This window comes from Oncorhynchus masou, chromosome 12 (assembly GCF_036934945.1).
Source record: "Oncorhynchus masou masou isolate Uvic2021 chromosome 12, UVic_Omas_1.1, whole genome shotgun sequence".
NCBI classification, from domain to species: domain Eukaryota; kingdom Metazoa; phylum Chordata; class Actinopteri; order Salmoniformes; family Salmonidae; genus Oncorhynchus; species Oncorhynchus masou.
The window spans coordinates 40,822,920-41,111,277 of NC_088223.1; the positions used below are offsets into that span (position 1 = coordinate 40,822,920).

The window sequence follows — 288,358 nt, forward strand, 5'->3', positions numbered from 1 at the left end:
CTTTTTGTAGTCCGTGATTGACTGTAGACCCTGCCACATACCTCTTGTGTCTGAGCCGTTGAATAGAGATTCTACTTTGTCTCTATACTGACGCTTAGCTTGTTTGATAGCCTTGCGGAGGGAATAGCTGCACTGTTTGTATTCGGTCATGTTACCAGTCACCTTGCCCTGATTAAAAGCAGTGGTTCGCGCTTTCAGTTTCACGCGAATGCTGCCATCAATCCACGGTTTCTGGTTTGGGAATGTTTTAATCGTTGCTATGGGAACGACATCTTCAATGCACGTTCTAATGAATTCGCACACCGAATCAGCGTATTCGTCAATGTTGTTGTCTGACGCAATACGAAACATATCCCAGTCCATGTGATGGAAGCAGTCTTGGAGTGTGGAATCAGCTTGGTCGGACCAGCGTTGGACAGACCTCAGCGTGGGAGCTTCTTGTTTTAGTTTCTGTCTGTAGGCAGGAATCAGCAAAATGGAGTCGTGGACAGCTTTTCCGAAAGGAGGGCGGGGCAGGGCCTTATATGCGTCGCGGAAGTTAGAATAACAATGATCCAAGGTTTTGCCAGCCCTGGTTGCGCAATCGATATGCTGATACAATTTAGGGAGTCTTGTTTTCAGATTAGCCTTGTTAAAATCCCCAGCTACAATGAATGCAGCCTCAGGATGTATGGATTCCAGTTTGCAAAGAGTCAAATAAAGTTCGTTCAAAGCCATCGATGTGTCTTCTTGGGGGGAATATATACGGCTGTGATTATAATCGAAGAGAATTCTCTTGGTAGATAATGCGGTCGACATTTGATTGTGAGGAATTCTAAATCAGGTGAACAGAATGATTTGAGTTCCTGTATGTCTCTGTGATCACACCATGTCTCGTTAGCCATAAGGCATACGCCCCGCCCCTCTTCTTACCAGAAAGATGTTTGTTTCTGTCGGCGCGATGCGTGGAGAAACCCGCTGGCTGCACCGACTCCGATAGCGTCTCTCCAGTGAGCCATGTTTCCGTGAAGCAAAGAACGTTACAGTCTCTGATGTCCCTCTGGAATGCTACCATTGCTCGGATTTCATCAACCTTGTTGTCAAGAGACTGGACATGTTAGGGAGTGGTGCACGATGTGCCCGTCTCCGGAGTCTGACCAAAAGACCGCCTCGTTTCCCTCTTTTACGGAGTCGTTTTTGGGTCGCCGGCTGGGATCCATTCCGTTGTCCTGGGTGAAAGGTAGAACACAGGATTCGCGAAAGTCATATTCTTGGTCGTACTGATGGTGAGTTGACGCTGATCTTATATTCAGTAGTTCTTCTCGACTGTATGTAATGAAACCTAAGATGACCTGGGGTACTAATGTAAGAAATAACACGTAAAAAAAAAAACTGCATAGTTTCCTGCTTGAGCGAGGCGGCCTTCTCTGTCGGCGCCGGAATCACACAGAATGATTCTGTGCACGAAGGCAAGTGTCGGGACATGTCAGTACTTTTTTTGACACAGTAAACCAGCTACACACATTTATGAGTGGATCCCACAGACATTCTGAATTCATAGAAGTACAGAAAGAGTTGCATCCCAATAGACCATGTATCGTGCTAGAAAGATTCACGGATGTACTTGGAATTCAAAATCAGGGTCTGTGAGTAAAAGTGCTGTTACTGCTAGATGTCATTTTAGAGGTTCTTGCAGATTTTTCAGAGGCTTGTGGACAAACCACATTAGAAGCAGGTGCCCTCTTACAAATCCAGAACAATCCGTTTTTATCCCTGTTTGTCACGTTTAGTAAATTGTTTGACACTAGTGATTTTGCTACGAAGGGATTACAAATCTCTACATTATCTGTGACGGACTGTATTGGTTTAATTGAAATCCTCAAAATCAGCTTTTCTACGTTCAGAGATAACTCAGGGGGAGACTTTGATAAAGTTCTCAAGCTAACTGAAGTGATTAAGCATAATACAGTATTAGTAATGGGGATGTGAGCTCATCACGGCAGCGAAAACTGCCCGTAAAATTGGCAGACAGTTTAGTCACAACTCCATTAGGGAAAACATCCAGCATCTAGAGTGACAGTGATCTGAGGCAATTTTGGAACAATATTCTAGACAGACAGATTACTGAGTTTAACTCAAGATTTCAAGAAGACACATACAGTGAGGGAAAAAAGTATGTGATCTCCTACTGATTTTGTATGTTTGCCCACTGACAAAGAAATGATCAGTCTATAATTGTAATGGTAGGTTTATTTGAACAGTGAGAGACAGAATAACAACAAAAGAATCCAGAAAAACACATGTCAAAAATGTTATAAATTGAATTGCATTTTGATGAGGAAAATAAGTATGACCCCCCTGCAAAACATGACTTAGTTCTTGGTGGCAAAACCCTTGTTGGCAATCAGAGAGGTCAGACGTTTCTTGTAGTTGGCCACCAGGTTTGGTGGGATTTTGTCCCCTTCTCTTTGCAGATCTTCTCCAAGTTATTAATGTTTCGAGGCTGACGTTTGGCAACTCGAACCTTCAGCTCCCTCCTCAGGATTTCTATGGGATTAAGGCCACTCCAGGACCTTAATGTGCTTCTTCTTGAGCCATTCCTTTGTTGCCTTGGCCGTGTGTTTTGGGTCATTGTCATGCTTGAATACCCATCCACGACCCATTTTCAATGCCCTAGCTGAGGGAAGGAGGTTCTCACCCAAGATTTGACCGTACATGGCCCCGTCCATTGTCCCTTTGATGCGGTGAAGTTGTCCTGTCCCCTTAGCAGAAAAACACCCCCAAAGCATAATGTTTCCACCTCCATGTTTGACGGTGGGGATGGTGTTCTTGGGGTCATAGACAGCATTCCTCCTCCATTCCTTCTCCTCCAAACACGCCGAGTTGTCACCCAGTTGTCCTCTGAATCATTCAGATGTTCATTGGCAAACTTCAGGCAGGCATGTATATGTGTTTTCTTGAGCAGGGGGACCTTGCGGGCACTGCAGGATTTCAGTCCTTCACGGTGTAGTGTGATGTAGAGTTTAGAATCTGATTGATTGATTGATTGATTGATTGCTTCTGTGGACACGTGTCTTTTATACAGGTAACAAGCTGATATTAGGAGCACTCCCTGTAAGAGTGTGCTCCTAATCTCAGCTCGTTACCTGTATAAAAGACACCTGGGAGCCAGAAATCTTTCTGATTGAGAGAGGGTCAAATACTTATTTCCCTCATTAAAATGCAAATCAATTTATACAATTTTTGACATGCGTTTTTCTGGATTTTTTTGTTGTTATTCTGTGTCACTGTTCAAATAAACCTACCATTAAAATGATAGACTGATCATTTCTTTGTCAGTGGGCAAACGTACAAAATCAGCAGGGGATCAAATACTTTTTTCCCTCACTGTATGGGATTATGCAATCGGCAGCCTCCTTTTCCAAAGAATCTCAAACCTGCGGCCTTAAAGTGCAGCTGAAGACCACATGCGATCATCATTAATATCAATTGAGGATGCTGAATTCACTGTTTTTATTCAGCAGTTGAGTCGCAAAATGAACATGGGAAAGAATGACTTTTCCTCCATAATGAGTGTACTTAACAGCTGCCCTGATGATATTTTCCCTAATATAAACTCTGTTCAGGCTCATTGTCACACTTCCAATGACATCATGCAGTGTGGAGAGACTTTTCTCAACAACAACTAGGATAAGAAATCGTCTTCGCACATCAATGACAAGCGGCTGGCTGAACCACTTCAGTTTGCTGTCTTTTGAGTGTGAATTGACAGATACATTGGATTATGATGAAATCATCACCATATTCAATTCAAAGCATCACCGTCTGCACCTTGTGATGTAGCTCATTCCTTACGATATGTCTACTAAAGGTAAGGTACTACTACTACTATAGTACGACTGCCCGCCATGGTATAAATGGTAACATCGAATATAGGCTTGTTTGCCCATCGAGATTAAAGTGCACCTGAAGATAAGTTTTATGTTGTTGGCAAGTTGGCAACTGGTCTAAAGTTACTGTCTTGTTTTAATATGCTGGGGATGGGTAATTATTTGTATATGTAACGAGGTTGCCCCAAGTACTATGCACTAGTATAAAACAATTGTATTACTAAATAATATACGGTGCACATCGCAAAATAAATGTAATAAACAAGTAGAAAAAATGACTATCCAAATTTTTCTAGGCCTATCCCCCCAAAACATTCTGGCTACGCCCCTGCTGCGAAGCCACAGTTCGAATAGTGCTCTCGATTTGTGTCCAGGTTAAGTTAGATTGTTTCGCAAAAAAGTTGCAGGAGCCTCTCTCACACACAGCCGTTCACTCCAACATGCAAGCCCCGCCCCCACTTGATGGTTTTGCAACTGCACTTGAAGAAACTTTAAAAGTTCTTGAAATGTTCTGGATTGACTGACCTTTATGTCTTAATGCAATAATGTACTGTCGTTTCTCTTTGCTTATTTGTGCTGTTCTTGCCATAATATGGACTTGGTATTTTACCAAATAGGGCTATCTTCTGCATACCACCCCTATCTTGTCACAACACAACTGATTGGCTCAGTCCACAAATTAACTTTTAACAAGGCACACCTGTTAAATGCATTCCAGGTGAATACCTCATGAAGCTGGTTTAGAGAATGCCAAGAGTGTGCAATGCTGTCAACAAGGCAAACGGTGGCTACTTTGAAGAATCTCAAACACTTTTTTGATTATAACATATTCCATATCTGTTATTTCATAGTTTTATTATTTTACAATGTAGAACATATTAAAATGAAGAAAACCCCTTGAATGAGTAGGTGTGTCCAAACTTTTGACTGGTACTGTAGCTTAAAATTATTAAGTAGATGCAGAGTTACTAATTAGCTAAATTGTCCATGATGAGATTGGAACACGAATGGGGGGTGGACCAGTATGACAGAAAAGTATGAAAATGTATGCACTCACTATTGTAAATCACTCTGAATGATATTGTCTTCTAAATGACTAAAATGTAAAAAACAAAAACAATTGCTATACGTTCACGTTATTATGCACCAGATCAACCACCCTGCTTTTGTTTTTGCCTTAAGTAATCTCTGTGTTATGTAACCACACCAAAGTCAACATACTGTATCATACTAATTTGAGTGTCCTGGATTTTCATTTACTATGTTACGTCTCGTCTATGAGACCAGCCTGTCAACTACACTATTCAGTCAAGTTTCAACAGGTTACCCATTTATGGTAGCGTACACGCCCTCTGCGTGTAACAGGTAATGTACATCAGGAAGTTACTGCTCTATCACCGCCATCGAAAATGTTTTAACCTGAGATTTTACAAAATGCAAATATCGTGGGTTTGATAACATTTATCCGGAATCATTTAGGCACATCTCTTTGTTGTTTTATCAGTGGACATGCGGCTCACAAAAAAATGCGCTCGAGTGCTCCTGGGAATTGTGACTTTGCACCTGTCAGGTGAGAGAACGTTCAAAACATTCTTTCAAATTTAGCAAGCAGGCGTTAACAATCAGTTGCTAATTATGTATTGAGTGTGGCCTTCCCATTCTCAATGTTTCAAAATATGTCGATAAACTGAATTATATACTAAAGTGGTCACTAGTTTTTAGTTTGATATAAACTACCGTTCAAATGTTTGGTCACTTAATAAAAATGGCCTTGTTTTTGAAATAAAAGCACTTTTTGTCCATTTTAAAATAACATTAGATAAGAAAAATATTGTAGATATTTAATGTTGCGGGTACATTAAACAGCACCCATAAAATACCAGTCTCAACCTCATCAGTAAAGAGGCGATTCCGAGTTTCAAAGAAAAAGCCATATCTCAGACTGGCCAATAAAAATAAAAGATTAAGATGGGCAAAATAACAAACACTGGACAGGACCCTGTCTTTCAAAGATAATTAGTAAAAATCCAAATAACTTCACAGACCTTCATCGTAAAGGGTTTAAAAGCTTTTTCCCATGCGTGTTCAATGAACCATCAATTAATGAACATGCACCTGTGGAACAGTCGTTAAGACACTAACAGCTTACAGACGGTAGGCAATTAAGGTCACAGTTATGAAAACTAGGAGGCCTTTCCACTGACTCTGAAAAACATCAAAAGAAAGATGTCCCTGCTCATCTGTGTGAACAAGCCTTAGGCATGCTGCAAGGAGGCATGAGGACTGCAGATGTGGCCAGGGCAAAACATTGCAATGTCTAAACTGTGAGACGCCTAAAACCGCACTACAGGGAGACAGGATGGACAGCTGATCTTCCTCACAGTGGCAGACCACGTGTAACAACACCTGCACAGGATCGGTACATCTGAACATTACACCTGCGGGACAGGTACAGGATGGAAACAACTGCCCAAGTTCCACCAGGAACGCACAATCCCTCCATCAGTGCTCAGACTGTCTGCAATAGGCTGAGAGAGGCTGGACTTGTAGGCCTGTTTTAAGGCAGGTCCTCACCAGACATCACCGGCAACAAATTCGCCTATGGGCACAAACCCACCGTCACTGTACCAGACAGGACTGGCAAAAAGTGCTCTTCACTGACGAGTCACGGTTTTGTCTCACCAGGGGTGATGGTCGGATTTGCAGGTGCCTTGGTGGAAGAATAGGGTAACATCTCACAGCACAGAACTGGCAAATGTGGTGCAGTCCATGAGGAGGAGATGCACTGCAGTACTTAATGCAGTTGGTGACCACACCAGATACTGACTTGATTTTACATTTAATACATTTTAAACTGTTTTTCACAATTCCTGACATTTAATCCTAGTAACAATGCCCTGTCTTGGGTCAGTTAGGATCACCACTTTATTTTAAGAATGTGAAATGTCAGAATAATAGGAGAGAGAGTAATTGATTTCAGCTTTTCTTTTATTTTATCCCATTCCCAGTTGGTCAGAAGTTTACATGCACTCAATGAGTATTTGGTAGCATTGCCTTTAAGTTGTTTAACTTGGGTCAAACGTTTCGGGTAGCCTTCCACAAGCTTCCCACAAAAAGTTGGGTGAATTTTTGTCCCATTCCTCCTGACAGAGCTGGTGTAACTGAGTCAGGTTTGTAGGCCTCCTTGCGCCTGCTTTTTCAGTTCTGCACACACATTTTCTATAGGATTGAGGTCAGGGCTTTGTGACGGCCACTCCAATACCTTGACTTTGTCCTTAAGCCATTTTGCCACAACTTTGGAAGTATGCTTGGGGTCATTGTCCATTTGGAAGACCCATTTACGAACAAGCTTTAACTTCCTGACTGATATCTTGAGATGTTGCGTCAATATATCCACATAATGTTCCTCCCTCATGATGCCATCTATTTTGTGAAGTGTACCAGTCCCTCCTGCAGCAAAGCACCCCCACAACATGATGCTGCCACCCCGTGCTTCACGGTTGGGATGGTGTTCTTCGGCTTGCAAGCCTCCCCCTTTTTCCTCCAAACATAACGATGGCCATTATGGCCAAACAGTTCTATTTTTGTTTCATCAGACCCGAGGACATTTCTCCAAAAAGTATGATCTTTGTCCCCATGTGCAGTTGCAAACCGTAGTCTGGCTTTTTTATGCTGGTTTTGGAGCTGTGGCTTCTTCTTTACTGAGCGGCCTTTCAGGTTATGTCGATATAGAACTTGTTTTACTGTGGATATAGATACTTTTGTACCTGTTTCCTCCAGCATCTTCACAAGGTCCTTTGCTGTTCTCGGATTGATTTGCACTTTTCGCCCCAAAGTACATTCATCTCTAGGAGACAGAATGCGTTTCCTTCTTGAGGGGTATGGCGGCTACGTGGTCCCATGGTGTTTATACTTGTGTACTATTGTTTGTACAGATGAACGTGGTACCTTCAGGCATTTGGAAATTTCTCCCAAGGATGAACCAGACTTGTGGAGGTCTCCAATTTTTTTATTTTTTTTATTGTCCCATGATGTCAAGCAAAGAGGCACAGAGTTTGAAGATGTGCCTTGAAATACATCCACAGGTACACCTCCAATTGACTCAAATTATGTCAATTAGCCTAACAGAAGCTTCGATAGCCATGACATAATTTTCTGGAATTTTCCAAGCTGTTTGAAGGCACAGTCAACTTAGTGTATGTAAACTTCTGACCCACTGGAATTGTGATACAGTGAAATAATTTGTCTGTAAACAATTGTTGTAAAAATGACTTGTGTCACGCACAAATTAGGTGTCCTAGCCAACTTGCCAAAACTATCGTTAAATTTCTTGTTATGGAGTCGTTGAAAAACTATTTTTAATGACTCCAACCTAAGTGTATGTTTACTTCCGACTTCAACTGTATAGTGTATGTGGGTTTTTGGTAACAGGATGACAAGATGAAAAGATCCTTGGCAATATTTCTTAAATTTACAAGAGGAAAATCATTTCTGCAAAAGTTAATATAAATGTTAGTTGGCAAGGGTCTTAACTTCAACAATATAGTGTTTTGATGTATTAAGACTTTTTCTGGTAGATGTTTCTAAAACCCTTTTCCATCTGCTTGATATACCTTACTTTCAAAAAAATATAGACTCTTGCATTTTGGTGCTCATGGGTCCTTTTACATAGCCAGTTGCTACAAAGCAAAAATATTAAGCTTTTCCGCTTTGCTCTGTAATATGAGTAGTATTTTGATTGCAGTAACAATTTTCTTAATTAATTAATTAATATTGATAAATATAAACATGATAATATTTGATTACTTTTTCTATATACTGGTTAACATAATATAGTCTACAGGTATTTTAAAGTTGTTGTCCATTTTATACAGAGAAATTGGTTAAATTGCCTAATATGTCAATCACAGCCCTCTGTTTACTTGTATCATTGCACATCCTGCTAATCACCCGCAGAGGGCGAACATTTTTAATCTATTTTCTCATTCACTCTGTTGTTAGACTCGGCTTCCAGTATCCAGTATGGAAAAACGTAGTGGAACGTTCAATTAAATGGAAATGGTGCTGTACTGAATGACCAGTTGAAAAACGGAGAGGGTTTGGGTTGTGGGCCGAAATGCACCGCTGCCTTTTAAATACTTCACTCATTGCTTCAAGGCACATCCACAGAACTGTGCAAACGTACCTTTGTCTGTTCAAGAGTGTACAAGAACGTGTTGGTGTAACGTGTTGTTCAGTACAAACCGTTCCGCAAACTGAATGCACCCAAATAAGCAGACCAGAGCGGCCCCGCCCCTATTAGATAAAGGGAGCCGGATGTCTCGCTTCCGTGTCTAGATACTCTAACTTCTTTTAAAGATATAGTTCACCCAAATTTATAGAATGACATTGGTTTCCTCACCCTGTAATCAATCTATGGACAAAAAGGCTAATATCGGTCCCATAACTTGAATTGGATTTGTGCCACAAATACTCAAACGTTAGCATGTGGAAACCGTGCCAAGGAATTTAAACCAAGGCATGGATTGCTTTCATACCTTGTCCATAGACTGCTTACAGAGTAAGGAAGCCAATGTGTAATTTGGGTGAACTATCCCTTTTTAAGCCTCTTTCTGACAATAACTTCTACAGGCTTTCATATATAAGGTGAAAGCCTGGTAGAGGATACTCTGTTGGTAATGCTTACAAATTATATTATAACTGTAAAAGCATCAGATCCCCACTCTGGAACTTGGATATGCCAGTAGAGTATATTTCATTGTTTGGTTATGTTATTAATGTTGAATTGTTAATATGTCGATATGCTATTCAAAGACAAAAGGGATCCTACCATGGTAAGTTTGGGCATAGACCAGTCATCTGACACAGGACTTGATACAGCGTACTTCCTGTCAATTTGAACGTAACAGAAGGGCATTTCCATTAAAAATGACCCATGAGGGCCTCAAGTGGCGCACGAGTGACGCAGTGGTCTAAGGCACTGCATCGCAGTGCTAGCTGTGCCAATAGAGTTTCTGGGTTCAAGTCCAGGCTCTGTCGAGGCCGGCCGCGACCAGGAGACCCATGGGGTGGTGCACAATTGGCCCAGCATCGTCCGGCTAGGGGAGGGTTTGGCCAGCAGGGATGTCCTTGTCCCATCGCGCACTAGCGACTCCTATGGAGGGCCGGGTGCACAGTGTTTCCTCCAACACATTGGTGCGGCTGGCTTCCGGGTTAAGTGGGCATTATGTCAAGAAGCAGTGCAGCTTGGTTGTGTTTCGGAGGACGCACTGCTCTCGAACTTCGCCTCTCCCGAGTCCGTACGGGAGTTGGAGCGATGAGACAAGACTTTAACTACCAATTAGATGCCACGAAATTGGGGAGGAAAAGGGGGTAAAAAATACAAACAGGACCCATGAGCACCAAAGTTGATTGGAACATGTCAAGTTAGGTGACATATGGAAGCTAATAGTCTATTTTTGGGGAATTAAGGCATTTTTCAATAATTTTACATCTTAAAAATGAAAGATTCCTGGATAAACAGATGGAAAAGGGGTCTTAAAAGGTATCAGAAATACTTCAAAACACTAACGTTGATGTAAAGACCTCTGCCAACTAATTTCAACACTTATATTTTAGTTTTTTACATTTTTTTATATACCTTCTGTAAGTTTAAGAAATATTGCCTTGTGATTCTGTTACCAAAAACCCACACATCTAAGATATTTTCTAATTTCTCTCCTTCATGAAGAGGCAGGATAATGTAAGTTCACAGAAGTAACAAGTAATGCCAGACCTACCAATTAGTTAGTGATTTTACTCATATACATTTTGTTTATGAATTATTAAGTGATTAAAACTCGTAATTCCGTTACCAAATGGAAAGAATTACTGCGACTGAATTGGCTAAAATGGGAAATCAAAATAGTCACCAACCACAGTTGGCATTTTCTGTTGTCTGGTGGTCAAACCACAAGAGTTTTTAAATTGTCAAGTCTGGACAACCCCTCCCTCTCTCTCTCCCTCTCTGCCTTTCTCACTCTCCAGTTAATGTCACTTCTCCCAGCTCTTACTGACACCTACCCATGAGCCCCATCTCTTTCCATTTACTGTAACCAGCATCCTCAACCACTGAGCACCGAACGTCCATGGATGTTGAATAGTAGTTGCAATTTGGTCCCTTCCTGACCCCGATGTTAACATCTACAGACGGACTAGACTATCATAGGCGTGTTTCACAAGTTTGGATGGCGTACCGGTAGAGTACAATACAGAAGAGTACAGTAAAGAAGTAGAGTACAGTATGTTGAAAATGTGCTTACATAAAAATAGATTTCACCATATTTCCGTTACCAAAGTTTACATCTGCACAGTTCTTCCACTAAATTAGTTTTTGTAACATTTTCAGTGGAAATTGTTCAAAGTAGGCCTTGTGCAAAGTTGTATGGTTTGTTTAACTTTGAAATCAATGGTTTTTGATTGGTATACATTTTTTTAAAGTGAAAGCGTAATTCCGTTATCGTGGAATTGCCCAGAACCTCCATTCATATTTTCCTTTGAAGGACCATGTAGTGTTCTGTACGGATGTGTATTTGTGAAATAACTGGTGCAGCCTTAAGTCCAGACATGACAATAGGTTCTAGCCTGCTCCCAATGTTCAGTGAAACTTAACTACTATGTCACTGTTTTATAATCCTTTTTTCCATGTATTTTTGTTACCTTTTGCTCAAAACTCTTAGCCTGTTCATTGACTCCAACAATAGTTTTACTACTCAATACAATGACATAGTAGTGAACTAGCCTTTTCAGTTTGGACTTTGCAAAATATTCAAAATAACCTTTTCTTCGTTCTGTTCACTCAGAATGTCTGCGCATGACCGTTCGACCTGACAAAGATGCTACTGTGACTGTGTCGTCCTCACTTTTCCTTCCATTGGAACAGTGTTCCGTATGCAAGGTCAATGGCACTGAGAATGACACCCAGACGACCTGTCACTCATCGCTGGCCCTGGTCCCCGATGAGGATGTCACCTTGCTCTTCAACTGCACTGAACCACCACAAAGTGCTTTCGTCATCCAGATCCACAGGAAAATCGGTGAGTCTAGAGAAACTTTGTAATATTGGATTTAATTTTAGACTGCCAGCTCAATTCGATCAAACCAGTATTGCCGTAGTTACACAGTCGAAAATATGTACAACACAGGCAGATGATTCAGAATTTGACATCCTGGGGTGGTAGTTGTCAGCGAAGATGCTGCATAAAAACAGCTAAGGCTACCTTTTAGATCTGGCCCCAAGGGTGAACCGTTAAGCAGGTTTTGTTTAGGTTTCTTCTGGTCTTACCTGTTATGTGATTTCTTTTTTTTATCCAGAATGCACCAATGACACCTGCAGCCCTGCCACAGGTGTGGCTCAGCCTTCCCTCTTCTCAGAGTTCATTAGAACACTCGTCTGGGACCTAAGTGTGCCGGAGAAGACTGTTATGAATTTGGACTTCCCTGTTGACAGGCTGAAGGAGATGACTGAATCAGAGTTGTGTCAAGATGGCTACCAGTACACTGTAACCAGGACCAACACTGAACGAGAGGTCAAAACTCAGACGTACTGCAAGAATGGCCTCGTGGCTCACCTTCATATACTGAGCCAAGCCACGGTGTCTTTGCAAGTTCCAAAAGGCAGAGAGGTGGATTCCTCTATATTCACGGCCAAACCAATAAAGAAACGTAAGCTCTTTCAACTGTTCTGTTCATGTCTAACTCTAATGTGAGAAGTGTATGTACAGTGAATTATCTTTTGTTGAAATCAGATCTATAAATTAGTGTTTACGTTTCAAATTTTCCTCAGAGAGCCGGATGATCTCCGTGACTCCAGAGCCAGACACTATCGTCACCATCAGCAGAAACACCAAAGCCAAAGAGTGCAGTGTGTGTGTTGGGGAGGGGCCTACCTGCAACCCCAAAGAACTCGTCCTGAGAGCTGCCCGCAACACCTCTGTGAAGTTCACCTGCCCACAGCCACAAGATGTCTTCAGTGTGGAGATCAACAGGGAGATTGGTAAGATGCCTCAGACCCATTTTCCTGGCCTCAACAGGGCCCTGACCTGACTTCTAGTAGCATTTGATTGAGCATGCCTAACACAATGGACCCAATGAAATAGTCTCGACAGTGCAAAAGCTGCTCATCTGTTAGCTTCACTAATACAATGTTTTTCCTCCTCCAGATTGCACAGAGATCACCTGCAGCGGGAACATCGTCCAGACGGAGTCCTCCCTCTTCCCAGACTTCAACAGAACCTTCACCTGGGACCTGAAAGTTCCACCTGGCCTTTCCTTCCAGCTGGACTTCCCATCGCCGGGAATGAGACAGATTCCACCCTCTGAGACCTGTCCTGACGAGCATACCTACACCATCATCACGTACCAGCGCACCGGGCTCGCCACCATCGGCATTTTTTGCCCAGGCGGCAGCATCACTAGGATCCAGGTGTTGTACAAGGGCCGGGTGTCCCTGCAGGTCCCTGGGGACAGGAAGCTGGAGCCGCTGGACTTCAAGGTCACCGTCGGACCGGAAATTAAAAGTGAGTGTCTGGCAGCTGTTGAAGGAGCCATAAAAAATAAATGCCTGTTGAGGCTAGCTTGTATGTATTCAGTAGACCTCCCTTTACAGAATTTGTCATGTCATTATACCTCATTTAACCCCTTTCCTTCCAGTGCTGGCTGTGGTAAAAGTCAACCTACCTCGAGGGGTGTCAGATACAGACTTCCTCTCAGCCAACTACCCTAGAGGTTTCCCTGATGACGACCTGATGAGGTGGGACTTCACGGTGCCCGGCATGCATAACTACACGGTTAACTTCCTGAATCACACAGAGTCTCTTTGCCAGAAGAAGGAAGTGATGGTGATGTACCACAAGGCGCGTGGGAAGGTGGGCATCCAGAAGACCCTGGTGGACCCCCAGCCAACACACAGGCAGGGCAGCTTCACCATGACCCTGTTTAACTGTGAGACAGACAGGACCAAACCGGGCCTGTCCCTCAAATTTAGGGTCTCTGTGATGAGGAGCGGCCATCCAGGTACAAAGGCTATTGGCAATCATAAATTGTTATGACATGATTTGTGTTGTAAGCAATTTCAAGTAAGATCCAAAAATGCTTCTTTATTCTATACAGGCAATCTGTTAAACCAACCCTATACTTTTCCAAACCAATATAATACTAATATTTCCATTATAAATGTTTAAACATATTGTAGCCTGATCATTCATTCAATCAAATTAAATGAGTGGTGATCGGTGACCTATTTCTCAGAAGATGATTGTGCCTGTTTGTCTTTTATTCCCTGGTCAGTTCTCTGCACTGTAAATCTGTCAGAGGATGAAGGGCTAGTTCTCCACTTTGAGAAGAGGGGATCTGACCCCTACTGTGAGATGAGGAAGGACTCTGTGCTCCAGGAGAAGATCACAGTTCCCTCAGGGACCAAAGCCAGGCTTTCTTTCCTGGACTGTCCAAGTGAAGACCTACGTCTGACAGCTGTAAAAACCATAGGTACTGTAACAATACATACATTAGCGTTGCATGTATTGCCTCCAAAACATAGAAACCACTATGGACAGTATCTATGCCATTCTCACTTAAGCTTCTTATTAGAGTATATTTGTGACAAAGCTAGAACAAATGGTCTTTGTGTTTTGTTTATCTAAAGATGTGATGGACTAAGAATATGAATGTATGTAAACCCATTATAATATCTCAAGCCTCTGTGGATCTATTCCAGGATGCCGGAGTTTAGACTCGTGCTCCGTGACTGGGACTCTCCTCACGGTCCCTAAAATGCCGACGTGCCTCCCTACGCTACTTCAAAGCTTCACCTGGCACCTCATTATCCCAGTATATGGCTCCGTGGATTTACTGGCCCCCACAGGAAACCTCAGGCAGTCCCTGCCAGGACAGGAGTGCAATGGCAGTGTCTCCCTTCACGTAGCAGAGGGTGATGGGTCCTCCATTGGCTACTTCTGCGCCGAAGGCATCATTCGCAAAATCCAAGTGCACTCCAACGTCTCTATTACTGCCACAGCGAAGGACCTTAGCCTGATTCAAGGGCCTTTCCTCAATGTGTCCTTCAGTGAAAAAATCTCAGGTATGCTAACTGGTTTCGCAGTTGTTGTTTTTTTTCATTTAAAACAATATTTTAAAGTAACTATTCAGTTAAAATCTCACTTAACAGTTCTGTTAACAATTACCCACATAATGTTGTTGACTCATCCTGTACCTCGATTGGTGGCCAAAGCATAAATTCACTTCAAACTTGTATCTCAAACAGACCGTTTCAAAAATGCTTTCTGTTTCCTCAGAGTATGATGTCATACGCATGAGGAGGATGAGCTGACCAATCAGCGGTCTATTTCTAATTAATATTTTTAATCACCGGTATAAGCCCACACCATTTTGTTGTTGGGGGTACACCACCACCATTCCAACACAGAAAAGCTGCTTTTTAACATAATTAATTAAACAAAATTGTACGGAAAACAATTTCACTCATTTTGTAGTTAATTGTAGGTCATATTTTATAGACCTCTGGAAACACTGGACAGTTACTTTAATACTTTCTTCACTTACCTTTTTATGGTTCCTTGTGTAACATCCACAAGAGGGCACAGACATACAGCAATGACGAGGGGATTTGTTTTAACAATGGTTTGAATGGAAAATGACATTCTCACTCCCTTCAACCACTGTTCAAGCTGCATTGTTCTTCGTCACTTCCTTTTGTCCCTCAGACAGCATCATATATACAGTCCAGCCCGGAATGGGTTCCCCTGCCCTCCTGGCCACCCCAAACTGGCCCAGCGGCATGAAACCATACTCCACCGTGTCCTGGATCATCAATCTGCCGGGCCACCTCCAGGCAGAGCTGCTGTTGACCAACATCAGCCAGCCCAAGTGTGGCAAGGGGCACACATTCATCAAGGTGCAGACCCTGGGCTCTCCAGAGGAGCTATTGAGTCGAAGGGAGGATAAGGAGGCAGAGGACAAGCTGATGGTCCCTGAGAGCTTCTACCTCAACATGTCCAACTGTATGCCGGAGAATGGAAACTTCAGTGTGCTCAGCAAGGTTACTCTGCAGAAGACTAGCCGTAAGGGACCTATTTGTAATGTTACGATAGAGTTGTGACCTAATATGTTTGCTAAGATATCTGCATAATTCTAGCATTCGTCTCACAAGACCCTTTTGGATATTTCAACAACTCTTAAGAGATCTAAAATTTGAGAGCAAAAAGAAAACAATAATAGTTGTTTTAATTGGATGTCTATGTCGTAAATGACATCAATACACACGTATGGGAATTATTAGGGGTACTTGATGATCTCATAATCATCAACACAGTATTGACTCAGCTTGACTCAACTCAGAATATACGTTCATCCCTCTAAGTGTGAAAAAAGCTCTGCGATATGTCAAGAGATGGAAGAGAAAATCACAACTTTCTAGGAAATAAATATTGAGCTCTCAATCAAACCCTAATAACTCAACTTCTCTTTGTGTCAAATCAGGTGTTGAGATATATCTCTACACAAACACACACAGTGCCTTCGGAAAGTATTCAGACCCCTTGAATTTTTCCACATTTTGTTACATTACAGCCTTATTCTAAATAGTTTTTTCCCTCAGCAATCTACACACAATACCCCATGATGAAAAAGCAAAAACAGATGTTGATACTTTTTGTACATTTGATAAAAAACAGAACTACCTTATTTAAAGTTTTCACCCCCTTTGCTATGAGACTCGAAATTGAGCTCAGGTGCATCCTGTTTCCATTGATCATCCTTGAGATGTTTTTACAACTTGATTGGAGTCCACCTGAGGTCTATTCAATTGATCGGACGTGATTTGGAAAGGCACACACCTGACTATATAAAGTCCCACAGTTGACAGTGCATGTCAGAGCAAAAACCAAGCCATGAGGTCGAAGGAATTGTCCGTAGTGCGTCAAGACAGGATTGTGTCGATGCACAGATCTGGGGAATGGTACCAAAAACATTCTGCAGCATTAAAGGTCCCCAAGAACACAGGGGCCTCCATCATTCTTAAATGGCACATTTTTGGAACCACCAGGACTCTTCCTAGAGTTGACCATTAGGCCAAACTGCACAATCGGGGGAGAAGTGTCTTGGTCAGGGAGGTAACCAAGAACCTGATGGTCACTCTGACAGAGCTCTAGAGTTCCTCTGTGGAGATAAGAGAAACTTCCAAAAGGACAACCATCTCTGCAGCACTCCAGGAATCAGGCCTTTATGGTAGAGTGGCCAGATAGATGGCACTCCTCAGTAAAAGGCACATGACAGCCCGCTTGGAGTTTGCCAAAAGGCACCTGAAGACTCTCAGGCCATGAGAAACATTTATTTTGGTCTGATGAAACCAAGATTGAACTCTTTGGCCTGAATTCCAAGCGTCACATCTGGAAGAAACCTGGCACCATCCCTACGGTAAGGCATGGTGGCAGCAGCATCATGCGGGGATGTTTTTCAGCTGCACAAACTGGGAGTCTAGTGATGATAACCTGCTCCAGTGCGCTCAGGACCTCGGACTGGGGGGCGAAGGTTCACCTTCCGGACAGGACAACGACCCTAAGCACATAGCTTAGACACATGCAGAAGTGGCTTCGTGACAAGTCTCTAAATGTCCTTGAGTGGCCCAGCCAGAGCCCGGATTTGAGCCCGATCTAACATCTGGAGAGACGTGGAAATAGCTGTGCAACAATGGTCCCCATCCAACCTGACAGAGCTTGAGAGGCTCTGCATAGAAGAATGGGAGATACTCCCCAAATACAGGTGTACCAAGCTTGCAGCGTCATACCCAAGAAGACTCGAGGCTGTAATCACTGCCAAAAGTGCTCCAACAAAGTACTAAGTATAGAGCGTAAATGCTTGTGATATTTCAGTTTTTTATGTTGAATAAATTAGCAAACATTTCTAAAAATCTGTTTTGCTTTGTCATGGGGTACTGTGTGTAGATTGATGAGGGGGGGGGGGGCAATTTAATCAATTTTAGAGTAAGGTTATAACAAAATGTGTAAAGTCAAGAGGTCTGAATACTTTCTGAAGGCCTTGTGTATGTATAACAACTGCATGCAATTCATGTGTGAACCTCTCAGCATGTATTACTGTCTCTAGTACATTTTGAGAAAAGCAACGCAATACATCAAAGATGAGTGTTTTGAATTGTTACAAGGAAGGGTTTATAATGCGTCTATGCAACTGTGTTCCAGCCTTCTCATACGCCAGCACCTCATTTCATTGCTACTTGCAGCTGTATATGTCTCATTCTTACCATATGTAATCACGATTCTCACCTTCTTGTGTGTGTCTCTCTGTAGAGCTGCTCCTAAGCGGCATCCTGGGTGCTGTGGGAGCAGTGCTGCTCCTTATGCTTATTGTGCTGACAGTCTTCTTGGTGTTCAGGTGAGAACACCTGCCTCACCAAAACAATCCATATATAGCTTTGATGTTGAGGTCATTTTATGACTTGCCCCCCCCCTCATAGTGTGATGTCTTCTTGACTCAACCATTTGTATTCCTCTTTTGTGCTTTGCAGGAAGAAGAAAAGAGCGATGGTCAATGAGGCTTCCATCTGCATAGGGAAAGGGAATATCTTCATCCCAGGCGATCATGGGTTCCCCAAAACTCGGTCGGACAGCGAGTCTCACGTTTACGCCTCCATCGAAGACACCATGGTGTACAGCCACCTGTTGCGTGAGCCCAGCTACAGGGGGGCCATCCAGGACCACTTCCAAGGACAGCCGGTCGACACCTATCGAACGTTCATGGCGCTCCAGGATGGAGTGCCAGAGATCACAGAGACAGCTGCAGACCATGAGTCTGAACTGGTGCCTGAGATGGACGAGTATAGACCTTTCCTGGACCCATCGGAAACCTTCATCCCGTCGAGACCTCGCACGCCCATTGACCGCCAGGACAGCATGGGCTTCATGGACCGCAGGATGGTAGACAATGAGCTCTACACGTTCAAGAGCACTGGTGACATTAATACGATTAGACTGTCGGGGGCAAACCAAATCCTAGATCCAGAGACCTTCATCGACCCGAAGGGGGAGGAATCCATTTAGCGTGAGGCGGTACTGTGAGATGGACTACTGTTACTCATTTCACATAGCTCAATGTGTTTCAGGTTCACTGCAGTGGAGAAATGGGGTGTAAATGTGCCTTTGTGTAAGATTCAGGGAGTTTGTATTAGTGGTGTTGTGCCTTCTGCACAAGACCATCAGACAAATTACTATTACTGCCTTTCATTGGAGCCTGAGTCTGTTTCCTCCAAGCTCCTAGAGAGTAATTTCTGAAACGGCACATGGTGCTGCTCTTCTGTGTTTACATTGCTGGTCTACTTGGTTTTTGTGTATATTTCTTGATAGTATTTTAATAGTTTTATATGCTAGTATATCTTGAATGTTGCCCTGGACACTGGTGTGTTATGGGTTTAAGACCAGGGCTGCTTGTTTTGTTTATTAGTTTTGTACCTAGCGTTGTTAATGCCTTGTGGCAAGGGTTTTTCTCTGTAAATATGTGTTTTTATAAATTCCTCTGCCAATTGTATTTTTTATAAATTCCTTAGACATTTTGAGTGGTCTGAGTACAGTGTGATATTGTGAATAATACTGTATCTAGGATAGATAAGGGAATCAATCCAAAACAATATTGCTTCAGAGGGTGTCTTTATTGTGATGGGAAAAGTGACATTCTGTCATCCTTTGGCTAAAACCTGTGACCTTTAAAGTCCTGGCTTGTAGTTTGTTATGACCACAGGAACTTCAACCACGGAAGGCAGGATGATTGTATGGCAGGTTTTCATTGTAGTTACCAAGAGGGACTTTAAGGGGAAACAACCAAACCTTTAGCAAGATGCCAAGGGTCAACAGATTATGACAATCCTCTTGCGGTAATACACCTCTGTGATTACAATTGTCTCATCTCTGTTCGAAGGTTTAAAAATATATATTTTTAAAAAGTCACTTTTCCCGCTACAAGATTTAATACATGTTAAATGAACAAGTCTTCCTAAGACGTTTTCTTTGTTCAGTAATGTGTAATAGTTAGGTTTTCAATGTCTTTACATCTTCTTAGACAAGCCCCTATTATAATTTCATAACTTTTATTGAGATTTTATGTGTTCAGGCTAGACATCTTGTGATGAAAACAAACAAGTATTCAAAGGCTATCACTCTGAAATAATTGTTGTAAATTAGATAGGAAAGCAATCTATATGGTAACGTAAGGATCTCATACTTGTGCAAATTCACATGAAAATGTGTCATTGTCATTGGGACAGTTTCGCCGGACACAGATTAATCCTCATCCTGGATAATCCTTAATCTGTGTCCAAGAAACCACCATGTTTTACAAAGAATTTTCCAACATTTTTGATAAGGTTATCAGCTCTAGAAAAGTGTCAGTAACTTGTTCCAAATGTTAAAAAATATACATTTTCAGGGGTTGAATTTAAAACCAAAGCGTACATTGTAGAAAAGAATACATGGTAGCGAACAAAAAAATATAATTCAAGCATGGGAAATCCAACTAACAAATGGCGCGCCTTAGACTATGTTGAACTCGCAGACAGAGGCCTTCTCCTCACGACAGTTCTTGTCTAACCATTTCCCACCAGTGGCCTCCGAGAGGATGACACAATTCTGGGAACGATCTGTTTTTGGGGATCTGGAATCAGAGTCCCAGTTCTTGTAGAGGATGCTGTTACCCGTCTGATCCATCCAGTTGCCCTCAGTCACCATGTCGCTGATGCCCAGCCAGATCTGCTCGCCTGGGCCGATGCTCTGGTGGACGTAGTCGCTGAGCTGGTCGTTCTGGTCCTTGGACAAGGGGGTACCGAGTACACCCCCCAGGGCAATGCAGTCGTCAAAGGCTGTGTGGTAGCTTTTCTTCAGCGGCTCAGCCAGGAAACACTTGCCATGAACCTTGACCCCTTTCAAACAAACTGAGGAGCCAAGTGAAAATTGTAGCGTCAGAGTGTCTTTAGAAGTGTTAAAACGGAAACCGATACTGTTATTTATGTCCAAAGGTTCCTGAACAATACCAGTGTGTGTGAATCTCACCTGACTGCAAAGCCTGTTGCTCCTTCATAATATTTAGATCCTGAACAATGTCATTGATCTGCTTCTGCAGCTCCTCTATGGCTGCGCCTTTGCCTTCATCTGGAACATGACAGAACAGAAACGGGGGAGGGGAACAGGATGGACTCAAAGATGACGCAAAGTTTGAGCAATAGGCTACTGCTCCAGTGAGGTGGCAATGCCAGATGTGTTGCTTGAAATTATTGATGTGTATTGCAGGCAATGTTGTGGCAAGACTAATAAAATCCTATTTTACTCAAAATAGTTAATCTTCCGAACAATGAGAGCCTTGTGTAACAGACATTTCATTTCTCTCAGATTCAAAATGATTGATTTAAAAATAATTTCAACACTGGACATAAATATAATTCTGACCATTATATAGAGTGCGAGGCACCCACCACCTACCCTTTTTAACCGTTTTCTTCATAGGGAAAGCCTGCTGGAATGAGCAGTTCACCAAGAGGAGTATTCCAAAAACCAAACAGGTTCTTCTGAACTCCATGGTTAGGTCTGTTGTTGAATGACTGCTTCAATGTGGAGCCTAGCAATTTATGTCCTCAAGTCCTCCACAAAAGGAAAAAACAGTGTAATTGAAAACTGCTGCCTGGAGCTGGAGTTGTCCAACCTCAGAACCTGATACTCTCTCAGTCCCAGACATCACATGCACTGTGACATCCTTATCTGATTTCTGGACGTCCCAGTGGTCCCACCCTGTACTTTGAAAAAGAACAATAGGGTATAGTGGTTCTAATTTGAGTCAAATGGCATCTCTTACTCACATTATGGTCAACTAAAATCATTTGTCTTTGGTATTATTGCCATCCTACTTAATTTCTTTGCTTCTATTTGTTTATTTTTACTCAGGATCTTGGTCAGGTTTTTAAATGGTAAAGTAGTAAACATACGGGTTTCTTTGGACCGGTCTCCTCTCTGGCAAAGTAGATCATATGCTCCAGGCCATGGTTCTTAGGCAGTGGAAATGGTCCTGTCTCACATCTGCTATTTTGGATGTGCACATTATGCTCCTCTGATGAATCTGACACGTGTTAAAGGACAATAGGACACCGTGACTATCGCCGTCAAGAGTATCTACTCAATTACAGAAAAAGATATTCAGTTATAGAGGTATACCGTATAAGTACTCTACGGTTTTAACTTCACTTAAATGCTGAACATTAGTATAATCCTGACCAATCTGGAAGACAAAAGTAAGCGGCTTAGTTTTTATTGGAGCCATTTGAATGGCAATAACACACTGCTCAAGTTACACGTGTTGAATTTGGTCATTATTTGTAAACTCAGTAGTGGTAAAAAACATGTTTGCCATCTGCCACCTCCACCTTAGTTCAGCACTCAAGTAAACATCATTAACCTTTCATCAAAATACTCATACAGGTCATTTCTATCGGTGATTCAAAATGTCCCTGCTTTGAAGTGTAAGGAAGACAGACACATTTAATACTGTTGCATAAACCTAAAAGTTTTTTTTTTTTTTAATTAAAGCCTACTTTCTGTCTCTTCTTTCCCAGACTCTCCTTCTGGAGAAGCGCCATGAGGGCTTTCCCTACCCGTTTCCCTGTCTGTAGAGATATACAACAGAGCATTGTGTGTGTGTGTGTGAGTGTAACTATACTTGTGGGGACCAGAATAGTAAACAAACAAAAATTGTCCCCACAATGTTGAATACTATTTCTAGGGGGTTAAGGTTAGAATTAGGTATAGGGTTAGGAGCTCGGCTTAGTTTTAGGGTGAAGGTTAGCAGCTAGGGTTTGGTTTAGGGTTAAGGTTACGTTTTCAGGTTAAGGTTAGGTTAGGGTACAGGTTTAGGGGTTACGGGGAAAAAGGATTTTGGATGGGACTGAATTGTGTGCCCCCACTAGGTTAGTTGTACAAGACTGTGTGTGGGTGTGTGCGTGTAGTGTTCTCCGGTTTACAGCACCTGTATACATATACATTGCATTCACATAAACCAAATAAACTGTACATTCACACACACTTCATGAATTTCCTCTGAACAAAATTCCCCCAAAGGGTGTAATTGTGTAAACAACTTTGTGATGTGCTGATAAGGTTAAACCTTGATACAGCTCAACATTCAATGCTAATACGTTTGTTGGGGTGAGAGAGGACAGATGATATGATGAGGAGCGCAGGCGTCCTTTCTCACCTCTGTCATCTCAAAGATGCTCTCTGGGTCCAGGCTGCCTCCCACCTTCCTGACGCAGTTGACCGTCCCTTTGTGTGACAGAGATGATCAGGCTGACCACTGAACACACCTTCTACAGTGTGGCGTACACCACAAATAAAAGACAATGACTAAATTGACAAAACTCATAAAAGGAATGAAATAAACGAAAACGTGTTTCTCATACGGTTAGCATAGGTTGTGTACTCTGCAAACAATGTGTCCACTCCGACAATGAGAACCGGAAGACTGGAATAATAATACTGAATGCCTTCAAATAAATGACTTTATCCAAAGTAACAAACATTGTAGATTAGACATTCTAGGAATTAACGGTAAATGTACTACTGGTGATATGTAATTGGGAATTGAAATACACTAACAATCAAACGCAAACAATTCACTCAATGAAGTTATGAAACAATTAATAAGCGCAAATTGGCAGGAGAGAGCGCACTGGAGACGTGCAGCTGGGCGCATTGTCAATCCAACGTCTGCATTGGCCATGCAGCATTTATGATGATGTGGCCTTCGCAGAAGTCAGAGCATTCATATTTCTTGCTCTTCGCAGAGCTGTTGTCATATAAGTGAGTTTATGTTCATACAGGATGGCCTCTGAATGCCTCTGGAGGCTCAGCAATTGCGCCAAACCCTCCACATGGAGCCTCCCTCCTACCACATTTTTTGGATCAAGAATACATTGGTTTAAGCATAAATAGGCTTTTAGTCTAGGCCTGCGCAATTGATTAGTTTCCTGAGATGGGCGCAAAGCTCGACTAAAACAATCTAGGTTGACTAATTGGGGTCAGCCCTAACTGAATCATAATAATAAAGATAAAACTAATTATAATAAATACGAAAATACATACTTTAAAGTTTGAAAATTGCATCAATGCTGAATAGCGAGATGCAAACAGTCCATTTGGCCGTGACAACGTTCTTCTCATATTTGTCCACTACAATATTAAAACTTGTCCCCATGGATGACATTCCCCATGTCTGCTTCTTTTCACTATACTCGTTCACCTGTAACTTTGGTTTTACTTAAATGAAAAAGGCCTATATATATTCGCAATCAACTGCAGTGTAGGTAGGCCAAGGTTCATTTCACTCGCTCTCACCTCAGCAGCAGGCGTACGTGAGGTGAGCAGCCGGAACCAGTTTCAGCTATACGTTTTATTTAGTTGGAATTGGCTGACATAGATAACGAGCTCGCGCAGTTCTCATCACCTTACACATTAAATTAACAGAGGATGGGTCCAGTCGGTAAATCAATTTTAATTGCACATTCCCGAGGCCTGTGGCAATTATATTGAACAAAAAATATAAATGCAACTTGCAACACTTTCAAAGATATTACTGAGTTAGAGTTCATATAAGGAAATCAGTTAATATAAATAAATAAATTAGGCCCTAATCTATGGATGGGACTGGGAATACAGATATGCATCTGTTGGCCACAGATACCTCAAATTAAAAGGTAGGGGCATGGATCAGAAAACCAGCAGTATCTGGTGTGACCAATGTTTTCCTTCTGCAGCAAGACACATCTCAATCCCATAGAGTTGATCAGGCTGTTGATTGTGGCCTGTGGAATGTTGTCCCGCTCCTCTTCAATGGCTGTGCGAAGTTGCTGGATATTGGCTGTAACTGGAACGTGCTGTCGTAAACATTGAATCAGAGCATCCCAAACATGCTCAATGGGTGACATATCTGGTGAGTATGCAGGCCATGGAACCACTGGGAACAGTTTTAGCTTCCAGGAATTGTGTACAGACCTTGCGATATGGGGTTGTGAATTATCATGGTGGTGGATGAATGGCACGACAATTGGCCTCAAGATCTCATCACGGTATTTCTGTGCATTCAAATAGCCATTGATAAAATGCAACTGTGTTCGTTGTCCATAGTTTATGCCTGCCCATACCATAACCCCACTGCCACCATAGGGCACTCTGTTTACGTTGACATCAGCAGACCCCTTTGCAGTTGTGAAGCTGGTTGGACGTACTGCCAAATTCTCTAAAACAATGGAGGCGGCTTATGGTAGATTAATGAACATTGAATTATCTGGCAACAACTTTGGTAAACATTCTAGCAGTCCAGCATGCCATTGCACGTTCCCTCAAAACTTGAGACATCTGTGGCATTGTGTTGTGTGACAAAATAGCACATTTTAGAGTGGGCTTTTATTGTCCCCAGCACAAAGTGCACCTGTGTAATGATCATGCTGTTTAATCAGCTTCTTGATATGCCACACATGTCAGGTGGATGGATCATCTTAACAGAGGAGAAATGCACACTAACAAGATGTAAACAACTTTGTGCACAACATTTTAGAGAAATAAGCTTTTTGGGTATATGGAACATTTCAGGGATCTTTTATTTCAGCTCATGAAACATGGGACCAACACTTTACATATTGAGTTTATATTTTCGTTCAGTGTATATCAGACCCGGCCAAGACCTGAGACAAACGTCTGTATTTAGGAAGGATCCCGGGATCTCTGAATTTCAGGTCTGTTGGCCCGTGAAGACCTATACCTGGAAAAGAGTGACCTATGCCTAGCCAATCGGAATGTCATACCAGAGCAGATACTCTGGCAGCATACAGAAAGATAGAAGATTGTAACAGTCTAATCTAATGACAGTGTGGCAAACAAGGCAACATTGATCATTATGAAGTGTCCTGGATGTTGAAATAGGAGTGTGTTAGTGTAAACATTTGACATTTTAGTAATATAGCAGACACTCTTATTCAGAGTGACTTACAAATAGTGCATTCATCTTAAAATAGCTAGGCGAGAAAACAACATATCACAATCGTAGCAAGTACATTTTGTCTCAACAAAGTATTTATGTGTGGCTGAAAAGCTGAATCCACTCATTTGAAGGGGTGTCCACATACGTTTGTATATATAGTGTAATATAATTACAGGCAGGCGTACTATGGGGCTACTTGCACTCAAACCATGAAAAGGTCAAACCAGAGCGCAAGACGCAAAACATAATTTAATGCTGCAATATAATAACCTGTTTGTATTTCACCCATAAACATGGGCAATGACTTGACTTACTTTTGATATTACCCTAATAAAGTAAATACACTTTTGTGAAGATTTGGTGTGGTATGGCTATTATTAGGCTTAGCTACTGCAGGCCTATGAAGGCAGAGCGCACCGGAGCACCAACTGACTCAGGTTGAGCCTTGGGGTGAGGAAGAATGTTTTAGGTCTACCAGAGTTGCTTACAATGCTTATCTTTATAAAACAAAATCAACGAATTTGCCTCCTTCTGTACGCCTACATCTGTATAGCAGTAGTTGCCTATCTGACAAGGATAAAGAATGCATGCCGGGAACATAGCGCCGGCATATCTCTACCTTTCCATCCACCTCTCTAGGGTTAGGCCTAAACTTTTCTTCCTTTATATCCCTTTTTAAAATATCAATATCATGCAGTAGACGTCTAGGCCTATAGGCCTATTTGCATGCGATGCCCTAATGCATTTAACGCTCAAATCTCTAACATCTGAGGTGGACAATTACTGTTTAAGGAAAGTAAAAAACAAAACAATTTACTATAAAGTTTTTAATATGCTACACATCGAAACACAACAACGTTTTTTTGTTCTAGGCAGTTTAAAGGTCATGTAACTGTGGATAATTTTGCCAATATCGCTCGTTTATTGATGGCGCTGGCAACAACCCGTCTGAGATTTCTTTCTCTCTCTCTTTCTACTCTCAGGTCTGAACGGGTCTCTCGGATCTGAACTGACACGGGTCTGTTTGGGTCTATTTTCCCACGGGTCTTACTGTTCTCGGGTCCATTTGGAACTTTCCACACGCAAAAAAAAAATATATATATATATCGGTCAGGTGGAAAAGCCACGGATCCATTTCTGAATGGGTCCAACTTTTTGGACCTGTGAAGACCTCTTACTTTGAGGCCCCGTTGCGGTGTCAGTCACTCACAAGCACGACCACATAGAGCACCCAGCATTTTTCCCCAGGGAAATGCAAAGGCATTTCAGGTCCACACTGTATCTGTTGTTGAACAATTTGTACAGGGTGTTGCTCAACTCCACGCCCAGCTCATCACCACCCCGACCCCCAAACTCTGTTGTGGCATTGGCAGAGCTAGGATTGGGACAGGAAGAGGGCGATTAATCATAGATGACTCGATACAACACTTACCTCCAGAGTCCCTCATATTAGAATTATACTGTACTCGACCAGAAGCAGAAATGCACTCACCAATCAACAAAAAAACTCCATACATGCAGCCAGCTATACACTCCTATCCCCCATGGACTGGTTCATACATAAAAATGTATTCCTCAACTCGATTTAATGGCGAGAAAGCGGAGGAAATATGCGTACTTTCTTTGTAAAACACCACTTTCCACAACCGTGCTAGAGTGCCTAATGCCTAGGTAGCCCTCACCTGGAACAATTATTTCACGCAAAAAAATTAAACAGTAAACGTTTCTATAATGAATACACCCCTAGATGTTGTGTATTGCATTCAGCCAATCAGGTTGCAGTAGTCTGTTGTTTACCCCTGGCTGAATACAGGGCAGATCATCAGGAAGTAGCATTAGCCACTAGCATGGTGGTGAAAAAGTATTTCATAAAGAAAGTATGTATATTTTCCATGTTTTTTTACATTCCTTCTTGCAATTAAATCGAGTTAAGGAGGAAATCAATGCATTTGCATCCGGATTGGAGAATGTTTGATGTACGAACTGCTCCACTGGGGGATATGTATACACTATATAGACAGCTGCATGCGTTTGCTTTGGACGGTAAGATGAAACGACTCATATCGCCACCTGTCGGCCTTTAAACTATTAGTTACACTGCTATCCTAGGTCGGTTTTTAGTAGATTGGTAGAGATATATGTTCCTAGCAGAGGCAACAAAGATACTGTTAACTCAGGGGCAACCTCAGGTGTTTGGAACGCCAGAGAACCTTTGGAGCTCATAAATCTTGTGCACGGAAGGCAGGGCACTTCCTGTTTTTTTTTTTCCCTCCGTTTGTTCCTTGCTCGCCAAAGATCTTTCTAGATGAAGTAATATGAGGGAAACGGGCACCCACCCAACCAGGAGGTCTGCACGTATGGTAATTTCCATATGAATAACCGGAACATCGAAACCAAATGGTTTTGTAGTTTAACGATGGACTCGACACGTTAAGTGTGAATCGTGAGACACATCAAGGGGGTGTACTGCCAACTAACCCCACGCTACCAAGGATAACTAGTTACCTAACTATCTACAATCAACTACGACTTGCTGTTGTGAATGGTGTACCCTAGTTAACGTTAGTGTGCCAGACAATCAAAAAGAGGACTGTTCTCTGAAAATTCTTTCCTCGACCACGAAAGGGGTGAGTTGAAATTATCATGGTTGTTTCAAAACGTTACCTCGCTAGCTAAATAAATTAGCAAGCTTATTACTAGCTAAATCAAGCCACCAAATATGTGAAACAACGCTAATCCTTGGACCTACCTACCTAACTACACACAAATGCACTAGACTACACAGTGCCCCCCCCCCAATCCCCTGGTGTCTCCCACATACATTACAGTAAAGTAGCCTAGTGTCTGCCTACTACCTAGCTAGCTAGCATTAGATTCTGAATCTGACATAATCGAGATGATTTTCATGAGTATAGCTAGCTAATGAATCCATGTTACTTTGCAATTCTAGCTCAATAACGGTGATTGTGACTTGACGGGTTAATTTACAATTTGTATTCCATTTTGATCATTTTACTATTACTGTCAGTGGATTTTTTTGTTTGTTAGAAAAATCTCAATGAATAGATATGGTTGTAATACCGTCAATACCAGATCAATATCGCCATCTGCCGGCCTTTTGCTTAGGATTGCATCTCTTCAGCTGCAGAAAATCTTTCGTGTTTCTAGTGCGCCAGAGTAATGGTACTTATCTGCTTTGGGAATTCCATACTGAAAACTTTATACAAGGTTCTTGATACAACCATTTGCTGTTTATTGTTAATCGAAATACAACATTTTAACAATTTTAAACTAAGGACACGACTGATCATTGTGATCGACATAGCAAAGGCTTACTACGTTAAATCTAGACTATTAGATAAGACCCTAGACATGCTTATGTAAGTCAAGGAACTGCCAGCAGGTTTATTAACGTAAATCACACCAGCCTGTTAATTAACTGCTATTTCATCCTATTGAGCCACATCCCTCAAATCCCAGCTTTCACTCCCATTCTCCTGTGCTCTCTTCCTCTGTCTGCCGTCATTCCTCAGTTGTATTAATTACTGTTGGAGGCATCCAAGCAGCAGGGCGTCCTGCAGCCCCATAAATCATTTATTAAACAATCAGCTGTATAGCGCTCATACAGTATAGTGCTCACAATCCAATCTTCCATAATGGTTAATTGGTCCATTGAAGTTGTGTAGTGTCATATCTATTAGACATTGTTTATTGATACTGGAGTCTCGGTTGAATTCAGAGACTTGGGCTAAATGGGTGACTGTTGTCAAATACTGCCGTCTTGAACGGCAAAATAGAATGGCAGTTTTTTGTGAAAGGAGTTTCTGCTGTAAGACAAAGACGATACTATAGTCAATCAGTTTCTTCAGGATAACAGCAGCATGTCGTTCAGTGGTGGAGTTTATACACTCCCACTTCTAGTCAACCACAAAAGAGCTTTGATTTAGCAGATAATAGCTAATCGATGCTTGCCTCAGTGTTTTTCTTGAAAGTGCTTTTGCTTGTGTACAAATCCCGAAGCCGCTATAAGTGAATTCATTATGTAGCATCGTCCTTGGTAACAGATTGTCACTGGATTTATGCAGCGACCAGAGATGTTTATAGTACAACTTTTCTGTGAGGTTCCTGACTTATTGGGTTTCAATGAACAGTTTGTTCACTTTATGGGAGTGACACCCTCCGTCATCTCTCAACATTGATTCACCTACGGGTTGTTCTGATACAATATGCCCGATGTGGTTTATGGCCACTATACCACGGCTAAGGGCTGTTCTTAGGCACGACACAACACAGTATATACCACAAACCCTGAGGTACCTCATTGCTAATAATTAGAGCTGCAAAAAATAAATGTTTTGTCATACACGTGGTATACGGTCTGATATACCACGGCTGTCAGCCAATCAGCATTCAGGACTCGAACCACCCAGTTTATAAATCGTATGTCAACAACGTTTGGACATCGCCCAACACTGTCATTGGTACCTCATTGTTTTTTAAAATGTTGATTTAACTGACTAGCCTAGTTAAATAAAGGTTAAAAAATTCTTATTTTACAATGACGGCCTACCCCGGCTAAACGCTCCCCTAACGCAGACGACGCTGTTAAGGATGCCCGAATAGTGGGCTTTCACAAACATGATATAAAAAACGGGTTTGGCAGGAATATGTCAGTTGCATCAGGGTTCCCCGTAAGCCGATTTGGCTAAAACTCAATTAAGCTAGTATGGCTAATCATAGAAGTGAGATTACACAGAAAATACCAGTGAATTGGCCATGTGGATAGATGAAAGCCACTGTGCTTCTACATCTGCATTGCTTGCACTTTGGGGTTTTATGCTGGTATCTGTATGAGCACTTTGTGACAAATGCTGATGTAAAAAAGAGCTTTATAAAACACATTTGATTGATTTTAATACATTTGAAAGGCAGTGGTGTTTATTTTAGGAATACTCAGCTGTTTTTAACTTGTAAGGCTGTTTCTTAATATGTTTGGACATATAGGCAATTTTTATTACCCTGACTTCCTGTTTCTAGTGAATGTGGGCCAAAACTGACCACAGGGACATTTTGACCAGGGTAATTGAATTAAAGACTTTAGAATATTTAAACAGACTTCAAACTCTAACCCGCCATCTCTTCCCTCACTCCCTTTGTCGGTTATCGTCTGTTTGCACAGACCATTGATTTGCATGTCAAAGCTGATACATCGCCACGGTTCAGATAAGATTAGATTAAAAGACGGCACATTATCTAGGTGTCTAGCCTTTTCATTTTTTATTTTTTTTACAGTCCACAACACCACGTTCAAACGTAACAGAAAAGAGACCACATTCCAACAATACTGTCTGCACAGACAATGAAACATTGACGCCTCACTTCCTTCTCTCTTCTCTATACACCTGTAGTTTGTCACTTCCTCCTCTATATATTTACACTACAACGACAGCTCATACCAACGACACAGGAAATGCGATGCAACATTGGCACGTCAGACATCACTTCATTGACACACCTGTATCTGTAGCCTAACCGTCCCAAACCCTTCTCTCCCCGCAGCATGCGGCGAGAGCTGCGGCCGCTCTAGAATGAGAAAGAGCCCGGCAAACCGTTGCAGGGACATCGAGAGGCAAGCCGGCTACCTGCAGCCCGAGCACTGCGCCCCTCCCCCAACCCTCCCCCACTCCGACACCATGTGGTTCATCCGCGACTGCTGCGGCATCGTATGCGGCATCATCACCTGGTGCCTGGTGTTCTATGCCGAGTTCGTGGTGCTCTTCGTCGTGCTGCTGCCTGCCAAGAACCTGCTCTATAGTCTAATCAACGGTGCACTGTTCAGTGTCCTCGCCTTCCTCGCCCTGGCCTCACACGCCCGGGCCATGTGCACAGACCCGGTTAGTCTGGCTATCTCTGTCTGTCAGTGATTCTGTAGCTTTGTTCCAATTGTCTCTCCTTCCCCCAAAAGTGTGCACTTGTTCACGTCCCTTCACTGATTTAAAAGGAAATGACTGGAATTAAAAACATATGGTGGACATTCCCACTAGCCCATGCCTCCACCAATCCAATGCTTTTAGATTTGTGGGCAATAGTGAACGAGTGCATACTTCAAGAGAAAGGAGATGTTGTTGAGACTCACCCAAGTGAGTGGGGATTCAGGCGAAAACTGTCAAATGTTGAGCTTTCAATCTTGAAATAAGTTGTCTTCCCAACAGAACCTGCTTGTAGAGAACTTTGAAACTGTGTATTGGTTTTCAGATATGATTGAATGCCCCTGTCCTAACCCGTGCCTCTCTCCCAGGGTGCGGTACCTAAAGGGAACGCGACCAAGGAGTTTATCGAGAGCCTGCAGCTCAAGCCCGGTCAGGTGGTCTACAAATGTCCCAAGTGTTGCAGTATCAAGCCCGACAGAGCTCACCACTGCAGGTTCTGTACAGGACTGGTCTAGAGAGCCCTGTCCTAATTCCACTTGTTTTCTTCAAATGTTCTTTCCCACCAATGTTGTTCAGCCTCAGTCCTGCTGCATTACCTATACCCACTAGATGGCTAAGAAGGAGTTCCCTGGACTTTGAAGTGCTTTGAACCTAGTTTCAAGGGATGGAACTGGCTAAAAACAAAGTTGAATTAGGAAAAAGGAGCAACACTTGGTATTTATATTTGATCAAAATAATGTCAATTGATGTGACGTACAGGATGGTATCATGATATTTATACTATACACTTGTTCCACCTTCGGAGAATGCCATGGTATCAGAGCACCTCTATTTAAGCATATTGCAGCCTTTGCAGCTCCATAGGGCAGATGATTGATCGATTGATGATGTCTCAGGGCCTAGTTGAGATATCTGAGGGTAGCAGACTGACAATATACGTCCCATGACTCCCTTGTGTGATGGAGAGTACTGTCCAGCTTAGAGGTTATTCCCATCTCTCACCTCCAATGTATACATGGTGTTTGTCCCAAATGGAAGCCTATTCCCTATATAGGGCTCTGGTCAACAGTAGAGCACTATATAGGGAATAGAGTGCCATTTGGGATGCAGACAGTGTGTACCGTGCAACTAGGAGTGGTGTGGGTCTCTCCCCTCTCTCTCTGCTGCGTTGGTGTGTGTTTTGAGTTGACTGATAATTAACTATGCATTCTGGCTGGTCTTCATGCACCCAGAAGGAGCAGCGTGTGTAGGTCACGGCTTGGACCATATTTCCAGGCCTCTTCTGTATGTGGCTATACCCTGCTTTCATGTCATCTCCTCGTGTGCGTGCTCCTCGCAGTGTGTGTAAACGCTGTATCAAGAAGATGGACCACCATTGCCCATGGGTAAACAACTGCGTAGGAGAGAAGAACCAGAAATTCTTTGTGCTTTTCACAGTGAGTGTGTAGCCTCGAGCGACTCCGACATGGTGCGATTACTCAAAACATACATTCACTCCACGCCGTTGTTCACTCACTCACATGAGATGTAGCCTCGAGCGACTCCGACTTCCATTCACTACACGCCGTTATTCACTCACTCAGATGAGATGTTGCTGGTGTCCAAGCATTCAAACCTTTTAGTTAACGCTGACTAATTCAACTATTCATCTCCTCCTACAAAACCTGTTAACTTTCCCTCACATTCACCAATACATCACATTATTCAAAATCTTGACAAAATAAGAGTTGCATTTTCAAAATAAGAGTACTGCACGGTTAAATAATGTAATGCTACTATGATATTCTTTGTCTCCCTTCAGATGTACATTGCACTGATATCCCTCCATGCCCTGGTCATGGTTGCCTTTCATTTTATCTTCTGCTTTGAGTCGGACTGGACGAGTGAGTACCATGCTGTTTTCTGCTATGTATTAGCATGCTATGCCTAATCCACCATACTGTTCTTAACTTTGCGTGGCAAGTTTGCAACAGAGAAACACATTTAATGGATTTGGTGTTGTGGTTTTCATTTGTAACTATTTATTTCCATTTCTTCAAGTGTCATGTTGTTTTCCTCTCCAGTACCCAGATTTCACATCCTTTCACATCCTTTGATTGGCTCACTTTGTTAGAGCATGACTTAATTGGTCAATTTACCTGATACATACAAGATTTCAACTTTTGGCTCACCTTTCCTGCCCCCCGAGTCCTAAGATAATACTTACCCGATGAGAGGGAATCCAGCCCACCTGTCCTCAGCTTCCAGACCATCAGTGCCCTCCAGTTTAAACCTTTATCTCCCTTCTCTTCTCCTCCCTCCCTCCCTCGGCCCTCCCAAGAGTGCAGTACATTCTCTCCTCCAGCGACCGTCATCCTCCTCATCCTCCTCTGCTTTGAGGGACTCCTCTTTCTCATTTTTACCTCAGTGATGTTTGGGACCCAGGTCCATTCCATCTGTGCCGATGAGACGGTAAGTGAACTGAACACCACCACCAGCATCCCTTTGCTCCCATTCACTCCCTCACTCGATGCTCCTCTCTACCTTCTTAACTGTCGCTGTTTAGCAGGGTTGGGGATCAATTTCGATTCAGGAAGTAAACTGGAATTAGAATTTCAGTTGACTTCCTGAGTTTAAATGGAATTGACCCCAACCCTGCTGCTTAGTGCTTAGATTCATATTGCCTGTAGCTTCATGAGGGTCTTAAGAGAACTGTCCCAAAGAAGTATACGGTAAATAGCCAGGATTATGTGGCTGACGTTTTGCATGTTTTTGAATCTTATCTACAGGGCATAGAGCAGTTGAAAAAGGAGGAGAGGAGATGGGCTAAAAGGACAAAGTGGATGAACATGAGGGTGGTATTTGGCCATCCGTTCTCTATAGCCTGGCTAAGTCCCTTTGCAACACCTGACCACGGGAAGGCAGACTATTACCAGTACGTTGTCTGAGACGGGAAGCCATGCTCCAGCACTCGTGCTACCAGCTTGTCTTTCAGGGTGCGGACTGATGACGCGTACGGGGCGATAGTCTTCCCACCGCCTGGCTTCATTCACTAAGCACGAACTCTTATGACCCTTTTTCTTCTTTTCTGTTTTTGGTCATTTTTCTTCTTTGTGAGAGAAATATTTTTTTCTGCTTGTTTTGAATACCTGCCACACATTTGGATATCTGTATGAAGTAATATCTATTTCCCTTCTGTTTACGATCACTGCCAAGCCCTACAAAACCATGAACTGTAAAATGCCCCTCTGCTTTTCTCACGTTTACCATTGAAGAAAGCACTTACTGATGTAACCTGGCCAGAGCCTGTATCTGAGCTGGCTAAAAACTGGGCTTTGCCTTTGGGATAGAAACGGAAATGGAAATACTCTTAAACCCAAGTATTTCCTGTATTTGGTCATTTCCTGTTTAAGGACTAGGCCTAAACAAAGCAAACGCATGAGCTGAATTCATATTGTTTTCGTCCGCTGAAAAGCCAATCAGTTCCGAAAGGCAGATTTTGTCTTCCAATGTAGCAGTACCTCTGCCTTTCCATAATGTAGCCTGCGCCACACTGTTGGAGTACTAATGGCCCACAAGGCATTACGTTTGCGGTTTAGAACAGCCAAATCTTTTCCTGCAAGCTGCAGATTCTTTGCCTTATAAGACAAGGTTACAAAAATCTCTTTACCCAATTGCAATTAAGTTGAATACGGTATTTGCTTCCTGTCACTGGCTATTAGTCCTGTCTATGTGCAGGACGGGTCCCATCCAAAAGGACAGACTGGAGATGAGATTGGGAACAACAATGGATTGAAAGTCCAACTGTGGAACCGGCTGGTGGCCGTGGATGGTTCTGTTCCACTGTGTGGCATGATGTCTTACTGGTTGGTGTATGTGACAACCTTTTCTATAGAAAAATGATCACGATGCCCTCTGAGATTTTTCAATTGGTCACCCAATAACTAAACTGGTCAATGAAATGTACATATTTTAATTTAAAAAAAAATTTTTTAACAGAAGCATGCACCTAAGTGTAATTCCCTGTGTTCACTTAATGGAATTTGTAAATGTCATGTTAAAAAAACAGGTTATCGGCTTGACATTCTGTTTATGAATCTGGCACAGTTAAGCTTTGTGGAGCAAACATTGGTGACATAATTTAGGCCAGTGGAACATGTGCATTGAAGACTGAAAGACCATACTGCCTGGAAGGAGACTTTTTTTTTTTTAAGTCACCATTGTGTACAATGCTAGCTAATTCAAACTTAGACATAGACCTGTCTCCTAGATACATAGCAGTCGAAGTAGATTGTTTGCAATCGATGCCTAATTGCCCCGAGGCAATCAAGAGAAAATTATAACACAATCAATTGTGTTCACGAGCCTTACTATAGAAAGAACATGTTTCCTAATATAGTCCACTACTTTTGACCAGGCCCACAGGGCTGTACTCAAAAGTAATGTACTGTGTAGGGAATAGAGTGCCATTTGAGACACAGCTTAATTTATGTGGAATATATTTGCTGACATATTCTCTGGTTTTACGACCCACACTTTATGAACACAATGGTTATGTATTCATCAAACTAAATTGTTTGCTAATTAAATTCAGAATACAGAGTGCATTGGCAAGGCATGGATAGCATTTGAAGTGTGCATGGACCACGTTTGTAGATTTTTGTGCTATATTATAAAGAATCAATTAAGATTGAATGTAATGCTACTTTTAGTGACTTGTATTGTGAAAGTCACCTTTTCTAAGTAGTTTCTTTTTTACCGAATGGGTGAATTTTTAAAGTTTAAGACGCTTCAATCAAATCTACTACTGTCTCTTTCTGATTTGATGCCCATTTTTTATTTTAAAGTGGTACACTCTAAACTACCTACATCTCAATACTGCCCTCTCCTGCTTGAACTGATGAACCCTTATTATCTCTATGTAGTGACTTTCACATCAAATACTGTGATTTTTAAAAGTTGACTATCTTATCAGAATGAATGCTTCTCCAACCAGACTGATTTATTTTATATTTAAAATGTGCTTTTGCAGCTCATTCCAGTTTGCCTTTCCAACTAATTATCAGCTGATCATATACAATATCAGTATGCCTCACAGGCATGTATTAATAATTTGTAGATCTGTGTACTGGAGTGGGAAGTTCTTGAATCTGATTCATGTCCGTCTGTGCCAGAGTCTCTTTGAGGAGAGACGGGTGTAATAAGGGTATACGAGGTTCCTTAGGAAGAGGCTGGTTTAAAGCTCATGTTACCCTAGCCCCTTTCATTACATTAAAGGTGGACTCCGCCATATGACAGAGATGCACAAAGTAAACCGCATAGTGGGTCAATTTCTGCAACAACTAAGCTCGTTGGAAGAGCGAGGCTAAACTCCATACTGCTGCGAAACCATGTACAGCTACTGTGTGAGAGTGAAGTTTTGCATCTCACTCATCGCAATATCTGTGGTGCTGCTTGTGGCAATGTCAATTTGCTCAGTCTACCCTTTTAATTACTATCAATCAGATCAGAAGCGCTAAGACCGTGTCCTACTCGTTAACACAGGATATGCTGGGAAGTTGTCAAATCTATTCTGTTCTGACAAAGGGACTGGTATTCTCTCATGTCTCTATTTATACACTTTTTAAACACACACACTTGCTGTGAATAGATAATTCCCCATGTGCATCTCTTTGAAATGTTTATCTGAATGCAAAAGTTTAAGTTACTTTCATATGGAAATTATTTACAATAAATGTTTTGTTTTTTCAAATATGGTCATCCGTCTGTCAACATTAATTTGTCTTAAAGGGATTGTTCACTCAATGTTTTTTAGTAGATAAAGTGAGAGTTTGAGTGAACTATTCCATTTAAGACTGTATCCAGGTAGACACTATACTGTATCTGTGGAATCAGGAGTGTCTTGTTGCATTCTGAATGACCTTTTATGTTTTCATGGGTCTATTCTCTGTACAGTTTCAATTTATTGTATGCTTTACTTGGTATGCTAATAGCACACTGGCCTTTGTCAGAGTCAATTTATTAGCTAATCTGAGAAGTTTACTGGACTGTAATCTTAAATGCTGCCTGGATGTGGATCTCTTTCCATTGATGGTTGTTTAATTTTAGATCAACATAAGTTCACTTTCCTAGATGAGGTTTATTCAACATTGTGTGCCATCAAATTGAAAATATTGACACTTACAAATGTTAGTTTAAAATAGGTTGTTAGACTAGATATGGTTTATAAAAAAGAGATTTAGGTCTGCCCAAACACCTGTTTCTCTCTGCATCTGTTGTCCAAGAAATTATGACAGTTTGTCACACACAGACACAGCAGCAGTATGTGCAATCTAATTCTATTGGCTAACAACCATTTTCTGAGACTTCCTCACTTATCATACACAATTTCATAAGAGCCAAGCAACATATTCAAAGGATGGGGAGGTGGCTTGTCCAAGTAACCATTTCAAGGATTCTTAATAATACATTTTTATTTATAATACATTCCCTTTTTTCCTCCTGTAGGGCCCCCATGCTGCACTAATCAGGAACACAGAGTTTATCAGGTCAGTCATATGCACCTCCCAAACTAATCTCTACAGTTTATAATATCCATATCTACAGTATACTCGTTCAAACAAATGTGACCCATTCAGGGGCTGGCGAACAAAACGAGTTTCATGTAACTACTATTCTAATGCATTTGATTCCTCTTGCCCTCGATGACGGTGGCGTCACAGGTAAATGTTTATCTGACTTGAGAACACAGAAATGTTCGGCACCAATTTCTCCCGTCCTGATTCAATAGCATAGATAGTCACATTGCCAGGGAAGTAGATTACATTACACACACAACCTGCAGTCTAATGTACTGCAACTGGAAGGAGAACAGATTTCATAGTGTGCGTTCTTTTGCATTTATACAGACACATCATCATCGTCTAATAGATACAGTCAGGTTACAGGTAGCTACTATTAGTTGTTGCATGCATTTGATATGTATAAAAAAAAACCCAGCAAAGTTTGATCGTGTTGTAAAGTCAAACTCCTGTCTACAGTAACGTTTGTTGTCGGTATTACGCACAAAGCCCATTTCCACAATAGCACATCACAGTGTTAAGGAATGTCTGGGAAGTACACTGTTGGAGTACAAACATGCTAGTTATAGAACACCACTTTCTGTAGTTTGGTTTGAAAACCCCACAGCAACGTTTGACCTTTTGGAAGTGTTGGAAGATGCAGAGGGAGGGACTGTGCTACGGGATGGTTCCCTTACCGAGGATATACTCAAACGGGGTTTAATTGCAATGGAAAACTAGGATGGACATTATACGTGACACAGGTCTACAGCTGAAACACAAAAGCTGGTGGCACTCAATTAAAAGGCCAGACATTGGAGTAACTGTTGTTTGGACACCATATTAAGTCAGAATTAAGTCAAATTAATTCCCTTCTGCCAAAGGGAATAAGCGATAGTTCACTCCAACATTTAAGTTGAGGTCAGACGTGGGCTAATGTCAAGAAGTCCAGGCCGTCTACTGTGTAGATCCAGCTCTGTACCGCAATTCCAAATGAATTGGAAATGATTTGGAAAGACAGGCACCCTCTAAAAATTATTAAGTTAGACGGTGCCTATCCTTTCCATTCATTGGAGTTAGTCTCATCTCGACATTAGACCACTTTTGAGGTTTGAAAATGTCTTACATATTTGGATTTTGGAGTGAACTAAACCGTATCACTTTACAGGCAGCTGAGAAGGTCACTAGTATTTTTTCGGGACACTTTAGCAGTTTGACTTTACATTGCATTGACAGAGCCCTGCTGTGGTTACAGTGGATACCAGGCAGGATCAACATATTTGTGTACTTTGGTTCAACTTACTTGGGTTTAGACCTTGTTAGGAACTTTCTTTTAGACCTTTGCTATAAAAAAGGCAGGCAAGGCCAAACCTCCTCAGAATCCACAAAACATGTGTGAGGTTCAAGCCCTTAATATATTTGGCTATAAACATGACACAACACAAGTTCCTATCAAGGCCATGAAGTGTATTCTCTGAGCCACGTCATGTGTGATGCTGTAGTAAGCGATGAGAATATCTATGTGTTTGCTGTATTTGCGCATGTCTAGCAGTAGCAGCATTTGTGAGACTTATCACTTCGGGTTCACGCATCACCTTGAGCATGCAATGATGCAATGTTGGTGTGGAAGTCTACAGCGCGTGTCATCTTAGGATAGGTGAGCAAAATGAAAGCTTTTGTGATCTGAAGCGGAGAGTGCAAGCATGGTGAAGAATCGATGGCAAGCACACATTGCTGAGGATGTCAAAGTGTTTCAAACAATAAATCAGTCTATGTTCCTTACATGGTATGTTTTGACAGTGCTTTCCCTTCCAAAGTTGCCCTGGCTGCCGTTCACCCGAGAAATGCCATTGTTTGTCACAGATAGTAGGCTATAGGTTGCATTACTGGTTTCTTTCTAGATCACTTAATGAGTTGTGCCTTCCGACAGGTTGTCATTCGTCCTTCCTGGCTCGGTCGTTGGGGGCCGCCCTCTGAAGCACCAGGAGTCCAGAGAACGTGAGGGAGATTCCCACCCACCACAACGCAATCTGGGTCTCCCCAAAGATAAGCTGCCCCAAAAAGGCCTGTGGCACAATACAGGCATTTCAATTTAGTGCACCATACATTACACTTCTCTGACAGCACTTAAAAAGGAAAATCTGTGTTACGTTTATTAATTCAAACCATACACTTGTAGGCTATTATACATTATTTACAAGTAATTCTAAGTTTCTTTTCCACAGGGAAACATGTACTTACGGAAGATACGAAGTTGGAAGCGGTAGTGGTCACAGTGGTTCGGGTGGAGGAGGAAGAGTACCGGAGCGCCTTAGCGAGGAACGTCCACATCACAGCATTACATGTGAAGAGCAGCCCCCCACAAATCAGCCTCAGTGGGATGTGTAGCTGAAGCAAACACACACAAACAACATGAATGAAAACAACGTTGTTTTGGACTAGTCACATCAAATAGTTGAGCTGCATTCCATGTATTTGGGGCCTATTTTAGTTATTTGTCTTGAGAGAGATATAGAGATATAGAGATATATATATATATATAGAGATATATATATATATATATATATATATAGTACATGCCTTTACCTAACGGCTATACAAATAAATAATATGGCTAATAAATCAACCTTAAAATCATGTCACCACGTACCCAAAGTCATGAAGGTCATTTCAAGCAGCCCAATTAACAATACGATATTGACATTGAATGGAAAATTGCCCATATGTTAAACCAGACTCGCATTTGGCCACAATAAATAAAATGATAGACTACACATATGAAAATATCTTCATTTAACACAAACATATGACGTAATACTGCACTAGGTATGTCGTTCAATCACGCGTGTACGACACGAGCTTGACACACAGCACGCGCCTGTCCAGCAGAGAGATGCTGAGCGCAAGAGCTGGAATCTGGACCCCTAAACTCATCACTGGAAAACCCAAACTTCCCTACTCGCGGACGAATTGCTTTGCTAACAAATTGACATCTACATTATTCAGAAGCCACCCAAATCCCATCGCGTTAATAATTCAGGCACTTAAACGGCGGCGATTCCTCACCCAGTCACAAACGGTAGTTTCGTCAGGTTGTCTAAATTTCCGCTGCTCTCCCCATGTTCGTAGCCCCGTTTCACATACACCTTTTAGGTAATCGGCTCCAAGTGACAGCTTTGCAGATGAAGATGCGACAGCCCCGAGAAACCCCGCCAGAAGCGCATAGAAAACGCCGGGGAACAACATATTGACAACCGAGGCACATATTTCTCTAATCCATCACATTTCTACAGCGGTATTGAGCTGAGTGAGAGTGCGGGCAGAATCTGTAGGCTACTTCCTACCAACAACCGTCCCGAGGCAGCCACACCAATCAAAATACTTTGTCAGCGGGTAGGTGCACGACGTGGTTGGACAAAATAACTCCACAGCTGTGTAGCATTGTGGGATGAGTAGTTTATTCAGCGGCATCACGTGTTTGGGAATTCTGTTGATATTGGATAAGAATGTATTTCTTTTAGGACTCTTTAGGTCTGTGAGTGAGGTCTCATCCATCAAATGCCCCCCAATTAATCCTACTATAAATCAAATCAAATTGTATTAGTCACATGCACCTTAGAGTGAAATGCTTACTTACGAGCCCATAACCAATAATGCAGTTTAAACAAATATGGATGAGAATAAGAAATAAAAGGGTGGCTGGAGTCTTTGACAATTTAGGACCTTCCTCTGATACCGCCTGGTATAGAGGTCCTGGATGGCTGGAAGCTTGGCCCCAGTGATGTACTGGGCCGTTCGCACTACCCTCTGTAATGCCGTGTGGTCGGAGGCTGAGCAGTTGCCATACCAGGCAGTGATGCAACCAGTCAGGATGCTCTCGGTGGTGCAGCTGTAGAACATTTTGAGGATTTGAGGACCCATGCCAAATCTTTTCAGTCTCTTGAGGGGGAAGAGGTTTTGTCGTTCCCTCTTCACAACTGTCTTGGTTTGCTTGGACCATGTTCGTTTGCTGGTGATGTGGACACCAAGGAACTTGAAGCTCTCAACCTGCTCCACTAGAGCCCTGTCGATGGGAATGGGGGCGTGCTCGGTCCTCTTTTTCCACAATCATCGCCTTTGTCTTGATCACGTTGAGGGGGAGGTTGTTGTCCTGGCACCACACGGCCAGGTCTCTGACCTCCTCCCTATAGACTGTTTCATCGTTGTCGGTGATCAGGCCTGCCACTGTTGTGTCATCGGCAAACTTAATGATGGTGCTGGAGTCGTCCCTGGCCGTGCAGTCATGAGTGAACAGGGAGTACAGGAGGGGACTGAGCACGCACCCATGAAGGGCCCCTGTGTTGAGGATCAGCGTTGCAGATGTGTTGTTACCTACCCTTACCACCTGGAGGCGGCCGTCAGAAAGTCCAGGATCCAGTTGCAGAGGGAGGTGTTTAGTCCCAGGGTCCTTAGTGCCTTCAAAGCTCATCAATAAGCTATGTTGTTGAACGCTGAGCATCCGAGGCGTTTAATATACCTTTAATTAGTGTGATTAATATTCAGAATATTAAATCAAATTAAAAGGCAGACATATTTTAATCACAAAAATAATCATACATTAGGCCAGGGGTGGGCAACTCCAGTCCTCCAGAGCCTGATTGGTGTCACACTTTTTCTCCATCCCTAGCAAACACAGCTGATTAATCAAATTGCATTCTAAACTGAAGATCATGATTTGTTGATTTTAGGAGTCAGGTGTGTTAACTGGGGCTGGGGCAAAACTGTGACACCACACTGGCTGTTGAGCAATGGCGGATTTAGGTATAGGAGACATGGGCAGCCGCCCAGGGCGGCATCTTGCCGGGGGTGGCACGGGGCACCCACACAAAAAAAATCAGAATGGTGACATTTGCGCGATCGGTTTTCTATCGCTCATTTGCACATCACGTCAATGATATCATGTCACCGTGTGGGACTGTGGGTCAATTAACCTTGTCGGAGTGGGCGCCCTGATTCTAGTTTGTGAGCTGGGCAGGTCACTGCCTGGGAAGGTCTCCCACTCAGAAGTACGAGATGGGGAGGGGAGCAGGGGTAGGTTGACCTCAGGTCTCCCCACTGGAAGCCCGAGGTTGTGGGAGCAGGGGAATCTATCAAATAGTTCACCTGTAACTTTGTACAATATTAACGCAATTAGTAAAGTCAGTCACACTATAAAATGCTACTAAATAAACAATGCATTCATAATACTGTGAATATATAGTTTCACAGACATGTTTTTGAATTTTTTTCTGGTTTGTGCGAAATCGTTAAGAATAATATAAAACCAGCCTGCTACACCACCGAGGTGAATTGGTTTAGTCTTGACTCTTGGTTGACAGTGTTGGGGGATGGGTAATGTATTGATGCTCGAGTGACAAATATTTGTATATTTATATCTTTTTAAATGTTATGATTATTTATTTGTGTTGTTCCAAATGTCTGAATAAAAATTATAGTTAGTGCAGAATGATGGGCGTGGCGCTGAAGGTGGAGTTCGCCCAGGTAGCCCTACAAGCTAGAACCGCCACTGCCCTCGAGGACTGGAATTGCCCACCCCTGCATTAGGCAATAGGTAGGTTAGCCTTACAGCCTACTACTCTCTTAATCTACTCGATTTTAATGTTGGGTGGAGTGGAGGATCAATGCTAATGGAATGTCTTTGAGTGGGGCAAGGCAGGGCTACTCTCAGTAAATCAGCCTATATTGCATGCACTCACTCACTCACTCACTCACTCACTCACTCACTCACTCCAATCCTGATCCAGACAGTGGGGCCCTCAGAATAAATGTCCCCTTCAGCATACTGATGACATGGATCATAGAGGTTCATTACCTAAAAACTCCACCTGATTCCGTCCCAAATGGCACCCTATTCCTAATATAGTGCACTTCTTTTTACCAGATCCTTATAGGCTCTGGTCAAAATAAGTGCACCCCATAGGAATAGGGTGCCGTTTAGGACTCAACAAGTGGAGGGGAGAGTGACGCCACTTAGTTCAGCCACATCTCTGCCCTTCAGATTGATGGAGCTGTCACAGATGGAACTGGGACAAGACATGAAATCCTCATTATGTGCAGACAGAAAGGGAATAAAGTGTCCGCTCCTCCCATTTCTTATCTATTATCAAAGAAGAATCTTATCTGTATTACAGACTTGAGACTGTATGAGATCGATCTGAGATACCCCATCTGAAACATTGATTGATTTATTTTTTATTTAACTAAACAAGTCAGATAAGAACAAATTCTTATTTACAATGACGACCTACCCCGGCCAAACCCGGACAACGCTGGGCCAATTTTGCGCCGCCCTATGGGACTCCCAATCACGGCCGGATGTGATACAGCCTGGAATCGAACCAGGGGTTTCTGTAGTGACGCCTCAAGCACTGAGTTGCAGTGCCTTTGACCTCTGCACCACTTGGGAGCCCAAACATGAACCTAACAATACTATAAATGCATTCCAAGTACCATCAGAATAACACTGGGCCACTGTTTTTCTCAGCTGTGTCAAGTAGTTTACTTTTGTGTGGATTTTTTGCACAGTGTCTATTTAATTAATAATTCGAAGGTCACAAATTGTTAAATACTCAAGCTGAAACAAACCTTATCCATCCATTCCCATTATTCAACTGATCCTACCTCTGGCCAGTAGATGTCTCTAATGTTCTTCAAGCAACAGCATGTCTACAGAAATCAAGCAGTTAATGAGTTTTGAATGCAGACATCTTCCTCGAATGTATGCAAGTAAGCATGTAAACCCAGAATATGTGATGCACTTCAGAAGTGACTGCTTGGATAAACTGAAAAACACGCAGAAAATATTTCTGGAACCATTATAAAATGGACTGTTGTTATTATCAGTCATGTATCATTAAAAATATGACCTAAAATAAATGTGATTATAAACTACTGGTGGTTTGATTACTTCAGGTATTTTAGCTCAAATATTTCCCTATTTTACCTGTATTGTCTATTATCTCACCATTATGTGATTCGTAACTAGTCACGTCAAAGCTCTACTCTCATTTGGCCATTTGTCTACCGTTCATTCTCCATTATCATGACTTACTGGGGCCTCTTGACAGAGACAAGTCTCACCAGCCAGTCATTAGCAGGTCATCATCGCCACCCTCAGAAAATAATACATTTTAAATCAAGGGGCCAATTAAATGTCATCTTCACATTTGAAGGTGCATGCTTGTGGAGAGTGTACGGCTGTGTACCAAATGGCACCTTATTCCCTATATATGGACCCTGTTCAAATGTAGTGGACTATACACTGAGTGTACAAAACATTAGGAACACCTGCTCTTTCCATGACCAGTGGAATCCAGGTGAAAGGTATGATCCCTTGTTGATCTCACCTGCTAAATCCACTTCAATCAGTGGAGATAAAGGTGGAGGAGATAATTGAGACATGGATCGTGTGCCATTCAGAGGGTGAATGGGCAAGACAAAATATTGAAGTGCCTTTGAACAGGGTATGGTAGTAGGTGCCAGGTGCACCGGTTTGAGCGTGTCAAGAACTGCAACAGTTTTCCGTGTGTCTCAAGAATGGTCCACCACCCAAAGGACATCCAGACAACTTGACACAACTGTGGGAAGCATTGGAGTCAACATGGACCAGCATCCCTGTGGAACGCTTTCGACAACTTGTAGAGTCCATGTTCTGAAGGCTAAAGGGAGTTGAACTCAATATTAGGAACGTGTTCCTAATGTTTTGTACACTCAGTGTATAGGTTATAGGGTGCCATTTTGGACACAGATTATGACTCACTGAGGTGCCGAGAGGAAGCTCTAATTGGGAACCTGTTCTTGTTCATTGGGAGATAAGAGTCCACAGAGAACAAACTAACACTCACAACTGAGGACCTGTCATGGAGCTTCCTATCGATATCCATTAGCTGAAAAGGTAGCCATGTTTTCCATTTACAATCCTAACTTTACAGGACGGGCTAACTAGACTGACTTCAAGGTGAAGGGACCAAGATCATTCGTAAACTACAACTTTGACCTTAACCTTTGTCTCAGTATATGGGGCCAATTTAAATTTACATAATAAATGAGGCAATCTTTTATTTTTGTATTTTTGGGAGAGGGGGGGTAGTTTGTAGCTTCCTTCAAATCAAATTTTATTTGTCACATACACATGGTTAGCAAATGTTATGCGAGTGTAGCGAAATGCTTGTGCTTCTAGTTCTGACAGTGCAGTAATATCTAACAAGTAATCTAACAATTCCACAACAACTACTTAATACACACAAATATAAAGGGATGGAATAATAAGGGATGGAATGCAACTTTTCAGGGAAGTCAGGAACCAATACACACAGTCAGTTAGGAAAGCAAAGGCTAGATTTTTCAAACAAAAATGTGCAGCCTGCAGCACTAATTCCCAAAAGTTTTGGGACACTGTAAAGTCCATGGAGAATAAGAGTGCCCCCTCCCAGCTGCCCACTGCTCTGAGAATAGGAAACACTGTCACCACTGATAAATCAATGATTTAATAGAGATTTTCAATAAGCATTTCTCTACCGCTGGCCATGCTTTCAACCTGGCTACCCCAACAGCTCTGCACCCCCCGCAGCAACTGGCCCAAGACAACCCACCCCCACCCCCACCTCCCCGTCTTCTCCTTCACCTAAATCCAGACAGCTGATGTTCTGAAAGAGCTACAAAAACTGGAACCCTACAAATCAGCTGGGCTAGACAATCTGGACCCTCTCTTCCTAAAATTATCCACTGCCATTGTTGCAACCCCTATTACTAGTCTGTTCAGCCTCTCTTTCGTATAGTCTGAGATTCCTAAAGATTGGAAAGGGGAGACACTCTAGACCCAAACTGTTACAGACCTATATTCATCCTGCCCTGCCTTTCTAAAGTCTTTGAAAGCAAAGTAAACAAACAGATCACTGACCATTTCGAATCACACCGTACCTTCTTCGCAATGCAATCTGGTTTCCGAGCTGGTCATGGGTGCAACTCAGCCACGCTCAAGGTCCTAAATGATATCATAACCACCATTGATAAAAGACAGTACTGTGCAGCCATCGTCATTGACCTGGCCAAGGCCTTCAACTCTGTCAATCATTGTATTCTTATCGGCAGACTCAACAGCCTTGGTTTCTCTAATGACTGCCTCGTCTGGTTCATTAACTACTCAGAGTTCAGTGTGTCAAATCAGAGGGCCTGTTGTCCGGACCGCTGGCAGTCTCTATGGGGGTTTCACAGGGTTCAATTTTCAGGCCGACTCTTTTCTCTGTATATATCAATGATGTCGCTCTTGCTGCGGATGATTCTTCGATCCACCTCTACGCAGACGCCACCATTCTGTATACATCTGGCCCTTCTTTGGACACTGTGTTAACAAACCTCCAAACGAGCTTCAACGCCATACAACACTCCTTCCGTGGCCTACAACTGCTCTTAAATGCTAATAAAATGAAATGCATGCTCTTCAACCAATCGCTGCCCACACCCGCCAGCCCGACTAGCATCACTACTCTGGACGGTTCTGATTTAGAATATGTGGACAACTATAAATACCTTGGTGTCTGGCTAGACTGTAAACTCCCCTTCCAGACTCACATTGAGCATCTCCAATCCAAATTTAAATCTAGAATCGGCTTCCTATTTCGCCACAAAGCATCCTTCACTCATGCTGCCAAACATACCATCGTAAAACTGACTATCCTACGATCCTTGACTTCGGCGATGTCATTTACAAAATAACCTCCAACACTAGCAAATCGATGCAGTCTATCATAGTGCCATCCGTTTTGTCACCAAAGCCCCATATACTACCCACCACTGCGACCTGTATGCTCTCGTTGGTTGGTCCTCGCTACATATTCGTCGCCAAACCCATGGCTCCAGGTCATCTATAAGTCTTTTCTAGGTAAAGCTCCGTCTTATCTCAGCTCACTGGTCACCATAGCAACACCCACCTGTAGCACACGCTCCAGCAGGTATATTTCACTGGTCATCCCCAAAGCCAATTCCTCCTTTGGCTGCCTTTCCTTCCAGTTCTCTGCTGCCAATGACTGGAATGAAGTTGGAGGCTTACATCTCCCTCACTAACTTTAAGCGTTAGCTCTCAGAGCAGCTTACCGATCGCTACAACGGTACACAGCCCATCTGTAAATAGCCCATCCAACCAACGACCTACCTCATCCCCATATTTGTTTTTGTTTTTCTGCTCTTTTGCACACCAGTATTTCTACTTGCACATCCTCATCTGCACATCTATCACTCCAGTGTAAATTGCTAAATTGTAATTACTTCGCCACTATTGGCCTATTTATTGCCTTACCTCCTTACTTCATTTGCACACACAGTATACAGATTTTTCTATTGTGTTATTGACTGTACGTTTGTTTATCCCATGTGTAACTCTGTGTTATTATTTTTGTCGCACTGATTTGCTTTATCTTGGCCAGGTCGCAGTTGGAAATGAGAACTAGTTCTCAACTGGCCTACCTGGTTAAATAAAGGTGAAAAAATAAATAATAATAATAATAATAATATTAAATATAATATATCCCATTTAGCAGACGCTTTTGTCCAAAGCGTACAAGTCGGCTGGGGCCACTACTTTTTTTTTTTTTTTTTTTTACATATGGGTATGGAATCGAACCCACGACGCTTGGCGTTGTCAAGCGCCATGCTCTACCGACTGAGCCACATGTACATATAAATATATGGAGGAGTGATGACCGAGCGGCATAGGCAAGATACAATAGATGGTATAAGATACAGTATACACATATGAGATGAGTAATGTAAGATATGTAAAGATTTTAAAAGAGGCATTATTTAAAGTGACTAGTCAATGTAATTGTTTGTCTAATTTCCAATCTAAATGGGGCGATCTTAAAAGATGATTTGATAAGGTGAAAAATAGGCAGACTTAAGATGAGTAGAGATTCAGTTGAAAATGTAATTTTTTTTACATGTCCAGATGTGAGTTCTCTGCCAAAGAGACAATACAAAGACAAGCGGGTTCCAATCTAAGGCAGAGGCATTACTATAGACCCGGGTTCGATCCCAGGCTGTCGCAGCCGACCGCGACCGGTAGACCCCTTGGCCCCTTGACCCCAATTTGATAAGGTGAAAAATAGGCAGACTTAAGATGAGTAGAGATTCAGTTGAAAATGCCCTCTACATTTTTTTTACATGTATTCTAATTTTCTCCAGATGTGAGTTCTCTGCCAAAGAGACAATACAAAGACAGAGCGGGTCTCCCGAGTGGCGCAGCGGTCTAAGGCAGAGGCATTACTATAGACCCGGGTTCGATCCCAGGCTGTCGCAGCCGACCGCGACCGGTAGACCCCTTGGCAGGGTTGTGTTTCGGTAGTGAGTGTGGCAACCGAGGACAAACTATTTTTATGTGCTACGCGTTTCAGCACTCAGCGGTCCTGTTCTTGTGTGGTCTACCACTTCGCGCCTGAGTCGTTGTTGCTCCTAGTGTTTTCCACCTCATCATAATAGTACTTAGAGTTGACCGGGGCAGCTATAGCAGGGCCGGAATTTGACCAAATTACTTGTTGGTGCCATGTTAAAAGTCACTGAGCTCTTCAGTAAGGCCATGCTACTGCCATTGTTTGTCTATGGGGATTTGATGGATGTGTGCTCTATTTTATATACCTGTTAGCAACAGGTGTGACTGAAATAGCCAACTCCACAAATTTGAATGGTGTCCACATACTTTTGTATATGTAGTGTATAACTGACATACTTGGGTCATCATTTTGTGTTTTCCTCATTGTAACGCACATTTTAAGACATAATTGGTCTCATTACACAAAGTATTTCTTCAGTTATGGACCTGCAAATTCGATGTAGTTCCTCCCCATTGAATTGAATGGCGGCCATTTTGAAAATAGGCTGCTGGGACTGATTATAGAATAAATCTATGTTGACTCTATATAGCTTTAAAAAATATGTGTGAAATGTGGTGGAGTTATCATCTTGGGCAGGATTTCCCAAAGTTGGTCCTGTGCTCCCCCCGGGTACACATTTAGGTTTTTGCCCTAGCATTACACAGCTGATTCAAAGCTAGCTTGTTAAGTTAGTTATTTCAATCAGCTGTGTAATGTTAGGGCAAAAACCAAAACTGTGGGGGGGGGGGCGTGATCTGGAGAACCATGTGATAATAGAGTACATCCCAATACTGCCCATTCTGTCTTGATATACCCCAAAATGCTTACATGTATAACCTTTGACCTCCCAGGATGGGCCCTATAGCATTACCATTCCTATCGTTTCATACCTTCATTTGTTTATACCTTATTAAATGTCCTTCGTTTACAAAGATTGTCCCCTGGTAATGAAATGTCATACCCTCATTCCTGTTGGCCCAACTAACCACGTATTGGTCATAACATTAATGCCAGGGATAACCACATTTAGCCAGCTACCTCTGATAAATGGTTATCGTACCAAAATATAACCCACAGACATGGACCTTCATGAAAATCTTAATAGACTTTGCCACCCCAAAATGGAAAAATATGGGCCATGGACTATATGGGCCATTCTAGAGTAGCATCTACTGTCTGAATGTTTCATTTCAGGGACTGCCAGGTCTCAAAGTTTGTTGGCAAGGTCTGTGCCCGTAAAGGAGTGATATGGTGCCTGACACGGGCAGTAACTGAGACAACCTCAAGGTCTCTGTTGGTTTGCAAACCTGCAGTGATAACCGAAGTGCCGTGTAAGTACTTTTCATTGTACAGTCCTTTCTTACAAGCATCAATGCATTTTCTGTACACAACAGCCAAATAGAAAAGGAACAAGGATAACATGTATATAAGGCTCAGTAAGAGTTACGTACATATCCAGGAAGGTGGCTGAAATTGAACAGAATCCCAGTCAATGTGATCCCATTTCAGACACCTTGTCTGATGCTATCCCTGTCCTTGTCTGGCGACTTGAGGAATCTCTCTCTCTCTATTCAATTCATTGGCATGGGAAACATGTGTTTACATTGCCAAAGCAAGTGAAGTAGATAATAAACAAAAGTGAAATTAACAATAAAAATGAACTGTAAACATTACACTCAAAAGTTCCAATGGAATAGAGTCATTTCAAATGTTATATTATGTGTATATATAGTGTTGTAACGATGTGCAAATAGTTAAAGTACAAAAGGGAAAATAAACATAAATATGGGTTGTATTTACAATGGTGCTTGTTCTTCATTGGGTGCCCTTTTCTTGTGGCAACAGGTCACAAATCTTGCTGCTGACTGCACACTGTGCTATTTCACAAATAGATAGGTGTGTTTATCAAATATTGGATTTGTTTTAAAGTTCTTTGTGGGTCTGTGTATTCTGAGGGAAGTATTTATCTCTAATATGGTCATACATTTGGCAGGAATTTAGGAAGTGCAGCTCAGTTTCCACCTCATTTTGTGGGCAGTGTGCACATAGCCTGTCTTCTCTTGAGAGTCAGGTCTGCCTACGGTGGCTTTTTCAATAGCAATGCTATGCTCACTGAGTCTGTACATAGTCAAAGCTTTCCTTAAGTTTGGGTCAGTCACAGTGGTCATGTATTCTGCCACTGTGTACTCTCTGTTTAGGGCCAAATAGCATTCTAGTTTGCTCTGAGTTCTTTTGTTAATTCTTTCCAATGTGTCAAGGAATTATCTTTTTGTTTTCTCATTATTTTTTGGGGGTCTAATTGTGTTGCTGTCCTGAGGCTCTGTGGGGTCTGTTTGTGTCTGTGAACAGAGCCCCAGGATCAGCTTGCTTAGGGGACTCTTCTCCAGGTTCATTTCTCTCTCTTTTACGTCTACTCCCGCTATCCAGCTCCGACGTGCGACGTCACCGGTCTACTAACCACCGGTCCTGGCAACCATCATTACGCACACCTGGCAACCATCATTACGCACACCTGCGCCCTATCATCAGTCACACCAGGACTTCCTTACTACCTTCATTACTTACCATTTATCTAGCACTCTGTTTTGTCAGTCATCAGGTAGTATTGTTTGTGTTTCCATGTCAGACGCTTCTCTTGTTTTGTATCGTTCCATGTTCGTTATCATTAAACTCACTAACTGCACCTGCTTCCTGACTCCCTGTGTCTACGTTACTCCCTCTCTCTCTCTCGACAACAGTTAGCGTAATATTGGGATTTAATCTTTACGTAGTCATAATCACTTTCATTTTAATGTAGCAAATGGATGGTAAGTGTCATTTTGTTATTCTCTAGGTCATGCAGCCCCCTGAAAGACATGACATCTGGTCATGTGAAGCCTGCCGAAGATTGTGGATGTTTGCTCTACACATGCATTATTCACAAAGCCCACAGTAAGTACTCAATGGACTAGAGGGGGCTACTGACCCTGCATACTGACAAGGTGTGTGTGCATTTGTGTATGCATGCCTATACGGGTGAAGGGTGGAACCATGAATATACATTACGACTGCTAGCAGAGGAATGAAGGGTTTTATGAATGCAGGGGATGAACAGAAAGACTGAGCAATTAATGTACCCAGTCCTCTTGTGTCAAGAACCCATGGTAAATCAAAGGTATGAAGGCCAGCATGCCACTGCATCTTCCACAGGGAGACTGGAACTATGTTCCAAATGGAACCCTATTCCCTATATAGTGCACTACTTTTTTTCCAGAATCTCGGAGTCGCTTCTTCACTGTTGATGTTGAGACTGGTGTTTTGTGGATACTATTTAATGACGCTGCCAGTTGAGGACTTGTGAGGCATCTGTTTCTCAAACTCGACACTAATGTACTTGTCCTCTTGCTCAGTTGTGCAACGGGACCTCCCACTCCTCTTTCTATTCTGGTTAGAGACAGTTTGCGCTGTGAAGGGAGTAGTACACATCGCTGTACGAGATCTTCAGTTTCTTGGCAATTTCTCTCATGAAATAGCCTTCATTTCTCAGAACAAGAATAGACTGATGAGTTTCAGAAGAAAGTTATTTGTTTCTGGCCATTTTGAGCCTGTAATCGAACCAACAAATGCTGATGCTCCAGATACTCATCTAGTCTAAAGAAGGCCAGTTTTATTGCTTCTTTAAATCCGCAAAACAGGTTTCAGTTGTGCTAACATAATTGCAAAAGGGTTTTCTAATGATTAATTAGCCTTTTAAAATGATCAATTAGCTAACACAACGTGCCATTGGAACACAGGAGTGATGGTTGCTGATAATGGGCCTCTGTATGCCTATGTAGATATTCCATTAAAAATCAGCCGTTTCTAGCTACAATAGTCATTTACAACATTAACAATATCTAGACTTTATTTCTGATCAATTTATGTTATTTTAATGGACAATTTTTTTTTTGCTTTTCTTTCAAAGACAAAGACATTTCTAAGTGACCCCAAACTATTGAACCATAGTGTATATTTGACCAATAGTTCTCATCAATTTATTCCTTGAGATCTGTTTACCATTTTTTCCTTATAGGTTCTGAGCTATCAGGTAGAGATTAAATCAACCCTTGATATACCTTTGCAATCAACTTCTTTGGCATTGCATCTTCATTCAGTGTTTTTAAAATCTTTAGGTTCATCCAGATTCTGTTGAAGCGATTGAATAAGATTTCTTAGTTGTAAGAACTTAACCCAATTTCTTCGTTGAATTTATTGAATGACAGTACAGAGTCTTCATAGTACATAATGTTCAAAATTCACAATGCCACTTAAGAACCAGGACTTAGGTGTTGTCATTAAATGCTGGAGGTAATGTGGGGTTGTTCCACACAAGGGTGCCTGGCGTTATGGGTTTCTTTCATTTCATGAATTGAAGTACATTTTTCCAAGCACAAATTGAATTGAAAATCCATTTGATTGTCATTTTGTTTTCTTTACAGCCTTGGACCCAAAGTAGTGAATATATTTTGAAATCATAGGGCATCACATTTATGTTTTCAATACTACTCCAAGCACAAGGATAGTCTGCTGTCCATTGTTTAAGTGAACAAGGTTGTGTGGCCCAGAAAGATATTTTCATATGAGGTTGTCCGACACCTCCAGCTTTACAAGGTAAGTGTAAAACATTCAATTTGACTCGGTCTTTCCATTCCAAATAAAGTGCGTGAGTACATCTACAAGAGCTTTGCATACCTGGATGGTAAAATATTTACACATTATTCTTTGAAAAATGATTCAAGCCCTGTCAAGTTGGTTGTTGATCATTGCTAGACAGCCATTTTGAAGTCTTGTCATTGATTTTCATGCCAATTTAAGTCAAAACTGTAACTAGGCAACTCAGGAACATTCAATGTCGTCATGGTAAGCAACTCAAGTGTATGTTTGGACTTATGTTGAAAGATGCATTTGTCTCCCAGTGTCTGTTGGAAGCAGACTGAACCAGGTTTTCCTCTAGGATTTAGCTCTATTCCGAGTCTTTTTATCCTAAATAACTCCCAAGTCCTTGCTGATGACAAGCATATCCATAACATGATGCAGCCACAACCATGTTTGGAAATGTGAAGAGTGGTACTCAGTGATGTATGGTGTTGGATTTGCCCCAAACATAATGCTTTGTATTCAGTAGTTAAAGTTAATTTCTTTGCCAAATGTTTTGCAGTTTTACTTTAGTTCCTTATTGCAAACAGGATGCATGCTTTGGAATATTTGTATTCTGTACAAGCTACTTTCTTTTCACTCTGTCATTTAGGTTAGTATTGTGAAGTAACCAGTGCCTATTTTAGCTTGTAAATCTTGGTGGGGCAAAGTGATCCCTTTTTTTGTAGATGCATGCCAGCAAAGCCACTACACAACACAACACAACACTACACAATACATTAATTGCACTATAACGGTGACAAATGGTGCCCACAAACTGTTAGGGCCTACAGCAGTCCCAACAGTCCCAACCACTGCTACACCTTGCTATCAGCGGAGCCTTGCCTGGCATCGAAACAGTTCATTCAGCCTCATTTAATGCTTTAAAAAAACAAAGCTGATATGGCTGACTTGCTTAAAGCAAATGTGGTTTCTACTGATAATTGAGATGTACAAACTATGGCATAAGGGGATGACGAGAGGATAAGAGGCAATCTGTAATTTCAATTAAGAAATTAATGAGCGAGCTAGGACAGACGGAATCAATATGAATATTTGTCAAGCTATTTTTAAATGTACTGCAACAGAGTTCAGAACATGGGCCGTTCTTACAGTATTCTCCCTGTACACCAAGTCAGAACCATAGGATAAATAGGGGGCGTATAAGGAGACAATGAAAGCTCTTACAATATTCAATGATGACATTTCTCTAAAACAGGCTATAGGATAAATGTGCACCACCAAGTCAGAACAGTATGTTAAGTTATGAGGTGAAAAGGGACCAAATTATAAAGGTGAGGCACATGGGCTACTAACAGCTTACTACACAACGCACACTCAGTATTACTTTCTTAGCGACGGTATACATATCTCCCTGGCATATTACATCATTTAAACAGTAGCACACAATGCATTTTTGGACACACTGTGCTGTGCTCACTTGAACAGGAAGGTGGCTCGGCAGTCCTTCATGGGTGAATCTTGTCATCGAACATTGTCATTAAATTTGGTCATTCTCTGGATTTATAGTGCTTTCAAAACAACTGGGATATCGGAAAGAAACAAGGTTGAATCATGACATCAGTGATCTTTAGGCTCGAGTTCCCGACTTGGAATTCCTAGTTAAATAACCTTTTGAAAACATATTTTCCCGGTTGTAAGTTGTTCCCTATTGTCTTGAACTCACTGAGGTTTGCGATTTCCCAGTTTCCAGTAGTTTTGAATGTGGCAGAAGTCATGCTGGATTGACAGCATGGCCAGAATTGAATGTTTATCCTTTTAAGCTTGGAAAAGAGACCCTTAAACCCAGACTTGGACCACACTCCCACCTTATTGAATAGCATGCTGGTGATTGCTTTGCAATGCTTGCTGTTATCCACTGATTCCTTCCAAACCACTCATTGTTGAATTTCCGATTTCCAACTTGTTGTGTAATGTTCATGTCCAATGGTCGATGAGCACCGATACGTTTTATTTATAATTTCTCTTTGTCATTTCTCTTCACATGACAAGGATAGAAAAGGATTTGCCTGTAGATTGTTGACTTGATTCATGATGATGACTGCTAGCTAAGATTTTGAAAGTCTGATGTTGACATGATCAGTCCAATCAAATATCTACAGTTGATACTGTATCCTTCCTCAGATCTGTGCCTGCACACAATCCTGTCTTGGAGCTCTACGGACAATTCCTTCGACCTCCTGGTTTTGTTTTTTCTTTGATATGCACTATCAACTGTGGGACCTTATATAGACAGGTGTGTGCCTTTCCAAATCATGTCCAATCAATTGAATTTACCACAGGTGGACTCCAGTCAAGTTGTAAAAACATCTCAAGAATGATCAATAGAAACAGGATGCACCTGACCTCAATTTCGAGTCTCATAGCAAAGGGTCTGAATAGTTATGTAAATAAGGTATTTCTGTTTTTGTTTATTTATACATTAGAAAAAATGTCTAAAAAACTGTTTTTGCTTTGTCATTATGGGGTATTGTGTGTAGCTTGATGAGGGAAAAAAATATTCAATCCATTTTAGAATAAGGCTGTAATGTAACAAAATGTGGAAAAAGGGAAGGGGTCTGAATACTTTCTGAATGCACTGTCAATGTATGGTTGAGGGGAGGTTACTGTAACTACTGTAAAACAACCTTCCAAACTTCTTCCACTAGAGGCACCATCACATTTCTCTCCAAATGATAGCCTAAAACTTTTCAAATTCCTTATGAGTAAATATTACATATATTACGGTAGTCTAGTAGATGAGTGTATAAAAGTGTAGTAGTCTTATTTGTGTTGAAATTTGTGATCCAACTGCTCCACACTCCAAAGTAATAAGGTTGATATAGTAGTGTGTCGAAGTAATCAGACCAGACAGATATTTTCAGATTTTTAAAAACTTTGACTATATTTCACCGCTTCAATTAAGTGAAACGTTTTAAACGTCTTACATTACCACAACAGTACTTTCAAAGAGCTGAAGCAAGTCACACAATTTTTCTTCATGGAAAATTACAATTTAATTGGAACCCTATTGTCAGATACGGTATGTCTGACAATACCCCTCATTTACTGTGATTAAGATAGGTTACCCCGTAAAATAAAATAAAATGTTCATTAGCCTATTTAGGCCTACATCATATGGATGAATAACACGTGCATTTGTTGTATGGCTGATTGGAATTACTAGAAGATAATATTATTCAGCTATTTTGGGGATGATGATGATGGTGAGCGGTGCGCCTCGGGGCATTCTGTAGCCGTGTTCTTGGTTGTGATGTGTAATAAGATTGGACTGTTATATGAGGGGGTTGGCTGAGAGAGTCAGGAGAGGGGGTGTCTGCACTGTGATTTCCCAACGAAACGTCAACGTTAGAGCGCCACGGCAGCAAGGGAACTACAGCAGTGCTCTTCATGCGGGAAATTATGCCTGGTTTCTTGGGCAGAGAGGGACGCTCAAATCACCAGGGAAACATGAATATTACATATTTAACCTTTTGATTTAGTCCAGTAGACATACATTACTGTGTTAACCACAATGTTCTAGCAAAAAAAATCTCATTGCTGTGCTCGATACCGTCTGTCCCGTCGTCAGTATGGAGAAGACGATCTGCAGTCCGCATCCTGGGACAAATAAAACGAACTCTGGTTCACTGCTTTCGGACAAGGGGAATTCGGGGAGAAAGATCGGACGAGCTGGTTCTCACAGCCCCGGCTCGGCTTCGCTTGGGAACGGGGCCGGTGGAGGAGTGAGTCGGGGAGGTTTATTGGGAAACAGTATGCATTTTCAGCAAGCGTGTAAGCGTCAGTTAGAAGGAGTGTTGAGCAAATACACAAACTTAATTCAAGGATGGCAGAACAGGTAAGCAGCACTTTAAATCATGAGGTTCTTACCCACTGGTCAAATACTGGTTGGATCAACGTTGTTTCCACGTCATTTCAGCCCCATAAATCTATGTGATATTGAATCGACGTGGACAACTGATTGGATTTGCAAAAAGTAATCAATGTAAGGGCGTTTCGTCATGGCTTCCATCAAACTTTTATCCTAAATCCAATGACATTGTGAGATTTTTTTGTTGGTTAAACGTTGAATTCACATTGGCTGACAACTCACTCAAATGTAAATCAAAACTAGACGTTGAACTGACGTCTGTGGGTAGTGTCATAAAGTGTAATGTTCCTTGGTGCATGCATGCTGTTAGTTTTTCCTCCACCTTGCACTGCAAAGGTCAGTGGAGTGATAACGTGTCACAGTTTCAAGGGCTACAAGGTTGCAGCCATAGACTAGACAATTGAAACATTGTAATTTTGCCAGCTACAGAGCCTGTGCATATTGGATAACAATAAAGTTGCTCATGCATGATTTAGCATTTGTAGGCCTTCCCTGCCCCAGTATATGTTTGCATAGTCACCATCTCTAACGCATAGATACTGGGACAGGCCTTCTCTACAACCAGTGGCGATTTTTAGCTGGTAAATCATGGTGGGGTAAACCCCCCCCCCCCCCCCAACATTTTTTAGGTGCATGCCAGCAAAGACACAACACTAAACAATGCATTAATTGCACTATAACGGTGACAAACTGTTAGGGCCTACATAAAGCTGTCCCAACACTTTACCACCGCTAGACCTGGCTATCTTACAGTATTCTCCCTGTACACCAAGTCAGAACTGTAAGATAAATAAAGGGGTCATTTAAGCAGACAAGGAAAGCTCTTACAATATTTGATGTTTACATTTCTCTAAAATAGGCTAAATGTTCACCACCAAGTCAGAACGGTAGACGAAATTATGAGTTTGAGGCACGTGGGCTACTAACAGCTCACTACATAACATACACTTAGTATTACTTTCTTAGCTACAGTGTACATATCTCCCTAGCATATTACATAATTTATGCCGCTGCATACCAGATATTTTTGGACTCACCTTGCTGTGCTGTGCTCAGGAAGGTGGTGCAACAGTCCTTCGTGGGCAAATGTTGTCATTGGACTTTTATCAAAGTCTGGCATTCTCTGGATTTATGGTGCTTTCAAGACTACTGGGAACTAGAAGAAAAAAAACAAGGTTGAATCATGATTGCAATTTCAATTTGGATGACCGCTCAAAATACATTTGCCCAGTCGGAGCTAGTTTTTTTTAACGAGTTCCGAGTTTCTTGAACTCTCTGAAGTCAGTTTTCCCAGTTCCGAGTTTCCAGTTGTTTTGAGCGCCTCAGAAGTCATGCAGGATTGACAGCATGGCCAATGTTGAATGTTTATCCTTTTAAGTATGGAAAAGAGACCCTTAAACCCAGTATTGGACCACACACCCACTCCACTGAATAGCAGGCTAGTGATTGCTTTGCAATGTTTGCAGTTAGCCACTGATTCCTTCCAAACCACTCATTGTTGAATTTGCGATTTCCAACTTGTTGTGTAATATTCATGGTCGTTTTATCTATAATTTCTCATAATTTGAAAAGGATTTGCCCGTAGATTGTCGACTTGATTCATGATGACTGCTAGCTAAGATTTTGAAAGTATGATGTTGACTTGATCAGTCCAATCAAAGCTACAGTAGATATAACATGATTTGACAATTTTATCTGTGGCCGATGGCCTTGAGCCATCTTGAATGGGCACTTCCAATGTAACTCTATGGCAGCACCCATGGTGCTTGAATTTTCAAGCTCTACCCTTAGATATTTCAGTGACATAGTGTCCCCATGAGTGACAGAACACTGAGCCAATCACAGTGTAACTAGAGAACATTACCAACCCCTACAATCTGTATATTCTGCTGCCTGCCACACCACCACAAAGAACTGAGCTAGGCTGAAACACCTGCATTTTGGAGCTGCCTTACTCAAGAAAGAAAAAAGAGAATGTGTTTGTATGCGGCCTTATTAACGCCATGTTTTTTTAACATTTTATTTGACATTGTTTGCAGACAAAAAAATGTGTGTGTTTATGTACACTACCGGTCAAAAGTTTTCGAATACCTACTCATTCAAGGGTTTCATTATTTTTTATTATTTTCTACATTGTAGAATAATAGTGAAGACATCACAACTATGAAATAACACATGGAATCATGAAGTAACCAAAAAAGTGTTAAACAAATCAAAGTATATTTGAGATTCTTCAAATAGCCACCCTTTGCCTTGACAGGTTGGCACTCTCTTGGCATTCTCTCAACCAGCTTGATAAGGTAGTCACCTGGAATGCTTTTCAATTAAGTGTGCCTTGTTAAAAGTACATTTTAGAATGTCTTTCCTTGAGACAATCAGTTGTTGTGACAAGGTAGCTTTATTTGGTAAAAGACCAAGTCCATATTATGGCAAGAACGGCTCAAATAAGCAAAGAGAAACAAGTCCATCATTACTTTCAGACATGAAGGTCAGTCAATACGGAACATTTCAAGAACTTTCTCAAAGTGCAGTCGCAAAAACCATCAAGCGCTATGATGAAACTGGCTCTCATGAGGACCGCCACAGGAAAGGAAGACCCAGAGTTACCTCTGCTGCAGAGGAGAAGTTCATTAGAGTTACCAGCCTCAGAAATTGCAGCCCAAATAAATGCTTCACAGAGTTCAAGTAACAGACACGTCTCAACAACAACTGTTCAGAGGAGACTGAGTGAATCAGGCCTTCGTGGTTAAATTGCTGCAAAGAAACCACCACTAAAGAACACAAATAAGAAGAGACCAAGAAACACAAGCAATGGACATTAGACCAGTGGAAATCTGTCCTTTGGTCTGATGAGTCCAAATTTGAGATGTTTGATTCCTTTGTGAGACGCAGAGTACGGATGATATCAAATATAAAATAGATTTAGCTTTAACACTTTTTTATGGTTACTACAAGCAATACAACTGGCCTTCTTTACAATTAGTTGAGTATCTGGAGCATCAGCATTTGTGGGTTCGATTTACAGGCTCAAATGTCCAGAAACAAGGAACTTTCTTCTGAAACTCGTCAGTCTATTCTTGTTCTGAGAAATGAATGCTATTCCATGCGAGAAATTGCCAAGAAACTGAAGATCTCGTACAACGCTGTGTTCTACTCCAGTCACCGTACAGCACAAACTGTCTCTAACCAGAATAGAAAGCGGATTGGGAGTCCCCGGTGCAAACCTGAGCAAGAGGACAAGTACATTAGAGTTTCTAGTTTGAGAAACAGACCCCTCACAAATCCTCAGATGGCAGCTTCATTAAATAGTACCAGTCTCAACATCAACCGTGAAGAAGTGACTCCAGGATGTTGGCCTTTTAGGCAGAGTTTCCAAGAATAAGCCATGTGTCAAAAAAAGCCAATAAAAAGATGAGCAAAAGAACACACACTGGACAGAGAAACTCTGCCTAGAAGGCCAGCATCCCGGAGTGGCCTCTTCACTGTTGACGTTGAGACTGGTGTTTTGCGGGTACTGTTTAATGAAGCTGCCAGTTGACAACTTGCGAGGCGTCTGTTTCTGGACGAAGAAGTCGTCATGACAGAGAAAAGGTTTATGGTCATAGTGCCTAATTGGCCACTTGAATACACTTCTAGACAAAAAGAGAACCAAAGGAGATTCTGTTTCATGCATAAAATTCACAGTAAAAAATGACCAGTGTGATGACAAACAAACTAGTATTTTCTTCTGTGGGACTTTTACACTCCCAACAGTTGTAAACAAGGAATCCTGGTATTATTCATGGTGAGATATCACTGTGCAGTGTGGCCCACTATCTATAGGCCTGCAGAGATGAGCTGAGGGACAGCAGTGTGCTAGAACACATACGCTGTACTGTATGGTCGGCGAAAGAGGTCGGAGATAGTGGGAAGCTGGTAGAGGAGAACAGAGCAGCAGGTGATTTGACATAATGGCTGTTTTCAAATGGCATCTTATTAATTTGGGGACACAGCCCCAAACACCCAGCTCGGATGGCTGTTCTTCCAGGCATTCTGTCCCCAGTCCACCTCCAAATGCACCAGCCTGGCTGAGCTGCCCATACACAGTGATGCGTGTGTCCCAGACTCCCAGTCCTGGGCTCATACACTGGAACAGTGTAGTGTATGAGGACTGCCAGGTATTTGGGCTGGCACATGTGGTGTGTTTTAGAACGAGGTGAGTGGTTATTGATTCATACTGGTTATCGACTCAAAACCAAAGGTGTTTGAAGAGTATTAGAAGCAAATTGGTTATTTGGAGTTCATGGTAACTGTCCCATATTCAATTTAAAAAGAGCGCTGGATGCTGGGTGTCTTGGCCTTCAAGTTTCAAATTTGTTTTTGGTTCATTGATCTGGGTTGTTGCCATGTCTGAGGGCCTATGTAAATGTGTACATGGAAATAAGACCGGTAAGCTACAGTGAGCTGAAGATGATCTGAAATCCCATTCCAAAACTCAACTGATTCGTGTCATTTTGTTTTCTTCTGTCAAGGGAGAATAATGCTGGCCTATTGAACCTACCTGAATCCTGGCAGTGGTGTGCCCAACTGCCTGCTACTTGTAAATAATGAGAGCAACCAAGTTGAAGGCTTTTTCCTGCTGTACTGTTGTGTTGCGGTGTGTGCCACTTCAACTATTTTCTGCTAGTATAGCCCTCTTATTCTTGACATTATTGTATGTGTCATAATGGACCAAGTAAAGCATACTGTAACGGTACATGTGACACTGGCTATAGGCTTCAAAAGTCAGCAGTGTATTTTCCCTTCACCACAGATCTCATGGCCTCGAGAATTGCAGTTTTTAAAGATGGTCGGACCTAGTTTGTGTGACGTTTTTGGACCCCCCTCCCCCGAAAAAAAATAAAATAAATTGGGGAAGCCGAAAATAGAACGCCCAAATTATGCCGTTGCAGGAAAATGTCCTTTTTTGACATGTTTTCCACCAGCAAACCTACCATGCCTCAGTTTAAAAAAAAAATGGCACAGAATACACAAGGCAGTCTGTGATTGGGCGACTGTGTTGCTGTAATACTAGGTCTGTCAATTCCATCCTTGTTTCTATTTGTGAAAGAGCATAAACATTGTCGGACTATGTACTTGGCTATGCTGTGTGCTTGTGAGCTTCACTGAGAGTGGGTTTGTGCCATGTTTGCGCTGTGTGTTGGGTGATCATGTTAATGTCGATTGCTATTTTATTTTTTTCAAGTGTAGGTGTATTGTACTGAATACTTAGTTTTCATGCGTTTGTCTCACACGTATGCACATATTGGAGTGAAACTAGCAGCCCGTGGGAACTCTGTCAGGGTTTCAACTTACTGTTGTGAGTTAGAATAGTAGGATAGGTGAGGTGCAATTTTGACATTTGGTTATGCAGTAACAGTTTCTCCCTTATGTCAGTCAATTAGCCCATGTCAGCTAATATTTTTTAAATTGCTAAGTTAGTTTAGCTGCCAGCGAAACCTTTTTTTATCATGGTCGAATTCCCGACCGGTGGGCCCTCATTAATTTTGTTAGTCAAACTGCAAACATTTCTCTCCACCCTATGGCAAAATGTGTGTATTTGCAGCACACTTGCTTTAAAATGGCAACATTTTCTCTACATGCCATGGCAAAAAGTGTTGAATTGCACGAAATGTACAATTATTATAAAAACTATCGTTCAAACGTTTGGGGTCACTTAGAAATGTCTTTATTTTTGAAAGAAAAGCTAAAAAAAATTGTCCATTTAAAAGTATCAGAAATACAGTGTAGACATCATTAATGTTGTAAATGACTATCCATTCTTTAAATCAGCACAATATGCTAATATAATTGCACAAGGGTTTAATGATCAATTAGACCTTTAAAATTATCAATTAGACCTTTAAAATGATCAACGTGGATTAGCTAACACAACGTACCATTGGAATGCAGGAGTGATGGTTGCTGATAATGGGCATCTTCCATTAAAAATCAGCCGTTTCCAGCTACCAAAACGTCTGGAAACGGCTGTTTTTATATATATATATATATATATATATAACAAACAAACAAACATTTTGTATCTCTGGTGGGGGGGGATATATATGGATGTGCGTACGCAGACCTGTGTTCAACTGCGGTCCCTCATAAGTTCAGATTTTTCTTTTGTGGCCCCCACCCCCAACAAAGTTGCCCATCCCTTAACTAAGTCCTCCAATTGTGCAACACACCGTCACCTTGAGAGAGAGGCTGCATGTGCTTTAGGATTAATGGGTTACCCCTCCATTACGGCTCCCCAGTCTCTTAGGCCCCAATGATCAGATGAAAGCTTTCTGAGAAACTGGACTGTCACACACACACACACTGAATGACCTCCCACATCACATGGGTCTCATTACTTGCAACTTCAATTGAAAAGATGGATGATTGTGGTATGTGGGGTGCCATCCAATAAAGTTGCAGTTATCAAATGCATACTGTGGGCTGGAAGCTAAGCTGTCGAGTCTGTTGTAGAACTTGGACTTAAGTGTCCGCTTTAATGTGTGGTAAGCCAATCTTTTTTCAGGTTTTCTGTTTTACCACAACTAGTCCTCAGAACTAGTCCTCAGTGTAGCAAAACTCGAGGCTGGTTTCCAATGGGACGGCACAGACCTGAGGAGGAGAAATCATTTAAAAACAACCCGGATGAACAATTTTTGTTGTTGTTGCATATGACGCTGCACTTTCACATTTCACTCGTTGCTTCACATTTTTAATTTGAAATATGTGGGGGAAAAGGTCGCAAGAACATTTCAGATACTTATTCTCTCACGTTTAACTACATTGGCAGAAAGGTTACCTGGCTGTAGTCATTATAATATTACTGTACTTTGTAAAAACCAATGTCCTGGTCACATTCAGGTCTTCATGATGTATCGCATGTGTTGCAGAGAGGAGGATATCTTTTACTCTAAAATTGGTGTGATCTCACAGGACACACTTCATAATAGGATTTCTGTTCTTCTGGACACTTGTACACCATTCAGTAGCTCTGCTATGGCCGGGCTGGTTAGGATCTGAGAGTATAATATGGAGGATTTTGGTTATATAAGGAGGTTCTATTTAAGTCTCCTGTGTGTGTGTGTGTGTGTGTGTGTGTGTGTGTGTGTGAGTGTGTGTGATGATCATCTCTCTGCAAATGTACCAATTGGAACGGTGTGCTGTGCAGAGTTCCATTGATCAAAGCTGTTTTTTTCTCTCAGCTGGAGTCCAACTGATGGACTCGACTGACTGACAACTTTAACCATACAGAATTTAATTTGTTTTCCTTGTGGTTTCCACTGTGGTGTGTGTGTGTGTGTGTGTGTGTGTGTGTGTGTGTGTTAAACACCAAGTTGTTACAGTAGGCCTATTGTGAGTCCTAATAATTTGAATTGTGTTTGGGAGTGTTTATGGTGCTGGGTTTGGTATGTTATTTTCATGCACTGTTTATTTAGGACAATTGCATGACTGAGGTCACCTGGAATTCACTCAACCATTTACCTGTCCGTACAATTTTATTTCATGCCCGAGGTGCGGGACATTTACAAGTGAACCTAAGTTATTATTTTGAGACTGTGTTGGGGCATGTATTATTTGTGTGGTCGTTTATTTTCGTAATACAACCAATGCAAAATAACATTTAAAAAAAAGTTATTCCTTTCAATGTTTAAGCGTTTATGCAAAGCAAATGTTTACAACGCTGACTTTTACATAAGTCCTTTTGCATTGGTGTAGACTTGACTGACACATGAGACCAACTCACAAACAAAAGGAGAAATCAAACTTTTTTTTTTTCTCTGCTAGGCACGACATACTTGGTACCCCTAACCAACCATAACCTCAATTCATGTCAAAACCATTACAATTTGATTAACTGTTCAGCAGTCTTATGGCTTGGGAGTTGAAGCTGTTCAGGAGCCTTTTGGTCACAAACTTGGCGCTCCGGTAATGCTTGCCGTGTGGCGACAGAGCGAACAGTCTATCACTTGGGTGGCTGGAGTCTTTTGACAATTTTTAGGGCCTTCCTCTGACACCACCTGGTATAGAGGTCCTGGATGGCAGGGAGCTCGGCCCCAGTGATGTACTGGGCAGTACGCACTACCATCTGTGGTGCTTTGCGGTTGGATGCCAAGCAGTTGCCATACCAAACAGTGATGCAGCCAGTCAAGATGCTCTCGGTGGTGCAGCTGTAAAACTTTTTGCGGATCTGAGGGCCCATGTAAAAATATTTTCAGCCTCCTGAGGGTGAAGAGGTGTTGTCGTGTCCTCTTCACTATTGTCTTGGTGTGTTTGGACCATGATAGGTTCTTAGTGATGTGGACACCTGAGGAACTTTAAGCTCTTGACCCGCTCCACTACAGCCATGTTGAGTTGTGGGTGAACAAGGAGTACAGGAGGGGACTTATGCCGTGTTGAAAACAACTGGGAACTTTGGACAAAAAACTAGCTTTGACTGGGGGGAAAAAAATCTATTTGAACAGTCATCCAACTCAGAATTCCAACTCGGAGCTCTACAAAAGAGGAGCGACTTTCCAACATTAGGATCACTGACGTCATGTTTTGACTTCCGAGTTGTTTTGAACGCGGCATAAGCACACACACCTGAGTGATCCCCGCGTTGAGGGTCAGAGTGGCGGATGTGTTGTTGCCCACCCTCCCCTCACCAGTTTTTATTTGATTTAACCTGGTAAGTTGACTGAGAACACATTCTCGTTTACAGCAAAGACCTGGGGAATAGTTACAGGCGAGGGAAGTGGGGGACGAATGAGTAAATTGGAAGCTGTGGATGATTAGGTGACCATGATTTTTATTTTTTATTTATTTATTTAACCTTTATTTAACCAGGCAAGTCAGTTAAGAACAAATTCTTATTTTCAATGGCGGCCTGCGAACAGTGGGTTAACTGCGTGTTCAGGGGCAGAACGACAGATTTGTACCTTGTGAGCTCGGGGGTTTGAACTTGCAACCTTCTGGTTACTAGTCCAACGCTCTCACCACTAGGCTACCCCGCCGCACATGATGGTATGAGGGTCAAATTGGGACTTTAGCCAGGACTCCGAGAAGTGCCAGGGGATCTTTAGTGACCTCAGCGTAAGGACACTGTTTAATGTCCCATCTGAAAGACGGCACCCTACACATTGCACTGGAGAATTTGTTGTTTTTTTAGACCAGAGCAAGAAGTGCCTTCTACTGGCCCGCCAGCACCATTTCCAGCAGCATCTGGTCTCCCATCCAGGGACTGAACAGGTCTACTGCTGGTGGCCTGTCAGGAGGTCCAGCATTCAGTTGCAGAGGGAGACGTTTAATCTCTGTGTCTTTAGTTTAGTGCTGAGCTTTAGTCCATGAACAGCATTCTTACAAATGTGTTTATTTTGTCCAGTTGGAAAGGGCAGTGTGGAGTGCAGTAGAGATTGCATCATCTGTGGCTCTATTGGGGCGGTATGCGAATTAGAGTGGGTCCAGGGTGTCTGGGATGATGATGTTGATGTGAGCCATGGCCAGTCTTTCAAAGTATTTGTGAGTGCTACAGGGGCAATAGTAATTTAGACGGGTTACTTTGATGTTCTTGGGCACAGGGACTATGATGGTCTGCTTGAAACGTATGTATTACAGACTGGGTCAGTGAGAGGTTAAAAATGTCAGTAAAGACACTTGCCAGCTGGTCAGTGCATGCTCTGAATACTTGTCCTGGTAATCCATCTGGCCCTGCTGCCTTGTGAATGTTAACCTGTTTTAAAGGTCTTACTCACATTTGCTACGGTGAGCGTGATCACACCGTCATCCGGAACAGCTGGTGCTCTCATGCATGGTTCAGTGTTGCTTTCCTCGACGTGAGTATAGGAGGTATTTAGCTCATCTGGTCGGCTCACGTCACTGGACAGCTCGCAGCTGGGTTTCCTTTTGTAATCCGTAATAGTTTGCAAGCCCTGCCACTTCTGACGAGCGTCAGAGCCGGTATAGTAGAGAGAACACTCGGACCAATTAGTGTGCTTTGTCTAGATTTTTTGTTTATTTAACATGACTTGAGCTTGCAGTTAGTGCTTTACACAGTATCTCCTATGATATTATGTTTAGTAATATAAAGATGGTGGTAAAATGGCATTATGTATCTATTTTATCCAAATGTATGAAAAATGAGGGCACACAACTCAATATTCGGGAGGTGTTGTTAATGATTTGTACTCTGTGTTTATTTTTTGTTGCATTGTGTGGCGATTTCCATCCATCCACGTTGCAGAGAATCAGCACAGCAGGTTAGGTTTAATAGAAATTATTGACACAAGCGTTAATAAAGAGGGACAAAGTACTGCTTTTTTGACTGATTCGCCTCATGATTTGTTTGACAGGACTTTGTTTTCATCCTCCCTAGGGCCAGAACTTTTTCCAGGATTTTTTTTTTTAACCATTTGACCCGATTAGAAAGAATCTGGGCCCTGCTCATATAAAACCGTTATTTTTGATTTTTTTTATGGCTGACGTATCACTATGTCCTACCATACCACTAGGGTTCAGAGTTTCACCTGGTGAAGTTAGCCTATCAGATCAGGAAAAGCTCTGGGCCCCAACAAAACTACTTCTCATCTCTGGGACCTGTGGTGCCACCTCAAAAATCATCACGCAATGTTACAAATTGAAAAAACATATTATATTTGTATGATCTACTATCAAAAACATTTCAGCTGTATAAAAAACCCATTGCTGCTCCTATAATAGCGCACAGAACGAGGCGATTGATCGGCAGCAAGATAATTTCCGGTTAACAACCCTTCCGGATTTAGATGGCCGTACAATGAAAGCCAACCAAACAGGGTGACCCGCTATCTATGTCATGAATGCTTTGTTGTGACAAGTCCGTCCAATAGGCTATGCCCCATAGCCAGGACACGTGTGTGTGTGTGTGTGTGTGTGTGTGTGTGTGTCCTTTACTTGCTCTGTGTGTGTCATATTGCAGGCTCTCGGGCTCTGACTGTATTTCAATTAGGCCTAAGCTAGGAGGCATTTATTCATCAAAGGTTCCAAACCTGTCTGATTCTGTTAAATTTCCACTCCGTGAGCTGTGGGCTCCAGCTGCTCCACTCATGGTACCAATACACTCTAATGACTACTTGGGTAGTTTGAGATTTAGTTGGTGGGAAGGTGTTGATGTCACTTCTTAATACGCTCAGTAATGTGGCTGACACTTCTATAATGAAGAGCTCCTGTATATCTGGCAAGCTTTTTGAGTGAAAGGTGAGAGGAATTTAGTGGGGGATTTCACCCATCCTCTATGTGTTATCCTCTCGATCATCACTATATTACTTAGCAGTTGCAATTACTGCTAAAGCAATAGAATTAGCATTCAACAATGATGAGAACATACAAATAAATGCTAATAGAAATGTTTCTCTTCCCTCCCTTTCTCTCACCCTCTCCTACAGGTATTTTGTGCTGGACCCAGAGCTGGGACAGCTGCAGTACTTTGTACATGAACATGGCAAGAGCCAGAAGCCCAGGGGCTCCCTGCCTCTGATTGGTGCGTCGGTTGTCCAGAGTGATGAGGCACCACACATGTTTATCGTCAACTCATTCAATGGCGAGCTTTACAAGCTCAGAGGTACGCTAACCCTTATTAGTCAGAGATTGGGTATTCAGGGAGATTGTGTGGGGACAGTGGGAAGATTGCATTGCCTTGTGGCTGTTTTGCGGTTGCGCAATATAGCGATACCACTTCAAGCAGCTTAAATTGTGCACCGGGAAAAAACGTTCCCAACAACCCAGTCTTTGTTTTGGAAAAGTGTATAATGAAATTGAACCTGTGGTGTTGTAACATAGCTTCATGAATATTTCACGAGTCACATTACTAACTTTCATTTTGCCAAATCCATTTCCCACACTTGACAGGAGTTCTCTTGAGCTTGCATGAGGGGGCTACAAGGGAATTCTATATAAGCTGCCTTGTCGCATTGCTGAAAGTTTGAACAGGGTAACTGTACTGGTCGATACATCCTGTCAAAAGGGACACTCCCCTCTATGAGCTACAGTTGAGGCCTAGGTCCATTGGGTTTAAACTGGCCACTATGCTACAGGCTCGCTCTGTCAGAAGTAGGGGTGGGATGATACCAGTACCGCAATATTTTTTCCATGGCAAAAAATGAAAAGACGAAGCAGACCAAACTCTTTTGGTCCTTTTTTAAAAACCTGCTGTATGTAAAATATAGTGTGCTACAGCTCGGAGAAAAAGAAGAAGAGATGTGACTCTGGATGACAACATAATGATGTTTGTTTCCAACATTAGGGCTGTTTACCTGAAGAAATTGAATCCGCTTTGTGTTTCGTTTCCTTGCCACGATACTAATCGCAATTTGTATCGCAATTTGTCCCGGCCCTAGTCCGAAGCCTGTATACACTGACGAAGCAAGAGACTCGCTGTCGCTTAGGTTTGTGGAATGTCCCTGTACATTCCCCAAGGGAGGTATCAGAATAACTTGCCCTATATCTGTGGATGACTCAGTGATCCATCTATTGATGTAGGGATGGAACTAGATGCAGCTTAAATAAAAAGGGTTAAATTACACCAAACTAGCTTCTTTGATAAGGATAGTATGTTTTTTTTGTTGGAAGGTCTAAACACTATACAGTGCCTTGAGAAAGTATTCGGCCCCCTTGAACTTTGCGACCATTTGCCACATTTCAGGCTTCAAACATAAAGATATAAAACTGTATTTTTTTGTGAAGAATCAACAACAAGTGGGACACAATCATGAAGTGGAACGACATTTATTGGATATTTCAAACCTTTTTAACAAATCAAAAACTGAAAAATTGGCCGTGCAAAATTATTCTGTTTTGTTGAAAGTGGTGAAAAACGCTGTCAGGCGCCACGCTAGAATCTCCCACAAGTGTTCAATTGGGTTGAGATATGGTGACAAAGGCTGCGTTTACACAGGCAGCCCAATTCTGATCTTTTTTCCGCTAATTGGTCTTTTGACCAATCACATCGGATCTTTTTGAGTGGATCTGATTGGTCTAAAGACAAATTAGTGATATATTTTTTTAACGCTTGCACTGTGGTAGGATAAGCCCTGGGTTTATGTTCTTCCCAGCAACTGCAATAATCCCTACTCTCCCATGGCAGTCATGGTTAATAACCATCAGTTATGAAGTACATATTCAGAGTGCTGCCTTGTCATATTATCTCCATTCACCTTAATCAGATCCCCCACCAGCTCCCTCAAAAGTATGAGACTATTATTTTAGCCAACAACATCCACTCGATCACTGTAATTAGCATCGGTGTAATTACATGGTCATGGTTAAATGCTTGAATGGCAATGGATAGACATTAGTGCCCTCTCTTTAGAGTCTATATTGAAGCGTACGTTGACCCCCCCCCCTTATTGAAATGCAGAGATGGTGTTATTTAAATGGCATGTGCTGCTTGTTCTCTTTTGCCAAAACAAGCGTGGCTCGTCCATCAGCTGAATGGGAACTGCCACCCCTCCAACTCCAAACCAGGGACCTTTTTGAACAGAACATTGGCAGTCTTTTGGGGTTACCTTTTTTTAGACCGAGCACAAGAACGACCTGGTCTTCGCTAAGTAAGGATTAGTGTGCAAGTAGCTCATGTTAGCGACTTTAGCGTCCTTTTCACCATTCGAAACAGGTGCATATTTGCATATAAACAATAACCGCTCAGCACTGCCAGACCCACCTCTGTTCATTACAGCTAGCTAATTATGTACAATCCCGGCAACGCTTGTATGAATCAAGACCCCATAATTGCTGCTCTAAATGTGTCGCAGATTCTAAACTGAGACGTTTTTGAAAGGGGGAAAAAAAGATGCTGCTGATGTAGACGGAACCCATTGGAGGAAGGGTCTTAACAGACAACTGGGCACAGGTGTTTCATTATGAATGGCCTACATGTACGCAGCGTTCTCTTGAGAGAGCAGAGGAGGAGCTGTTCACTGTTCTAAGTGTCCCATTTGACATTTGTTAGTGTGGGTGTGTCTCTTCCTCCTGCCTCCTCACTCAAGCGACAATTTCAAGTGCTTGAAAAATAGTGTAGGCCTTAAGTGAGTGACAGAAACTCACGTCACGGTGCTCAAATGAGGCCATTACCCTTCCAAGAAATGACTCTTTCTCGAGACTGAACTCTCATGAATAGATTCAGCATTCCGCACTCCACCGTTCATGATCGTCCCCAATGTTTCAGTTAATCACTATTAAGGACTCCATGAGTCCAGACAAGGCTGCTATATTCGGTTCCGTTGCTAATGAAATGTTCTTATTTTCTCCTTGGAGCGTAACCATGGAGACTGGAGACTTTGGTACACACAATTTGATAGTAGCTCACTGAATAATAGGTTGAGCTGCTGAATTGTTCTTGCCGTATAGTTTCCCCAGTCAGTCACAATGATATCCCCATTTGGTCTAGCTAGACTCGTCGAAACATTTTGTCAGGCTGGACAAAGCAGGCTCTGCCAATTAATCGGTTAATGAAATGAAACGGGCTTATTGACGTGTCTGGCCTCGGAGGGCAGTTTACTGTCTTGTAAAACAAAAGGGGTCCAGTGAGTCACTTTTTCCATGGTTTGTGTTTGGATAGCAGGCTGCCTCTGTGCCTGTGAAATGTCTGCCATTTTAGCTAATCGCACAAACACTGTTCCCCCCGCCCCCCCCCCCCCCATCATTAAGAGTTTAGGTTAAAGATCAAGCTTTCCATCAATCTGAAAATGTGTCTTAGAATATGTTTCAGTGAGTTGAAGAATATGGACGCAGATACTATTGTAAAGTTCAGTAGTTTAAAAGCCCCTACACAGGGAGTTTGGGATCAACGTAAACAAACCTGATGTACTATAATTATCAGACCCTGACCCTGTAACAGAATACATTGGCTGATAATGTGTCACAAATTGGATGTCAATCTGAAAAGTGATATGCAACACATAATGACACATTTTGTGACGACTACCTACATATCGAACTGACCATTAACTCGTATGATGACGGTTTCCTATTTCTCCCATTGTGACGATGATGGTTATCGGAAATTAACAATTCATTTGCTCCTTTTGTGTCTCCGTAGCATCCGACGCCAAAGAGCAGCAGTTCTGGATGAACCAACTCCAAGCGTGCGCCAGACGCCATTCCGACAGCAGTGCCAAGGTGTGTACAACGGGAATATACCACTGAGTTTACAAATCTCATCGCAGGTATTTCCCACTTCTGTAAGCACAGCTCCGATTGATTGAATTACTTGGGTTCAGGCACCTTAGAGGAAATGTAAATTGCTGTAAATATGGTTTTTGACAGATGGCTTGAATGGACAACTATGGTATTCGTGTAGAGGTCGATAGCGGGAGAAGTGAAGTAGTTTGAGAGAAAGTAGCTTTGTGGTTGTGAGATTTTGTTGCAAACCCTTGTTGTTGGGTGCACTGTTGGCACACTGAAACAGCGAATGCCCTTTCCTATAGTGGTTGGATTTTGGAATTTCTTTGCGTTCATGCAGTCTCAATGCACACAGCAGGCACAGTAGATAACGTTCATAGCCTTCAGAAAGTATTCATTGACCCCTTGACCTATTACACGTGTTTTTTTTACAGCCTTAATTGAAAATATGTATATTGTTTTCTCTCACCCATCTACACACAATACCCCATAATGACAAAGTGAAAACATGTTTTTAGAAATGTTACCAAATTTATTCAAAATGAAATACAGAAATATCTCATTTATCTCACACCCCTGAGTCAATACATGTTAGAATCACCTTTCTGGGTAAGACTCTAAGAGATTTTCATACCTGGATGTCAAGTTGGTTTTTGGTCATTTTCAAGTCTTTCCATAGATTTAAGACAATTTTTAGTCAACTTTAACTAGGCCACTCAGGAACATTCAATGTCGTCTTGGTAAGCTACTCCAGTGTATATCTGGCCTTGTGTTTTAGGTTCTTGTCCTGCTGAAAAGTGAACTTGGAAGGACGCCTGTATCATTGTAGTGACTGGGTGTAATTATTAACTTACCATGCTCAAAGGGATATTCAATGTCTGCTTTTCTTTTGTTTTTACCCATCTACCTACAAGTGCCCTTCTTTGCTGGGGATTGGAAAACCTCCCTGGTCTTTGTGGTTAAATCTGTTTGAAAATCACTGCTCGACTGAGGGACCTTGCAATTATCTGTATGTGTAGGGTACAGAGATGAGGTAGTCATTCAAAATCATGTTTAACACTATTCTTGTACACAGAGTGAGTCCATGCACCTTATTTAGGCTTGCCATACAAAGGGGTTGAATAATTGTTCACTCAAGCTATTTCAGCTTTTCATTTTTAATTAATTTGTAAATATTTCTAAACATAATTCCGCTTTTGATATTATGGGGAATTCTCAAAATCTCAATATAATCCATTTTAAATTAAGGCTGTAACACAACAAAATGTGGAAAAAGTCAAGGGGTGTGAATACTTTATGGAGGCACTGTATACCAGGTGAGTAATTCTGGTGTAGACATGAATGCTCACCATCACCTTGCAGAATTATCCTCTCTTGTAGATCCCATCTTATCTTGGCACAGCTCGTACACCTGCTCCTCCCTCCTCTACCCCTCTAACGCTCCTGCTATCTCCTCCCATAGGGCTCTGCGGCTGCTACAGTAGGACTTATGGGAGTCAGCTATTCCCTTTAAATAGAGTATCATCCCTGATCCTCTGTCTGTTTGAGAGTGAGAGGTAACCTGGGTACGTGCCACCTGGCAATAACTTTGAAGTGGAACTCTTTAATTTAAAAAAAAAAAACGGTTTTGTGCGGAAAAGTCTGTGAAAGTCAGATTCAAGTCAAGGTCATGTTGAATCCGGACTGCCACCTGAGTTTTTTTTTTTTTTTTTTTTTTTACTGCAGCATATTGTGTTTTTTTGTAGGAAAATTTGTTTCGGCAAATGGCCTATTCTTCAGCATACTATATTTTGCTCTTTCTCTTCCTTTCATTCACTCGCGCTCCTTCGCTCTCTCCTTCGTTTTCTCTATCTCCCCATGTCTACAGACTGATTGTGTGAGTGCACCGCAGCGGTCTACAAACAATGCTCTCCCTGTCTACATCTCCTCGCGCTCTCCTATCATGCATCACCCCCATTTCTTCCACCCCTGCCTCGTGGCACAATAACTCTCGTAAATATGGTTCCTGTTTCCTGTCAAAAAAGACAATCGGACACGTTTCCTTATGTAAATTAGTTTGTGTTAATCCATTGCCGATGTAGACTTGATTTGGAGAGTGAATAGAATTTGGGGCAGTACGGCTGGTTATGGACTCCTGCTCTCTTGGTATAATAGATAAGAGGGTAGCATGCATTCACCATCTCTGGCACTCCCATACAGCCCTATTGTTGGTCTCTGCTGGCTATGCACTGTCTGTCCGGGGTACATTTTAAAGCCAGTCTCCATGTGCCAGTGGAGTATCAACCTCATTATGGACCTACCCCATCCTCTGGATCTCTGCTGTGGGCCTTGGCAGCCTGGTTTGGATGTCGCTGGGTTGTGAAGGGAACGGTGAAGATTGAAAACCTACTGTGTAGCAGTGTGCCGACCAGTTCATTTTAACAGTGGAAGGAAGAAACGTCATCCGTTTTGCACCTAGGTCATGTTCATCAGGGCACATAAGTTTTGTAATGGGAAAACAAAAATGAGCTTTTCTTATTAGACAAGTTCAGGTTGTATCTTTCCATTTCCCCAGCTACTGAACACGACCCTGTACTGAGTTCTATGTTTTTTTGTGTGTGTTTGGCCTTAGGTCTGGAAGCTTAAGGGATCGGATGAGCACCTGAGTGTGGAGAGAACGACGGGAGGCAGCCAGGAGGGGCTGGTGAGTCAAGATGCGCCCGTCCACACCTGACCCTGTACCAACAATGTACAAACACCTGCCTTCTAAATTTTCAGATCTCTATATACTGTAGACATAAATACACTTATAGGGTTGTCCATGTCTTCACCTCTCGTTGTGTCCCGGTTCTCACTTTCTGCCCTCCTCCATATATTTGAAAGTGTAGAAAAAGCCTTTATGTTCTTGGATACCAGCTTGAAAACTTTCATTGCAAACTCTCACACCCAGCGTATAGCTATTCACTTTTTCAAAAAAGTGCTACACAGTTGAATAGACAGAAGTCCAATTATACTCCTTAACTTGGATCAGTAAGGGGAAGGCTCCCCAAAAGATGAGTTTTTTTTCTCTCCCTCTTGTCAAAAGCGGGTGAGCTTTTTTTGGTTCCTGTACCGTGACAGACAACTGTAGTAGTCTAATCGTGTCTAAGCCTCCCATTCTGCCTCCGAGATCAGTATCACATCTCTTCCAAAGTCTAAGATTATTTCCTGGCTTAGCATAAACAATCTACAATAGCCTGAGTGCCGAAATACACTTGGGGAATGAGGGCAATTTCTGTTCTATAGTTTTTATTATTGCCAGTGCTGGGTGTAAAACTGCTAAGTAAACTGCGCTTTCCTCAGTTTAGCTGCTTATTTACGCTTTCGGTGGAGATTTAAACTTTTGTATTCAAAAAGCTGTCACGCATTTCATACAGTTTCGTGCAATGTGTCGGTCACCAGTTACAAATGGCAATCCTTTCTCTGGTGCGTTGACAATGACTTTCTTTGTACAGTAGAAAGGCATCTCTCATCGCCTGAGGCTACATTTTGTACCACACTGTAGTGGAAGAGCGGATTCTACTGTGTTCTAAAATAACTCTCACTGATGTTTGAAATTCCTCTCATCCCGGCTCTTTTGTGGGAAGTAATTTCCTACAGAACCTTCAGAATATCATTTATATATCACTTTCGGGTTCCTCTTCACCGGCCCAGCTCAGCCCCACTGTAGACACATTTCAGTAGATTATTTCTGCCTTTTTTGATACCGTCTCCTGACTTATGTGGTGCCCACCACCCCACATTCTCCCCACACGTCTGCCCCTTACACCTGTGAGGGGCAGACGTGCCTGTTGGGAGGAGGGGAATGGGAGCTTGTTGAAGAACTGCTGTGTAAGTGGAGAGTGATTGAATTATGTGTACAGTGTATGTATCAGTCACTCAAGTGTTTCCTAATAGGGAAAGGCATGAACCAAGCGGTGGTAAATCGTTACCCTTACCAAATTGGAGACCTAATAGAATGAAGAAATTGGAGTGTTTTTGTTGTTGTTTCTGTATCCACTGAAAGGTAGAACAAGTTGCATAGTTCACAAGCTTGAATAATCTTTGCAGGGTTCGTAAGTTATCCTTGCTAGCAGATTGTAACAGGCTAATGTGTTGCTCCATTAGCCATTACAGGATAGGTCATGGTGGAAGTAGCACAGAATTTTTGGCAAACCTTAAATTGGCCGAAAATATATATATATTTATTCTCGATTCAGCCAAACATGTACCTTCAAAAAATGTCTGTATCCATTTGAAGGTGCTTTGTTTGAATTTAGAAAATGCTACATTTTTATGTGTATGCCTCCATCTTGTTTATTTAAAATCTTATCTCATTGATTGAAACAGGTGAGTGACATGTGACACTTTGGGGTAGACCCACCTGTCTCAATCAATGAGAAAATATTTGTACACATTCAAACACATTTTTGGATTACTTCATGGAGCAAGAAAAAAAAGTGTTTTAATAAATAAATAATAGCGCATTTTCTAAATTCAAATGAACCACCTGCAACTGAACACACAAATTTTAGAAGATGCATGTTTGGCTGAATCAAGAACTAAGATTGTATGGCCAGGATAAGGTTGGTCAAATTCTCTGTGCTACTCCACAAACAGTACCTATCCTCTAATGGCTAATGGAGCGTCACATTAGCCCATTAAAATCTGCTAGCTAACGTTAGCCATGCATGACAGTAACTTTTCCTCTCCCAGCTTCAGTGATACAGGTGGTTCTCTCTCTCTCTCTTTCTCTGGGTTCAGTACTTGTTCTCATTATCCCTCATTTGCTCCCTTTCTCCGTCTCCATGACTCATCTTCTCACTGTTGCAGTTTTCTGAAACGCCTGCAGCTCTGTGCCAGTTTTAGAGAGGAGAGACCTGAGCTGCTGTTGGACACATCTCAATGCTGAGTGTGTGTCCCCCCCTCATCTGATTTTACTCACTGCTGTAGCTTCATGGCCTAGTTCTCACAGGAAGCTGCCGTCTCGCGATTTGAAACGTCGTTAGGGTGAGAATTTGAATGATCCACATACATACTTGCGGCCATTGGGAAATAAAGTATCCTGCACTTTCCTGCAGTGTCACAATGTGCCTTATTCCGTTTGTGACTATTATGGCTCTGTGGTCCTGGGAGTGAGAGTTGCTGCTTCCAAAATGGAAGCCGAGTTGTTTCTCCTCTGGTGAGCAGTGCTCAGGGAGGCAGTCGTTTATTTGATCTATTTATCTATCTTATCTCTCTCTCTGTCTGTCTGTCTGTCTGTGTGTCGAATGTGCTGTGCCCAGGCCTCTGGTATCCAGGGTGGAGGGGCGCTGTCTCTGGAACTGCTGTAAATTGATTGAGGGTGAGGACAGGTTCCGACTGAGAGACATGGCAGACAGTATACAGAGGGCAGGGAAATGGAGAGACCAAAAAAGGACAGAAGGAAGGAGAGAACCGGATTTTATTTTTAAAAATTTTTTTTGGTGTAGAGCTATAAAGAAGACGGAAGGCAAAGGTCCACTTTTTTAGTGTGGTTGATGGCTTCTTAAATTTCTGTTCGTTCACCTCTACGTACCTTATTTGCTCTTGCCAGGATGGAAATAACCTGAAGCTTATTTTGGAGTTGAGTTCACTGGAAAGGTGGTAGCTTTTGCTCTGGTTTTGTTTGGGGTTTGTAATAACAGGAGGCCCAGGCTAAGGTTTAGTCACGGTTCTTCTCATATGACTGAAATGTGGACCTTTTAAGGAAACAACAAGGTGCAGTCTTCGGTTTGCTGTCCGTCGTCAGGCATAGGTTTCAACATGGCTTTCATATCGTACCCAAGCTTATTCAAGAAGGCTAAACCCATTTTCAGTTCACATATCCCTCTTCACTCTTTTTTTGTGTGTCTTTCTCTCTCTCAGGGCTCATCGTCTTCTGGTCGGTCCCGTAGCGTCTCCCTCCTCCCCCACCTCCCACCAGCCTCCTCATCGCCTGGTATCCAGAGGCACTTGGCGTGTCCGGGCACACCGAGCAACATCGTGACCATCACCCACCACAAGTCCCCAGCCGCTGCTCGACGGGCTAAGAACCAGTATCCCGGCCGACTACTGGAGGTCAAAGAGGTGGGTGGAACCTGAAACTGTCCCTCTGTGATGACATCATCACGGCTGTATTGATAATTAATTGTCTTAGGCTCGAGGGAGACTGCCAAATTCATCACAATGTCAGACAGATTGGCATCCATGGAGTTTGGATTTTTAAATGTACTATGTACACAATAGGGAATATTTCTGTTCAAAGTACATGACGCTGTCATTTTAAATTGACCACAACATTGACCCCAACAACTTATTTTCATACTGCACCATATTTCTTGTCCTATGTGTTCAGTATTTCTGCTTACCCTCAGGTTGGCCGTTGGTGCAACGAGTTTAGCAACAATTCTTTTGGCCTAGGCTTCTGACCCTATCAACATTGACTGCACTGCGCTCTATGTCTATAGCTTTAGCTGGCTTGGCATTTCTCTGTATATATCCATACTGCTTAAAATGGCATGCGACGAAGGGGAAAGCTAGCTAAAAGGCTAGCTCAGCGTTTCCAAAACTCGGTCCTGTGGACCCCAAGGGGTGCACTTTTTGGCTTTTGCCCTAGAACTACACAGCTGATTCAAATAATGACACCATCAAGCTTTGATTATTTGAATCAGCTGTGTGGTGCTAGGGTTAAAAAAAACAAAAACTGCACCCCTTGGGGTCCACAGGACCGAGTTTGGGGAAGCACTGTGCAAGCTGATGGTGTGCCTATGGATTGAAGTCTGAACTGGAGAGGTGGTGTGCCTATGGAGTGAAGTCTGAACTGGAGAGGTGGTGTGCCTAATGGAGTGAAGTCTGAACTGGAGAGGTGGTGTGCCTATGGAGTGAAGTCTGAACTGGAGAGGTGGTGTGCCTATGGAGTGAAGTCTGAACTGGAGAGGTGGTGTGCCTAATGGAGTGAAGTCTGAACTGGAGAGGTGGTGTGAACTGGAGAGGTGGTGTGCCTAATGGAGTGAAGTCTGAACTGGAGAGGTGGTGTGCCTATGGAGTGAAGTCTGAACTGGAGAGGTGGTGTGCCTATGGAGTGAAGAGGATGAAAGGGCATTATACCGGTAATTCCAGTGTTTGCTAAAATGGTTGAGTAACCAATTGCGGAATTTGGCATTGATTTGCATGGACATTTAGAGTAGTACTTTCGTGACTGAGAACCCCTCCAATTGCCATTAGTCAGCCTCCAAAACGCACTCTGTACTTTGTTGTATGTCTCCTTTCTTTAGGGGAAAATTCTATCCGTGTCAGACTGTGCTAAGCGGGCCCTGTACTGTATCAATTATACCCCATGGAGTTACCAAGCTGCCAATTCCGGCCACAGCCTGGTCCACATCTGCTCTGCCTTCATGCTTGGATAGCCTGGTTAAATCCGACTGAACACTGCACTTATCATTGTGAGCACAGCATTCAATCTGGGTTAACCAGGCTATTGCTCACATGCATTCATTCACGAATTTCTGTTTTTCGCTCTGGAAAGACTTTCTAGCTTTTGTTTAATTATCCCTCGCGGTCTAGTTTTGTTCCTGCTATTGTCAGTGGGCTGTGTACTTGTCTGCTGAATTATATAGATAAGATGACTTGAATACATTTCAGCTGATGGGAAGACTTCCCGAACTGATGACAAAGCGTGTTCTAGTATCAGACGATAAACAGTTTTTTTTTGTCTAATCTTTGCAAAAAGTAGGAATAATATATTTATTCAGGAGCGTCGGTAGGTACATCGGGATAAAATGGGAAATTACTGGAATGAGTGATGGATTGTGTAATACTCTGATCTTTAGAAAAATGTCAGCTTTGTTATGTTTGTTCATTTATTATGTCTTTGCCCTGAATTATTTGCAGGTTAGAGTTTTTTTTGTCATAAATCTTGTTCTGGAGGCAGCTCTACAGAGTGATCCCTAGCTGGCACAGCCACAAAGTCATAAAACCTCATTTTTAAACCGAACCTTATCCACACTGCTAACCCTATAATGCCTAACCTTAAGACGAAAAAGCACATTTTTGTTTTCATGAATTTTTACGATATAGCCAATTTTGCAGCTGGCCTAACGCTTAGTTCTGCCTCCAGGAGAAGACTCGGGACAGGCATGGTGTATGGAGTGTTGGTCGAGGACACACTTGTGTGCTGTACCATTTCTTTCCCGGAATGAGTGGAGGGCAGAACATTAGTTCCATTAGTTACTGATAAATCTACATGGCACAAATAACACAATCCCCCCCCCATTCACTCTCTGAGACACTGGGTAAAGGACATGAATGGTCAGAATGTATCATTCCTATTGTAGCTACTGGACCGTATCAATGCACAGGTATGAGAGCCAACAGCAAAGGTTGCTCTCTTTTGAGGCTCTGCTTCTGGAACAAGGTGGCTTTGTACAGTTTCTCAGAAACCTGGAGCTCTAAAAACGGCATTGGTAAATAGTACACCGGATAGCAGGATAGCAAATAAGTAATGTAATAACATTTTTGCTGGAATTGGATCACCTAAGACGACAGGGACTCAGCTAGTTAATATGAACAGAGGGGAGTACGGAGCTACTGCACCTCGTGAAACGATAGCTCTCGTATTTGTCCTCAAAGGCATTGTGTTCAAACAACACTGTGGCAGGTTTTTGGTGCTGAGTGTTTTTTTATTTTTTTTTTAGGTAGTTTCGGTTAGATTATAAAAAAAAAAAAAAAATGCATTATGTGGGTTTTATTCTGTAACAACACAGAATAAAACAATTAATAAACGTCCCATGATGGCAGTGACTGCCCATTACTGCTTATTATTTATTCACATTACTTTAATAAAATATTTCAGTTTTGTACATTACATTTTTTATTTGACTTTATTTTTTCATTCCAGGTCATCTCAGAATAGGCAGCAGCTCTATCGAGATGTCTGACAAAATCACTATTTTGCAGTTCTTCAAAGTAAATAAGGCATAGTTTTATGACAGCTGAATACCAGCTATCAATCACTTAGGTCATGTATTTTCAGGTAGAGGTACCTCGAAGCAACGGCTGCTCTTTTTATCACCTCACGATATGCGCAATGGATTATAGTTGTTAATTACCATGTTTTATGCGCTAAACTATGTAAAATATTGGCCTGTTGGAAACTACAACTCCCTTCTACATTGCACAGTTAAGGTTAGATCCGATTTGTCAATTGTAAAAAAAGAAAATGAACGAAAAATAACCAACATTTTGGTAAATCGATCAGCACTACAGGTTTTTGACATTCTTGTAAAAATGTACATTTTTCATAATGCCCTTTTCAATTACTCAATCAGATCAGATGCCCTATGCTGCGTCACTTTTAACACTGATAATAACTGTTTAATATGAGATCTTGTCTGAGAACGATAGGGTGTATAAAAAAAAAAACATGAATGGAGAAACTACTGCAGGAGTGACATTTCTCACCACTTGGAAAGTAGACTTGTTACCTGAAATTAACCCAGAGGGATTTCAAGCACATGGTTTGATCGTGAAATAACCCAAACACTTATTTGGGCCCTTCTGAATTTGGACTTAGATTATAGGAAACTGGGTTGTCTTTCTCTTCTCTATGCTGTTTCAATGTTATGCTAACCTGCATTCTGCCCAATAACAGCCCTGTAACATTCCCCTATTTCCTTGGCCTGATTTTTCATTCTATGCGTCCCTCCATGTTCTCTCTCTCTCCTCCTCACCTCGTCTGTATGTTGTTGCGCTGCCTTTCTGTTCATGATGTAAATGAAGTCCCATAAAGGGGTCTGGCACCAGGCCAGGTGGTGACAGAGAGGGAATGGAGCTGGGGCCTGGAGGCAGATTTATAAACCTTCGTAGAGGCTCTGGGATGGGAGGTGGCATCGCTGTCCTGCCCTGCTTACTGGGAGATTTATGAGATGACACAGGACAGTGGTCCCACATTAGTTTGTGCTGTCTTTTCAACATCTATTGTCACTGTCACGCCATTGGCATCTCATCCATATTTTTGCTACATGTAGTATAGGATTAGGCTCAAATTTTCTCTCGTGATTAAATTAACTTTCCTAGCTCCTGTAATAATCATTTGGTACACAAGATAATCAATTGGTCAAGTACGTCTGAAATCCCATGAGAATGGCAGTGGTTTGGTAGGTTGTAGAGGTAGACTGCTGCTTAGTGTAGTTGTAAGTAGCTGTGACTTGGTGGGCTGTAGTAGTAAACACTAGTAGCATATATCACACCCCAGTAAATCTCTACATGAGCCAACAGCTCTACTCAGTCTTATGGAAACACGACAAACTAACACTCACTAGGCATCAACCCCTCCCGATGACATCCACCACATCCTCCATGTGAACACTGGGAGTGCTGCCATCATGCTGTTGCCTTTCACTCGCAGGCTCCGTCACCATCCGACCAGCTCGGAGACTAGACCACATGACTTGACTCCAGCAGTGCTGCCTGTCACGACTGGCTGACGTGAACCCATCAGACACCTGGACTCCCCCTGAGTAGAGCAGCACCACTGGGCATTTAGGCAGCCATGGCTCAATGGTTCTGGTCAGCTTATTTCTAGACTCGTCGTCTCTCCAAGTCAGAAACGAAGGGAGGCAGTTTCAGTCTCTGCGCAGCTTCTACCTCCACACTGCTGGTCGTTTTGGACCGGGCTATTTTAGTTGGTCCACTCTCTGTGGACCCTCTGTTTCCTTGCTCTGGAGTCTTAAGACAAGGAGATGAGCTGTGTATACAAAGTGCATACTCCTGTATGCAACTCGCTGGGAATTGTCATTGTGAGTCACCATTTTGAAGGATGTTGTTGCAGAGGTTTGTAGTGTAGAGGCCACCCCTGGTGGACAGTCTTTGTTGTATCTGTGGCTGTAGGCCTCAGTAAGGGGCTTGGTGCCTGACCGAGGGAGACTGGCCTAATTCAGTCTGGCCTAATTCAGTCAGGCTATCTGACTCTCTCGTTCTCTCTCTGTCTATGTCAAGGTCATGTTGAATCAACCGTGAGTGTGAAGTCTCATGTCTGCTTTATTTTTTTTTGATTTTACTGCAGCATACTGTATTGGCTCTGTAGGAAATAATGTTATGCTATATGGCCCTGGACTCCTGGTTCTTTGTAGTCCTTTCTCTCGCTCTCTCGCTCGCTCTCTCTCGCTCTCTCTGCATACTTTTACACTATATTATGGGAGCTAAATAAAAAAACATAACATTTTCCTTAGTGTAATTTAGAGACGACTAATGTTATTGTCCCCACTACAACAAGAAAGTACAGTTGAAGTCGGAAGTTTACATACACCTTAGCCAAATACATCTAAACTCAGTTTTTCACAATTCCTGACATTTAATCATAGTAAAAATGTCCTGTCTTAGGTCAATTAGGATCACCACTTTTATTTTAAGAATGTGAAATGTCAGAATAATAGTAGAGAGAATGATTAATTTCAGCTTTTATTTCTTTCATCACATTCTCATTGGGTCAGAAGTTTACATACACTCAATTAGTATTTGGCAGCATTGCCTTGAAATTGTTTAACTTGGGTTAAATGTTTCAGGTAGCCTTCCACAAGCTTCCCACAATAAGTTGGGTGAATTTTGGCCCATTGCTCGCACATGCTTTTTCCGTTCTTCCCACAAATCTTCTATAGGATTGAGGTCAGGGCTTTGTGATGGCCACTCCAATACCTTGAATATGTTGTCCTTAAGCCATTTTGCCACAACTTTGGAAGTATGCTTGGGGTCATTGTTCATTTGGAAGACTCATTTTTGACCTAGCTTTAACTTTCTGACTGATCTCTTGAGGTGTTGCTTCAATATATCCACATAATTTCCCTACCTCATGATGCCATCTATTTTGTGAAATGCACCAGTCCTTCCTGCAGCAAAGCACCCCCACAACATGATGCTGCCACCGCTGTGCTTCATGGTTGGGATGGTGTTCTTTAGCTTGCAAGCTTCCCCCTTTTTCCTCCAAACATAACGATGGTCATTATGGCCAAACATTTCTATTTTTTTGGACATTTCTCCAAAAAGTATGATCTTAGTCCCCATGTGCAGTTGCAAACCGTAGTCTGGCTTTTTTATGCCGGTTTTGGAGCAGTGGCGTTTTCCTTACCGAGTGGCCTTTCAGGTTAGGTCGATATAGGACTCGTTTTTACTGTAGATATAGATACTTTTGTACCTATTTCCCCCAGCATCTTCAAGGTCCTTTGCTGTTATTCTGGGATTGATTTGCACTTTTCGCCCCAAAGTACGTTCATCTCTAGGAGACAGAACACGTCTCCTTCCTGAGCGGTATGACGGCTGTGTGGTCCCACATATGCTGACCTGCTGCGGGTCAGTCGTTTGTGTTTTTGAACGAGAACGTAGAATTGCAGTGCAGTCCCCATATAAAAGCATTTTGTCACTGATTAATTTCAGTGTTTGTAAAAAATATCTACCAGAGGCCAGTCCTATCAATAACATCACATTTGTTCTGTTTGTATTGTAGTTGGATTAGCTACTTATTCCGTATCAGTGGAAGTACCACAATATAACCCTGGCTGTAATGGCTCTCACTGAATCTGTCAGTCAGCGAAAAAAACAGATGTGCCATTGAAGAGTGGGCTGCTGTGTGTTTGGGAAGCTATACAATATTAATTCACTGAAATATTTAAAGCATGATAAACAACCCAGATTCATTAGTTCAAGTGTTGTCACATGCTCAAGTACAGTGAAATGCTTAACTTGCATGCTCTACACAACAGTTCAGTAACCAATATCACTATAGTATAACTATTAAAAAAAGGGGGAATAAGATGGGAAGATATATACAGGTCAGTGCCGATACCAAATTTACAGTGACACAGCCCTTAACCATTGTATACTGGCCATATACCACAAACCCCTGAGATGCCTTATTGCTATTATAAACTGGTTACCAACGTAATTAGAGCAGTAAAATATGATTCTCCGTATTTCCATATTTCATTTTTAATATATTTGAAAACATTTCTAAAAACAGGTTTTCACTTTGTCATTATGGGGTATTGTGTGTAGAATAGATGGGGGAGAGAGAGAAAATAAGTGGAATCCATTTTGAATTCAGGCTGTAACACAACAAAATGTGGAAAAAGACAAAGGGTGCAAATACTTTCTGAAGGCACATGTAAACAGCAGTAATGGTGACCAGTAGCAATATAAATGGATACTAATATATACATGTGGTCAGGAGTAATAGTGACCAATTGCAGGATAAAATAAATACCCATAGAGTAGCCACTAGCTAGAACCTTCACTATGGTTTACAGGCTTTTCATGTCCTTTTCAGCCTCTCCATACATGGATCCCCATGAATCTATGACTCATGGGGGAAACCACAATACCTTTTTTGATTTCCTCAGTAGTTAGTCAAAACTGATTTTATTCAATTCATAAGGAATGATTCATATTAAAAGGAATAGTTAGCCAAATATGAAGTTTTACCTCATCTTCAACTTACCTAGGCTTCATTCAGAAGCTGGTTATTTGGCAACATCCGGCATATTCTGGCAAGCATTTCCCGAGCATGTAGCGATATTAATAGAAACACACTAGGCTGATTCGTAGAGATTTCCCAAGGTAAAGTTTGTTGTGTCTGCTGCCCTGGCATTCTCAGGGTCGCGGTGAGGTCAGTGCATCTGTTGCTGAGGGAGCAGCTGCAGCCGTTCCCACAGAAACTAGAACATAACAACATGGGGAGAGAGAAGAGCTGCAGAACACGTATTCCACATAATCTTCTATTCATCGGTCAGATTATGACCTCTTCAACGTTTAGTCACTGATAAAGTTGGCAGCTAAGGTTGAGGAGGGCGAGCTAAAGTTGAGGAGGTACATGAATGTGTCAATGTATTGTATCTAAATGTGAAACTTACTCTGAAAAGGTGTTTTTATTAGTTCATTATCAGAAGATCACTGTTGGTGTCATTGAGTATGCTCTTCAAGTCAAACACATGATTTCAATCTATTTAAAAGTTCACTATTTTCTCCAACACCCTCCACTCTGATTTGAAATGGACACAAACCCTTTTAACTCTGTCCTATCCTCCCTCAGGCGGTGAGCCAAGCAGAGGGCCAACAGAAGAACCTGGTCCAGTCCATCGAGTCCCTCCCCACGCGAGGACCCCTTTCCTGCCTGGACCAGGACCTCCTGCTCCTCAAAGCCACGTCGGCCGCCACCCTGAGCTGCCTGGGAGAGTGCCTGAACATCCTGCAACAGACCCAAACCCACAGCCAGCCCCAGGCCTCCCAGCCCAACCACACCCGCGGTCCCCCCTCCGGTGAGTGTGCCACGGGCATCCCCCTCCTGGCGTTGGCCCCGTCCCCTCTTCCAGACCCCGACAGCAGCAGCAAGGGCCACATGATCATGGAGGTGGATTGTGGCCCTTGCCCTTATCTAACCGGAGCCTTGAACTTGAGTGTCTGTCATAAATGTTGTTGAATGTTGCATCCGTGTTGTTTTTTCATAGTTTGTAGTTTTGGTTCTTGTTTTATGGATGTTGTATGTACTTCCTTAATTGTTTTGTTGTGTCTTGATGAATGGCATTGGTGTTATTCCTTAACTAATAATTATGTGTGTATTTATGATCAATATGGTTTACAACAGGTTAACAAAAGCATTTATCTGTGTCCCTTAGTCAGTGCATGTCATGTTTGAATGTGTGTATGAAAGAGCCTACGACAATACAACTATGCACTTGAAAGTTTCCACTGGAGTTCATCTATGCCAAATACACAAATGTGCCTACAACTCAGTTTATCTGCCATGTTAACCCTCTCTGTGCCAGAACATGGATCCAATAAAGATCTTTCAAAGCAAAACTCTTGCAGCCTTAGGGTGCTTCCATGTATGTCTATGGCCCCTCTTGGGGATAGAGGTGGGTTGATGGGTGTTGGAATGTACAATAAAAGGACTTGCTTGGATGGGTGAAGGTGGAAAGTACTCCTCAATTACTGTCATGCTATAGACTCCGCTTTCTCCACCCATATTGATCATTCAATTCCCTGGATCAGCACTAAGGGGTGAATCCTAACTTCCACTTAAGTCTCAATTTCACTCGAGATGCATTGATGTCGGTGGAAGACTAACTGAAAAGTTGACTTCAGTGGAAGTTAAAATTCGCCCCCTTTTTTTTCAAGAAAACCTTCCAGCTGTTCCCAATCTTTCAAATACATGGTTATATTTGGCATAAGGTTGTGGCTGAAGCGGACCCTAGAGCAGTAGTTATGGACAACCAACCTCCCTATGGTGCAAGTAGATGTAATGATTTGGGTGGGAATGAGGGTTGGGATGGAGGTTGTTTCTCTGTCTCCTTATGTCTTCTCCTCTGGTGTTCTCCTTATTTATGTCCTAACAGTCACCCTGCCCTGTACGTCAGACAGGGGGTGGTGTGGAGTGGGACCGCCAGGCCGCAAGTACAAACCAGTTTCTTTCCGCTGCCTGGCTCACAATGCGTCGTCTTGTGGGGGACCTGCTGTACCCCGGCTCCGGCATGTACACCCCACGCCCTAGAAGGGTTGTTTTGGGTGTTGGGTTTAAGGGTAACCGGGATGAAGGTGGCACCGGCATGGATGTGATCCAGATTAGGACTGTGGCGCACTGGAGTGTTGGGGGGGGGGGGTCAAAATCCATTCCACACTGTCCTGGGCCAACCCTTGCCACACCCACTGCATGGGCAGGGTCACGTTATTGCATGGCGCCCGAAAAGCGCCAAGCATGAGGTCAGACCACGAATTGGCTGGCTGGCACGGTCCCTCAGGGCTCGAACGCAATGGACCACCCCCTTTGAATCCGTTTGGCCCTGTGAGTACTGTATGCCTGGAGCTTTTAGGGTCTTTGTGGAACTTCCACAAACCCTGTACTTTCTATTGGGCTGCCTACTTAGTGATGTCATGGAGGATCTGGCTGCTCATTGCTCTCTTTGTCCTCGTGCACCCACTTCGAAACAGCTTGCTGGCGGCTTATTTGAAATGCCTAATGTGGAGCGGTTCCTTTTTGGAGATCACAATCCATAAAGGAATGAATTGCCTGACCAAGAGTTTATCCCCACTGTGAAAGAACTAGCAAATGTGCCATGTCTCTATTAGAATGGAACTAAGGGGCAAATAAAATGGCATGTCACACTGAGACCTGAAATTAATTAGAGCGCTGAATGCGTTTGACTTGTATGGGAGGTGGGGAGGAGGGAAATTGGCATAGAGTTGGGTGGGTAAAACAATGCAAATGAGGAGCATTGAGGTCAAAGCCCTGTAATGGAAGGCCATTGTAAACGTGTAGTGCATGAATGTTTTCCATACAATACCCCTGGCTTGCAACACAACCCATTTCACATGCATGCCTGTTTTCAATGAAACACTGTTTTAGGTGCTGCTTACGTTTCTGGTCGTGCAACATCTTCATTGTGGGACTCCAATTGCTATGCTCACAGCTATTCATTGACTGCCACATCAGGGAGGACAAACTGATTAATTCCTGGCTCAAGAAATGTATGTTTTTCTTCCCCCCCATAAGAATGGACAGCTGCAGTGAATTTTTTTAAATGTATTTATTTTTCTCCCTACAATCCCTATCATGGTCATCCTGAATAACATTTGCATAACTGCTTATAGAATAACAGCCCAAATTTCATCACATCAAGAAAATAATTAATGTTTTATGTTTGTACAAAGATATTTCATTACTTGTGTCTCCTCTTATTTTAGTTCCTTTAACTAATACTACTATACATTACGTAGAGAAAATGCAACAAACCAGGGACCTCAGCAATGCAAAATGCTGGACCTCAGCAGTGCTGCCACTTCTTATACAGTACTATCCCCTATGTGCATGTATTTTTTAATGGAGGATACCATCAGCTACAGCATGGTTTGCCTGCCCACACTACTGAGGGCTCTGCCTGTCAAATCAACAGAAGCCTGCCTGGAAGGCAGTATCAAAGCACTCTGTCAGGTAGAAAGACCCTGGGCACCTCGCCAGTCGACTCAGCACAACTGGTCCCTCAATAATGGATACGAGAGGGTAGAGCGATGCGGGTGCATTAGCGTTAACCCAATTTGAACTGGAATGGAATTTGGAAACAGGTCCCTTAGCAGCACTCTACTTGCAGGGTTTTGATCACACCAGACTTGCGTTAGGTAGGCTGCATACTAGACAAGTAGCTGAGCTTTGTGTGGGTGTACACTATTTATAGACCTGAATCATATGTCAAGGTGGGCCCTGCAGAGCTTAAGCATCTCAAGACACTATTTGCAGTGTCTTGATTGCACTGTGTTTAATTTGGTCAGTTTTTTTGTGCTCATCAAAAGTGTTACAACTGAAACGGTCCCATGTCGCTGATGGATCATGTTCCGAAGATTTAGCAATACACACGTAGTGTGAAGGTGGCCACTGAATGACATGCAGGTGGAAGTGGAACAATACACGGGTTACAATTACCTCATCCGATCCATTTCTATTCCTTGATTTCTGGGAAGTCAGGAATTGTGTTAAAACCCCCCCAAAAAATCACGTTATTTCACCTCCAAATCATAGGCACAAATGCAACACAAAGACGTAACTTGTTAATCTCCTAAATGTATTCACACAGTATGCAGGTCTATTTCATAGCAAACACATTTTACGAATGACCACCGTCAGAATGCATTGTTCCACTTTTGATTCGTCCTATGATTTTGCAAATTGCACACTCTCGTCCCTGAGTGGAAGAATGGGATTATTCTACTCTCTCTTCAATTGTTCATTCCTTCCCATATTCTATAGCCTCCTTGCGGCAGTCCTGTAAATGGTGTTGTTTTCAATTAGACCTTTTTATGGAAAGACACAAAACACCTTGTCAAATGAAAAGACACGGCCTTCAGATTAACACTGCTACAACAGAAAACTATTAATCAACCTCCAACAACAAGCAAAAATTCTCACAAAATAGTAGCAACCAAACAACCAGGCTGGTGACCCTCAGGACAAGGATTGCTCAACAGTCCTGCAGGCTCTTTCAGTACATTTTGTTTCTCATTTTGAGCTCCGAACCATACGGCCTTTTGAGTCATAGATTCTGTATGTAAGCTCCTCAAGTCCATCGTCAGACATGCACTCAACTTTAATTTCCTGTTGTCTCTGTGTGGCAGATAGGGATATGAGGGTGATCCAGGTGAGCCAATCCGATATTTATCTCTGTTGTTTTGTGCTAAAAAGGAAAAGCTTATCTGATCGAGAAAAGAAAAAGAGAATTATGTGGATAGGTCACGAGCTCCCCCCAACCTCACTACCATCTCCTTCTTGAATTCCTTCTCTGCAACAACAACCTCATAGCAGAGCAATCAATATCAGTCAATACAAATCAATGAAGCTTGAGATCTGGCCAATTGATCATAGATCCCAGCTGTCAGTGTACCCCCTAAACGTGGTTAGAAATCAGTTGGTTCTGACCCTCTCATATGCTCCCTTTGCAGATGGTGTTCCTGTGTGGAGTGTACCAAAGTTGCCCTCGGGGGAGCACCTGAAGAACGGCGTCCCAACCCCTCTACATTCTGCCGAGCCCTCCCCAGCCCTCAGGAAAAAAAGCCCTGCCCATGGTGCTGAGGTAAGGGGATAATTCTTTTTTTTGCTTTCTCTCTCATTATCTCTCGGTCTCATTATCTCTCTCTCTCGCTCTGTGTAAATCATAATTACTCTCCATGTGCAGTAAACTCACCTATTAGGATGTCCCTGTGCATCTATGTACACATGTTTTCGTCATGTGGTGCTTTTGAACAGCATCTTTGAAAAATTCTGAGTATGTCCTCACCTTAGTCATGTCCTGCGGCAGAGCAAGGAGTGGAGTGGAGTCTCAGAGGATTTGCTGTGTAGTGGGGTCCCAGAGACAACTCGAGCCATAATGAATGTTTAAAGAAGTGTTGTGACTTTAATTTCATTAATCTGATTACTGTTATTTGTTTAATTGTTACGCAATTAAATTAATCACCTAACAATTAATTTATTAGGAATTGGGGCACCACGAGAGCGGTTCTTAAAAAAGTTACCATCTCCCGAATTAAACTCTAAATGTCTTTACCTATCACATCCATAAACAGTCAACGGATGAATCATAATCTTGTATCATATCATCATTCTGAACAGCTGTAACCTGCGACTGTAAAAAATTGATTCCGTACTACACAAATTGGTTGAATTATTTATTTGCTAGCTAACTAAAAGGTAACACAGGATAAACAATGGGAAGGGCGAGAGAGAGGGACAGAGACATACTTTGATACATTTAGAAACTACTCTCACAGTAATCATATACTTTGCACACGAACCACCGCCCGTTTGGAGTAAGAAATCATGAATGTATTTATGTATAAATTGGTTTGTGGTGTAGTTCTGAACAGAACTACAGAGTTGATTTCCATTCACTCTTGAAGCTGCCTCTTTGAAGATAGGCTAGCCAGCCGTGTCGATGGTTCCCATTGGGTGATGAGAGTAGAGTACTACGGTGATTTGAGAAGAATAGTAGAATGGTCCCATTTTAAGTTCACTTTTCTGGACAGCTAATCAGCCGTACCAGTGATTGTCCGGGAGGTGACTATCGTCTCTACCTCGTTGAGATTTCAGTGTTCAAACCACTTTGAATGTGAGCTGCAGCTCAACACCTTTCTAGTCTGATATGTTAATTCTTAACCCATTGTTTTATACAGTTCATTCAGAAGGGGCAGTTCATGAGGCTGACACACTCTGACCTCACTCAAGGGGGCAATGACTACTCACTTGTACAAAGTTATAGAAACAACTTCCTCTTATAGTTTCTAAGATCACATCCCTCTCTTAACAAAAACACTTATCATTGTTCATATTTCATACATAATGTAGAGGATATTGTGTATTTTATTCTATTGTGTATATTTTAAAAGTTACAGTATTTCCTTCATAACATTTTTAATGACATCAAAAAATAACAACCAAAATTACGTTATTCTTCAGATCACCTCTGACCATTGCCCACGTTCAATGTTAGAAATATTGTTCCAGCTTTTGCTTTAGAACATGTTATAGTTTCAGCAGGAAAATGTCTGTGTCGACCAAGGCACATTCCTGTGTGAATTTGGAGAGGGAGATAGCTGAATGTTCTAATCATTGATTTACAACAGGGTGTGAACTGTCAAAATCTGGGGCATTTCCTGTATGAAATTTCATCTTGGTTTCACCTGTAGCATTAGTTCTGTGGCACTCACAGACAATATCTTTGCAGTTTTGGAAACGCCAGGGTGTGTTCTTTCCAAAGCTGTCATTTATATGCATAGCCGAGCTTCTTTTCGTGACAAAATATCTTGTTTAAAACGGGAACGTTTTTTTATCCAAAAATTAAAAGAGCGCCCCCTATATTGAAGAAGTTAAGTCATTTTGCCCCAACTTTGGCAGTATGGTTGGGGTCATTGTCCATTTGGAAGACCCATTTGCGACCAAGCTTTAACTTTCTGACTGATGTCTTGAGATGTTGCTTCAATATATCCACATCAATTTCCCTGCCTCATGATGCCATCTATTTTGTGAAGTGCACCAATCCCTCCTGCAGCAAAGGAGGACATGATGCTGCCACCCCCGTGCTTCATGGTTGGGAAGGTGTTCTTCGGCTTGCAAGCCTCCCCCTTTTTCCTCCAAACATAATGATTGTCATTATGGCCAAACGGTTCTATTTTTGTTTAATCAGACCAGAGGACAGTTCTCCAAAAAGTACCATCTTTGTCCTCATGTGCAGTTGCAAACCGTAGTTTGAAGGTAGGCCTTGAAATACATCCACATGTAAACCTCCAATTGACTAAAATTATGTCAATTAGCCTATCAGAAGCTTCTAAAGCCATGACATCATTTTCTGGAATTTGAGGCACAAACAAAAAGGTTGGACCCTTTGTTTGAGTTATCATCAGCCATGTTGTTAGTAGATTGACTTTAACCTTTCAACCAAATCTCCTAGTGTTTGTGCTCCAAAATGCTCAGTGGCTGTTGTGGCCTACCATTCACCACAGCGTCTGCGTGTGGCAATCGTTCCAGTACCTGCTAACGAAATCATAAAAACATTAGTCTATCAGGTTTGCTGATTGAATTTTTTATTTATTTATTTTATATTTCACCTATATTTAACCAGGTAGGCTAGTTGAGAACAAGTTCTCATTTGCAACTGCGATCTGGCCAAGATAAAGCATAGCAGTGTGAACAGACAACACAGAGTTACACATGGAGTAAACAATAAACAAGTCAATAACATAGTAGAAAAAAAATCTATATACATTGTGTGCAAAATGCATGAGGAGGTAGGCAATAAATAGGCCATAGGAGAGAATAATTACAATTTAGCAGATTATGACTGGAGTGATAAATGATCAGATGAACATGTGCAGGTAGAGATACTGGTGTGCAAAAGAGCACAAAAGTAAATAAAATAAAAACAGTATGGGCATGAGGTAGGTAAATTGGGTGGTCTATATACAGATGGACTATGTACAGCTGCAGCGATCGGTTAGCTGCTCAGATAGCAGATGTTTAAAGTTGGTGAGGGAGATAAGTCTCCAACTTCAGAGATTTTTGCAATTCGTTCCAGTCGCAGGCAGCAGAGAACTGGAAGGAAAGGCAGCCAAATGAGGATTTGGCTTTAGGGATGATCATACACCTGAGATACACCTGCTGGAGCGAGTGCTACGGGTGGGTGTTGCCATCGTGACCAGTGAACTGAGATAAGGCGGAGCTTTACCTAGCATAGACTTGTAGATGACCTGGAGCTAGTGGGTCTGGCGATGAACATGTAGCGAGGACCAGCCGACTAGAGCATACAGGTCGCAGTGGTGGGTGGTATAAGGTGCTTTAGTAACAAAACGGATGGCACTGTGATAAACTGCATCCAGTTTGCTGAGTAGAGTATTGGAAGCTATTTTGTAGATGACATCGCCAAAGTTGAGGATTGGTAGGATAGTCCGTTTTACTAGGATAAGTTTTGCTGCGTGAGTAAAGGAGGCTTTGTTGCGAAATAGAAAGCCGATAGAAAGCTGATTTTGGATTGGAGATGTTTTTTTTTGTGTGTGTTGCGATGGAAATGCATTTGACAGTTGATCTACTTCAATTCGGTAAATGGCACTGTGTGCTCTTTTCAAAGGATGGATCCCAGTCTGTTCAGGGCTATGGGATGCGGGGGGTCGGAGGTGGTTTTCCGGGCATTGGGATGGCGGTCCAGCTCGGGATGAGGAGGGCTTTTAGCGGGTGGAATGGTGGGGACCAATTGGAGGTTTACTTAGTAGCAATGCAAATATCATGCAAAATATATTTCTCCCATGGGCAAAGAAATTGGAGATGTTTTTTATGTTTGTGTGTTTTATTATTAATTTTTACCCCTTTTTCTCCCCACTTTCGTGGTATCCAATTGTTTAGTAGCTACTATCTTGTCTCATCGCTACAACTCCTGTACAGGCTTGTCCTCCGATACACAACCCAACCAAGCCGCACTGCTTCTTAACACAGCGCGCATCCAACCCGGAAGCCAGTCGCACCAATGTGTCGGAGGAAACACCGTGCACCTGGCAACCTTGGTTAGCGTACACTGCGCCCGGCCCGCCACAGGAGTCGCAGCTGCGCCTTCACCACGCTGTCTGTGTGGGTGGACCATTTCAGTTTGTCTGTGATGTGTACGCCGAGGAACTTAAACGTTCCACCTTCTCCACTACTGTCCCGTCGATGTGGATAGGGGGCTGCTCCCTCTGCTGTTTCCTGAAGTCCTCGATCATCTCCTATGTTTTGTTGACGTTGAGTGAGAGGTTATTTTCCTGACACCACAGTCTGTGCTCTCACCTCCTCCCTATAGGCCGTCTCTTCATTGTTGGTAATCAAGCCTACCACTGTAGTGTCAAACTTGATGATTGAGTTGGAGGCGTGCATGGCCACGCAGTCATGGGTGAACAAGGAGTACAGGAGAGGGCTGAGAACGCACTCTTGTGGGGCCCCAATGTTGAGGATCAGCGGGGTGGAGATGTTGTTTCCTACCTTCACCACCTGGGGATGGCATGTCAGAAAGTCCAGGACCTAGTTGCACTGTGCGGGGTCGAGACCCAGGGTCTCGAGTTTAATGACGAGTTTGGAGGGTACTATGGTGTTAAATGCTGAGCTTTTGTGGTATGATGGCTGTGCATATCTGTGCTTAGAGCATTTCAAAAACGACAAAAAGGCAGTTTGCGTGATGCAAAGGAAAGGCACTTATTGAACATTTATATGTAATATACAAAGGTAGGAGCAGATTATTTGGCTTGGTTACAAAGCTACAGTATGTAATCACATTTACTGCTTAGAAGCATTTCCCTGCACATGGTACTAACAATGAAAAGATGAAATGGCCATGAAAACCAAGACTCATGATGATGCGATTGCATTTAGCCTCTGTTGTGAAATTCCATTGCCATGACTGTTGCTCAGAGGGGTGTAGGCACTCGAGGCTTCTGAAAATGTTTGCTGCTGTCAAATAAGTGGGTCACAGAGTAAGGAGTTGAATTAGAATTGAGTAGATCCCAGGAGGATGCTTTATAAATGCTGGGTTAAAATGCTACATGGTATGACTGAATTGTGTCTAGACTGTATCAATGATAGACAGCCAGGTTAGTGTGTGTGTTTTGAGGGGGGGGGGTCATGCATGCATGCGTGCGTGCGTCTGTGTGTGCAAGCATAGGGTGGAAGAGGGGGCACAAAGTGAGGGCTATTTCCTGGTCAGGAAAAATGATAAAAAATGATAAAATAATAGAACAGTAGAGTTACAATGTCAAAGAAATCGCTCTGTCGTTTGAGTCGCATTGAACTTTGATTTTGACATCTTGTTATTCCATCATCACAGTTTAATTATCATTTACATTCAGAATGAGATTAATGATAAGATTGCCTCCTCTAACATATTAGCTGTCATGCTAGATCATAATAACCCTCTCAAATGTAAAAATGATAACATTACTTTGTCATAAATTCTTGTCATTACAGATTAATTCCAGCCTCATGATTATCCGCGCAGCGTTTAATGTAAGCTCACGGGATCAGGTGATACGCGAGGCTAGATTAATTAAACACCCCATGTCAGCACATCATCTCTATCAGATTACACAATGGGGTTGAATGCAGGGGGGGGGGGGGGGGGATAGGGACTTTTTGATATTGATGCGTGCTGAGAATAATTGCAACACGAACAAATGCCACCATGAGGTTATGGCAAGTATTATAAACCAGACTTGTAATTTAGAATGATTGATGTGGCTCTATGGTGTAATCGCTGAATGTGGTGGTAACATTTAGGAAAGATGGATTCTCTGTACTTTTTCTTTGTAAAACATCGATAATACATACAGTTGAAGTCGGACGTTTACAGACGCTTAGGTTGGAGTCATTAAAACTCGTTTTTTAACCACTCCACAAATGTCTTGTTAATAAACTATAGTTTTGGCAAGTCGGATAGGACATCTACTTTGTTTTTCAACAATTGTTTACAGACAGATTATTTCACTGTATCACAATTCCAGTGGGTCAGAAGTTTACATACACTAAGTTGACTGTGCCTTTAAACAGCTTGGAACATTCCAGAAAATGATGTCATGGATTTAGAAGCTTCTGATAGGCTAATTGACATCATTTGAGTCAATTGGAAGTGTACGTGTGGATGTATTTCAAGGCCTACCTTCAAACTCAGTGCCTCTTTGCTTTGACATAATAGGAAAATCAAAAGAAATCAGCCAAGTCCTCAGAAAATGAATTGTAGACCTCCACAAGTCTGGTTCATCCTTCAGAGCAATTTCCAAACGCCTGAAGGTACCACGTTCATCTGTACAAACAATAGTATGCAAGTATAAACACCATGGGACCACACAGCCATCATACCGCTCAGGAAGGAGACGTGTTCTGTCTCCTAGAGTTTAATGTACTTTGGTGCGCAAAGTGCAAATCAATCCCAGAGCAACAGAAGATGCTGGAGGAAACGGGTACAAAATTATCTATATCCACAGTAAAACGAGTCCTATATTGACATACCCTGAAAGGCCGCTCATCAAGGAAGAAGCAACTGCTCCAAACCGCCATAAAAAAGCCAGACTACGGTGTGCAACTCCACATGGGGAAAAAGATGGGACTGGTGCACTTCACAAAATAGATGGCGTCATGAGTTAGGGAAATTATGTGGATATATTGAGGCAACATCTCAAGACATGAGTCAGAAAGTTAAAGCTTGTTCGCAAATAGGTCTTCCAAATGGACAATGACCCCAAGCATACTTCCAAAGTTGTGGCAAAATGGCTTAAGGACCACAAAGTCAAGGTATTGGAGTGGCCATCACAAAGCCCTGACCTCAATCCTATAGAACATTTGTGGTCAGAATGGAAAAAGTGTGTGCGAGCAAGGTGGCCTTCAAACCTGGCTCAGTTACACCAGCTCTGTCAGGAGGAATGGGCCAAAATTCAACCAAGTTATTGTGGGAAGCTTGTGGAAGGCTACCTGAAACGTTTGACCCAAGTTAAACAATTTAAAGGCAATGCTACCAAATACTAATTGAGTGTATGTAAATGGGAATGTGATTAAATAAATAAAAGCTGAAATAAATCATTTTCTCTACTATTATTCTGACATTTCACATTCTTAAAATAAAGTGGTGATCCTAACTGACCTAAAACAGGGAATTTTTACTAGGATTAAATGTCAGGATTTGTGAAAAACTGAGTTTAAATGTAGTTGGCTAAGGTGTATGTAAACTTCCAACTCAACTGTACTCGGCCTACAAATGTAGGTATATATATTAAAGTATGTGGACACCCCTTCAAATTAGTGGATTTGGCTATTTCAGCACCCAATGCTGACTTGTGTTTAAAATCGGTACACAGCCATCTCCACTGACAAACATTGGCAGTAGAATGGCCTTACTTATGGGCTCAGTGACTTTCAATGTGGCACCGTCATAGTATGCCACCTTTCCAACAAGTCAGTTAATCAAAATTCTGCCCTGGTCAACTGTAGGTGATGTTATTGTGATGTCGATACGTCTAGGAGAAACAACGGCTCAGCCACGAAGTGGTAGGTCACACAAGCTCACAAATTGGGATGGTCAAGTGCTGAAACGCATATTGAGTAAAATCGTCTGGCCTCGGTTGCAACACTCACTACCGATTTCCAAACGGCCTCTGGATGCCACGTCAGCACAATAACTGTTTGTCTGGAGCTTCGTGAAATGGGTTTCCATGGCCGAGCAGCCGCATACAAGCCTAAGATCACCATGCACACTGCCAAGTGTAGTCTGGACTGGTATAACGCTTGCCACCATTGGACTTTGGAGCAGTGGAAACGCGTTCTCTGGAGTGATGCATCAGGTTTCAGCATCTGGCAGTCCGACGGATGAATCTGGGTTTGGCATATGCCCGGAGAATGCTACCTGCCCCAATGTATAGTGCCAATTGCCCAACATCAGTTCACTAATGCTCTTGTGGATGAATGGAAGCAAGTCCCCGCAGCGATGTTCCAACATCTAGTGGAAAGCCTTCCTAGAAGAGTGGAGGCTGTTGTAGCAGCAAAGGGGGAACAACTCCATGTTACTGCCATTGATTTTGGAATGAGATGTTCAACAAGCAGGTGTCAACATACTTTTGGTCATGTAGTGTATGTACTTTGATGTCATTCCATTTGCCAATTGAGCTACGTCTGATGTCATTTCCACACATTGTCTCATTTTGCAGAGGATGTTAGATAAATCAATAGGGATGTTTGACATGGTCAGTTGACTTGGTGTGTGTTGACAGGACAAATCAACCCTTACGGTATGTGTGCTGGTGCCAGTCTCATCTGGACTCTCCCATTTGGCTTAGGGCTTCCATAGTGATATTTTGGCTTCCCTATGATCATATCTCTTATAACTGTGATTTATCAAGGATTTCAATTGAGTGGTCAGAATTGGTGTTTGTTTGATGGCAGTTACTCGACACAAGTGCTTTTTGGGGATGATGGGGGGGGGGGTAAATCATCTGCATATTTTTCTGTGGACTATTGTGAAAAGTCACTAAATAGTTGCAGTACTTTGCTAATGTGGCAGAGTTGGAGAAGAAGTAGAGTCTGGTTAGTGTATGTTTTTGTATTACATGCTGACAAGTTTTGGAAGTTTTGTTGGATGCCATACAGTAAATTAGAGGTCGACCCGATTCTGATTTTTCAACGCCGATACCGATTGGAGGACCAAAAAAAGCAGATACCGATTAATCGGACTAATATATATATATATATATATATATATACACACACACACTGCTCAAAAAAAAAGAAAGGGAACACTTAAACAACACAATGTAACTCCAAGTGGATCACACTTCTGTGAAATCAAACTGTCCACTTAGGAAGTAACACTGATTGACAATAAATTTCACATGCTGTTGTGCAAATGGAATAGACAACAGGTGGAAATTATAGGCAATTAGCAAGACACCCCCAATAAAGGAGTGGTTCTGCAGGTGATAACCACAGACCACTTCTCAGTTCCTATGCTTCCTGGCTGATGTTTTGGTCACTTTTGAATGCTGGCGGTGCTTTCACTCTAGTGGTAGCATGAGACGGAGTCTACAACCCACACAAGTGGCTTAGGTAGTGCAGCTCATCCAGGATGGTACATCAATGCGAGCTGTGGCAAGAAGGTTTGCTGTGTCTGTCAGCGTAGTGTCCAGAGCATGGAGGCGCTACCAGGAGACAGGCCAGCAGCAGGACCGCTACCTCTGCCTTTGTGCAAGGAGGATCAGGAGGAGCACTGTCAGAGCCCTGCAAAATGACCTCCAGCAGGCCACAAATGTGGATGTGTCTGCTCAAACGGTCAGAAACAGACTCCATGAGGGTGGTATGAGGGCCCGACGTCCACAGGTAGGGGTTGTGCTTACAGCCCAACACCGTGCAGGACGTTTGGCATTTGCCAGAGAACACCAATATTGGCAAATTCGCCACTGGCACCCTGTGCTCTTCACAGATGAAAGCAGGTTCACACTGAACACATGTGACAGTCTGGAGACGCCGTGGAGAACGTTCTGCTGCCTGCAACATCCTACAGCATGACCGGTTTGGCGGTGGGTCAGTCATGGTGTGGGGTGGCATTTCTTTGGGGGGCCGCACAGCCCTCCATGTGCTCGCCAGAGGTAGCCTGACTGCCATTAGACACCGAGATGAGATCCTCAGACCCCTTGTGAGACCATATGCTGGTGCGGTTGGCCCTGGGTTCCTCCTAATGCAAGACAATGCTCGACCTCGTGGCTGGAGTGTGTCAGCAGTTCCTGCAAGAGGAAGGCATTGATGCTATGTACTGGCCCGCCCGTTCCCCAGACCTGAATCCATTTGAGCACATCTGGGACATCATGTCTCGCTCCATCCATCAACGCCACGTTGCACCGCAGACTGTCCAGGAGTTGGCGGATGCTTTAGTCCAGGTCTGGGAGGAGATCCCTCAGGAGACCATCCGCCACCTCATCTGGAGCATGCCCAGGCATTGTAGGGAGGTCATACAGGCACGTGGAGGCCACACACACTACTGAGCCTCATTTTGACTTGTTTTAAGGACATGACATGAAAGTTGGATCAGCCTGTAGTGTGGTTTTCCACTTTAATTTTTAAAGTGATGCCAAATCCAGACCTCCATTGGTTGATAAATTTGATTCCATTGATAATTTTTGTGTGATTTTGTTGTCAGCACATTCAACTATGTAAAGAAAAAAGTATTTAATAAGAATATTTTATTCATTCAGATCTAGGATGTGTTATTTTAGTGTTCTCTTTATTTTTTGAGCAGGGTATATATATATTTGTAATAATGACAATTGTAACAATACTGAATGAATAATGAACACTTATTTTAACGTAATATAATACAGAAATAAAATAAAGGTAGTCTCAAATGATGAAACATGTTCAATTTGGTTTAAATAATGCAAAAACACAGTGTTAGAGAAGTTGTAGTTATTTTAGGACTATTTCTCTCTATACCATTTGTATTTCATATACCTTTGACTATTGGATGTTCTTATAGGCACTTTAGTAATGCCAGCCTAATCTCGGGAGTTGATCAAGCATTGCTATGAGCTGCTGGCAAACGCAGTAAAGTGCTGTTTGAATGAATGCTTACGGGCCTGCTGCTGCCTACCACCATTCAGTCAGACTGCTCTATCAAAAATCAAATCATATACTTAATTATAATAAACAGAGAGAAAAACTAACCTTTGGTCATTAATATGATCAAATCCGGAAACTCATTTCAAAAACAATACGTTTATTCTTTCAGTAAAATACAGAACCTTTTCGTATTTAATCGAACGGGTGGCAACACTAAGTTTAAATATTGCTGTTCCATTGCACAACCTTCAATGTTATGTCATAATTATGTAAAATTCTGGCAAATTAATTAAGATCTTCACAAAGTTTGCAACAAGCCAGGCGGCCCAAACTTCTGCATATACCCTGACTGCTTGCACTGAACACGAGGAGTGACACAATTTCCCTAGTTAAAATAAATTCATGTTAGCAGGCAATATTAACTACATATGCAGGTTTTAAAAATTATACTTGTGTATTGATTTTAAGGCATTGATGTTTATACTTAGGTACATTTGTGCAACGATTGTGCTCTTTCCACGAATGCACTTTTGTTAAATCATCACACGTTAGGCGAAGTTGAAGTAGGCTGTGATTCGATCATAAATCAACAGGCACCGCATTGATTATATGCAACGCAAAACAAGCTAGTTAACCTAATAATATCATCAACCATGTGTAGTTAACTAGTGATTATGTTCAGATTGTTTTTTTTAAAGACAAGTTTAATGCTAGCTAGCAACTTACCTTGGCTCCTTGCAGCCACAAGGTTATTTTGATGCTGCACTTGCGTAACAGGTGGTCAGCCTGCCATGCAGTCTCCTCGTGGATTGCAATGTAATCGGCCATAATCGGTGTCCAAAAGGCAGATTACTGATTGTTATGAACACTTGAAATCGGCCCTAATTAAATCGGCCAAGTCGATTAATCAGTCGACCTCCAAAGTAAATATTTCATGAGAGTTCATGGGTCAAGACTTTCGGTCCTGTGTATCTAGCCTAGACTGCATCTTAGTCTATATATCTACATGTACTCATACAGTAGGTCACAGAAATCAACCAAGAACAATCACAGCTTGCAACTTTCTGCCAATTTAACCAGACTGTGTGTCTAGACTAGCAGCTAGCTACTCCTCCAATACCCCTTTTTTCTGAAATATGAAATCAGAATTTCATTAGCGGGTCTAGTACTGGAGTGGCCTGTCGAGGAAGAGGGCAGACAGGAGATGGAGCTAACTGCCAAGGCTCATTAGCCCAGCTTGACACAGACTTTTATCTTCTAATGATAGCTGACACCCTCATATATTCGCTCTTCATCATTCTCGCCCCAATCATGGAAGACAGAGCTTCTGCACCTGCCTTAGTAAGGAGAATGAGATTGAGATATGAGGAAAGGATTCATCTCAAGTGTTTTTTGTGTGTGTTTTTTTCTTTCTTTTTTGGGCCATTGAAATATAGTGATTTTCAGTAGTTGAGATAATAGAGGTGGCGGATAGATGTGGTGAATATAATGAATGACAGGGTAAATGTGCTTGTCAGAACTGCAGGAATAAACTTGTCAGAAGGAGCTGGTGTCAAGCCTGCCACCTGGTGGCATTGAAATATAACGTAACCACAGCAACTTGGCTGAGGTTCTTTTTACTCTATGGCAGCCATACTCAACACAGGCTATACCATGGCCTACTGTAGGACATATACATGACTGTGTCACAGCAGATGTGGTTTGATGGCTCTTAAATGCACAGAGATTTACAGAGGGACCATGCAGTATTCATCTTTAGTCCTTTCAGACCTTGACTAGTCTGTGGCATTGCCCTTGTAACCCCATACATACACAAGCCAAGGTTAAATGGATAGCTCTTGGAGTTTCTGTAAACATTTGACTCTATGCTTATTCTTTGTTTTAGAGCAGCATCAGATGACTTGTTCATCTGTGTCCTTCAGGAACACAGAAGCAGTACAAGCATGGCATTTGACATCCAGTTTTTTATGTGGTCTGAAAGAGAAAGCATCTCATCGTCTGGCAGTGGGCCAGAGTGTGCAGGGGAAAAAACGTGAGTGAAGGTGCTTGTGTTTGCAGAAATCAGGTGGGTTTAAGCATTTCCAATACCCATTGCAATCCCGGACAGATATACTACAATAGCCCCTGCATCACTAGTCTGTATACAGAGTAGACTGCTAGTAGAGGAATAATGACAGCTATTTCAATCAATTCCTTATAATGCTGAGATTGGAAAGAGAGGCAAAGAAACTGAACTGTATTTTGCTGTAACTTTGAAACATGGATAATGGCTGAACAACACATGTATTTGCAGTCCAAATTGATCTGGACAGGGCTCTGTAATCAAAAAGATTGATCAGAGTTTTCAGAATTTATAAATGAAATACTATTTAACTACTACTTTACTTCAGAGATTGGAAACCACTACTAACTGCTAGCCTAGCTACTAGTGCTAGCTATCTCTTTGTTTATTTCCTGTCATCCTTTCTTGAAGATCAATAGTAAAGACACTCCTTCGTAATTATGAATCTTAGATCCACGAACAAGAGTATCAACGCATTACATACAATATGGATAATTCTTTTAGCTAGGCAAGAACAAATTCTTATTTACAATGACGGCCTACCGGGGAACAGTGGGTTAACTGTTCAGGGGCAGAACAACAGATTTTTACCTTGTCAGCTCGGGGATTCAATCCAGCAACCTTTCGGTTACTGGCCCAATGCTCTAACCACTAGGCTACCTGCTGCCCCAGGTAGCTTAGTGGAAGACCTTTGTGCTAGCCTAATGGAAGACATTTGCACTAGCGCAAAGTAGAGCTGTGTTCGAGCTGTGTTCGAATACCCATACTAACATACATGAACATCATTTATTTATGCCTATCAAAATTGAACTGAAAATCAAATTTAACTGAAAGCTTAAACATCTACTAGCTTTTCTTATCACCAACCTTCATCAGACAAGCTCCCTCAGCCCTGTCAGCGTCCAGCTTCTTTCCCTCCTTGTCTGCTGTGTTTTGACATGTATTGTTATTATACTCATTCATCAGTAAGTTTTTTAATTTGTTTGTTTGAACTGGTAAAATCTTAATTTCTCACCGGACTGGCCTCCAGCAGACCTGCTGGCACTACTCTCTTGAAGAATTTCCGTATATCCATCTGACGTTAGTCGTTAGCTAGCCTACGGTTGAGAAATATGAGGATAATACAATGACTTTGTGATCAACACTGTGTCACCTTTTCTACAAATGATCTACTGGTAATTGTTTTGCAATGGCCTACTGAATGAAAGCAATTGACTGTGTCAGATTGTCGTTCGTAAATTCTGTGTTTCCCCTCTCGGTGCTATCAGCGTGAACACTGGCCGAGGAGTAGGGTTGATCCGAGCGTTCTGACCATCACAACGGCACTGCAGTCAAGCACACAAGCTAACTGGCTAGCTACTTCCAGACACAAATGAGAAATCCGTGATCTTTTGGTATACTAACTATATCTATACTATGACCAGAAAGCATACTACATACTCATTATATGTTACAAATAGTACGGTTAGCGTTGATAGTATGGGTCTCAGAACACAGCCCATGCCTTTCTTAAAAAAAAATTAAAAAGCACATTTATTTGACATTTCAATCCGGAGACACCAATTGTTGCTTATGTAACCACACTAACCCTACTATATGTGACGTAAATTGAATATATAGTACTGTATATTGGTTATAGTATGGATGTAGTTAGTATGCCCAAAGATCCCGGATGTCGTACTACATTCGCCAACATACAAATTATAAACTGGGTGTGTTGAGCCCTGAATGCTGATTGGCTAACAGCCGTGGTATATCAGACCGTCTACCACGGGTATGACAAAACATTTATTTTTACTGCTCTAATTAACTTTGGTAACCAGTTTGTAATAGCATATTATATCCGCGATGCGTCGTGCCTAAGAATAGCCTTTAGTCGTGGTATGTTGGTCATATACCCTCCCTCGTGTCTGATTTTATACTTCACTGGATGTATTAATATGAAGCATCCGCTTGGCGTTTCTACTCACTAACAAATATGGTAGTGAGAGGAAGCCCACTGGCGGGCAAGTGGGAGAAGATAGATTTTGGCCGACATTCTGCAAATGTTCTCGTCGATGAAGCATTTGATCTCAATCCAGTTCTGTTCCCAGAACTAAAATCTGTTATGAACAGAGTGGACTTTAGTTTTGTAGACTTTAGCCTTTGCCAGAGTTTTTTATTTATTTTTAAATTGCGTAAGTTTAGGAGTGCAAAGTCGAATTGAGTTATTGCACATGCGCGTTTCACCGAGTAGGTGTTCCATATCGGAAATATGCAGGGCCAATAGGATCTCGCTAACTCGTACTTGGCTCTGCACACCTCCTTGCTTGTTCTGCCCACTATGAGTCATCTGTTCCCATTGGAAATGACAGGATGTGGTCTATCTTGGTTTAATTAGTTATAATAATATTTGATACAAGCAGTGGACACTATTTCTGTGCTTTTAGGCCCCATAATGCAAATCTTCAGAAAATGGGCATGGCTTCACGTCGTTTTCAGATTTGAAGAAAATGACGGGAAATATGCAGCCGATAATTATGACAAATGTTAAGAAAATGTTGAGCAATGTAACAAAGTAATGACTTTTCAAATAAGTTGCCTTACACATTATGTTGGCTGACAATTTGTTAACTACGCTATCCTTACGAACAACATAGCATATCATTACACCAGTATGTTAGCTAGCTACCTAAAACATCAAACCTGCCAGTATATTATCTATAAGCTATCTAACTAACTTCCCAATGTTTATTGACCAGATTATTACCGTCATTCTTAGTGTAGCTAAGTGGCATAGCCGTTGTGCGTTCTCAATGGACATTCGGGTGCTTTTGTAAAAATTTCAGAGCACTCTTGTCTCTCTGAGTGTACCAGACCAGAGCGCAGAATAACTGATGAATTTACTAACTCTCAACACCCATTGAATATGGCCGGTGTCAGGAAACGTCGGCAAAAAAGCATCATTAAATTGTTGCCTGCACGACAGTTACAGTCACCAACGCTTTGGAGAACATGAAAACTGCCTAACCAGCTCTGCTAGGGTGAGGAAAATGGTCACATTGAGTTGTTCTCTCATTTGTGTCTGGAAGGAGCAAGCTAGCCAACGTCACTCAGTTAGCTTGGGTGCTTTACTGCCGTTTTAAGGTCAGAATGCTCAAATCAACCCTACTCCTCGGCCAGAGCGTCAAGTGTGCACTCTGAACCCCCGAGAGCTAAATGCCCCACTTTGGGGCACTCTGTATAGCTAGTCATTTGTTATGCTAGCAACAGCATCAACTCCGGGTAGACAGACGAAGCAGTAAAATGAACTAATAGTATGTAGTATGTACTCATTAAATATGTAGTATACAGTATGTTAGTATTGGTATTCAAACACGGCTATAGTTTTTAATGCATTTGAGGTAAATTTCAGAAATTTCTCATTTTGTTATAAAATTACAGAAATCTAAATACTCAAGCAATGGACCTAAACACTGTCTGGGGTACTGACTAACGTTCGGGAAAGTGTTTATAAAGGGACCAGAAGTGTTTTTGGATGATCTTCCCCTTTATTGACTTGGAACCCACAGGGTATAAGATAAAACATTCAACTAAATACATTGAGGCAGACATTGGCTTTGGTACACGCATTTGACAGGCTTATGACATTCACCAACCTCCACCTACCCACATATCCCTCGCACATTGCACTTGGACCTATACACACACAAATACATTCAGTGATCATTCCTCTCCAGTAGAGGGTAGCAAAAGATGATGTGAGTGAATGGATACTGCCAAGTACAAGCGTGAGATGTCATATCGGAAACAACATTCACTGCGTAGTTGTCATGGTAATACAGTATATACCGTCATTATGGGAGTAAAATAAACAGAGCCTTAAATCGGTTTTAATTTTGGCGAGTGGGGAAAAAATGCAACTGTATCCCCGTAAGCAAGATCCCTGTCAGAAAACAGCACAGCACGTCACAGCCTCTTCATCAGCCGCTTCCCTCTATCGTCTTTCAGACAGGTGGACGGACGGGTAGAGGGATCCACCTGTGACTCATCCTGAGTACTTTATCTACACTCCCATATTAAAACTCTCTCAATTCTCCTCGTCACCGAGACCTAATAGGACACCTGACAATTAGAAACACTTCCTCAAAGTTGCCTCACTTCAAAGCTCCGGCACCATCTCCCGCTCTGTGTTTAGAATGCTCATTACTTTGGCTGAGACGGCTCTGAGACTTCAGAGGGCTCACAACCCACTTTGTCTGTCTCTGATTTTGAGTTTTCTGTCCATATTTGTCTGTGTCTTCTGAGAGAAAGGAGAAAGGTTTGGTTCTGTGCTGTGTTTTGACAGCCCTGTGTTTTCAAAGGGGTTGAGGGTGTGATGTTTCTACGCTAATCCTCTAGCTATGAGTTGTTGTTCGAATATGGGGTGCTTGTACAAGTGTGTGCTGTAAAATGTGATCGTTATGTATTAATTAATCCTTCTTGTGTGGCTTTATTCAGGTTTTTACATCAGAGCAACTAGGACTTTGGAAATGTCAAAATGTGAAACTATAACCTTACGTAACTGTTGGCTTGTCTGAGACAGAACATAGAGTTGTGTGGGAGAAATGGAAACAATTGACTCATTGTCAGTTCAGCTGCAATGACCTGTACAGGGCCCTGAACTCTGTCATCGTACTTGTCATGATGAGTTGTGTGATTCCAATGAGAACCACAGAGCAGAACATAAGGTTAAGAAAAATAATCATGTTGATGAGAAAATCTAGTCTAAAATCATTATCCCAAACTTTCGGCCACATTCATTTGAATTGTGACATTGGGAGAAACGAATGATGCACTGTAAGAAAATGGTATTCAGTCCAGTGTAATGTCTTTGAGCTCTCTGTCTCTCTCTCTCTCTGTCTCTCTCTGTCTGTGTGTGTGTGTGCGCACGCATATGTTTAATCAAACAATTGTGTGTGTATGAGAAAAGGTCCCCTCATGAAATGCCTCCCTGATGAAACCCCTCATGATTATCTATAAATGAAGAAGCTAGGCCTTGCTCCCAGCTCTACTTGGTCTGATACTAGCAAGCCCAATTGATATGGGCTTTGATGCAGTCAATGCATCCGTAATCATTGCAGATCTCATTCTAGTCTTGGCGTTGGATCTGTTAAATTAGTATGGCCTAGATTTCAAATACATACATTTTGCAAGTAACATTGTCCCTGTGCATTTGTTTTTTGGCTGTTCTGTATGCACGTTGGCACTTGGTCTGTTTTGGTTGGGTAGCAGCCTGTGCTGTTTGAGGTTGCAGCTTGGACCCGTGGTCCTGACAGGGCTGCTGCCTGTGGAGACTGGAGACTGAGAGAAGAGTGCATCTTAGGATAGCAGGCATTGCTAGTGGGGAGAGGGGGATGAGCGGGGTAGTAGCAGCTGGGAAGGAGGAAGGCCCTTGGGAAGAAGAAGAGTGGCGAGCGTGTTGGTGTTTTTAGATGTTGTATTTGGCCTGACACGCTGACCAATAATGCAGCTTAAAAAAGGTCAGTCTAATACATATACTGTAAAACAGAACGTATATTTTTGTTGTTGTTGTGAGGCAGACGAGTAAGGGTGTGAGGATGGAAGATCTGCTGGGGTACTGTAATTTTGGAGAGAAGATGGAGCTAGATGGGTGAAGAGAGAGATGTGTGCGTTGAGTGCGCGCATTCACTCTCTGTCTGGATGGTTTTCTAAGGTGATTTTCTTTTGTAATTATCTTTTTATTAGAATTGTATTTTATCTTAACAGGGGTTACATAGACGACCAAGCAAAGTGCACCACACAGACTAGGTACAATAAAAGGAATAAGGATACAGTAAAACATTATACAAAATGTCGGTCATAAAATAAAACGCGACAATTATAATATGGGGCATTTATGGGAGATTATCTACATAGGACCACAATGGAGATGAGATTTTCCAAAATGGATCAGATTTCTGGTGTAAATCAAAGGTAAGTTTCTCTAGGGGTAGAATAGCAGATGGTAGTTCAGGTGTGGACCACAATAACAATATACATTTTTTGGATAAGTTAACAAGGGTATTGAACAGACGTTCAGAGTCAGGGTCAAACACAACGTTACAATCAAAGTTGAGTAAATATAAATTGAGTCAAAGAGCAAATTTGTCTTCCTAAGATCTTCTGGATGTGTAAATTAATATAATTCCAACAGGAGTGGATTCTGCTACGGGTGATACATCAGAAAACATTATGTGGGGGACAGGTAAAATGTAGTTATCGTATGCTTATGGGGGTGCATTTGGGGTAGACCCTTTTGCAGATCGAAGTCCAGTCTTCCTCACCGAACACATGTCCAATGTCTCTCCCAAACATGTCTCAATGCATCATAGGGTGACACTTCTGTTCAATAAAATGGAATGTCAATTGGAGATTAAACCTCTCCGAACAGTAAGATTCGTTAACTCATTTTTTCCAACTTCAGTCATTTGAAAACATAGTTTATCCACTTTCTTCTGTCTGACCCTCTATGAAGTGTCTAAATTGTAGGTACTTAAATTTGTATTTTATTTGTTACAGTAGGGAAGTCAAAATCCGTTTTTATTTGTTGGAACGATTTAAGAGTGTCCTGAGTAAATAAAGGCGTAAGGTCAGCAATACCCTTTATCTTCCAGTCCAAAAGTCCATTACTCCTTATGTGTGTGTGGGGGGGGGGGGAGTCAGGATTATGGGAAATCGGTGACCAGAGTGATAATGTAAATGGTCTGGAATCTGCAAGTGTCTCCTTGCATCTTTCCAAGCTAAGAGTGTTTTATGTACTGTAAAATTGTCAGATAAGGCCTGGATCGAATCAAAGCTATTAATAAATGGTAAGGAAGCTATTGGTCTTGGGTGACATGTTATTGATTCCATCCCAACCCAAAGTGAGTTAAGCCTGTCTAGGAACCAACTAATCATATGCTTGATTTGAGCAGACCAGTAATATAGTTGCAGATTTGGCAGAGACCCCTCCTAAATCCTTTTAGGCTTAATTAGTTTGGTCAATTTGGTTTTAGGTTTCTTATTGTTCCAGATATATTTATATATTTTTGGCATTGACCACCTTAATCTTGCCAAAAAGAGAGTTTGGGAGGGCAGACCAGTTAACCAGGTCCTGTTTAATCTTTGTGAGCAAAGGCATATCATTTGAAGTGAATAGGTCTTTAAGACTTGGAATGGAATGGAGATATCGTTTGACTGTAGAGGGGATGTTCAAAGGTAAAGCCATGGATATATCCACATTAATTTTGTACCCTGACAGGTTACCACATTCAGATATGACGTCCATTACTGCAGTGACAGAGGTCTCTGGTTTAGACATATATAAAGGCACATCATAGGCAAATAATGAAATTCTATGCTCTTCGTCACCCCTGATGTTATTACTAGACCTTATTGCCTCAGACAGGGGTTACTGTATATGACAAATGAGAACAGAGCAGGAGATAAAGGACAGCCTTGACGACAGCCCCTACCGATAGGAATTCTTTCTGATAGCTTACCATTTGTGTTAACTGCCACTGTTGGTTCAGAATAAAACAAATATTGTCTTTCACTAGAACTAAGGGGTCTAGCCCAAACCATGCATTCGGGCAGGTAGCATTTTCCTGGCATCCGCCAAACCCAGATTCGTCTGTCGTATTGCAAGATGGTGAAGCGTGATTCATCACTGCAGGAAACGCGTTTCCACTGCTCCAGAGTCCAATGGCGGCGAGCTTTACACCACTCCAGCCCACGCCTGGCATGTGCGGCTGCTCAGCCATGGAAACCCAATTCATCAAGCTCCCGACAAAGTTATTGTGCTGGCGTTGCTTCCAGAGGCAGTTTGGAACTGGGTAGTGAATGTTGCAAACGAGGACAGACGATTTTTACATGCTACGTGCTCCAGCACTCGCCGGTTCTGCTCTGTGAGCTTGTGTGGCCTACCATTTTGCGGTTGAACCATTGTTGCTTCTAGACATTTCCACTTCACAATAACAGCACGTACAGTTGACTGGGGCAGATATTTGACGAACTGACCTGTTGGATAGGTGCCATCCTATGACGGTGCCACGTTGAAAGTCACTGAGCTCTTCAGTAAAGGCCATTCTACTGCCAATGGTCTTTATTCACCTGTCAGCAACGGGTGTGGCTGAAATAGCCGAATACACTACTTTGAATAGGTGTCCACATACCTTTTGGCCATGTAGTGGAGCTCTCTCCATAACGTCTACTAAACCAGATGAATCACAAATGCTTCTAAGAGTATTTCAGGCTCTATGACTCAAGACTAGAGCAGTTGATGATTTATTCAGTTTACCCACAGTACTGTTAAAATCTCCTGCTATAAACCCAAGTCCCTTGAGGGAGTTGATTAAATAATAAAGTCATGTCAGACATAAATTTGGAGGAGTCTGTGTTCAGGCCATATACAGTGGGGAGAACAAGTATTTGATACACTGCCGATTTTGCTGGTTTTCCTACTTACAAAGCATGTAGAGGTCTGTAATTCATTGGTACATTTCAACTGTGAGAGACGGAATCTACATTTCAACTGTGAGAGACGGAATCTAAAAAAAAAAATCCAGAAAATCACATTGTATGATTAAGTAATTCATTTGTATTGTATTGCATGACATAAGTATTTGATCACCTACCAACCAGTAAGAATTTCGGCTCTCACAGACCTGTTAGCTTTTCTTTAAGAAGACCTCCTATTCTCCACTCATTACCTGTATTAACTGCACCTGTTTGAACTCATTACCTGTATAAAAGACACCTGTCCACACACTCAATCAAACAGACTCCAACCTCTCCACAATGGCCAAGACCAGAGAGCTGTGTAAGGACATCATGGGTAAAATTGTAGACCTGCACAAGGCTGGGATGGGCTACAGGACAATAGGCAAGCAGTTTGGTGAGAAGGCAACATCTGTTGGCGCAATTATTAGAAAATGGAAGAAGTTCAAGATGACAGTCAATCACCCTTGGTCTGGGGCTCCATGCAAGATCTCACCCTGTCAAATAGAGCTTTTTGGTCTGAACTCCACTCACTGTGTTTGGAGTAAGAAGAAGGATGAGTACAGCACCAAGAACACCATCCCAACCATGAAGCATGGAGGTGGAAACATCATTTTTGGGGATGCTTTTCTGCAAAGGGGACAGGACAACTGCACCATATTGAGGGGATGATGGATGGGGGAGATCTTGGCCAACAACCTCCTTCCCTCAGTAATAGCATGGCTGTGTCTTCCAGCATGACAACAACCCGAAACACACAGCCAGGGTAACTAAGGAGTGGTTCCGTAAGAAGCATCTCAAGGTCCTGGAGTGGCCTCGCCAGTCTCCAGACCTGAACCCAATAGAAAATCTTTGGAGGGAGCTGAAAGTCCGTATTGCCCAGCGACAGCCCTGAAACCTGAAGGATCTGGAGAAGGTCTGCATGGAGGAGTGGGCCAAAATCCCTGCTGCAGTGTGTGCAAACCTGGTCAAGAACTACAGGAAACGTATGATCTCTGTAATTGCAAACAAAGGTTTCTGTACCAAATATTAAGTTATGCTTTTCTGACGGATCAAATACTTATGTCATGCAATAAAATGCTAATTAATTACTTAAAAATCATACAATGTGATTTTCTGGATTTTTGTTTTAGATTCCGTCTCTCACAGTTGAAGTGTACCTATGATAAAAAATTACAGACCTCTACATGCTTTGTAAGCAGGAAAACCTGCAAAATTGGCAGTGTATCAAATACTTGTTCTCCCCACTGTATTTATCCTAGGAAACTGATAAAGCTCGGTAATCGGGTTCCCGCCATTCAACCCTAGAGCGTAGTGTAGTCATTACTGCACAAACAGTGAATAGCATCTCCATAACGCTAGCATCCGCCATCTTGTTGCTAGTCTTCATCGCGTCCTTTTGTTTAACGTTTCATCTGGTTTTCCCAGTACCAGGCATATTCGAGAATGCCGTCCAAATGTTGCTAGAGCCAGGAGCTGTGCAAAGTGTGTGCTCGTTTTGATAGATGAGGCCTCAGAACATGTCTTTTACGTAGCCTTGTTGAAACCAAGCTCCCTCCTCAGGTTATTTTTTCCGTTTTTTTTTGTTGCTTCAGCCTGGCGGTGCTTGTAGTACTTTTCTTTGTCTTAGAATTTGCCTCTGTTTTTATTGCAATTCCTTGTCAGGCCAAATGCAACATCTAAAAACACCAACACGCTTGCCACTCTTCTTCTTCCCAAGGGCCTTCCTCCTTCCCAGCTGCTACTACCCTGCTCATCCCCCTCTCCCCACTAGCAACGCCTGCTATCTTATTAAGATGCACTCTCCTCGCTTTTTTTGAAAGTAAGAAAGTAGAGCCTACATCCCTTCATGACCTCTCCATTAGAAGACCTGTATGGCTCCTTTATATATAATGACTTATTAGACCGTTTACAGTATAGGGCGGCAGTGTAGCCTAGTGGTTAGAGCATTGGACTAGTAACCAAAAGGTTGCAAGTTCAAATCCCCGAGCTGACAAGGTACAAAATCTGTCGTTCTGCCCCTGAACAGGCAGTTAACCCACTGTTCCTAGGCCGTCATTGAAAATAAGAATTTGTTCTTAACTGACTTGCCTAGTAAAATAAAGGTAAAAAAAAATAAAAAGACAGCCAAAGATATAGTCATCAATTGTTTTAACCCATCCAATAACATGTCTCATTGTTTTGCCTATAGGCTCAGGAGTGACATAGTTTGTATTTATAAAGCGTCTCAGAGTTGGAGTGCTGATCTAGGACCAGCTTTTCTTTTTAGATCAAGATTAATAAGTTTACATGGACAAGGGGGGGAACCTGATCTAAGATCAGTATAAATACGGGCCTTGAGCAGCTCCGATCTGATCCAGGTCCTCTCTATTGATATTTATTAGTGTTGGAGAGGCAGACAGCGCAGCTCTTTTCCGCCTGTGCTGATCAACGTGCCAGGGTGTGAAACCCCACGGCTTCTGTTTTATCTGTCAATATCCAAACAAAGCGAGGCAGCACAGTATGAACTGGAGTTCTCGGTGTGTCTGTCGAGGGCTCCGAGGCTGATCCGTTCTCTGACGATGCCTCTGGTGATTCTACTCCCGGAGTTGACATTATTATCTAGGTTGTTATCGGAGAAAAGTTCCGGGTGTTTAGCTCCTTTTTGTTTGAAATTCGTAGAAACGGAAGCAGCTGTTTCAGCGAGCCATTCAGAGACAACAACAAAAAATAAATGGCTCAGAACGAATGAAGACGTTGTTTCGGCTGACTGAACACACAAGAAAATCAAATGTCATTTACCACAACAAAGTTGACATCTCACTGCGTTTCCAAAGACCTAATAACTAATTTAGTGACTTTTCCAGCATGTGAAACAAAGGGGAACAGAGGAGAAAAGCGCCTGGGCTAGTTGTGTGCTGAGAAGGTGAAGGTGAAACGAGGACAGTTCCATTATATCAAAAAGGTCAGTATTTGCGGAAGGATTGAGCGAGGGAGGGGAGCAGAGACAGAGGAACAGGGGGATGTCATGACATTTGGCGGAGAAGTGGAGGATGAGGAGGAAGAGGATAGGGATGAAGGTGGATGTTGAATGGACCTAAAAGGTTAATCTGCTTAAGTCAAGTGGAAGAAAGAGTTTGCCTTTGAAGTGAGAGCATGACCAGACTTTTCCCCTATCCCAGCTATCCGCCCACACACTCCCCTGACGCCTTTAAGAGAGGGAGAGAGCAAAGAGAGAGGGGGGAGGCATGGGAAGGGTAACAGAAGAGGGATCGTGTGATAAGAAAACAGTGTGGTGAATGAGGAGAGAGAGGAAGGAAGAATGAAAAAGACCTGCAGTGTTTAATGACGTACTGTGGGACGAAAAAAATAAGTTTGCGAAATGAGAGAGAAAGAAAAAGAGTGCAAGTGCTAAATAAAGAGTGTGAACGGGAGAGAGAAAAGAGTGATAGAGATGGTGTTGTTTGAAAGCCACCCACCCACCCGACAGTAGCTCCTGCAGAACCAGGGCTGATGGGGTCTCCAGAGCTGCCAAACTGCTGCTTAATTAAGCCGGCTGATCCACACCATCGTGTGACAGCCAGGAGAGAAGTAAGGGCGAGAGGAGGGAAGCGTAGGGAAACACGAGGGATGAGGAGGGAATGGGCCACGTCACAGGGTCTCTCTGAGAGAGAGCGAGAGACTATGCAGTAGTACAGTGCCATTACTTTCACTCCGGTCTCCCCGACACGCACTGGACTAGGGTGTTTACAACCTCCACCACCAACACACAGCGCATGTCTCTCTCCAGCCGGACAACTCTGCCTCTGCACAAAGTTCTCTCGGCAGAACGAGCCTCTCAGCACTATAAAGGCTCTCTCTACAAATGGCATGAGAAGACTGAACATCATTTTAACGGTAGCATTGTGTTCCGGAGACTTTTTTGTTGTTGTCTTTGTTGTCGTACCTTTCTGCAACAGTGACGGCGGTGGGTAGAAACACTGTAGCAGGACATTGTGGACACCTGGCGTGGAACTGTGTGTCTGTGATCGGCGCGTCTTTCATCCATATACACAAACAGCATACCGGAGATGAGATCCAGCTGTACTGAGAGCAAGCCGGTGTCTTCTCAGCCCTGCAATGTAAGCGAGGGTGTATAAAGTTAGACTGTGTGTGTGTGTGTATTTAGTATGCCCGAGGGGGATAGATGTGTTTTGAGGTAAAAGAGAGTGAGATTGCAGCAAGAGCTAATTCTGTGCTTTGCACATTTTGTGGCACCCTTTTTGAAAGCCGTTTTATGGAACGGAGAGTGACGCTCAGTGTGTTTCTTTGAAATAGCATTTTATTGTTTTACGGGTCGTTGTTGAAATAGATTGTGACATGAGCCTTGATCCTGACACATGAGTTTGCCTGTCTCTGTGATATTGACCAACGGAGTGTCTACTCTGCCTCCATTTGACCGCAGAATGCAGTCCTTTTTTCGTTTCGTTTGTTTGCACTGATAAAAATCAATGCTGTGGATGGAAGTTGATGAGCCATGACGTGAGGTGCTTTTGCTGAGCTATCTACCCCTCTGTAGTTTTACCAACTGTCAGACCCTAAAACAGTGAAGGCAGAAACCCTGAAGACTTTGTGCCAAACCCCAATTCCATGAAAACAAGTGGACACATTTAGTGACCTGGTAGTCAAGTGGTATTGGCGGCCAACAAGGTATTCCTATCTAGCTGAATGCTTTGAATGCTGTTTCTGTTGTACAATAACGGAGGCTAGCGACATGTCATGTCGACAGTGTTGAGGAGAGTAGGCCTGCTTGCATGACTCAATGGATAGAGGTAGAACTGAGTTGGCCTCTCAAGGAATTTCCGCTCATTATTAAGAGCCGTTTAAAAAAAATGTGTTAGTGTGAATCGCAACAGACCTCCCACCTCCTTCTTTTTCCTCTTTCTAGCTATTTATATCCCTCTGCTTCTGGGCCATGCTACCTCCTGGGACTGTGTGTGTGTGTGTGTGTGTGTGTGTGTGTGTCATTGCATGGAATGAAATATTCAGGTGACAGAAAGGCAGATTCCTCCTGGTGATTTCTCTCTTTGCTCCCTCTGTTTCTTTATCTCCTCTCTTCTCGCTCTGCTATGTCGCTCTAGGAGTACCTCTGAGCTCTGTTCTCGCTCCGCTATGTCGCTCTAGGAGTACCTCTGTGCTCTGTTCTCGCTCCGCTATGTCGCTCTAGGAGTACCTCTGTGCTCTGTTCTCGCTCCGCTATGTCGCTCTAGGAGTACCTCTGTGCTCTGTTCTCGCTCCGCTATGTCGCTCTAGGAGTACCTCTGTGCTCTCTTCTCGCTCCGCTATGTCGCTCTAGGAGTACCTCTGTGCTCTCTTCTCGCTCCGCTATGTCGCTCTAGGAGTACCTCTGTGCTCTCTTCTCGCTCCGCTATGTCGCTCTAGGAGTACCTCTGTGCTCTCTTCTCGCTCTATGTCGCTCTAGGAGTACCTCTGTGATCTCTTCTCGCTCCGCTATGTCGCTCTAGGAGTACCTCTGTGCTCTCTTCTCGCTCCGCTATGTCGCTCTAGGAGTACCTCTGTGCTCTCTTCTCGCTCCGCTATGTCGCTCTAGGAGTACCTCTGTGCTCTCTTCTCCACACAAGTAGTATAAATCTCCTGATATCTGAGTGAGTCATGTATGAATTTGCCAAGGAATGGTTCATTCTGTTTGTATAATGCATCACACAGGCTGTAATTTGCTGAGAACCATATTCTGTCCCACACTCAGTGGCATTTTTTTGTTATATTTACTTTTCATTGCGGTCTGTCACGTGTCAGATGCATATGCATACTCTACATGGTTCGAAAAAAGCAAGTAAAAGGCAGGGAGAGTGAAAAAGGAGGGAGAAGGAAAGAAGGAAGGAGGAGAAGAAGACTACAGTTTTGGTTGGCCACAGAGCACTTTCTTACATTATATATTAGGCTTTGTGCCTTTGAGATATCGAAGGCACTGGGGCTCTTCTTTAACCTATATTGGATCCGCCACCAGCTGAATGCTGGAACACAAATGGAGGCCACAACCCTGTCCACGTTCACTGCACCATATCAACCATATCAAAGGCTTGTAAAGGCATTCTGAGTCCGTGCTGGAGGCACTAAGCCGTTGCAAGGAATCAGGCCGTGCACTCTCAGGGAAATTCTCTGAGGATTACCTTGAACCCCTGCATGTTGCTGAACCGTCATTCTAGTGAAGGAAATGTAAAGAAGTGATAAATGGAACGAGTGTATGGAACAATTAAATTGGTTGTGTTCCCTGCCTGGTATTTAAAGGGTTCCTTTGTCCACGACAGACAATTCACCACCCCATACCCTTTTCCACGCAACTTCATCTAAGGATGTAGAGTGAGCAATATTTGGTTTTATTCCCTTGCCTGTGAGCCAATGCCACAGAAAATGTAGTCAAGATATTATCTGTATTTTACATCTGAGTAGGTTGATGTGTGATATTGGATGTGATTTAGTGTGTATGATGTCTGGATAAAGAGTAAGACTATAATGTGCGATGTCCAAATAAAAAAATAACCCAGCCAAATTTGCATGGTTGAGTGTCTGACTAACACGAAGTGAGTATATGCTTAACATTCAGGCTGATGATTGTAATCCATATCAGAGTTGCATCATAATTACCTTTACAACACAACTGATTGGCTCAAACACATTAAGAAGGAAAGAAATTCCACAAATTAACTTTTAATAAGGCACACCTGTTCATTGAAATGCATTGCAGGTGACTCCCTCAGGAAGTTGGTTGTGAGAATGCCAAGAGTGCAAAGCTGTCATCAAGGCAAAGGGTGGCTACTTCGAAGATTCTCAAATATAAAATACATTTTGATTTGCGTAACATTTTTTTTGATTGCTACATGATTCCATGTGTGTTATTTTATAGTTTTGATGACTTCATTATTATTCTACAATGAAGACAATAGTAAAAAAAATAAAGAACAACCCTTGAATGAGGAGGTGTGTCCAAACTTTTGACTGGCACTGTGTGTCAGATCACTCTAAGTCTTGTGTCTCTGTTGTTGGCTTTGTTGTTTCCGCAGCACCCAGCGGGGTTGGAGGCCGTCAGCCCCAGTGAGGAGGTGACTGACATGGAGGACAATGACGAGGAGGACCTGGGAGTGTTGGACGACCAGCGGAGCATCATCCTGCACCTCCTCTCCCAGCTCAAACTGGGCATGGACCTCACCCGGGTAAGACAGCTGACGCTCTCTTCATGTCTTTTCCTTGGAATGTTAGAGCTGGTGTGGCCAACACAACACTTACTTGTTCACGGAAGAGATTTATGTAGGAATGTCATTATTTCTTTTTAAGACAGCCAACGCTCTCTTCGCACAGTGGCTTGCAAAAGTATTCACCCCCTTGGCATTTTTCCTATTTTGTTGCCTTACAACCTGGAATTAAAATAGATTTTTGGGTGGTTTGCATCATTTGATTTACACAACATGCCTACCACTTTGAAGATGCAAAATAATTTTGGGGGTGAAACAAACAAGAAATAAGACAACAACAAAAAACTTGAGCATGCATAACTATTCACCCCCCCCCCCAAAGTTAATACTTTGTTAAGCCACCTTTTGCAGCAATTATAGCTGCAAGTCTCTTGGGGTATGTCTATAAGCTTAGCAAATCTAGCTCCTTCAAGTTGGATGTGTACCGCTGGTTTAAGGCAATCTTTAAGTCATACCACAGATTCTCAATTGGATTGAGGTCTGGGCTTTGTCTAGGCCATTCCAAGACATTTAAATGTTTCCCCTTAAACTACTCGAGAGTTGCTTTAGCAGTATGCTTAGGGTCATTGTCCTGCTGGAAGGTGAACCTCCGTCCCAGTCTCAAATCTCTTGAAGACTGAAACAGGTTTCCCTCAAGAATTTCCCTGTATTTAGCACCATCCATCATTCCTTCAATTCTGACCAGTTTCCCAGTCCCTGCCGATGGAAAAACATCCCCACAGCATGATGCTGCCGCCACCATGCTTCATTGTGGGGATGGTATTCTCGGGGTGATGAGAGGTGTTGGGTTTGCACCAGACAGCATTTTCCTTGATGGCCAAAAAGCTCAATTATGTTTGTGGAGTCTCCCACATGCCTTTTTGCAAACACCAAACATGTTTGCTTATAGTTTTCTTTAATTTAAGCAATGGCTTTTTTCTGGCCATTCTTCCGTAAAGCCCTGCTCTGTGGAGTGTACAGCTTAAAGTGGTCCTATGGACAGATACCCCAATCTCCCCTGTGGAGCTTTGCAGCTCCTTCAGTGTCATCTTTGGTCTCTTTGTTGCCTCTCTGGATAATGCCCTCCTTGCCTGATCCGTGAGTTTTGGTGGGCGGCCCTCTCTTGGCAGGTTTGTTTTGGTGCCATATGTCATTTTTTTTAATTAATGGATTTAATGGTGCTCCGTGGGATGTTCAAAGTTTTGTATATTTTTTATAACCCAACCCTGATCTGTACTTCTCCACAACTTTGTCCCTGACCTGTTTGGAGAGCTCCTTGGTCTTCATGGTGCCCCCTGATTGTTGCAGTCTTTGGGGCCTTTCAGAACAGGTGTATATATACTGTGATCATGTGACAGATCATGTGACACTTAGATTGCACACAGGTGGACTTTATAGAGCTAATTATGTGACTTCTGAAGGTAATTTGTTGCACCAGATCTTATTTAGGGGCTTCATAGCAAAGGGGTGAATACATATGCACACACCACTTTTCGTATTTAAAAAAAAAATATATATATATTTTTTTAAACAAGTTATTTTTTCATTTCACTTCACCAATTTGGACAATTTTGTGTATGTCCATTACATGAAATCCAAATAAAAGTCCATTTAAATTACAGGATGTAATGCAACAAAATAGGAAAAATGCCAAGGGGGATGAATACTTTTGCAAGGCACTGTAGTTTTCCCTTGGAATGTTAGAGCTGCTATGGCCAATGTTTACCGGTTCACTGAATAGGAATGCCTTGTTTATGTACTGGTATGTACATTTCACTCGCCTTCTCAGTTGAGTAAATTCATCAATAGCATCAAAACGGCAATGGAATGACACTAAAAAAGCTTTTAGTTTAAGTTATGACTAGTCCGCCTCTTTATTGCTGTTCCCTACCAGCAATTTAGTGAAGTGTCTCCCTCATGTAGTTTAACGGTTGCCTCCTGCCTTGTTTACCAGGTGGTGCTGCCCACGTTCATCCTGGAGAAGCGCTCCCTGCTGGAGATGTACGCTAACTTCATGGCCCACCCGGACATGTTCCTGTCCATCACGGCTGGAGCCACGGCGGAGGACCGCATCGTACGCTTCGTCGAGTACTATCTTACCGCCTTCCACGAGGGACGCAAAGGAGCTGTGGCCAAGAAGCCCTACAACCCGGCACTGGGCGAGACATTCCACTGTTCCTGGGAGGTGCCTCGGGACAGAGTGAGGCCCCTCAGGTCTCAGGGCCCCAGGGAAGCAGCCTCCAGGGGCCCCATCAACACCCAACAGCAGGACGATCCATCGGGGACTGAGTGTTACCGGGTTCGCTACGTGGCTGAGCAGGTGTCACACCACCCGCCCGTCTCAGGATTCTACTGCGAGTGCCCAGAGAGGAATATGTGTGTCAACACCCATGTGTGGACAAGAAGCAAGTTCATGGGCATGTCCATTGGTGTATCCATGATAGGGGAAGGTGAGTGAATTGATGTGCTTTGGGTTTGTTGAGGCTCAGTTAACTTCTTACGGCTGAAATCCTGTTAAAGGGATTGATTTGACAACAGCCAGTGAAAATTCAGGGCGCCAAATTCAAACAACAGAAATCTCATAATTAAAATTCCTCAAACATACAAGTATTATACACCATTTTAAAGATACACTTATTGTTAATCCCACCACAGTGTCCAATTTCAAAAAGGCTTTACGACGAAAGCATACCATGCGATTATGTTAGGGTCAGTGCCTAGTCACAGAAAAACGCCACTGATTTTCCAGCCAAAGAGAGGAGTCACAAAAAGCAGAAATAGAGATAAAATTCATCACTAACCTTTGATGATCTTCATCAGACACTCATAGGACTTCTTCATGTTACACAATACATGTATGTTTTGTTCGATAAAGTTAATATTTATATCCAAAAATCTCAGTTTACATTGGTGCGTTATGTTCAGTAATGTTTTGCTTCCAAAACATCTGGTGATTTTGCAGAGAGCCACATCAATTTACAGAAATACTCATCATAAATGTTGATGAAAATACAAGTGTTTTACATGGAATTAAAGATATACTTCTCCTTAATGCAACCGCTGTATCAGATTTCAAAAAAGCTTTACGGGAAAAGCACACCATGCAATAATCTGAGTCCAGCACTCAGGCAAAACAAGCCATACAGATACCTGCCAGGTTGTGGAGTCAACAGATGTCATAAATAGCATTATAAATATTCACTTACCTTTGATCTTCATCGGAATGCACTCCCAGGAATCCCAGTTCCACAATAAATGTTTGATAAAGTCCATCATTTATGTCCAAATACCTCCTTTTTGTTAGCGCATTTAGTTCACAAATCCAAATTCATGAGGCGCATGCACTTAGTCCAGACAAAAAGTCAAAAAGTTATATTACAGTTTGTAGAAACAAACGGTGGATAGAATCAATCTTTAGGATGTTTTTAACATCTTCAATAATGTTTCAACCGGACAATTCGTTTGTCTTTAGAAATGAAAAGGAACAGAGCTCGCTCTCACGGCCGCGCGCATGACTTAGCTCATGGCATTCTGCCAGACTTCTTAGTTAAACAGCTCTTATTCGCTCCCCCTTCACAGTAGAAGCCTGCAACAAGGTTCTAAAGACTGTTGACATCTAGTGGAAGCCGTAGGAAGTGCAATCGGACCAAATTTTACACTGTATATTGGATAGGCAAAGACTTGAAAACCTACAAACCTCAGATTTCCCACTTCCTGGTTGGATTTTTTTCTCAGGTTTTTGCCTGCCATATGAGTTCTGTTATACTCAGACATCATTCAAACAGTTTTAGAAACTTCAGAGTGTTTTCTATTCAAAATCTAATATGCATATTTTAGCTTCTGGGCCTGAGTAGCAGGCAGTTTACTCTGGGCACCTTATTCATTCAAGTTACTCAATACTGCCCCCAGCCATAAGAAGTTAAACGCTGACACCATAAGTACGTACATGATTGAGTTCAAATCATAAACTCAACAAAAAAAGAAACGTCCCTTTTTCAGGACCCTGTCTTTTGAAGATAATTAGTACAAATCCAAATAACTTCACAGATCTTCATTGTAAAGGATTTAAACACTGTTTCCCATGCTTGTTCACTGAACCTTAAACAATTGATGAACATGCACCTGTGGAACGGCCGTTAAGACACTAACGGCTCACAGACGGTAGGCAATTAAGGTCACAGTTATGAAAACGTAGGACACTAAAGAGGCCTTTCTACTGATGCTGAAAAACACCAAAAGAAAGATGCACAGGGTCATTTAACGCCTCTTCTCGACACATCACTAGAGGACAGACAGCTTTATTTTGTTGGGTGTTGTGGAATTGAAAAAAGTAATAATTTTAATACATTTGAAATGTTTACAAATTCAATGCACTGAAATTAAAACTTCTGAAAATGAACACTCTGATTATAGTGATATTATTTCTGGTTTTGCGAACAGTGTAAAGTATGAATAGAGAGGTGTAATCTAGAGCCAATCCAATCCTCTATCTTGCTATTGGCACACTGTCACTGGTGTGGAGAGGAGTAGGCAGGAGGCAGTCACAGGTATAGAACTACTGAATTTATTTAAGCACCATAGATCAAAGCGGGACGAAACCCAAGCGCTATTGTGCTCAAAATATATCTTCATAAACAAAAAGGCACAGGACGAACCCAAAGTACAAAATATAAAGTACTCAGGAAATAGTAAGAGAGATTTCTCCCAGGAAAACAAGTAACATTTGCAATGACCGACAAAGACAAATTGCAGAGGGAGTGTATATAGTGATAGAGTGGGGATTGGAACCAGGTATGTGTAATGATGATGAGACAAGTCCAGGGTTGATGAGTGAAGGGCGTTTGCCAGGAGTAGGTTCGGCATCAGCTGAAAGCACGGCAACGCTGAATGCCTGAGCTGGCCAGGAGGGGGAGCCAAAGCGAAGTCTGCTGTGACACACACTTGTTGAATTATGCAACAGAACATGACAACAACAGTAATTAATGAGGCAGTCTAGACGGCACAGGTGAGTGCAGGTAGACCTAGGCCAGGGGTATTCAACTCTTACCCGACAAGGTCCGGAGCCTGCTGGTTTTCTGTTCTACCTGATAATTAATTGCAACAATCTGGTGTCCCAGGTCTAAATCAGTCCCTGATTAGAGGGCAACCATGAAAAAATGGAGCGGAACAGGCTTTGAAGTCCAAGAGTTGAGTTTTAGGTGCCGAGGCAGAGCAAGTTTTTGGTGGTTGAAGTCCTGTTCCACCACTTTATGTTAATGTTTCATATATGCAAATACTCCCAATGTATTTATGCAAATTAGGCACTTATAATTTTCTTTATTTTTACACAAAATATATATTTTTTAAACCTTGATACCATTAGAAAATGTATACATGAGTGCATTCTAAGAAAACGTTTTGACATTTTACAATAAATTGATTACCTGAATTCCCACAAAAATTCCTGAACTTCGTTCGTTATTTGTCCATTTGACGTACCTTTTTTTAATAACTGGTGAGTCATACCACAGGATTTGTGCGTTCACCGTGGGATTGCTTTCGAAGCACGGCAGTGACCCTCTCACATTTAGAGGCCTGTGTGGTTAATGATGCACACCATTGATGTTGTTAGTGAGGCTGAATGTATATATTTATAGTATGGAAATACTGTATTTTGCAGAGGATGTGGCCATTTATTTCCCTAGTGGTCTCTGCAAAAGCTTCTGCAGTATTCTACGGCATGAACATTTTTATTAAAGGTTCATCTAAATTAGTGACGGGTTATTAGGAACATAACCAATTGAAAGGAAAATCAGTAAGAGCCACATACCAAGCTAAATCGTTTGATTGAATTACTGACTCCCAACGTCTTATTGGACATTATAGACAAGGAGCGACACGGTGCAAGGGTACGTTTCTGGGTTAGATTCAAATGCAGATTGAGTAAATAACAGTCTGTTTGCGCTATCATATCAACTCCTTGTCAGTTGTCACTCATTGTCTTAACTTAACCAACCATGTACAAATGGTTGCAAGAGGTTCCAAGAGAGTGGAAACAGCCTGGGACCAGACCAGCACCAGTAAGATGCTGACCTTTATCTGACCTGACCCTGATCTTTCCCTCTCTGCTCCCAAAGGGACCTTATGCCTTCTGGAGCATGACGAGGAGTACGTCTTCACGCTGCCCTGTGCCTACGCCCGCTCCATCCTCACCGTGCCATGGGTGGAGCTGGGTGGCAAAGTCACCATTAACTGTGCCAAGAGTGGCTACTCAGCCACAGTCACATTCCACACCAAGCCTTTCTATGGAGGGAAGGTACACAGGTGGGTCTCTCTGTCTCTGTCTCTCTGTCTCTCTGTCTCTCTGTCTCTCTGTCTCTCTGTCTCTGTGTCTCTGTGTCTCTCTGTCTCTGTGTCTCTCTGTCTCTCTGTCTCTCTGTCTCTCTTTTGGGTGCATTTGGAACTGAGTTGATAGCCCATAGCATCCCAAAGTTAGAGCTAAAAGTCTGACAGCACCAGTGTCCATATCGCTAATATATCGGTGGCTGTTTAAGGTTGTACCGTTATGTCAGATTAGCTCAATCGCCAATTTCCCAACCTCCTGAGTATCACAGGAACACAACGCTTTGAATGGATAAGAAAGACATGTGCAAGTTGCTATGGATGAAATGTATCAAAATAACTGTTCAAAACATGAAAACGCATACAAAAACCCTGTCTATTTTTAAACGTCAGATTTTACTAGACGTGTGAAAGTGTTAAATGATATGCTTATTTTGGGGGATTCAATTGGAACCATTTACTTGTGTTAAGAAAGATTAATAAAATAAGAAGTGTTACTGTTTAACAGAAAGTGTCATTTTGCCATCAGTTCCAAGCACCTGTTGGTGCTTTCAGCACTTTTTGTACATAGGCCCCCTATTTTAGCGTACTAAAAGTATTTGGACAAATTCACTTATGTGTGTTAAAGTAGTCAAAAGTGAAGTTATTTGGTCCAATATTTCTAACATGCAAATGACCACATCAAGCTTCTGACTATAAACTTGTTCGATGCATTTGCAGTTTGTTTTGGGTTGCGTTTCAGATTATTTTGAGCAGACGAGAAATGAATGGTGTATAATGCATTTTCTAATTTTGGAGCCACTTCTTATTGTAAATAAGAATATAATATGTTTCTCGACACGTCTACATGAATGTGGATGCTACCATGATTACGGGTAATTGTGAATCATGATGAGTGAGAAAGTTACATACATTTCAAACATTCTATTCTTATTTAAATAAATAAACAAACATGTCACTGTCCAAATGCTGTTGGACCTCACTGTAATTCAATATTACTATGGCAGCACAATATATCATAAGAGTAATGTTGAGCAACGATGGGCTACCACAAAATGAATCTTCTGAACATTGCTGCTATGTTCCTCTCAGGGTGACTGCAGAAATCAAACACAATCCGACCAACACTATTGTGTGCAAGGCCCAGGGGGAGTGGAACGGAACCCTGGAGTTCACCTATAGTAGTGGGGAGACCAAAGTGATTGACACAACCAAACTGCCAATCATCAAGAAGAAGCTCCGGCCTGTGGAAAAGCAGGGACGGAATGAGTCCAGGTAAGATGCTCCTGGGTCCAAAATGCTGTATTTACGCTCCCTTCTTAGTGGACCAGGGTCGTGTTCATTAGGCACCAAACAGAAGTAAACAGGACTGAAACGAGGAGGGACTATCCGGACTTGTCCAATAAGAAATATACATTTTTGTTTTCCGTTTCAGAAGGTTTTAAAATGTTTTTGCTATGGTGTATACTGAACAGTAGCCGTTATAGTGGCCATCTTGTTACCTGTGTGTTTTTTGCTGGCTGTGGATATTCAACTACTAATATAATTACTAATTCATTAATTAATTACTGGAATAATGAATTGACCGAATGTTTAGTACTTCATTTGGAGCACCGTTAAGGGTTTTTACATAGAGATGTCCCTTTTAATTAACACTGTCATCAGTTACCCTTAACCGTTGCACCAATCCTATATCAACAACAGTCTTAAAACGTCAGTTACTATATTCTCGTTCTGAAAGTCGTCTTTATTCACAAGACTACAGCTGGAAAATGAGGTAGTTAACAGGGTTATAGGCCAACGGAATACAACACAGTTATCGAGGTGAGAATCTCCACAGGTCAGTATACATGAACTTCCGCACTTGAACTCAGAAAATACTACAGAACATACATTCACCAGACTTATGAAGGCGCGATGGTCTTATCAACTGAAAGGGAAATAATGAGAACCTCACAACTGTGAAATTATAGGTTCATCCACCAGGGGTCGCCAGTGGGCTTGGCTAGGCTGTCAGTCTTACAATAATCAGTTACTGCCACCACTTTTACACAGACACAGCGTCAATGCAATGAGTTATTTACTTGAATGTGATTGTCATCTGGTTCACATTTACTGCTCATATGAGATGAACCTGAGATTTCCTCATAAGTTTTCACAGAATGTTTAAAGGAGTTTTGATAAAGAAAAACAATCGCTAAGATGAAATACGTAGTCTGTGGAGTCCAAATTTGACCATGCTCAAAGTCCAGACGTTTTATGTTATAAAATCCACATTATACATTTTAATAACATGAGGAAAAGTATCACAATGTACACTGAACAAAAATATGAACGCAACATGTAAAGTGTTGGTCCCATGTTTCATGAGCTGAAATAAAAGTTCCCAGATATGTTCCATACGCACAAAAAGCTAATTTCTCTCAAATGTTGTTCTCAAATTTGTTTACATCCCTGTTAGTGAACATTTCTCATTTGCCAAGATAATCCATCCTCCTGACAGGTGTGGCATATCAAAAAGCTGATTAAACAGCATGATCATTACACAGGTGCACTAGATCTCAAGTTCTGAGGGAGCGTGCAATTGGACTGCAGATACCAGGAATGTCCACCAGAGCTGTTGCCTGAGAATTGAATGTTAATTTCTTTACCATTTGACGGTACTTCCAACCAGCTTCACAACCGCAGACCACGTGTATGGCATTGTGTGTGCGAGCGGTTTGCTGATGTCAACGCAGTGAACACAGTGGCCCATGGTGGCTGTGGAATTATGGTATGGGCATAAACTATGGACAACGAACATAATTGCATTTTATTGATTGCAATTTGAATGCACAGAGATACCATGACAAGTTCTTGAGGCCCATTGTCGTGCCAATAATCTGCCACCATCACCTCATGTTTCAGCATGATAATGCACGGCCCCATGTAGCAAGGATCTTTTTGTACAGAATTCCTGGAAGCTGAAAATGTCCCAGTTCTTCCATGGCCTGCATATTCACCAGACATCTCACACATTGAGCATGTTTGGGATTCACACCCCTTCCTTTTAAGGCATCTGTAACCAACAGATGCATATCTATCTGTATTCCCAGTCATGTGAAATCTATCGATTTAGGGCCTAACGAATTTATTTCAATTAACGGATTTCCTCATATGAACTGTAACTCAGTAAAATCTTTGAAATGGTTGCATGTTGTGTTTATATTTTTTTGTTCAGTATATATATTTCCAGGTTATGTCAACATGTCAAGAGTCCAACAGTTTTAATACAGTGAAGAAATGGGTTTAGTTGTCTTTTGGTTCTGATGACCTTAAAAAGCCATAAAAAGGGTCTGCTGACAACTAGCAGCGCATTCAGAGTTGTAACAGGATGATGGGGAAGAGCAGTTTGTTCTGTGATTGGTTGAAAGGGGGCACTGTCAATTACAGAATCTGTAGGTATTGGAATGGAATGTCATGTTCTGTCCACTCTTGGGCTCGTGATACCCAATTATATACATTTTGTTTATGTGTCTGTGTAGGCGGTTATGGCAGCATGTCACCAAGTCACTGAAGGAGGGGAACATGGACGAGGCCACGGAACACAAGCATCGTCTAGAGGAGCGCCAGAGAAGGGAGGAGAGGCAGAGAGCTGAGGATAACTTGCCCTGGACACCCACATATTTCAGCAAAAAGGTACCGTTCCAGGAGGAGGTTGAGCCGGGGTTAAATATAAAACTGTATGTTCAATCGTATCCCTTAACTTGGTTGATCATGCCTTTTATCTGGCTTTTTACCCTGCTTGTCTCTCTGGACCCATGAAGTGCTGGAGCTCGGCTCTTTGACCTCACCTGAAAGATAACGCCTGAGCGGAGGTCCCACATCCGGTTTTCAGCGGAAAAGGGAGCAAGGTTGAATGAGCTCTATCCCTGAAAACCGGATACATCTGGTTGTTGGTACCTCCACTAAGGGTGCTTTGGTGCAAGGTGCAGGAGCCCGGCTCCAGGTGAATCCGGCTCAATTTAACCACGGATGCTCATCTGGTTTTTGTGTCTTTGTTCTTGCCTTTTTAGGGAGAAGGCTGGATCTACCACAATACTCTGTGGAAATCTCACTGGCACAAGAACCAGACTGCTCTAACAGAGTGCCTCTATCCCCCTAAATGAGGGGCTAGGCCAGGGGAAGGATAATGATGGAACAGCAGTATTGAGGGAGTGATGCCACTCTATTGGGACCTGAGATATTGACTCTTAATGACATGGACAAAGGACACACTCATGTGGATCAAGGTGCCAAAGTGGTTTCCACTTGAACTACGAGGGTGGGGGCGGGACAAATATCGATTTTTTTTTTATAGTGTTCGAGGTAGAGCATTTAGATTTTTCACTTTGCCCAAGGCAATATCTTTTCCAAATGCACAGTATGATATGATTTGCCACCGGTATTTTGTACCAGTTGTGTTGACACGTACATGGTCCATTTTGGTCCAATCGCCTTTATTTGTCATGCAGCATCAGAATGCAATGGTAGAAGAATGCAGATGGCATCAGGAGGAGTCCATTGCAGTGTTGGTGGGATACAACCGTGATCATGGCAGAGATGCGTTTGTGTTACATGAGTTCCCGTCCTGTTTTTAACAAATGCTGATGACTAGAAGTAGCCGATTTCCTACCACTTTTCCATTCCACCCATCCTTATCCCATCCCGACCTTTGGAAGGAGTTTCGACCATTCCTGAACGGAGCTGTCTGCCTCAGCTCTTCCATGCAAACAGATTTCCCATCACTCTCTTCCCCACTTATTGCGGTCGTAATACCACACCGTCACCGTTTTTGTCTTTAGGTTCCAACGGCGTGTCGAACTGTCCATCTCCCGGTGGGGGTCTGTCCTTCTTCCAGGGACGTGTCCTTAGGTTGGCATTGATGTCACATAATTAAGCTGGGGCTGAACCCAGCTCACGAACTCCTCATGCTAATATCTCAGTGGGCTGCCTCTGCATTGAATATGGATGAGGTGCACAGGAAGATACAACCACATTCTCACAGAGGGGCACCGTCTCTCCAGATGTCCTTCTGAATTATATTGTTGACAGGATATGAGGTACGGTGGTGGTGGTGGTAGAGGGGATGTTTTGGGTCATACATAGCTATTATACGTTTACGTTTTCACAAAATGTACTAACTGACGTACAGTATATACTGTGTATATATTTAGTTAAATACTATTATACAGTGCATTCGGAAAGTATTCAGACCCCTTGACTTTCTCCACAATTTGCAAAAATACCTGTTTTTGCTTTGTCGTTACGGGGTGTTGGGTGTAGATTGATGGATTTTTAAAAATGTATTATGTTGATCCATTTTAAAATAAGGCTGTAATGGAACAAACGTTAGAGCCTTATTCTAAAATTGAGGAAATTGTTTTATTTAATCATCGATCTACACACAACACCCCATAACGACAAAGCAAAAATTGTTTTTTAGAAATGTTTGCAATTGTATTAATTTTTTTTTTTAAACATACCTTATTTACATAATTATTCTGACCCTTTGTAATGAGACTGGAAATGTAATGTGGAAAAAGGGGTTGGAATACTTCCAAATGCGCTGTATCTGATTGCCTTTATTATATTTATTATTCAGCCAAACAACTAATGGAACATCTTTGTTTTTAGTTTGCTCCATATTTTAGTCTTAGAATAGTGATCTAGATTATAGTGATAGTGATCTATATTCTCTGGTTGTGAAGTAATTTCAACCATCCATGACTATAGACTGTGTGTCTTGCAGCATTACATTGTAGTACTATCACGGTATCTCTATTAACGTCAGGATCTCCTTGCAGTCCAAATGAGAAAATCAGCAGGGATGAAAAGTAGCTGTCCAGTTTCTTGCAGCTACTGAGTAATTTGGAGAAGGGCCCCGATTCCAACTTTAAGAAATAGCGCACTTCTCACGCACGCCTTTCCTATGCACTTCTCAATAGTTGGTATTCCGACTTACCTTATGAAAGTGCCTACCGGGCTTTGCAGATGTGGTTCCCTTGCACGCACTGAATAAATTAAACTGCTGAATTACCATCCCACTTCCTGGCCAACAGATTTTCTTGTGGAGTATTTAATCAATAGGGTTTTCAATACATTAGCCATCCCTTTCAATATGGTGTGCCTTTTAGTTTGAATTTTGTCGAAAGACTCAATAGAATATATTGAGAGAACAGAATGTTAGGGATCATTGAAATAAAACCATCTAAATATATATACATGTCTCAGTTTCAGCACCAATTGGTCGATTTAAGAATACTCAGATCTTGTAGATGATTTAGGGTTTAGCAACAACCACATGGCCGTGACTTAACAGTCAAACGTTTACTTACGGGCCCTTCCCAACAATGCAGAGAGAAAATTATAAGAGTCCAAGGAATAAATAGAAAAATAATAACACAAGGAATGAATCGAATCAAATTGTGTTGGTCACATACAAATGGTTAGCAGACGTTAATGCGAGTGTAGCGAAATGCTTGTGCTTTTCGTTCCGACAGTGCAGTAATATATAACAAATTCACAATGACTGACTTATACACACAAATGTAAAGGATAAGAATATGTACATATAAATATATAGTGAGCGATGGCCGTGCGGCATAGGCAAGATGCAGTAGATGGTATAGAATACAATATATACATATGAGATGAGTAATTAAAGTGCCGTTATTTAAAGTGACTAGTGATACCTTTATTAAATGTATTAAATTGGCCAGAGATTTGAGTCTGTTGGCAGCAGCCACTCAATGTTAGTGATGGCTGTTTAACAGTCTGATGGCCTTGAGATAGAAGCTGTTTTTCAGTCTCGCTCCCAGCTTTGATGCACCTGTACTGACCTCGCCTTCTGGATGATAGTGGGGTGAACAGACAGACAGTGGCTTGGGTGTTTGTTGTCCTTGATGATCTTTTTGGCCTTCCTGTGACATCGGGTGGTGTAGGTGTCCTGGAGGGCAGGTAGTTTGCCCCCGGTGATGCATTGTGCAGACCTCACTACCCTCAGGAGAGCCTTACGGTTGTGGGCGGAGCAGTTGCCATACCAGGCAGTGATACAGCCCGACAGGATGCTCTCGATTGTACATCTGTAAAAGTTTGTGAGTGTTGTAGGTGACGAGGTTGAAAAGGCGCTGTTGTGCCTTCACCACGCTGTCTGTGTGGGTGGACCATTTCAGTTTGTCCGTGATGTGTACGCCGAGGAACTTAAACGTTCCACCTTCTCAACTACTATCCTGTTGATGTGAATAGGGGGGGGTGCTCCCTCTGCTGTTTCCTGAAGTCCACGTTCATCTCCTATGTTTTGTTGACGTTGAGTGAGAGGTTATTTTCCAGACACCACATTCCGAGGGCCCCCACCTCCTCCCTGTTGGCCGTCTCGTCGTTGTTGGTAGTCAAGCCTACCAATATAGTGTCTGCAAACTTGACAATTGAGTTGGAGGCGTGCATGGCCACAGTCATGGGGTAAACAGGGAGTACAGGAGAGGGCTGGGAACACACCCTTGTGTGGCCCAAGTGTTGAGGATCAGTGGGGTGGAGATGTTTCCTACCTTCACCACCTGGGGGAGGCCCGTCAGAAAGTCCAGGACCAGGTTGCACAGGACGGGGTACTAGTACTGAGTCCATGTGCAGGGGTAGATTTGTAAATATAGGTAGGGATAAAGTGACTAGGCAATGGGATAGATGATAAAATATTTAGCAGTTTTATAGCTTGGGGCTATAAGCTCTTCAGTGTCCTGTTGGTTCCAGACTTGCTGCATGTTGCCTAGTCCAGGATCCAGTTACAGAGAGTGTTTAATCCCATGGTCCTTAGTTTAGTGATGAGCTTGAAGGGCACAATGGTGTTGAACGTCAATGAACAGCATTCTCACATAGGTGTTCCTTATGTACAGGTGGGAAACGGCAGTGTGGAGTGAGTCATCAGTTGGGGCGGTATGCTAATTGGAGTGGTCCAGGGTGTCTGGGATGATGATGTTGATGTGAGTCAGCCTTCGAAAGCATTTCATGGCTACAGATGCGAGTGCTTCGGGGCGATAGTCATACAGGTTACCTTGGCATTCCTGGGCTCAGGGACTATGGTGGTCTGCTTGAAACATGGAGGTTTTACAGACTGGGTCAGGGAGGTTGTGCTTAGCACTCCACTCCTCAACCATTACAAGCATACCCATAACATGATGCAGCCACCACTATGCGTTGTATTGGTCTTGCTTCAAACATAACGCATTGCCACATTTTTACAGAATTACTTTCGTAACCTTATTTTTATTATGTACAGGCTTCACCACAATCAAAGAGATATGCCCTTCTTCGTGGGGAATTGGTCTTCGTGGTCATTGCTCAACTGAGGGACCTTACAGAGACGAGGTAGTCATTCAAAACTCATGTTTAACACTAACAGTGACATGCTTACCCCAGAATTTATTTAGGCTTTCCATAACAAAGGAGTTGAATACTTAATGACTTGGAAAACAACTCTACATGACATTATTGGGGTATTGTGTATAAGCCAATGACAAAATCTCTATAAAACATTTTTAATGCAGGCTGTAATAAAACGTGGAAAAAGTCAAGGGATGCGAATACTTTTGGTCCCCTAAAATTGGGGGACCGTGTGCAAAAAGTGCTGTCATCTCTAAAAGTTTCACCCAAAATGTATGAGAATACCCTCAAATTAAAGTTGACGGTCTGCACTTTAACCTCAGTCGTTATATGATTTCAAATCCAAAATGCTGGATTAGGAGAGCCAAAACAAACAAAAAATGTCAATGTCCCAATACTTTTGGAGATCACTCACTATATCTAAAACAAGTGTCATTTATTTTTACAATTCCCTTGTCCAAATGGACTACTCAGTTTATTAATATAATCTTATCAAATTGTAAATTACAGTGCATGGAGAATGGTGTTATTTCTAATCAGGGAAAAAAATTAAGTAGATGCTTTTTCTACTTGGAACCGGTAGGTTCGATAGACCTTATTCGTGGTTTCCTCACGCTTAAAGGTGGTAGAATTAAGTTAAGATCAGAATACGGTTTGTCTGTAGACATACACTAGCGGTCAAAAGTTTTAGAACACCTACTCATTCAAGTTATTTTATTTTATTTGGACTTTTCTACATTGTAAAATAATAGTGAAGACATCAAAACTATGAAATAGCACATATGGAATCATGTAGTAAAAAAATAATAATAATAATAATCTAAAATTCAACAAATAGCTACCCTTTGCCTTGATGACAACTTTGCACACTCTCAACCAGCTTCACCTGGAATGCTTTTCCAACCATCTTGAAGGAGTTCCCACAAATGCTGAACACTTGTTGGCTGCTTTTCCTTCACTTTTGATCCAACTCATCCCAAACCTTCTCAATTTGGTTGATGTCGGGGGATTGTGGAGGCCAAGTCATCTGATGCAGCACTCCATCTTGGTAAAATAGCCCTTACCCAGCCTGGAGGTGTGTGGAGTCATTGTCCTGTTGAAAAACAAATGACAGTCCCACTAAGTACAAACCAAATGGGATGGCGTGTTGCTGCAGAATGCTGTTGTAGCCATGCTGGTTAATCGTGCCATGATTTCTAAATAAGTCAGTGTCACCAGCAAAGCACCCCCACACCACCTCCTCCGAATGTGTATTTCCAACCGTATGGAGCATGGAGATCTGTTCACCCACGTGTCTCAAAGACAAAGATGTTGGAACCAAAAATCTCCAATTTTGGACTCCAGACCAAATGACAAATTTCCACTGGTCCTAATGTCCATTGCTCGTGTTTCTTGGCCCTAGCAAGTCTCTTCATCTTATTGGTGTCCTTTAATAGTGGTTTCTTTTGTAGCAATTCAACCATGAAGGCCTGATTGACACAGTCTCCTCTGAACAGTTGATGTTGAGATGCGTCTGTTACTTGAACTCTGTGAAGCATTTATTTGGGCTGTAATTTCTGAGGCTGGTAACTTTAATGAACTTATCCTCTGCAGCAGAGAACTCTGGTTCTTCCATTCCTGTGGCGGTCCTCATGGGAGACAGTTTCATCATAGCGCTTGATGGTTTCTGACTGCACTTGAAGAAATGTTCAAAGTTCTTGACATTTTTCGTATTGACTGACCTTCATGTAATGGACTGTCGTTTCGCAATGCTTATTTGAGCTGTTCTTGCCAGAAGACCAACTTGGTCTTTTACCAAACTGAAATGCATTCCAGGTGACTACCTCATGAAGCTGGTTGAGAGAATGCCTTGATGACAGCTTTGCACACTCTTGATTTAACACATGTAATCAGTGTTATTTCATAGATTTGAAATCACTATTCTAGAAAATAGTAAAAATAAAGAAAAAACATTTTGACTGATAGTGTACCTCCGCTTTTTCAATCTCCATCCCAAATGAATAGCAGGTGAATGGAAAGCTAGTCTAATACTTAAGTTCAAGGTCAGAATACACAAAGTGCATTAAAAAAAGGAATTACGTTCCATTTACAAGCGCTTAATTAACTTGGGTCGGAATCGGGCCCCAATTGTGTTCTTGAATTACTAGGGATCGTGACCTGAACTACTGGAAATAAGATGCATGATTTTGATTAGAGTCCCCAGCACACCGAACTCAAGACAAGCGCAGGTATTGATACAGTCAATATACATGATCACTGTCTGATGGGACTGGCGTTTCCAAAACAGGATAGTGACTGTGGCTTATTTGGAAGGATCTGCTCACAAATAGATATTATGAATGAATGTGTGTACATTAATAAACATTTCACTGCAATGTATCCAAGAGCTTGAACCAAACTTCACTTGGGTAAATAACCTATGCAACACCATTTTATAACATACACGACATGGACAAAATTATGTGGATTTGGCTTTTTCAGCCAAACCCGTTGCTGACTGGTGTATAAAATTGAGCACACAGCCACGCAATCTCTATAGACAAGCATAGGCAGTAGTAGAATGGCCTGTACTCAGTGACTTTCAATGTGGTACCGTCGTAGGATGCCACCTTTCCAACAAGTCAGTTCCTCAAATTTCTGCCCTGCTCGAGCTGCCCCTGTGAAGTGGAAACGTCTAGGAGCAATAACGGTTCAGCCGCAAAGTAGTAGGCCACAAGAGCTCTGTCCTTGGTAGCAACACACACTACAGAGTTCCACACTGCCTCTGGATGCAATGTCAGCACAAGAACTGTTCGTCGGGAGCTTCAGGGTTTCTATGGCCTAGCAGCCGCACACAAGCCTAAGATCACCATGCACAATGCCAAACGTTGGCTGGAGTGGTGTAAAGCTTGCCACCATTGGACTCTGGAGTGATGAATCACGTTTCTCTATCTGGCAGTGCGACAGAAATCTGGGTTTGTCAGGAGAATACCCGCCCAAATGCATAGTGTCAACTGTAAAGTTTGGTGGGGGTGTTATTCTTGGTTCGAGCTAGTTCTTCAGTGAAGGGAAATCTTAAAGCTACAGAATATATTGACATTCTAAATGATTCTGTGCTTCCAAATTTGTGGCAACAGTTTGGGAAAGGTCCTTTCCTGTTTCACCATGACAATGCCTCCGTGCACAAAGCGAGGTCCATACAGAAATGGTTGTCGAGATCAGTGTGGAAGAACTTGTGGCCTGCACAGAGCCCTGACCTCAATCCCATTGAACACCTTTAGGATGAATTGGAACGCTGACTGCGAGCCACACCTAATATCAGTGCCTGACCTCACTAATGCTCGTGGCTTAAGTCCCCGCAGCAATGCTACAACATCTAGTGAGGAAAAAAATCCTGGAGGCTGTTATAGCAAAGGGAGGAGGGGTGTCCATATTAATGCACATGATTTTGGATTGAGATGTTCGATGAGCACTTGGCCATGTAGTGTAGGTTGAATAGGGTAGGGACATTGTCTTATTCTAAAGAATGTGCCCTGGCAATCACAATAAGCCTCTTGTCATAATAAAACGTTAAACGCTCCCAAGTAACGAGTCAGTAAATGAAAATACAGAACAGCTGTAATTTGAAAGCTAGTGCTGCCATCGTGTGGTACATTTACATTATCTGAACCCCCAGTTTACAGCACCCTCCACTAATATATACCCTTGGTAAATAATGTCTGCTGTTTATCCGCTTGGTCTTTCATTCAAAATATTCACAAAATCTAACCTTTTAATTGAAGTAAAATGGTAGAAATATTTATTTTATTTCACAATTTTTCTAAAAAAAGTGTCACAATTATTGGCACCCATAGAAGTCCTTAAGTAAAATCCAACTGAAGCATATTCCCATTTGTATTTTACTTTAGGTTCAACTGAGTGATTAGGAACACAAGTGATAAGCCATGACTTTGTTTCAGTGGTATAAATGTGACACACAGGCCAAGTTCCTATAGCCATCCATCACTATGGGAATGACACGAGAATACAGTAAATGTGACAAAAGGCTACGATCAGACGTCACCTACATAACCACAAGCTGCTTGGGATGGTTGCCATAACAAAAATTCAAACAAACTCAAGTGCCTGCGGAACGTTACTAAAACTTTCAATGGGACCGGGGTTCTATGGTCAGATGAGACCATAGAGCGTAGGCAGACAGATGGCCATGCAGAAAAGTACCTCATCCCCACTGTGAAGTATGTTGGTGGATTGGATGTTGTGGGGCTGTTTTACTTCCAAAGACCCTGGACAACGTGTTAGGATGCATGATATCATGGCAGATATTAAAACAAAACCTGACTGCCTCTGCTAGGAAGCTTAAACTGGGCCTTGGTGGGAACTTCCAGCAGGACAATGATCCAAAGCACACCACAAAATCAACACAAAAATGGTTCACTGACCACAGAACCAAGGTTTTGCCATGGTCGTCCCAGTCCCCTGACCTAAGCGCCGTAGAAAATCTGTGGGATGAGCTGAAGATGAGTCCGCAAGCGTGGACCTTGGAATCTGAAGGACCTGGAGAGATTCTGCATGGAGGGATGGTCTCAGATATCTTGCCATGTGTTCACCAACCTCATTACACATTATAGAAGACGACTCAGAGCGGTGAGGTTGCACAAAGTATTAAATGAATAATTGTGGCACGCATATATTTGGGAAATTTATAAGAAAAAAAACGTTCCTTTCAATTGGTTGACTTTAATTAAAAAGGTTCTATTTTTTTGTTGAATGAAAGACCAAGAGGATAAAAAGGTATTTGATCATATATACCAAAGGGTGCCAATATTAGTGGAGGGCACTGTATACCCAGGCCTTTAACTGTTATAGATGAGAGAATTCCATGTAAAAATGTGTTTGTGCTTTAGAATGCATTTCTATTGTATTGCGCTTTAAAAAGTGGCCTTGTAATTCCCGTCTCACTGAATACATGCGTTTCCTGGAATTGCCTGAAGCCTCTGATCAACTTTAGTAAAAGCAGCCTGCCTCAAAAAAAACCCTAAGATACTTCAGGCAAACACCTTACAATGATAGTAACACAATCGGGATAGTGAATAATTTGAGGACCAATTCTTCTTACAAAGTTGAACCTTTTATTTACTTTACATTTAAACATGTTAACTTGGAAGGTGAGGGGGACCAGGGTTGTTAGATTTATAAAAAAAAAAAATCAAAGTAGTGGTGTGGCAGAGCGAGGAAGAGAAGGCGTTGAGAACCCAGAAGAGAAGGAACTAGTCCACCATCCCCAATAAAAACAGACATAATAAACAAGGTAACAAGAGGGCGAACAACCTGTACACTTTCTATATCACATTAAGGCTCAATCCAATCCCTTCATCTCTGATATAAGCAGTTTAACATAAGAATTTCTCGAGTGTGTGTTTGAGCAAGGTCGATATGGCATATGGAGGGCCATTAAGTGAAAGCAGTGACACAATGCAGTCTTTCTCAGAGAAGCTCAAGGGACACAAAACACCATTTTTAATATCCAAAAAGGTGAAATGACATCACTTCTGTGTTTAAAGGAAACGCAAAATAAGTATCAAACAAGAGGTAAACTGTTGAGTGATTGAAGATGTCAATTAAATAAAAAAAACTCTGTATTCCTAGAAAGTTTGTGTAGACCATCTGATGCGTCACGTCACACCCCCAAACATACGATCCTTCAGCGTTCAACACAGGTCTTTAACAACAGGCCCAGTAGTGTTAACAGGGCACCACTGCTTTGTCCACTCACTGGCAGCCATCTTCAGCACTTCCCTGCATTACCCTACTCTTGGCTACATAAACATGTGTATGTGGACAGGCAAAAATGACTGAGAAGACAGATGGACATACTAACGTGGTGATGAAGAGACCAGCAACGAGGCTCGCAGGGTGGATGCCTCTTTATTAAATCACAACTTTTTTTTTATATAGAATTGCTTACATTTTTAAACCTAGCAGCAGAATATACAATCTAAGCAATTTCAGGGGGGGGGGTTCTTAAATTCACATTCATTTTAAACAAAATCTCAAGTCCCTCCTAATGAGAATTATTGCATTCACTGTTCTAGCTGCTGCCATTAAAAAACATCACAACAAAGTAAAGAGAAGAAATCTGCGTATTTAAAAAAATCACCACAAGAATCCAATATATTACAACCCTATCAGACATTCTTTACATAACATATTTACATATTAGGACTTTTATTTCCTAAAGAATTGTCTCGGTAACAACAAATTAGGGCCAAAACAAAATAATGATTAAAAGTAACCATCAGAAGTAAATCAGCTGGGCCTAGACAGTGGAATTCCTCCGTACGCATGTCAGGAACATGTCCTCAATTCCAATGCTTCCTCACCCTCACAAAAGAAACACGTTTACATGTCGCCAAGGAGCTAAATCAAGGGCTCTTTGGTGCAATTGCTCCCAGCCTCCTCAGTTTCCTTTGTTTTGTCCCCCTCTCTAGAATAACAGTTAAATGTACCACAAAATGTACGCTCACCCCGGTTTCAGCAGCTCAGTGCCTTGCCACACATTCAAGTACAAAGAAGAAGAAAAGAGCATGACAAAAGATCCTCTGGATAAAACGGACAAAGGTTCTGGGGCTAGCCAGACATGACACTTCACCCTCCCCACCACAGGGGGTGCTGCGCTCAGAGGACTAGCCCTCGAGGCTAAGTGCTCGCATTCCATACAATGGGCATTCGTTTTCATTGGTAGTTTTCTTAGCTAGTTAATTTTTTTGTATTTTTGTGTTGTGTCCTTCTTCATTGTTTCTTGTTTAGTTTCTTGCCTTTCTTCAGGACCAGCTTATTCCTGATGTGTCCTCGCTTCCTCTTAGCAGTCTGTGCAATAAAACAAACTTGATTTACAAATAAATTTTCAATTTGCAACTTGTTCCTACATATCTACTCATCTGAATTGGAGCACACATTAACAGTATGAAATAAAAGTGAGTCGGCTCACATTTTATGAACATTTCCTTTCGGTGGCTAAAATTTGGGAACAAATCGTCATATGTAAACTCACCCCGCCAGTATCAGATATCTTACATTCATTAGCACAATGAATGCTGAGAGACATGGAAGTCTTGTACCTTTTTGGAGGTGTACTTCTGCCTGGGCACGATGCTGCGGAGCTTGTGCTCCAGCGGCTCCCTGTTCTCCAGCTTCTTCACCTTGTAGATGCGCACCAGCCAGTGCTCCGAAGTGAAAGCCTCCTCAAGGTGCTTGAACTTGATGTCCTTGTTGCCGATCTCGGCGTTGCGGGTGCGGTCGAACCCAGGCGGTGTCCGGAAGTCGAGCTGAGAGATAAGGACAGCAGTAGGTGGGGTTGAGGGTGTTGACGAGGTCAGCTACTGACTGAGCAAAAGTGAGTATGGTGCTTGTGTAAAGGTTGATTCTACCTTCAAACAAGTGCTGTTTTCATCTTACTTCATTATCAGGCTCTTTCCCTGCTCTTCTAAATCTGTACATCACCTATCCCTCCCTCCACCTTCTGATATCTAATTCTGTCTTTCCAATCTTGTCCTAGTCACTTCCTCAAAACCAATCTCTTCCCTTGCCTTTATCCTGCTCTAAACCAGTCTCTCCATCTCCTCCATGGGTGAAGCCATGAGACAGAACTCTGCTTGCCTGGCTGTCTCTGGACACTACTGAAGCAGCCCACTGATCCTTCCTCCTCTTCACTGAGCTGCTGGCCAGGCAACACGCAGCTCCCTTTAAGTACCTGGCAGCTCTTCTCGCTCATATCTCGCCTGTACCTGCCAAAGCCTGTGCATCTGAGCGCTTTCCCTCCCACGCTTCTGTCAGCGCGTCCTTAAGCCCCTCTCTTGTCCGTTAGTACTTACTGTAGCCTACTTTAGCTTCAAGTATTTCCCCACCTGCATCTCGCCGAAGCGGTAGTAGGACATCTTGTACATAAGGCAGTTGAGCAGGACAGGTGAGCCGGCCTTGTCCACGCGGAACTCTCCCTGAGGGGTGAAGTAGTCACTCTCCTGAAGGGCACAAGGAGGGAAGGCAGTGAGCGTGAGACACTTGGGAGTTCAGACCAAATCCCACATTTCTTCGAGGATACTTATTGATCTCATCAAATAGAGACTGCACTTAATAGGGAAAAAAAAAAACTGAAACACTTTGCCAAATTGCCGTCTACGATATGACGCAGTCTTACAACCCTCAATAGCTCAGTTAATCTCTTTGACATTCAAATTCGCATGGGGAAATAAATACATTTACAAATATGCATTGGATATCGGACACTTTATCCAACGACCAAGTGTCATTGTCTAAAATAAACATTGCTAGGAACAGCAATGTCCTTGGGTTTGCCCCAGACTGATAGATTGAAGTGTTTACCCAGGTTTCTCAGCATAACAAAAAGGATCATAAATAGGAGTGAATGAAGGGCCCTTCTGTATCGTGTTGCAGTCTCAACCAGGCACTCACCCGAATGTCCTTGGGATGCTCTCCCTCCGCTATCCTGACCATCCACAGGAACTTGTTGATGTCGTCGCCCGAGTAACCAATCACGCCCCCGAAGATGATCAGCACGTAGTCCACGTCCAGACTCCTCATGATCTCGTACGCGGCACTCTCATTGGACGACATGGCTTTGCCCACCTACAGAAGAGAAAGGGAAGAACGGGAGTTTGTACAGAGGAGAAAGGGAGAGAGCAGAGGAAAGAAGAGATACAGGTAGATAGAGATGGTGGGAAAATGAGAGGGCGGTATAAGACTAAAAAAGTAAGTACTTGCTTTTCAAAGTCGTTGCTGGCTCTGGGAAATTCAATCAGGTCATAAGAGCAAAAATAATCCCACACATTACTGCAGCTCCTACAAGTGAATGTATTGAGAAAGGTGAGAGCCAAGAAGCTGATCTACTTTGGAGCATGAGGTCTGCGTTGACTCGAAAACCCTCAAATCTTCAAACCTCCCCAATGCCCCCTTTTGATGTTGTGTGACTCACCAGTGCTATATGACTGTTATTCCATGTGTTGTTGTCCACTAGGGTGGTTCGATTAGCCATGCCTGCTATCTGGTAGCCATAGTCCCACCAAGACATAACCCTCGCGTGCTCGTCTGTGTTCTGCCTCAGCCAATAGTAGGCCTCCCTGAAGTCATCCAGGATGTTCCTCGTCCTGTGGGGAGTGACAGAGTTGACGAGATACGGAAAGGACAGTAAACGGGAAGGACAGCCAGGCAAACATCTGAGACAGGGATGACGCAAATTGTATCCACCAATGTTCCCTTGAATATTTTCAGCACTGAGCAAATTTCAGGTCTGCTGAGAGAATGTGAACATTGTGAAAAGTCTGTGCAACTTCTAGCGTGTGTATACTGTGAACACTGAGGCTGTACCCGCTTTAAATTAGTTTTAACAGTTGCCAAGTAGGCTACTCTGGCTATCTGATCATAACGTAGACCTACCAGAGTGGCCTACCATCAAAAACAAATTATGACAGGTCTGCATAGTCACAGAAAAACAACCATTTTTCCAGCCAAAGAGAGGAGTCACAAAAGGCAGAAATGGAGAAAATGAATCACTAACCTTTGATGATCCTCAGATGACAAACATAGGACAACATGAATGTTTTGTTCGATAAAGTTCATATTTATTTTCAAAAATCTTGAGTTTAATTTGGCGCGTTCCAAAACATCTGGTGATTTTGCAGAGAGCCACATCAATTTACAGAAATACTCATAATAAACATTGATAAAAGATACAACTATTATGCAAGGAATTATAGATACACTTCTCCTTATTGCAACTGCTGTGTCAGATTTCGAAAAAGCACAGCATGCAATAATCTGAGTACAGCGCTCAGATGACAAATCAAGACATACAGATATCCTCCATGTTGTGGAGTCAACAGAAGTCAGAATTAACATTATAAATATTCACTTACCTTTGATGATCTTCATCAGAATGCACTCCCAGGAATCCCGGTTCCACAATAAATGTTTGTTTTGTTCGATAAAGTCCATAATTTATGTCCAAATACCTCCTTTTTGTTAGAGCGTTTAGCCCAGTAATCCAAATTCATGACGCGCAGGCCAGACGAAAAGTCAAAGTTCCGTTACAGTCCGTAGAAACATGTCAAACGATGTATAGAATCAATCTTTAGGATGTTTATCATAAATCTTCAATAATGTTCCAACCGGAGAATTCCTTTGTCTTCAGAAATGCAATGGAACGAAAGCTAACTCGCACATGACCAGCTCATGCCACTGCCAGACCACTGACTCATTCAGCTCCCATTCCCCTCTCTGTCACAGTAGAAGCATCAAACAAGGTTCTAAAGACTGTTGACATCTAGTGGAAGCCTTAGGAAGTGCAATTCGACCCCATAGACACTGTATATTCGATAGGCAAAGAGTTGTAAAACTACAAACCTCAGATTTCCCACTTCCCGGTTGGATTTTTTTTCTCTCCGGTTTTTGCCTGCCATATGAGTTCTGTTATAGTCACAGACATAATTCTATCCAAATCTACTAATACTATGCATATATTAGCAACTGGGCCTGAGTAGCAGGCAGTTTACTCTGGGCACCTTATTTATCCAAGCTACTCAATACTGCCCCCAGCCATAAGTTAACCTGTACTTCAGACAAGGTGACTGAAAATGTTGTGTTTGATGTAAGGAACCATTTCACAAAATAAAATGCATTATTATTCTCATACCATTATTACAGAGAATAGGCCAAAGTATGCTACACTCTGCTTATTCAAGCCCTTTTTCAAAATACAACACTGCCCCTTTAACGCAAAAAGAAATATCTTATTTTTCAAAGATGTCTAGAAATGTACACGTTTTGTGCTCTTGTAAGCAGCAATCACTCCCCCCATTGCTGACGACAAATTATCTATAACTCAGCTAATAACTCACTAACTAGCAAAACAAAATGTGCACATGTTGCTACATGCAGTTCTTGATTTGATCTCAAAACAAGCACATCTACTCACGACCACAGCTTTAAACACAGTCCGGTTCAAAGTAAACGGCACAGATCCATATATGGCAATGGTGTATTTGCATATAGGCCTACTGCATCTCCAATTGGCTGAGCCACACTGATCTGTGTAGAGTACGGGCTGAGTCATGCGCAATAGAATCCTAATCCTATGCGTACTGCCTACAAAAAAAATAACTTGTATAGTTCGTTTTGTTTCAGTAGTTGCTTTGAAAGTGGCTAATATTGTGTTGATCATAATTTCCACAGTAAAAGGGAAACGTTGATAGTGTTAACTAACAGGGAAAACTCCAGGATGTGGAGTGAAGTTCAATCTCTCTGTGGGCTGATATTTCTGCACTCTGCGCAGAGGTCCTGGGGAGCTGTGTGGCAGTCTCGGGGATACTTTGCGCCCACGCGCAGCTTCGAGGGAACATTGGTACCCAAATAAATATATGTATGAGGACTTAAGAGTCAAAGAGTTAGACTTTCTCCTACTTACGTGTCACTTCAATGTCTAAATCTCTAATTGGAAAATAAACAGCACACAAAGTCTTGCAAGCGCACACGTCATCTTCACATTGAAAGCATTGTACATTACACTTGATAAATTATTGAAGACCAATGTTAAGAGTTATGGGACAAGATGCAATAAAACAATGCAGAGTTACACAACACTCCGAGCTCATCAACATCACAGCTTTTACCTGATGAAATACGACTGTGTATTTGTGGGTATATGCGAGTGAGAGTGTGTGCCTGTGCCTTTGTGTTCCCCAATGCGTGTGAATGTACGCTGCTGTCAGAAATGTGGAGCTACGCTTGTATGCGTGGAGTGTAATGTGTGCCTTAGTCTACATAACTGCATGGTAGTTTGAACATGTGTGGCTCAAAATAAAATCGGTAGAGCAACGGCGCTTGCAACGCCAAAGGTTGCGGGTTCGATTCCCATTGGGGCTCAGTGTCTGGCATGTAATTATTACATTGTTTGTCCTTACCCATCGTTGTTGTAGGAGGCCAGCACCACACTAGGACTGGAGTAGGCGTTGCTGGTGACCCATGTGCAGTGGACAGCGAACATCATGAGCAGCATCAACATCAGCATGGTCACGATACTCTTGATGTTGGGGCCCAGGCCCTCATCTGCCTTCTCCTGCTCAGACACGTGCTTACGCACCTTTCCTGCCTGCAGAGGGAGACAAGCGCACACCACATCAACACACTGGCCCACTAAAAACAGACGTATCAGAGTTACAAAATAATGTCCAATTTCACTCTGTTTGTATTGCAACTCCTTACAGGAATATGCATATTGGCTAAGCACAGGTAACTGCCAAAATAAAGGAGACACCAACATAGTGTGTGTTAATAGGGCATTGGGCCACCAGGAGCCAGAACAGCTTCAAATAGATTCTACAAGTGTCTGGAACTTTAGTGGAGGGATGAGACACCAGTCTCCCATGAGAAATCCATCATGTTGTTGTTTTTTTTTGTTGGTGGTGGAAAACACTCAGGCACCGTTCCAGAATCTCCCATAAGTGTTCAATTGGTTTGAGATCTGGAGACAGACAGCCACGGCATATGGTTTACATCAAACTAGTCAATGACCACTCATGCATGTTTTCCCCTCCTTTGAGAAAACTGAATTAAAAAAAGGGGAGGGGGGAGATTTAGAAACACTTCCGCGCAATCACTTTGTTCCCACATTGTCTTTTTTTTTTGGGGGGGGGGGGGGTGGACTTGATTGACATTTTACTGAATTGTTTAGAGCCAGTAACACAAGCATTACACTGAATTCCTATAACATCAGCTAAACTGTGTATACGACGAATAAACTGATTAGATTTAACAAATTTACTGACTTTAACCCAATTCCTCATTTATACCCATTGCGTACATGTCACACTACATACCTGCGTGCTCCATTTATGAAAATAAGTCAAATATGGAGGTTTATAAACGTGACATACATATGCATGTTTCCGTTACACTGTATATCAGATCGGCTGTAAAACGTGAACGAGCACTAAAACTCAGCACGGAAATGACCCTCCATTCGCTTAATGTGAAAATAGTTCTGGACCCGTGAGCAGAACGTTTGAATTCAACAATGTTATGCATTGTTTTTTCTTGGTCGCAAATGGGTCTTCCAAATGGACAATGACCCCAAGCATACTTCCAAAGCTGTGACAAAATGGCTTAAGGACAACAAAGTCAATGTATTGGTGTGGCCCATCAAAGCCCTGACCTCAATCCTATAGAACATTTGTGGGCAGAACTGAAAAAGCGCATGCGAGCAAGGAGGCCTACTGTGATGTGATGAAAGAAAGAAATAAAAGATTCTCTACTATTATTCTGACATTTCACATTCTCGGGAGAGGCGAAGGTCGAGAACCGTGCATCCCCCGAAACACAACCCAATCAAGCCGCACTGCTTCTTGACATAATGCCCACTTAACCCGGAATCCACTTCGCACCAACGTGTCGGAGGAAACGCTGGAACCTGGCGACCCTGTCAGCATGTACTGCACCCGGCCAGCCACAGGAGTCGCTAGTGCGCGATGGGACAAGGACATCCCTGCCGGCCAAACCCTCCCCTAACCCGGACAACGCTGAGCCAAATTGTGCTCCGCCCCATGTGTCTCCTGGTCGCTGCAGGCTGCGACAGAGCCTGGACCCGAACACAGAACCTCCAACACTGCTACTCGGGAGGCTTACCTGTAGATTCCTATGCCTAATTCATTTAGATTCGAAAAGTGTCTCAAAGGCAAATGGCTGCTTCTTGTGTTTTTATGAATAAGTGTCATCACAACCCTCCATTTGCTCTAAATACTTGCAATACCCTAAAACTTCAATTAAATTGCTGAGTCTCAAATAGCTTCCTGTCCCCTTTAATAGCTGGGCTACAGCATAAAGTTCAACAAATAAACATATGCTTCAAATAAACGCTGGGTGTAAATGAGTTGTTTACGATGTTACCATGAATTACCTACGAGGTTAAAGGTTTGATTTGTTACAATAAATCAATCAGTAATGACTCAAAACAATTATGGAAATCTGTTTTTATCACCAGTCGAAACTAAAAATGGGAATCACAAAAACAGTCAACTTCAGGAGTACAGGCCACTGAGGTACAATAAGAATTAGAAACGGCGTCGAAGATGTCCAACCGTTGTTCGAGGTAACCTACTCGCGTTCGCAGACGCTGATTCATGTACGTCTATACCCGGTTAATATGGACCAATATCGCATGGGGAGCCGTCATCCAAAGAGATGGCAGACATCATAGGATGAATATAAAATGTTAAAAATAATATCAGCCTCAGCAACAACTTGAATAATTCAATGGATATTTTGTGCACCCTAGCCCCTTGATACAGACCCAGAAATTGCCCTCTAGTGGCAAAAGTAAGAACTTCTGAAAATGCAGTCCGAGGAATATATATATATATTGTAGAGGCATACTATGGCAAATGTGTGTAAACACAGGGCAGGAAATTGATTAAAATACTGAAAGTGAATGCTAGAATTAAACAATTAACTATGCACATCAGCAAAAACTGTGTGCATTAAGGAAATAGAAGCCTGGATTGAATAGAAGCCCGTCTCTAATAAGTGCCTATTATGTTCAATGATTTAAGAAAATAAATGCCTGGGCTATTAATTGGAACTTTTATGGTACTTCAGTCACTAGAAGATGTGCGTACGCATGGTCTAAAGTTGGCATGGAGGAAAGGACATTTTCACTGCAAGTTCAGTTTTGATAAAATTTCTGCAAGCACATATGCATAGCTGGCGCTAGATATAATTTATTTGACACATCTTTAATTTCTTATCGGCGTAGCACACACCTCCGTGAGGAAAGGGTGCCCACAACCCCCCCAAAAAAGTCCACCACCCCCCTGTTTTTTTTTAAACAGTATTGAAAAGCATAATCGTCGGTATTTCAAAATATACAGTTTACACCATACCAGGGTATCGCCCAAGCTTTATTATTGAATACAGGCCCTGGACTGTGACTCCTCCTGACCTTGTCGTAGAGGTTCCCTGAGCTCCTTTTGTCATCCTCGTCACTGCTGTCCTCTACGGGAGGGTTCTCTCTCTTCATGTCATCCCCCAGGTAGTGCTCGAACACACTGGAGAAGGCGATGGCCGACAGCATGCACACCACCGGCGTCAAGGTCAGCATCAGGCGCACCATCACCCCGGCAAAGTAGACCGCGCTGATGGCATAGAGAGCCACTGGGGGGGGAGGCAGAGAGGCGAGAAAGATTAATTCAAATTAAAACAGCGTTTAACCCATGTCAAACGTACACGGTGCACAACTCAGGTCTTCGGGGGTGTTTTTTAAATATATTTATCTGAGACAGACTGATTTAGAGCTCGGCTATCAGTTGTGCAGGCTCTCGGGCCAATCAATAACAATTGATCAAATAAAGGAAAACTACATTTGGCATTTGTTTTATTAGTCCATTGTTGACATAAGCAAAACGTTTTTGGGACTGTCAGCAATCATGATGCACAACACAGCATCATACGGGGACGATTTCTGTATTTTGAAATTTACATCATTTAAAAACTTGATTGCTGACAAGCAAAACATTTTGGGACTTGTCAACAATTGACTAATGAAACAAATACCAATGGATGGTTTTTGGGTAGAGTTTTCCTTCCAGTTCAAGGGAAAAACAGAAACCAGCTCAAGCGTAGCCCCTAATGCACTGGAGCAGTGGGATTCTGTTCAGAACTCCCTCTTCCAGTACAACTCCTAGGAACAGGTGTGTACAGTATATCAACAACATGAGGACGCCCTTGCTTTAATGCATATTCCTCTCAAATCACCAGATTCCCCTCCAAAATATTCCGATGTATTCAAATGATGTGTATGCATGTTGAGTATCGGTGTGTTTTAACGAGACCCGGTTTACCGAAGACGCGCTCGTCGTTGACATTCTTGATGCAGAACCAGAGGCCTGCTGGGAAGGTGCAGACCAGGATGTGGAGGTCGAAGAAGAATGACACCCAGGTGGTGGGCTGGTGCTCTGACACCGACGCGATGATGGGGATATGGATCTTAGCGTAGCTGTGGGGGAGAATAGAGGAGACAAACATCTGGTAATTCAGGGAATATGAAGATTCAAGAAACCACCTCAAAAAAGGGAACGGAAACGGAGAGCTAGAGCGCTGCTGTCAGCAAACAAACCGATTTATCATTGTTTAATGCAGAAATCAGACACGCTGCAGTTCATGTACAGAATGTAGCCTAAGTGTGTTTGGGAAGAAAAAGACAATGCTAGCATTTCCTTTGAGACTATGGATGGCGTAAGCCCTTTCGCAGACACACACGTTCAATTCAACAACTGTTTGGTCGATGGGAAAGGTTAGCCGTGCTTACCCGGTGTCCCACAGAGAGTAGAATCGCCCACTCCACGGAGCGATGTAACCTAAATGAACAAACCATCAATACACAGGACTGGGGAACTTGAACACATACATTATTGGTTATGACGCAGACTTTTTTAGCGTATGGTTGAAACTGGTGGGTGTCTGACAGTACGAGACAGTTTGCGTAGTGTACAAATATAATGACAAAGTGAATAGAGGCCCTTGGGTGTAGGGCCATTCAATTATGGTCCTCAAGTTCCCGAAACGCTTCAGGTTTTCACTATCATCCATTCTAACCAGGGACTGATTCCAACCTGGGACACTCAATAAGCACAATTAACTACAAGGTAGAGAACCAATAATACATTTTAGCCCCTCAGGACCAGAATTAAAAATCGCCCTGTTTTAGTGGGTCAGGTATCTGCTCAGTAGTAGGGCATATGTGGGTCGGTACTCGAGTGGAATGTTGACCAGCGGAAAGTTAGCAATATGTTTATTGGGCAAGGGACATGAGTAACAAAGGCACTCAACAGTACAAGCTAAACGTGAAACAGAGATAAAAACACTTCGCTATTATGGTATGAGGACGAGCTTGTGTAGTTGTACGTGTTAGTTGTTTATACCTGATCTACATGTACACAGGCATGTGCAACTATACAGGATGCGGGGACCTGTTTGTGATAGTCAGGTGTATGAGTAACAGTGAGTACACACACACACACACCTGATCTACATGTACACTATATACAAAAGTATGTGAGACACTCCTTCAAATTTGTGGATTAGGCTATTTCAGCCACACCCGTTGGAGTCAGCTGCATAAAATCGAGCACACAGCCATGCAATCTCCATAGACAAACATTGTCAGTAGAATGGCCTTACTGAAGCGCTCAGTAACATGGCAGTCATAGGATGCCACCTTTCCAACAAGTCAGTTCGTCAAAGTTCTGCCCTGCTAGAGCTGCCTCTGGTCAACTGGAAGTGCTGTTATTGTGAAGGGGAAACGTCTAGGCGAAACAAGGGCTCAGCTGTGAAGTGGTCGGCCACAAGCTCACAGAATGGGACCGCCGAGTGCTGAAGCGCATAGAGTATAAAAATAGTCTGACCTCGGTTGCAACACTCACTAGAGTTCCAGACTGATACTGGAAACAACTTCAGCACAAGAACTGCTCGTCTGGAGCTTCATGAAATGGGTTTCCATGGCAGAGCAGCCGCACACAAGCCTAAGGACACCATGCGCAATGCCATGGAGTAGTGTAAAGCTAGCTCACTGCCATTGGACTCTGGAGGAGTAGAAACACTTTCTCTGGAGTGATGAATCACACTTCACCATCTGGCAGTCTGACGAATTAATCTGGGTTTGGCGGATGCCAGGAGAATGCTACCTGCCCTAATGCATAGTGCCAACTGTAAAGTTTGGTAGAGGAGGAATAATAGTCTGGGACTTAGATCCAGTGAAAGGAAATCTTAACGCTACACCATACAATGACATTTTAGATGATTCTGTGCTTCCAACTTTGGTGCAGGTCCTTTCCTGTTTCAGCATGAAAATGCCCCCGTGCACAAAGTGAGGTCCATACAGTAATGGTTTGTTGAGATCAGTGTGGAAAAACTTGACTGACCTACACAGTCCTGGCCTCAACCCCATCGGACACTGTCGGGATGAATTGGAACACCTGCAAGCCAAGTCTAATCACCCAACATCAGTGCCTGACCTCACTAATGCTCGTGGCTGAATGGAAGCAAGTCTCCACATCAATGTCCCAACATCTAGTGGACAACCTTCCCAGAAGAGTGGGAGCAACTTCCTATTAATGCCCATGATTGTGGAATGAGATGTTTGGCGAGCAGGTGTCCACATACTTTTGGTCATGTAGTGTATGTTACTATATGGTATACAAGGACTGGAACTTGTAGGTCAGGTGTATGTGTAAGTATATGGTATGAGGATTTGGTTTTGAAAGCATGGTGTATGTGCAATGGTGGGGTATAGGGAATCACCTGTATATACCTGATACTACAGTATATATTGAGGAAGTCAGGTCTACGTGTAACTAACTACAGTGCCTTCAGAAAGTATTTATAGCCCCTTAACTATTTCCACCTTTTTTGGTGTTCCAGCCTGAATGTAAAATGGATTACATTTAAATATAGTGTCACTGGCCTACACACAATACCTCTTCCTTTCAAAGTGGAATTATGTTTAGAACTGTTTCCAAATTTAAAAATTTTAAGATGAAATGCCTGGGGTCAATAAGTATTCAACCCCTTTGTTAAGGCAAGCCTAAAGTTCAGGCGTAAAAATGTGCTTAAGTCAAATAATAAATTGCATGGACTCACTGTGTGTAACAAGTATTTAACAGGCTTTGAATGACTACCTCATCTCTGTACCCCACACATATAATTATAAAGTCCCTCAGTCGAGCAGTGAATTTCAAACACAGATTCAACCACAAAGGCCAGGGAGGTTTTCCAATGCCTCGCAAAGGGTACCTATTAGATAGTTTAAAAAAAATAAAAATGACAGAATATGCCTTTGAGCATGGTGAAGTTATTAATTACACTTTGGATGGTGTATCAATACACCCAGTCACTACAAAGATACAGGGGTCCTTCTTAACTCAGTTGTCGGAAAGGAAGAAATCCGCTCAGGGATTTCATCACGAAGCCAATGATGAATTTAAAACAGAGTTTAATAATGGCTGTGATAGGAGAAAACTGAGGATGGATCAACATTGTAGTTACTCCACAATACTAACCTGAGTGATAAAAGGAAGCATGTGCAGAATATAGATATTCCAAATCATGTATGACTTGCATAGTTAAATAAAAAGGTATCATTTTTGCAATAAGGCATTATAAAGTAAAACTTTTAAAAAATGTATCATCTAAGAAATATACTTTATGTCCTTAATACAAAGCGTTATGTTTCAGACAAATCCAACATTGAGTACCACGCTTCATATTTTCAAGCATGGTGGTGGCTGCATCATGTTATGGGTATGCTTGTCATCTGCAAGGACTAGTTTTTTTTAATAAAAAGAAATGGCGCTAAGCACAGGGAAAATCCTAGAGGAAAGCCTGGCTCAGCCTGCCTTCCAAAAGACACCAGCAGATAAATTCACCTTTCAGCAGGAAATTAACCTAAAACACAAGGCCAAATCTACACTGGAGTTGCTTACCAAAACTACATTGAATGTTCGAGTGGCCTCGTTAGTTTTGATTTCAATCGGCTTGAACATTTATGGCAAGACGTGAAAATGATTGTCTAGCAATGATCAACAACCAACTTGACAGAGCTTGAAGAATAATGTACAAATTTAGTACAATCTAGGTGTGCAAATTCCCTTACACAGAAAGACTCAACTGCAATCGCTGCCAAAAGGTGAGTCTAACATGTACTGACTCATGAGTGTGATAGCTTATGTAAATATCTGTATTTAAATGTAATACATTTACAAAAAAAATATCTAAAAACATCTTTTCACTTTGTGTGTAGATGGGTGAGAACCCCCCCTCCCCCAGATTTAATTCATTTTGAATTCAAACTGTAACAACAAAAAGTGGAACAAGTCTGAATACTTTCTGAAGGCAATGTGGTATAGGAGGACATGCTGCTCTGTAAGGCACGTGCATGTGTAATGGCATAGGAACTCACCGGTGTAGGTGAGATAGATGACGGTGAGGAACACCACCCCAGCAGCTAGCGACACCCCCAGGAAGAACAGGGTCTGGAACTCCTGCTTGGTGAGCCGGTCCTTCAGGTACTGCAGCAACGCATATGCCTGGAGCAGTGCAAACACGCCTGCAATCACAGAATGTCGGAGTTAGCACAGTATTACAACAACCTTCACCATTTGGGTCTCATGCGAGCAGGTTTGACGGTTGTCTTACTATAGACACCGATGCTGCAAATAACAACATATCTGAACAGCAGGAACTGTTAAGACTGAAATGGGATCTCTGTTCTGTCATCTGATGTCGCTCTGTTGTGGAACTTCATGCTAATTGAACAAAGCCCTAGTTTCACAGGCAAAACAGAGGCTCACTTCCAATGTACGACCCCCCCCCACAGCATTCCAAGGTCACAACTCCACCAGAACAATGTAAAAAAGCCCATCGCTCTGATGCTTTATTCTTCCCTTCCTGTCCCCGTCACGCTGGCTGTCGCTGTAGACAACGCCAGATGTTGCGAGCAGCTGCTGCCCGAAGCCAAACACGCCCAGACCTTTGAGAGAGTGACGGTGCTTTCCATTCCTCAAAGCCAACGTCGCTGCCGTGCTGTGCTGCCCCGGTCACCCGCATAACAAACACCACTTCAGAAATCAGACTGAAGCTACGTTAGACTAAGAGGGAGATAAAATGTATGCTTTAGAGGTACATAATCTTGTTACTAGTGATGTGACAAATTAAACGATAAGAAAAATGCATAAAATGAAACATTAATTCACAATTCTGTTGCACTGCTGCCAGCAACAGTTTGGGTCGCATGGTGCGTCCCTTTTAGATGATTAAGCATTGCACCTGTCCTACCAATGTGGTACCTAAATTCCATCTCCACAAAGTTTGCATTTCACCACCTAATCACATGTCTTCCATACAGGACTTCACTGCTGTCGCTTGACTTTCTCTGCCATTTTTCCAAGACTTTGTTCCAAAATAACTGATTCCTCGACTCCCATTTCTAAAAGCACACAGAATCGACTCCTCAACTCCTCCGATTCAATATTTTTTTAACAGACGAGACTGATAGGGGCACAGTATAGGCAGCTCGGCCACCAGGCACTAGGCCTACCTATCGGCAATCAAAAGCTGTAGCTTTAGGGCCTATCAATGTGTATGCTAGAATATTCTACACGCAACAGACCGAAGGACGGAACACACGCTTGTCATTAGTGAAGAGAAAGACCAGGCAAGCTCGCATGAGGGGGGAAAAGGGGCAGGCAGAAAGAACCGTGCACATATGTTTTGGAAATCAGTACATCGCAATGTCTTGTCGCCTCGCAAATACACCAAAGTATCATGAAGTTAATCTCTTCCTCGCTGGTTTTAAAGTGCAACACATAATCGTTTTATTTGTGCATTGTAATTAGAGAAAAATGTCCATAATATAGCTGGTGCTAATAGTGGAATGATGGTGTTTCACGGTTTACCTATTACTTTACCCGCCAAGTGTTGTGATAGTCGTCTGCTGTTATCAATCCACTATTAGCGCCAGCTATATAGACATTTTCTGAAATTAAAATGCAAAAATAAAAAACACTGTGTAACATATTAATAAACCCAGAGAGTAAGAGGCCAACTCTATGCTGCTTTGGTGAATGTGGTAATAGTGGAGTGTTTCAGTCAAAATAAAGTTACTTTCGGTTCACCAGCTGGGACCGTTGGCGAGACGGGAATACAAACTGCATCAACGAAATGATACAAAGGCACTGCCAATACAAGAGAACAACTGCTTGGTCATGGCCCAAGGTCTCTGTTGTTATATATTTTCTCTCAACGAGGTCATACCTGGTTAAATAAATCAAAATTAATAGAGCAGTTTGCGTCTCATAGCGAGTCTTGTCGTGAAGAGCGCCCAGTAAACTGAAAGCGGGTGGGTGGGCGGGTGGGGCGGCTTACCTGCTGCAGCCATGTGCTCACTGGTTCTGATTGGCTGGAAGCCCACAAAGGGGATCTGCATGGATAGCACCAGGCCCACGATGTAGAAAGTGCTATAAGCTGAAAGAGAGAAACAGAAAGAGGGAGATGAGATCAAACAAACAAGTTGAACACAGATACGGTCCCATTCAAAAACCCCAATCTCACTTCAGTTTGGGTTGTTAAGGAAAAGCGCCTTCTCTCCAAATCAAATCAAATTTTATTTGTCACATACACATGGTTAGCAGATGTTAATGCGAGTGTAGCAAAATGCTTGTGCTTCTAGTTCCGACAATGCAGTAATAACCAACAAGTAATCTAACTAACAATTCCTAAACTACTGTCTTATACACAGTGTAAGGGGATAAAGAATATGTACATAAGAATATATGAATGAGTGATGGTACAGAGCAGCATAGGCAAGATACAGTAGATGGTATCGAGTACAGTATATACATATGAGATGAGTATGTAAACAAAGTGGCATAGTTAAAGTGGCTAGTGATACATGTATTACATAAGGATGCAGTCGATGATATAGAGTACAGTATATACACGTATGCATATGAGATGAATAATGTAGGGTAAGTAACATTATATAAGGTAGCATTGTTTAAAGTGGCTAGTGATATATTTACATCATTTCCCATCAATTCCCATTATTAAAGTGGCTGGAGGTATTTACTGTGCATTGAGACTGAGTGGGAGTAAATACTAACGCCTCATCAGGAGAAATTTACTGAGAACATAGAAGAAGTGGGCAAAGAAAAGTGCGGGGGGAGCCTAACGTGAGCCGACTGTGCAGTAAAACTGCAGAACTCCCACCTTTGTAGCTGATCTGATCCTAAGGCATGTGCCCTAATTAAGATTTCATACTTTTCTGAACACTGGGGCTTTTGAAGTGACTGACGAGCCCTGAGCACTCTTGACTCTGATTCATTTTTGCCTGTTTACTGATGGAGGTAAGAGATGAAGAGATGAACTGTGTGAATTAGAGTTGTAAGTAACACTGACAATGCACTTTTGTTCAAGGACTCATTGTGCCAGCGCCGATGCCAATGAGGCATCTAGTTTTTATACAAGAGCTTTCTCTATGGTATAACGAAGGAGAAAGGTTTAAACGAGATCAAAACAAGATGGTTGTGAAGCAAGGACTTACACAAGATGGCTGCTTGAAAAACAACACAAAGCCCTAATCTATTAAAGGGTGCTTGAAGTTGACAGCTTCAGCGTTCGAAGCACAAATATTATTTCAGAACAATTTTCTTTTTTAAATGGAGAAAATGTTCTGCATTAACAAATGGTTCTTGTGGAAGGGTACAAAGGCACTGCTAATATCCTTTGAGGAAAATGCAAAGAGATTGCGTATAGCAGGGGTCAATGCCCTAAATTTTAAATAGGGACGTACTTTATTTTCAAAGCACCCAAGAACAGGGTACTGTTTACCTTGAGTAATATATATAATCAAGTGTAAACGATGCTTGATGCTAAACCATTTATCTTAACCCACCTAGCCTGCTGTTCCTTCAGCTTAGCTAAATATGTACTGCCTACGACGCTGCAGCATTTCTGCCTGTCTGACAGTGATGTGTTCTGTGTGAGCCTCAAGGACGAAAATAAGTTTGGTTCTTTTGATCTTTGGTTTACTCAGAAATAGAAGCAATTTACAGTAAGATATACGCAGTCAAATTCATAATTAAACTCAGTTCTCGGTCACATTCAGGAGAGCAAACAAGTATTTGTGGCTGTTTTGAGGAAAACAGGTGTGTGGGGTCACATCTCTTCAGATAGTTTATCTGATCGCAAACCTTGTGCGTGTACAAAACATCAGGAACACCTTCCTAATATTGATTTGCACCCCCCTTTGCCCTCAGGCCATGGACTCAACAAGGTGTTGAAAGCATTCCACAGGTATTTTAGCCCATGTTGACTCCAATACTTCCCAAGGTGGTGTCAAGTTGGCTGGATGTCCTTTGGGTGATAGACTATCCTTGATACACACGGGAAACTGTTGAGCATGAAAAACCCAAGAGCGTTGCAGTTCTTTACAAACTCAAACCAGTTCGCCTGGCACCCACTACCATGTTGAATACAGGTAGCCTAGACCATCATTTACACTTGTTTGACCGCTTTCATGAGGAGTTTCTCACACGACTGGCCTATCTGGATGATGCCCCTCCCCTCGCCTGAATGATTTGAATCTAGGATTACAGGGACTCTCCGCAACTATATTCAATGTGTGGGGAAAAATTGAGTCCATGATTAAGAAGTTGGAGCTTTATGTCTGCATTAGCAAGGACAACACAGGTCTGTCCATCATTGTAGGATTTTTTTTGTGTGCAAATTAACTCAAGCTTACAAACAACGTCAAATGTAATATAGTGAAGCACTTGAGTTGGGTGCGCAATTATGCAGCTACTTTCCCGAAACGGATGACAAACAGCTAGATTCTTTATCACTTTCATGCACTGCCTCCAGTCCACTTACCGATATCTGAACAAGAGAGCCTCATCGAAATTGCAACAAGCGGTTCTGTGAAAATTTTATTTAAATCAGAAGCCACTGCCAGATTTCTGGATTGGGCTGCGTTCTGAATATCCTGCCTTGGCAAATCGCACTGTTAAGACACTGATGCCCTTTGCAACCACGTACCTATGTGAGAGTGGATTCTCGGCCCTCACTAGCATGAAAAATAAATACAGGCACAGACTGTGGAAAAAGATTTAAGACGGAGACTCTCCAATACAACATTGCAGTTATGTGCATCCTTTCCCCATTTTCGATGAAGAAATCAGGTTTTATAAGCGCTAAATTATTGATGATTATTATTATTAGTGCCCTGGTTCTATAAGAGCTCTGTCACTTCCCACAAGCCGGGTTGTAACAAACTCACTCATTCTTATGTTTAATACATTTATTGTATGGTGTGTGTGTGTGTGTGTGTGTGTGTGTGGCAGGCTTACAATGACGGCGACAAAAAAAAGAAAAACATTTGAAAGTGCTCTGACCCTGGTGCTAGAGTGGGGTACGCAGCTGGAGGGTGAACATTTGAAGGGGTACGGGACTATAAAAAGTTTGGGAACCACTGATCGAAGTGAATTTAAACAAGTGACATCAATAAGGGAACTTCGCCTGGATTCACCTGGTCAGTTCATGTAATGTTCTTAATGGTTTTGTACACTCAGTGTAGGAGAGGTGGTGGGGGGGTTATGATCACATCTCTTTGGCAGATGAGTGTTTTGTGGTCACTCACCGATGTAGACCCTCCTGCTGTAGCGCTGCATGAGCAGCAGCACAAAGACATGCAGAGGGATCAGGTTGATGATGAAGACGTATCCTCCCCATGCTGACACCTGCAACAAACACAGCCATCAGAAAAACACTCGCACGCCACCAGGAATGCATGGGAATACGCAGTGGACCAATAGAAAACCAACGCAATCATGTTTAAACACTATGACCGCAAAGTAAAAATGCACCAATAACTTTAAAGGCTCCATGAAATGATGCGTCGACACTTTGTCTGACTTGGAACGTGAAACAAGGGGCCTATAAAATACTCTACAAAAAAACATCAACTCCAGTACATAGGATGTGCAGAGCAGTCGGAGAGGGATAATATTCACACGCACCTGCTTAGCCACACAATCACACATTTCATTCACAAATCACTCATCTATGATAAAAATATGTTTTGCAATTACTGCTAATTGTGGGGGGGGGGGGCTCAAGTTGGTTTAAGCGAAATTATCTTTTCAGCCATTTACATCTTTAGCTTCAGATGGGGAGAGCTAAATTAGGTGCAGTTGAAGCCTAACCTGAATGAATACGGAGACGACTCCCATTTTGAGCTACTTTTCTGTGTTGACACAGCCGCAGTGGTTCTCTGTGAGAGGTTGTTAATTGAAAACAACGCTGACGCAGAGGGACTGCTGGAGGGTATCAGTGAGGAAAGAGTGAGGTTAGTATCAATGTGCCAGGGTCGCTTGACGCAGCCTCCCGGCCACGAAGTGTAATTTGACCAAACATCTCACACATGTACTGCTAATGACCTCACCGTTGTGTTAATGACCTCACCGTTGTGTGTGTGTTACTGCCCCCACATGATTTTGAGGGTTGAATAAGCAACCAGCAATCTTCTGGAGTCACCGAGCCATATCGAACACAAAGCTTGAACCAACTCTTCACTCAGACTGAAATCTCTGCACCACCAAGCACAAAATATCTTGTTTACTACCAAAAAAAGTATGTTAACCCCGAGTGTAGGGTGCAGTATTTTGATGTTGGGATGAAAACGTACCCAAATGAAACTTCAGGCCCAGAATATGCATATAATTGTCAGATTAGGATAGAAAACTAAAGTTTCCAAAACTGTCAAAATATTGTCTGTGAGTATAAAAGAACTGATATTGCAGGCAAAAACCTGAGGAAAATCCAAAGAGGAAGTTCCTTCTATTTTGAAAGCTCCCTGTTCCATTGCATGCCTTCCCTCCATTTAAAAGGGATATCAACCAGGCTCCTTTTCCTATGGCTTCCACATGGTCCGAACAGTCTTTAGACAGTTTCAGGCTTTTATTCTGAAAAATGAGCGTGAAATATCACATCGCGTCAGTGGATGGCTGGGTGCCAGAGTTTTACATGCGCGAGCAGCTTGGAGCAGACATTCTCTCTCTCTCCTATTGAAAAAGCTACGGTCTAAATATGATCATTTATGTATTGTAAAAACAACCTGAGGATTGACTTTTTTTTTAACTGACATGTTTCTACGAACTTTACGGATACTATTTGGAATTTGTCTGCCCCGTCGTGACTGCTCGAGCCTGTGGATTTCTGAACATAACGCGCCAACCAAATGGAGGTATTTTGGATATAAAAATAATCTTTATTGAACAAAAAGGAACATTTGTGTAACTGGGAGTCTCATGAGTGCAAACATCCAAAGATCATCAAAAGTAAGCGATTCATTTTATTTCTCTTCTGACCAATCTACTTTGCTGCTAGCTGTTTGTAATGTTTTGTATGCTGAGAGAGATGTCCTTACATAAACGCTTGGTTTGCTTTCACCAAAAAGCTTCTTTAAAAAAAATCTGACACGCCAGGTGGATTAACAAGATAAGCTGTGTTTTGCTATATTGCACTTGTGATTTCATGAAAATTAAATATTTTTAGTAATTTAATTTGGTGCTTTGCAATTCAGCGGATGTTGACGGAAATTATCCCGCTAAAGGGATCGGTGCGCCACGAAGTTAAGAGACTGGTAGCTGAAAGAGCTGGTGCATACACTATCTATATGCCTGTTAGAGTAAATAAACTCAGCAAAAACTAAACTGGGGGAGGGGTCAAATCAAAAGTAAGTATCTGGTGTGGCCAACAGCTGCATCAAGTGCATCTCCTCCTCATCATGGACTGCACCACATTTGCCAGTTCTTGCTGTGAGATGTTGACCCACACTTCCACCAAGACACCTGAAAGTTCCCTGACATTTGAGGGGAATGGCCCTAGCCCTCACCCTCTGGTCCAACAGGTCCAAGACGTGCTCTATGGGAGTGAGATCCGGGCTCTTCACTGGCCATGGCAGAACACTGACTTTCCTGTCTTGCAGGAAATCACACACAGAGCAAGCAGTATGGCTGGTGGCATTGTCATGCGGAGGGTCATGTCAGGATGAGCCTGCAGGAAGGGTACCACATGAGGGAGGATGATATCTTCCCAGTAATGCACGGCGTTGAGACTGTCTGTTATGACAACAAGCTCAGTCCGATGATGCTGTGGCACACTGCCCCAGACCATGACAGACCCTCCACCTCCAAATCAATCCCGCTCCAGAGTACAGGCTTCGATGTAACGCTCATTCCTTCGACGATAAACGCAAATCCGACCATCACCCCCGGTGAGACAAAATTGCAACTAGTCAGCGAAGAGCACTTTTTGCCAGTCCTGTCTAGTCCAGCGACAGCGGGTTTTTGTCCATAGGCAACGTTGTTGCCGGTGATGTCTGCCTTACAACAGGCCTACAAGCCCTCAGTCCAGCCTATTGCAGACAGTCTGAGCACTGATGGAGGGATTGTGCGTTCCTAGTGTAACTCGGGCAGTTGTTGCCATCCTGTACTGGTCCCGCAAGTGTGATGTTTGGATGTACCAATCCTGTGCAGGTGTTGTTACACGTGGTCTGCCACTGCGAGGAAGATCAGCTGTCCATTCTGTCTCCCTGTAGCGCTGTCTTAGGCGTCTCACAGTACGGACATTGCAATTTATTGCCCTGGCCACATCTGCAGTCCTCATGCCTCCTTGCAGCATGCCTAAGGCTTGTTCACACAGATGAGCAGGGACCCTGCGCATCTTTGTTTTTGTGTTTTTCAGAGTCAGTAAAAATGCCTCTTTAGGGTCCTAACTTTTCACAACTGTGACCTTAATTGCCTACCGTCTGTAAGTTGTTAGTGTCTTAATGACCGTTCCACAGGTGCATGTTCATTAATTGTTTATGGTTCATTGAACAAGCATGGGAAACAGTGTTCAAACCCTTTACAATGAAGATCTGTGAAGTTATTTGGATTTTTACAAATTATCTTTGAAAGACAGGGTCCTGAAAAAGGGACGTTTCTTTTTACTGAGTTTATAATGTACTTATCGATATAGTTCAACTTTTAGCTGGAATCTTCACTTATCACAAAAAAGGCCTCAATCGAAAAAAACTATTATTTTCTGGTTAGGCCCCTATGCATCCTGCTTAATGTATTTCAAGAAATCCCCTCCTTACTCTGGCTTTGAGTTAAGAATATTTATTTCTGGCAATAGTAACTATCAGGAATGTTGTAAGCTGGAGATAGTGGTTAGTAGATTCCCTAATTAAATAAGCCACATCCTCATATCATCTGGGTGTATTGAAACATCTGAGTGACATCCCTGTAAGGCTTTCATGCCATGTTCTGATAGGATTTCTGAGAAGGGCAGTTGTCCTTCGAGAAGAGTCCCTTACAATACAATGAGGAATAACTTTCTCTGTATGTTACAATACAACCAGGTGGACGAGCAGTTTGTTACAATACAACGAGGAGGAAGGGCTGTTACACTATGTTAGGGCTTCCTATGGGCCCAACGCTAACCTGTTAGTATGTGTACTACAACAAGTGCATCTCAAGGTAGCATTTGGCCCTGTGACCCTAATGGACAGGTCTTACTGCTGTCATAATGGGGTCAGCAAAGAACCAGACACCATTCAACTTTAGCCATTCTCCTTTACTCACGCTCCACTGGTCTTATTTCTATCAAGCAGCATAGAGGGACAGAGGGTATTGCAGTGATAAAAGGGCATAGGGGTCTTGCTACGATTGCCTCAGAAGGTGGCATAAAGAGGCTCAGGGAACTCTGCGGGGGGGGGTAGAATGCGGGGAAACAGAATAACATGACATGAGTGAAGGATACAAGCTGGGACTGGAGCCTCAACTGAGAAAGAATATTATTTGTGGGCGAAAGTTGTTTTGTTGAAAGTCAGGTGGGGCCCGGGTAGGTAGGTGAACCACTGCATAGCTCTGCATAGGTTTCTTCACTGTATAGAAAAAGGGCCTTGAGTTGTGATTTTATCGCTCGACTTCTAATAATAACCTCCAGAAAGCAGTACGTCTTACAATCACCTGAAGAGCTGAGTTGTGCTGCTGAGAATGCCTCATAAATACTTTATGAGTGAAAAGAACTTCAGAAGTGCTCCCATGTTGCTCGTGGTTGGGGGAGGGAGAAAGGGAGGTTCTGGCAGGGTAGGAGGCAGTCGTCACAGGAACTTAGGGAAAACACGATCTCTCCCAGGAGACATGAGAGGGAACGTCACGCAGCTCTCACAGTAGGGGTTTTCGCAGGTCTTGTCCATCATGACGTTTCAAATGAGCTTCCCCTCTCCCTCCCTGGCCTGATGACAGAGCTGAGCAGGGAATTTCTCACTGGGCATTGCAAATGTGTCATGTTCAATTAAGCCTCATGGGTGAGTGAGTATCCTTAAAATTAACAGTGGGAGGGGAGAAACTATGGAGGGGGTAGATATTGCAGCTTGGTACTACTATCAAGTATTATTTGAAAAGGTCGAGTCACACAAATTTCCAAGGTGACAAAGGTCCAGATGGATAATGTCATTTAAAAATTGGCGTACTAACAAACCCCCACCCCCGAAACTGTTCACACCCCTCTTGTTGGCGGAGGGAAAATGTTGGTTTTAAAGCCAGATTTCACACAGTTGAACACATTAAAACAGACAATTTGCTGTTTTAAAAGCTCATTTTTTGCAATTATACCTATTGTTCCACGTCTCCTGTTTATATGATAACAGGTGTTGAAGCCGTGGTCCGTATTGACCCTCTTCTGGGTCCGGTTCGCTAGTTGAATATGGGGGCCCAAGAGGGTAGTGAGAGTGTGACAAAGGTGATCCGGGCTTGTCGTGTCACCAACAAACCCTGCAAACCCTGTTGGTGGGAGGGTAGAGCGGGGTTGTGACTAGAGGGAGTACACCTACAACCGGAAGTTAATTTTTGTAAAAGGTTATGATAGCATTTTAGCTTACCGTAACCGTAAATCTTTTCCTAGCCTGCCATATGTTAATGATTCTAACAAGCTACAAAAAAAAGTAACTTCCGGTCATAGCTGTACTCCCTCTACTCAGAACTGTATGGAGGGGAAGGTCGAAATAGTCTCACTCCAGATCTTTGAGGAGCGAGAGAGAACAAGAGGGGCTTATAAAATTGGTGTGATTTCTCGCTGTAGAAAATCTCCCCGCTCTCATCTCTTTTCAAATGTGGTCATTAGTGGCTTGTGGCTTTCCCCTTGTCTCTTCCTGCGGAGCTTGGATGCTGGGCCCCGACATGATCGATGGGAGCTGGATGTCTATAATCCATTTCATTTGACATCTGTCTCTTCCCGAGCTGAGGGGAGATTTAACTGAAGATGCTGGAAGCAGAAGATAATTGCAGGCACTCAACATCGCCAATCGTACACAAAGAGACCTGTCTGGGAGGCAGTTGGCGCAGTTTCTCATCTCTCCGTCGACCAAAAGTTAACGCGCCGGTGCAGACTCCATTTTCACGTCAAAAGCGGTAACGAGCAGCGTCTACGATCGTACTCAATGCTATCTTAATGTAATCATGACTTCCAATTCCCAGAGATGGGATGCTACGTTAGTGTAAATCAATGACACTGTTTATGTGTTTCCGACTAACAATTAAGGCTCTTTGACACTCACCATGTAGAAGTAGGAGATGCAGCAGCCAATGGACCAGAACACCGAGCCGGTTTTGATCGACTTCACCTATGAGGGAGAGAACAGACAAACGGTTAAGGACGAGTAAACTGACAAAGCAAAAAAAGTGTTTAGAAATGTTTTCAAATGTCTCAAACTGAAAAGTTATATTTACATAAGTATTCAGACTTTTTATTCAGTACTTTGTTGAAGCACCTTATGCAGCAATTACAGCCTGGAGTCTTCGTGGGTATGAAGCTACAAACTTGGCACACCTGTATTTGGGGAGTTTATCCCATTCTTCTGTGCAGATCCTCTCAAGCTCTGTCAGGTTGGATGCGTGTGTCGCTACACAGCTATTTTCAGGTCTCTCCAGATGTTCCATCAGATGACGTCCGGGCTCTGGCTGAGCCACTCAAGGACATTGAGACTTGTCCCGAAGCCTCTACTACTTTGTCTTGGCTGTGTGCTAAAGGGTCTTTGTCCTGTTGGAAGGTGAACCTTCCCCCAATCTGAGGTCCTGAGCAGGTTGTTTTCATCAAGGATTTCTGTACTTTGTTCCATTGATCTTTCCCTCAATCCTGACTAATCTCCCAGTCCCTGCTGCTGAAAAACATCCCCACAGCATGCTGCCAATACCACGCATCACTATAGGGCTGGTGCCAGGTCTCTTTCAGATGTGACGCTTGGCATTCAGGCCAAAGAGTTCAATCTTGGTTTCGTCAGACCAGAGAAACTAGTTTCTCATGGTCTGACAGTCTTTAGGTGCCATTTGGCAAACTCCAAGCGGGTTGTCATGGGCCTGATTTGTGGAGTGCTGCAGAGATGGGAAAACCTTCCAGGAGGACAACCATCTCTACAAAGGAACTCCGTGACCATTGGGTTTTTGGTTAACTCTCTGACCAAGGCCCTTCTGCCCCAATTGCTCAGTTTGGCTGGGCAGCCAACTCTAGGAGTAGTCTTGGTGGCTCCAAACCTCTTCCGTTTAAGAATGAGGACCTTCAACGCTGCAGAAATATTTTGGTACCATTCCTCAGATCTGTGCCTCGGCACAATCCTGTCTCGGAGCTCTACAGACAATTCCTTCAACCTCATGGCTTGATTTTTGCACTAATATGCACGGTCAACTGTTGGATCTTATATAGTCAGGTGTGTGCCTTTCCAAATAATTTCCGATCAATTGAATTTACCACAGGTGGATTCCAATCAAGTTGTAGAAACATCAGGGATGCTCAACGGAAACAGGATGCACCTGAGCTCAATTTTGAGTCTCATAGAAAGGGTCTGAATACCTATGTAAATAAGGTTCCTGTTCATTTGTAAAAAAATATATAATTTTAAAAGTTGTTTTAACTTTGTCATTATGGGCTATTGTATGTAGATTTGATCCATTTTAGAATAAGGCGTTGGGGGGTGGGGGGGGGAAGTGTTAGTGGAACAGCATACTAATCCCATTGAATCAAGAATTACAATCTTCATTACTGAAATGTTACAACAAAAATATTTATTGAAACAGTCACGCATGAGTCACTGAATGTTATTTGAAAGAGGAAGTACTTTAAGGATATGTTTTCGTTTGTCTCCTCCATCTCAACTAACCCAAACTAATTGTATGGATGTCTTTTCTAATAATAATGTAAAATTAACATCTGTATAGAAAGACTCATGTGAAGGCCAAATTCCAGAGGAGGAACTTCTTGATGGAATTAAAGCCTTTAAGGCTGGGAAAACTCCGGGGCTGGATGGCATGGTAAGTACACCAAACTTTTTTTGATATACTCAGAGGACCATTATTAGCATGTTTTAACAACTCTTATATAAAATGGTAGATTATTGAACACACAAGGGCATTCTCACTGAAACAGGACCCAAGTGGTATATATATATAAAGATCCAGTCCATTTAAAAAAATTGGAGGCCTCTTACACTTCAGTGTTGTGATGCAAAGAATGCTAGCAAAATGCTTGCCACATTGACTATCTTTTTAATTATGATATTGTTCCTCCTAATCAGACAGTTTTTTTTATATGGACAATACATTGGAGATAATAAAAGACAAGTAATGGAAACAATAGAATACTATGAAATATCAGGAACACCAGGCCTGGTTTTCATAGCTGATTTTGAAAAGGCTTTTGATAAAGTACGACTGGAGTTTATACAGTGGGGCAAAAATGTATTTAGTCAGCCACCAATTGTGCAAGTTCTCTCACTTAAAAATATGAGGTCTGTAATTTTCATCATAGGTACACTTCAACTATGACAGACAAAATGAGAATTTCTCTCTCCAGAAAATCACATTGTAGGATTTTTTAATTTATTTGCAAATTATGGTGTAAAATAAGTATATATGTAGTTATCTACATAAAGGCAGGGTAAAATGACGAGGCATCAGGATAGATGAGTAAAATACACAGAGTAGCAGCAGCATATGAGTGTGAAAGTGTGTGTATGTAGTGTGAGTGTGTGAGCGTGTCAGTGTATTGTATGAGTGTTATACTGTATATGCTCTTGCGAGTGTGCAGTCAGTTCAAGATTGGGTCACAATGCAGATAGTCTGGGTAACCAATTACAGTGCCTTCAGAAAGTATTAATACCCCTTGACATATTCCCATGTTTCAGCCTGAAGTCAAAATTGATTAAATAGATCCCCCCCCCCCAAGTGAATTGCTTTGCCACATTTTGTTTTGTAGTATTACATTAGTGCCTTGTTGCAAACAGGATGCATGTTTTGGAATATATTGTGTACAGGAGTCATTCTTTTCACTCAATCAGGTTAGTATTGTGGAGTAACTACAATGTTGATCCATCCTCGGTTTTGTCCCATCACAGCCATTATTAAAAACTCTGTTCTAAATTCACCATGGTGAAATCCCTGAGCGGTTGCCTTCCCTCTCTGGCAACGGAGTTAGGAAGGACGCCTGTATCTTTGCAGTGACTGGGTGTATCGATACACCCTCCAAAGTGTAATTTAACTTCGCTGTGCTCAAAGGGATATTACATGTCTGCTGTTTTTACCCATCTACTAACAGGTACCCTTCTTTGCGAGGCATTGGAAAACCTCCCTGGTCTTAGTGGTTGAATCTGTTTTTGAAACGCACTGCCTATTTGGAGGGACCAATCGTATGTGAAGGGTACAATGGTAGTCATTCAAAAGTCCACGCACCTTGTGACTTGTTAAGCAAATTCTTACTCCTGAACTGATTTAGGCTTGCCATAAAAGGTTTGAATACGAATTGACTCAGCGTTTCAAATGTAATTCATTTGTAAAAATGTCACTAACAGCAGGTAGTGTGTGTAGACCAGTGGACCCCACACAAAAATAATCAAGATTTATTCAATTTCAAATTCAGGCTAACAAAATGTGCACAAAAAAAAAAAAAAAAAAAATCAGGGGGGTGTGAATACTTTGAAGACACTAATTAACTATTTAGCGGTCTTCTGGCTTGGAGTAAGAAGCAGTCTTGGAGCCTGTTGGTCCGAGAGTTGATGCACCAGTACCGTTTGCCGGACAGTCCTATGACTTGGATGGCTGAAGTCTTTGGCAATGTATCAGACCTTCCTCTGACACCGCCTGATTGAGGTACTGGATGACAGGGAGTGATTTACTGATCCGTCCGTAGCGCTTTGCGTTAGAGGGCGGTGCATTTGCCATATCAAGCAGTGATTCGGCCAGTTACGGTGCTCTCGATGGTGCAGCTGTACAACTGAGGATCTGAGGGCCCATGCCAAATCTTTTCAGCCTCCTGAAGGGGAAAAGTCACTCCACTACAGCCCCGTCGACGTGGATGAGGGTGGCCAATGGGGGCCAGTTTGAAACATGTTGGGATTACAGACTGGGACAAGGAGAGATTGAAAATGTCCGTGAAGACACTTGGCAGCTGGTCTGCCCATGCTCTGAGAACGCACCCTGTTATTGACTCAAGCCAAGTGGCCTTGCTAGTGTTTAAAGAGAAGGCTGCCTAGCATATTAGTCTGCTCCTGACACACTAGCTGGGACTTCTGGATACCCGGTCTCACCCCACAGCCTGAGTCACCACATTAAAAAAAAAGGGACCATGTCTGACAGATAGCCCCATTTTACCTTTCATGACACTGCGGGAAAGTGATGGAAGGGTGCAGGGCAGGTGGGGGCACAGACTGTTTTATCGAACGCCGTCTGAGAGACACATTACAGTCACTTGACCTGCTGACGAGGATTGATTGATCAGCGGGGGAAAGCAGGCATGGTTCCGAATACCCACCAGAGCCTCAGCCGAGCAGCGAAAACCTCCATCCTCCCATAGATTTTTAAAACCAACCCAAAACAGTTACCATGACGCCTCATTGGCGCGAACGAGCGTGATATCTGGTTTTGACCCAAGTGTGAAACTACACATCTCCTCACAGGTAATATTGAGGGAACTGATAAAGATGTAGGCAACTGAGGAACACCAGAAGCCTTTTTTTGCCTTCTCAGTGCCACAGACAATTAAAAGGGAGCTAGCATAGAGCCTACTAGGGCCCGAGACTACCATGCAGAGCATTTGCATGGCCAAGTCGTAATACGTCTACTCCTCACACGGCCATGTGATCGTTCATGTTCAAATACATCTCTCGTTTACTTCCCTCACACAGTGATACAAGCGGGGCTAATTAAATGTGAGCCTGGAGAAACTGTGAAATTAGTGTGACAACAATGTAAGCACAGTGGAGAGGGGTTAGGGGAGGGTAGCGGGGAGTGCTAGTGTTAAAAGGGGCAGGTCTCTGGGGTGCGAGAGGATTCAATTATAGATTAGGGGGGGGGGGCAGATTAAGCAGCTGGAGTTGAATGGGTTATTAGCAGATAAAATGAAGGAGAGGGATAATGAAGATTGGAGAAGAAGCCTGGGAGAGGCTCCCATTTCAGCCTGCGAGGAGGGATCGGCTAAAGAGAAAGAGAGAGAGGGTGAAAGCACTAAGATAAAAGTGGGTAAATGAGACTTATAATGGAAAGCAGTGACGCGTAGCCAGGATGATAGTTTTTTCGGGGCTCTTGCCGGTGGGTGCCACCTGGAACACTCAGTCTGCATTCCAAATCATGACACCCTATTCCCTATAGTGCGCACTACTTTTGCCCAGGGCCCATAGGGCTCTGGTTAACAAAAGTGCACTATATAGGAAGTACGATGCCATTTGGGATGCACTCGTCGTGTTGGTTCTTTATAAAGACAGACATGGTCCATGTGAAATGACAATTAAAAGCTCTTATGACACTGCAGATGCAAAAGCTCTGTCTAAACCAAATAGAAAAATGATCCGTATCTAATTATTGTGAAATTATGACAGAAGGCAGCTTATGATAAGGAAAACACTTCATCACAAGCAGACACTGCAGGTTCCCAAGTAAATCATACTAGCATTAAAGACAATGTCCCCGGTAGCGTTTTAGCGGTACGCAAGTAAATGCATAATATTGAGAAAACTATACATTGTCTGTCTGCGTTTCATATCACAACAGTGGTGGAGCCCCCCTGGGTCAGGAGCCAGTACTGACTGACAATCACACCCATAATGTGAGAGGTTCTCTGTGGCACAACTCCAGGGTGTGTGGGCTGGTTGATGAAAGCCGAGGCTCTTCAAACCAAGTGGAGGAGTTGTCAGCTCAGTCACACTCGCTTGAGTTAACGTGACACTCCAGAGGCATGACATGGAAGCGACCTTTGGGGTCTCAAGTCCCCTCGGGAGTTCAATATGTCCGTACTTCGTTGGTCAAGTGTCAAGCTGAAAGAAATCTACTGGACTGATAAATGCAGAGACAGAAAAGTTCAAGAACAACAGTCCTGCAGAGCTTGCCACTGGTGACAAACAGGTGAAGCATGGTGGGAGAGAGCATGTGCCACATTTACCTGAGTGAATGCCGGTGTGTCTTTGGGAGGAGGGAAGGAAAAAATTTAAATAAACGGCTCCCCGTTTGTTAGGAGCGCTGTTCAGTTTTAACCCTGAAAAATCCTTGAGAATGACTTTGTGTGGAGGGGATCCTTACGATTCTCAGCTTGTCTGAGGGGCTTAAATGCCACCCAAGTGAAATTAATCGAGGGAACTGATGGGGAGCCAGGCGCCCCCTGCCAAGGTCGACTTTGATAAGGGGGGGAAACGAATGCTGATTAATGCCGAATTTGACCATTTACAATGCACTTCAATTTAATCTGTGGGTATAAGTTGCATGCACCTGCCTCTGCCTCAAGTCATCAGGGAGCATAATGTACAAAATGTGGGAGGGAGTAGAGCGGTGTGCGTGAGGCTGTGACTCTATTGTGATTGAAGGGAGAGGATATGCACTGAGGGCAAATAATGTGAATATGGGAGTTTCTTTTGCCTAGAATCCTCCTACAGCAGATGGTCCATTTCCATGGTGTCTTAAGCCATTGTGCTCATAATCCTTTCACCTCGTGTACGTTAGCTTATCCAATGTCTGGTCATATTCTCCGACATTCCGCTAAGCCTATCCGGGCAGTTTTTTGGGTGATGAGAGAGAAGAAAAAAAGCGACTGAAACCAGATAGTCAGGAGACTGAGTGAAGGTTCACAGTGTAGCAATAATTTAACCACGCCAAAGCAGCTATTAGCGCATTGACTGCAAATCTTGTCAAATAGAACATCCCTCTTCACATCAAATGGGCCATGGGTATACAAATCGAAAAAACACTGAGAAAAATCAAGAGGCAGTTTTTCCAGACACAGATTTAGCCTAGTTCTGGACTAAAAACATATATATTTATTATGGAGATCCTCCATTGAACTTGCTTTTTAGTCGAGGACTAGGCTTAATCTGTGCCTGGGAAACCGACCCCTAAATGTAGGACGTCTCTCTAAATGCATACTATCTTTCTCCGAGCAGGAGTACGAGTCCAAATCAAAGTAGGTGAAACGGAGCACGCTTCACGAATGCATACTCCGTTTGTACATATTTTGAAACAAATATAACCACGTCAAATTTCGCAACATTTTTTGGAAATTAATGGTGGCCATTATTTGAGCTGAAAGCGAGAGAAAATACACTCCGACTTTGGAGTGAAATGTTGCCTATTTACATCTCATATGATGCCGGACTACAATATTTGATCTTGATATGTTAATACACGCTGTGTGAATTTTGGGATGCTTTTTGGAATGCTTACCCGTCTACAATACCTGCTGTAGTGTGTGTAGATTGCAAGTCAATAGCTAGCTAGTTACCTACGAAGAATCAACCTTGCATAATTCGTTTTAGGACATTTTTTGCCTGTTAATCTGGTTTGTGACATTATTATGATTCACATATAGCTAGCTAACTGATAGTATTGAAGTAAAATGTTTGCTTTGTGTATATCTTGTCTCTATTGCCATTGCCCTGGCTGGAAAAAAAGGCTCAGTGAATGGGGAGGAGCAGCGTGAGGTAATACAGTATGGGGAGTGCGAGTGCATCTCAAATGCAATGTTTTACGCATTCTCCACACTGTCGTCCCTTCAAGAACGTACTCAAGAGAACAGCCTCAGAGAGCATGAGAGTGTGGCACACGGTAGTACCCATATTGAGTAGCCATAAAGGATCTCAAAGGGATTTCTAAAGGATGGAAGTTCAAACCGGAAGAGGCATGCTTACCCAAAGGTAGTAGGTGAACTGGAGGGCAAAGATGGCAATGCCCTCGTTGTCGAAGGAGCCGGCCACCGAGCGGGAGATGTACCCGGGAACAATGGCGATAAAGCAGGCAGCCAAAAGCCCCGCCCCCTGGTTCCACAGTTCCCGCGTCAGCAGAAAGGTGGAGATGGATGTCAGGCCACTGAACACGGGTGCCAGGAAGACGCACACATCCCGGATGTGCACCGTCAAGTGGAGCAGGTTCAGTACGTAGTGTATAAGGCCTGCGGTGACCATCAAACCTGGATATACCTGGAGAGAGAGAGAGAGAGACAAGATAAGAGGGGCTGTAATGGAACACTTATGCCACCTTCACGCATATGGATGGGATACTTGCATTTTATATCCAGGATAAGACAACACACTGGGAATAAAACTTTTAAAATCAACCATAATGTACTGTAACTTATCCATCGAGCAGTTAGTTGGAACTCCACAGGTCAGGCAGGAGAGTGATACGTCAAGTAAGTGTTGGCTTGCTGCATCCACATGCTTGACATGCCACAAGAGTGAGTCAAGTTAATTGAATCTGCTCTGGATTTACAATTGGGAAAACCAGGTAAGGCGATCTTCTCCACTGAAATACTGACTAATTGCCCAGTTCAAAGCGGAGACCTCAAAACAGCCAACGGTTACAGCTCTCTGCCTATAAACGCATGAGACCCGGGCCTAATTAGGCGCGTGTGAAACCTTTCTGAAGTCAGAGGGGCTGTGTCTAAGTGTGAGTGACGCCCTGATGTCTCTGCCTGGCGTATAGCATACAAGTCCAGCGGACTTTTGCTCATCTCTGCCTGCCGTGCTTCTCGTTTTTAATTAGCTAGTTGTAGCCTGGGCGTTCTAAACCATCGACCAGTCTTATTGCACCTCTCTCCCAAATCATCCAACCCAGTTTCCCTGACCTGGGGATTGAGCTAGAGCCTCAGCTAACGCCAATTCGGTTAAAACAAACGCTGAAGTAATCACTGTTTGGTTGCCCCCAGAACAGATGCTGGGCTCTCTGTAGTCTGCACCCCCCCCCACATATAGCGTCACATTTAGGCCCGTCAGCGTAAAAAAAATGTGCCTGGTCCATTTCTCTACATTAACAAAGGGCGGTTTATTGGTGACAGAGGCCTATGGTTAAGCAGTGTCACATTTATTCAGCCCTCAAAATCTTACCTACGACTCTGGAGAGGGAGCGGCTGGCAGATATCCCCCTTGAGAGTGGGAGAGAAAAAGACAAGGGATCCGCAGAGAGGCACTCACTGACGACATTTACCGAGACCTGCTCCTCCCTCTCCAAACGGTGTGACCCATAATGTGCAAAAGGGGGACCTGTGTTATCATACACAATTAATGAGGGCTGTCAAGACTCATTTGAAGCAGACTGAATAGAGAGGAGAGACGGCGAGCTGATGATGGTGGGGCGGGATAAAGGAGGCAGAGGTGGGGTGCGGCACACGGCTTAGGATCCCTGTTCGGAGACTCTGAGAGGTGCTACAATTACTGCAGACTAGCGATTTTTTTTTTTTTGAATACCACTGAAGAAAAAAGGCTGAGTGACACACTATACAGGTGTTGAAGTGGTTCTGGAATGCCTGCGAAAGTCAGGAAACCCTTGGGCGAGCTTCACCAACTGCACGGAATGGATTCCATTTGATATCGTCAAGATGCACGACATGATCCAAATCATTAGGAGATTGTATTGTAACTCAGTTATTCCTTCCGGGGATTTGTCATTCATAGTTTCATGACTGCCACAGCCCCTATCAGCCGGTTATTGTCATGCAATTGACTTCCAGTCTCACGGTAACCGGCCATTAACTAACAAGACACGTTGAGCATCTCCAGGCCGCCTCACACGTGGAACATATACATTTGAAAAAGTCTAATACACCTATTTAATATACAGCACAACACTGCAGCCATTATTTTATTTTAGGCAGGTCTAAAGAAACACAGTCTGAAGACTTGTTTTCTACGGAAGAACAGAACACGAGTCGACCATGCTCCATGCTTGTTCATGTATGCTTAAATCCAGTGCAAATACTTTATAGTAAGAAGAATAAAAACAAAGGATATTTTTTTCCCCCCATGTCGGCGAGAGAGTGCGCATATGAAGTGGCTATGTTGAGCGCAAAAGTGATTTGAGTTATTTGGGAACTTTAGTTGGGAATGAGACAAACCCTTAGAATGTCTTAGAAATCAAAAACACATGGGCTGCATGGTGCGACTATAGTCGATTGATTATTTGAGAAAGTAGCTAAAAAAAAAAGTCTGCGCTCTGTTCCTTGCCTCAGGTTGCACACGTTCTCTCATCAAGTGATCATGTTTTCACCCAATCAAACAAGTCTACATTCTCTTGTCTTTACTAATATGTAACATTTGTTTGGATATTGGATGGCCTATTATCAAATGTGCAGGAACGGTGTCAAAATGAGTTGTTAGCCGCATGCACTTGAATAGCGAATGGAGGCCACTTTCCCACAGTTCATTTGTCAAACATGCCAGGTAGGCTACTCCGGTTTTACAGCCAAGCATGTTCTTAATATTAGCAGCAGAGAAATATAGCAGCAGCTGGGATCATCTTTGTTAGTGGCAACTATCAAAACTCTGCTTTCACACAGGATTGCATATAGAAATGTCTCGACTTATGAAGAAAACTTATTTCAACTCACACGTCAACCACTGTTTGAGGAGCAGGCAACCTCTCGCTGCGCAACAAGTGATATTCCACCCAAACTCACTATGCTATGGCTCTCCAACCCAGTTCTTGTTTTTCACAACAAAACCATTCATGAAATTGTTGAACACCCCTCTGCGCATTCAGGAACACTCAGGAACTTCCGCGTGGTCTTGGCTGTGTGCTTAGGGTCGCTGTCCTGTTGGAAGGTGAACCTTCACAGAAGTCGGAGGTCCTGAGCGCTCTGGAGCAGGATCTCTATTTCTCTGCTCATCTTTACATCGAACCGGACTAGTCTCCCAGTTCCTGCCGCTGAAAAACATCCACACAGCATGATGCCGCCACCACCACCTCCACAGAGGAAGTCTGGAGCTCTGTCAGACTGACCATCGGGTTCTCTTCACTTCCCTGACCAAGGCCCTTCTCCCCCGATGGCTCAGTTTGGCCGGGCAGCCAGCTCTAGGAAGAGTCTTGGTTCCAAACTTCTTCAATTTAAGAACAATGGATGCCACTGTGTTCTTGGGACCTTCAATGCTGCAGAAAGGTTTTGCTACCCTTCCCCAGATCTGTGCCTTGACACAATCCTGTCTGAGCTCTACGGACAATTCCTTCGAACTCATTGCTTTGTTTCTTGCTCTGGCATGCACTGTCAATTTCCAAATTAACTGTATGGGTGTTCTGAATTAAATCACCTTAGAAAGCGCTGTCCATTTCATTGTTTGGCTTTGAAACCTCCAATGTTTTCCACTCAGTTTCAACCTGTTCAAATTGATCGATCACAGTGAGCTGAGTTTTAAAAGCATGATACTCTTGTATTTGCATTGTTGTCAGTGTTGAGGGACAATAGCGTGCTGAGTACAAGGACATTAGCGAGTTGGGTCCTGCCAACGCTTGTCCAGAGCGCATAAGAGGAGATTACCGTGACCCGCCATTCACGTACAATTTGACTGCGGTCATGACTCATGACTGCCGGTATGGCTGTAATACGGTCACCGCAAAAGCAATAGCCATGCATTGTGTAGGACTGCATTCCCTATATTCTCTTAACTGTCATAGACAAAGAGTGTGAGCTAATTTGCTTCTACTCTACAGTATTCCCACAACTGGTGTGATTTCTGACAAGGGCTTCATAGAACCAGTGTGTTCAGAAGAGGTGATTTGTAACATTCCATTAGCGCTCCAGGTTTGAGCACCATTAAGGCTGCCTGATAAAATTCAAAGGCCCTTCATACCTCATAGCCTGTAAGTATTATCAGGACAGCTGAGGGAAGCACTTCACCTTCTTTGCGTAATCATGTGGTGGGGGCGGGGGGGCCTAGAGATAAAAAAAAGAATTTATTGAGCCAGGTAGCTGACACATGGCAAAACTTTAGCAGCAGCAGAGGCACTGTACCTGGAACTTCCCTCGCTTTGCATGTTGCTGGGCATTTGCATTCTGTGTACCCAGCATCTGACACACCGGCTGGCTAAACCTTGGCACACTGAGCAGCAGTACTGTCCACTGCCTACAGATAGACATGTTAGGAAGTTCGGGTCCCTTGTGCAGATTGCTGTTTAGCAGCAATGGATTCAGTCAACACCGGCAACTGCTACTAGCCTATATTCCGACGGGGCAATATCTGCTGCTGCTAAAACGACTGACGACAGTACTGAGTGCAGGCATGTCTGGCTGTCTTAAGTGCTCGGTGCTTCTCTCCCACCACCCTGGACTAAGTACACTGTACACAACAGGGAACAGAGTGAAACGTCAGATGCCAACCTCGGTGGAGAAAGTGACGAGATAACACAGGGAGCCATTTTAAAAGGTTTTCCCGTAACAAGGCTGGTAAAAAAGTCACCCCATTAAGCATCTGATTACAGTACAGAGAGACATGTCGGGAGCTGTGAGGAAGAGCAGGGTAGTATTTTATTCACAGCGCTTCAGTGCACAGTTTACAGGGCAGCCCCACCCAAAAAATGATGCTCCGCCGAGAGAGGAGCGTGGGCGATAAATCTTACAGAATCGGCAGGTAGTAACTCACGGTGAAAGAGGTTGTGATTTCAACAGCAGGTCCTGTTGGTAAACCGCATGATCATTGGCAGTCATGTGGAATCCCTCAAGTTAAAAGCTCACTGGTTGCTGCCGATGCATGACAGACCGGAGAGCGCTGGGGGAGGCTTATGAAACGGTACGGTCCATGGTGCGCTCTCATCTAACCCCCCACCACTAGAACACCAGAGTCTATGCCTATATCTACAGTGCATTCGGAAAGCATTCAGACCCCTTCCCATTTTCCACATTTAATTACAGCCTTATTCTACAACGGATTAAATAAAAAAAGAGAAGCAATGAGGTCTAAGGAATTGTCCATAGCGCTCCAAGACAGTACCATGAAGTGTCTGCAGCATTTTAGGTCCCCAAGAACAGTGGCCTCCATTATATTTAAACTGAAAAAGTTTGGAACCACCAAACACTGCCTAGAGCTGGCCGCTCATACAAACAGCCATCCAGGGAGAAGAGCCTTGGTCATGGAATTAGCCGAGAACCCAATGGTCACTGACAGAGCTCCAGAGTTCATCTGTGGAGATGGAGAACCTTCCAGAAGGACAACCATCTCTGCAGAACTCCACCAATTAGGCCTTTTTGGTAGATTGGCCAGACAGAAGCCACTCAAAGTAAAAGACAACACAGCCCGACTGGAGTTTTCTGAAAGTCACTGTAAGGACTCTCATGAGATTCAAGATTCTCTGATTAAACCAAGATTGAACTCTATGGCCTGAGTGTCACGTCCGGAGGAAACCTGCCACCCTCCCTACGGTGAAGCATGGTGGTGGCAGCATCATGCTGTGGGGATGTTTTTCAGCGACAGGGACTGGGAGACCAGTCAGGATCGAGGAAAAGATGAACGGAGCAAAGTACAGAGAGATCCTTGATGGAAACCTGCAACAGAGCTCTTAGGAGAAAATAGCTGTACAACGACACGCCAAGTCCAACCTGACAGATTGAAAGGATCTACAGACAAGAATAGGAGAAACTCTCCAAATACAGGTGTGCCAAGCGTTTAGTGTCATACCCAAGAAGACTTGAGGCTGTAATCACTGCCAAATGTGCTTCAACAAAGTACTAAGTAAAGGGTCAGAATACTTAAGTAATCCTGATATTTCTGGGGGGGGGGGTTAATACATGTGCTAAGTGTCGGAAAACCTGCTTTTGCTTCGTCATTATGGGGTATTGTGTGTAGATTGGGGGGGACAACGACTATTTAATCCATTATAGAATAAGGCTGTAATGTAACAAAATGTGTAAAAGGTCAAGGGGCCTGAATACTTTCCGAAAGCACTGTATATGTTCTCTTGTTCTTCCCACCTGGTTTGGTTTCAAATCGGGATGATTTAAGCTTGATCACAGCAGGGAACATGTTAAACTTACTGTGCCCCCCACGATCCTCCCCAAGGGGTACCATGACCGCTCGTCAAACCAGTTGAGGAACTCGTAAAACCCATTTGTGGTCAGGTGATGTGTTGACCTGTAGTTGAACCTGTGGGGAGAGAAGATGGCTTAAGTTGGTACCAAGGCAAATATCAGTGGCACAAAGCAGGCAGCTAGTACAAATATCTCAGACATTTTTTTGAAATGTGCAAACAAATATTCATTTTGAAAGAAAAGCCTTATTATTTCCATATTCTACAAAAAGGCAGCCAATGTCCCGCCCACAGAGTTAATTGACAACAGAAAACCGGTAGGCCTAGACCTACCTGTTACGACATCCTTGAGTTCACAACTATCTGACACTATCGAGACATCCCAAACATCCAACCAGAACAGAGTTGGCTTGGTTCGCTTGACATCTCCACTCTTGAAACATCTAGTTAACATTTAATTCTCAAAAAAAAAAGATGGTGAAATGTCTGCTCAAAGCCACGTTTCGTGCATACAGATTAATGCGTGGTTGCTTGCTTAGATTCCATGCGAGGCCATGAGTTAGAATAATATCTGAAATCTTCATATGGCTCAGCGTGATAGTGCCATGCAGTGGTTTTAGATTAAGTGAAAAACAAATAAACTGTTTTATATGTAGGGGACAGTTGATGTAACCAGAGTGAAATACAGTTCATGAGTCATTGTTGTGCAATCAATGTGATGCACCCGTGGCTCTGAAATAAGCACATCCATCGTTGTGATAGATCACGCTTGTCTGCAGAAACAGCCCTGACACTGGTATGTCAGCAATCCCCAAGCACAATAAATAGCAGCATCCTTCCCTAATACTGTCTCTATAGCAGATGATTCAGGAGGCAAGAGATTTGAGTGGAGGGGGGAGGATGATGGCCAGCACACAGTCACTGAACTGTTGGGAGACACGAGCAGCTCACACACACTCACAAATGGCTGGCGTGTGGAGAAGCTCATTAAAATCACTGCAAGGTGCTTTTTCTTTTACACAACTCACCTGAAGGACATGTATCTGCAGGTGAGGAAAGGAGAAGGCCAACATCCTTTCCTTTAATAAATCACTTGGTGGCCTAATTCTAGGTTCCCATGCAACCTTTCTACACAAGTAAAGTGAATGTCAGACATAAAATGTCATTACAGGCCTGATGGAAACAGAACAATCGTTGGTAAAATGGACACACAAAAAACGCGACAAAAAAACAAAATACACGACACAAGGTGGGATTTTGCTTTGGTAAAACGAATCTTGCAGAAATTAGTGGTAGTGCTTTTAATGAGCAAATATTTATATAACCATCATATCAAAGTAAACTTGGGAGTCACACAATGTGACATGTAGTCCTCCCACTATGACTTGTCAGGAAAGCATGCAGTTTATTAGGCTACAGATTTAATCAAAATTATGATGAACTTTACAGGGTGGTGAAAGTGCAAGGCTATGAGCTTGATGCTCCTTCCCAATAAATATCGAGGGTCTTATTCTGGTGACATGATGTCCATAACAATCTCATGTAGGCTACACATGCGCTGTTGCCAACAGCACGCGGACAGCACTGTTTGCTAGACTGTACATGCCAATAGCAAAGTGGGCACACTCGCTACATAACGCAATAAGTGTGAGGGAACTTTCAGTAGAGTTGAAAATGCGATTGAAACCCATTTAACTTAAATAATATTTCGGTACATGGAAATGTAACTTGCAAAGGGTATTTTTGTGCACAACATCATCACACACAGCCTTTTATCTGCAACAAGTCAATTTGAAGGAAACATAGCTAGCATATTTTCTAGGTTTGTTTTTTAAAATATTTTATCATCTTCTCTGTTTGGCACATTTAACGTTTTGGCGCTTCTACATGGATTTCTGGTATTGAGGAAAGAGGCTTTGAACAGTATGACAAAAGCCAGTGAGGAACAAAGAAGAAAAGGGATGTAAATGAACACTATTCATACTCGCAGGGCTGGTGCACTCCGTCGCAGCTTCACTTTCAAGTAGAATATGACATGCCCTCGCTTATGGCTCATTCATCACTCACTGACAAGTTCAATGAGACCAAGCTACTAGTGCGCACACACACACACCTATTGCAGTGACACACACCTATTGCAGTGAACGTAATGAGCATTGACAAGCTGGCTCATTCACAGTGAGGAACTGCTTGAGCCACAGGGATAAACATTCCGATCACATTACTCTATAACCCGGACTCGTGAGGTCTAAGACCCGACACGAGCAGCTCACACAAACGTCCCAAAATGGCTGGCATGTGGAGGAGCTCAAAAATCACTGAAGGTCTGCAGATGGGGAAAGGAGGCGCCAAAATCCTTTGCTTAAAAGTGCCTGGTGGCCAAATTCTACTCAATAACCAGGTTTCCATGCAACCGTTTTTTTGTGGCTCAAGCATTCAGATCACATTACTCGATAACCTAGAACTCAGCGTGAGGTCCGAGACCAGACATCTTCACAAGTTTGTCCAGCTGGAACAAAAAATCACAACACTGAGCAATAGCCAGCAAAACCAGTGTTTCTTTCTCCAATGTTGGCGCAGGGAGAGACCAGAATGGGTCAAATGCAGCCAGGTATAAAAGAGCAACCCAGCAGAGAGCCCGTATCGCCGCAAGTTAACCACTTATTCCCCACTCAGAAAACATATTGTTTGTCAACTGTCAAAGCACAGAGGCGGAAATAAAGAGAACCACAGAAAGCACTTAAAATACTTCACCCGCTGCCTCGCCTTCGTCACAAAAACACATTTCCCAATGATCTCATTGAGAGCAGATCCGAGCTTGTCACTTTGATGAGGATAATGTGGCCGGCCAAGCGCATTAGCAATTTAATGCATAATTGCCTAGTCGGTCCCGGCTGACAGAACATCACAAACTAGTGAGCAGGTGAGCGTCAAACCGCCTACCATTTAAATTACTTCTGGCCTCAGGATTTTGTCTAACGTGTCAACTCTGGAGCAAATCTCATTGCAAAATGAAAATTACTCACAGCATCTTGTGCATTTGAGTATGCCCTCAAGGGTCAAAACTCATTTTAAGGATGCCCGTGACAAGTTATCCATTGTTACAACGCCCCCCCATTCACTGCAAGAAAAACATGGATTCCATTGTGATTTATGACCCGGTAATGCCTCGCACTTTGGTAACCACAATCAAATGCATCATTGGTTTTCCTGCCCTGCTCCTGGGTAAATGAACAAACTGACTTTAGTTCCAGGAGTGCACTTGCCACTGCCTGCCTGCTCAGCTCACACTATGAATAGTGTGACAGTTTAGGGAATTAACCACACAGTGGTACCAAATACCAACTTCACACACCTATGGCAGGTATTTTGTAATTTCAGATAGAGAGGAAGGGGGGGGGGCATTGTATTGGGCGAGAAATGCAATAAATGCCAAATGAATTCTATGGGGACCAACAAATCCATACTTGTATTCTGACTCCTGCATAAGAGTGACAGGCCTTCAAAACAGATAGAGAAAATTATTAAAAATGTCAACTATGAGGTTAGGAGTAATATTCTGAGTTGCCAACTAAAGTAGCCAGGGTGCCTGGCCCACCAACATTTGAATAACAGAATTACAACTATGTACAGTTGAAGTCAGAAGATGACATACACCTTAGCCAACTACATTGAAACTCAGTTTTTCACAATTCCTGACATTTAATCCAAGTACAAATTCCTGTCTCAGGTCAGTGAGGGTCACCACTTTATTTTAAGAATGTGAAATGTCAGAAATTGTAGAATGATCTCAGCTTTTATTTCTTTCATCACATTCCCAGTGGGTCAGAAGTTTACATACACTCAATATTTGGTAGCATTGCCAAATTGTTTAACTTGGGTCAAATGTTTTGAGTAGCCTTCCACAAGCTTCCCACAATAAGTTGGGTGAATTTTGGCCCATTCCTCCTGACAGAGCTGGTGTAATTGAGTCAGGTTTGTAGGTCACCTTGCTCGCATATGCTTTTTCAGTTCTGCCCACAAATGTTCTATTGGATTGAGGTCAGTGCTTTGTGATGGCCACGCCAATACCTTGACTGTTGTCCTTAAGTCATTTTGCCACAACTTTGGAAGTATGCTTGGGGTCATTGTCCATTTGGAAGACCCATTTGCGACCAAGCTTTTAACTTCCCTTCTGATGTCTTGAGATGTTGCTTCAATATATATCCACACTTTCTCTCCCTCATGATGCCATCTATTTTGTGAAGTGCACCATTCCGTCCTGCAGCAAAGCACCCCCACAACATGATGCTGCCACCCCCATGATCACGGTTGGGATGAGGTTCTTCTTAGCTGATTTCTTTTGATTGTGGAATCCTTACAGTAGGCTCTAAGAGACCCATGGGCAATTAAGGACCGCCAGGCAAGGCTCGTGCAGTGGACCCAGCCTTGGCTACTTTCCATCCGACTCAATGGCACTCGGGGATGCCCCGCCGCGTCAGGACTGCGCACATACAGCCTGTTCCCCTTCTGACCACATGACCATGCTGGTGGAAGAGGGTGGCACTGGTTTACTGGACAAGACCCAAAACTAATATAATACTGTAGTGGCCAACAGATAGGACAGAAGCAGGACAAGACGTTTTGGCGAATGATAAGGGATATTCCTATAGTTTCACATGACATGGTTAAATTACCGAGCTCCGTGCTCTTTGACCCATTAACTAATTGCATTGTGGAAGTTTGATGGCAATATCGTGCAGATGCTACAAGAAATTTGTTCATTCTGGATTTAAAATATTAGCTGTAATTACTTAATCAAGCCTGTATACTGGTGAGCAAGTTAAGTCACTGCTGATGTAGTGGTGTTTACATGAACAAGAGCAGGAAAGACAAATATATTACGAGGGCTCGACAATAGTCAGACAAGAATATAGGTAAAAGTTGTCAGAATGGCCAAGTCATTTTAAATAAAATTCACAAAAACCACAAACAATTAGGCTAATCTGATCTGAATTGCCGGTTGTAAAACTGTACATCTCAAGCGCTCAGAATTGGTTAGGCTTCTCCTCTATCATATACTGACCATGTAAAATATTCCTAGAAATGCGTTTACATCCCTGTTAGTGATTATTTCTTCTTCGCCAAGATAATCCATCCACCTGACAGGTGTGGCATATCAAGCTGATTAAGCAGCATTAACATAGGCACACCTTGTGCTGGGAACAATTCTAAAATGTGCGATTGCTTGCAATAGGCATGCTGACTGCAGAAATGTCCAGAAAACGTCATGTTCATTTCTCAAACACAAGTCGCCTTAAACTTTTTTTTTGATCGAAATAGGCAGTACATTCAACAGTCCTCACAACCACAGACCACGTGTATGGCATCGTGTGGGCGTGTTTTCTGATGTCAACGTTGTGAAAAGAGCGGCCCATGGTAGAGGTGGGGTTACGGTATGGGCCGGCATAAGCTACGAACACCACAATTGCATTTTACTGATGGCAATTTGAACGCAGAGATACCATGACAGGATCCTGGGGCCCATTGTCGTGCCATTCATCCGCCGCCATCACCTCATGTTTCAGCATGATAATGCAAGCCCCCATGTCGTAAGGATAACCTCCTGAGCATGTTTGGAATGCTTTGGATCGACGTATACGAACAGGGTGTCCCAGTTCCCGCCAATATCCAGCAACTTCGCACAGCCATTGAAGAGGAGTGGGACAACATTCCACAGGCCCCAATCAACAGCCTGATCAAATCTATGCAAAGGAGAGATCGCACCACATGAGGCAAATGGTGGTCACACAGGTACTGACAGGTTCTGATCCACGCATTAACCCATTTTTAAAATCTGTGACTAACAGATGCATATCTGTATTCCCAGTAATGTGAAACCCATAGATTAGGGCCTAATGAATTTGAATGACTTCCATACATGAACTAACTCAGTAAAATCTTTGTAACTGTTGCGTTGATATTTTTGTTCAGTATAGATAATCTTAGCTACCTTGCCCACCTTAGCAATTTGATTCCTGGTTCATCGAATGAGGGAATTATTTTATAAAGAGAAAAAGTAAATTGTAATTGTAATGTTGCAGGGTGGCCAACCATCCCCCAGGAGAGCTACTGTATAATGCATACAACGGCAAGTGCCTTGAACTTTCAGACAAGTTTATAAAAAATAAAAAAATAAAAAGTGGCTCAGAAAGATCAGTATGTGATGAATAGGGCTGTCGCATTGTTCGTATTTCCAACACACTGGCAGTCATGAATGCAATACAATTGTGACACGCAATCTCGTTTTATGCATTCTGGACATGCTTTGGTAGTACCCAACCTGTTATCAGCCGTTAGGTCCTATTGGGCTGGTACTCAGGGCTCCATTGTCCCGGTCATCCACACAGAATACCCCATACTGACAAATCAAAAACAGGCTTTTAGAAATGTTTGCTAATTTATTAAATAAAACACTGACAAATCACATTGTTACTCAGACTGTGCTCAGTACTTTGTTGAAGCACATTTGGCAGGGATTACAGCCTTGAATCTTGGGTAAGACGCACACCTGTATTTTGGGAGTTTCTCCCATTCTTCCCTGCAGATCCTCTCAAGCGCTGTCAGGTTGGACAACTGCACAACTATTTTCAGGTCTCTCCGGAGATGTTCAAATTGAGTTCAAGCCACCATGTTGTTTCACCGTAGGGGTGGTGCCAGGTTTCCTCCAAACGTGACGCTTGGAATTCAGGCCAAAGAGTTCAATCTTGTTTCCATCAGAAGAGAATCTTGTTTCATGGTCAGAGTCTTTAGGTGCCTTTTAGCAAACGCCAAGAGAGTGGTCATGTGACTGAGGAGTTACTTACGCCTGGCCACTATCATAAAGGCCTGATTGGTGGAGTGCTGCAGAGATGGTTCTCCTATCTCAACAAAGGAACAAAGAGTGACCATCGGGTTCTTGGTCACCTCCTGACCAAGGCTATTCTCCTCCGATTGCTATGTGGCTAGCTCTAGGAAGAGTCTAGGTGGTTCCAAACATCTTCCATTTAAGAATGATGAGGCCACTGTGTTCTTGGGGACCTTCAAATGCTGCAGAAATGTTTTGAGACCCCCCCCCCCAGATCTGTGCCTCGACACAATCCCGTCTTGGAGTTCTACAGACAATTCCTTCAACTTGGTGGCTTGGTTTTTGCACTGCCAACTGTGGGACCTTATATGTAGACAGGTGTGTGCCTTTCCAAATAATGTCCAATCAATGAAATTCACCACAGGTGGACTCCAATCAAGTTGTAGAAACATCAAGGATGATAAATGGAAACAGGATGCAAAGTCTGAATACTTATGTAAATAAGACGTGTTTTTTTATGTACGTATACACACAAACATTTCTAAAAACCTGTATTCCCTTTGCCATTATGGGGTATGTTGTGTAGATGGATAATTTTAAAAATCCATTTTAGAAGGCTTTAATGTAACAAAATGTGTGTGTGAGTGTGTGGGGGGGGGGGGAATTCTGAATGCTTCCCGTATTCACTGTATGTAAATGCACAGGCTTATGAGCACAGGCCAGAGAGAAGAGAAAAAAAAAGCTGTATTAAAATGATTGTGCTGTTATACAATGCATAGCCTACCAAATATTAGGCATGGCAGAAAAAAAACTGATTTAAGATATCTTTGCTACATAATTGGTCGAGCCTATACTTTAAAATGAAATGCATTTGAGTAATGAATGTGGACTATTAAATTATGCATACTGGATGGACTGGTTAACTTATGCTAGGCTCCAAAATGTATATCCACGAGTCTGGGAGAGAACATAGGCAATGCTTTTGGTTCATTGATTGTGCAGGGTGGATTACAGTTAGCCCATCATTAATGAATTTGTATTAGATTTAGAATTGCCTCGTAATAAGGAACTTTTCCAAAAATTTTCATAATAATTGGGTGACTACCTTCGGCTATACAGAAGCGCACAGTGGTGGGACTAAATCTCCTCCTCTCTTCCCTTTATTTCATTCTCGAGCATGCAGGGGGGGGGGGGGGGATGTCAACATTTAGTGAAATGTTTTTGTTTGCGAAAACATATTGCTATCGATATTGGCGAACAAATTTCACTTGGTTTCCCAAATGAAGCACTGGGTAGCAGCAAGAACAGGGTTGGAGAGCCCATGGCATACAGAGCCTGGGCAGAATATCACCTGTCGCACAGTGAGAGCGTGCTCCTCAAAACAGTAGTTAATGCATAGAGTGAAAACCTAGGTAGACTAACTGGCATCATTGAAAAATGGAGCAGTGGGGAAGTGCACGCCTTCGAGTGAATACGGATGTCATGACTCCGCCCCCCCCCCCTTTAAAATCTAGCATATAGGGCATATTTCAAATGAAAACTTAAGCTCACCACAGCCATTTCATGTGCACCCTCGCTCAAGAACAAGAAACATATCCTTCCCATTTTATTCAGCCAAGGTCAAATTATATTCTTCTTACTGTAAAATCCGATATAAAAAAAATGGGCATATCCTGTCAGGTAAATGAACAATTCCTACAGCCTATGGCATGGCGCATAGCCAGAACATACAGTAGGCGAACCCATACTCTGTTCTTCTGCGTAACGTTTTAGACTATTTTTATTTGTGTAGATGTTCCAAAGGCTCCCATCAGCGGCTTGTATGCAGCTTCCATGCGTGGACTCCGTGGAGGCCTGGAGATGTTAAACCTGTTTGTTAATTAACAGTCCAATTATTGTGAGACCACCACAGCCCTAGTGATGAGTATCAAATGGCGCTAATGATTCATACATTTCAGGGATTACAGAATGAGCAATAAAAATACAATCACAATTTGAGTGTAAACATGTCATTTGCAGTTTCAGCAAGTAACTTGTATCGGATCATGTGAATGGCTTCTCACTTCAAGATAAACCAGCATCTGTGGAACATCGTTAAATATTATAGGAAAAATCCCCCCCCCAAAACCACTCAATCCTTTAATTTACAGTGTTAAATAACACTAATGTGAGAATTATTTTTGTGAAGAAGTGTTTCATTGGTGTTATAATAAGGTTGGAAGCAACATGGAAAATTTGTTGTGGAAATTTGTTGCAGCTCAAGTAGACTACAAAATCCACAATAGATTCTGGCCCTCTATGGACTGACAGGCAAACAAGCAGTAGAGGAAGACAATCCTCAATTAATTTCATTTCAATTCTACACTAAATATTTTCACGTCACCAAATAATTAATAAAACACACTGTTTTACAATGATGGTCTACAGTGGCCTAAACAGCAATCTGTAGGGTAGCACCATGGTGTAGCCTGAGGACAACTAGCTACCGTCCTCCTCTTGGCACATTGACTTCAATACAAAATCTAGGAGGCTCTTGGTTCTCACTGCCTTCTGTATTTATGACAACTTCCGGAGGACTTCAACCTATCAGAGCTCTTGCAGCATGAACTGACATGTTGTCCACCCAATCAAATGATAGGAGATTCATTCTCCTAAGGCTAGCACTGCTGTGAATAAAATGTAGTGAAAAGTTTAACAAAGGAGAAGCAAGAGAAAAAAATGTTCACCTAGCTAGCAAATGCAACTGGCGACTTTAGTTACTCAAACACCCAGCTCAAACAGAGGGATGCTATGTTAGCTAGCTGGTTATGACTAGCCAATACAACAATGGAATTCTTCCAAGTCAAGGTAAGCTTTTGGTTTTATTGCCACCAGGGCCCACCAGTGTAACGGCTTACTGACTATACACTAACGTTACTGCATGATTGTAGCGGGTTAAGTCCTTAAGGTATAGGGGGCAGCATTTTCACTTTTGGATAAATAGCGTGCCCAATTTCAACTTCCTGCTACTCATGCCAAGAATATAAGATATGCATATTATTAGTAGATTTGGATAGAACACTGATGTTTCTAAAACTGTTTGAATCATGTCTGAGTATAACAGAACCTATGTAGCAGGCAAAACCCCGAAGACTAACCATTCAGAATTATTTATTTGGAGGTCGCTGTCTGTTCAATGGGTTCTCATGGGGAAACAATATTTCTTAGGCACTTGTTTGCAGTTCCTACCGCTTCCACTGGATGTCACCAGTCTTTGGAATTGGTTGAGGTTATTCCTTTGTGCAATGAAGTACGGCCATCCTGGAAAAGTGTAACGCTGTTGAGTTGGCCAAGACTTGAAAAGTAGCGTTAGTTTCCTCTCGTCCTCTATTGAAAACGGATGGACCCGTCTTCAATTTGATCGATTAACGTTTAAAAATACCTATATCCAAAAGTTGTATTACAAAAGTAGTTTGAAATGTTTTGGCAAAGTTTACAGGCAACTTTTGAGATATTTTGTAGTGACGTTGCGCAAATTGGAAGCTGTTTTTTTCTGGATCAAATAAATGGACATTTTGGATATATATGGACTGAATTAATCGGAAAAAAAGGACCATTTGGGATGTTTATGGGACATATTGGAGTGCCAACAAAAAGAAGCTCGTCAAGGGTAAGGCACGTTTTAGATTTTATTTCTGTGTTGTGTAGTGCCTTGCAGGGTTGAAATATGCTACTTTTTTTACTACTTTGCTATCAGATAATAGCTTCTTATACTTTCGCCGAAAAGCCATTTTGAAATCTGACATGTTGGCTGGATTCACAACAAGTGTAGCTTTAATTTGCATGTGTGATTTAATGATAGTTTGAATTTTATAGTATTTTATTTGAATCTGGTGCTCTGCATTTTCCCTGGCAATTGGCCAAGTGGGACATGTGCGTCCCATATATCCCAGAGATGTTAACTAAAGCATTAGTTCTATTATCTATGTTGACTAGGACGTTACTTTAACTATTATGGGGACAACGACGTAGGCTGTGTGTAGTGGTTAAAAACATGGTTTGGCTTGGAAAAGTTCGAGAGAGTGCATAGAGGTAAGAAGGAATACAACGTAGCCATGAAAGTGAAGTGTGTTTATGCGTGATCAGGGGTGTATTCATTGGGCAGATTCTGTTGAAAAACATTTCTTAAAACGGAAGCAAACGAAACAGGGATTGAAAAAATACATTTTAAATAAATGTAAAAAAAAAAACGCTCATTTGCAACTGTTGAACTAACGACTACACCCTAGATCAGCTAGCCTCTGAGGCATAACGGCAGATATACCGTTGAGATGGGAAACGTTGCCCATGCTACGTCAATGGGCCGCTCAGTGCATTCTGGGACCAGGAGCTCTCTCCTTCAAGGAGTGAATGAGAGTCTTTTTTTGTTGTTGAATGGAAGACAAATTGGGCACTAGCTCAAAAACCCAACATTTACACTAATTTCCCGAAATGTGAGATAATTAACTTGCTAGCTACTATCTTTAAAAATATATTTTTTCAAAATACGGATCAACAATTTACGTTGTTACATCATGCAAAACAGAACGTGGGTATTAACGAGAAAATACTAAAACATTTAAATCAAGTAATAAAAAAACTATTCTGGTGCAATTGTAGTCGCTGAAAAAAATCTTAATGATTCAGGAAAATGTTGTTCTTGTTGTTATTCACTAGGGTTAATGTTTTAATAAAATAGTTAAATTCAATCAAAAAGTGTAATTTTGGAATTTTTGCTTGTGTATAAAGTATTTGGCCACAATAAAAACATTCACAATCATTTCAATGGTCATGTTATCATTGCAATAGTAACATATATCTTTCATGTCAAAAACATAGGTCGTGTTCATAATGGTAAAGAAGTCTTTTGCAAGGTTCCCAAAATTGACACAAGTTTACATTCAAAGAACAAGACAGATTCTCACCTTTTTCACAGAAAAAAACATCAATAGCCACAAATGTGGATATCATAGAATTACATTGATATATCTTAAAATTTTAAAGTGCACTTCCTTAACTTTGTTTGGTATACAATAATTGTAAGGCCTTATCCATGCATGTTTCCAGACAATGTCAGGAATAAGCATGTTCCAGAAAAATGGATCTCTGTGTAAGTTGGTTTTCTGACTGAAGAATGTGTCATATTTATTACAAGATTTCTCATGTAAGCTCACGCCTTCCAAACTGAGTTCTGGATAAACTGTGTGATCAATACCAAAGCTAAGATGAGTTTTCATTAGTGTAGTTAGACCACCGGGAACAGCTTTGATCACAGAAGTAAACACTGAAAGGTATTGGAAACTTTTTCAATGTTATAAATTGTTCATATGTGAGAATATTACCCTTGTTGTCGAAAACATCAAGAACAAAGTCAATGCTATCTACTGTCGTATAGCTTTGGAATCGTGGCATTACATACTTGAGGAAAATAGGCAAGTTGACAAATACACCGACTTTGAGAAGGGATTGCGTGACAATTAGCTTATCAACCACATGACGCAGCATGACAATGTGAACGCAATTGGTTGATATAATGCCCCACCCAGCAGTCTAAGTTTCTTAAATTTATTGGATTCTCATCTCCTTTCTATAATATCTCAGGCAACAGCACCATGCAATGCACCCTGGACTAAAGACGCAGACAAAATTGGTAAAATGTGGTTTTTCACAATCTAAAAGTTTTATTCCTATTAACTTCCAGTGTAGCGAGAGGGACTTTTTCACAGTGCTACATCATAGCGGCCGGATTTCTGCCTGCTTAAACGCTAATAACTCAGAAACATGAAATAAACCAGGGAATCGATGGAACATCACTCAAAGATGCACAGAAACAATACAACATTCAAAATGGGTGAACCTTCCCTTTAATACCACGAAAAATATACTATCAATTTATCAACGAAACACGTTAATTTCCTCACATTAAAGCCTAACTAATGTCACCATTTTTTACTTTTCAAAACAAGCCAGCTGGCTGAGTTGTTGGGAAACTAACAGATGGCTGCTGCTTCAGTTCCTAGTTGGGGAACACTGCCATCATGTCAATAAGCAAGTAACTTAACAGTCTATTCAAATCAATATATGACAAGCTATGTAAAGCAGTCTGCTGAGCACAGACATAACTATGACAGGAATAGACACATTGAAAGAAAGCGGTTTGAAATTGCATTGAAAAATGTCTGCATCCCAACTGTCATGTTTCCCCAAATCCTTTGTGCTTGCAAATTGTCCTTTGAATGGAGCTCCCTCAATACCAGATTTTGAACTTTCTACCCAACAAAAAGGCAACAGAAAAGAGCTGTTCAACATTGATTTGCTCGACACAGCTCCAGATTGACAGAATGAAGACAAAGAGCAAATAAAAAACAGTGTGCCTGTAAAAGGCTAGGGCAATTTTAAAGTGGGGCACAGTCTGATAAAATACTTCCCTCGATTCTTATTGCCGTAGCCCCAAGGCAAGTAAAGGAAGTAATGGACAGGAGTGTAGCGTAGTAGCTGACCGTTTCAAACCTTTCCTGGAAAAGACAACTTAGACACTAGATTACGCTTTACTTTCAATTCAGTGTTATTGCTAAAGGCCCATTTATGCTAATACCAAACATTTTAATGTTCAAATAAGGATTTTAATTTATGCACAATTCTCAGAAACTTACACAGGAGGCAGACTTCGAAAGCGAATGCCTGACACACCAGCTGTCTGACTGAGTATGCCATCGAATCAGTGCGTTATCACTCCCTTGTCTCTCAGCAGAAACAGAACTATGAGCTCAGTCATGGACGATGCACACAAGGAACAGTTCAGCAGTAGCCTGGCCCAATGAGAGAGACAGACTGGGAAGGGGGGGGGGGGGGGCTTGCCAACCATGTTCAGGACCTCTAGAGGTCAGGCTGGTTCTAAAACAAAGAAACAAAGCCTTACAAGAGTTCCGAATATTGCTCAGCAAGTCTCCGCACTGCATGACCAAACTCTAAACAAAATGTGTACACAGCTTCTGACAAAGAAAACGGTGGTTGTTTAGCCTCGTGGCACAGGCATCAGCAGCTGGCAGTGGAGCGAGCACAGCTGGTGAGCTCTATTAAAACACTTTAAAGAGGGTGTGTGGTGCAGAAGTCCATTTCACACTCGATAGATTGCGGTTTTTCCAGAACAAAAACGGAAATTGGGATATGAATAAAGCAGTTGCCAAGTGTGTTGTGGCCCTTCCTTTGATCGGGTGAAGGAAAGCAAAGTGAGCAGCCAGTCCCGCTCAATGCACGCCAGCTCATGCACGCTAGACTCCTTCCTGACACTCAAGGAAACCAGAAATCAGTCGGTGGACAAAAATAAAGTATTACCACTTAGGAGGTATTTATTACAGATGCACAATATCAAGGCAGAAGCAGCCAGCAGCCTGCTCTGTGATTAAATCTGCTTTACCATCCGTTGGGATATTAAAATGTGTGACCTATGGGACGGTTTATGTAGATTGAAAAATAAAAAAATGTAATTGGAGGCAATAACCAATTCATTGTCAGATTGAATAATTCAGTTTAATAACAAACCTTTCTACTTAGATCCCTGCCGAAGAAAAGGGTTTAACCACATGGTAAAATCAGCAGCTTGCTTGCAGCTTTAAGGAAGAAAAAGTTGATTTTGAAATGCCCTAGCTTTTGTGCTATAACCTTTGTTGCGAAATCCTCAGTAAGACTGTTAAATCACATAATGGAGCCTCCTTGGCAAACCTCAGCCTAGACTTCAAGGAGCCGTTTTGAAATGAGCATGAAACATGAGATGGGGGAGAGTGGGAAGAGGTTGTCTGAGACGCTAAGTCAAAGACTAAAAACAGTCCTTAAATAACATCCGTACAAGAGTATGTAAGCGGAGCGTGCCCAATTTGACTGGAGCAAGTTTACCAAAGGCTGGAGGGTCGGCCTTCTCGCCCACTCCAAATTACTTTCTAATGGCACTCACCTCACAAGCTCAGGGCAGCATGCATTTGTAATCTACTTGTGTGCTGCTATATCCCATTGCTTTAGTTACTGTCATCAATTATGCTACTGTCATCAAGTATGCTAAATATTTTCATACAGAAACTGATAAAATATGATGACCAAGAGTGCGATGAAGTGTCCACTGCTTAAAAAGCATGGTGCACTTACTACGTGCACATGCTAACAGAAAGTAATAAGATGGGTAGCTAGCTAAGTGTGTCATTGTAGCAAAGTATTGATAAAACAAATCAAATCTTAAGTTGTTCATTTTTGTTCTATCATTTATACAATTGGCCATCAATGATTTTTCACCCCAATAGGCCTGGCATATTGCCGCTTTCAAGGAGTTCTGTTTTGATAGGCTTATTTTACCTAAAAATCCTTCAGGCCTACTTACAGAAATAAAATAAATTCATCCTGCACACCAGCTAAGAGTGGCCCAAAGGGTGTTTTGCATCTCTAGTGACTACGCAAGTGTGGCGAGGGTAATCTTTCGCTGCTGGCCTGCTCTCCAGGCACCATCACATGAGCCTGAAGACACTCTGGCCAAACTAGTGTTTCTAAAAATGAATTCAAAGATGGTGCAGACTGAGCCTACTAAGGCCTTTGTTTAATTTGTATTTCATTTTAAGTAAAGTCACAGCCTATATGCACAATTTATAGACTATGATTAAATATAACTAAATGTTGTTTAAATGCTGAGCCTCAATGTCCCTGACAGCCTAGTGTGTTACACTCGCAAATCCATCTCTTTGTAGGCTATAGGCCTTGAAATAATATAACCTAAATAATTCATTTCTGGTCCTTCTTAGGCTCCCCATCTAGTTCTTGACTTATTAAACAGCATATAAAACACACTAAATAAGACATGTAGCCTATTTTAAATGATGAGTGCTATATCAGTCACCTTTTCCTGTTTATTAAAATACTTTCCATTCAAATCAATAATTGAAAACCAAATGGTAGGTTCAGGTAGTCAAAAATTGTTGGGTGTTGGTTAAATTGTGATTTTAATGAATGGCGCAAATTTGGAGCTGCAGTTTTCACCCCCCTGTGAGCGAGGACCGGTTTTTAGCGGAGCCACTCCATGAGCAATGAGCAGGATTTGCTACCGCTCAACTCCGCTCCAGACACACATATCCAACGTCTCACTTCAACCTATTAGCACAATTTATTTATTAAACTATTTACATAATTATTCTGATAAAAAAGGTATTAGAAAACACCAACCATTACATGGATGCTATAATCATTCAACCTTACCAACCTATAAAACAATGAAAGTAGATGCAGATATTGCAGAATTTTCTAGCAGTTAAGAGTTCAAAGCGAACTGCTATGCTCCTTTCTTATTTAAAGACTTCCAGCTTTAAGAGCAAGTTTCTTATCACAGTGGGGCTGCAGAACTAGACCAATCCCATAGAGCTCACATGCTGACCAGCCCGCTCGCGTCGCATGCACTGCAAAATACATTTACACATGCATGTTATTCAAATCATTGCACCAACAAGCGTCTGCGGTGCCAAACGCTAAAATAGAAGTCAGTTCTATTAGTGATGCTGAATGCGGTGCAAGTCATGCCTCTCACATCTCCTCATTGGTTTATAGAAGCATATACAGTTGAAGTCGGAAGTTTACATACACCTTAGCCAATTACATTTAAACTCAGTTTCACAATTCCTGACATTTAATCCTAGTAAAAAAATTCCCCGTTTTAGGTCAGTGTGGATCACCACTATTTTAAGAATGAAATGTCAGAATAATAGCAGAGAATGATTTATTTTATTTCTTTCATCACATTCCCAGTGGGTCAGAAGTTCACATACACCCAATTAGTATTTGATCGCATTGCCTTTAAAATTGTTTACCTTTGGTCAAACATTTTGGGTCGCCTTCTACAACCTTCCCACAATAAATTGGGTGAATTTTGGCCCATTCCTCCTGACAGAGCTTGTGTAACCAAGTCAGGTATGTAGGCCTCCTTGATCGAACTGTTTCAGTTCTGCCCACATTTTCTATTGGATTGAGGTCAGGGCTTTGTGATGGCCACTGTTGTCCTTAAGCCATTTTGACACAACTTTGGAAGTATGCTTGGGGTCATTGTCCATTCGGAAGACCCATTTGCGACCAAGCTTTTAACTTCCTGACTGATGTCTTGAGATGTTGCATCTATTTTGTGAAGTGCACCAGCCCCTCCTGCAGCAAAGCACCCCCCACAACATGCTGCCACCCCCGTGCTTCACGGTTGGGATTGTGTTCTTCGGCTTGCAAGCCTCCCTCTTTTTCCTAAAAACATAACGATGGTCATTATGGCCAAACAGTTCTATTTTTGTTTCGTCAGACCAGAGGACATTTCTCCAAAAAGTTATGGTGGTTTTGGAGCAGTGGTGTATTCCTTGCTGAGCGGCCTTTCAGGTTATGTCGATATAGAACTCGTTTTACTGTGGATATAGACACTCTTGTACCCGTTTCCTCCAGCATATTCACAAGGTCCTTTGCTGTGGTTCTGGGATTGATTTGCACATATCGCACCAAAGTACGTTCATCACTAGGAGACAGAAAGCATCTCCTTCCTGAGCGGTATGACGGCTGCGTGGTCCCATGGTGTTTATACTTGCATACTATTCTTGTTTGTACAGATGAACGTGGTACCTTCAGGCGTTTGGAAATTGCTCCCAAGGATGAACTAGACTTTTGATTTTCCCATGATGTCAAGCATAGAGGCACTGAGTTTGAAGGTAGGCCTTGAAATACATCCACAGGTACACCTCCAATTGACTCAAATTATGTCAATTAGCCTATCAGAAGCTTCTAAAGCCATGACATCATTTTCCAGGCTGTTTAAAGGCACAGTCAACTTAGTGTATGTAAACTTCTGACCCACTGGAATTGTGACAGTGAATTATAAGTGAAATAATCTGTCTGAACAATTGTTGGAAAAATGACTTGTCATTCAAAGTAGATGTCCTAACCGACTTGCCAAGGTGATAGTTTGTTAACAAGAAATTTGTGGAGTGGTTTGAAAATGATTTTTATTGACTCCAACCTAAGCGCATGTAAACTTCCGACTTCAACTGTACCCATGTGCCATCTCCTCATTGGTTAGACCCACGTAGGTGATTGAAAGATTAACTGAGGTCTGTCAGTTGTGGTAACACACCTTATTATGAAAGTTAGATGCCAATTGCCATACAAAGTCCAAAGAAGAAAAGGCCTGGAAAGAGGAGAGATGACTAGAAACGAGAAAAGGACCTTTTGCATTTCAGGTAAACTAACAACTCAATGTTTATATCCCAGGACAAATTAGCTAGCAACAGCAAGCTAGCAAATGCAAGCCAGCTAGCCTGCCATAAATGCTTTTCGACCGGTCCCCAAATTAATATAATTGGTTGAGTTTTTGATAATCCAACCTACGTGTCCTGATCGCGTTTGGTGGGGGGACAAAATCAATTTGCACAAGCCTTTGGTTTGGGCATGGAGTTAGCCTCCATCTCCCCATCTAAGCAGACATGACATTTGAACAAAGCAGAGGTGATTAAAACAGAGATGCCTCTCCGTGGATTGTAAACAATCAAATAGAAAACACCTACAGCACTATGCTGAAGGAGCCAGTGAACAAACCCAACCAACCAGAAGGATCATTTCCAGTTTGGCACAGGAACCAACCCCATTACAAAATAGCAGGTCTCCTGAGCTGGCATTCAAATCTTCAGACTTCAGCTGCTTCTTTTAAGGAGTACACCAGAGGCATTCTTCATCTCCCAGAAGAGGGAATGTTAGACTTGAGAGGGCAGAAAGAAGGCAAATAGTGGTTATGGGTGTTTGTGGGATACATCTGTGGGGGAACATGGCGTTACAGGAGCAGCACTGCAGGAGAACACGCCACACTTGGCCAGTGAAATGGAGCTGGGTTTTAAAACCATGTCCAATGACTCAAAAAAGCCTTTGTACACATCACAACAACAACCTGCCAGATACTAAATAAATCCTAAGACAAATTGAGCCCATAATACCCAACCTAAAATTGAGACGCCTTAAGAAATTTGGGATTGACGCTCATCTGCAAACAGTGAAGTGCACATATTGTGGGGCAAGTCAAAGTCAACGAATTTGTGGTCAAATTCATCTCGCTGAAAGGATCATTTACAACATTACGCTGAAGGACAGGGTAATACCTGCCACGACATCCTCAAAGGCTGTTGTTGAAGCTATGTCCGTGTATGACCAAGTGTTAGTGCTGCCGTTTGCCCTCAAATTGGACTACACAACAAAACCAAAATCATAAGAGCGAGCCTGTTGTGGCGATAAAAAAAATTACTTGAACGGTTCCCAAAAGCATGTATCCGTTGAATTGCAGTAGTTTGAGTAAAAGCAAGTGCATAAAAAGAGATGGTGATTTGATACATACCCAAGGAGTTCAGAGGGAAGAAAACTGGGCTCCTCTATCAAAACCCACTGTTTCGATTACTCATTAGGCATGGCATTGAGGACAGCCATGGAAAAGTCACAAATCTTAAATGTAATGTAAAATGTAAATCAAACATATTGGTCACATGCATGTGTTTAGCAGATGTTATTGCGGGTGTAGTGAAATGCTTGTTCTTCTAGCTCCGACAGTGCAGGAATATCTAACAGAGACTAAGATACAGTAGAATAGTACAGTTTATACATATGAGATTGGCATTATTAAAGTGGCTGGTGTTTCATTCCCTTTATGTGTCCAGAAATGGCTCATTTATGTCTATAGGCAGCAGCCTCTGATGTGCTGGAGATGGCTGTTTAACAGCCAGTGGTGTAGTATGTAATATGGTATATACATTAGGAGACAGGTGATGCAATATTTACACACAATTAGTGACTAAAATACTGTAGAATAGTATGGAGTGCAGTTTATACATATGAGATGAGTAATGCTGGAAATGGAATCATCATCAAAGTGGCTAGTGATCCATTTCTAAAAGTGGCTAATCTATGTCTATAGGCAGACACCTCTGACAAAGAGCGTCCTGTCATAACTGCTCACTAATCAATGCGAGATAGCAAACAGTAAGGACAGTGGTAATTACAATCCTATTTAAAAATCACCACGTTGAATACCTTTTGACACCTCAATGAATAGGTAAACAACAGGTCTGTGATTTGGATAAGACTTACCCCCCTCGTTCTTCAATTAGGTTAAAAATAATAATTAACTGCCTGCTCATGATGACTTCATGTCGTCAACTTTTCTGGTTCTACCACCCAAAACACAATTATGCATGAAATTCTTCCTCTTTTACTCTTCTCCTGATGTGGCAGTTTAATCAGAACTTGACCAGGTCTGCTCGGTCTTAAGGTGCAAGTCAGTAGAAAAGGCCTTAAGCTTTCAGAGCATGCTGGCAAAGCTTGGAGCTGCTGAACCCCACACCACACAATCTTACATTCTGACGCTTCTGGCAGAACTACCTGCATTGTGGCTGAACTGAGGGCAACTACCCACATACCTAAAGCTTTTAAATCTGACCGGTTTCACCTCTTACTCACCTTTCTAAAGCTGAAATTGTCAATTCAATGTTGATTGGTAAAACTAAAAAAAAATTCTAAAACAATAAAAAAAACGTCAAACTACACAAATAAGCAAATGCCTAAGGTGGGCAAGGTAGTTAAGATGTGTCTATACTGAACAAAGAAGATGTACAAAACGCCACATGCAACAATTAAGGTTTACACAGAGTTGCAGTTCATAAGGAAATCAGTCAAGTTAAATAATTTCAATAAAGCCTAATCTATGAATTTCACATGACTGGGATTACAGATACACATCGGTTGGTCACACACAGACAGCTTTTAAAAAATAAGTAGGGGCGTCGATCAGAACCAGTCAGTATAATGATCATGCTGTTTAATCAAACTCTTGATATGTCACACCTGTCAGGTGGATGGACTATTTTGGCTAAGGAGAAATGCTCACAAACAGGGATGTTAACAAATTTGTGGACAAAATTGGAGAGAAATAAGCTTTTTATGCGTATGGGACATTTCTGGGATGTTTTATTTCAGCTCATTAAACATGAGCCCAACACTTTACATGTTGAGTTTATATTTTTGTTCAGTGTACTATGAAATAAAATAAAGTGGGTGTTCGGAGAAAGAGCTTCATGTCAAAAACCTGTAGGCCTACTAATATGTGGAGTAAAGGAACAACTGTGCACAATTAGGCTAGTCTCTGAGACAAGCAATTATTGCAATTATTAATGCAATTATTTCCCCATAGACAAAGCATCATTATCATACTGCCGTAGATCAGAATTACGATCCTACCCTAAGGGGTTCTGGAGTCACCGAGACCGATAGCAACGACTGTCTGTAAGACATGCACGCCTCATTGGCTCAAACATCAACCAGGCGGTCAATGAAGCGCCAGACAAGATAGTACACACATTACAGCGAGCGTAGCGCTCGCTCCCTGGCAAACTTTCTAATCAGAGACAGTTAAGTTACCATTGGCCCAGTGACACCAGGTCCAGATGAAAGGAGCACCACAAATTCCACAAGCCTGGGGGTCAGATAATTTACAGCCAGTGGCCACAGTAATTACACTGTACACCCTCAACCCTTCATTATTTCCAAACACATGGCTGCTACTACATATTCTATAGCTGTGAGATAAATGGGCAAATGGAGGGGGTGTCGCTACTGCGCTGAAGGGAGGAGATTCATCTTTCGGAGGGGAGACTTTATAGGCATAAAAACCACATCTTTACTGGCCTCAGCACCATTTTCCCTTGACTGGATCTCCGTGAATGAGTCAAGCGGGGCACGGGCCATCTGTGGGGCTCAAATTTCTCCCTGCGACAATGTGCCTACTAATAAATGAGGCTACGGATTAAGACAACAAGGTCGTCCAGGGGGACTGGAAAGTATCAAAAAGCAAAGATTTTTCCATTTGTGCGCAAACGTAAAATAACGTAAAGTTTGAGGCAATTTTGAGTCTACTCTGCCTGATCTTCTTGCAGACGGCAAACAAGCCTAAATTGTGGTCTACGACTTACCTAGCGGTACAGACGGCAGCTACTTGATACTATTATTATTATTATTATTATTATTATTATTATTATCCTATAACACTCCTGGCTCGTTTCAGTCAACAGGTTGAAAGTAGCTACTCGTTTTTCTTCATGTCACAAAACGTCCTTAATGGTTAAGAGGGATTGAAACTCCACGTGGCAACGTTATTATCCAATCTGGACCAGACAATGGCATTTGAGATCCTTAGCATTCTCAATGTTAATGACCAACAGCTCTCCACAACGCTCAATTGTTCCTAGCCACAACCATCAGAGCCACATTTAACCAGCAAATAAAAGACTAGGGAAATAACGCAACTGGGCGACCTTGGCAATTGTTATGGAAGCAAATTTAGTTTAGAATACAATGAGGACCGAGTGACTGAGGCATTTATTATAATTGGCAGACAGCGCAAATGCTCACTGAATACTGAGCTACTACAGACCTAATTTGAGTGCTCCCAATTGAGTACATTATTCCCTCCCTCAAAAGTTTAGCCGACTATAGATTTTACCGTGCAACTGACAAAGTAAACGTCTCAGCAATTAAAAGCCATTTAGAGTGCGATGTGGGAAATGAGTGCACAAACTTGAGTGAGGACGACTCCGCATTTGAATACGGGCGGAAGGAAATTAGGCTAAATCAACTGAGAATTGCTCACAAATTGCTCAATGGATTTGGCTCCACTGCCACAACAACTCCCTTTCCTCTCCCAAATAATTAGTCTGATGTTCAAACTCTTCAAAAGACCTAGGCAACAACCGACGGCCATTTTGGGCCCATTTGCACAAGCTAGGTGATAGTGACTATTCTGAATGGGCTCTGCTTAGACATACATAAGAAAACCAATGCGCTATGTAGAGTGGCATTTGTTTGATGTACAGGCTCTTCTTAAATGAGACAAACTATTTAAATGAGTAACCAATGCAGAATACAAAAATTACTACCGGGGGTAGTGGACTGTAAAATACATAAAAATCCAATCTGTTTTACTGGATGTGACTGCATGAATAGTTAGTCAGATTTGGGCTTAATTGCTGCTCTAATTTCCAGGAGAAGGAAGACAATGGGCCTTACGTTTCCCCTCAAATTAAGTAACACCCCAGACATACTTCAGCATCCGCAGCCCAGTGTCATCACTGCAGAAATGAAAGACTGCCATCACTCTGTGCTGCAGGAGGTTCCAGTATGTGCTCAACGAAGGAGAACCCACTATAGTGCCTTCGGAGGGTATTCAGACCACTTGACTTTCCACATTTTGTTACAGCCTTATTCTACACCCATATACTACCCACCACTGCGCCCTGTATGCTCTCGTTGGCTTGCCCTCGCTTCATATTCGTCGCCAAACCCACTGGATCCAGGTCATCTATAAGTCTCTGCTAGGTAAAGCCCAGCCTTCTCAGCTCACTGGTCACCATAGCAGCACCCAACCATAGAACGCGCTCCAGCAGGTAACTTTCACTGGTCATCCCCAAAGCAAATTCTTCCTTTGGCCGCCTTACCTTCCAGTTCTCTGCTGCCAATGACTGGAACGAACTGCAAAAAAAAAAAAAAATCACTGAAGCTGGAGACTCATCAAATCAAATTTATTTATATAACCCTTCGTACATCAGCTGATATCTCAAAGTGCTGTACAGAAACTCAGCCTAAAACCCCATACAGCAAGCAATGCAGGTGTAGAAGCACGGTGGCTTGGAAAAACTCCCTAGAAAGGCCAAAACCTAGGAAGAAACCTAGAGGGGAACCAGGCTATGTGGGGTGGCCAGTCCTCTTCTGGCTGTGCCGGGTGGAGATTATAACAGAACATGGCCAAGATGTTCAAATGTTCATAAATGACCAGCATGGTCGAATAATAATAAGGCAGAACAGTTGAAACTGGAGCATCTTGTGTTAATGAGGACCCAGTGACTCCGACTTGAGCACGTTGACCAGGACATGAGCCATAGGGACTTCAGCCATTGGTGACTAACTAAGACTCAAGCACAGGGGACTTGGGACTCGAGTGGGACTCAATATGTAGGGACTCCACTACGTCCCTGGGCAGAACAGTGATTAGCTCCTGTTCAAAGTCTTTAGACGCCGTTCTATTCTGAACAGAAACATGCAACAATTTTACAGAGTAACCGTTCATAAGAAAATCAGTCAATTTAAATAAATTAATTTGGCTCTAATCTATGGATTTCACATGACCAGGCAGGGGTGCAGGCATGGTTGGTCCTGGGAGGGCATAGACCCACCCACTTGGGAGCCAGCCCCAGCATATCAGAATGCGTTTTTCCCCACAAAAAAAATGGCTTTATTACAGACATAAATACTCCTCCGTTTCATCAGCTGTCCAGGTGGCTGGTCTCAGACGATCCCGCAGGTGAAGAAGCCAGATGTAGTCCTGGACTGGCGAGGTAACACATGGTATGCGGTTGTGAGGCTGGTTGGAAGTATTGACAAATTCTAAAAATAAAAAAAACATTGGAGGTGGCTTATGGTAGAGAAATTAACATTAAATTCTCTGGCAATAGCTCTGGTGGACATTCCTGCAGTCAGCATGCCAATTGCACGCTCCCTCAAAACATCTGTGGCATTGTGTTGTGACAAAATTGCACATTTTAGAGAGTGGCCTTTTATTGTCCCAAGCACAAGATGCACCTGTGTAATGATCATGCTGTTTAATCAGCTTCTTGATATGCCACACCTGTCAGGTGGATGGATTATCTTAGTAAAGGAGAAATGCTCACTAACAGGGATGTAGTAAAGTTTGTGCACAATATCGGAGAGAAATAAGCTTTGTGCACATGGACCATTTCTGGGATACTTTATTTCAGCTCATGAAACATGGGACTAACTTTACATGTTGCATTTATATTTTTGTATAATTGGACACCAATGTGGCTGCGGCATCTGTGGAACGTCGACAACAAATGGCATTGGCCTTCCGAGTGATGCAAACCATACCACTTCGCGCCATCATTTGGTGATCGTGCTACTCCCGCTCTCTGCACTTGGGTGTGCATGTTTGTTTTGTATGTAATGTGCCATCTTTATATAGTCTGAATTAGGAATTTACATTGCTAACAAATTATTATATACACAGTATGTTTTGTTATTTTTCTGCTGTTGGGAAGAGAATAGAAAGTTATTCAGAAAAATATTTTGGTAGGACAAGGCTGTGTGTGTTTGTGCACATGGAAGTCTGTGATGTTTATTATAGGTTATATCAGGCAATACAAATGAAAAAGGGCATTTAGCTGACAAATTGGACTAAGGCGTAATGATTTTAGTCTAAATTAATACTGCTCCACACACAGCCCCATACAAAGGGAAAATGACACCAAGATGCCTTTTAGGAATTCACAGACTGACATTCATGCCCGAGTGTCATTTCGGTCTTCCTTTCACTCTAATAAAGGCCAAAATGTCAGGCCGTCAAATAGCTTCCCCCCCCCTTTCCATTTTCAAAGAGAATTTAGTACAACTAAAACTCACCATTTAAGCGAGTTATCAAAAATGACATTTTATTGGGGCGTCTTACAAAATGGCAGAGAAAGACTGAGCAATTGGATTTACACCAGTGTGCGACAGTTTCATGCCCCCTTTTTGGGGATCCCGTTGGCAGTCACTGACAGTGGGTGCCAAGCTCACACACACACCTCAGCATGTAAGGCACAGAGGGCTAATAAAGCAATGAAGTGGCTTTACAATAACGAATGAAACGAAGTGAGGACCAGCCAACAGTCAGATTCCAGTTCAAGAGACAACTCACTTGGAGAGTTAAAGCCTTTGTTGAAAGACGAGAATGTTGAAAGACTGAACGTGCGAAAGCAAACATGACTGAAGAAAGTCAACTTCACGGCCAATAGGAGCAGAGCATATTTCAAGGTCACCCATAAGCAGTAATAGTAAATTACAGTCTAATGACGATGGTAAATTGTAAAGACTGTTCTGTTCTTTTGAAAGGAAAAATGTGGAGTCTGAAGTCACTCATCCCAGTCAGAGAAAATGCATCAAGTGCCTAATGATTTAGGCTACTTCATATATTCCAATGAAGCCGAGGAGATATTTTAATGAAAAGGGGTCCGGCTTGATCCGAGAGAAGTTCATGCCAAAGTGTCGAACACATCCCTTGATCTCTAACAAGTGCCACAACAGTGGTTCAGGAAAGTGTGCTTTGAAGATCTCATCCCAAGTGAAGCAGCGAAGATAATTCTGCCACAAGGGCTTTACAGCCTTTGATTGCAGTGCCTATTTATTTAAATATATATAACACACACACATGTACACACACATATAGGCTGGGTGGGGGATGGTCACAAACAGCAAAAGGAAACCAGGGAAAATGTTGCATTTGAAAACGTGCCATGAGATTATGTAATCAAGTAACATACAACGAGTAATGACTAAAGTATCAATGGGGTTTTATACCAAGGAATTCGGGAAGATTTGCTTTTGAAACCCATTCCAGTCAGGCAGACATACAGGGGACGACATGTTGCACAATGATGGTGCTTACAGAACCCGTTTTGGCCGAGTTAAATAAAATGTCCTGTGTTGATTAGCTTAACAAAAATAAGACTTTTACAGCACTCAAGACCTTTGTAAGCGGGGAATAGATTCTTGCGACAGCGAGTACGGTTACATGTGCACAATAATGCGATTGCGTATAGTCCAATAAATATAAATAGATCCAAATGTTTACATGCTTTGCGAGAAGAACGATTTCACTAATAATCCTGTTTACATGGACACGTCTGAAATCAGGCTACCCGGTGGCTCTGATAAATGCGGGAAACCCCAATCAAAACAAACGTAAGTTATTTTTGGGAAGCATATGTGATTGAGTTCGATGTGCTAAAAAAATCATGTTTTTAATAAAAATAAAAGCTGAAATATTTAAACGTAAGACAAAAGATGAAAAGAAACTGAAATCAAAAAAATACATCCTAAAAGGAAAAGCTAAAAGCGATCGTAAAACATGTCCTCAGTTTCGGACCCCCCATCAGGTTGTCTGGCAGGCTATTCCAGGGGCCGGGGGCATAATAACTAAATGTTGCCTCTCCATCCTAGGCTTTGGGATAGTTAAAAGGCCAGTGCCAGAGGACCTGAGGGACCTACTGAGTAAATAACTTAAAATCATGTCTGACATGTATTGTGTAGCACAATTGTGGATTGATTTAAATACCAATAGAAGACTTAAAATTAATTATATTTTTTAAAAACTCAGACAGCCAGTGCAAAAATATTAAAACCAGTGTAAATGTGTGCTCTCCGTTTGGTCTTGGTCAGTTCCCACGCTGCAACATTCTGTATGTTTTGCAGTTGACCAATGGCTTCCAATCAAGTTGTAGAAACATCTCAAGGATGATCAATGGAAACAGGATGCAATGGAGCTCATTTTCAAGTCTCACAGCAAAGGGTCTGAATACTTATGTAAATAAGGTATTTGTTCTCGCTTTCTCATTACGGGATAGTGTGTGATGAGGGGAAAACAATTTAATCTATTTTAGAATAAGGCTGTAAATCCATCCTATGGAGTTGGAAACCGTAGAGGGGTCATTGCAGACACGGGGGATTATGAAACTTGGGGCATTGATTAGCATTTGGAAAGCAAATACATTTCACATCTCAAAGAAAAATTAAATTGAAGAACTGGCTGAGCATTTATGTTATTTATTAATTTCAGAAAATCTATTTCAGGCTGCAGAGAAAGTGGCAAAATAAAATGGACATTATGTAGGTGTTTCTGCTTGTAAAAGAGATCTCAAATCTAAGACAGTCAGAAAGACCGAACTGTTTAATATATATATAGAGAGAGATTGCAGCCAGGAGAAACTAATGATGATAAATAAACCTTGAGAAAAGTAGAACAAATATGTTTATTGAAAGCTCAAAGCAAGAACTTGCTGATTTGTAGCCATATTTGCACGTACCCCAGGGGATATGCTCAATGCCGTCGGGGGTACGCCAAATGTTTATTTATATTTTCCAACGGGGCTATACATTTGGGTGAGTTCCCGCCCAAGTAGCCTCATTTCAGTGCCAAAAATTAAACCATCCAGTGTTCAGTGAAATAACACCAATGTCAAATACAGATAGCCGAGTCAAATAATTAACATCAATCACATTAACCGTTACTCTTGCAGGAATTCCACTAACGTTCCGTATGTAGCCAAACGTAGCTCCTGCCCATTCCGTTTTCTCAGAAATTGATACATGGTTTTTTTAAAGTAAGGCCCGCATTCAGAGACACATAGCAGCAGCACTACACAAGTTCTGCTTCCACAAGCACATCCAATGCTAGCATCAGTAATTCTACATGTTGTTAGCCCAACTAGCATGGACACTGATAGTTGGCTAAGGTCTTGAATGACTTCTTTTGATTTTCCCATGTCAAGAAAAAAAGAGGCACTGAGTTTGAAGGTAGGCCTTGAAATACATCCACGGGGTACACCTCCGATTGACTCAAATGATGCCAATTAGCCTATCATTTTCAGGAATTTTCCAAGCGGTTTAAAGCCACAGTCAACTTAGTGCATGTAAACTTCTGGCCCACTGGAATTGTGATAGTGATTTATAAGTGGAATAATCTGTCTAAACAATTGTTGGAAAAATTACTTGTGTCATGCACAAAGCGGATGTCCTAACCAACTTGCCAAAACTATAGTTTGTCAACAAGAAATTTGTGGAGTGCTTGAAAAACAAGTTAATGACTCCAACCTATGTAAACTTCAACTGTATGTGTGTGTATATATTTGTTACATTTATGGGAGGTAAATTAAGGAAGACATCCTCTTCTGCAAACCACTGGAAACAAGGACAACAGGAGAGGATATTTTTAAAGTCCTGAACGGCTTTGTGACATCAAATGGACTTTGGTGGTCAAGATGTGTTGGTATCTGTACTGATGGCCCAAAAGCCATGACAGGGAGACATAGTGGAGTGGTAACGCAAGCAGTTGCTCCCGACGCCACTTAGGTACACTGCAGCATCCACCGAGAGGCTCTTGCTGACAATGGAATGCCTGACAGTTTGAAAGACTCTATAGTGAAAATGGTTAACTTTGTTAAAGCAAGGCCCCTGAACGCTTGTGTATTTTCTGCACTACGCAATGATATGGGCAGCGACCATGTAACGATTTCACAACATACTGGTTATCAGGCAGCAAAGTATTTACACATTCTTGGGAATTGAGAGACAAGCTTAAAGTTTTTACTGAACATTTTCACTTGTCTGACCACATTCATGATGACAAGTTCCTCACACGACTGGCTTATCTGGGTGATGTTTTTTCCTCACCTGAATGATCTGAATCTAGGACTACAGTGACTCTAATTTAATGTGCTCTAGATACATGAGCACTCAATGATCCTGCTGACCAAGGATCCATGTGCTCTGTTGACCAGAGCTCTCGGCCTGTCTGCTCCCCGCCTGCCTTGGTCTGTCTCTCCCATTATTGTAGAGATGCCCTCACCACTTTCTCTCGCTCCCCCTAGACCTTTGCTCATCTACATTGCAGATTTTTTTTTTGATCAGCGATTGAATTATTTGATTAGTGACTTTTAGGGCATTTAACAAACATGATGCCGTTGTTCATTTTGCTGGTGTCTACCCTTGGCTTTTACAATGTTGGCGATACTTTTAGAGCCTGTTGCACTGTGAATGGGGAAATATATGATTGTTTCTCCCTCGAGTATTGTGAGAAACCCCACGCTTGCTCCAGAAATGCACATGAGAATTATGCACATTTCTCCCGAACAATATGGGAGAAATCGGACTCTTGCGCTTACATGTCAGGACTGTTCTCTTGGTACTTAACCATGGTCTCTGGACTTTACATATCTCCTGAAATATGTGGTGTTAGAGACTCTGGTGACTATGGATTCTTGCTCAAGTGCCGTCTGTAACTCCAAATGTTGTAACCCTCAATGTAGACTTGCCATTATCTTGCTGCTTCTTTTGTCTGGAAATGTCCAGTCTAATCCAGGTCCTGACATTCTTACCCCTGCCCGAATTAAGTAATCAGAGTGGCCTGAAGTTTTTGCATGTGAATGTAAGAAGTCTGCCGAAGCTTGACAGTTTGTGATTATATGGATAAAAACTGCCGACCCGGGTGTATTTATGATTTCTGAAACCTGGCTTTAAAAAAATCTATTACAGACAAAAATATTGGCATAAATGGTTACAATGTTTTTCGTACAGATCGTAAATCTCAGGGTGGTGGTGTTGCTGTATATGTGGAAGACAAGTTCTCGGTGGTCGTTCTGACTTCTGTTACTAAACCTAAGCAATTTGAATATCGGTCTTTGAACCTTGGCTCATCTTTAAATATGGTTGTATCTTGTTGTTATAGACCATCTGATACTGTTGGCTCCCTGGATTGTATTTTCAAATTGCCATCACAGAATGTAAATTCTGAGTTTGTCCTGATGGGTGATCTGAATCAGGACTTTCTAGCATCTAGCTCTGATCAACTTAAAATTCTGTGCAATACATACAATCTCACCCAGATTGTCAACAGTGTAACTAGGTTGAATATAAAATATCCTCTGAAATCCTCTTTGATTTGATCTTAACCTATATTCATCATTTTAACCTCTTTCAGCTTGGGGTTACTATTTTTATGTTTGGAAAAATAACGTTCCCAAAGTAAACGGCCTATTTCTCAGGCCCATATGCTAGAATGTGCATATAATTGACAGATTAGGATAGAAAACAGTAAAAGTTTCCAAAACTGTCAAAATATTGTCTGAGTATAACAGAACTGATATTGCAGACGAAAACCTGGAGGAAAATCAAACCAGGAAGTGGCTTCTATTTTGAAAGCTCCATGTTCCATAGCCTGCCTTCGATCAATTTAAAGGGATATCAACCAGATTCCTTTTCCTATCGCTTCCTCAAGGTGTCAGTCTTTAGACATAGTTTCAGGTTTTTATTTTGAAAAATGAGCAAGAAAGATATCGCGTCATGTGTTCGCATTAGTTTTGCTTGCGCAACAGAGCTTGGGCAGCCATTGTCTCTCTCTCCTACTGAAAAAGACAGTCTCAGTTGATATATTATCGATTATATACATTTTAAAAACAACCTGACGATTGATAAGAAAACGTTTGACATGTTTCTGTGGACATTACGGATACTATTTGGAATTTGTGTCTGAATTGTCATGACCTCTCAAGCCTGTGGATTTCTGAACATAACGGGACAAACAAATAGGTATTTTGGATATAAAAATCATCTTTATGGAACAAAAGGAACATTTATTGTGTAACTGGGAGTCTCGTGAGGGAAAACATCTGATGATCAAAGGTTAGCGATTAAATGTATTGCTTTTCTGATTTGTGACCAAGCTACTTTGATGCTAGGTGTTCATAATGTTTTGTCTAGTGGTCGATAAACTTAAACGCTTGGATTGCTTTCGCTGTAAAGCATATTTTCTAAATCTGACACGACAGGTGGATTAACAAAAAGATAAGCTGTGTTTTGCTATTTTGCACTTGTGATTTCATGAATATAAATATTTTTAGTAATGTTATTTGAATGTGGCGCTCTGCAATTCAGCGGTTGTTGATGACGGGATGGGTAGCGCCAAGAAGTTAATGCTTCTGGTATTTTTGCAAATGACATAAGTGATCACGGCGCTATTGCCTGTGTGAGAGACGGTAATATGTCAATTCTCCACGTGTTAATACGAAAAGAAACTGGAAGTGGCTTGATATTCAAGGTTTTTTACATGATGTATCTAGCATTGAATGGAATGGGATTAATCCCCGATATTGAACAAGCCTTTTCTTACTTCCGCAACGCATTCCAGGATGTATGCAATAGGCTTGCCCCTTTTTAAAAATTCAGGATTAAGGGCAGAGACAACCCTTGGTTTACTAAGGAACTTACAAAAATCACAAGGGAACAAAATGCTGTGGTCTAAAGCAAGAGGGTCTGGTTTGGTAGATGATTGGAAGGCTAACTTTTTATGGCTGCAGAGGCAGTATTGAGTAGTTTGGATGAAAAGGCGCCCATATCAAACGGCCTGCTCCTCAGTCATTGTTGCTAATATTTGCATATTATTATTAGTATTGGACAGAAAATACTCTGGAGTTTCTAAAACTGTTTGAATGATGTCTGAGTATAACAGAACTCATATTGGCAGGCAAAATCCTGAGTTGAAATCAAAACAGGAAGTCAGAAATCTGAGCTTGTATGTATTCAGAGTCCAATGAAATCCCCTTAAGATATGAATGATGTTGCACTGCCTAGGGGTTCCACTAGATGTCAACCATCAATAGATACTATAATGGGGCTTCTATGTTGTTGTGGGAGTGAATGAGAGCAGAATATATCAGCTGTCCATCAAGCAGCTATTTTGTGATCCCACTTTTTCCTCATGGTAGTCACTTGCGTTCCATTGCTCACGAAGACAAGAAAGAATACTCCGGTTGGAACTTTGACGCTATATGTTAAAAACATCCTAATGATTGATTCTGTACTTAGTTTGAAATGTTTCTTCGACCGGTAATATCACTTTTTTTTAAAAGTTTTTGTCCGATATAATGCTGACCAGAATTAGCGTTTGGACATGTATACCAAACGCTCTAACAAAAGAAGGTATTTGGACATAAATAACGAACATTTTCGAACAAAAACAAACATTTGTGGACCTGGGATTCCTGGAGTGCTTTCTGATTAAGATCAAAAGGGAATATTTATCATGTCATTTCTTGTTTATGTTGACGCCATTTTTGCGGCTGTGGTGTTTTTAAATTGAGCGCCGTCTCAGATTATTGCATGCATTTCTTTTTCCGTAAAGTTTTTTTTTTTTTTTTAATCTGACACAGCGGTTGCATTAAGGAGAGGTATATCTATAATTCCAAGTGTATAACTATATTATCATCTACATTTATGATGAGTATTTCTGTTGAATGATGTGGCTAATGAATCTGACGCGCCAATGTAAACTCAGATTTCTTTTATATAAATATGAACTTTATCAAACAATACATGCATGTATTGTGTGACATGAAGTCCTATGAGTGTCATCTGATGAATATATTTCAAGGTTAGTGATTAATTTTCTTTATTTCTGGTTTTTGTGAAGGCTATATTTTGCTGGAAAATAGCTGTGCTTATTGTGGTTTGGTGGAGACCTAACAATCGTTTGTAGTACTTTCGCTGAAAAGCCTATTTGAAATCGGACACATTGGTGGGATTAACAACGAAAAAAGATTTAAAATGATATAAGACACATGTATGTTTTAGGAATTGTAATTATGAGATTTCTGTGGTTTGAATTTTGGAGCCCTCTATTTTCACTGGTAGGTGTCATATCGATCCCTGTATCGGGATTGCAGCTATAACAGGTTAAACGTCTTTGAAATATGGGTGTGGCAATGATCCGTAAAATGAAAGCAGCCCACTACCTGAAATCTACTAAACACAATTTTAATAATCCAGCCAAATTTAGGCAAGTAGTGAAAGGTTTGGAGTGCAGAAAAGATACAGCTTCCTAAAGAATTGTTGGTCGACACAGATTGCAACTGAGAGAACCTCCATTCTGAAAGCCTTGAACCAGCATTCTTTAGATGCAGGCAGTTTATTTGAAAAGGTCAAAAGGTATAATTGAGCCCCCTATAAATTTACCTGACACCCCTGTGCACTCCTTCGCCAGGTTCTCCTTTTCATCCTTCTGTTTCAGAATTGTGTAAAGCCCTGAAAGAAATTGATTTAAAAATCCCCTGGCCCTGATGAACTAGACCCCCGCCTCTTATACCTAGCTGCAGACATCATTGCTCCCCCTTAACATGTATTTTTAACCTTATGCTTGATGTAAAGGAAATCCCCAAGTTATGGTATTCTGCATTTGTACTGCCTCTACTGAAAAGGTGGAGATCCCTCGCTACTTGACAACTATTGACACATATCAAAATTGTCTGTACTGTCAAAAGGTACTTGAGTCCTTAGTAGGCAGCTAAAGACCTACTTCCAAGAAAGCATCTTAAGTGGAATGCAATCAGGTTTTAGGTCAGGCCACAGCACTGTTTCAGCAACATTCAAGGTTTTAAATGACATCCACTGTGCTCTTGATAAGAAGTTAGATTGGGTGTCTGTTTATTGATTTGTCGAAGGCCTTTGACACTGTGGACCATGCTGTGTTAGTGCAAAGGTTAAAATGTTGTGGAATTACTGGTCATGCTCTAGATAGGTAATTTATAAACCAATCAAAATCGTACACAATGGGTAATGGCGGATGGTTGTAAATCTGAGTCCATAGAGGTGTGCTCAGGTGTTCCGCAAGGTTCTATTTTAGGCCCACAGTTAATTTTGTATATCAACAACATTGGGGATCTTATTGAAACAGTGGATGTTCATTTTTATGCAGATAAACTACTACCACTTGAATAAAGAACAGTATTATCTTTAGCTTTTGAAAACGCCCAAAGAGCATTCAACATACAACAGAATCCGTGTGATTTAAAGCTGATTCTAAATTCAGGTAAAACAAAATGCATGGTATTTTCAAATGCCAGGCATGTTACTATAGGGCAAGTTAAAGTGTACAAATATTTGGTTGTGGGTGAGCTTCACTGTGCATGTAGAGAACTTGAGGAAGCTCAAGCTGAAAATACGATTTCATTACCGGCATAAGGCATGTTTTTCTTTTGAGGCCAGGAAGGAGCTGGTACGATGTACATTACTGTCTATTAGATAGATAATTGTGATCTCTACAGCGCTGTTGGCTGGTCATCACTGACCTTGCGTAGGCTTAAACACTGGTATACACTGATTTAAGGCCATGTCGGGTCAAATGCCATTCTCTGTTCTTTTTTAGTCAGGTCAGTAAAATAAATATCAATTACAGTCCCATTCTGATTTGCTTCTAACAGTACCAAAAATGAGAACAGGTCATGGTAGAAATAGTTTTAGTTACTTAGCACCGTGGTCCTGGAATTCTCTCCTGAACATTTTAAAATGGGATCTAGTTTCGTTGGTGGAGTGATATATAATATTATAGAAGAGTGTAATTGTTTTTAGGCCAGCTGTTTTTAGTCAAGATGTGTGTTAATGTAAAATGTGTTGTACCGTATGTGTGTTTATAGTTTTGTTTAATGTTGTTAGTGAAACGTTCCCTCTGCTGCTATTGAACCTGGTCTCTCTTGGAAAAGAGATTATCTTAATGAGAAAAAAAAACCTGTAAATAAAAAGGTCAAATAAAAAAAATATTCAATGTGCGGGACAAAATTGAGGCTATGATTAAGAAGTTGGAGCTAATGTGTCTGCATTACCAAGGACAATACACAGGTCTTTCCATTATTGATTTGTGTGCAACTGAACTTAAGCTTACGGACAACGTCAAATGGGATTAGGCAAAGCACCGGAGTTAAGTGCGCAATTATGCAGGTACTTTCCCGAAACAGATGAACTGGATTCGTTATCCCTTTCATGCCCTGCCTCCAGTCCACTTACCGATATCTGAACAAGAGCCTCATTGAAATTGCAACAAGCGGTCTTGTGAAAATTTAAATCAGAAGCCACTGACAAATTTCTGGATTGGGCTGCATTAAGAATATCCTGCCTTGGCAAATCGCACTGTTAAGACACTGATGCCCTTTGCAACCATGTACCTATGTGAGAGTGGATTCTCGGCCCTCACTAACATGAACACTAAATACCAGGCAAAGACTGTGGAAAAAGATTTAAGATGGAGACTCTCCAATACAACATTGCAGTTATGTGCATCCTTTCAATCACAACCTTCTCATTAACCTGTGGTGAATTATTCACCATTTTCGATTAACAAATCAGGTTTTATATGTAAGATGGTTAAATAAAAGAGCAAAATTGTTATTATTATTATTATGCCCTGGTCCTATAAGAGCTGTCACTTCCCACAAGCCAGGTTGTGACAAACTCACTCCATCTTATATTTAATAAATGTATTGTCTAGTGTGTGTGTGTGTGTGTGTGTGTGTGTGTGTGTGTGTGTTGCAGGCTTACAATGACGTCAAAACATTATAGAGCACGCTGACCCTGATGCTAGAGGGGGTACACAGCTGGAGGTTGAATGTTTGAAGGGGTACAGGACTAAAAAGTTTGGGAACCACTGCTATAGAAGATCTGTGGCACTGACAGTCATTAGGAGCAAGTCACAAGGAGACAATTTACTTTCTGTTTGCTTTTCAAAAGGACAGGATGAAATGTGGCAGTTCAGGGCACTGATTAAACCTACACAATTGCAAACACCAAGAAAGAAGCCGGTGAATATCAAAAAGGAGATATACATTTTATACAGCAGTCAGAACTAACCTATTGTAAAATGTAGTGAACAGCATAAGTGATATCATTGAAGGAAGGCTATTAAAATCAAACAAAACATTCAAATTGGATATTAAATAGCCTCTTGTGGATTTGAGGGGCTCGTCTTCAGTGGTAATTCGTTGCTAGTGATAATTGTTTTGCTCGGACTCCCATTTCCTTTCACCTCTGAAGTCTGGAAGGTGAATGTCAAGCACACCCCTCCCTCCCGTTCCCATCATCCTTTACTCACTGCCCTCTACCTCTCCTTCCATCTGGATGTCCTATGAGGGCTGATGACTATCCTGGGTGACCATGTCCTTGAGTGTCTGTCAATGTTTTGTCAACCTGAAACAAAGACGTGACAGCGACATTCTATAAAGCCATCTCTGTTCAATGCATTTGGGAAGGAACTGGAACACACTACTTGAACAGTAGCGGCGGTTGGACTGAACACGAGGCAGTGGCAGAGCTAAAATGGGCAAGGCACCTCTATAGCCGTGCCAAGAGGATACTGTGTGCATACAGACAGCAGCAGAAACTGAGACGGTACCCATCTCTAGAGAACATAGTACATCAGCCCCCATAAAAATCTCCCTGCCTCTGCCATACCTCGGGCGGCAGGACCAGATATGCCAAGCAGCCAGCTGGCCAATCAGCTTGTCAGGGAACCAGCCAAAGGGCCTATCAACAACCCCAGAGAATCAGTGAGCTAATTTGCTAGCAAAATCCACCAGTCACTAGGGCGGAATCCAGATTTTCATACGGTCATACCGTTTCTGTACCATACCAGGGTATATGGTATTACTGGAAGTGCACACGAGGGACGCCATTTCAAAGAAACAGTGCATTTGGAAATTATTCAGACCCCTTGACTTCTTCCACATTTTTATGTTACAGCCTTATTCTAAAAGATGTGTAATTGCCACCCCAATCTACACACAAAACCCCACACAAATGTATTAAATAAAGCATTCAGACACTTTAGTCAGTACTTTATTGAAGCACCTTTGGCAGTGATTACTGCCAAGTTCTCTTGGGTGTGACACTACTAGCTGGGACCTTATATAGACAGGTGTGTGCCTTTCCAAATCATGTCCAAACAATTTCATTTACCACAGGTGGACTCCAATAAAGTTGTAGAAACATCAAGGCTGATCAATGGAAACAGGATGCGTCTGCGCTCAATTTCTGGTCTCATAGCAAAAGTCTGAATACTGTATGTAAATAAAAAGGCCTGTTAAATGTTTCATAAATTTGCTAGAATATCTAAAAACCTCTTTTCACGTCAACGTTAGAGAGTATTGTGTATAGATTGATGAGGGAAAACTATTGAATCCATCTTACAATAAAGCTGTAACATAAAATGTGGAAAAGGGGAAGGGGTCTGTATACTTTCCAAATACACTGTATAATAGAAAAGCGACAAAATAAATACAATTTTAAAAAGTGGCGGTGGGACAAAATGGCGCCGTAAGGATAACACTTTCAGCGAGCTCCCGTAGCATTCATTAATTTATGTTTATATTCATTTTCTTGCCTACAATTAGTCTGGACGGCTATCACTCAAATTTCCGACAGCAGAACTACTAAGAACTCGACCAAAACCGCCACCCCTGTAGCTGTTCAGGAGGAGCTAACTACAGTTAGCGAAGCTAACATCATTGCGGATCCAGGCGCAATGGACCTGGTGATTCAAAGGATGACGGATAACTAGGGATGCACAATATACTATATCGGTAGATATTAGATAAAAAATGCCTAGTTTAACGCTGATGTTAAAAGCAGAGGTCAAAGCAACCGTGCATACCCATATAAAATGTAGGTACACGACGTAATGATGCCACGTAAAATTTTGCCCACACAATGTCTGCTGTGTGGATCGAGCAGTCAAAAGTCAAACAGTCATTTGAAAAGGGTAAGAAAATTTCAGCGAGACAACTCAAAAGGCAAAATTCATTAAAGCCAAGATAATGGACTTCATTGCCCTTGACAATCAACCGTTCTGTCGTGAGCGAGGTTGGCTTTCGCCAACTGGTCGAGCAACTGTACACACTACCAAGTGTGCTATTTTTCAGATGTTGATCTACCGGAGTTACAGTAATAGGCCCTCATTAAGGGCCGTAAGTCATGCAACAATGTCAGGCGGCTTCGTAAAATGTTATTCAAGCCCATCAGCGAAGTGCTATGTATGGTATGGTGCTCTCTAGATGCTGAGAAAGCATTTGACCGTGTGGAGTGGTCCTACCCATTCTTTGCTCTGACTAAATTTGGTCTAGGGGGACAACTTAATAAAATGTGTTTAAGTTTTATATGATGACCCTCAGGCTGCTGTCCTTACTAATGGGCTACGGTCAAATAGCTTCTCTGCACACAGAGTTACCGGACATGGCCGCCTTTTGTCCCCTCTCCTATTTGCACTCGCTATGGAAACACTGACTGAGGCCATCGGCGTAATGCCTGCTATACAGGGCCTGCTCATTTGTAACGTTCGTCATAAAATAAGCTTGTCCACTGAGGATACTCGGATATTCATCTCTAGACCCGAGACTTCAATTACATCTCTTGTTAATATTAAATGATTCAGTGAATTCTCAGGCTACAAGATTAACTTAACTAAAATCAGAGGCTGTGCCACTTGGTAGCCTTCATTCTGTACCCATTACCTCTACCCCACCTTTCCTTTAAAAAATGGTCTCCCTCTGGTTTTACGTATCTGGGGATATTTGTAACTCCTAAATTCCAGCAAATGTACAAAGCCAATTTTGTTCCCTTGTTTGATACAATAACACAGGATCTCTTCTGATTTCATGGTTGGGTAGAATATCCCTCTTGAAAATGAACATTTTACCTAGACTACTTCACCCAATCCAAATGATCCCAGTCTGACTCTTCAATAAGGTAGCAAAAGATGTAATTCGCTGGCTAAGTTTCCTCATGTGGAGTAAATGCAAGCAGACTTAAGATTGCAGTTTTGCAGCTGCCAGGCTCTGGGGGTGGGGGGGGGGGGAATCTGCCTAATAGTAGGCTTTATCAGTGGTGCGCCCACCTGTTATATTTCTGACTGGATCACAAATGACTCCTCTATTCGTTTGGACATTGAGACTTCTTCAAAATACACCTTACAGGATCTTTTATTTTTCAGAAGTTTCAAGTCTAAAGGATCACTGCAATTACCCCATTATGCTTAACACACTCAAATCATGGAGGTAAGTTCAATGTTTTTTGGGAAGGTCCAAACTAACCTTTGCTCTTACCCCAATTCTTAACAACCCCGATTTTGGTCCAGGATTGCTGGATGTTGGCTTTTAACTTTTGACTTAATAGGGGCATACGCAGACTAAATGGTTTATTTGCTGATAAGATTGTCATTTGAGCAGATGGTTGAGAAATATCGACTCCCAAAGCAGGACTTTTTCCTGCTTTCTTCAAGTAAGACATATTTTGAAGAGCACCACCTTGATTGACAACCCTGATGTGTCAGTCATTGAAAGAATGCTTTTTTTCCCCCACAAAGGAAAATGTCTAAAGTGTATTTTGAGGTCCTTTTCTACTGTTGACAGAGGGTGAAACGAGTGTGGGAGAAAGAATTGTCTGTTACTATTGACGAAGAGATGTGGGAGGACATTTGGAGATTTACAGATAGTTTTTGCATCCGTACCAGAGCAATCCAGTTAATACACAGATTGCATATAACCCCAAATCACAGACATGCTTTCAGACCCTCTTCCTCCTCACCTCAGTGTCTTAAAATGTAAGACTGATATAGGCACCCTCACACATTGTTTACAGTCATGTACCAAATCTTTAGCAATGACTGGTCTAGTCTTCTGGATTTTTTTCAGGGGGGGGTTCTTTACTGTCAGGTCTCCCCTATGGGTAAAAGGAGGCTTTACATCACATATGTCAGAGTCAAGGCCCGCGGGCCACATCCGGCCCGCGAGAAGGTTTTTACGGCCCCTGGGATGATCTTGATTTATTATTAGAACCGGCCCGCAGACCGCAGCAAGCCGGCAGCCCGCAGATCTTTTACACGCACCAATACTACATTTCCCACAATGCAACGGTGACGCACCGAGCAGTAGGCTGCTTCATTTCAATATTTATTGGCACAGCAGTCGTCAGCATCACAGTAAAATTAACTTTCAGATACCCATCAAAAATGGCAAAACGGAAGGTGGACACTGAGAACCGGGGGTTTCAAACAAGGTGGGAGTCGGAGTATATGTTCACGGAGGTAGCTGGAAAACCTGTGTGTCTTCTGTGTGGAGAAAGTGTGGCGGTACTGAAAGAGTATAATCTGAGACGACATTATGAAACGAAACACGCGGACAAAAACAAGAATATGGACATGGAACAAAGGCTACAAAAGGCAGAGGAATTAAAACGAGGCCTCAAATCTCGACAGGCTCTGTTCAAAAAAGCCAAATCACAAGGCCAGGCTGCTGTCAAGGCCAGTTTTATTTTGGCAGAAGAGATCGCTAAATCAGCCCGGCCATTTACGGAGGGGATTTCATCAAAAAACTGCATGATTTCCTCAGCTCAGAGCCTTAGAACATTGATGAACTTGTGGAAAAGATGGGACACCACCAAGTATCACCCTCAACCTCAAACAAGTGAACATTACTGTGCAATCACATATTTAGAGTTTTTACTCAGTTCAAGTTTAAAAGTTAAAGTTTAATATTTGTTTTCACTGCATGTTACTTCTCCTTAAACAAAGTGTTGTTTTTGATTAATAGATTTTTGCACTTTATTTTATTGTATTTCAATCCAATTATATTTTAAAAATATTTCAGTTGAGTGGATGATAGAAAATTGCTATTATTGTTTTTTTCTTTGAAGTAAATTTAGCCCACTTTTGCTAAAATAGAAAATATAGGCTACTGATGGTGCCTTGAATACCGGTTTCTTTCATTTAATGTTCATGTTATGGGGATTTTTATATAAAGGAAATTTGTCTTTTGTGTCTGTTGAAAATTAAAGATTACTGACAGAGCCATAAGAAAATATTGCTTTATTTATCTGATCATATTGGAATATATTTGTTAGGTTTTCAGTAGGTTCAATTAGGTTCACTAGACTATATGCGTCATTTAAAAATTTTTCAATGAACATTCGAACAGTCCGGCCCTCGGCTTGTAGCTAAATTTTTTATTTGGCCCTCCGTCCATTTGACTTTGACACCCCTGCTTTACATCATCCTTTTGCAGCGAGGAAAAACATCCTCTTACAGCGGAATAGTGAGAGGGTCCACTCTTAAAGATTGGCATAAGATACTATTTGAATGGGTGCCACTGGAATATGACATGTACATTCTAAAACAGTGTAATTCTGAAACAGATCACCACAGTTCTGTGTTGGACCTAACTTCTTTATTTGAACTGAGCTTGTGTTTAATTTCTGTCTGTATGTTCATTTAAAATGTATGTATTGAGAGATGCAATGACGGGGATGGGGCAAGAATGGCGGGGAGAGGAAGATTGTATACATGTACGCGGGTGTGTGTCAGTGTGTGCCGTTTCTTTTTGCTCTGTCATCTCAATATGGGTGAAAATTGTGAAATTCCAATAAATTAAAAAAAAAAAAAAAAAAAAAAAATACTGTTACAAGAACAATTGTGACACACAAAACAATTTAGGCAACATGGATCTTGATCCAAGAGGGGATAGAATTGGTACCCAGGCTAGAGTCTTTAGCCAACATTCCACTCAGTGTCATTGCTGAAAGGCAAGTCTCTTTGGCAATCTCAATGTTCAATATGCAGCTGGATTTACGGCAGAGTAGCTCATTGGTTGTTGGAAATAACATTATTAACAACGTGGAGCCTCAAAGAGAGGCAAGTTTTATTTTGAGGCTTAAAAGCCAAGCAAAAGACAGAGGTTGTGGTTGGAATTGCAATATTTAGATGTAACCTGGTAACTTGACACGGACTGGTTTAGTCTGGACAAAAAAAAAAAAAGTTGCTTAGCCATATTTGCATAATCTTTGTGATTGAAAGAACCCTCACGGCTATCAAATCAGGATCAACTCCTCAAGCTCATTAATGATAGAAATGTTCATATTTGAAGATGGCAGAAAATCCAGTCACTTTGCAATGACAAGGAGTGGAATGTTAGCTAAAGATACTGGTACTTCGGCTAGAATGTCTTTGCTGTAACCAAGAAGATTGACATCTTGCCACTAAGCTAGCAAGTTGGCAAACCAAATGCAAAGCTATAGCCCTGAGCTGGATATCATTTGACACATCTTAGATTTCTTATAGTTACAAGCAGTGGTGGTTTTTGCCCCCAACCCAAAAACACTATGGAAAAATCATACCGTCGGTATTTCGAAGAGAAACCATGGCCTAACCTTCACAATAATCCTTGCATTCACAGTCCGTCGATCAACCTTAAAACTCAAACAGCAGCCTAAGGCCTTCCACAAGCAAGTTTGTAAGAAGTTACAGAATAGCTGTAGGCTAATATGAAAATGGATGAAAGACTGAAACAAAACACGATTAAGCGCTCAGCTTTTTTAATAACTGCTCAGCCAAGATAGATTAAACACTTGATCTTATTAAAAGCAGCTCTGCTCTAACTAGGCAACCCCATCGGCCTTACAAGAAATTCAATATTAATCTTATAACTTCGGAAAATACTCCCACTGGATTCCCAGCCCAATGAAAAAAGAAAAGAAAAAAAATTCATAGATATGCCAATTAGTTTTTTGGACAATTGATTTTCTTTGACCCCTCCACTACCTCCTCCAGCCTGGTTGAATGGCTGTAGACAACTTTTTTTCTCTGCTTCCTTCCCCCTCACTCCATGAAGGTGCGCTCTCCCATAGTGAAACTGCTGACTCTTGTCAGTGAGAGAAGGTGCCCTTCTGCCCCCACCGACCGATGGCTGTCAGAACTTCTAGCACAATCAGGCCTCCACCCATCAAGTCCATCCCAGAGAGATGAGCAATATCCCAGATAAAAAGGCAAACGCAGTTGACACTTTTTTTAAAGCTGTTGTGGACGTCAAATCCACTGCAAGGTTAATTATTCAGCACTGCGCGAATACAAACCATCCTCTCAGGGAGCAACTTGAGAATTAAATCCTATCACCTGGCAACGAGGGACTTGCGTTTTTGTACATCAGCAGATTAGGTCCCTTAGATTCTGACCATCATTCATGCCCTAGATTCTTGCAGTTTCTCTTCACCAGGATGTAAAAGGCCAAAGCGAGGTGGAGACAAAAGTTGAAGCATATAAAAAAAAAAATGTTACATACATACATACGCACACCTTTATTTAACTAGGCAAGTCAGTTAAGAACAAATTCTTATTTGGCTACCCTGCCACCCATTGACAAGCCAGGCGTGCACTCGCTCTACCGTAACTAAGCAATCATTCTGAGAGGATCTAGGACGGCATATCGGCCAGGACCTGATCTTAATTTATAGACTAAATCAGAAGAGATTCCATATCAAAATGATACCATGCCAGGTTGGAGAGGATTGGCCCATTGTCCATTTGACACAACATTAGAACATAGGCCTCAGAGCCAGAACCTTGGTCGACTGCTGTTGAATAATTAATGAAGTCAGACACATCCAACCTTTAAAGACAGTTTATTTTTTTAGCAAGCAATGAAAACGTGCATTGTATAGAATATTTTTTTGCCAAAGTGCCATAGCCTATAGCGCTCAACACCCCGCGCATCTAGCAATGAGCTGCTCAAGCATCAAAAAGGACAGATGGAAAGAGAGGTAGAACATTTAATAGACAAAGTAAGCAAAAATTGCTTATAAAGCCCCTTTTTTTTTACATCAGCAGATGTCACAAAGTGCTATACAGAAACCCAGCCTAATCATTAGCAAACACTCCAGCTATTAGGTAAAGTGGATCTACATAAAAATAAAAAGACAAATTCTGAAAATGACTTCAGGCCTTTTTAAAATGGTTTGGGAAGTAATTTAACATCTTCATTATGGTCTTCAACCATAACCGTCAGTTACACTGTTATTCAATTGAGTCACAGCCCTAGGAAGACCACACACACACAGAGAGAGAGACAGAGAGCGGGAGAAAGAACTGACAGGGGAGCACAGCAATTGTGAGCCGTTTAAAATGGCAGTTAAGTCCAGCAAGTGTGTGTAGTCGGAGGGAGAAGATGTAAAAGAAAAACAAGCCTGGGGATTTCTTGGCAGAATACTTCCATACATGTTTTGAAAGCGATACGTTTTATCCCATTGCACTAGGTCAGTAACCCCCCCCACACAGTTGTCCTCCATCGCGGCGAAACTGCGTGGCATCTGGACTGTTGACAGGAAGAGGCTCTCGTTAGGCAGCCTCCGCAGCACACTTTCAGAGTCACACCATTAGGCACGCCTATGTATATTTACATTTGTATAGCAATGGGGGAACATCAGTGATTGCCAATTCCGTGCAATTAACTCAACCACAATCCCCATTCCGGCTGTGCATAGCGTCGACCATCCTCATGAACTGCAATGAGGGTTGTATGGATGGGAGGACCTTGTTCTTGGCTACAGACAGCAACGACTCCACAAAACCCGTTCTAACACTATTCGCATTCGTAACAAAAACAGCAAGAGGCTTACTCAATGAGACAGAAGTTGAGGTAGAAATCAACAAAAACAGGAATGCATGTGCTTTGTAGTGGGTTGCCAGATTCCGCAGTGTATATGTGAATGGAATAACCCAAAAACAAACAAATGTTTATGCCAGCAGGGCTTTTTGTGTTCCCCGATGGCTCCCCTGAGCTCTAAGCTCCTTCCTGCCAGCTCAGCGCCTACACGCGCTGCCACAACCGCATACGTCAGCAATATCTCTTCACCCAACGCCCCTGCCCATGGAAGATAATCATGAGCCTAGCATCAAGGGCCATGATTAAAGACAATAGGAGAATAAAGTGTGTATTTGGTCATTACCTCTGTATTGGGTGTGTGATATGAATTTGGTTATGCCTGGGAATGGAGTCTAACGGAAGCCAGAACAGCACCTTTGGCATTGAAAATGTGCTTCACAGAAACACACAGCGATCTCACAATGCTGCCCGTCTTCAATTCAGGAGTGTCAAGGCCCAAATTCATTGCCGGGCATCAAATCAAGCCTCCTGCCCTGTGCTCCAAACAATGCATTATAGGGATTCTGAACATTTGTTGTACAAAGTTTTCCACCCACTGCAGTTAAAAATCGGGCACTGCATATTTCATCATCTATTGGACAGATGGCTGCGGCGGAGATGCTGCAGGGAATAAACGTAGGTTTTGGGATACTCTTCAGCCAAGCCTCTATTAGATGCATCTATCAGAATCAGATCCTCACCACATAACGCATTAGAGTAACTGTTCACGGGGAGTTGCACTCTCCCTGCTTCAAGCAATTTGCTTTGATACATGTACGATGGGGGGGGGGGAGACATTGATGACTAAGCCAATAATGAGATCGAATAGCTTGACGAAACAACTCCATTTGGCATATTGTCTGCTGCCAAGGGGGACCTTGAAAACAGGTTCTACCTAGACAGCTCAGAGGCCATTAAATGTGCATGATACATTTGTATAAAGAAAACGTTGTGCGTTAGGCTGTGTCATAAGCAATACATGAGCACCGGGGTGCATCTTTATTTATGACTTATGATGCAATGGGGGGGGGGGGGGAATCACTAAACACCGTCGACGGGGTGATTTAGAGGACATCTGAAAAGTAGCACCTTTGTCGCATATTTCAAATAGAAAAAGTAGATAGAAGGGTGATCTAAAGGCTACTCTTTGTAATACCAATTATCACTGATGACTTCTGCCACTCTCACTGCAGCTGGCCTATACACCAACATGAGATTGCTAGAGAGCTCGGGAAGCATTGCTTCAGTTTAATCCACCTAGGAGATCTTCATTATGGAGGGTAATGAAAGGGTATAGCTGTGGCCTAAGGCCCGAGTGATTCACCCATATAACCTGGGCACATCTGTCCTGGCAGAATAGGGATTGCCGCCTGGCAATAGAGGTGTCATTTCCCCAAAAAGGGTGTGTAGGCCATCGCTTGGACTGCAACCTTGTAGTTTGAGTTTCAGTAAGCTCAATTACGCGCTTGCCATCCCCTCAGTCAGTCAATGCAGCATCTTGACAAGTGAGATGTGCTGTAATTGTTTAAATGATCCAAGGGATGTTTTGGCATCTGCAATCAATAAAAATATGACGAGCTTCTAGACGAAACATGACACTGATTGACGTATCCTGGTGTTTGAAAACAGTAGCCTATGGACCAGATAAGGCAAATAAAATTGACTATACGATATCTTAAATAACCTGGTCTTAGAGAGCAGGGATGAAGATAACATTCTTGTCATGCCACTCACTGTTCCATCACAAACAATGTTTGCATATTTCAATATTAGCTTGGCACACTGCTGACAAATCCAATCTCCGCATTCTGTTCTCGCTGTGGAGTAAAATGCTCTTGGTGATGTATCGATCACAAGCATTTTGATGCTACATTCATTCATATATATATATATATTTTTTTAAACAGAACAAGGCTCAACACAAACTTGATGTCATGCAAGAGAATTGATTTGAGGAAAGCTCTGAATGAACCCTCTAAGAATAGCAAGAGGGTTACAAAAAAGCCGCTGCTTCAAATAAGACATCCGGAAGAGCTTGATAGATGGGTTAATAATCTTCCCACCGTCCTCAGGTTACCTAGTAAACCACACAGCTAGCTAACCATTTACCATGGAGAAGCTGGGGAACCATGTGACCACCCAAGGTAGTCCGTTAGGCAGCATATCAGACATATGCCAAAACAATGCAATCCTGTTACATTGGACTTGTCCCAAATGGCACCCTTTTCCCGACATAGTGCACTACTTTTGACCAGGGCCCATAGGGTGTTTTTCGGGGCTCACCACAATTCTGCATTGAGTCTCCTTGCAATTTTGCTGAGTAAGTCCTCTGGAACTATAGTTGAAGGTACTTGATACAGACACATACATAGGTCTAGGCAAAGTCTGGCACTTAGTGTGGGAGAGGAATAATGGTAGTTGTGTGAAAAGTGCAACATTAGCCCAGGGTCTACCAATTATCCTTGCTTATCCTAGCATGCAGGCCAATACCCATAGACTCCAAGTCACTATCCTTACATTGGCTTGAGAAACTACCTCTAACTTCCTTCATACTGGACACAGACAAAAATGGTATCCACAAGTGCATCTGACTTTGGGGAAGTAAATACAGGGCTCATTGCCAAAATCCCTTTAAAAGAGAAGTGCACACTAACACTGCCTAGGCAGAGTAACATGCACTTCGTCAAAGGTAATGCATTAACTCATGTGTTTCACATCAGTAGGGGCATTATTGCACCTTGTGCAATCATGTACACTACTAACCAATACTTAAATGGTGCCACTACAGTAACAACAGTGTGGGTTATTAGCCAATACTCAACATGAAATAAAAGTACATCAGCTGTGGTTTTTGAATGGGACACTGCAATGCTGATTAAAAAAAAATGTCAGGGCAGGGAGCCGTTTGGACATATAGGATTCTTCTGCTATTGTGTGTAGAGATACAAAGAACAAACCGAGGGGAGACACCCCCTGGCTTCCGGGTTTCAATCCTGCTGTCATAAAATGTGTCACGTTAACTTGATTTGTATTATAAATTGGCAGTGCCCATATATTCAAGCTGGCCAGTGGCCACATATTCATGTTAGGAGGCCAATAAAATTGTAAAGAGCTGTACTTGCATGTATATGCTAAAGTATCGATAATTACCACAAACGTCGGATGTTTGAGGCTATAAATAAAACTCTAAAAACCTGAGACGCAGATCAACATAGTTGGCAATGTTGTACCCAAAGTGAGAAGTGGCACTGACCGTTCTCTTGGAACCACGATAACCTCGACTTTGACTAGGATACCCGACTTTGATGAGTGAGTGAATAAAATAATGAGTGAATGAATGACAAGAAATAAAGTTCTAGGCCTATTCCTCATGAGGAAATGTCCAGGAAGTTCTGACTTCAGGACATTGCTTGCCTAGCTAATTCAGCTGGCTAACAATCTGTCAGCTTATTCATAACAATGAGCAAATTGTTGATTTGCAGGTTGTCCCGTGTTAGCTATAACGTTAGCTGGTTCGTTATTAGCTAGCTCATCATTTTTCAAAGACCGTCCGGGCAAAGCAGGGAAAGTTTTACAACCGGTAGGTTGTGCGCCATGAAAGTTGGCTACAAAAACAGCATTATGATGTCAGGGAGACAGATCACGAGACATTAAGATACAGTCAATGAAGCTAGGCATCAACCCATCTAGAACAGCAGCAAACGTGACTCCGCTTAGCAATCCCTTTGACTAACGCAACCAACGTTAGCTTTGGCTCGCTAGCTAATACTGCAGTTCGCTAACGTTACTTACCATGGATCGAACTCGTGGATGATGCTCTCGAACCGGATCACTGCAAAAAGTCTAGAACTGAAGCCTGCCAACCAGGCCAGAAAAAGAATAGTACACGAGAGTAAGGACTGCCACCCCGCTGGCTGTGCCAGTCCGCCAGAGAGGCCTCCTTTCCCCCCTCCACCCACGGCGTTGGGTCGGCTGTTACCATGCTGCGATCCCCCGGCATTCGGAGACGCTTTGTGCTTGCCGTCCGTGGCTGTGTGCTGCTCCGCCATATTCTGCGTGGTTTGCGGCGTCGGTCTCGTTTGAAAGAGTAGTGAGCACCCTCCTGCCACGCTCCACTATCTCCCGCTATTCCCGTACAGCGGCCAAGGTTTTTTGAAGTGATTTAGTGTCCTTATCTTCACTGTGTCCACCGGCTTTTTTTATTCATATTCGTCAGTGACAACCACCATTACATCGCACACGCTCTTGTAAAATGTAATCAGATGGGAGGGAATGGGCGGGACAATAGAAAACCCTGACAGCCTCTCACAGAACGACAGGTACAACAAGGCGGAGCCAAAGACTGCTGAGCGGTTGGATATTCAAAAACCAATCCCGCGCAAGTACTATGATAACAGACCGATTTGATTACCAATGGAATATCAGAACCTACGTAGAACGTTGAAAACCCTGGAAATGTATTTTTTATTTTTTTATTATTCATAATACAAAAATCAACTTACATTGCTACATCAAACACGTCTAACAAAACAAAACACAGGTATTAACAAGAAAATACTCAAACATACAAAAAATATCAATAAAATCATTTAAAAAATAAACAATTTTAGTGCAATTGTATTCACTCTGAAAAAAACGAATTATAATGATTCAGGAAGATGTTATTATAGTTGTTATTTACTAGGGATAATGTCTTAACAAGATAATTAAATTCAATCAAAACAATGTGTAATTTTGGGATAGAATTTTGGAATTTTTGTTTGTGTATGAAGTATTTGGCAACAAGAATTTAAAAAAATCACAAACATGGAACCATGGAAATGTATTGTTTTTTTTTATTAAACAGCGAAACATAAACAGAACAGACAGGGGGATTCCACAAAAAAATAAGAGAACAAAAAAGACAAAAACAAAAAATCCACATTATATCAATTCAAATACAGACATGTAGCGAATACATTTTTTTTTGCATTTTGTTTTGAATACTTTTGAATGACTCTAAATAGATGTCCAAATCAGATTTAAAAAAATAAGAAAAGGGGCTTTTTCTTCATAAATTTTGATTTGTGTATGAACATTTTTCCTAATAAAATTAAGAGATTTATGACATACTCACGTTCAATTGCGGAATCAGTGTGGTATATGTCAAACTTAGAATTGTCAAAGGTTGTATGCATTTTGTGGCCAAGATATTATAGTTTTACATCAGTCCAGAACAATTCACTATGTAAACGATGACATAATAGATGTTCAATAGATTCAGTTTCTAGTTCACAAAAACTGCATTCACTGGTAACGTCAGGTATATATTTAGAAAACAAGCCATTACACGATTAGAATCTATGGATAATCTTAAAGGACATCTCCTTTACTTTATTGATCACCATAAATGTGTGTGGAGTGAGCCAAGTATGGCGCCAGTTTACATCAAATGATGAAGCCCAACAAAATATCAAAGAGGGAATAGACTTCCTGTAGAAAATATCCCTTAATAAACGATTGTTGAATTTCGTATCTAGTAGACCTATGCCATTCACCTGGATATCGCTTACAATAGGAGATATTCCAAAATATGCATTATTCTGAAGTAAAGTTTTTATCCCACTAGGTATAGCTTTAATAACAGTGTCATATTCCTTGCTTGAAAGTTTTTCCATAAATTCTCTCTGCGTATATAGATTCCCACATAATACTAACTAATTGGCTGACAAGGACAATGTTTTTCGAGAACCAGTTACGTTAAAATAACATCTTGTTTCTATGTAATATCGACCCATTGTTCCATATAAAACATTTATGAGGTGAAAAGTTGGGTTTATACAGCAAAGCCCAGCACATTAAAGCCTGCTTGTGAAAACCCGCCTATTTCACAGGAAGTGTACCCACAATATATGGACATTGTAGTCAAAAAAAAGCCCTCTGAGTTCTGGAAAAACAAAATGAGGTATAATATTCCAGAAACTATGAGGATTTTTGAGGTACCTTTTAACCCAGTTGACTTTGATAGGTTAAAAGGTATGAAATGGGTTGCCTTGTCTTGTAGACAAGAGAGAGACCATAAGATTGTGAAGATGAATCATTTTTAATGTGAAATCATATTTCTATTGCCCTTGGATGTTCTCTGCTGGGGCATGGGTATTAATGAAGATCAAATCGAATCAAATTGTATTGGCCACATACACATGTTTAGCAGATGTTATTGCTGGTGTAATGAAATGCTTGTGTTTCTAGCTCCAACAGTGCAGTAATATCTAACAATTTCACAACAATACACACAATACATACAAATCTTAAGTAAATAAATGGAATTAAAAATATATAAATATTTGGACAAGCAATGTCGGAGCGGCATAGGCTAAAATACAGTAGAATAGAACACAGTATATACATATGAGATGAGTAATGGAAAATATGTAAGCATTATTGAAGTGACTTGTGTTCCATTATTAAAGTGGCCAGTGATTTCAAGTCCACTGGCCATGTGTTCTCATCACGATCTGTCCCCCAGCAAAGACATCATTGTGTAACTTAGGTATACAGTGCATTCGGAAAGTATTCAGACCCCTTGGCTTTTTCCAAGCTTTGTTACGTTCCAGCCTTATTCTAAAATTGATTGAATACGTTTCCTCAGTTCTGCGACATTTTTGCAAACGTATTAATAAACTGAAATATCACATTTACATAACTATTCAGACCCAGCGATTACAGCCTTGAGTTTTCTTGGGTATGACGCTACAAGCTTGGCACACCTGTATTTGGGGAGTTTCTTGATTTCTTCTCTGCAGATCCTCTCAAGCTCTGTCGGGTTGGATGGGGAGCGTTGCTGCACAGCTATTTCCAGGTCTCTCCAGAGATGTTCGATCAGGTTTAAGTCCAGGCTCTAGCTGGGCCACTAAAGGACATTCAGAGACTCCCGAAGCCACTCCTGCATTGTCTTGGCTGTGTACTTAGGGTCATTTTATATAACCTTTATTTAACTAGGCAAGTCAGTTAAGACCAAATTCTTATTTACAATGAGGGCCTACCAAAAGGCAAAAGGCAGACGGGGGCTGGGATTAAAAATATAAAATATAAAACACAACACACATCACGACAAGAGAGACACCACAACACTACATAAAGAGAGACCTAAGACAACAACAAAGTATGGCAGCAACACAACATGACAACAACATGGTAGCAACACGACATGGCAGCAGCACAACATGGTACAAACATTATTGGGCACAGACAACAGCAAAAAGGTAGAAACAAGAATACATCAAGCGAAGCAGCCACAACTGTCAGTAAGAGTGTCCATGATTGAGTCTTTGAATGAAGAGATGGAGATAAAATTGTTCAGTTTGAGTGTTTGTTGCAGCTCGTTCCAGTCACTAGCTGCAGCGAACTGAAAAGACAAGCGACCCAGAGATGTGTGTGCTTTGGGGACCTTTAACAGAATGTGACTGGCAGAAGGGGTTTTGTGTGTGGAGGATGAGGGCTGCAGTAGATATCTCAGGTAGGGGGGAGTGAGGCCTAAGAGGGTTTTATAAATAAGCAACAACCAGTGGGTCTTGCGACAAGTATACAGAGATGACCAGTTTACAGAGGAGTATAGAGTCCGCTGATGTGTCCTATTAGGAGCATTGATGGCAAATCTGATGGCCGAATGGTAATGTCCATCTAGCTGCTCGAGAGCACCCTTACCTTCCGATCTATAAATTACATCTCCGTAATCTAGCATGGGTAGGATGGTCATCTGAATCAGGGTTAATTTGGCAGATGGGGTGAAAGAGGAGCGACGACGATAGAAGAAGCCAAGTAAAGATTTAACTTTAGCCTGCAACTTTGATATGTGCTCAGAGAAGCACAGTGTACCATCTAGCTATACTCCCAAGTACTTGAATGAGGTGACTGCCTCAAGCGCTAAACCCTCAGAAGTAGTAATCACATCGGTGGGGAGAGGGGTATTCTCATTGTCCTGTTGGAAGGGGAACCTTCGCCCTAGTCTGAGATCCTGAGTGCTTTGGAGCAGGTTTTCATCAAGGATCTCTCTGTGGGCCTCCCGGGTGGCGCAGTGGTTAAGGGCGCTGTACTGCAGGGCCAGCTGCGCCACCAGAGACCCTGGGTTCGCGCCCAGGCTCTGTCGTGACCGGCCGCGACCGGGAGGTCTGTGGGGCCTAGCCTAGCGTCATCCGGGTTAGGGAGGGTTTGGCCGGTAGGGAAATCCTTGTCTCATCGCGGACCAGCGACTCCTTCTCACCAACCAAGGTTGCCAGGTGCACAGTGGTTCCTCCGACACATTGGTGCGGCTGGCTTCCGAGTTGGATGGCGCTGTGTTAAGAAGCAGTGCGGCTTGGTTGGTTTGTGTCGGAGGACGCATGACTTTCAACCTTCGTCTCTTCCGAGCCCATACGGGAAGTTGTAGCAATGAGACAAGATAGTAGCTACTAAAACAATTGGATACCACGAAATTGGGGAGAAAAAGGGGTAAAACTTTGAAATTAAAATAAAATAAGGATCTCTCTCTCTCTTTGCTCTGTTCATCTTTCCCTCGATCCCTCCCAGTCCCTAACGCCGAAAAACATCCATTCCTCCAGATTGGATGCTTGGCATTCAGTTTCATCAGACGAGATAATCTTGTTTCCAATGATCTGAGAGTCCTTTAGGTGCCTTTTGGCAAACTCAAGTGGGCCTTTTACTGAGGAGTCGCTTCCGTCTGGCCGCTCTACCATAAAGGCCTGATTGGTGGAGTACTGCAGAGATGGTTGTCCTTCTGGTAGGTTCTCCCATCTCCACAGAAGAACTCTGGAGCTCTATCAGAGTGACCATCATGTTCTTGGTCACCTCCCTGACCAAGGCCCTTCTCCCCAGATTGCTCACTGGGTGGCCAGCTCTAGGAAGAGTCTTGGTGGTTCCAAACTTCTTCCATTATAGAATGACGGAGGCCACTGTGTTGTTGGGGACCTGCAATGCTGCAGAAATGTTTTGGTACCCTTCACTAGATCTGTGCCTCCACGCAATCCTGTCTCGGAGCTCTACAGGCAATTCCTTTGACCTCATGCCTTGGTTTTTGCTCTGACATGCACTGTCTACTGTGGGACCTTATATAGACAGGTGTGTGCCTTTCCAAATCATGTCCAATCAATTGAATTTACCACAGGTGGACTCCAAGATGTAGAAACATCTCAAGAAGGATCAATGGAAACAGGATGCACCTGCTCTCAATTTCAAGTCTCTTACGAAGGGTCTGAATACTTATGTAAATTAGGTATTTCTGTTTAAAAATGATATACATTTGCAAACCTTTCTAAAAACCTGTTATTGGGTATTGTGTGTAGATCGATGAGGAACCAAATGTATTTCATCAATTTTAGAATAAGGCTGTAACGTGACAAAACGTGGGAAAATCGGAATAGTTTCTGAATGCACTGTAGCTCTCTGGATAGTACAGTTTACAACTTTTATTCTACACATTTTACATAAGGAGGCATCAACAGAGAAAATGGGTGAGTTTCTTTAATTGAGTGACATACGATTGATTGAAGATCAATAGATTTAGTGATTTAAAGGCTATAATATTGGATATAATATTGTGCAAAATCAAACACATTCATCACAATATTTTCCATGAGACAAGAAAGACTCATGGGTAGTTTACATCCCTGGAGGGAAAACTAATGTGGGTATTATAACAGTACTTATTACTATAATGCATACCACTTTATATTCAACTGATATAAATAAATCAAAAAAAGGTATAACTTGACACTTTGCTGGAATCGAGTATATGTTGCATACTTGGCTGTTATGTTTATATTAGGTTCATAATTTCAAGTCAAAATACACAGTCCTTGCCCTTGAAAATATCTCTTCACAGCATTTTACCCTGAACAATAATGAAGTAGGCTTTTCTATGAAATACAAGGCCATTGAATATCATTTTTTAAACAGTGATCTTGAGAAACATTGAATGTTAATAGATATAAAGAAAAATACGATATGAACATAATTCAATAGATAGCCTATCTAACAATCATTTTATTAAACTCACTTCCCTCCAATGCAACATCTGTGTTGCCTCAGTGTGGTATACGTTACTGACTGTGAAAGTTGATAGCCTCTTATATGTTCATTGTGCTGTTGTGTTATACCTTAGAACAACAACAGCACAATGAACACATAAGAGACTATCAACTTTCACAGTCAATGTACAGAACAAGTGACCATTGGGTCACATAGAAAATGGGAAGGATATTCATTGTAGAACATTGGTGGGTAATTGAATCTTGGGCCAGCTTAACAGTGAGCCTGGATAGAGAGAGATAAGAGGGGATAAGAGAAGCAGATGAAGGATGGAGGGAAAGACAGGCACAGATTTAAGAGGGGAATTCAAGGAATGAACAAAGCAGCAAGATTGTATAGGCTGAGACAGGATAAAGAATAATAGACTAAGAGAGAACAGTATTGAAGAAAGAGTGATAGTGTGATGCCTTGCAGGTAGACCAGAATCGGATTAGGTCCGTAATACAGACAAACCACTGCATAAGTGTGCTATTATTGCAGCTCAGAGCAAAGGGTCGAATTCAGCTAGAGAAAGTGTCTCTCATTCATCACAAATGCCTGCATATTCCACAACAGTAACATTAGCCTCCATAAAATCTATGAAAAATACAATGCTGTGAAGATAGTTTCAATTGCATTGTCACAGCACAGATGAAAACAAGCTGCTTTGGGTCCAGATGCCGGACAGGGCAGATTCACTTGCTTCTGTCTCCTGAGAGAGAGTCTTGAGTGTATGTTTGTTCCTCTCTGTCTTTCATTGTTTGTTGTTTACTGGCTTTGCATATGAAGATTCAAGATGGCGGGAGTTCAGCTGGGCCTTTGCTCTTCAGCTTCCTTTTGGAAGCTTTTCTTGGTAAGCCATTCTCGTTCAAGATGGCGGGTTGGGGGCTTAAAATTGAGTGAGCAATCTGAGGTTCATAACTTACTTGTCATGGCTCACATGTGTACACAAATAGGCATAAAAAGGGGGGGGGCAAAAAGGCCCCCTTTGCTCTTGACTCTCGAGCAAAGCACAAAGATTTACAGTCATCGGTGGTGAGCAACATTAGGTTGAAAATAGTCATGATCCTCTATTTGTCTGTTGGCTCATAAGGGACAAGCAGGGTCTGCTCTGAGGTTGAGAAGATAAAGAGGCCTGCTGGTGGTACCACAATACCATCCAAATGAATGGGTATTTGAGAGTTTTGGAGTAGAAGTACCATTCTTTACATCTATCGATCGGCTCAAGCAATTTGTCGGGGTTTCACACAGTAGGCCTCCGATCATCTCAAATCACTCAAAATTGTGCTTCTTCTCGTTATGTAAGCTGAGGCAAGTCGCGGATGACCTCCCTCTTTGCCACAGTTCTGCGAAATCCGTATTTTGCAATGTGCTTTTTAACGATGCCTCCAATTTCATGCAGATGGCGTGTGAATTGTAGTGCAGAGTGTTATCTGGTGGCACAATCTGTTACACTAGTTGGAAATCAAGAGGATTCAGAAAAGCAAACACATGAAGTTCCAGCGTTAACCACTTGCCTTGCCTTGACTTGCACAATAACCTAAAGAAGCTACTGCATAAAAGCCAGGGCAAGCGACTTACCAAATGATCATTTAAAAAGGCTAATAATTTAACTAACATCACTTGCATGTTAAAAACACAGAGACAGGATGTTTTTGTCCCTATTGGTTTATAACAAAGCCAGATGTTTAGTCTATTCTTTAGAATCGTTTTTAGCAGCTTCGTTCTCTTATTATACAAGCTCGACAATTTACCAAATCGAGTTGGAAACTATTTCAATGTTTATGTATGAAAGCAGGGACTTTTAACAGTATAATGGGCTAAGCAGCATGCGTTGCTCCAGAGCCTGCACGCATTGACTCTATTGAGCTCTACCTATTCTAACAGGGGTACAACCTCTGGAATGGCACAGCATATGCAGCATTGTGCATCACAGTCACCAGTGGAAAATAGGCCTACAAGGTGCAATTGTAAAAGTATCTCTATTTATGCTAACCGAAGACACTATTTTATCAAGAAATAAAAAGAAAATAAACAGAAGACAGACCTGGAAAGCCTATAGTACTCTACAAGGTAAAAATGCATCAAATAGAGACAGACACAACAGAAAAATGCAAGCCATTGTTGTGTCCTCTTCAACACGTTCACATAGTCAACCTACAGTTGGGTTCTACTCATGTATTACAAAGGTAGGAACAGGTTCAAAAATAAATACAAGTGTATTAATGCTCTATTAATCCTGCCCAAATGAATATCATGTTTCTATGGCAACGTAATACTAATTCAATTTCGCCAAAGCATTGTTAATTTCCTTTTAACACAAACAACCTTTGGTTATGCAAAGTGGTCTTAAAGGGGACAGGAAGCCAAAGGAGCTCTGGTGTTAATATGTGGGTATCAACTGTCTTAACCCTGTTTGGCAGCTTTCATTCATTCACTCAACCGTAAGCAGGGAAATTTGCTCTGAAAGTGTGTATGTCTGAGAGTGAGTCACGTTGACTATAGTCTCACTTGGACAGATTTACAGCACTTTGCATAGTAGTAGGCCGACAATGTGAGACTACGGACTCTGGCTTGCCCGACATGCCAAGACATACTTGCAATATCATATCAGCCATCCCCAAAATGGGTTGTGTTAGTTAGGAGTACTATACGCTCTTAGAAAAAACGGTTCCAAAAGACCACGATTGAGGACTGAAAAGATCTGAGAAGAGATCTGAGCTTTACTTTTAAATTGTAATGTCCTTTAAACAATTTATTCTGGTCAAGATCAAGCATGCAACAGCATTTCAAACTATATTAATAATAACACAGCTAGTCAGGGCAACTGAAACAAAAACACAGCTGATGCTTCAAAGACCGAGGACACTACAGAGCGCAGCTATTAACAAAAAGCCTTCCTATACTAAAAGGTCTTTAGGACCTAGCTGCTTCCCATGATGCCTCCTGAGGTTGATGGCTTGCAATTCAGGAATGAGAAACGTTACATGTGAAAAACAGTTGAACTTCGCCTGACATCATTCCACAGACAAAACTAGGATTCAGATGTTGAAAACAAGTGTGCCTCCCAATTTCCAAGCTGCCTCGGCTGACAAATAGCCTCGCTCTGACATTCTTGAGCTTCCAAACGCTTGCCATTTAATTTGAAAAACAACAGATTTATGGGATGTTACTTGGGTGACACCCCCAAAACTAGACATCAATATTCTGGCAGCAATATTCTATACAAGAAGAGCAGAAGACTGCTCCACTGAATTACATCAATCATGATGACAAATGATCCAAACAGGTTCCATGTCGGTTTTAAAGGGGCGGTGCAATTAAAACATGATTTTCCTGTTTTTTCATGATATTTCCATTTCCATCCACATTTCCATCCACAGGTTTTATGCGAGTAAAGTCAGCTGTGACGGAAACAGGAAGTTTTGGTACACTTTTATAAATGCCTACAGATCGTTTGTTCGTTCGACATAGTGGGAACCTTTTGTGTCTGTAAAATTAATTACGTGAGAAATGGCGGTGGAAACGCCTTTATGAGCAAATATTGATATAACCACCATCATATCGAAGTAAACTTGGAGTCACGCGATGACACAGTGTGTGGTCCTCCCACTACGACTTGGACAACCATGCAGTGTAGTAGGCTACAGCTGAAATAAGTTATGATGAACTTCACAGGGTGGTGAAAGTGCACAGTGATCTTGATGCTCCTTTCCAACAAATAACGAGGGTCTTCTGATGATTGGTGGTTGATGCTTGACTGCCGTTTGACAAATACAAATATTCTCGCTCTTATTCATAGTAATCTCATCATGTAGACTATCCAACCTGCGCAGCCTACCTGCACTGGATCTGAGAGCTGACCAGAGTAGGCACATCTGCTATTTAACGCATAAGTTTTTGTGACAAAACTAGAGTTGAAAATGCGAAAATCTTTTTCCAATTGGATGGAAACCTAGTTCGAAATGTAAAAATTCTGATAAGGTCCTTTTTATGTAATAAATATATGTTTTATGTAAAAATCTGGAATTTCAGCCTGTTCAGGTGGGATTGTCACACTCTGATCTGTTTCACCAGTCTGGTGCTGTCTAATTAGTTATAAGGATCGGACCAAGGCGCAGCGTGGTATGCGTACATTCTTATTTAACACTGAATAAATTAACAAAATAACAAAGCGTGAAGCTATACAAACGAGTGCTGACAGGCAACTACACATAGACAAGATCCCACCAACACCAAAGGGAAATGGCTACCTAAATATGATCCCCAATCAGAGACAACGATAAACAGCTGCCTCTGATTGGGAACCATATCAGGCCACCATAGACATACAAATCACCTAGACCTACAAAAACCCAAGACATACAAAAAAACCTATACAATACAAAAACTAGCGTACCCACCCTAGTCACACCCTGACCTAACCAAAATATAAAGAAAACAGAGATATCTCAGGTCAGGGCGTGACAGGTGCTTGTGTCCACCCCCCTCCAGGTGTCGCCCATTTCCCCCATTGTCCCCTGTGCGTTTATACCTGTGTTTTCTGTGTGTCTCGTCAAGCCTACTAGCGTTACTAGGCACACTGAACCAGCATGGCTTCCAGCATTCTGCAGCAATATGCCATCCCATCTGGTTTGCACTTAGTGGGAATATAATTAGTTTTTCAACAGGACAATGACCCAAAACACACCTCCAGGCTGTGTAAGGGCTATTTGACCAATAAGGAGAGTGATGGTGCTGCATCAGATGACCTGGCCTCCACAGTCACCTGATCTCAACCCAATTGAGATGGTTAAGGATGAGTTGGAAGGAAAAGCAGCCAACAAGTGCTCAGCATATGTGGGAACTCCTTCAAGACTGTTGGAAAAGCGTTCCTCATAAAGTTGGTTGAGAGAATGCCAAGATTGTGCAAAGCTGTCGTCAAGGCAAAAAGTGGCCACTTTGAAGAATCTCAAATATAAAATATATTTCTAGTTGTTTAACACTTTTTTGGTTACTACATGATTCCAAATGTGTTATTTCACAGTTTTAATTTATTCACTATTGTTCTACAATGTAGAAAATAGTAAAAATAAAGAAAAACCCTTGAATGAGTAGGTGTGTCCAAACTTTTGACTGGTACTGAAAATATATTCACATTTGTTTCCAAATGCCCACAAGGTCAGAATGAGCATTTCAAGGGCCAAAGGAGGCTCAGGGATATAAATGATTGTATAGTTATTCTCATTAAATTAACACATACAGTGATTTATTAGACATATAGTGATTATAAAAAATGAAATTACAAAGACTGCATGGGGGCCTTAAGGTCAAATTTCACCCTAAAGTCAATGTCAATGATATAGAAAAAGAATGTGAATGAATGATAGCATTGTCAGCTAACATGTAATTGACCTCAGACATTTAATCAGTAGGATATCACAAACCAGACTGTTAGCAAGAGGTGGAAGCAAGGTTGTTAGTGAAGGTGTATTGACCGTAAAGAAACAGAGATAATTGCAGGAGCCAGAAAGCAATAAGCAATTTGTGTGCAAGTGTATTGTATTGGGGTAGTTACCTGTATTAGGCATAATATTTAAGTGGCCACAAGGGGGCCCCTTCAGGCCATTCTAGAGGTCAAAGAGAATAATACATACCAAAGACACAATACATGAATGAACCCTTCAGCCGACTTTTCCTCTACCTTTCCTCTGTCTTTCCTTAGCTGACAGTGAAAGAATGTGTCAATATACCTTCCCATAATGATACAGAATGTAGGATTGTAGAGGTTAATTCAAGGTTCAAATTCACAATACATTCTTGAAACCGACCACTCCTCTTCCAGGTTTCTAATAAAACAGTCTTCTCACGATTTGTAGTCAGAATAACCTGCAGGCCTGGGTCTGTAAAAAAAAAAGTGTTATCAAAAAGCCATGCAACAACTGAGACTCAATACCGAGCAGCCCTTGGCCCAGACCGTGCCACAATGGCCTTGCTGTGTCTAATCATTTCTTCCCCGGTTGCCCTAGCTCCGCCGTCTCACAGTGCACCATTCACATCTCTGAAATGAAGTTAAACTGAGCCGGCCTCATGGAGAAAATGAGGGAGGGAGAGATGGAAAGAAGAAGGGCGGGGGGGGGGGGTTAGGCTGTCTGCCAACAAGGCTGGCTGCTAGGCAGTGAATTCACCAGTGACTATGTGTCTGTGACGCGAGAACGCAGTGGCCGAAAGTGATAACATGATACCATTCCCTCACAGCAGTGCTGCTGTGTCACCTGCTTGTAGACTGTGGGTGCATTTAATTAATGATGCAACGACTGTGTTCTTGGTAAGTCCTTCCTCTATTCAAGTGACTGGACAAGCCACATTAACTTGATAGTCCACACAGACAGAGGAAGTGGGGGCAGCACTCTCTCTCTTCTTCTCCTTCATCCCTCCATCCTCTGACCCCATTCAAACAAAGAGACATGTCTGAAACGAAGAACTGGGCTTATGGCTCTTAATTCTGTAGAATCATCTGTTTCGCATCTCTGTTTCTCCTGGGTTCGGGCTGACTGGGAGTCTTATCCTAATGGCAAATCAACTAACTTACGATTTGTAGCTTTTCTACCTAACTGACTTTGCACAGCTACAGCAGCACAAGCCTGAGGCAATGCCTAGAAGAGCATCAACTAAACATCATATGATCCTATAGCTATGGGGAGATCATATTATTAATATTATTAATTATCATCTTATTTCTAAACTTTCTTGCCTCGTTAAAATATTAGAAGGATTCATTCTCAGCTAAGATCCTTATTATCTTTTAAATGTTTTCTAAATGTACAGTATCAGTCTACATTGTATAATAATGGTGAAGACATCAAACCTATGAAATAATACATATGGAATCATGTAGTAAAAGTGTTTAAACAAATCAAAATATATTTGAGATTTTAAATTGAGATGATTGGGGATGAGTTGGACTGCAGAGTGAAGAAAAGCAGCCAACAAGTGCTCAGGATATGTGGGAACTTCTTCAAGACGGTTGGAAAAGCATTCCAGGTGAAGCTGGTCGAGAGAATGCCAAGAGTGTGCAAAGCTGTCATCATCAAGGTAAAGGGTGGCTACTTTGAAGAATCTCAAATATAACATTTATTTAGATAACACTATTTTGGTTACTACATTTTATTTATTTATCTGTTATTTTACCAGGTAAGTTGACTGAGAACACGTTCTCATTTGCAGCAACGACCTGGGGAATAGTTATAGGGGAGAGGAGGGGGATGAATGAGCCAACTGGGGATTATTAGGTGACTGTGATGGTTTGAGGGCCAGATTGGGAATTTAGCCAGGACACCAGGGTTAACACCCCTACTCTTACGATAAATGCCATGGGATCTTTAATGAGCTCAGAGAGTCAGGACACCCGTTTAATGTCCCATTCGAAAGACGGCACCCCTACACAGGGCAGTGTCCCCAATCACTGCCATGGGGAATTGGGCTATTTGTTTAGACCAGAGGAAAGAGTGCCTGCCATTGGCCCTCCAACACCACTTCCAGCTGCATCTGGTCTCCCATCCAGGAACTGACCAGGACCAACCCTGCATAGCTTCAAAGCAAGCCAGCAGTGGTATGCAGGGTGGTATGCTGCTGGCAAACATGATTCCATATGTTTTATTTCATAGTTTTGATGTATTCACTATTATTCTACAATGTAGAAACTGGTAAAAATAAAGAAAAACCCTTGAATAAGTTGGTGTCCAAACTTTTGATTGGTACTGTACATCAGTCGGGTTTTCTACCAGGTCATAGCACTATCTCTGCTGCTAGTTGTAAATTATGTGGTTAACTGTATGGATAAAAGGCAACATTGCACTGCCTTCTTCATTGACCTGTCAAAGTATTTTGATAGTGTTGATCACTCACTGCTAACTCAATTGGCCTGGACCAGGCTGCATGTAACTACTTTAAAAATTACTTGACAGATAAAACTCAATGTGTATCTACTGGTGGTGTTAAATCAGGTTTCCTGGATATTACCAAATGTGTCCCGCAGGGGTCGATTCGTCCTTTACTTTTTTACATCAACAATATCGACTTTGTCTGTGAAAAATTGTATCTTGCAGTTGTATGCCGATAATACTGTTGTGTGCTAATGCCTCCAGGGTTGACCAGGCTCTATCTGAACTACAGTCTGCCTTAATTGTATTACAGAAAAACTTTATTGACCTGAAATGAGTATTGAATGCAAGTAAGACTAAGTATATGTTGTTCTCTAGAGCACATAAAAATAACTCTGATGATTTAAGTATACACAGTGCATTCGGAAAGTATTCATTACCCTTCCTTTTTTCCACATTTTCTTACGTTACAGCCATATTCTACAATTTATCAAATAAAACATGTTCCTCATCAATCTACATGCAATACTCCATAAAGACAAAGCGAAAACACGTTTTTAGAAATGTTTGCAAATGTATTACAAATTTAAAAAACTAAATACCTTATTTACAAAAGGAATGGTACCAAAAACATTCTGCAGCATTGACAGTCCACCAAGAACACAGTGGCCTCCAGTTTGGAACCACCAAGACTCTTCCTAGAGCTGGCCACCCAGCCAAACTGAGCAATCGGGGGAGAAGGGCTTTAGTCAGGGAGGTGACCAAGAACCCGATGGTCACTCTGACAGAGCTCTAGAGTTCTTCTGTGGAGATGGGAGAACCTTCCAGAAGGACAACCATCTCTGCAGCACTCCACCAATCAGGCCTTTATGGTAGAGGGGCCAGAAGGAAGCCACTTCTCAGTGAAGGGCACATGACGGCCCCGCTTGGAGTTTCCCAAAAGGCACCTAAAGGACTCTCAGACAATGAGAAACAAGATTCTCTGGTCTGATGAAACCAAGATCGAACTCTTTGGCCTGAATGCCAAGCGTCACGTTTGGAGGAAGCCTGGCACCATCCCTACGGTGAATCATGGTAGTGGCTGCATCATGCTGTGGGTATGTTATTCAGTGGCAGGGACTGGGAGGCTGGTCAGGATCAAGGGAAAGATGAACGGAGAAAAGTGCAGAGAGATTCTTGATGAAAACCTGCTCCAGAGCACTCAGGACCTCAGACTGGGGTGACGGTTCACCTTCCAACAGGACAACGACCCTAAGCACACAGCCAAGACAACGTAGGAGTGGCTTCGGGACAAGTCTCTGAATGTCCTTGGGTGGCCCAGAAAAATTCCGGGCTTGAACTCAATCTAACATTTCTGGAGAGACCTGAAAATAGCTGTGCAGCGACGCTTCCCATCCAAGCTGACAGAGCTTCAGAGGATTTGCAGAGAAGAATGGGAGAAACTCCCCAAATACAGGTGTGCCAAGCTTGAAGCATCATACCCAAGAAGACTTGAGGCTGTCATCGCTGCCAAAGGTGTTTCAACAAAGTACTGAGTAAAGGGTCTGAATTTCTATGTATTTATGTGATATTTACGTCTTTTGTTTTTCATAAATTTGCAAACATTTCTAAAAAGCTGTTTTTGCTATGTCATTATGGGATATTGTGTGTGGATTGATGAGTGACCCCCCCCTCTGATTACTTTCCAAAAGCACTGTATACTTTGGATGGTGTCCAAATATCTGGGCATCTGAATAGATGAAGAGCTGACTTCTATAAATCTTAGATGATGGGTTGGTTATGAAGCTGAGACTAAAAATGGGCTTCTTCTTTAGAAATAGGTCCTGCCACTCGCTAAAAAGTAGATTATTCAGTCGACGTTCCTATCGGTCCTAGCCTACGGCGACATCATCGATATGAACGCAGCTGCCACTTCATTAAAGCCGTTAAATGCAGTTTATCATAGCGCACTGTGCTTGATTACGGGCGACAATTTTAGTACTCATCACTGCATTCTCTACCAGAAAGTTGGTTGGCCCTCTTTGATGTCATTAAGGTTGATACATTGCTATGTTTTCATTTATAAAGCCCTTTTACAAAAAAAGTCCCACTGGACCTAACATCTTTACTAAACATACGTGTTACCACACCCGGGTCTCGGGGATGGTTAACTGGAAATTCCTTTGGTCTCTCCTGAGTTAGATAAATCCGCTTTTACTTTTCTTGCACCTTATTTGTGGGACAATCTTCAAAATGTTCTTAAGTGTGTTGTTTTGTTGCCTTTAGGGAAATTCAGAAAGCTAATTGACTTTATTACTGTTTTTTATGACTGTGTTTTCGCTTTCTACTTGCATTTCTGTATTTTCTGTAATGTATGTAATTTAGGGCTCATCTATAAAATAGACCTTAGTCTCAGTAGGACAACCTGATAAAATAAAGGTAAAATACAGTGGGGAGAAGTATTTGATACACTGCCGATTTTGCAGGTTTTCCAACTTACAAAGCATGTAGAGGTCTGTAATTTTTATCATAGGTACACTTCAACTGTGAGAGACGGAATCTAAAACAAAAATCCAGAATATCACATTGTATGATTTTTAAGTAATTAATTTGCATTTTATTGCATGACATAAGTATTTGATACATCAGAAAGGCAGAACTTAATATTTGGTACAGAAACCTTTGTTTGCAATTACAGATATGATACGTTTCCTGTAGTTCTTGACCAGGTTAGCACACACTGCAGCAGGGATTTTGGCCCACTCCTCCATACAGACCTTCTCCAGGTCCTTCAGGTTTCGGGGCTGTTGCTGTGCAATACGGACTTTCAGCTCCCTCCAAAGATTTTCTATTGGGTTCAGGTTTGGAGACTGGCTAGGCTTCTCCAGGACATTGAGATGCTTCTTATGGAGCTACTCTTTAGTTGCCCTGGCTGTGTGTTTCGGGTCGTTGTCATGCTGGAAGTCCCAGCTACGACCCATCTTCAATGCTCTTACTGAGGGAAGGAGGTTGTTGGCCAAGATCTCCCGATACATGGCCCCATCCATCCTCCCCTCAATACGGTGCAGTCGTCCTGTCCCCTTTGCAGAAAAGCATCCCGAAAGAATGATGCTTCCACCTCCATGCTTCACGGTTGGGATGGTATTCTTGGGGTTGTACTCATCCGTCTTCTTCCTCCAAACACGGCGAGTGGAGTTTAGACCAAAAAGCTCTATTTTTGACTCATCAGACCACATGACCTTCTCCCATTCCTCCTCTGGATCATCCAGATGGTCATTGGCAAACTTCAGACAGGTTTGGACATGCGCTGGCTTGAGCAGGGGGACCTTGCATGCACTGCAGGATTTTAATCCATGATGGCGTAGTGTGTTACAAATGGTTTTCTTTGAGACTGTGGTTCCAGCTCTCGTCAGGTCATTGACCAGGTCCTGCCGTGTAGTTCTGGGCTGATCCCTCACCTTCCTCATAATCATTGAGGCCCCACGAGGTGAGATCTTGACCGTCATCTTGAACTTCTTCCATTTTCTAATAACAGTTGTTGCCTTCTCACCAAGCTGCTTGCCTATTGTCCTGTAGCCCATCCCAGCCTTGTGCAGGTCTACAATTTTATCCCTGATGTCCTTATACAGCTCTCTGGTCTTGGCCGTCGTGGAGAATTTGGAGTCTGTTTGATTGAGAGTGTGTACAGGTGTCTTTTATACAGGTAACACGTTCAAACAGGTGCAGTTAATACAGGTAATGAGTGGAGAACAGGAGGGCTTCTTAAAGAAAAACGAACAGGTCTGTGAGAGCTGGAATTCTTACTGGTTGGTAGGTTATCAAATACTTATGTCATGCAATAAAATGCAAATCAATTTCTTAAAAATCATACAATGTGATTTTCTGGATTTTTGTTTTAGATTCCGTCTCTCACAGTTGAAGTGTACCAATGATAAAAATTACAGACCTCTACATGCTTTGTAAGTAGGAAAACCTGCAAAATCGGCAGTGTATCAAATATTTGTTCTCCCCACTGTATATAAAATATCAGTCTCACTCGTTTTATTGACTGAGCAGCTGAAAGCTGAGTTGATATTCAGTTGTCCTGTGCTATAATTATTTGTGTACGCTGTCCTCCCCACTCTTGATCGAGCTTCACTGCGGTTGTTTGTTACTCTCACCAACACATACAGTACATCAGCTTGCTATGACAGATGATGTACAACGAGTTGCCATGGTAACCCCATGTCTGGATGATTGCCGATTTGGCCTTAGCTTGTTTCCTGCTGTGCTTGGCATTACATCAGCAGAAATGTGAAGAAATTGTGTTTTGGCCGAGTGTTTGTTTCCATGCCCTCTCTTGCCACCCACTCAAAGGGTTAATCGGGTTAGTGAACACTGTGATTGGAGGGCTGGGAGTATAGGAGTATAGAGTGATGGGTTTCGTATTTCAGCAACTCTTATGCAAAGAGTTATCATGCATTTATGTGAAATATTATACTGTGCCCGGCAGCAATGTTAAAGGGTAAGTGGAATTGCATGGTGATGTAATACTGAAAAAAAACAGTGTCCCTCTCTGTGTGTGTGTGTGTGTGTGTGTGTGTGTGTGTGTGTGTGTGTGTGTGTGTGTGTGTGTGTGTGTGTGTGTTTACATCAGTATGTGCCAAAGGGTGCCATTCCAATTATGACTCACCAGGACACAGAATGACACCAGTGTTAGTTTGTTTGGTCGGTGGCAGAGTAAGACATTTAGAATTGAAAACGTCTTTCATTTCTCTGTACCTCAGCCCCTACGTTAATACTAATTCATGAGACATATGCAAGTCATGAAAATGCACACAATGCCATATACAAACAGGATACAGTCATTTTATTTGCCTGACAATTAATGAGGCATGTACAACATCTTCTGCTTATGCTTTAGATATTTGGAAATGTCTAATAGGACAACTGTGCCCTCTATTGGGTGAAATACACATTACAAGAAGAATATCCTCAATCAAATTTCATAATGAAATAATTATACTTGCTATGAATATTGCATTGATTAATGTCCTGCATCGATTACTGAATTATATATAAGCACATTTACATTTTTTATTATTCTCACTATGAAAGTCCTCAGTCAGTGAAGACTTTAGGCTACTTCAACATGTTTCGTGAATGTGGTACAGAAAAATGTGTGCTGCTGATTGATAAAGGGACACATAAAGTAATATTCACATGATAAAGCATAGGGTGCAAAGGGTATTTAAATTCTTGCTGAGTCATCGCTTCCAAATGTTTCCCTTCATTGCTAGGTTGCTATCTTTCATAGTTTGGTTAGGTTTGTTGCACACACTGGCGCACAGAACTATTTGCACGTTCATGGGTCATCCATTTTCGTCAACCCAATATTACCCTGATACATGATCGACTACCTGTAGGCCTATTCAGCCTAAAATGACCATTGCTTTTGTCTGCTGGCCAGATGACAGACGGCAAAGTTTGTGAACACAGATCTCAAAACAAGGTACCGGGAGCTAAATAAAGCTGCTCTGATGTGTCAAACAAAATGCCCTTTGAATGGTTTATGCCGTATTATTTTGGCATTCTTCATTCTGGTACATGTGTTTCTTTAAAAAAAATATGCAGCTCGGTTACTCATGCATTTTTGAGTCATTCATTTTGGCATATGACGTCACGCTATTGAGAATGTCTTTTTTTTTGTTAGTAGAATTACTCATTCGAATAATTTAATAGGATCTCTATGGTTTTGTTACTCATAACTAATAACTCAAAACTGCTTGCCTGCCTTACTGGCAACTGTTCAGACTATTTAGCAACAGAAAATAGATTGACATAGTATATAAAAAAAAAATATATATATATATATATATATATATATATATATACAGTGCCTTGCGAAAGTATTCGGCCCCTTTGAACTTTGCAACCTTTTGCCACATTTCAGGCTTCAAACATAAAGATATAAAACTGTATTTTTTTGTGAAGAATCAACAACAATTGGGACACAATCATGAAGTGGAACGACATTTATTGGATATTTCAAACTTTTTTAACAAATCAAAAACTGAAAAATTGGGCATGCAAAATTATTCAGCCCCTTTACTTTCAGTGCAGCAAACTCTCTCCAGAAGTTCAGTGAGGATCTCTGAATGATCCAAAGTTGACCTAAATGACTAATGATGATAAATACAATTCACCTGTGTGTAATCAAGTCTCCGTATAAATGCACCTGCACTGTGATAGTCTCAGAGGTCCGTTAAAAGCGCAGAGAGCATCATGAAGAACAAGAACACACCAGGCAGGTAGATACTGTTGTGAAGAAGTTTAAATTGGGATTTCCCAAGCTTTAAACATCCCAAGGAGCACTGTAGCGATAATATTGAAATGGAAAATCAAACCATGCAAATCTACCAAGACCTGGCCATCCCTCTAAACTTTCAGCTCATACAAGGAGAAGACTGATCAGAGATGCAGCCAAGAGGCCCATGATCACTCTGGATGAACTACAGAGATCTACAGCTGAGGTGGGAGCCTCTGTCCATAGGACAACAATCAGTTGTATATTGCACAAATCTGGCCTTTATGGAAGAGTGGCAAGAAGAAAGCTATTTCTTAAAGATATCCATAAAAAGTGTTGTTTAAAGTTTGCCACAAGCCACCTGGGAGACACACCAAACATGTGGAAGAATGTGCTCTGGTCAGATGAAACCAAAATTGAACTTTTTGGCAACAATGCAAAACGTTATGTTTGGCGTAAAAGCAACACAGCTCATCACCCTGAACACACCATCCCCACTGTCAAACATGGTGGTGGCAGCATCATGGTTTGGGCCTGCTTTTCTTCAGCAGGGACAGGGAAGATGGTTAAAATTGATGGGAAGATGGATGGAGCCAAATACAGGACCATTCTGGAAGAAAACCTGATGGAGTCTGCAAAAGACCTGAGACTGGGACGGAGATTTGTCATCCAACAAGACAATGATCCAAAACATAAAGCAAAATCTACAATGAAATGGTTCAAAAATAAACATATCCAGGTGTTAGAATGGCCAAGTCAAAGTCCAGACCTGAATCCAATCGTGAATCTGTGGAAAGAACTGAAAACTGCTGTTCACAAATGCTCTCCATCCAACCTCACTGAATGGGAAAAAATTTCAGTCTCTCGATGTGCAAAACTGATAGAGACATACCCCAGCGACTTACAGCTGTAATCGCAGCAAAAGGTGGCGCTACAAAGTATTAACTTAAGGGGGCTGAATAATTTTGCACGCCCAATCTTTCAGTTTTTGATTTGTTAAAAATATATATATATATACATTTGTATTAAAGCACGTGTTTATTTTTTTACATTAGTTAACATGAGGAATAGATAGATATAGATAGGTAAGTTATAGGGTTCAACAATAGTTACTTGCAAACAAACCATAATAAAAAAAAATTAAGCATAAATGGAGCCAAAGAGGCCGAAATGCTAAAATATTAATGAAACTTTTTTTTTGCCAGTATAAAGTGCAAAACATAAAGGGAACACTCATTTCGGTTTAGCACTTTATTTCACTCTTCACTGACACTTTTTGTATTATTTAAGTATGTAACTTGCTGGTGGACTAAGTAAGGGTCATGGTTACGGTTAAGGGGAAACTTGGACATAGATAGTTTGCGCTTCATTTTTGATAAATGAACAAGTGAATGAATGAATACTTTATTGTCCCATAGGGAAATGTGTCTGGCAACAACACAGGCATTCAAATTTCCTTATGGGACAATGACGTGTTCATTCATTCGTTCATTCATTCATTCAGTTCATCCATTCAGTGCAAGCTATTTAAGTCCAAGCATCCCCTTAACCGTAACTCTTATTTAGTCTGTCAGCCAGTTCCGTACTAAAAAGAATACAAAGCCCTATAACAAATACGGCATCAAACACCTATGTTAAAGTTCAGTTTCCCATAAAGCATCAATGTCAATAGACTCAGGGCAGCATGCCAACTTCGAGATGTAGTCAGTCAAAGGACTCAAAGAAGTCTTCAGTAAAGTTAAGACAGTTTCCCATAAAGCATCAATCAACATAGTACTGTCAATAGATCCTCTTCTCAGGGCAGCATGTTGATGGACCAAGCAACGCACATGGGTGAGAGGATTTACTTCAGAAATAGTCGGCATCCCAAAGAGCTCTGGTCAACAGTAGTGCACTATATGGGGAATATGATGCTATTTGGGATGTGCTCTGTCCGAAGGAGATGCTTAGCAGCTTTCCCAGAACCAGACAGTGAGGGAGTGTACCATTCCAGATGTTATGGCTGTTTTTCTCCCCAGCCGAACATAATTGTTCTGGGGATTCATGCCAATACTCTGTGGCTCATGAGGTAAAGAGTAAAAGCTTATTTGGACCTGGCACTAAATCAAAGAGGTTCCTTTTTTCCCCCTTTGGTAAGATAAACAAATGTTTTTGTCAGTGGGAAAAACATCCTCTTTCGTCTTTTAGTGGCTCAGACTGTATTTTTAAGCTCCAGAGAGGATTGTGCTCACCTGCCTCAGTGCCTCAGCATATTTAGCATAGCAAACATTATTTTGATATTGAAAAATGCATGCTAAACTTACGTTTGGGTTCCATCTGGCCCATTCTTAATGAAAAACAGTTAATCATTTGTCATCTGTGTAATAGCCTCAGGCTTAGTCCAGATTCCAATTTGTAATGTCTGTAGTTCAGCCCACACTGTGACAGTGCCAGGGGTGCTATATAACATTCACAGAAACACACCCAATAAACAGAGGGTCTAGGAATAGAAATGTTCTTCTGATACCCTCCAACTGCATTCCCACTGAGCACAAACATCAATTCAACGTCTATTCCACATTGGTTCCATGTTTTGTCATTGAAATTACGTGGATACCACGTTGATTCAACCGGTGTGTGTCCAGTCAGTTCATTTCACAGCTCTATACATTTTCAGTAGGCCTTTTACTCAGCCTATATGTAAATGTATTTTGGAGGGAGAATTTAGCCTGGCCTCCATTTATATAGCTTAAATATAATAGGACTGCACTTCAAAGCTACGAGTTCTCACTTGCCAATTTCTAATTGATAGCTTGAGAGCAGAGGCTTCTAACCTTGAATTTAGCAAGGCGGCGGCTGCGAACACACCCCGCCCTCCGCCTCCTCGTTGGTGCTATAGCAGATAATTCACGTGCATTCCCCAATTAGAGATGATTTGTAGGGGAGTCCGGGCAGTGAGCTCCTTGTTGGCGGTTCTTGTCTTGGCAGGGGAGCTTGTTTTCAACTGCGTTGCTAGGGGACGCGGGGAACAGCAGACATACGTTAGGTTAAACCAGGGCAGTTGCTGCGGAGGCCCGGGCAGAGACATACCTGCACTGTCTGACGGAGTCTATCGGCTGGGAATGGGATCAAAGGTCAAAGGTCTGTCAGCGCTAGGAAGGTTTCAGTGCTCTAAACCTGCTCTAACTTAACAAACAGCTCCCAAACACCAAGGAGTCATGGATAAGGAACTGTCTGTCACACATTCACAGTGTGGTTCTACAGAGGTGCAGACATGCAATTTTATATTCAGTGAAAGGCAATGTAGTTTAAACAGGCAGGGGATAAATCATGAATTGGAGGTCACCTGTTTTTCATGTTTACTGCTGTTGAAATGAGCTTTGGCTATATTCAAGTACCAGCATACAGCCTCCAAAAACATGTCCTGATATGACCTAAAGGTTGAGCCAAATTAAGAAAGCCTCGTGTTACAGTCTGGTAGACCAGTGACAGCATTGGAAACTCTGACGAGAGGAAATAGAACTCCACCTCAGAGTGGCAGTGAAATGAACTAACATGTTACTGTAATGCGGTTTGACTGAATATCCTGTCCGGCAGTAGTACACACATTGGAGTAGTCCACACACTGTGAGCCTTCAACACTGTGGGTAGAGATCAAGCTGAAGACACGGTATCCCTTTGGCTAAAAGAGAATGGACGTGCCCTGCCTGAGGTTATTCAATCAAAACGCAGACCTAAAGTTAGGTCGAGGTGAATAACAAGACAGCAAGAAAAAGAGAAACATTTAATCCTACGCCAAGAAAATGAAAAGACGCCATCTTTAAAAGTGTAGAATACTGAAAATCTTTAATGAAGGCTTTTAATATTATACATAGACAGGGTTTAGAGATCTTTAATTGAGAAAGGATCAAGTTCCCTTCCTTGTCATTATATTTAAATATCTTGTATCAGTTACTGCTGGGCAGAAACTCCATGTACAGTACTTCCAGTTCAGTCCTTTTGTTATGATAGCTTGATTCCCTTTATCATTCTCCGTTGATTAAATACACTTTCTTTTATAGCTCCGGGTTCCTCTGAGTAAAATATCTCTATTCCCCTTTTTCTCATCTAGGGCTTGAATTCAGTCTTTCGTTTACAGTTCATAGTCCTTGGGATATGATATCAGCATTTCCCCCTGGGCTTATTGGCCTGGAATCATTTTCTATTTCATAGCTCGGTCCTTTTTATCATTTCCATGAAATGAAACTTTCACCTTGTTTTTTTTTTATATTTGCGCCATCCTCCAGTCCCTTTTGTCATCCAATGCCACCTTTAAAAATGTCAAAAACACCCAGTCCGAAAACTGGCTAAGATGTTATTAGTGTTACCAGTATTGACTGCTCTCTCACTTTTCCACATTGGCAACCCTCTTTCCTATAACTGCACTGTATTGTCATCATGAATATACAGTAACGGAATATACACAGTTTGGTATGCATAGCTATTAATAAAGTGCAAACAGCATTTAGTTACGAAAGCTGTATATTTTCCCCAGTCCAGTCATGGCTTTGATCCGTCTTTGGAGCAGCTGCTGTAAATCTTTAAAAACACGATCACTTCCTTTCTGATTGGTCGGTTCAGTTTTGTTACCTTTTACATGCATGACCCACCACATCCAATCTGTTTGCTCCTCGGAGTCACAAGCAGGACAAATACACAGAGCACATACACAGACTCTCCACTTGAATCTCTCTCAGCTGCTTGGTTACTTGCAGTTATCAGCCTCCCCAGCAGGGGGCATTGTAGTTTCTGAGGCATACTTCCTACTTCTCAATCTCTTCAATCTCCGTCACAGAGACATCCTGGGGGATCTTCTCCTCGGAATTGCTGCGTCCAGACAGCTTGTCTGGGTGCTCCATGTCATTGAAGCGTTCGGCCACACACTGAGCAGTTAGCCTGGCCTCGGGGTCGTGGTCCCAGCACTCGTCTATGGTGCCGCACACCACCTGGATGCCCTGAGGGAGGCGCAGTGGAGCACAGAGACACACAGTCAGCAGTAGTAGACAGAAACTGGAGTAGGTAGAGAGAGAGAGAAGTTGGCCCTAATCAGAGATCTAAGAGCAAATTATACGATGAAAAATTGCTGAACCTGTATCCGTGATTGGGGAAACTTCGACTTAATCCTCGTTATTGTTTAAAAAAAAAGAAGAAGAAGAAGAATGCGCAAGTAAATTATGCAATAATTATTCTGCGCTTGTGTGCATCATGCACCTGCAGTATGTGTGTGTGTGTGTTTGTCTATGTGCGTATTTAGTCCTATGTGTGTGTAAGGATGCATCAGTGAGTGCATAATGAAAGCAGGCCTTGTTACTTACTGGGTGGTTGATCCAGCTGTTGGGGATCTCTGGCCTCCCTCTGTCTCTGAGAACGCTGTCCTTCATACTCTCCACACACGGGTGCTCCCTCACCTTACCGAAGGGTGGCTCGTAGTCCTTCACCTCTGTGCACAAACACACACAGAGCTGTACAATTAAGACAGGAGCCAGAGAGATACAGATGTCAAAATATACATATGATACAGTTTAATGGCGGTAGGTTCAGAAACATACGCACACACAGAGCCATGTATTGTTTTGTTTATATTCAAATGTAGCTCTACCCTCACGATATGATTTTCCATGAAAGTCGACAATAAGGTTTGTATACGCAAACAGAAACAGACAGACACAGACATCCAAAAGGTACATATGTCGTAGGTTTATAGGATGAGGGGCCAGGGAAAACCTGCCGGAGGAAAAACAGTCAATATTATTGCATTTGGGCTCGTTGAGAATGTGCTTGAAACAACTCACCAACTCAGTGTTGGCTCAGTGTCAGCTATCTTATAACGCAGCATCCAAGATACTCGTCAAGCCCTATGCCGGAATAAAGTTTACTCGGGCAGAATATTAAAGAGTTGGCTTGGGATGATGCAGAGAACTATTTATCTTTAGATAGATCTGATCTGTCCATTGGTAGAGCAACAAATCAAACTCAAGAGTACTGTGAAGAGTGGAGCTCTTGTATAAAAAAAAAAATTGTTTCAGAAAGTAGCTTGACGGAAACTGTGTGAGAACCTCGAGCGCTGAAACGGAACTAAAAGTCATTTTCCAGGGAGATTTCCGACGATTAAAAAAATGGTACCCGAGTAAGTCAATTATCCTCAATAGCGCCATATCGCAAAAACATTCCTGTACAATGACACAGAACAGGCGTAAGACAGAGCCACAATGAATACCTGTACTGTAACTATTGTTTCACTTTTGCATTAGTTTAGTAATGCCATCGTGAATAGAATGAAGACATGGAAATACAGTAGTATATGGATCCTAATGAAAACATTTCCCATCGCTTAACACAATCCCACAATCAATCAAACCAATGATGAGTTGACCTGTTAAGAAACTGAAAGGCCCAGTGCAGACAAAAACGTGATTTTCCTGTGTTTTATATATATTTACACACTATGAGGTTGGAATAATACTGTGAAATTGTGAAAATTATGATAATGCCCTTTTAGTGTAAGAGCTGTTTGGAAAGACCTCCTGAAATGTCTGCCTGTTCTGGTCGGATAGAGCTCAGGCCAGCTACTTTTGTTTCTTTTTGACCATTTTAATTGAAAACAATCACAGTAAGGTACTTAATTATTAAACAGAAATGATTTGATATTGAGATAAAAATTGCTGCATTGGCCCTTTAAAGCTGATGTGCTGTTTCCCTGTACAGTTCTGTAATACTGTTCAATTCTGAGTGAATTCTGTTTGACAGCTGAGAAACGGGCGGTCCCTGCCCAGAAGAGAGGCCTCGCAGGAAGTCCAGATGCACACAGACAGGAATTGGACGCTAGGTCACGGCTTGGGCCAACAGCTGACTCCACAGGCATGAGCATCCTGTTTTGACAAGAAGACTTCCCTCGTTTCAGTGTTTAAGAAAAATACACCCATCCATCCACTCGCCCGCCCATCTGTCATTATTTAAGCGAGTAAAGGAATAACGTTAGAGGATCTGGGTACTGTAACGAGTGCACAAGTGGGAGCCAATTTCTATAACAATTGTGCAATTTTGTTTATCGTCTTAATGCTAAAACAGTAGCTCCCAAAATATGCCATATGAATCACTAAGTCCACACCTTTTATTTATCTGGGTAGCCGGAGAGTAGAGCATTTCAGAAGTCTAATGCTTTTGTCACATCTAGATTAGACTACCTCAATGCTCTATTTTCCGGCTATCCGGATAAAGAAACTAAATACACTTCAGTTAGTGCTAAATACGGCTGCTGGAATCTTGACTAGAACCCAAAAAGTTGATTATATTACTCTCTACACTGGCTTCCTGTTAAGGCTAGGGCTGATTTCAAGGTTTTACTGCTAACCTACAAAGCATTGCATGGACTTGCCCCTACCTATCTCTCCGATTTGGTCCTGCCCCTACATACCTACACGTATGCTACGGTCACAAGACGCAGGCCCTAGAATTTCTAAACAAACAGTAGGAGGCAGGGCTTTCTCCTATAGAGCTCAATTTTTATGGAATGGTCTGCCTATCCATGTGAGAGACAAAGACTCGGTCTCGACCTTTAAATCTTTACTGAAGACGCATCTCTTCAGTAGGTCCTATGATTGAGTGTAATCTGGCCCAGGGGTGCGAAGGTGAACGGCAATGCATTGGAGTGACGAAACGCCTTTGCTGTCTCAGCCTGGCCAGCTCCCCTCTCTCCACTGGGATTCTCTGCCTCTGACCCTATTATGGGGTCTGAGTCACTGGCTTACTAGTGCTCTTCCATGCCTTCCCTAGAAGGGGTGCGACACGTCGTGCCAGGTTTTTTTCCCTCTATACTCGGCTTGAGTGGGTTGAGTCACTGACGTGATCTTCTTGTTCGGTTTTGCGCACCCTCAGGCTTGTGCGGTGGAGGAGATCTTTGGTGGCTATATTCAGCTTTGACTAAGGGTAGTAAGTTTGTGGTCTGGTGATCTCCCTCGAGTGGTGGGGGGGCTGCTTTGGCAAAGTTGGCAAGGTTATATCCCGCCTGGTTGGTCCCGTCGGACAGGGCCCCCCCTTGTCTCAGCCTCCAGTATCGATGCTGCAATAGTCTATGTGCTGCGGGGCTAGGGTCAGTCTGTCCTATCTGGTGAAATTCTCCTGTCTTATCTGGTGCCCTGTGTGACCTTAAGTATGCTCCCTCTAATTCTCTAATTCTCCCTATTGACATGAATGTGGTGCCATATAAAAGAAGAGGTTGTGCTCTTTAAAAGTACGTTAACTTGTCATTGTCACGTGTTCTTTGTTTTTGAGCTATGTCTGTTTGTTTGAAATGTGTGAGAAAATTAGTTTTACCTCGAAAATTCTCAGAAACTACAGCAGCATTCTAGAATTCTATTGGGGTCTAAAGGGTTAAAGCATATCACTTTCCTATTGACTCACATACCTGTATTAGAACTGTTAATAACACCTTTGATGATAACTGACATGTTGTCTGTATCACTCACTGTGAGTTGTCATAGGACGTGAGAAAAGTCTGAAATAGTCTCAACAAGTGAATCAAGAAAATGTCTCAACATTCCCGCTCTGGTGTTTCCCACTGACTTCCTCTTGCTGGTTTGTAATGTTAATACAGTACATTTTTGGCAGCGCAGACATGTTTCCATAGGTTTAGACTCATGGCAGGACTGTTGTGTCTTTATTGGATCTCATCACCACACTGCCTCTCTCTCCCTCATGCTATTAACCATCAGGTCTCAGTCTGGTTTCCTGGTTCAGAGCCTGACCTGTTTAAGTTACTGTGCAGCCCAAGTCATATGTTTGTTATTATGGCTCATTTTAGAGACTTCTGTTCAAACTGTACCCTGTGGTTGAGCAAGCATGAACCATCTGAGTATATCTGAACCACCTGAGTATATCTGAACCACCTGAGTATATCTGAACCGCCTGAGTATATCTGAACCATCTGAGTATATCTGAACCACCTGAGTATATCTGAATAACCTGAGTATATCTGAATAACCTGAGTATATCTGAACCACCTGAGTATATCTGAACCACCTGAGTATATCTGAATAACCTGAGTATATCTGAATAACCTGAGTATATCTGAACCACCTGAGTATATCTGAATAACCTGAGTGTATCTGAACCACCTGAGTATATCTGAACAACCTGAGTATATCTGAATAACCTGAGTATATCTGAACCACCTGAGTATATCTGAATAACCTGAGTATATCTGAACAACCTGAGTATATCTGAACAACCTGAGTATATCTGAACAACCTGAGTATATCTGAACCACCTGAGTATATCTGAACCACCTGAGTATATCTGAACCACCTGAGTATATCTGAATAACCTGAGTATATCTGAACAACCTTATTACAATGCCTTGCAAAATTATTCATCCCCCTTGGCGTTTTTCCTATTTTGTTTCATTAGAACCTGTAACTTAAGTATATTTTTATTTGGATTTCATGTAATGGACATACAAAAATAGTCCAAATTGGTGAAGTGAAATTTAAAAAATAACTTGTTTCAAAAAATAAAAAAAAATAAACGGAAAAGTGGTGCGTGCATATTTATTCACCCCTTTTGCTATGACGCCCCTAAATAAGATCTGGTGCAACCAATTACCTTCAGAAGTCACATAATTAGTTAAATAAAGTCCACCTGTATGCAATCTAAGTGTCACATGATCGGTCACATGATCTCATTATATATACACCTGTTCTGAAAGGCCCCAGAGTCTGCAACACCACCAAGCAAGCGGCACCATGAAGACCAAGGAGCTCTACAAACAGGTCAGGGACAAAGTTGTGGAGAAGTACAGATCAGGGTTGGGTTATAAAAAAATATACAAAACTTTGAACATCCCACGGAGCACCATTAAATCCAGAATTTAAAAATTGAAAGAATATGGCACCACAACAAACATGGCAAGAGAGGGCCGCCCACCAAAACTCACAGACTAGCCAAGGAGCGCGTTAAATCAGAGAGGCAAGAAAAACACCAAAGATAACCTTGAAGGAGCTGCAAAGCTCCACCGCGGAGATTGGAGTATCTGTCCATAGGACCACTTTAAGCCGTACACTCCACAGAGCTGGGCTTTATGGAAGAGTGGCCAGAAAAAAATACATTGCTTAAGAAAGAAATAACCAAACACCTTTGGTGTTCGCCAAAAGGCATGTTGGAGACTCCCCAAACATATGGAAGAAGGTACTCTGGTCAGATGAGACTAAAATTAAGCTTTTTGTCCATCAAGGAAAACGATATGTCTGGCACAAACCCAACACCTCTCATCACCCCGAGAACACCATACAGTGAAGCATGGTGGTGGCAGCATCATACTGTGGGGATGTTTTTCATCGTCAGGGAAACTGGTGGGAATGATGGATAACGCTAAATACAGTGTAATTCTTGAGGGAAACCTGTTTCAGTCTTCCAGAGATTTGAGACTGGGACGGAAGTTCACCTTTCAGCAGGCCAATTACCCTAAGCATACTGCTAAAGTAACACTCGAGTGGTTTAAGGGGAAACATTTAAATGTTTTGGAATGACCTAGTAAAAGGCCCGACCTCAATCCAATTGAGAATCTGTAGTATGACTTAAAGATTGCTGTACACCAGCGGAACCCATCTGAATTTAAGGAGCTGGAGCAGTTTTGCCTTGATGAATGGGCAAAAATCCCAGTGGCTAGATGTCCCAAGCTTATAGAGACATACCATAAGAGACAGCTGTAATTGCTGCAAAAGGTGGCTCTACAAAGTATTGATTTGGGGGGGGGGGGGGTGAAAAGTTATGTACACTCAAGTTCTCTTATTTTTGTCTTGTTTCTTGTTAGTTTCGCAATAAAAAATATTTTGCTTTTTCAAAGTGGTAGGCATGTTGTTTAAATCAAATGATACAACTCCCCCCCCCCCAAAAAATCAATTTTAATTCCAGGTTGTAAGGCAACAAAATTGGAGAAATGCCAAGGGTGGTGAATACTTTCACAAGCCACTGTATATCTGAACCACCTGAGTGTATCTGAACCAGAACATGCCAGTTCACATCAAAGTTGAAATAAGATAAAGAAAAGGGGAAGAGAGAATGACCAATGTAAACCCACAGACATACAGTACACCTCAGGCACATAGGAATGTGGTATTCATCATACAGTACTTTGTTGTGGTTAATTTCTTGTGCACTATCTGGTAGATATTAGGATTTCCGTCATCTTAAATAATTCAAGAAAACCGATCCTCATAGGGCTAACAAAAGTCTGCTTCCCAATCTGAAGCCAACACAGCAGCAGGAATCTGTTTGAGATGCTGTAGTCTCAATAAGAGTCACAGTTTGACAATCCAGCTTGACACTCTCTCCCTCCCTCTTGGAGAACAATAATCTATTCTATTATACTCCTCTCTTCTGATGGTTTTGATTAAGATGAAAGCGTGTGGCGATGGCTCTGACACTTGTTTTCTGTTCCTCACAGGTTGTTAAAGCCCTGGGTGACAGACAGACAGAAAACCAGCCTGCAAGCCAGACAGACAGAAAGACATACCCTTACGGGGAAAAAAAAAACATGAATTTCACATGAACACGTGAAGTGTTCCAAAAACACGTTTTCATGTGATCACATGCTCTTACATGTACGTGAAGTTAAGGTGATAACATGTGACAACATTTAAAGTAAGATGTGATAACACAAAACGACACGCGAAAAGTGTTCCAAAAACACGTTTTTACATGAGTTCACAGTTGAAATTTCATGTGAAACCATGTGGTTTTTCTGTAAGGGTAAGGACAGACCGAAAAGACAGACAGACAGTTTGCCAGACAGCTAGCCAGGCAGACAGACAGCGTGGGGCCCATTCAGGCTTGAGGTGAGGCCATGATATCTGGATAGCAGCCGCCCTCCTCTACTCTACTCTACTCTACTCAGGGGAGTGAAGGCATTTCTCCTATAGTGGGATGGTCAACACCACCGTTCCTCCCTGACCCCGCCTGGGAACACCCTCCTGTCTTTCCTGCTCCTAATTCCAGCCCTGCAAATTATATGGGAGAGACATTTCGGGAAAAGAGACGGCCCCAGGACGCTGTCTTTATTACTTTCTTTCGGAGTTTCTCTTTTTACTTGTCCTTACTTTTACTTTAGAGGATAAAGAGTGCATTGTGTTGGCTGCTGCTGCCTCCTTGGAGGCTGCGACTGGCCCTGTTGACAGGCAGGCACGTTCGTACCGCGTGACAGACAGCGTGACAGATCCCAGATTATACAAAAGGCCCCGAAACTGTGACAAAGTGGCTGACTGACTGCCTGTGTTATGTGGCAGTCTGCCAGGCAAGGCAGTGAGACGACAGGAACTGTTCTGACATCTGTCTGGCGATGGCGGCTGAGGCAGGGAAGCCAACGCGACAGACAGGGAAGCCAACGCGGCTTCACCTCCCAACTCATTATAATGATGCACTGAGATGTGTCAGTCTGACTGTGTGTGGGGAAGAGGGAAGTGTGTGTGTCTTCTCAGTTGAGAGGAGTTTCATGCCATCGGGTGTGTGTGTGTGTTCTCAGGTGTGCAGAGTTTTATGCCATCAAGATTGACTCACCGAGCTGGGATGATAGCATGGGAAGCTTTTATTGAACAGGTGACAAGTGGTCCAAAAATGAATGTGCTGTGGTTATGTGAGTGCCACTTTCGCTGACATAGATAGAAGATTTGATAAGATAGTCATTCTAACTCTGCAAACATTTTGCCCCCAAGGGAATATCCAAACAAACAGTCAGTGCGGCACAGTAACGCTTTTACACAAGATAAGGCAGCTTGCTCCTATCAAGGTGGGAGACTAGTTAAATGCATGGTGAATGTATGTTATGTAATCATGCGGTGGGGGGGGGGGGGTATTTATTACTGTAGAGTATATGCTTCAGCACAAGAGACTGCTGAGAGAGAGCGAGAGAGAGAGAGAGGAAGGGAGAGAGAGACTCTGTGCCCTAGATAAAGGAGGCCTGAGGACATAGTGACCGACCTGGGTCTGTAAAGAATGTCTTCTGCCTTGAAGCTGAAACGAGAGAGAGGTTTTTGGACACAATAATGTCTGAATATCTGAATGTTTGGAGAGAGATAAGTGAATGAATGATTGAGTTCATGAATGGACGAGCGAGTGAACAAATGAATGAACGAACATAAAAATATAACCACTCATGCGGTTTCTGAGTTGTCCTACTCAGTGGAATGCCTTGCTCTGTAGGACCAATGTAACCATAAGCCACTACGCATTTTTGCCAATCATGGGCCTAGATTCCCTTAAAACTCATCATCATCACCACAAATATGCTTTCTACTCCAGCAAGACACCAGCTAGGCTATAGCACATCCTCATGAAAACAAGACCAATATTGCTCCTCCATGGAACTGAATATAGTACTTTCAATATGTGTGTGTGTGTGTGCATTGCTCATTCCATGCAAAACAGGAAATTAACTATTTTCATTTCAGAGGTGTACCCACAGGGCACACATGTTCTTCACCCCCTGCCAATGGAGGAAAAGGTGAAAGGGTCTAACAGGCCCGACCATTCCGCAATGTCCTCCAGAGGGCTTTGGGGCAGCGCTACTGCTCTGACGGTGTTAAAGGGACCATTAGGGACCAAAGGGAAAACAGGAAATGGCAACGCTGGAAGCAGGCGAGCACCAACACTAACATTTGATCAATCAACGTTCTGACACAATGGTCAAACAGGATCACCGGAAAGACCAAATAGACCACAGTGACACAGAGTGGATTTAAAAAATATGAAATATGGCCATGTGGCTTGCCGTAGGATGCCCATTGGATAGTCACCCAATTATATGAATTTCTCATGTCCTGTCCGTGTTGTTCAGAGAGATGGCAAACAGGAAGAAGGGTCATTAGATAAGGGAAGGCTGTTGTTCATTTATGAACTACCTGAGGATGAATTGTGTTTTTGACACAATTTGTTTTCTCTGAAATGGTTCCCACACCACATTTATTTTATTATCCTTATTTTACCAGGTAAGTTGACTGAGAACACATTCTCATTTACAGCAATGACCTGGGGAATAGTTACAGGGGAAAGGAGGGGGGATGAATGAGCCAATTGGAAGCTGGGGATGATTAGGTGGCCATGATGGTATGAGGGCCAGGTTACAATAGGTGCAATGGTATTTTTAGTGACCACAGAGAATCAGGACACCCGTTTAACGTCCCATTCGAAAGACAGCACCTTACACAGGGCAATGTTCCCAATAACTGCCCTTGTGGAATTGAGATATTTTTTTGTTCTACGTACTCCCCACCCGTTTTGGTAAAAAGCTATGGGATGGGACTGGAGAAATGTAACGACTCCTAAATTCGTAGAAAGACCTATGGATGCAAGGACCGACCATTTTTTAGGCTATATAGTGTTTGTTTACATTAACTTGTTTACAAACATTGGAGTAAAACAAGCTTATATTTTGGCTTGTTGAACTACGCTCATGAGACATAAGTTATATTCTTCAAGAATCAATGGGTAAAATGGATGTAGCGATTGCTGATTTCCCCTTTAAGCAGTCATGAGTAGTGCTGTGGACATCATGACATTTTGTCAGCCGGTGATTGTCAAGCAAATAACTGCTGGTCTCAAGGTCATTTACCATTAATTAACATAAACAAATGTAGCATCTCCTGGCTTCCACGCACAGCCTACAAGCCACTGATGCAGACCTTTGGAACATCTACATTTTAAAATTCTTAATAAATCCATGAAATATGGCCTACACATCACAATACATCCCTTATTTATTTTAGACAGGTCTGAAGAAATATGATATGAAGAAAATGTAGTCTATTACAGAAGAACAGATTAGCATACTCTGAGTTGTCCTTATGTTAGGCCCTGATCTGGCTATGCCATATGGCTGTGGGCTATACTAGTTCATCATTTAGCAGGCAAGATTTGCTTAGAATTCCATGGCATTGTCCTCCCGAGTGAGGCAGCGGTCTAAGGCACTGCTTGAGGTGTCACTACAGACCCGGGTTTGATCCCGGGCTGTGTCACAACCGGCCGTGACCGTGAGTCCCATAGGGCGGCTCACAATTGGCCCACAGTCGTCTGTGTTAGTGGAGGGTTTGGCCGAGGGGGCTTTACTTGGCTCAGTGCGTTCTAGCGGCTCCCTGTGGCGGGCCGGGTGCCTGCAGGATGATTACGTCGTCAGTTGAACAGTGCTTCCTCCGACACATTGGTGCGGCTGGCTTCCGGGTTAAGGAGTGCGGTTTGGCGGGTCATGTTTCGGAGGAGACATGACTCAACCTTCACCTCTCCCGAGCCCGTTGGTGGAGTTACAGCAATGAGTCAACATTGAAAAAGGGGTACATGAATATAAATACATTTCTGTGGCATTATTTTATAGTATTGAAGAATACAATTTCTCCAAACTATTTGAGGGCGGCTATTCTGTGTTGAGCAGATAACAAAGAAACAGGTATTTCTACATGCTTCATTTAGAGTTATTTATGCCATTTTAGTTGTACACGGCCGTAGGCTATAAGTGCAACTGTTCCATTAGCAGGAAAACATCATTCTAAAAAGTGAGTGAAAATGCAATCATGGCATGTAATGCTTTTATTATAAAGGTGCATATTTATGGTGAATTCCCCCCCCCCCAAACTTAAAACTCTGCATGTGCGCTGCATGTGTATTATACCAGTTAGGCTCTAAACCCGTTGTAAAGCAGATGAATGTGTTTAATTTTAAGAAGTTATCAAAACATATAGAACGATGGACTAGGCTACATGAGGTGTGTGACTCTGCTGTTGGATCTGACAATTCATCTTGATGGTTGTACAGTTGTCTCAAATAAAACTTTGAAGGACCTCGGCATTACTCTGGACCCTGATCTCTCTTTTGACGAACATACCAAGAACATTTTAAGGGCAGCTTTTCCATCTTCGTAACACTGCAAAATCGCAAACTTTTTTTACAAAAATGATGCAGAAAGCTAATCCATGCTTTTGTCACTTCTAGATTAGACTACTGCAATGCTCTACTTCTCAGGATAAAACACTAAATAAACTTCAGTTAGTGCTAAATACTGCTGCTAGAATCTTGACTAGAACCCACAAAATTTGATTATATTAATCCAGTGCGAGCCTCTCAACCCTGGCTTCCTGTTGAGGCTTGGGCTGATTTCAAGGTAGCATTGCCTTTAAATTGTTTAACTTGGGTCAAACGTTTCAGGAAGCCTTCCACAAGCTTCCCACAATAAGTTGGGGGAATTTTGGCCCATTCCTCCTGACAGAGCTGGTTTATCCTTGGGAGCAATTTCCAAACGCCTGAAGGTACCACGTTCATTTGTACAAACAATAGTATGCTCACGCTTTTTCAGTTATAAATTTTTGTGGGCATTGAGGTCAGGGTTTTGTGACGGCCACTCCAATACCTTGACTTTGTTGTCCTGAAGCCATTTTGCCACAACTTTGGAAGTATGCTTGGGGTCATTGTCCATTTAGAAGACCCATTTGAGACCAAGCTTTAACTTTCTGACTGATGTCTTGAGATGTTGCTTCAATATATCCACATAATTTTCCTACCTCATGATGCCATCTATTTTGTGAAGTGCACCAGTCCCTCCTGCAGCAAAGCACCCCAAAAACATGATGCTGCCACCCCTGTGCTTCACGGTTGGGATGGTGTCCTTTGGCTTGCAAGCATCCCCCTTTTTCCTCCAAACATAACGATGGTCATCATGGCCAAACAGTTCTATTTGTGTTTCATCAGACCATAGGACTTTTCTCCAAAAAGTAAGATCTTTGTCCCCATGTGCAGTTGCAAACCATAGTCTGGCTTTTTTCATGGCGGTTTTTGGGCAGTGGCTTCTTCCTTGCTGAGCGGCCTTTCAGGTTATGACAATATAGGACTTGTTTTACTGTGGATATAGATACTTTTGTACCTGTTTCCTTCAGCATCTTCACAAGGTCCTGTGCAGTTGTTCTGGGATTGATTTGCACTTTTCGCCCCAAAGTACTTTCTCTAGGAGACAGAACGCGTCTCCTTCCTGGGCGGTATGACAGCTGTGTGATCCCATGGTGTTTATACTTGTATACTATTGTTTGTACAGATGAACGTGGTACCTTCAGGCATTTGGAAATTGCTCCCAAGGATGAACCAGGTCTACAGGTCTACAGTTTATTTCTGAGGTCTTGGCTGATTTCTTTTGATTGTCCCATGATGTCAAGCAAAGAGGCACTGAGTTTGAAGGTAGGCCTTGAAATACATCCACAGGCACACCTCCAATTGACTCAAATGATATCAATTAGACTATCAGAAGCTTCTAAAGCCTTGACATCATTTTCTGGAATTTTCCAAGCAGTTTAACTTCTTATGGCTGGGGCCAGTATTGAGTAGCTTGGATGGATAAGGTGCCCAGAGTAAACTGCCTGCTACTCAGGCCCAGTTGCTGATATATGCAACTTATTAGTATTAGATTTGGATAGGAAACACTCTGAAGTTTCTAAACATGTTTGAATGATGTCTGTGAGTATAACAGAACTCATATGGCAGGCAAAAACCTGACAAAAAATCCAACCAGGAAGTGGGAAACCTCAGGTTTGTAGTTTTTCAAGTCATTGCCTGTCGAATATACAGTGTATATGGGGTCATATTGCACTTTCAAAGGCTTCCACTAGATGTCAACAGTCTTTAGAACATTGTTTGAGGCTTCTAGTGTGAAGGAGGGGGGAATGGGAGCTGATTGAGTCAGGGATCTGGCAGAGTGCCATGAGCTGATCACGTGCGCTCACGTGAGAGCGACCTGCATTCCATTGCATTTCTACAGACAAAGGAATTATCCGGTTTGAAACATTATTGAAGATTTATGATAACAACATCCTAAAGATTGATTCTGTACTTCGTTTGACATGTTTCTACGAACTGTAATATGACTTTTCGTCTGAACTTTGATCTGGACTTGCTCGCACCTCGTGAGTTTGGATTGTGCACTAAACGCGCAAACAACAAGGAGGTATTTGGACATAAATTATGGACTTTATTGAACAAATCAAACATTTATTATGGAACTGGGATTCCTGGGAGTGCATTCTGATGAAGATCATCAAAGGTAAGTGAATATTTATAATGCTATTTCTGACCTTTGTTGACTCCATAACATGGCGTATATCTGTATGGCTTGTTTTGGTCTCTGAGCGCTGTACTCAGATTATTGCATGGTGTGCTTTTTCCGTAAAGCTTTTTGAAATCTGAGACAGCGGTTGCATTAAGGAGACGTTTAACTAAAGTTTTATGTATAACACTTGTATTTTCATCAACATTTATGATGAGTATTTCTGTAAATTGATGTGGCTCTCTGCAAAATCACTGGATGTTTTGGAAGCAAAACATTACTGAACGTAACGCGCCAATGTAAACTGAGATTTTTGGATATAAATATGAACTTTATCGAACAAAACATACATGTATTGTGTAACATGAAGTCCTATGAGTGTCATCTGATGAAGATCATCAAAGGTTAGCGATTAATTTTTATCTCTATTTCTGCTTTTTCTGACTCCTCTCTTTGGCTGGAAAAATGGCTGTGTTTTTCTGTGACTCGGTGCAGACCTAACATAATCCATTTTGAAATCGAACACTGTGGTGGGATTAACAAAACGTTTATCTTTAAAATGGTGTAAAATACTTGTATGTTTGAGGAATTTTAATTATGAGATTTCTGTTGTTTTGAATTTGGCGCCCTGCACTTTCACTGGCTGTTGTCATATTGATCCCGTTAGCGGGATCTAAGCCATAAGAAGTTTTAAAGGCACAGTCAATTTAGTGTATGTAAACTTCTGACAGACTGGAATTATAATACAGTGAATTGTGAAATAATCTGTCTGTAAACAATTGTTGGAAAACTTACTTGTGTCATGCACAAAGTAGATGTCCTAACCGACTTGCCAAAACTAGAGTTTGTTCACAAGAAATTTGTGGAGTGGTTTGAAAAATGAGTTTTAATGACTGCAAACCTAAGTGTATGTAAACTTCCAACTTCAACTGTATCTCTCCGATTTGTTCCTGCCGTACATACCTACACGTATGCTACGATCACAAGACACAGGCCTCTTTATTTTCCCTATAATTTCTAAGCAAACAGCTAGAGGCAGGCCTTTCTCCTATAGAGCTCAATTTTTATGGAATGGTCTGCCTGTCCATGTGAGAGACGCAGAAGTCTTTACTGAAGACTCATCTCTTCAGTAGGTTCTAGTGTAGTCTGGTGAACGGAAAGGCCCTGGAGTGACAAACCACCCTTGCGTTCTCTGCCTGGCCAGCTCCCCTCTCTCCACTGGGATTATCTGCCTCTGACCATATTACAGGGGCTGAGTCACTGGCATACTAGTGCTCTTCCATGCCGTCCCTAGGAGGGGTGTGACACTTGAGTGGGTTGAGTCACTGACGTTATCATCATGTCCGGTTTTGCACCCCCTCGGGCTCGTGCCGTGGGGGAGATATTAGTGGGCTATACTCATCCTTGTCTCAGGGTAGTAAGCTGGTGGTCTGTTGATATTCCTAGAGTGGTGTGAGAACTGTGATTTGGCAAAGTGGGTGGGCTTATATCCTGCAGGATTGGCCCGGTCCGGGGGTATCGTTGGACGGGGCCCTATTCTCCCGACCCCCCCCCCTCAGCCTCCAGTATCTATGCTGCAATAGTCTATGTGCCAGGGGGCTAGGGTCAGTCTGTTATATCTAGTGTAATTCCCCTGTCTTATCTGGTTTCCTGTGTGACCTTAAATATGCTCCCTATAATTCTCTCTCTCTCTCCCTCTCTCCCTCCCTCCCAGAGGACATGAGCCCTAGGATCATGGATCCTGGATGTCCCCGGTCCACCTGGCTGTGCTGCTGCTCAAGTTTCAACTGTTCATAATGCGGCTACGGAACCCTGACCTGTTCACAGGATGTGCTACCTTGTCCCGGACCTGTTGTTTTCGGCTCTCTCTCTACCACACCTGCTGTCTTGACCTCTGAATGCTCGGCTATGAAAAGCCAACTGACATTTACTCCTGAGGTGCTGACCTGTTGCACCCTCTACAACCACTATGATTATTATTTAACCCTGCTGGTAATCTATCAACGTTTGAACATCTTGAAGAACAATCTGGAATTAATGGCCATGTAGAGGACTGGCCACCCCTCAGAACCTAGGGCTTTCTTCCTAGGTTCCTGCCTTTCTAGAGAGTTTTTCCTAGCCAGTGGAAAAACTTATACATCGGCATTGCTTGCTGTTTGGGGTTTTAGGCTGGGTTTCTGTATATGACTTCTGCTGATTTTGATTTGAAAAAGTTGCAAAAAAAGGCATGCGCTGTTCCTTGCCTTAAGCTGGACATCATTCACAAGGGATAATATATCATCCACAAGTGACAGGCTAATATTGTGACCCATCAGACTATTCTTGATTTAATCTTGTCTTTACATATACTAAACGATATATGAGTGAAATTGATTTAGAATGGACCATTATCATGTACTTCTCTATCATGCACCTACAGTATATTTAAATGTGAATGGAGGACACTATTCCCACGGTTTATTTTCATGCCAGCCAGGTAGGCTGCACTCCTGTTGTAAAGAGAAGCAATGTGCTTCATATTAGGAAAGGTGAGAAAGAAATATAGTACGCCTAGCCTATTTAAAGTTGATGGGATCCTCCTCTTTTTAATGAAGGCCATCCCTCTGTTTCCTCACGCAATTGCATAGCCTATAGAAATGTTGCGCAACATGAGCTCATGGGCCGTCATTAATTGTTTGATTCGATTTTCGACTACATTTTCATTGGTGTCAGAGTGATTAGAGGGACAATCGAGTGCTGAGTACCAGGCAGTTAGCAAGTTTGGTCATTAGTAGCCTAACATCGGCAGCATCAGAGCTTGGAGAAGCCTAATTACCGTGACAAAACGGTCATGTGGAATTTGACTGCCGCCCTGACTTGTGATTGCCGGTGTGGTGATAATACGGTCACCGTAACAGCCTTCGTCATGAATAACTTCAGATAAACAAACCTGTGATTATTTAACGGTGAACACCTGTATTTTATACAAACATTTTGTCACGGTCCTGAAGGACTTTCAGGAATGTGTGACTACAATTGCGGGCACCTTTTACGGAGAAGTACACCGACTCTATATCGCTTACACAAGGTCACAAATGAAAATCAATTGGCTACAGTCTAAAGTCACATGATTGGTCAGACGTCATGTGGTGTTACTTTACCTCCAATGGCATTGCACCTGGAGGTGATCTCCCACAGTACCAGGGCCATGGAGTAAACATCTGTCTGCTTGAACGACTCAATGTTTTCCAGGTTGATTCTGGACTCCAGCACCTCAGGGGCCATGTACCTGGCAGTGCCCACCTGTAGGGTAAGACCAACAAGGACAAGATGTTAGCCTATTCAGTGGATCATTATCAAAACTGTTCTGTTCTATTCTGTTCTATTCTATTATTTTCTATTCTACTCTGTTTTGTTCTGTTCTATTGTATTCTGTTCTGTTATATTCTACTCGATTCTAATGCTATTTACAGTAGAATATGCATGATTGCTTCCAGAGGTAGTACTGTACAGTACCATGTACCACTACAATTCAACTGTAATTTTAACTGACAGCCTGGTCGGATACATGTCTTCCCTGTTTCTTTCCCCCACTGTATTATAAGACACTACGAAGAGACAATAGGTGCATTAGACACCAAAGGGGCACCCTCTGAAGAAGCTCACGATGACTACGTTTCATAACAAAGTCACAATGACCCTGTCCTACTGCTGTACAACAGTCTAATGGTTCTATTACAACTCCATCAGGCCCGTTTGCCTAGTTACTGTAATAAAACAAAAAGGCCGAGCAGCACTTGCTCTATGGATATTACTAATCTGTTGTCCAGAAGAGGAGCCCCCATTAGTAAGTAAGCCAGTCTGAAATGGCACCCTATTCCCTATATAGTGCACTAATCATAGGCAACATGGTACCATTTTGGATGCACCGTGAGTTGAGAGGAGAGACAGGAGGGAAGAACCTGTACCTGTCCACTGTTGGCCAGCTCGTCCACGGACAGCGAGTTGTCCAGACGCAGACCCAGTCCGAAGTCACACAGGACACAGGTGAGGTCCCCCTTCACCAGGATGTTGGAGCTCTTGATGTCCCGGTGGACGATGGGCACCTTGTAGCGTCCACACAACGTGTGGTCACTATGTAGGTGGGCCACGCCCCTTGCCAGCGACCCGCCCAGCACCCACAGGTCGTCCCAGCTGATGACGTGGCGCGTCAGGTACTCCTGGAGGTTGCCCCGGGGGTGGTAGGCCGTGATCAGCCAATACTGTTTCTCCACCTTGTGGTCCTCTGCGGTCAGGAAGTGCAGGACGTTCTCGTGGCGCAGGTCGGCGTCCGAGAAGATGTCCTTCTCGTTCTTCCACGAGGCATATTCCTCGTCTGCGAAAATTTTGACGGCGACGGTCTCGAAGTGTTCGCCAGCCCCCGTGGCGCCCTGCTTCAGCTTGGCCTTGTAGACCTCGGCGAAGCGGCCCTTTCCCACCTGGGCGTCCAGCTCGATGGGGAGGAGCTCCGTGTTGTGGTTGAGGTTGTTGGCGTGCGTGGAGCTGCTGTCCGAGCCGTCGTCGTCCATCATGATGGCGTGGGCATCACTGAAGTCGAGCGGCGTCTTCTTGCGCTTGGCACCGGCGCGGCGCTGGTGGTAGATGCGGTACCAATAGAAGGATGTTATGACCAGCACGGCCAGAACCAGCAGAGGAACCAGGCTGACCAGGATCACCGACACCACCTGGGAGTCTAGGGAGTCTAGGGTGGAGAGGAAAGACGAGAGAAAAAGAGACAACAAGGTAGATGTTATAGATTAGTTATACAATACATTGCCTATTCAGTATAAATATTGTAGAATATACCTATTCTGTAACATACAGTAGGCCCACCCCCTAGTTAGGTATATTCTACAATAAAAATTATCCACCGCTACAATTATTAGAAGTCTTCAGCCATCATAATCTACTCTAAAACTTGAGCATATTTTCACAATGACCTTTTCACTCACTATGAGTAACTGGACTGGCCATGAAGGTGAAGATCAAATAATTGTCTGTTTGTTTATTGAACTTAAGAGCCCACTGCATAAATAACAATGACCACAAAGGACTATATGGGATACATGATGTGTGCAGTAGCCTATACTTTGACGTTTGACATTTCAGTTGCACTTGAACGTCATACTGTACATTACACTCCAACTCCTTCAGCACTAGGAAATCAATAGGAAGTAGCCAAGTAGCTATATCGTCTCAGAGCATCTTGCTACGCGCAACGTAGCCTGCTCCTTTCCAGCAAAGCAGAGGAACCTAACATTTCCATGAGGAATGTCAGTAAGCATCTCGAGGCTACGAAGCTGAAGTTAGCTTGCTGGTCTGTTAAACACACAAATAGGCTGAACCATGCCCCAGTCGACCACATATTGTGTTCCCTTTATAGACCTAGTCTATGTCTGATTCTTATACTTTTAAGGAGTGATGTCGATGTCTGCTAGACAGAGTAATCTGGTGAACGTTTATGTTTATGCTATGTTTATGATCCTATTTCTGGGGATGGCAGAAGTCTCGTAAAAACATAATAAAACACAACATGTCACGCGCAATTCCAGATCCCAGATCAGTTAGGATTTAAAGGGTCGTAAATGAGTCCTTAACACGTTGTCTGAACAGGCAGACTGTGACAAGTGCTGCTGGGGTTCTATAAATACAGACAGAGATATTAGGAACATGTTTGGCAGTGGAGGATTGTGTGTGTGTGTGTGCGCGCGTGTGTGTGTGCGCGTGAATTTGTGTGTGTTTGTAAGTCTACGAATGTTTCTGTGCATACAGAACAGCAAGTACCCGTCAAGCCCTCACTCACTCGCTCCTTTTTTTCAGACAGGAAACCACATGTCTGAAATCTTCCAACGTGGCCTCAGCGGAGTTTGTTTTCTTTTTCGAAGAGCGAGAGAGAGGAGATCCGTCACAACAAACCTGTCCCTGTGCCTCTGCCATCTCTCAGTAGATACGGCCCACAAAGGACAGCTTCCTAGTTACTAACCCCACTTAGGGCCAGGTTTGAGAATATCAATTGTATTAATACATGCATGAGCTGTTTTTCACCATTCATTGTTATGTGGTGAATATGAAGTTAGACCGTGTGCAGCAGAGCTATCCATCTTCCACAGTAAGGGGAAATGTATTTCCATGACATCGATGTTCCCGGTGTGCGGGATGCTTTTAACTTTGGGCTCCGGAAAGTAAAGTCTGGAAAATGTATCTCTGTGTTATTACTGCTTGGATGCTGTAGTCAAAATACATTTGATTCCAAAATTGTAACGAAAGACTACAGCCAAAAGGCCTCGGCGATGCGAAACCTGTTTGCAATCTTGTATTTGGTGGATGTACAACAGTACACACATGTCAGCATTCATGTGTGACACCTTACATGACAACCTAATAAGGAATTGCATAAGTGTTTTTACAACATATGGTAGAAGAACATGTGTGAGTTACGTCAAAAGTGTTGGTAAACTATATGATCAATTGTAATAGCTAGCCTACGTAACACAATCAGCCATGACATAACAGGTGGCATAGCATCACATAGGGACTCACAGAAGGTGAAGAAGACACGTTTGTTGCACTCGTTTGACCAGTCATAATGCCAACAAAAGGCATGACATAACAGGTGACATAGCACTGCACAACAGGTGACATAATCCTACATAGGGACTCACAGGGGGTGAAGAAGAGGTGGTCGTTGCACTCGTCCTCGGAGCAGGAGCAGATGAAGAACTGGGAGCCCATGTTATTCCTCTCCCTCATCTCACACTTGCTGTTGTTATAGTCCTCCAGCACCAGACCATGCAGCTTATGGGCTGGGTTGTGGCATATCGTGTCTATGGTGACGTTGTCGTCTTTCTTCCTCCTGGAAACAAGACAACAGGAGCAATTAGTTCCACTCCAATTCCTTTTTATTAAACAGAGACCAAATTTAAGCTAGTGATAAATACAGTAATAAAAGGGAAAATAACTTTTTAGAAACTAACAAACCACAGTCTAAGCATTATGGTAGTGATTTAATACAGGGGTCAGGTTAGGTTGTACAGAATGTATCCCCCAGTTACAAAATACCACTGTACACGTGCAGTGAATAATCCTGAAGGTGCACAAATGGACCTACAAATGGGACACTCAGGTCTCCTGCTGGGTGGTGTGGAGCGTATGTCGTGAAACCCTTTTTAAGAGGTGTTGCTGTGAACATGGCATTAGGAGTTCAGCTGACTTCAGCTCTGAATGCTATAAATGTAATGAGATAATGTGGCATTGCCTTCAGCTTCGAACAGGAGGCCAAATCTAGTTCTCCACTTTTTTTACATTCACAAGGCAAATTTCACACAATATTTGGTGGGGTTTGTTGGTGGGGCACTTTTGGGTTTAGCTACTTAAATAAACCTTGTTCACAGCGAATGTAGTTTTTAAATGACAAAGCAAGATGATTCATTTATGCTCTGTCACACATTAACATGCTCCTAGTGTGTCACTGTACCCACTACCCAGCATGCTCTCCTAAGGTCAAGTTTAAATTCCGCTGTAGTCACTCACCAAATGCTGACACACACGTCCTCTGGATGGGGGCAGATGGATGTGATGCTACAGTCGGCCATACAGTTCCCTGTGCCCGTACAGCTGGTAGACTCAACGTCACAGAATTTACACAGACGCTTCAGCTTCAGCATAGTCATTGATGAGGCCACTGAGGTGGAGACACAAAGAGATAGGGGGAAAGACATTAGATTGATCGTTTATAAAGGGATATGGTTACGTACAGCAGTCAATAGTTTGTCCATTTAGGTTACTCATGTGTCGTCAAATATGTTCAATCCTCACTGCAGCTCTTTACTTCCCTATTCCAAATTAATACAGGTCACTTTGACGGTCTAAAACACAAGATAAGACATTTGACCGGGATTTCATTTGATTGCTCTCGAATACAGCTTTTAAAGGCAATGTTACCGTGTTCGCGGCGATCGCATTCGAGGTAATTGCCACAGATGTTGGCTCAAATGGAAATGACCTTTAAATGTTTTGGATTGAACCTCGGGCCATTGTTCGCTTTCATATACGGGCCTAAACTGTATTGACCCAACGAAGATGATAACTTTGCTCAACTTAGGAAACTGACATTTCCCTCCAATTACACAGACAAACAAAAGGCTGCAAACATCAGAAAGGCGAACTCTCTCATCTAAATGTATTACATATTAATATGAACCTTTCCTACACTGGAAGAGTATGGCCTGTTGAACATCAGTGAGTACAGTGAAACATTAACCTCACGTCTCAGTCCAGACTACGTGAAGGAATTTATCATTAGTGAGAGACTTGACAATTTCCCTTTGAAAAGAATGTGTGAAACAGACAAAAGGAATGTTCCCTTCGGTACTACGTCTCTAAGTATAACTATTCCAAAAGACAGTTTTCAAAGCAAGTGATACATTTGTGTTCATGCGTTCTTCTCCAATTAATTCATTACAGTGTAACATGGTACATCCATTTTTCAACCATATGTAAAACTATTTCCCTCGAGCGCAAATTCTACCAGGTGAACAATCAGCACATTCTGCAGTGCCATCTATGGTCGTGTTCAGACTTGACTCAGACTCAAGTGGTGTGATGAGTGCCTGTGTGTGCTTGATAGTCAACTCTACTGAGACAACCGCCAGACAGACAAAAAAAAACAAGCAAAGGGAACATTGAACATCAGTATGTCTTTCAGTCGAGTAGTCTCTAATTTGCACATTTGATTAGTTGCCGTCTTGCCAATTCACTTTGTGAACATCAAAAAGCAGGAGATAATGTCAGTGTGTGTTTGTGAGTGAGAGAAACAGCGAAAGAGATAACTAATAGAGTGCATAAATGTGTGTGTGTGTGTATGTGTGTGTTTAAAGTCTAGGAGCGCTCCTCTTGGCAGATAACTTTAATGCAGGCAAACTTAAATCAGTTTTACCACATTTTTACCAGCATGTGCAACCAGACGAAAACTAATCCTAGACCACCTTTACTCCACACACAGAGATGCATACAAAGCTCTCCACTGCCCTCATTTGGCAAATCTGACCATAATTCTGTCCTCCTGATTCCTGTTTACAAGCAAAAACGAAAGCAGGAAGTACCAGTGACTCGCTCAATACGGAAGTGGTCAGATAACGCGGATGCTACACTACAGAATTGTTTTGCAAGCACAGACTGGAATATGTTTAGGAGTACACCTCTTCAGTCATCGGCTTCATCAATAAGTGTATTGATGACGTCGTCCCCGCAGTGAATGTACGTACATATCCCAACCAGAAGACATGGACTATATGCAACATCCGCATTGAGTTAGGCTAGAGCTGCCGCTTTCAAGGAGCGGGACACTAATCCGGATGTTTATAAGAAATCCCGCTATACCCTCAGACGAACCATCAAACAAGCAAAGTGGTGCCATGACAACAACCTCTCCCTCAATGTGAGCAAGTCAAAGGAGCTGATCGTGGACTACAGGAAAAGGCGAGCCGAACAGGTCCCTATTAACATCAACGGGGCTGTAGTGGAGCGGGTTGACAGTTTCAAGTTTCTTGGTGTCCACATCACCAACGAACTATCATGGTCCAAACATACCAAGACAGTCGTGAAGAGGGCAAGACAAAATTTGGCATGGGTCCTCAGATCCTCAAAAGCTTCTACAGCTGTGTTTGTTTTTATTATTACTTTTTATTTTAGTCTACTTGGTAAATATTTTCTCAACTCTTCTTGAACTGCACTGTTGGTTAAGGGCTTGTAAGAGAAGCCTTTCACGGTAAAGTCTACACTTGTTGTATTCGGCGCATGTGACAAATAAAGTTTGATTCCATTTGCGTGTGTGAGTGCGTGCTCATATTTTACTCCCAAATAAATTATATTGGTTATCTACCTGTCCTTGCACTGCGTGTGCTGCTCCTGATAACCATTAGACTGTATGCTACTGTTTGGCTGATGTAAGAGAATACAAATCTCAGACACATGGCAACAACTGGAATCTAACTCTTCCAATCGCAATGAATATGAGGGAATTCTGTTTTCACTGCAATCACCATAGTGAAGAATGTGGGAACAGGGATCTTTTGGCTGCGAGATGGGGAGAGGACATCTCTATCTCTATCTTTAGGGCTCCCGAGTGGTGCAGCGGTCTAAGGCACTGCATCTCAGTGCAAGAGGTGTCATTACAGTCCCTGGTTCGATTCCAGGCTGTATCACATTCGGCTGTGATCGGGAGTCCCGTGGGACGGCGCAAAATTGGTCCAGTTTGGCTGGGGTAGGATGTGATTGTAAATAAGAATGTGTTCTGAACTGACTTGTCTAGTTAAATTAAACAAATTAAAAAATCTCTCTTCAACTTTATCTATGTGTGCAAGCATTATTCAGTCCCAACCCCACAGGGGTCGTGTTATCAAATGAAGACTTGGTCCAACTTTACACACCATCTGCGTGTGAAATGGCATCCTATTCACTATATAGTACACTACTTTTGACCAGTGCCCATAGGATTCTGGTCAAAAGTAGTGCACTATAAAGGGTGTACAGGGTGCCATTTTGGACACGCATATGGTCTCTTTATTGAATAGCTATACTGTATCGTTGGTGAGAGGAACATAGTCCCTTCCAGCAAAAATGTGTAATTTACTATTGCTGGGTTATGTTTGTCCACCTGTTACAAAAGCTAATCATATTTCAGAGAGTTTTGCTTTGTAGGGCGCCAGTGAACAGTTGATTACCTTACATCAATGTTTCTCTGTAGTTACTTAATTGTCGCAATAACATGTGCACAGCACATTTTGAACATAAAATCAACTATAGCCCCAAAACAGTCCACTTTGGTAAGGTAGGAAGGCTCCAACAATCTTCAGGACTTTCTCACCGAGGGGTTGGAAAGTGAGAGCAAGAGAGAAAGAAAATGCAAGAGCAAGAGAAAGAGAAAGATGTTGCACCCAACTGCCAGATCACTCCTTTTTTTCACTCCATTTGCTCTCCTTCCAGACCTTTATGGAGTGTCTTTAGCATGTATAAAACCAGAAACGGACCAAAATCAGATGCTCCTAATTGTTCAAAAAGAGATGAGGTGGAATGAAATGAAAAGAGACGGGGGGGGGAGAGATCTTACACACGGAATGACGTCACTACCACATAACCACAAGCCTAAGTATGATAGACTGCACAAATAGGAAGAGAAAGCTCAACCTTTTACTTGCATCAGCAGCGTCCTCGTGACACAACCGATAGTGAAAATGCATTATTGACCGTCATCTAGGCCTGTCTGCATGTGCAGCTCGGGGATTTCCTCTTGAAGAATTCCAGTCGCCGAGAGCTAAGTTCAGCCAAGCGAAATGGGTGAGGATTGGGTCTGTGTTCAAAACGACAGCTTATTACCCATTTAAAGCACTAATTTTGAGCAGGCAGTGGTCAAAAGTAGTTTGCTATATAGAGAATAGAGCACCATTTGGGACGCGCTTGGGACTCCGCTGTGTTTGACCAGCTGGCAGGGGGTGAACCTGATAGAGCCACTTTGTCAGGTCACGTGACCAACCATGTTAAAATAATCAACCTTCTCTGCACTGTGAGGAAGTTGGAGGGAAGAGAACCGTATTTGCTCTCTCTCCTCTACCGAGGAGAGAGAGGGAGAGAGAGCAAATACAGTTCTCTTCCCTCCAACATCCTCACAGTGCAGTAGTATACTGTATTACTCTATGCCAGAGAATATCAACGCTACTGACTTAGGAGAGAATGTTGTACTCCTGTACCAGGACAAAACACCTACTGTAGCTGTTCCCAATCTGCAGGGTGGAGTAGAGCTGCGGCTTAAAGCAACAGAAATACAACCTGCAAGTCTGAAACCAGGGTAACTGGAGCAGATCATACAACCTGCAAGTCTGAAAACCAGGGTAACTGGAGCAGATCATACAACCTGCAAGTCTGAAAACCAGGGTAACTGGAGCAGATCATACAACCTGCAAGTCTGAAAACCAGAGTAACTGGAGCAGATCATTCAACCTGCATGTCTGAAACCCAGGGTAACTGGAGCAGATCATACAACCTGCAAGTCTGAAAGCCAGGGTAACTGGAGTAGATCTGGAGAAGCCACATCCACTGCAGCTGGTAGCATTCATAAGGCAGTACAGCCAGTGAAGTAAATATGGTGTCAGGATATTGCAGAGGGATACTAGGCTATATTCTGTTATTGCTATTTCTAGGGTGCAGTGTACATGTCTGACTTGCTAAATCTTAAGCAAACAAATAAAGGCATTACAGTTAAGTTCTGCAGAGGAGTACAATTTTGAATTTGGCCTGAAGTGGTTTGTAGTGTGTTATAGAGTTATAACAGAACAGCTAAGAATGAACTTGGGCTGAGAGCTGGTAGTAGAGTGAGAGGTGGTAGAGTTAGGAGTAATTATATCATTAGAAAAACTCCTCTCAAAGTGTATGTTATTTAAACCCAAGGAGGCGGGCTATGGTGTGGATGAATGCTGGTAATTGTCACCCAGGGCAAAATATAATTGCAGATGTGGGGGAGAAAGGATTATAAGAAGTCAAAGCTGTTTGGTACCATTGGGACATGTTTGGAGTTGGAGACAGAGGCAATAGATGACAATTTCTGATATGTCTACCTTACAAATGACAACGCACATCAGAATGAAAAGTCCCATCGTCCGACCATGCATGTTTTCTCCTGCAACAGGTGGTGTAGCTAAACCTCCTCCCACTGTGTTAAGCAACCCCTTCAACACACAACATATACTGTACCTACTTCCTCTTTAGAAAAACATCATTCTACACACTCAAATGCTTTTCTGATGTGAGTTCCTCTTGGAAAATACTAATGCTCACTTGAATCATTGAACATATACATTATGCTCATACATTCCAACCCCACTTTAGTACAATAATGAGGATTTGGGTATAAACGTACCACCGTTCCTGAATTCCTGATATTGAACAACACTGACTGCATAGTTTGTATACATTAAATACTTCTATGCATACAAATTGCAGTAACACCAGCTAATATATTTGCGAGTTTTAGCTCAAATGAGCTGAAAATGTCGCCTTCCACTAAAATGTATAGTTTTATGGCTGGATTATGTTTGACCACCTGCTACAAAAAAAACTGAATGACAATTTTGAACGTGTGTCAACGTTCGTTACAACAACCTCATACATGTTTCAATAATTACTTGATTACCTCGATAACATTAACCAACCACCAACATTCATAGGTTACTTTAAATAAATAAACGTAAAACTCACTTTTCTGTTCTAGCAGAATACTACCAAACATTATCGTTCCCCACCAGAAAGCAGAAAAACGAAGTAGCTCCATTTAGACGGACTATAAACTCCTCTTCTTTTCATTAACTAAAGCCTTGATAACAGTAAATATCCAGACTTTAATTCGAGACGTTCTTCGGGGGGGTTTCTTCGGGTCTGCCTGTTGCTCTCATGCGTCTCTCAAGCAGCGTCCGGTTAGAACAGTAAATAGTGCAGGCAGAACTTGCCGTATATGAGTCAGACAGTATGTATGCACTTTTCATGAAACAGGAAATCTTCAGAAAGGGCAGGACTGTTTTTTTCTTCTTCTCTGGGCTACTTCTGAACTTCTGAGCTTGTGGCTCACTGTTCTTGAAACATGTTATTATGGCCACAAAACCTATAGCAAGGCAAAATTTGAAACGACACGCTCCAAAATAGATGGCAATGACTTGAAAAGAAGTTAGGATAAGTACACATCCAAACAAAACATAATAATTTAACACCTCTTTACTTTACAATTCTGCAACATTCTTGACGTTTTTACACACTTCACTGTGCCATTTACCATAACACACAAATGATTGATCCGCCAAAATACAGCTGTGTCTGTCAGAAAATGAATGACAACATTACATAACTTCTTTATTTGCTTTACTAGCACTTTTTCACATGGACCCCTGATACATTGTCCCCCTCCTGCATATCTCTCTTCCTGAGGAAAGCTATTATTCATCAGAGGGGGGACAGTTAGAGGTGGTGAGTGGCCTGGGTGAGTGCTCCTTGATGTTCCCATGTGTTGGTTTGATGGGTGGTACTCAGGGGTTAAGTCCACTGTTAACACCCATAAATTACTGGTTTATTACTGGGCTTCGCCAGCATATGTTTTCGCTTGGAATACTCAAGCCATGATGTCAGGCTTCAGACCTGACCTTATGAACTCTCTACAGATGTCGTCTCTACCTCTCTACACAATAAGGTATGGCTGCCTTTCATTGCAGTGCTATAAAAGTCACATAATATACTCATAATAGTTATTTTTCTGTGTTTATCCCATTGACGAGATTTTATGTATAAAATATTATTTGTTTATAGTGTGCAAACCTTTACGTTTTGTGGCGAGTGTCTTTTTTTGTCTGTGTGCATTTGTGTGTGTGTGAACATGCATGAATTTTTATTTATTTAAATGTTTAATTGAAACTTTCTTTAACTAGGCAAGTCAGTTAAGAACAAATTCTTATTTACAATGACAGCCTACCCCAGCCAAACCCGGACGACGCTGGGCCAATTATGCAACGTTAAAAAAACGGTTGCAGGTTGGAGGGCCAACTAACAAATGTAGATCGGAGGGCTGTCAAACAAAATAGATCAATGAAGCACGGGTAAACTGCGCGAGTATCTACAACTCTCTGAGGGCTGGATATAGTAGGGGCCATAGGGCACCTATGAACAGGTGCGTCGGCCGCGTCGTTACACGTGCATGCATATGTGTGCATGTGTATGAGCGTGTATACTGTGTTAAAAATATGACATACACACACAGACACACACACACTTACACATACACCACACATGCACGCAGCACTCGCTTGCACAAGGCCGGCTCTAGCCTTTTGGATGCCCTAAGCAAGATCTGCAAAACATTTCAGTGGCCACCTCTTGACGGAGGAGAGAAAAAAAACACATTTTTTTATGTTAACTTCCTGAAATTCTATGCATTTTTCCATGGGGCGTAGAGAAAATGTAGTTTTAGAGCAAGTTTTCTACATTTCTACACATTTTGCCAATGACGGAGAGAAAACTTTGCAATTTCATAACACATTTCCTGCAATTTTACTCATTTTGCAATGGGCATAGAGAAGAAATGTGCAGTTTAACAGCACATTTCCTACAATTATACCCATTATGCCATTGGGTAGAGAGAAATGTTTACACTTTTAAAGCAAATTTCCTGCAAATGTATACATTTTGTAACGACTTAGGCAATGTTAATATGATATCTTAGTGAGAATAACTAACCCCCTGGAGGTTTGCCCCTTAGACAAACAACACTGTTAAAATTAAGTGCTTTGAAATACTAAAACTAGTGGCAACTGAGCTGCCACCACCTTAAAGGAGACAGAATCTTAACTTTGCTGGAGTATTGAAACACATGGGTGTGAGGGTACTGGGACAGATTTAAAGGGACATTTCAACATTTTCATAATCTTCAGCACCACCCCAACATCAACATATGTGAAAATGTTTCTATGTTTTGTAGTGAAGAATAGAGAGGAAGATAAGTGTTTCCAATAACATCATCAACTAATTAATAGACAATTAGGAGGCAATTAGTAGGCAATGCCTACTCCTATTTGGTTAAAATCACACAATGCTTACTGATGATGTCTTGGAAACACTTATCTTCCTATCTTTTTTACTACAAAACACACAAACACAATTTTCACACATGTTGATGTTTGGGTGGTGCTGAATATGACATTGACATTTTTTTTTACAATTTCTCTTTAAGGTGTACTGAAACATTCATCCTGAGGTGTTCTGAAACATGACGTGGTATGTTGTAATGCCACTTAATCAAGTGTTGTGCAACACCTTGCCAGAGACTTGGAGCACTAACCCAGAAAAGGTTGAAAACACTATTATGGTGTTTTGAGTCCCGTGTAGTGCAGAATTAAATATCTTCTCTTTTAGTGTTGTTTACACTCTCTAAAGCTCATAAACACGATGGTGTTTCAAGTCTTGTCTAGTGCAGAATTAGAACCCTTCTTCTGGAGTTTCCAAATACTGTAATTACTGATGAACTCCTCATTGGTAATTCCAATAGGTCCAATGCTCAGTATAATGCTCAAACAAAGAACAAGAGAAAATATTGTTTTGTGAAAATACTATTTAATAAATTTGTCCATGATAATAATTATTGAGGACAAAATGACTTTTTCAAGACATGATTTGAAGCTTGAAATGCTTTCTCTTTTCTTTGCAACTGATCAAATGACAACAAAACATTTACAGGTCTTTCCCATTTTCTATATCTACAAAGTAAGACAGTTCCAAGATCTGTGAGGTACAGTATTTATTATATTAGTAGTCTTCCAAATGAATGGAAATATGGCATGATATTTCACATTCATGGAAAAACAATACAGGCAGCGACTGCCAATGTTAGCAGTAGCACATACAAAACGTGTACAAAATTTCACTCCACGGCTCAACGCAATCCACCAGTCATCCATCATGCGAATACATCTGACCTGAGTCTTTATATTCAGATGATGGTACATGGCATGCTAAGTTGTTCAGATGGAATCACAGTACAGTTGATATGATTGACAGTTGAGTTGACATTAGTCTGTGATTCTTGGCTTTGTTTAAGGACTGGCCAGCCGATGGGTAACATAGTTGGTATATTAAAAAAATTCTGCAGGGAGACAGAGAAATAGTCAATAATAACAATCATGATATTACATGAAAGCATAATTAGGTTATCAAATCCTACAAAATGAATAAATTGCAATATGAATATACAATAATTAAACATCGGCAGCAAGCAAAATGCATATGTGATTAAGCTGTGCAAATACAGCAACAGATAACAATATAGGTAACACTTTACTTGACACACAGTGTCATAACACGGTATGACATGGTCAGAACCATGCCAGAATATGTCCTAACAGATGACATAACATGACCCATATATTAAGACCTGCTGTGACATATATCGTGTTGTTTTATGGCTGGTTATGACACCTACATTTATTGAAATGAGTTGTTTCACTGCCAGTCATGTTTTTTAAAATCATATTTTAAATAACGTGTAGAAAATACACTTTATGAAACTGTCATGAAGCATTATAAACATCCTTTGTCACTTTACCTAGACTGAGAAAATATACTTTAAGACAACGTCCAGAAGCATTTTGACCATCCTGTGTTACTTTACTTGGAATAAGAAAATACATTTGATTCTAGGACCAAGACTATAACGAAACACTACAGTCAAAATGGCTCTGCGATGTAAAACCTGTTTGCAATCTTGTACCCAAAGGTTGCAAGATCGAATCCCCGAGCTGACAAGGTAAAAATCTGTCGTTCTGCCCTTGAACAAGGCAGTTAACCCACTGTTCCTAGGCCGTCATTGAAAATGACTGACTTGCCTAGTTACCTGACTTGCCTAGTTAAATAAAGGTTAAAAAAATATATATATTTGGAGGGTGTACAACAGTAAACAAATGTTAGCATTCATGTGTGACACCTTACATGACAACCTAATAAGGAATTGCATAAGCGTTTATTACAATATATGGTTGAAGAACATGTGTGAGTTACGTCAAAAGTGTTGGTAAACTATATGGCCAATTGTCATAGCTAGCCTACATAACACAATCAGCCATGACATAACAGGTGACATAGCATCACATAGGGACTCACAGAAGGTTTATTTTTTAACTAGGCAAGTCAGTTAATAACAAATTCTTATTTACAATGACAGCCTAGGAACAGTGGGTTAACTGCCTTGTTCAGGGGCAGAACGACAGATTTTTACCTTGTCAGCTTGGGGATACGATCTAGAAACCTTTCGGTTACTGGTCCAACGTTCTAACCACGAGGCTACCTGCCGCCCTATAAAGGTGAAGAAGACACAGTTGTTGCACTCGCATGACCAATCATAATGCCTACAAAAGGCAACCTTAGGATGACATAACAAGTGACTTTGCACTATATAGCAGGTGACATAGCACTACAGCTGGACTCACAGGGGGTGAAGAAGAGGTGGTCGTTGCACTCGTCCTCGGAGCAGGAGCAGATGAAGAACTAGGAGCCCATTTCATTCCTCTCCCTCATCTCAAATTTGCTGTTGTTATAGTCCTCCAGCACCAGACCATGCAGCTTATGGGCTGGGTTGTGGCATATCGTGTCTATGGTGACATTGTCGTCTTTCTTCCTCCTGTAAACAAGACAACAGGAGCAATTAGTTCCACTCCAATTCATTTTTGACAAACAGAGAGAAAATTTAAGCTAGTGATAAATACAGTAATAAAAAGGGAAAGTAACTTTTTGAAAACTAACAAAACACAGTCTAAGCATTATGGTAGTGATTTGATACAGGGGTCAGGTTAGGTTGTACAGAATGTATCCCCCAGTTACAAAATACCACTGTACACGTGCAGTGAATAATCCTGAAGGTGCACAAATGGACCTACAAATGGGACACTCAGGTCTCCTGCTGGGTGGTGTGGAGCGTATGTCGTGAAACCCTTTTTAAGAGGTGTTGCTGTGAACAATGCATTAGGAGTTCAGCTGACTTCAGCTCTGAATGCTATAAATGTAATGAGATAATGTTGCATTGCCTTCAGCTTCGAACAGGAGGCCAGTTATCCCCTTTCCTTAGTGGGATTAGTGGGTGGGGCACTTTTGGGTTTAGCTACTTAAATAAACCTTGTTCACAGCAAAAGTCGTATTTAAATGACAAATCACCAAACAAGATGATTAATTTCTGCTCTGTCACACATTAACATGCTCATAGTGTTTCACTGTACCCACTACCCAGCATTCTCTCCTAAGGTCAAGTTTAAAGGTCATTCCAACTGAGGGGTACTGTAGTCACTCACCAAATGCTGACACACACGTCCTCTGGATGGGGGCAGATGGCTGTGATGCTACAGTTGGTCAAACAGTTCCCTGTGCCCGTACAGCTGGTAGACTCAACGTCACAGAATTTACACAGACGCTTCAGCATAGTCATTGATGAGGCCACTGAGGTGGAGACACAAAGAGATAGGGGGAAAGACATTAGATTGATCGTTTATAAAGGGATATGGTTACATATAGCAGTCAATAGTTTGTCCATTTAGGTTACTCATGTGTCGTCAAATATGTTCAATCCTCACTGCAGCTCTTTACTTCCCTATTCCAAATGAATACAGGTCACTTTGACGGTCTAAAACACAAGATAATACATTTGACCGGGATTTCATTTGATTGCGCTCGAATACAGCTTTCAAAGGCAATGTTACCGTGTTCGCGGCGATCACATTCAAGGTAAACGCTGCAGAATTTGGCTCAACTGGAAATGACCTTTAAATGTTTTGGCTTGAACCCCAGTCATTATTTGCTTTCTTAAATGGGCCTAAACTTTATTGACCCAGAGAAGATGATAACTTTGCTTGACTTAAGAAACTGACAGTTCCCTCCAAATACACAGACAAACAAAAGGCCAACAAACATCAGAAAGGCACACTTTCTTATCTAATATATTACATAATAATATGAACATTTCCTACCCTGGAAGAGTATGGCCTGTTGAACATCAGTGAGTACAGTGAAACATTAACCTCACATCTCAGTCCAGACTACGTGTAGGAATGTATCATTATTGTGAGACTTGACAATTTCACTTTGTAAAGAATATGTGAAACAGACAAAAGGAACGTTCCCTTCGGTACCATGTGTTGTCGTGAAAAATTACATAATAGTCATGCTATCCCGTGTTTTACTGTTTAAAGAATTGTCTCTTGTTATATGCTAGTGTTTTTTCTAACCTGATAAAAACTGTCCTCGTGCTATTGTAAATTTGCACAGACAACTAATTGCATTTTATATACTGCCTGCTGACTGCCATGTATAAAAAAGGAAGTATTTTTCTATAAAATCAGAGACCTGACTATGTTTGTGAAGGTTTCAACTCTGAAACATTCTTGGTGAAGGTTGGTTGCTTCATTTTCAAAAACATTTTAACATATTGGTTTGAAAGAATCTGCAGTCTCTCTCTTCCTATAGAATTGCTACCACAATTTGGTGACGAGGATGGGATGGCTAACTCTGCTTGCTCCCGAGGAGACAGATGTTAAACTGTGTGCGCAGGAGCTGCATTAGACATGGTTTAGTGAGTGGATACGCAATTCCGAACAGACAATAAATTACAGTGTAACAGCCTTTGGTGGAAGAAGGTGAGGACCAAGGTGCAGCGTGGTAAGTGTTCATCTTGTTTATTTAACTGAACAAAGAGAACAACCGAAACAGTTCAGTGTCAGGTGAAACAAACACTAAACAGAAAATAACTACCCACACCACACAGGTGGGAAAAGGTTACCTAAGTATGGTTCTCAATCAGAGACAACAATAGACAGCTGCCTCTGATTGAGAACCACACCTGGTGTAACGCCCAGGGTGTAGTGGAGAAAGAAGTCAGGCACAGGAATCAGAGTTCAGGGTAGCGCTACTTTTAATACACCACAACGGTGAAACGATGCCAACCCAAACGCCCCAAACACGGGGAACTCAAACAGTTCAGCAAAATACACACACACGGAAAACCGTGACCTACAGTCGTGTACAACCATACACTGAAAATAATCCCGCACAACCAGCAGGTGGGTAGGCTGGTAAATAAAGCCCAACCAATTATCCTAAACTAAACACAGGTGCAACTAATAAACAGAAAAAGGGGGGAAAAGGGATCAGTGGTAGCTAGTAGGCCGGTGACGACGACCACCGAGCGCTACCCGAACAGGAAGGGGAGCCACCTTCGGTAGGAGTTGTGACACCCGGCCAAACACAGAAATCCAAAACATTGAAAATGAACATAGAATGCCCACCCTAGTCACACCCTGGCCTAACCAAAATAGAGAATAAAAACCTCTCTATGGCCAAGGTGTGACATACGGATGAAACTGATTTTCTTTTAAACATTATAGAAAATCCTGTTCTAAGAACAGGTTGTGCATATTATGTCTTTTTTTGTAGCAAAAACACCCCTAGTTAGAAATGTTATTGTTGTAGAGTTATTTCTGAATAGGGGATGTCCTAGAAGTAATTATAGGGCAAACATCCTTTTGAAGCAGCATGACTCTGTAGGAGCAGGGGACATCTCTGATTGGGATCTTTCCAGAAGTATCCTGGTTAGAGACAGGGGTTGTGATACTCTGTTGAAGCAGAGAAGCGGCCATGGGATGATGTGATACAACTACGAGTTATGTGATTCCAGGGCACAATCCCGAGATAGACAAACACAAATATTCCTGCAGATTTGATATATATATGTGAAATTTA

At 42.1% G+C, this 288,358-nt stretch overlaps 6 protein-coding genes across 11 annotated transcripts; 3 read left to right on the top strand and 3 right to left on the bottom strand.

The window, feature by feature from the left end:
- Positions 1-5,231: 5,231 nt before the first annotated feature.
- Positions 5,232-19,491, top strand: LOC135550097 (CUB domain-containing protein 1-like). The gene is made up of 11 exons (XM_064980577.1): positions 5,232-5,439; positions 11,711-11,944; positions 12,222-12,572; positions 12,694-12,903; positions 13,070-13,426; positions 13,560-13,922; positions 14,196-14,393; positions 14,623-14,985; positions 15,629-15,985; positions 18,230-18,314; positions 18,448-19,491. The coding sequence occupies exons 1-11, from the start codon at positions 5,379-5,381 to the stop codon at positions 18,977-18,979; spliced, it is 3,111 nt and encodes a 1,036-aa protein (XP_064836649.1). The 5' UTR covers positions 5,232-5,378; the 3' UTR covers positions 18,980-19,491.
- Positions 19,492-20,002: 511 nt separating this feature from the next.
- On the bottom strand, positions 20,003-21,630 carry LOC135550098 (tetranectin-like). The gene is made up of 3 exons (XM_064980578.1): positions 21,404-21,630; positions 20,978-21,076; positions 20,003-20,859 (listed from the first exon to the last, which is right to left on the bottom strand). The coding sequence occupies exons 1-3, from the start codon at positions 21,498-21,500 to the stop codon at positions 20,462-20,464; spliced, it is 594 nt and encodes a 197-aa protein (XP_064836650.1). The 5' UTR covers positions 21,501-21,630; the 3' UTR covers positions 20,003-20,461.
- A 6,107-nt stretch (positions 21,631-27,737) lies between these two features.
- LOC135550101 (palmitoyltransferase ZDHHC3-like) lies at positions 27,738-37,607 on the top strand. Of its 3 annotated transcripts, none has more exons than XM_064980587.1 (7): positions 27,738-27,823; positions 31,506-31,840; positions 32,245-32,369; positions 33,216-33,312; positions 33,678-33,759; positions 34,197-34,327; positions 34,645-37,607. In XM_064980587.1, exons 2-7 carry the CDS (start codon positions 31,535-31,537, stop codon positions 34,801-34,803), a joined length of 900 nt encoding a protein of 299 aa, XP_064836659.1. In that variant the 5' UTR covers positions 27,738-27,823; positions 31,506-31,534; the 3' UTR covers positions 34,804-37,607. The 3 variants fall into 3 exon arrangements, with proteins under 3 accessions (XP_064836659.1, XP_064836656.1, XP_064836658.1); XM_064980584.1 differs by lacking the exon at positions 27,738-27,823 and adding an exon at positions 27,890-27,989; XM_064980586.1 differs by lacking the exon at positions 27,738-27,823 and adding an exon at positions 28,482-28,573.
- LOC135550100 (oxysterol-binding protein-related protein 10-like) lies at positions 27,916-142,021 on the top strand. 4 transcript variants are annotated; one of them, XM_064980582.1, is made up of 16 exons: positions 27,916-27,989; positions 38,363-38,403; positions 40,346-40,759; positions 52,651-52,748; positions 69,780-69,955; positions 73,430-73,509; positions 76,124-76,195; positions 79,396-79,596; positions 87,587-87,812; positions 91,981-92,111; positions 120,242-120,391; positions 122,364-122,859; positions 126,526-126,712; positions 127,823-128,005; positions 130,255-130,408; positions 130,786-142,021. In XM_064980582.1, exons 4-16 carry the CDS (start codon positions 52,654-52,656, stop codon positions 130,876-130,878), a joined length of 2,244 nt encoding a protein of 747 aa, XP_064836654.1. In that variant the 5' UTR covers positions 27,916-27,989; positions 38,363-38,403; positions 40,346-40,759; positions 52,651-52,653; the 3' UTR covers positions 130,879-142,021. The 4 variants fall into 4 exon arrangements, with proteins under 4 accessions (XP_064836654.1, XP_064836653.1, XP_064836655.1 ...); XM_064980581.1 differs by lacking the exon at positions 27,916-27,989 and adding an exon at positions 28,486-28,573; XM_064980583.1 differs by lacking the exons at positions 27,916-27,989; positions 38,363-38,403 and adding an exon at positions 28,486-28,573.
- On the bottom strand, positions 140,213-229,042 carry LOC135550099 (dolichyl-diphosphooligosaccharide--protein glycosyltransferase subunit STT3B-like). The gene is made up of 16 exons (XM_064980579.1): positions 228,577-229,042; positions 180,032-180,140; positions 173,925-174,212; positions 166,326-166,391; positions 160,359-160,458; positions 157,088-157,186; positions 155,124-155,270; positions 151,476-151,524; positions 151,009-151,163; positions 150,111-150,322; positions 147,079-147,266; positions 144,096-144,267; positions 143,576-143,749; positions 143,011-143,124; positions 142,225-142,431; positions 140,213-141,973 (listed from the first exon to the last, which is right to left on the bottom strand). Exons 1-16 carry the CDS (start codon positions 228,831-228,833, stop codon positions 141,896-141,898), a joined length of 2,415 nt encoding a protein of 804 aa, XP_064836651.1. The 5' UTR covers positions 228,834-229,042; the 3' UTR covers positions 140,213-141,895.
- Positions 229,043-252,753: 23,711 nt separating this feature from the next.
- Positions 252,754-280,574, bottom strand: LOC135550102 (TGF-beta receptor type-2-like). Its single transcript, XM_064980588.1, has 7 exons — positions 280,304-280,574; positions 274,586-274,736; positions 273,718-273,908; positions 270,985-271,757; positions 270,178-270,319; positions 254,289-254,413; positions 252,754-253,928 (listed from the first exon to the last, which is right to left on the bottom strand). Exons 1-7 carry the CDS (start codon positions 280,374-280,376, stop codon positions 253,737-253,739), a joined length of 1,647 nt encoding a protein of 548 aa, XP_064836660.1. The 5' UTR covers positions 280,377-280,574; the 3' UTR covers positions 252,754-253,736.
- Between the last annotated feature and the right edge of the window lie 7,784 nt (positions 280,575-288,358).

Coding starts and splice junctions, on each gene's coding strand:
- LOC135550097 (XM_064980577.1), top strand. CDS start 5,379: ATGCGGCTCACAAAAAAATGCGCTCGAGTGCTCCTGGGAATTGTGACT. Junction 11,945..12,221: donor CCAGATCCACAGGAAAATCG/GTGAGTCTAGAG, acceptor TTTTTTATCCAG/AATGCACCAATGACACCTGC. Junction 13,923..14,195: donor GATGAGGAGCGGCCATCCAG/GTACAAAGGCTA, acceptor TTCCCTGGTCAG/TTCTCTGCACTGTAAATCTG.
- LOC135550098 (XM_064980578.1), bottom strand. CDS start 21,500: ATGGAGTTCAGAAGAACCTGTTTGGTTTTTGGAATACTCCTCTTGGTG. Junction 21,077..21,403: donor GAAGAAAACGGTTAAAAAGG/GTAGGTGGTGGG, acceptor GTCATGTTCCAG/ATGAAGGCAAAGGCGCAGCC. Junction 20,860..20,977: donor GCAACAGGCTTTGCAGTCAG/GTGAGATTCACA, acceptor TTGGCTCCTCAG/TTTGTTTGAAAGGGGTCAAG.
- LOC135550101 (XM_064980584.1), top strand. CDS start 27,890: ATGCATTTGCATCCGGATTGGAGAATGTTTGATGTACGAACTGCTCCA. Junction 32,370..33,215: donor GACAGAGCTCACCACTGCAG/GTTCTGTACAGG, acceptor TGCTCCTCGCAG/TGTGTGTAAACGCTGTATCA. Junction 33,313..33,677: donor AATTCTTTGTGCTTTTCACA/GTGAGTGTGTAG, acceptor GTCTCCCTTCAG/ATGTACATTGCACTGATATC.
- LOC135550100 (XM_064980580.1), top strand. CDS start 58,064: ATGGAGAAGACGATCTGCAGTCCGCATCCTGGGACAAATAAAACGAAC. Junction 73,510..76,123: donor ATTCCGACAGCAGTGCCAAG/GTGTGTACAACG, acceptor GTTTGGCCTTAG/GTCTGGAAGCTTAAGGGATC. Junction 92,112..120,241: donor GCCCTGCCCATGGTGCTGAG/GTAAGGGGATAA, acceptor TTGTTTCCGCAG/CACCCAGCGGGGTTGGAGGC.
- LOC135550099 (XM_064980579.1), bottom strand. CDS start 228,833: ATGGCGGAGCAGCACACAGCCACGGACGGCAAGCACAAAGCGTCTCCG. Junction 157,187..160,358: donor CAGCAGGAGGGTCTACATCG/GTGAGTGACCAC, acceptor TCTCTCTTTCAG/CTTATAGCACTTTCTACATC. Junction 141,974..142,224: donor AGAAGTACACCTCCAAAAAG/GTACAAGACTTC, acceptor TTTATTGCACAG/ACTGCTAAGAGGAAGCGAGG.
- LOC135550102 (XM_064980588.1), bottom strand. CDS start 280,376: ATGGAGCTACTTCGTTTTTCTGCTTTCTGGTGGGGAACGATAATGTTT. Junction 274,737..280,303: donor TATTCTGCTAGAACAGAAAA/GTGAGTTTTACG, acceptor TCTCCACCTCAG/TGGCCTCATCAATGACTATG. Junction 253,929..254,288: donor ACAGCTGGATCAACCACCCA/GTAAGTAACAAG, acceptor CGCCTCCCTCAG/GGCATCCAGGTGGTGTGCGG.